Source organism: Pseudophryne corroboree, chromosome 2 (assembly GCF_028390025.1).
Source record: "Pseudophryne corroboree isolate aPseCor3 chromosome 2, aPseCor3.hap2, whole genome shotgun sequence".
Lineage (NCBI taxonomy): Eukaryota > Metazoa > Chordata > Amphibia > Anura > Myobatrachidae > Pseudophryne > Pseudophryne corroboree.
Genome location: NC_086445.1, coordinates 666,756,191 through 667,044,548, shown reverse-complemented (window position 1 = coordinate 667,044,548; position 288,358 = coordinate 666,756,191). Strand labels below are relative to the sequence as shown.

Here is a 288,358-nt window from a genome sequence, read left to right as displayed (position 1 = left end):
AATTATCCGCAAAAACACCCCTTGGATTAACCCCTAGAGAAGCCAAGACCGGGGGGGGGTGGAGTGCGCAGCAGTGACCGCACCAACGCTCCGACTGAAGAACCCCGCAGCAGGCCCCCTGGCCCCAGAGACCCTGAATGGTGGGCCCAAGTACGCCCCGCCCGCAGCTGTAGAGGTATACACTTCAATGGGCAAACAGGTGTCAGAGGGGAGCCACGGGGATCCACAGCCATTTCATATCTAACAACCGCCGCAGTATGCCTACCCGACAGCGCCGCAGGGACGTGCAGTGAGCTAAAAGGCTAAGGAGGCACTAGCTAGCATCAGAGCCAGATTTACACACAAAATATGAGCCAAAGGGTACATCTGGGCATTATACATAGGTGCAGCAGTATAAACTCCTGGAAATTTGGTGAGTTTTGATCTGAGATGTGCGGAAAAGATAGGAAGGAGAGGCACTGCCTCACCTGCCACAGACTTTTTACTCCAGAGTTTTGGCTATAAAAATGATTAGAATAATGCAAAGAAGATTTTTCAAACATATTCTTTGTATTTTTCATATACTTTATACAGTCAAAACTCTGGTACAAACGTAAGTACGACAGGAAAGGCTCTGCCTCACCCCACCACATGTCACTGCGACAGCCCCACCAGCACACCGGGCACCAGGCTGGCTTCCTGCTGCGGCGCCAGCACTGCGCTCCCCCGCAGGACCCTGGTTACGTGGCCCGGCCGCCGGAGGTAACAGTGCCAGCGGCCGGAGCTCAGCAGACCACACAAGCCTGCAGCGCCGCACGGCCCCCGCCGCGTGTGACCCGGAATTAGCAGACGACACTGGAGAGTAGCGTCCGCCACCAGGCGCCGTGGATGGGGAGCGAGGCACAGAGGAAGACGCCGGGAGGGGGGGCACCTAACTCCGTGCGGGTCCCGGCCTCCAAGGCCAAGACACGGACCGAGGCCTCAGATACCCAGCTGCGGCAAGGGGATGAGCCGCATACACCAGCCGGCGGGAGGAGGGAGCGGACTCTCCAGAACGGGGCATGTGGGACAGCAGGGCTGGCGAGGGGAGCAACGGTAAAAGGAGAGGGAGGAGCGGAGGCTGCGAAAGGGGGAGTAACAAACAATGGAGGTCATTCCGAGTTGTTCGCTCGCAAGGCGATTTTAGCAGAGTTGCTCACGCTAAGCCGCCGCCTACTGGGAGTGAATCTTAGCATCTTAAAATTGCGAACGATGTATTCACAATATTGCGATTACACACCTCGTAGCAGTTTCTGAGTAGCTTCAGACTTACTCGGCATCTGCGATCAGTTCAGTGCTTGTCGTTCCTGGTTTGACGTCACAAACACTCCCAGCGTTCGCCCAGACACTCCTCCGTTTCTCCGGCCACTCCTGCGTTTTTTCCGGAAACGGTAGCGTTTTTTCCCACACGCCCATAAAACGGCCTGTTTCCGCCCAGTAACACCCATTTCCTGTCAATCACATTACGATCGCCAGAACGATGAAAAAGCCGTGAGTAAAATTACTAAGTGCATAGCAAATTTACTTGGCGCAGTCGCAGTGCGGACATTGCGCATGCGCATTAAGCGGAAAATCGCTGCGATGCGAAGATTTTTACCGAGCGTACAAATCGGAATGAGGGCCAATGTGGGACAATTAAAGAACACAAAAGGGGATGGAAATGGAACCATATGAAGAATAAATAGAACAGGCACAGAGACTGTGTTACTTAGCTGTCCAAATGGAAAGAGGAAGTATGAAGCACATGACCCAAGCTTTTATATGCACTGCAGCTTACACCCACAAATACTGATGGACAAGGAAAACAACCTATTGAAAATTTCCAAGGTCCCTTGGAAAAACCACCTAGCAACTGCTTTGTCATAAACAACCAATCACAAAAACTAGGGCTCTTATATGGCCTTGTGCTTAGTCAGCCCTCAGCTAATCTTAAGCACGCACGTAAAGCAATCACAGCGGCAGATGGTAGTAGACTCAAATATCAGCAATCGGTTAACCCCCATTGGAAGCACCCAGATAGGTATCACAAAGTCAGTAATAGTCCTCAATGCACAGAAATCAGATAAATGCTGTTAGTAATATTAGGCATCAATATGGCGGCAATCATGGAAGATGCGTTGCTGGTAAGGGGAGTCTATAGATGCAGGCAGAGAGATGACCAGAGAGAAATGATACTGGTGGTGCAGGGTTGATGGTGAATTACTGATGATGCTGAACCGATGGTGAGACACAGATGACAAGGAATCAATGATGGAACATTGATGATGGCACACTGATGGTAACAGGAGTCGATTATGGTACACCGATGGTAACAGGAATCGCTGATGATCACAGGAATCGATGATGGCACACCGATGGTAGCAGGAATCGATGATGAAAAACCGATGGGGAGAGGAATCGATGATGGAACACCGAAAGTAAACAGAGTCAATGATGGGTCACGATGGTATCGGGAACGATGCTGGAACATCGATGGAGTCAGGTGGCACTGCTGGATGGAAATTGGTACAGAACTTTTTAAGTGGATGGAATCATAGGAGCTGCTAACCTGGAACTGCAGAGCAGATAGAACAACTACAGACAGCAGAGACATCCAACAAGGTGCTTTAAGCTTTAGTGAAAGCATTCTTATAATGAAGTACAGGTACACCACCGATTATCCGGCAACTGATGATCCGGCACCTCTTTTAATCTGGACACATCAGGCTGCCAGGAGAAGTTAGGCTGCAGGGGAGGGAGTTAGGCTGCGGGAAGGCTTTGTTAGGCTGTGGGAGGGCTGAGTTAGGCAGCGAGAGGTCCAAACACATCAGGCTGCGCGGAGGTTGAGAAGTAGGCTGCGGGAGGGCTGAGTTAGGCTGCGGGAGGTCAGGACACATCAGGCTGTGATGCGGTGGTGGGAGGGGGGGGTGAGTTAGGCTGCGGGAGGGGTAGAGTTACACTGCAGGGTAGAGTTAGGTTGTGGGAGGTTTAGGCAGTGGGGTGGGGGGAGTTTGGGGGGGGAGCCATCGGGATGCCTCTGTCACTGTACCACCAGTAATCCGACAAAACGAATGATGACAATGATGGAAACAAGGGTGCCGGATTATCGTGGTGTACCTGTACTATCTGATTTAATAATTACACACGATCTTATAAACCTTATATGGTATATCCTTGGGTATTAAAATATGTAAATCCGACATAGCTATCTTATATAATACTGTTTCTTACATAGTTTGATACATTTATAATACAAGCGGCCGTTACTTTTGATGAACTTGTATCCGATTCTGTACTGTATCTCTGAGCGCTAACAATCGGGACGCATGTGCTGACTTAAAACATTGGCCAATTGCATGATTCTGTCATTTTATAGACTGTGCTAGACAAATGATAGCTACAAGCTAATTGGTTGCTATGGGCAATTCCACTGTATCTCCTAAAGGTTTGATACATCTCCCCTAGGGTAAGAAGAATGTAGGACTTGTTCCCCAAAGGAGGTGGCGTAAGCTGTGTCAAGCAAGTGCAGAAAATATCTTATGTTGTATTACCTAATATTTAATTGTTTATTTTGCCAGAGGTGACCTGCCGTAAGTGTTTGATCAGTGATAAAAACAAAATAATCTATGGTTTACATTTAAGATGCTATCTTTCATCTGTGGCCTCACCATAATTTGGCTCTAAACTTAATAGGCAATGTGTTGCTGGCAAGACGAAAATGCTGCTGTCTACGAAATATTGACATATGAAACAGAGTTTGACAGCGCTCCACACTGCATCCACAGGACTGACACAGACAAGGAAATGACATTCACATTACCACTGAAATGTAAAACCCCTAGAAAATAGTAAATTAGGGTACAGACTAAAGACAGATAAATAAAAAAAATGTTGTTGATCAACAGTTGTGCGTGGTTTCAACATCTGGATCATATTTCATTGGGTTAAACAAAAATGCTACACGTGATGCATTAATTGGACCAGGATGGGGGAGTAGCTCCGAAATTGTTTCGGCTACAGTTGTTCTACTATGGTCCGGGCAATGTGACCATGGGCCTAATTCAGAGCTGATCACTGCAACGGCAGCGATCGCACCCTGAAGCCCATTGTGGTGTGCGCATGCACAGTGGCCGAACTGTGCATGCGCACATAGGGGGTAATTCTGAGTTGATCGCAGCAGGAATTTTTTTTAGCAGTTGGGCAAAACCATGTGCACTGCAGGGGAGGCAGATATAACATGTGCAGAAAGAGTTAAGAGATAGATTTGGGTGGGTTATTTTATTTCTGTGCAGGGTAAATACTGGCTGCTTTATTTTTACACTGCAAATTAGATTGCAGATTGAACACACCTCATCCAAATCTATCTCTCTCTGCAAATGTTAAATCTGCCTCCCCTGCAGTGCACATGGGCCCTCATTCCGAGTCGTTCGCTCGGTATATTTCATCGCATCGCAGTGAAATTCCGCTTAGTACGCATGCGCAATATTCGCACTGCGACTGCGCCAAGTAATTTAACAATGAAGATAGTATTTTTACTTACGGCTTTTTCTTCGCTCCGGCGATCGTAATGTGATTGACAGGAAATGGGTGTTACTGGGCGGAAACACGGCGTTTCAGGGGCGTGTGGTTAAAAACGCTACCGTTTCCGGAAAAAACGCAGGAGTGGCCGGAGAAACGGAGGAGTGTCTGGGCGAACGCTGGGTGTGTTTATGACGTCAAACCAGGAACGACAAGCACTGAACTGATCGCAGATGCCGAGTAAGTCTGAAGCTACTCTGAAACTGCTAAGTAGTTTGTAATCGCAATATTGCGAATACATCGGTCGCAATTTTAAGAAGCTAAGATTCACTCCCAGTAGGCGGCGGCTTAGCGTGTGTAACTCTGCTAAAATCGCCTTGCGAGCGATCAACTCGGAATGAGGGCCATGGTTTTGCCCAACTGCTAACAAAATTCCTGCTGCGATCAACTTGGAATTACCCCCACAGTGAGATGCAAAAGCATCTCATTGGTGCAATCGCCTGTGCCTGATTGACAGGAAGAGGAGGTCGCGGAGTGGGAGGAGGCGTGACAGCAGCGTTTGCACCTCTGCGGAGGGGGGGGGTTGATATGCGGGGCGGACTAGTGCTTGGCATCCTCTCTGCATGTCAGAGAATGTGATCGTACGATCAGCTTGTCCCCTTGTCCTCAAAAGTAGAATATAAATATACTATGCAGGGCCGAAACTATGTGTGTGCCAGTGGTGCCTTGCACACAGCGCAACTGCACTGTGGGCGCGCAATCTGGCATCACCACCCGCACGGCCGCTGCCCGCTCCCTTGGTTCTCACTGCCTCCCGCTGACTGCTGACCGCCGCAGCAGCGCTGCCCTGATCATTTTATGTAAAGAAGCCGCGGGCCGCTATTTTAAGGCCGGGCACTGGATGAGGATTGCCGGGTTGCCGTGCTGCGTCTCCCCTCCCTTCCCCATTCCATCAGCGGGGCTGCGCCGCTATTCCCCACCCGATGGAGATGCTAGTCGGACATTTCCATACTGTAGCGGCTACATGATCCCGAGGAGAGCTGCTGCATACTGTTCTACACAGGCAGACTGCCCCCAGCTATGTCCGGCTGCCTGAGACCTGTCCGGTCCATGTTAATTCTGCAGAATCTGGCCAGTGACAGCAGTTGTTCCCATCTCCCCGCAGTGTCACATGACTGATGCTGCAAGGACGCGCTGTTGCCTGAACAGCGCTTCCTGGGAAACAGAACGAGGAGCTGAAGAGACAGAGAGCAGGAAGAAGACGACCTCTTTCCTATGTAAGTATATAACTACTGGGGGTCGAGGAAGCGCAGTATAGCAATGGGGGAGGGGGAGCACACAAAGGAATTTAAGTGGAGGTGGGTTATTGTGTTGACTACAAATGATGGAGAGGGAGGGGGGGGGGGGGCGGAGGCGAGGAGTATAAAAAAAACACAGCCAGTCTGGAATGAGCGGGTGTGTGTGTGGGGGGGGGGGGGGGTGTTTCAGAGGCACAAAAAATAAACAGAAAACACAGGATGTACAATAAATACATGGGGGTGGGGGGTGCAGTGGAAAACAGTAATGAACATACATGTGGGGTCAGATATTACAAGGGCACTTGATGGTAATTGCTGATGGTGCTGTGGTTAGAGTACAGAGCACAATAAAGAAATTAAAATACAGAAGATGGGGGTTGGGAAAGTGAGTGCCACAATAAATAAACCCCAAAAAACAGGTGTGCTGTAGTAAGGTAGTATCTCTTCCAGTCTCTCCCCTTCCCTATTTCTTTTTCTCCCTTGCTCCCCTCTCTTTCTCTGTCTCTTCTTGACTCTCTCTCCCTGACATTGTCTCTCTCAGACACTGTCTCTTTCTCTCTCCCTGACACTCTCTCACTCTCGCTCCCTTCCCTCTGTCTCTTGCCCCCCTCTCCGACAACCTCTCTCTTTCATGCTCTCCCTGACACTCTCTTGCCAATCCCTGTCTCCCTGATACTGTTTCTCTCTCTCTCCTAGACTCTGTTTCTCTCTCTCTCTCTCTCTCTCTCTCTCTCTCTCTCTCTCTCCCTGACTCTCTCTCTCCATCTCTCTCTTTCTATATTTCTTTTCTGCCTGACATAATTTGTAAAAGGGAGCTCTGCCATCCGTAATGTGTAAAAGGGGTCTCTTACTGCTGTACTGTGTAAAAGTGGGCTCTGGCTGCCGTAATGTGTAAAAGGGGGCTCAACCTGCCGTACTGTGTAAAAGGGGGCTCTGCCTGCCGTAAAGTGTAAAAGGGAGCTCTGACTGCTGTAATGTGTAAAAGGGAGCTCTGCCTGCCATAATGTGTAGAAGAGGGCTATGCCTGCCGTAACATGTAAAATGGGTCTCTACCTGGCGTAATGTGTGACAGGGGCTCTACCTGGTATAATGTGTGTAAGTGGCGCTACTGTGCGGCGTAATTTGAATAATGGAGACTACTGTACCTATGAAGCCACGCACACAGCGCTAAAATGTCTAGTTACGGCACTGATACTATATAGCATGTTAAGTAGTTGTGAATGATCACCAAGTTATTTGGGATGCATTTAGCATACTGGTCAGGGCCGGGTCCAGGCTTACTAGCACCCCGAGCGAGAGAATTTCGAAGCGCTATTCCCCCATGTGCGCTCCTCAAAAAGTGGGCATGGCCTCGCAACGTCATATTATCAAACTATAAATAAATATCTTTTCACACCCCATCTACACACACACAATTAGCAGCCTTACACATAACAGCCACAATAGTGTTCCTTACACATAATGTCTCCAGTATAGTGCCAGATACACATAATGACCCAAGTATAGTGCCAGATACACATAATGACCCCAGTAGTGCAGTGCCATATAGACACAGCATGCCCCCCAGCAGTGCCAGATAGACACGACATGCCCTCCAGCACTGCCAGATAGGCACGACATGCCCCCCAGCACTGCCAGATAGACACGACATGCCCCCCAACAGTGCCAGATAGACACAACATGTCGCCAAGAAGTGCCAGATAGACATGACATGCCCCCCAGCATTGCCAGATACACATGATATGCCCCCAGATACACATGTCCCCACAGTTCCAGATACATATATGCCCCACAGTGCCAGATACATATATGCCCCACACAGTGCCAGATACATATATGCCCCACACAGTGCCAGGAACACATGTCCCCCCAGTGCCAGATATGCCCCCAATGCCAGATACACATGTCGCCCCAGTGCCAGATATGCCCCCAATGCCAGATACACATGTCCCCATAGTGCCAGATACAGTATGCCCTCAATGCCAGATACACATGTCCTCCAGTGCCAGATATGCCCCCAATGCCAGATACACATGTCCCCCCAGTGCCAGATATGCCCCCAATGCCAGATACACATGTCCCCCCAGTGCCTGATATGCCCCCAATGCCAGATACACATGTCCCCCCCAGTGCCAGATATGCCCCCCAGTCCTAGATACACATGTCCACCCAGTGCCAGATATGTCCCCAGTGCCAGATACACATGTCCCCCCCGTGCCAGATATGCCCCCAGTGCCAGATACATATGTCCCCAGAGTGCCAGATATGCCCCCAGTGCTAGATATGTCCCAGTGCCAGATACACGTCCCGCCAGTGCCAGATATGCCCCCAATGCCAAATACACATGTCCCCCCAGTGCCAGATATGCCCCCAATGCCAGATACACATGTCCCCATAGTGCCAGATACAGTATGCCCTCAATGCCAGATACACATGTCCTCCAGTGCCAGATATGCCCCCAATGCCAGATACACATGTCCCCCCAGTGCCAGATATGCCCCCAATGCCAGATACACATGTCCCCCCAGTGCCAGATATGCCCCCAATGCCAGATACACATGTCCCCCCAGTGCCAGATATGCCCTCCAGTCCTAGATACACATGTCCACCCAGTGCCAGATATGTCCCCAGTGCCAGATACACATGTCCCCCCCGTGCCAGATATGCCCCCAGTGCCAGATACATATGTCCCCAGAGTGCCAGATATGCCCCCAGTGCCAGATACACATGTCCCCCCCGTGCCAGATATGCCCCCAGTGCCAGATACATATGTCCCCAGAGTGCCAGATATGCCCCCAGTGCTAGATATGTCCCAGTGCCAGATACATGTCCCCCCAGTGCCAGATATGCCCCCAATGCCAGATACACATGTCCCCATAGTGCCAGACATGCACCCAGTGCCAGATATGTCCCCAGTGCCAGATACTCCCTACACAGTGACAGGTATGCAGCCCCCCCCCCCCCACGTGCTGCTCACCGGGCATCTCTTTTGAAGTGCGGGGAGACTAAGGTTGCTGCTGCTTCTGCTCTTTCATTGAGGGCAGGGAGGAGAGCGCAGCGTGCACCTCTCCTGCCCCTCAGTCTTCGGCGGCCGCAGCGGTGTGTAGCTACAACTAGGTGCCATTCCGAATGCCAATCAATGCTCGCGGTCCGGCAGCTAATCAGGAGCCTCAGCTGCTGGAACGCGAGCTCTGATTGGCTCATGGTCCGGCGCCGATTAGTGGGGAGGGGGTTAGGGTTGTGTTGCAGTGTATGTCTCTGCTAGGAGACGGACACTGCTGCTGCTGTAGGGATGGCTCCAGGCTCCAATATGGCGGCCAGAGCTAGCGGCGCCCATAAAGTGTGGCACCCTGTTCAGCTGCTCTATTGGAACGTGCCTGGAGCCAGCCCTGATCCTGGCTATGGGATGCTGGCAGTCATGTGACCGACGCCGGAATCTCGACACCACTCAGGACAACGGTGCCGGATCAGCAACAGCCGACAACCCGAAGGTGAATATTGGGGTACGGATTAGGGCCTGGGGGAAGGTGGGAAAGGGGGGTTAGGGTTAGGCACTAGGGGGGGGGTTAGGGTTAGGCACTAGGGGAGAGGTTAGCCCTATATACCGCCCCCAAAGGGTTAGCCGTAGCCGACACTCCAAGAGGGTTAGCCATAGCTGCCATGCCCCGAGGTTAGGATTAGGGTTATTCAGCTCCCAGTGATTCAATAGCCAGTATACAGTATTTCACAATCTCATATAAAGTATATATTATTATCTGGTTCCATCATATACTACAGCTCAATACCATGCATAACACACAAGCCCAGATTTATCAAGCCTTGGAGAGTGATAAATTGCACAGTGATAAAGTATCAGCCAATCAGCTCCTAACTGCCATGATACAGGCTGTGTTTGAAAAATTAAAGTTATGAGCTGATTGATTTGTACTACAGCACCGTGTAATTTATAATTCTACAAGGCTTGATAAATATGGGCTAAAGTTCCATGCCCAGTATAATCGCAATGCCAGTCAGCAGTGGCGTCACAAGGCGGGTGCGGGGGGTGCGGCCCGCACCCGGGTGTGACGCCTGGAGGAGGGTGACACCAAATGTCAGCTCCTCCGCACTGACAGGAACCAGGTGCTGCAGTGAGAAAGTCTCCTACAGCACCCGGCTCCTGTCACAGAAGAGGAGCCGACAGCGGACGGAGACTGGCTCTGGGGGAAGCCCAGCATCTCCGGAGATGCTGAGCACGCCCCCAGAGTGACGATTCCGGGATCCCGTGAAGCCACGCCCCCTAAGTGCAAGGCCACGCCCCTTTTTGCCGCGATCGCATCAGGGGCGCGCACAGGGTGTCAGATACTAAAATGAAACTTTGACATACAGAGGGTGGAATTCAATTGCTCCTGTAAAATTTTCACGAGAAAAAAGCAGACTGTATGTTGATTTTTTTGGCTAATGTTTTTTCCAGGCAATTCAATTAAAGCCCATTTTTTTCTCAGAAAAAAAAACATGTGAGCCAATTAACCCACCAGTGTATTTTTGGATTGTGGGAGGAAACAGGAGTACACGGAGAAAACCCACACAAGCACAGGGAGAATCTACAACCTCCACACAGATAGAACCCAGGACCACAGTGCTGTGAGGCAGTAATGCTAACCATTACATATGTAGTGCCCAGTAGTGTGGCATTATTCTTCTTAATGACCTCTTCTACAACTCTATGGCTGTCTTTGCATACATTCACTTGTACTATGATAAAATGTGAAAGAAAAGAGATGAGAACATTTTGCTAAAAAAAAAGGCTGTCAATGTATTTCTTAAAAGTAAAGTTACAGTATCTACAAACTATTAAAATAATATTGTACATTCTAACAGGGAGTGATATGCTGCTTTGTCACCTGATTAATTATATTTTTAGAATGATAACTGAAATGATATCATTGGCCAGTGATTTTTTTTTTATAACTAACAAGCAACCAACCAACCAACCAGATCCTATTAGTTCTTATGGACAAATAGTCCCTTGTAGATATGCCCCCTTTAGTTATACCCCTTGTAGATATGCCCCTAGTAGATATGCCCCCTTTAGTTTAGCCAGCATGTAGATATGCCTCCTGTAGTTATGCCCCTTGTAAATATGCCCCCTTTAGTTATGCCCCCTTTAGTTATGCCCCCTCTAGATATGCCCCGTGTAGATATGCCCCCTGCAGATATGCCCCCTTTAGTTATGCCCCCTTTAGTTATGCCCCCTGTAGATATGACCCCAGTAGATGTACAGCCCCTAGTTATGCCCCTTGTAGATATGCCCCCTTTAGTTATGCCCCTTGTAGATATGCCCCCAGTAGATATGCCCACTTTAGTTTTGCCCCCCTGTAGACATGCCCCCTTTAGTTATGCCCCCAGTAGATATGCAGCCCTTAGTTATGCCCCTTGTAGATATACCCCTTTAGTTATGCCCCTTGTAGATATGCCCCCAGTAGATATGCCTCCTTTAGTTTTGCCCCCTGTAGATATGCCTATTGTAGATATGCCCCTTGTAGATATGCCCGCTTTAGTTATGCCCCCTGTAGATATGACCCCTTTAGTTATGCCCCCTGTAGATATGCCCCTTGTAGATATGCTCTCAGTAGATATGCCCCCTTTAGTTTTGCCCCCAGAAGTGATGCCCCCTGTAGATATGCCCCCTGTAGATATGCCACTTGTAGATATGCCCCCATTAGTTATACCCCCTTTAGTTAGACCCCCTTTAGATATGCTCCCAGTAGATATGCAGCCCTTAGTTATGCCCCTTGTAGATATGCCCCTTTAGTTATGCCCCTTGTAGATATGCCCCCTTTAGTTTTGCCCCCTCTAGTAGCGCTGCTTACACACAGAAAAACAAACACAAAATACTCACCTTAAGCCCCACTCCTGCGTCTGACAGCTGCCGTCCTTATTTGCCGCCCGCTCCTCGTAACTATGGGAGAGACATCATGACGTCTCTCCCATAGCGCACGCCGCACACTGCAAAAGCCGGAAGCTGGAGCTCAGGAGTGAGCTCCTGCCTCCCTCTGCAGCTGTGGAGATGGAGCCAGGTGCCCACTGGTAACAAAATCCCAGTGGTCGCCCGGCATCTCCCTGTGGCGGCGGCTGACATCATAGGTTAGGTGTGCCTGGTTCCGTCTTCAAATGGAACTAAAAGAACGCAGTTCCGCCCCGCTCCGGCTCACTTTAATCTCTGCACACATACTAATAGAGCCACTGCACAGGGAAGGACACTTATGACCCTATTCAGCACGGATCGCAAAATTGAGAAAACGCAATCCGGACAATTATCAAATGACTACGCATGCGCAGCATTCGCACTGCACGTGCACACCCGTGGTTAGCAATTATTTCTTTGAATGCATTGTGCTTCAACGGAATTGCATTTTGATTGGCAGGAAGCCAGCTTTTAGGGGAGGAAACATGGCGTTTTGTGGGTGTGTTTGTAGAAACGCAGGTGTGGCAAGGCATCTTTTGGGTGGGTCTCTAGCTTCAGTGATGACCACTTCCAGCCTCTTGCGTATGCAGAGTTGTGGACGACCTTGTCTGGTGCAGATGGAAAAACTCTTAGATGTTCCAGTATATCCGTATGGTTATGCGATCACATTGTGTATTATGATGCAATCACAAATTCTGCAGATGACAAACTCCCATTTATATGGTCTTCAAAGACGGCAGGGGCATTGGACAACCCTAAAAACATGACTAGGTATTTATAGTGGCCAGATAGTGAGTTAAATGGTGTCTTCCACTCAAAATGGTGGCTTCACAAAGTTGATCGAACAAGACAGAGATTACAGGTAACAGGTACGAATTCTTGACAGTGACTTTATTAAGGCCACTGTAGTCAATGCAAGGTTGGAGTGAGCCATCTTTCTTTGCCATGAAAGAACTTGGATGAATGAATAAAACCTTTACTGAGGTTTTCTTGGATATAGTCCTCCATTGCCTTAGTCTCAGGAATACTGTGGATAGAGCATACAGTCGCCCTTTGGGAAGCTTGGCACCTGGTAAGAGTTTGATAGCACAATCGTATGGATGATGTGAAGGAACAGTATTAGCCTTTTTCTTAGAAAAATCATCCAAATAGGCGTGATACGGAGATGACAATTTCTCGGGAACAGACTGCAGAGCCCAAACTGCCATAATTAGACATGGCGGAACATTCAACTCCACAACAAACAAATTTGCCAGTCTTCAAATCCAGGACTGGATTATGGCTTCTGAGCCACGGTAGGCAAAGAACTATAGGTGCCATGGGACAATGAACCAGGAAAAAAGCATAGGACCTCTCCATGTGAGGCTGCTATTGCCAAGTGAAGAGGCGGAGTCTGAGTGTTCATTTATGCATTTAAGAGAGGGCTTCCATCAAGACCACAAACAGTAATTGGGCACTCCAATTCCTCTGCCGGAATACGCAGAGACTGAGCAAAAGCCATATCCATGAAGTTCCTAGTAGCTCCATTATCCAAGAAGGCCTCAGCCTCTTTATTACAAACAATGATTCATACAGGAATTAAAACTGAATAACTGGGAGCGATAGTTAAAAGGCCCAAATGAATCCCTCCCTTTCCACTTAGGTCTTGTCTTTTTCTGCTTTTTGAGGATAGGAGTTGATCAGATGTCCCATGCTAGTGCAGTAGAGACATAAACCGAGAACCTGTCTCCTGGTCTTTTCTTCGGCAGACTGAAAAGCTCCAATCTGCATTGTCTCTACTGGGTTCTCAGCAGGTGGTGAAGCTACTACCTGAGGAGGCAATGGCAGTAGCTCCCTCTTCATTTACACTCTCTGATGCGTCTATCTACCCTGATAGCCAACTGCATAAGACTATCTAAAGATTCCGGAGCAGGATCTTGTACAAGGTGGTCTTTAATCTGCTCCATAAGGCCTATACGGACTTGACTCTATCACTGGCCCACCATTTAAACTCAGTATAATATGCTTCAGCAGAATTCTGTCCTTGCTTGAGGGAATGCAAATGTTCCTCTGCTGATGCTGCCCTGTCAGGGTCGTCATACAGAATTCCTAAAGCAACAAAGAAAGCGTCAAAGGACTGTCAGGCATGATGGTCAGGCTTTAGGCCACAGGCCCAGGTCCGTGGGTTCTCCTTGCAAGAGGTCGATGAAAATCCCCAATCGCTGGGTCTCAGAGCTAGATGACTGTGGCCTGCTCTTGAAATACAGCTTGCAACTTTCACGAAAGTTGAAAAGGTTCTTCCGGTCCCCTGAGAACTTATCCGGCAGGTTGGGCTTAGATTGCTTTGTGGCTCCTTGGTCAGATGAAGTTGACCTAATACTCTCCTCTTGAGAGGAGACTCACAGAGACAACTACTGCAACTTCTGGGTCAGATTCTGGATTTAACCTGTCAAGATTTCAGCAGGATTTTGTGATGATGGATCCATTACTCATAGCACTAATAATGTTAGGCCAAATATGTTAGGGATTTCCAGCACAAGACCCCTAGAGCCGGTGAGAGGGTCTTTTGCCTATAACAGCCCCCTATTGTTCCCTTAGTGTATGATGCACACACCGGTACTTAGGTTGCTGCCAGGACTTAAGCATATAGCAGTAGGGGCTCACGCAATAGACTGGAGACTTCAAGTAGCTGAAATAGTGACTGAGGACAAATAACAGACAGGACTGGAACACATAGGGTTAAGGTCAGAACTGGGTCAGGATCTCAGCCTACGCAGGTACAATGCAGTGAGTTGGAGAAGCACTGAGCAGATGGTATCTTGCAGGCTGAGAAATGGAGAAATGCACTGGAAGCACAACACGTGTTAACAGACACTGGAGCGAGAAAAGGGTGAAGCTAGGCAAAGGCTAGTTTTCCAACAGGCAGAGAATCCGGCAAAGCATCCACTGGCACTTGAGATATGGACCAGTAGTTTTTAAAAACTATAACAGGCACTAGAGAGCTGGGCTGACTGCCTAATATCAGTGCATTGAAGCAGTGTGGACCCAGACTGGAAAGGAGAGACTAATTACAGATGCCGTGCAGCTGCAGCACTGAATGTAGCTACAAGGAACAGGCTGCTAGGAAACTACAGACGCTGGCGCTGTGCGGCGATCTGGCTGCCTAGCAACAGGAGGGACCATCGGACACTGCAGATGCCTAGCAACAACTGGACACAAGCCACAGCTACAGAAAGCATTAAAAGTAAAACGATAAGGGGGATCTAGTACTACTCATTACTCATTACCCCCCCCCCCCCATCCTGAATCAATAAATATAGGGGTTCTCCTCATTTGATGCAGTAGATTGTCTTTAAAAAGGAAACAATGAAAATAAACAAGCATAATCACTTTCAAGAGCAGATATTATATTAAAACCTAAGGGTAATTTACTCGGTAATTTACTGCAGGCTAATTGATCCCCCAGTTTTATTCAGCTAGTTCCCAAAGGAGGCTAACTGAATTCCACCCTAAGTGTAGAACACTGCTTTTGCTGTTTAGCAAAAATGTATTAATTCCAAAGCAATTAACACAAAGGAGCCAATTTATCACCATCTGCATCTGAGGATGCGGATGTGAGGTGATAAAATCAATCCGATATGCAATGCGCATAGATGTATCAATAATTACATGCAGGGACAGAGCTTGTGAGATAGATCTATCCCTGTGATGCTACTTCGCAGCCTTATGGCATCACTGTTGCTACCAGCGCCGCTGGCACCACCCTCCCTATCGCAATGACCTCCCTCCATGCCGCAACCCCCCCCCCCCCTTCCGCTGATCATACTCACCAAACCCGGGAACCGGTGGTCGGAGCTCCTGGAGGGCTGCCAGTCGTCAGGGCTCCCTACTGCTATGACCGCCGGTGCTGTAAGCTTGTGTAATTATCACAGGGGTCACTGCAGTATTTAAAAAATATATATAAGTAAATTTATAAGTATAGAAAATGCGATCTTGGTTATTAATAAAAAAATTTTATACTGCTATATAATATATAAGTAAATTTATAAGTATAGAAAATGCGATCTTGGTTATTAATAAAAAATGTTTTATACTGCTGTGATCAACATATATGTACAGACTCTACACTTGTTTTGCGTTATGTGTCATGCTCACTGTCTACCCCATCTGTGTCATCCCTGTCTGCCCCTCCCATTTAGAATGTAAGCTCTCACGAGCAGGGCCGTCTCCCCTCATGTGCTTTTCTTTGCCTTATTTACACTATCATCATCTACTCCATACTCCCTACCATGGCACCTAACCCTCAGTTTCTGACACCCTGATGCTTATTTTAGTGTCATATCCCCTGATACAGAAATGTTTATATACAATGTATTTGTCCTACATTGTCTTGTACAGTAAGTCACTATTATTTTATTGTGTTGCTAATTTGTTTAAGGACTTTGTTAGGTGCAGCGGAACCCTTGTGGCACCATATACATAAAGGATAATAACAATAACGATGGTGATGATGATGATGATGATAATAATAATAATAATAATAATAATTATTATTATTATTAATAATATAATTATTATATTTGTACAACTCATGCTGTATTTTTACCATATGTTTTTATCAGGCTTAATTTCTACTCATGAATTTGTATGTTGACTGTTAGGCTATGTGGACTTTGTTGTGTCCTACATACAAATAATTGAGCGTGATGATGATGATGATGATGATGATGATGATGATGATGATGATGAAAAACTGGCAAATGCATTTTAAATGGTATTTGGAATCATTTTGGGATTTGGCCAAACACATTTGACCAAATCTTAAATTAGCGCATTTAATACAACCCTAATTATTATTATTATTTATAAGTGCCAATATATTATAAATCCCATTCAGGAGATTGTGTTACAAGCAAATTACATCCAATTAAATAAAGAGAACATTTTGAAGTGACACTAGATTTCACTCAACTGTTTACACTGTTACACAAGGTCCAATAACCGTAATGTCTCTGTCCTCCTCAGTAAGGAGAAACTGTACCAAGAACACCTGAAGGTGAACAGAGAGCATACGTGATTACTGGCTGCCAACTACTGTTCCACCATTATTATCAATTTAATCTTTCTTATCATTTGGAACTCTATATGGAAAATTGTTACAAGCCAGATCTGGGGTTTGATTGGTGCAAATGAGGAGTGCAAGGACAGCTGAGGCCAGTCATGTTAATATAAAAAGGCATTTTAAATGATCCATTGAAATCTTCTTAAGCGAGGAGAGACGAAAACATGAAGTGGGTGGTGTTCACTTTTATCTGCCTCCAGCTGGCAGAGGGGCTCGTAAGGTGAGTGAAAGCCATATAATGTATACTCTATACAATGGACAATAAATAGCTCCCCATTATTATATACCATATATTGGCTTAAAGAATAATAACTTTTTTTAAAATTTTTTACAATAAGTCAGATCTGTTTGTATTGCTACCATAGTTACTCCCAGCTCTGATGAGTGACACTTTCATGCGTAACATATAACTGAACATTGTCCTTTATTTTATACAAACTATAGAAAATATGTATTACCTATTAATTATACCTCAGGCTTTACATACTGTAGACCCTTTTAGGCACTGATTAAAAATCTTTATCAGTTGATTTCCTCATATACATTATATTAAAGGCTTTACTCTGTTCTTAACGCCAGAATTAACGACAGTTCGGTTTTATCCAGAGTTTTTATTATTGGCTATCGAAAACACGTGACATCCGTGAGCCAATAAGATGCCGTTTTGAGATCCGAGTAAAACCGAACCCGCTCATCTCTACTTATAACCAATCAATAAAAATAATAAAATTAGGCAGGTGAGGGGCGGCCATTACTGTCGTTCCTAGGGGCGCCCTCACCACTAAATCCACCCCTGCAGATAGAAGTAAAGAGATCCCAAATTCTCCCGCTACCTGTGGTATTAGCACAAGCTAGAAAGGATCTCCCAGGCAGTCTGATAATTAAGTAGAGAAGGGTGTACTGTGAAACTATTCCGTATTAATTAAATTCTTAAATATTACATAGTAAAGTACTTTATTCACTAGTGTTTATCATCCTGGGTTACAATAAATAAGGAAATAAAGACTTAAATTTGGTACACACTACACGGTGTGTGTACCCAGCGATATTGCGGGCGACGGGACCTGGCAGTTATGGCGGCATTAGCAAGTGCATACAAACTTGCCAATGCCATCAGCGGTGGCCATGCCGCCGAATGATGTCTTCTGTCAGCCCTGCATGCAGGGCCGATGGAGAATGTCACTGAGGATGCGTGGGAGCTTGACGATTTCATGTGTTGTTCCAATCTATCGGAATCAGCACATTGTTTACAATACTGTCTAGTGTGTACCCAGCATCAGGGGTCTATGTACTAAGCCTTGGAGAAATTATTTCTCCCTCTGACAGATATGTCATGGGTCATATTTTAGCTTCTGCAAGCTTCTACTAGCACGAAATTGGCACACGCCTTTAATTCGTTCATTTACAGAGGTCGAAATTGCTGTGCAGTTTCACTTTGAATTTGAAACAGCAGGTGCCCCTTACTCTAGCTGTTGGACGAAGGCTCTCCTCCTAACGAAATGGTTTGCTTGGAGCACTAACAAAATACAATCCCTCTAAATATTTACTACAAGGTGGCTCACTGTTACAGTAAAGTTGTTGGTTGGTATGCTGTACTTTACAATTCTTATGGACTTATCACGGGTTGAACCCCATATCTCTATAACCGTAAAATACTGTGTCCCCTCTGATTATGTGATATTGTATGGCTTAATCTTCTCATGATGCATTGAATGTACTTGATGCATTATTCCTCACTTTTCCCTCACTTTTTTATGCTATACCTACTCCCCATTCTCTGTCTGTGTGATCTTTGGTAAATACTAATAAAACTTACATTTGAAAAAAAAGTACCAGCCAATCAGCTCCTAACTGCCATGTTGCAGGCTGTGTTTGAATAATGACAGGAGCTGTTGGCTAGTACTTTATCTCTCTCCCCTTTATCTCTTTCCAGGGCTTAGTACACAGACCCCTTAATAGTCTTTATGGCCCAAATGTATTAAGCCTTATAGAGTGATAAAATGAAGACTGATACAGAGTGATAAAGTACCAGCCAATCAGCTTCCTAACTGCCCTGTTACAGGATATGTTTGAGAAATATATCCACTTTACCACTTTTTAAGGCTTAATACATTTAAATTCCATAAATATGCCTACAATGCTTGACAAATTCAAGTCAATGTTATTCTTGTAAAAAAATAACTAATCATAGTTTAATTTAAGGCTTTGCTTTTCCATTTTATTAAAATGTATCTTCTGTAGTTGGTTTTATGCCTCAACCTGCTACCACTACTAACATATATAAATTAGATACAAATTCTTAATTCCAGATAGAGACACTTTAGTTGGAAATAGAGAATAACTAGAATAGTAATCACTATGTTACAAGCAGGGTCAATTCTTTGTGGGAATAAACTTCACAGATGATTTAGAAGCTTAATATTGGCACACAATTCACAAGCTCTTATCTTTAAGTTATCAGCCGAAGGTCTAGAAAGATGACCATGAGGTAACCAAGTATTTAGCATTGTTGCAAGCTCTTCCAGATTAACATTTAGATATTTTATTCACAATCACTATAGAAGTGAATAAAGTAGGAGCTCTCATAGCTATAAATGCATGATCTCCTATTCTCTGACCCTCATAACTCCCACCTCACCCCTCTCCAATCTATCTTCAACTCTTCCTTTCTTGCCCCTCTCTGGCAATCCCTCCACTGTCACCCTATAGCAACTAACTTCAAACTTCTCTTTCTCAACTACAGCACTCTCAATCTCACCGCTCCTTCCTACATCTCCAGTCTCTTTTACTCACACGCTCCCTCCTTCACTCTGTCTCTCCCTCACCTCCCCTCTAATCTCCACTTCCCATATTCAGGAGTTCTATTGGGCTGCTCTTAGCCACTGGAATGCCCTCCTTTGCTCCATCTGACCATCAGCCAGCCTCACAATCTACAATCTTGCTTTTTAAAACTATTTTTTTCATTCTAGCTTTCCACCCCTCCTCCTATCTCTGCATTCTCTGCCCTTCTCTCCATTGTGTCCAATATCTCCAATAGATTGAAAGCTCATATGAGCAGGGGCCTATTTCCTTTGTTTTCTATACATAATTATGACTGATTATTGTATTTATTTATCTATGAGAACTTAAACTCTCCCCGTTAGTCCACAAATAGGCAGCTCCTTCAATAGTGGTTTCATGTCCAGCTCCCAGAGAGAGAGAGAGAGAGAGAGAGAAAAAGAGAGAGTGTGTGTGTGTATATATATATAGAGAGAGAGAGAGAGAGAGAGGGGGGGGGGGAGAGATAGATAGATAGATAGATAGATAGATAGATAGATAGATAGATAGATAGATAGATAGATAGATAATTTTCCCTGAAAGTCCTTTGTATTAAAAATGTTTTCTAAAGAGTACAAAGTCATTTAGAGATCGCTTCAGAGAGGACAATGGGGCTGATTCAGTGATGGACGCACTGTAGATCGGAGCTGCGTCTATAGTGGCAGTGGATCTGAGTGTATATGTTAATGCTGCAGGTGGCATCTTTTGTAAAAAGATGTCCACTGCTGGTTTGTCAGATCTCCTGCCTGTGTTTGCAGATGCAACATTGGATCCACAGCATATACACTGTCCGGCCTATCTGACATAGGGGTAACCCTCAGGCCACTCAGGATGCCTAGCAAAAATAGTGCCACCCCCAGCACTGTGACCGACAAAGCAGCTGTATGGTGTCACATGTAGTCCTCCAGCCATAATGGTTATGTTGGTTTTCTGTGCTGACAATATCTTCAGATAACATACACTAAATAAACTAAATGGTTCCTTACAATATTGGGGGTCATTCAGACTTGATCTCTTGCTAGCTGTTTTTTGCAGTCCTGCGTTCACATAGTCGCCGCCCACCAGGGAGGGTATTTTAGCTATGCAAGTGTGCGATCACATGTGTAGCCAAGCGGTACAAAAAAAAACTTTGTGCAGTTTCTGAGTTGCCCAGAACTTATTCAGCCTCTGCGGTCACTTCAGCCTGTCCGGGGCTGGAATTGACGTCAGACACCCGCCCTGCAAATGCTTGGACATGCCTGCGTTTTTCCAACCACTCCCTGAAAACGCCTTCTTCCTGTCAATCTCCTTGTGATCGGCTGTGCGAATGGATTCTTCATAAAACCCATCGCACAGCAACGATCCGCTTTGTAGCCGTGCAACGCGCCTGCGCATTGCAGTGCATACGCATGCGCAGTTCTGACCTGATTGCAGCGCTGCAAAAAAAAGTTTAATAGGTAGCTCTACAAGAATTAAAGTTATTTCTTATTGTTTTGATGTTTTAATTAAGGAGAATAATTGGGCCCTAAACTTCCTTAGGAATTGTATTTTAAATAATAGTGTATTATGAGAGCCCTCGTATTAGTGACTGATTTGTTTTAGGAGCTACCTGTGGTAACTTACAGTTTTCATTAATTTACTTGAGAACCATATTTGAGAACACAGGGCCTGATTCAGAGATGTACACTATTGCCCAACTGCTTCTTGTGGCTGTGCAATACCGTACAGCAGCAGCTCATACGCAAATGCAGAGTGTGGAGTAAATAGATGCTTCCATGATCTGCTATTGCATCTGAAGATGCACCATGGGATCACACTGTGTGACTATCGGTCAGATTTCCGTCTCAGGTCCACGTCAGAGATCAGAAAATCGGCATTGCCAGACACTGACCTCGGAACTCCTACAAGACAGAGGCAACATGCCATTTTGAGGAACGCATCCGTTTGCCGCCTCCTCTCCGCCTTCCAAACACCCCCGCCTATGAATCAGGCTGGGGCTTAGTGGAGACTGCGTGAGAGAACACAGGACAGTGTCTAGGTCGACCACTATTGGTCGACAGGGTATCTAGGTCGACAGAGTCTTTAGGTCGACATGGTCTAGGTCGACAGGTCAAAAGGTTTTTTTTATGTATTTTGGTGTCGTTTTCTTCGTAGAGTGACCGGGAACCCCAAGTAGTGCACCGTGTCCCCTCACATGGCTCGCCATGCTTCGCGCAAGGTGCCTCGCTCCGCTGCCGCTTCGCTCGGCACAGATTACCGTTCCAATCGTAGTCCACGTGGATCGTTAAGTATGAAAAAGTTCAAAAACAGAAAAAAATCGTGAAAAACTCATGTCGACCTTTTGAACCTAGAACATGTCGACCTAGAGACCCTGTTGACCTAGTTATTGTCGACTAATAGTGGTCTACCTAGATAGTGTCGACCTAGTTACTGTCAACCTAGAGACCGGATCCCATCTGCAGTGTCCCCACCATTGAACTTGTACACTAACCATTAGCTTAACATACAAGTCTCAATTAGGCCATCAGTGCCTACAATAATACATATGCTAAACTGAAAGGTTTCATTGCTCATTTGAGCTTAAAACCTTGGTGACTGGGTCACAGGAATAAAGTGAAAAATTTTAGGTCACAATAAGCCATCAATGGAACCCAAACCATTTTCCTGAGGTTATATATTAGCAATGTGCTATACATGTGAAAATAGTCAGTAACCCATAGCAAGCTATTAGCAATGAGGTCTGAACAAAAAACCAACAACAATGGTTAACTGCCTCTATGCCTTTTTGCAATTGTCCTGTGATATAATAAAAATCTGAGCTGCCCCATATAAAGTTCCACGGGTTTCCAAGGTATTGGGTATGATATCCCGGCAGCTTATATCCCGATGGTCAGGATGCGACAGCAACATCCCGACTTTGAAAATCCCGTCAGATCCAGGTAAATATCTTAACCCCAACCCCCCTTCCCCCACAGGCTAACCCCTCACCGTAGCCTAACCTTAACCGCTCCCTTCCAAAACCTAACCCTAACCACCTCCCCGCCTAAACCTAAACCCCCAGCAACAAAACCCTCCCCCTAGTGACTAACCATAACCCTAACCCCAGTACATACTGTCTGGATTCTGACTGCCAGAATACTGGCCGCGTCAGTTTCCAAGTAATTCTACACATGAATGCTCTAACATTAACATTAAAGCATGGACATTTAGGAATAAAGTTGATAAGCTACATGAATACTGTATATGTGTAGCCTCCAGTTTGCCCGCCGGGGGTTGTAGATTTAGTCCCACAATGACACCTACATTATCTCTGGAATACTCCTGGTTTAGCTCAGTCTCTCTTACCTCAGACCTCTGTGGTTGAATCATCACATTACACATCAAGCAGATAGTCCCCTTTTTACACATTAATCAGGCAGAGTCCCTCTTTTTTTACACATTAAGCAGGCAGAGCTCCATTTTTACACATTAGGCAGGCAGAGTCTAACTTTTTACACATTAGGCAGGCAGAGTCTCCCTTTTTACACATTAAGCAGGCAGAGTCTCCCTTTTTTTTACACATTAAGCAGGCAGAGCTCCCTTTTTACACATTAGGCAGGCAGAGTCTCCCTTTTTACACATTAAGCAGCAGAGTCCCTTTTTTATACATTAAGCAGGCAGAGTCTCCCTTTTTTACACATTAAGCTGGCAGAGTCCTCTTTTTACACATTAAGCAGGCAGAGTCCCCTTTTTACACATTAAATAGGCAGAGTCCTCCTTTTTTACACATTAAGCAGGCAGAGTCCCCTTTTTTACATGAGAGAGAGTGAGTGTGTGTAAGTTACTTACTTACCTGTACTTACCTGTGACCAGCTGGCAGGCTTCTCCTCTTCTCCTTTCTGTCCGAATCCTTCCCCAGCTAGCAACTCCTCGCGGCACAGGGCAGGGCGCAGGGCAGGTTGCAGGGTAGAGACTGAGTAAGCTGGGAGAGGCATCCAGGGCTGTCAATGGCAGTGGAGGCAAAGATTCCGGGAGCTGGCAGCTGCGGCAGCGTTCCCAAATGACGTGCAGAGGTGGCGGCGGGACTCGGAGACCGAGTGAGCAGTAACTGCCTGAGAGAGCGGCTATGCGTTCTTGAGTTCTTTGCAGTATGCAGTGCTCTCAAGTCACTTCTCATTCAGAGTCCCGACGGTGAGAGACAGGCGCAGGCGCCGGCAGGACTCTGAGTGAGTTGTAATGTGACTGACTGGAGATAGCTGCTGGGGGGGGGGGGGGGGGGGGGGTTATCGGTGCTGCCAGATGTTGCGCCTTCAGTGCACTTGCGCTGTGGGCAAGGCACCATCGGCACATACGTAGTTACAGCCCTGGTTAATAAATAGCAAGATGAGTGGTGTACAGTTGAAATTAATGGGTGCCAGACCACATCTCTTGATAATGAGGTGACTTTATCACATCTTTTAACTCACAACATTTTAACACAGTTGACTTAGATACTTCAGGCAATACCTATACTTGGCACAGGGGCTCAATTAGTATCGGCCAGTCACTCAAGAGTAACTGCTGTGTTTCTTTCCTGCTGTGGTTACCACAGCTTACTCACTCATGCTGGGTGCCAATTTACATCTTCCTATTTTCACCTACACTAGTTTAAGACACTAGCAAGTGTCACCCCCTGCTCACATTACAGAACAATGTCACATCCTACTGCCCTGGTAGTGTTCTTAAGCTTACATTCCATACTCTACAGCATGAGTCTTCAACCTGTGGCCCGCTAGCTGTTGTGGAACTAAACATCCCAGCATGCCCTGCCACAGTTTTGCTATTAAGGCATCATAAAACTGAGGCAGGGATGTGTAGTTCCGCAGCAGCTGGAGGGACGCAGGTTGAAGACCCATGCTCTACAGCATCACTGGCCTCTCTCTACTTTCAATACTGCCTAAAGTTGGGGTCAGTCAGCATCACTAGAGCAATTCAGAGTAAAAGGAGTATAACGCTTAAGCTAGCATCACTTCAAATGTAACCCATCAGCAAAGCTCTCCCTCTGGGGCAGGGGTCAGCAGGGTTCAGAGGATGTGGCCTCTTTCCCAGGCATAACTTTAAACTTTTCTGTCCAGCAAAAATCTCTCAAATTCCAAGAGGCATGGCAGTCACATAATAAGGTGATTTACTGTAGCATCATATATCAATGTTCTCCGTCCCACTGGATCCTTTTTGTCAGTGGGAAACTAATACCCCTTTTCCACTTACGAGCACGGGTCGCAGCCGGGAGCCTGACACGGGAGCTGCCCCCTGCTGCGACCCGTGCTCGGCCCCTTTCCCATCAGCAGTCACAACCCGGCATATGCCGGGTTGGTGACGCTTCTAGTGACGCGGCAGAGGCGGCGCAGGGAGATCACATGATCCCCCACCGCCGCCCTTCCATACAGTGTAAATGGGAGCCGTGTCGCATCGACACGGCTCCCGTTTACACTACAACCCTACCCGGATCATTCCCGTGTCCTACCCAGGTAAATAGCCGGGTAGGATTCACGGGTCACTTGATCCGGGTTTACCCTTTTCCACTTGCAAAAAACACGGGTAAATGCGCGCCCCCGTGCATTTACCCGTGTTTTTTGAGCTAGTGGAAAAGGGGTATAAACTTTAACATACAATGCTATATTTTTGGACTATTTCAAGTTCTGTTTTTTTCTTTCCTTTTATACATGTATAATTGTATTTTCTAAACCTCCTACTTCAGAGTTCCCCTGAAGAGGTACAAGTCAGCCAGGGATACCATGCGGGAGAAAGGAATTCTGACAGAGTACATGAAGACACATAAAAGAGAACCTGCACTTAAGTACCACTTCAACCAAAAATTTGATTTTGCTGTAGCCTATGAACCCATGTACATGGATGTGAGTTATGTGTCATTACGTGTAAATAAAAATAAATATCAGGATTATATCAGAATACAAGTTAAGATATTTATTTCTTTTGTAGACATATTACTACGGACAGATCAGCATAGGAACTCCACCACAAAACTTCCTGGTTCTGTTTGACACTGGTTCTTCCAATCTCTGGATCCCATCCACCTCATGTCAAAGTGCAGCCTGCAGTGAGTATCAAGTTGTTTTACGAGGCTATAAAAGTTTGGTTTAACCTATTTAAACCCATAAAAAAATTATATTTTCAAAATATTTATTGATAAACTGACTCAGACAAACATTCTAAACATGAATATGCCAATATTTTACAAATCACGTCCCAGTTCCAAAATGATTAATTGTCCTACGTATTTGACATTGGGTCTATATGTATGAATAAATATGCATGAATAGTATTTTGCTGTGCACAATGTATGTCATATTAATTGGATAATGGGCCTTATACAGGTTTGTTAGCAAACCAAAAAAGTTAGCAAAACCATGCGCACTGCAGATGGGACAGATATAACATGTGTAGAGAGAGTTAGATTTGGGTGGGGTGTGTTCAAACTGAAATCTAAATGACAGTGTAGAAAATAAGCAGCCAGTATTTACCCTGCACAGAAACAATATAACCCACAACAGTAGTCTCTGGTCTTGTCACTCCATAGTCAGTCCATATACAACAGCAACATGGTATGTGTCAAAATGGGAAGTTGGTATACCCCTAAATGCTTATGTCTGAATAGCATATTGTGCCTAAAGCGGGGTCTCTGCCCATCCCCTACCTCCCCCCACCCCCTCCCAGACACACACACACAAAGTCCCTGACCAATCAGTGGACATCAGTAAACCATTGTTTAGGTATGAGGGTGTCTGTATCAGGTAGAAAACTCTAGGCAGCATAATCATTTTAATTATGCTGGACCTCTCCAATCAAGAAAAGGTTCCACTGTGCCAATCTCTGAGCTCTGTTTGGAGCTTGTGGTGCAATGGCTGGAAATTGTCAGCGAAGAGCTAAGATACACCCCTTTTTAAGGTAATACCTAAGATCCTAGAGTTATAAGGGAGCTAGGGGATTGCAAAGGGCCTCCTCAGGCCATCCACCATCTGGTAGTATTCAAAAGTATAGCTACAGATTTTAGGTTTTTTATCTTGAAGTCAGAGAGTGGTCCAAATCTATGGAACTCAACAACCAAATTAGAAATAAACACAGTCGAATTGAAAAGGATTGCCAGGGGATTATCAGCAAATAATGGCAGTTTATATTCACAAGCACCTATGCAAAGACCAGAAATATCAGGATTTAATCGGAGTGCACAAGCTAGTGCAGAGTACAGAGTACAGAACTTAGGACAGACATGGGGAAGCCCTGCCTGGTACTGTTAGTGATGTGAACTGATTCAGAGAGCTCCCCAATGATTTTAATGCATGCTGAGGGATCTTGAAAAGAGAAAGAGTCCTATGAAAGGAGCTAGGACCAAGACCTAGATGTACCAGCAGACTCTGCATGAATAGCCAATCTATCATTCCAAGGGTCTTTTCAGCATCAGTTGATAGTAAAACAGTTGGGATGTTGTCAGAGGAAGCCAAATGCATAAGGTCAATAACCTTGGTGGTATTGTCCTGAGCCTCGCAGCCCTGAACAAAACCCACCTGGTCAGATTGAACAAGTGTAGGTAATAAAATCTTGTGCCTATTACTTTAATGTCAGTATTAAGGAGCAAGACAGGTCTATAGCAGGCACACTGAGCCGGGTCACTGCCCTCCTTGTGAATTACCTTGGAATGTGCTTTGAGAGATTGTTTTGAAAAGCCTTTGTAGAAATATTATGTTAAATGATAAAAGCATTTTGGGTATAGTACATCTAAGAAGGTTTTGTAGTATACTATAGTAAAGTTACCAGGGCTTGGGCTTTTCCCCAAGGGTGTGGACTTTAGGGCATCCTCTAACTCAGCAATAGTAAATGGGCTCTCCAACCAAGACTTTTCTGTATCTGAGAGGGTCAGGAAATTAGAGTCCTTCAAATTGTTCTTATGTTTTTTGTTTTTTTTTTTGTTACCTAATATTTAATATGCAATAGAGTAAAGAGAATTTTCTACTGTATGCAGGCAACCACAATATGTTCAATCCCAGCCAGTCCTCTACATATACAACCAATAACCAACAGTTCACCATGTCTTATGGCAGTGGCAGTGTCAATGGAGTCTTCGGTTATGACACAGTGTCTGTAAGTAAACCGAGATTAAAAACTATAAATACAGATTATTATTTATTCTGCCGCTCTAAAACTAATCTATAATTAATTTTGCCAAAATAAAAATACCTGAAGTTTAGAATACAAATTCTGTTACCATGTAGGTTCAAGGACTAACCCTCACTAATCAGGAGTTTGGACTGACCTACTCAGAGAGTGGCAGCAGTTTCTACTACTCCAAGTTTGATGGCATCTTTGGAATGGCATATCCTGCCATGTCTGCAGGGGGTGCCACCACTGCCATGCAAGGAATGTTACAGCAGAACCTGCTCAACAACCCTATCTTCAGTGTCTACATGAGCAGGTAAATAAACACTGAATGTACAAGAGGCAGAAGACAATGGCCTAGCATAAGAAATATTAATGAGCCTTACAGTAACACAAGTAGACTTTTTTTTATTATCTTAAACCAAACTAGAAAATATGTGACAAGGGACATAGGACCTGATTCAGAGATATACGCAGCCACATCTGCGTCCATCTCATCACATGCTGGGGGGTGGCCAGCACAGGGCATGGCTACCCAGCATGTGTAGTGCTGCCTCACGATGCGTCCGCAATTCATCAACCTAAGGTTGAACGCTGGCAGCGCAGCCTGGCTGCACTGTCAGGCAGCCCGCTGACATTTTTTTTATCAAAGTGGCTGCGTGTGACATCACAAAGCAGCTCCGAAAATGCTCCTGGAACACATCTTTTCGGCCCACCATGCCCTCCCAATGTCACCCTGCGAACGCGCGCCGCTGTTGATCACACTGCGGCCGCATCCTTCTGAGATGTGGCCACAATGTGTAAGGCTGCGCATGTGCGGTCAGTGCGCAGGCCACCCAAATGCATTCAGGCCTGAATGACCACCCAAATGCATTCAGGTCTGAATGTAAATAGAGAAATAACTTTGAGTTGACTAGTGCAGTTTCTGGAAGTTCAAAGAACCTTAAGACATATTTGGTAAGCCAGTGGCATAGTGTGCTAGACAAGTGTGCTAGACAAGACTGGATGGTAATTGACACTAAGTAAAGATCGCAACCCTATAATATAATGACAACTGTTATTACTGTCTTATGGGGGTGGTCTGATAAATGCCCCCATCTTAAATTCATTTGCATTAACTATCCAGCTATACATTATATATGCATGGCATGCAAACCCACTGTTATTTTACGAGTCTGAATATTTTTGCAAGTGTTTATATTTTTCCAACTGGAATTGCCCTGGACTAGAAGGAAGCAATAATGAATATTATTTCTATGCACACAGATTAACTTTCTTAACTCCGGAACACTTTACTGAAAAGGACCAATTTTTGAATGTGTTTAGAAATAATAAAATCTAAATACACTCCTGCATGATATTCCCATTCATCTGGTTCCAAACAAAATGGATTAGATTAGATGTTAATGTAATGCTTGAGTGTTGAAAAAAATGTAAATAGAGAAAAAAATTATTTTACTAATGTTATTGTACTTTTGTCTTTAGTCAGTCAGGAGAGGTGATCTTCGGTGGGGTTGATAATAGCTTGTATTCTGGACAAATTCAATGGGCTCCAGTCACTCAGGAAGTTTACTGGCAGATTGGAATTGATGCGTAAGTTACTCATACTTCTCATACTCCTGGCAAGCTGTATCTACTAACTAAACATAAATCAGCCTGGCTTTTCTATGCTCAGTATGATCAGGGATGTATTAAGAAATGTGTGTGCAATAGCTACTTTGAATGAATACAACTAAATATTCCTAATCTATATCAATCATACTCTTCTGTATTTGCAAATGCACTACACTAAGGCTGGGAGAACACTGGTCAATATATTACCCATTCGATATATATGTAGCGGATCGGTAGGTGTGTAGATACGATGGGCCGGATATAATGACGCCCCAGATTGCAGGAGGTGCGAGATGCTGGACGATCTCGGATGGTTTTTAAAGCGGCAATCACTTACAAGGCATGGTTTTGCCTTGTAAGTGACTGCCCCTTTAAAAAAACATCCGAGATCAGCCAGCATCTCGCACCTCCGGCGATCTCGGGAGTCATTACATCTGGCCCCATATGACTGTGACCCATATGACAGATATATTGCTTCGGCCATGTAGCAAAGCTAATACCAATATATCTTGGCACTCAGATACATTGGCATGTCTGGCTGTGTGTACAGGCGACCTGTGACCACCCGTACACTGGCTGCAGGGACCGACATCACTGCAGGGCGGGTATATTCAAATGACGCCTAGTTGTGACATCTGGTCCGATATATTGAGAGCTGATTAGCAAATGTTTATATTTAGCAAATCGTCTGTCCTGTCATTGTGGTAGCAGCTCAGTGGACAAGCTGTCTTGGTGTGTATCCAGCCTAACTCTAAAGTCCCCACTGCACCTTAGTCACACATATGCTCATTGGGGATCATTCTGACACGATCGCTCGCTGCAGTTTCTCGCAGCTCAGCGATCGGGTCAGAACTGCGCATGCACCGGCGCCACAGTGCGCCGGCGTATGGCAGCCGTCATTGCCTAGCGATCGCCTCTAAGACCGGTGGCTGGGCGGCAGCGTTAAGCCACCATTTAGGGGGCGCGCTCCGGCCAACGCAGGCATGGCTGGACCGTTGGGGGGGGGGGGGCGCGGCGGCTGCATGACGTCACCTGCAGCTGCTGTGGGCCGGGGAGCAACGAGTAGCTCCCAGCCAGCACGCTAAAGCTGCGCTGGTCGGGAGCTACTCTTGAAGCGCAAAGGCATCGCCACCTTTGCACTTCTGCGGGGGGGGGGCGGCATTGACATGCGGGGCGGACTAGCCGTGTGCTGGGCGTCCCCCCGCATGTCAGTGTGTCAAGTATTTGAGTCTTACTGTGCAAATTCCTTAGCTCTTTGGATAGTGTGAGATCAGTCACTTAGCCTTATTCATCTTCTGGGTACCATACAGCTTCTCAATCAATGGACAAGCAACAGGATGGTGCAGCCAAGGCTGCCAGGCTATTGTGGATACTGGAACATCTCCTCTGACTGTCCCTCAGCAGTATATGGGCTCTCTGTTGCAGTATCTTGGAGCCCAACAAGGGCAGAATGGAGCAGTAAGTTTTAATAATATTAAAAACCTTTTAATTCTTTCTTTCTGACACCATTAATTTCATCTAAGCATCGATATGTTTCTCAGTGGGTTTGTGCTAAGGAATATTAGGCTTATATATTTTGGAGCCCTATATGAAGCTTAAAAAGGTTATAACTTTGTCTTGGAAAACCCTCTGACAGTTATTGGTAAATAATGACCCTTTCTCTTCTCTACTTAGTACCTGGTCAATTGCAACAATGTACAGAACCTGCCACCAATCAGTTTCACCATAAACGGAGTCCAGTTCCCTATTCCACCCTCTGGATACATAATCCAGGTAAAGTTGTACTTTAGATATTACAAATGCTATATAAAATTAAGAAAACCTAGATCATTTACTGAGTTACAATATTTATGTTGTAAGTTCTACATTAAGAAGTATAGTTTGACAGCAGTATAAATGGTCTATGAACACAAGTTTATTAACAAATCATTTTGTGGCTAGTAACACACAGAAGCAATTTTGGTACTTAGAAGTACCTAATTTGGAGACTGCTCACAAAATAAAAATGGCGTCATGCAAATGTGATAAAAATAATAATAATAATAATAATAATAATAATAATAATAATAATAATCAGTTATCTAACTGTAACATTCTGCCTCAAAAAGCAGTTTTATCAAACTAATATTATAACGGGATGGTATCGAGATCCTGACACTCGGGATGCCGGAGGTGAGAATACTGAAAGCGGCATCCCGATGGTCAGTATTCTGACTCCTTTTAGGTAAGTATGTAAACCTCCCCCCCAACCCTAACCCTCCCTGCAGCCTAACCCTTACCCCCCCATACACAGCCTAACCCTAACCATACCCCCTTAGTGCCTAACCCTAACCCACCCTTCTTAGTGCCTAACCCTAACCCTCCCAGCCATACTTACGATCAGGATGCCGACAGTCGGGATTCTGGCACCGCTTTACGAGCAATGCTGGGATTCTGGTGTCGAACTTCTGACCAGTAGTCGATATTCCAACTGCCGGCATCCAGACTGCCGGTATGCTAACCATATCCCATTATAAAAATGTGTATGGATCATCAGATCTACATGAAAAAGGTCTACAGTCATTTGGCCGACCACTAAATTGTCCTCTTTCATGGCTCGCAGTTTGGGCAAGGTGCCTTGCTTGATTAAAATGATTAAAAAAAACAAAAAGCTGTGTCGACCATTTGTACCAGTTGACCATAAGCACTGTCGACCTTTTACAAGTCGACCTATTGTCCACGTCAACCTAATGCATGTTGACCATTATTGGTCAACCTAATGACTGTCGAGCTTTACATGGTCAACCTAGAGCCTGGATACCTATAACAATACAGAAAGAATGCAACACAGAATTCCACATTGTCTAAATCAAATAGTGGCACCAAATTAATGTGATTACACAGAAGTTATACAGCACCATGGGGATGATTCAGAGGTGGACGCCATTGCGTCTTTGTGTGCATGCAATGGTGGTGAGAAAATATGCAGAAGCATATCTGTAGTTGAGGCGCCTGTAGTTAAGACACCCACTGCAGGCTTCTGTAATCATATCAATGCATCAACTGCGTGGCCATTGGACATCTGGGTAACTCTCAGGTTACTCAGGATGTATGGTGTAATCACGTTGCCGAGGCCAGTGACACTGCATCCGAGTATGCAGACACTGACTTCACCATGGGGGTCATTCTGAGTTGATCGCTCGCTAACTATTTTTTGCAGCGCTGCAATCAGGTCAAAACTCTGCAAAACTGCGCATGCGTATGTACCGCAATGCGCAGGCACGTCGTATGGATAAAAAGCGGATTGGTGCTGAGCGATGGATTTAACGAAGACTACATTTGCACAGCCGACAGCAAGGAGATTGACAGGAAGGTGTTTATGGGTGTCAACTGACCGTTTTCAGGGTGTGGTTGGAAAAATGCAGGTGTGTCCAAGTGTTTGCAGGGTGGGTGTCTGACGTCAATTCCGGGACCGGACAGGCTGAAGTGATCGCAGCGGTTGAGTAAGTTCAGACCTACTCAGAAACTGCACAAAACTTTTTTGTACCGCTCGGCTGCACAAGCAGCACACTTGCACACTTGCAAAGCGAAAATACACTCCACCATAGGCGGCGACTATCTGATCGCAGTACTGCAAAAAATAGCCAGCGAGCGATCAATTCGGAATGACCCCCCCATGTCTAGAAAACAGGGCCAGTGCACCCGTTTCCTCAACGTTGACTGTCGCCGCCCCCAAACATCTGCATCATGTCAATCTTGCTGAGGTATTTGGGAAAACTGTAAGCAGCATCACAACCCCAAATCTGCACATATGCAGATCTAAAAACATCAGAACATAAACATCAGGTTACACGTACAGTACATCTCTGAATTAGGCACTAGCATTTGTTGTATGTACAGAATAGATTATACAAGCAAAAAATAAAAAGAATATTCATTAGTTTCTGCTATACATATAATCATTTTTGTAAATCAAATTATTAGGGATTTTACATATTAGCTTTGTTTGTAGGAAGTCTAAAACATTCTACAAAACAAAAACCCAGGTTATCACCCCACTCACCAATCTAGTCTTCTATTGGTTCTTACAATATACAGTACCCGTTTCTAGAAAGGGACAATAAAAATAGTGCCATCTTAGGATAGCACCACCAGAACAAAAACATCATTTTGAAGTGCAGTGTTATTTAAATGGAGCGTTGTTTGAGAAAATAAAGCTAAATGCAGGATACACTATATACAAGTTATATGGTATATTATATATAAAGTGATTGCAAATACTCTGTGTGTTTCTCTGTTTCTTTTTGTTTTATAATTTATTTTCATTTTTTAAATCATTGAACTGAAAGCACAAGTGGAAAGTTACTACTGTTGCTCCTGTCCAGTGATTTTTCATCTCTACTATAATCAACCATGAAAAATTACATTTATTGCAGCAATAATTTCTATATTATGAAGCAGACACCTTAATCTTTATTAGCAGTATTAAAGGAACCATTGCATGACATCTCCACTTTAAGTGTGTGACTTTATAGTGACACTTATCTACTGATACCATCATGTAAATTTACTGAAGTTTCTTAGAATATAGGCAGGAGTTATTAAATGTCTGTTTCTTTCTTTCTTTCAGAATAATGGTTACTGCACTGTTGGAGTGGAGGAAACTTACCTCCCATCTCAGAATGGTCAGCCCCTCTGGATCTTGGGAGATGTGTTCCTGAGGCAGTACTACTCCGTCTATGACATGAGCAACAACAGGGTGGGCTTTGCTCAAGCAGCATAAAGACACCCAGGCTGTCAGTGCACAGATGAGAGAGCATAAATCAGAAGTACAAATGCTTCAAAACTATACTGCATGAACAGTTATGTAAAATGTAATACATCTTACTGAAATAAATATTTCTTCAGCATTAATATATTGTATATGTGCATACATAAGACACATGCTTAATGTACAAATAGTTAATTGTAAAACCCCAAAAGATTGAAGGAATGGCACTATTTTCTACATATACAGTAGATATGGCTTTAGAGTACAGGGCCTTCTATAGACACTGGATGAGCCATGGGCACTGCTAAGCCACCATATGGAGCATTTAGTACTGCAAACAGAAGGGCATGGTGATGCCGACCCTACACTTCAAGGCCTCTAAGCAGGCCCAAACTTGGGTATTTTGTACCCACCCTCCTCTTAGTGCCCTTTTCAAATGACTACCAATGGGGATTATTTTTACAAAGTTAGAATTTGCAGTGATACATAGCAACCAATGAGACTTTTGCTATTAGCTTATAAATCAGTGATAGGCAACCTGAACCTGACTTTAGTGGTCAGATGCGCAGCTAACCTTCAATAAGCTGCACATTACCCTTAGGGGGACATGTACTAAGCAGTGATAAAAGTGGAGAAGTGAGCCAGTGGAGAAGTTGCAAATGGCAACCAGATACTCTGTGTGCTTTTATAGTATGCAAATTATAAATGTTACGTCAATGCTGATTGGTTGCCATGGGCAATTTCTCTATTGGCCCACTTCTCCACTTTTATCACCACTTAGTACATGCCCCCCTAAATCTTAGTAATAAATGGAACCGTACATTTATCAAAGACAAACACCAATCTGTAAAAACAAATTGAGTCATTTTTATGTAAGCTAAACAATTGTTACACGCTACACCAAACAAATCTTACAGCAAAACAGAAAAGGAGCTGGGAACGCCGGCGGTCACATGACTAACAGCGCATCCCAACTGTGAAAATCCAGACATTGGAGGGGGTAAGTATTTCTAGACCCCCCCCCTCTCTTCCTGTTCTCTAACCTAACCCACGGGGGGTGGCGGGTACAGCTAACCCTTCGGGGGGTGTCGGCTATGTCTAACCCTTCGGTGGTAGTGGCTATGGCTAACCATCCAGCTAGAGCCTAACCCTACCCCCCTCCTCCCTGTGAACCCCGATACTCACCTTCAGCATCCTGGCTCTCTGCGATCCGGCGCTGGTCTCCTGAGTGGTGTCGGGATTTCGGCATCGGTCACATGACCGCCAGCATCCCGGCAGCTTTGACCATCACTGGTCTAAGCTTGATTTGAGTGATCATTGGCAATTGTGTACTGGTTAGCACAGGTGCCTTCACATTTTCACTTTAATAGTAAACTAGCTGTTCTACCTGTTCTTCGCACAGGAGTTTCTGATTTATACGGTTGTACATATAAATGAGTGTTCAAAATTTTTTAAATCTATAGAGATGTAAATTTAAAACGTTTTAATGTAAGTAAATATTAATCCATGGTTCTTGGCGTTACCTGAGGAGCACCCGTAGTAGATATTGTAAAAAGTGACCATTTTTGTAGTTTATTAACTTCTACCTACCGGAGGTGCAATCCAAATTTTGAACCGATTGTTCGTTTGGGCGTTATCATTCACGCAACGCAAGCCACGCATCGGTAGTGATGTCATTATATCAACCCCCTTTTCATCCCCTTGGGGGAGATTTATTAAAATTCTAATTACGTAGTTTTTCTATTTCGCACCTGCAAAATACCTAAGTTAGATTTAAGCTAACATATCGGGAAGTAAGAGAATTCGTAATGCGTGAGTGAGGGTTTTCGTATTTATATATATGGATAACATCTACTGAGGCTGTCTCTTGCAGTGATGTTAGGAATAATGAAACATAAGCAAGCAGTGCTATTATTTGCCTGATTGTTACTCAAAAATAAAGATTTATGTGAAAACTTAAAAGATACAGGACAGGATGTTCTAACAGGAAAAATAAGATTTTAAACCTACCGGTAAATCTTTTTCACGTAGTCCGTAGAGGATGCTGGGGACTCCATAAGGACCATGGGGATAGACGGGCTCCGCAGGAGACATGGGCACTTTAAGAAAGAATTTAGGATTTGGGTGTGCACTGGCTCCTCCCTCTATGCCCCTCCTCCAGACCTCAGTTAGAGAAACTGTGCCCAGAGGAGACGGACAGTACAAGGAAAGGATTTTTGTTAAACCAAGGGCAAGATTCATACCAGCCCACACCAATCACACCGTATAACTTGTGATAAACTAACCAGTTAACAGTATGAAATTCAACATAGCTTCAGTCGGAAACTGAAAGCAACCATAACATAACCCTTATGTAAGCAAAACTATATACAAGTCTTGCAGAAGTAGTCCGCACTTGGGACGGGCGCCCAGCATCCTCTACGGACTACAAGAAAAAGATTTACCGGTAGGTTTAAAATCTTATTTTCTGTTACGTCCTAGAGGATGCTGGGGACTCCGTAAGGACCATGGGGATTATACCAAAGCTCCCAAACGGGCGGGAGAGTGCGGATAACTCAGCAGCACTGATTGAGCAAACAGGAGGTCCTCCTCAGCCAGGGTATCAAATTTGTAGAATATCGCAAACGTGTTTGCCCCTGACCAAGTAGCCGTTCAGCACAGCTGTAGTGCCGAGACCCCTCGGGCAGCCGCCCAAGAAGAGCCCACTTTCCAAGTGGAATGGGCCTTGACTTATTTAGGTAACGGCAATCTAGCCGTCGTATGCGCCTTCTGAATCGTGGTACAGATCCAGCGAGCAATAGTCTGCTTTGAAGCAGGAGCGCCAACCTTGTTGGCTGCATACAGGATAAACAGCGCTTCAGTTTTTCTGACTTTGGCCGTCCTGGCCACGTAAATTTTCAAAGCCCTGACTACATCCAGATACTCGGAATCCTCCAAGTCTCGTGTAGCCACCGGCACCACAATAGGTTGGTTCATATGAAGGGATGACACCACCTTAGGCAAGAATTGAGGACGGGTCCGCAATTCCGCCCTATCCATATGGAAAACTAGATAGGGGCTTTTGTGAGACAAAGCCGCCAATTCTGACACTCGCCTAGCCGAAGCTAAGGCCAACAACATGACCACCTTCCAAGTGAGATATTTTAACTCTACTGTCTGAAGTGGTTCAAACCACTGCGAATTAAGGAAACTCAAAACCACGTTAAGGTCCCAAGGCGCCACCGGAGGTACAAAAGGAGGCTGAATATGAAGCACTCCCTTTACAAAAGTTTGTATTTCTGGAAGTGAAGCCAATTCTTTTTGAAAGAAAATGGATAATGCCGAAATCTGAACCTTAATGGAGCCTAATATTAGGCCCAAATTCACTCCAGTTTGTAGAAAGTAAAAGAAACGGCCCAGATGGAATTCTTCCGTAGGAGCATTCCTGGCCAAACACCAAGCAACATATTTACGCCATATACGGTGATAATGTTTAGCTGTCACATCCTTCCTAGCCTTTATCAGAGTAGGAATGACCTCATCCGGAATGCCCTTTTCCGCTAGGATCCGGCGTTCAACTGCCATGCCGTCAAACGCAGCCGCGGTAAGTCTTGGAACAGACAGGGCCCCTGTTGCAACAGGTCCTGTCTTAGAGGAAGAGGCCACGGATCTTCTGTGAGCATCTCCTGCAATTTCGGGTACCAGGCCCTTCGTGGCCAACCTGGAACAATGAGAATTGTCCGAACTCCTCCTTTTCTTATTATTCTCAACACCTTTGGGATGAGAGGAAGAGGAGGAAAAACATTAACTGAGTGGAACACCCACGGTGTCCCTAGTGCATCCACCGCTACCGCCTGAGGGTCTCTTGACCTGGCGCAATACCTTTGCAGTTTTTTGTTTAGGCTGGACGCCATCATGTCTATCTGGGGCAGGCCCCACTGGCTTGCAATCTGTGTGAAGATTTCCTGATGAAGTCCCCACTCTCCCGGATGCAGGTCGTGCCTGCTGAGGAAGTCTGCTTCCCAGTTGTCCACTCCCGGAATGAACACTGCTGATAGGGCGCTTACATGGTTTTTCCGCCCAGCGTAGAATCTTTGTGGCTTCCGCCATTGCCACTCTGCTCTTTGTGCTGCCCTGGCGGTTTACATGAGCTACTGCGGTGATGTTGTCTGACTGGATCAGAACTGGTAAGTCGCGAAGCAAAGTCTCCGCTTGACGAAGGGCGTTGAATATGGCCCTTAGCTCCAGGACGTTGATGTGAAGACAAGACTCCTGACTTGACCAAAGACCCTGGAAGATCCCTCCTTGTGTGACTGCACCCCAACCTCGGAGGCTCGCGTCCGTGGTCACCAGGACCCAATCCTGAATGCCGAATCTGCTGCCCTCTAGAAGGGGAGCACTCTGCAGCCACTACAGGAGAGACACCCTGGCCTTGGGGGACAGGGTGATCAACCGATGCATTTGTAGATGCGACCCGGACCATTTGTCCAGTAGGTCCCATTGGAAGGTCCGTGCATGGAACCTGCCGAATGGAATGGCCTCGTAAGATGCCACCATCTTTCCCAGGACTCGCGTGCAGTGATGCACTGACACCTGTTTTGGATTCAATAGGTTCCTGACCAAAGTCACGAGTTCTTGAGCCTTTTCTATCGGCAGATACACCCTTTTCTGGTCCGTATCCAGAATCATGCCCAAGAAGGGTAGACGAGTCGTAGGAACCAGCTGCGACTTCGGGATATTGAGAATCCAGCCGTGTTGCTGTAACACCTTCAGTGAAAGTGACACGCTGTTCAGTAATTGTTCTCTTGATCTTGCTTTTATGAGGAGATCGTCCAAGTACGGGATAATTGTGACACCTTGCTTGCGCAGGAGCACCATCATTTCCGCCATTACCTTGGTGAAAATTCTCGGGGCCGTGGAAAGCCCAAAAGGCAACGTCTGAAATTGGTAATGACAATCCTGTACCGCAAATCTCAGGTACGCCTGATGAGGTGGATATATGGGAACATGAAGGTATGCATCCTTTATGTCTAGAGATACCATAAAATCTCCCCCTTCCAGGCTGGCGATGACCGCCCTGAGCGATTCCATCTTCAATTTGAACCTTTTCAAGTATAGGTTCAGGGATTTTAAATTTAAAATGGGTCTGACCGAACCGTACGGTTTCGGGACCACAAACAGGGTTGAGTAATATCCCCTGCCCTGTTGAAGCGGGGGAACCTTGACCACCACCTGTTGAAGATACAATTTGTCGATTGCATTTAACACTATCTCCCATTCTTCAGGAGACGTTGGCAGAGCCGATTTGAAAAACCGGCGAGGAGGCACCTCTTCAAATTCCAGTTTGTAACCTAGGGAAACAATTTCTATTGCCCAGGGATCCACTTGTGAGTGGGCCCAGATGTGGCAGAAAATTCGAAGACGTGCCCCCACTGGGGCGGACTCCCTTAGTGGAGCCCCAGCGTCATGCGGTGGATTTTGCAGAGGCCGGGGAGGACTTCTGTCCCTGGGAACTAGCTGTGTTGTGCAGCTTTTTCCCTCTGTCCTTACCTCTGGCAAGAAAGGACGATCCACGGCCTTTCTTGTTTCTTTTTGATTGAAAAGACTGCATTTGATAATGCGGTGCTTTTTTAGATTGTGAGGGAATATAAGGTAAAAAATTAGATTTGCATGCCGTAGCAGTGGAGATCAGGTCAGAGAGACCTTCCCCAAACAATTCCTCACCCTTGTAAGGTAAAACCTCCATATGCTTTTTTGAGTCGGCATCACCTGTCCATTGTCGGGTCCAAAGGACTCTTCTAGCCGAGATCGACATAGCGTTGATTCTCTAACCCAATAGACCAATGTCTCTTTGTGCATCTCTCATATATAAGACAGCATCTTTTATATGTCCTAGGGTCAATAGGATGGTATCCTTATCCAGGGTATCAATTTCCGCTGATAAGGTATCTGTCCATGCTGCTACAGCACTACACACCCATGCCGACGCAATAGCCGGTCTGAGTAAGGTACCTGAATGTGTATAAATGGACTTCAGGGTAACCTCCTGCTTGCGATCAGCAGGATCCCTGAGGGTAGCCGTATCTTGGGAAGGCAGCGCTACCTTTTTGGATAAGCGGTGTCAAAGCTTTGTCCACCCTAGGGGATGATTCCCACCGTATCCTGTCCGTTGGCGGGAAAGGATACGCCATAAGAATCCTTTTGGGAATCTGCAGTTTCTTGTCTGGAGATTCCCAAGCTTTTTCACATAACTCGTTCAGCTCATGTGAGGGGGGGAAATTTATCTCAGTTTTCTTTCCCTTATACATGTGTACCCACGTGTCAGGGACAGGGGGTTCCTCTGTGATATGCAAAACATCTTTGATTGCAATAATCATATATCGAATACATTTAGCCACCTTTGGCTGTAATTTTGCATCATCATATTCGACACTGGAGTCAGAATCCGTGTCGGTATCTGTGTCAACTATTTGGGATAGTGGGCGCTTTTGGGACCCCGAAGGTCCCTGCGACATAGGTACAGGCATGGGTTGACTCCCTGACTGTTGCCTAGCTTTAGCTTTATCCAATCTTTTGTGCAATAAATTTACATTAGCACTTAAAACATTCCACATATCCATCCAGTCAGGTGTCGGCGCCGTCAACGGCGACACCACATTCATTTGCTCCTCCTCCTCCCTCGAAAAGTCTTCTACCTCAGACATGTCGACACACACGTACCGACACACCATACACTCAGGGAACCCTCTTATCTGAGGACAGTTCCCCCACAAGGCCCTTAGGAGAGACAGAGAGAGAATATTCCAGCACACACCCAGCGCTATAATAACCCAGGACAAAAACACAATATTTATGTTTACCCAGATAGCGCTTTTATACTCAATTCGCCAATTATGTACCCCCCTCTACTTTAAAACCCTCTTGTCACCGTGATCTATGCAGGGGAGAGTCCGGGGAGCTTCCTCTCAGCGGTGCTGTGGATATAAAATGGCGCTGGTGAGTGCTGAGGGAAGCCCCGCCCCCTCTGCGGCGGGCTTCTATCCCGCTCTAAAATACAAAACTTTGGCGGGGGCTCGTAGGTATGTACAGTGGCCGGCTGTATATACCCATCTTTTGCCAGGAGAGATTTATTTCTTGCCCAGGGCGCCCCCCCCACCCCCCGCGCCCTGCACCCTTACAGTGACACAGTATGTGAGGTGAATGGGAGCAATGGCGCACAGCTGCAGTGCTGTGTGTTACCTCAGTGCAGAACAGTGAAGCAGAACAGTGAAGTCTTCTGCCGCCTCTGATGTCTTCTAACTTCTCATACTCACGTTGCTTCTACCTTCAGGCTCTGTGAGGAGGACGGCGGCGCGGCTCCGGGACGGACGGCGAGGATGAGACCTGCGTGCCGATCCCTCTGGAGCTAATGGTGTCCAGTAGCCTAAGAAGCAGAGCCTTTCAACTCACAGAAGTAGGTCTGCTTCTCTCCCCTCAGTCCCACGATGCAGGGAGTCTGTTGCCAGCAGGCTCCCTGAAAATAAAAAACCTAACAAAATACTTTCTGTCAGAAACTCAGGAGAGCCTCTGAAAAGCACCCAGTCTCCTCTGGGCACAGTAATCAACTGATGTCTGGAGGAGGGGCATAGAGGGAGGAGCCAGTGCACACCCAAATCCTAAAGTCTTTCTTAAAGTGCCCATGTCTCCTGCGGAGCCCGTCTATCCCCATGGTCCTTACGGAGTCCCCAGCATCCTCTAGGACGTAAGAGAAATTAGTTTTTTTTTTTAAGATCGATGGATGTACCTGTTTCAGGGTGATCATCGCTGTGCTGCTGCCCTGTTACTGCAAGCTTAAGATGAAAACATGAGTGCCAGACAGTGGTGCAAGTAAGGTGGTAAGGGCCAGTACAGTTAATAAATTAGTCTCCAGTACACTGTACCCAGTACCACCTTGCCGCCAGTGACATTATCTGCACCACCGAGTAAATCACAGCGCACAGTGGCGAGACAGACCATGGTCTGTCAGTAACCGAGGCAGGCCAGCAGTTTCCGGAATGCTGGGCATGCCTCCAGAGTGACAAGAGATGGGTATTACTGTGAGGACACACCCCGTTTCAAATGACCATGTCCCTCGTAATGTATGCCGATGCCCATTTTTTGAATGCACACCTTTGGAGTACCACTACTAAAATGAATCTACAGTACATGCACCACTAAACAACTGAACATCTATACAACAATAATTCTGTATAAATCTTCTCTCTCAGTGGTATAACAGAATGTACTAGCTATTAGGGCTTATTATTATTATTATTAACCTTTATTTATATGGCCCCACAAGAGATTTGTAGCGCCCAATTACAGAGTACATAAACAAATATGCAAAACAAGAAAACAATGGCTTACAGTTCAAGACAATAAAAGGACAAAGTACAGGGTATAACATAACTGCATCAGCAGACGACACCGAAAAAAGTATCAGGGGGGCAGAAAACCAAGGGATTTGGTGCCGTCAACGAGAGTATGGAGTAGATGATGGTTTAAGTAAGAGACGGAAAATCACATGAGGGAAGAGGGCCCTGCAGAACCGATAATTCTCTGGCTATCTTGTACTTTGTATTTCATATTTTGAATAAACTCACAGTAACCACTGCAGTGTACCCAAGATGGCCGTCTCCTCTGTGATATGGGTTTCTCTTCTGCACATGTAAAGCACTTTGAGATCTGTTCGAGAAAAGTGCTACTGTGTATAGATAAACATTATCATACTTCCAAACATGAGCCTCTCCAGGTGGGACAGAATGATCTGCTCTTGAACTTCCCTCTTAATCTTGGATTGCCATCACCTGTGTTAAAACCATACTTACCGACATTCTGGCTGCTCTCTGCGGGAGAGAGCAGCCAGGTCGGCTCAGCAGGGGGAAGGGGGGGGGGGGGGGCTGTGACGTGAGGAGGGGGTGGACCGGAAGTGGGATGGGGGCTGTCAGGAATCGACTTACCACAGCTGCATCTGTCCGTCGGTGCGGACTTCGTCCGGGGTCCCTACGTTTTGCTGTCACTAGTCTCACTGTCGCTGGACGTCATCCTGGGCACGCTCCTGTTGTCAGTGGGCGTGCAAGCACGCCGCGTTCCCGCCGATCCGCGGCATGGGCGCCACCATGACAGTTTCCCTCAGACTAGTGCGGCAGCCAATCCGGAGCTTGGCCGCACCTCCTCGTTCTACTCCAGCCAATGCCTGCAGACCCAGGGGTATATCAGGAGCAGCAGGGTGAGTCAGTGGTTGTCCTGGACTTTGTGTCACTCCTGCGACTCGTGTGTCTGGATCCGCTCTCCTGTTTCCCTGTGTTCCTGTTTGCCTTTCAGCCTGTTCCGGTATCACCGTGGAACAACAAGCACCAGCAATCACTGCATCTGTTATCTGGCTCCACACCTTCTACAGCTACAGTGTGCTCCAGCCTTCTGCAGTAGAGACTCTCACTCCAGGTGCATCTCATCATCTCACCTGTGTATCAGCCTGCAAGCTGCCTGTGCATTTCCAACAGCATTTCCAACAGTCTCCTGCATTTGCCACCAGGTTTGCTACCAATATCACCATCTCTGCTGGCAGCACGTTTTAATAATCTCTGGTTCCCATACCAGCATATTGATCCTTTGATCAACTATACAGTTATACTGCTATTGCCATAGACTCTCACTGTTATTGCCATAGACTCTCAGCTTCCACGCTGCACCATACCCATTGCATTTATTATTGTTTATTTCTGCAAGTATTCCTGCTGCCATACTGTTTAACTTTTCATTTAATAAAACAACATTGCGCACATGCGCAGAAATCCAATCCAGCCTCCTCACTTCTTCCATCCTACCTCCACTGACCCACTAGCGCCCCCTCCGGGGACACAAACCAAAACGAACCTGACAGTAAGTCCAGGACCGATGGACTCGGATGGTGGTCAGAATGTGGGGTCAGGGGCCTTACAAAACCTGGTCTCTCGTTTGGATGGTCAAGAGGCTGCGCAGCAGCAGATGTTCCAGTTCCTGCAAGGAATGTCCTCCCGTCTTGATACACTACAACAATCTGTGCCTAGTGTACTTGTTTCTCCAGTTCCAGTTACCCCAGCACCTGCAAGTGCTGTGGGTTCTTCTTCACCGGCTGCATCAACTCCAGTGTCACGCTTGCACCTGCCCGTGCCCAGCAAATATGATGGCAGTCCGAAGCTATGTCGCGGGTTTCTTAATCAATGTGAAATCTAGTTTGAATTGTTATCACACAATTTCCCCACGCCAAGATCCAAGGTTGCCTACATTATTTCACTGCTCTCTGGATCAGCCTTAAGTTGGGTGTCTCCTCTGTGGGAACGTGCTGACCCTCTGATGAACAACTACACCGAATTTGTGTCAACCTTCAGACGCATCTTTGATGAACCGGGTCGTGCAACATCAGCCTCTGCAGATCTTATCCAACTTCGTCAAGGTACCCGTAGTATGGGCCAATACGTCATTCAGTTCCAGACGTTAGCCGCAGAGATTCAGTGGAATAATCAAGTCCTGGTAGCAGCCTTCTGGCATGGACTCTCGGATCGGATCAAAGATGAACTGGCAACCCGTGATATTCCTGAGCAATTATCTGAGTTAATTTCTTTGTGTATCAAGTTGGACTCTCGCATTCGCGAACGCAACAGTGAGCGTGCTCGTAGTGAGCCTCGCAAGCCAAGAATGGTACCTCCAGTACAATTTCAGCCTCCACCTTCTGATGAGCCTATGCAAATTAATAGGTCCCGCTTGACTCCTGAGGAGCGGTCAAGAAGACTTCGTGAGAGACTGTGTCTTTATTGTGCCGCTGCAGGTCACCAAATCAATTCTTGTACAGTGCGTTCGGGAAACGCCAGATCCTGACTTGTAAAGGAGGAGTCAAGTTGGGATCTTCTAGACAAGCTCCTTCAAACCAAGATCTTATTCTTCCTGTGACTTTAGAGACCACGGCTGGACTCCAATCTGCAACCGCGCTAGTGGACTGTGGAGCAGCTGGAAACTTTATTACTCAAGCTGCAGTAGATAAGTTTTGTTTGCCAGTCTGCGAACTCTCATATCCAGTCTATATCACTGCAGTGGATGGTAGCCGAATTTCCAAGGGTTATATCTCTCACCAAACCAAGCCAGTGGTACTGGGAGTCGGGTTCCTGCATTCTGAATTAATTAAGTTTCTAGTCATTCCTCAGGCAACCCAGGAGATTGTGTTGGGTATGCCCTGGCTTCAGCTACATAATCCGCAGATTGATTGGTCCACGTTACAACTCACTTCCTGGGGTTCACATTGCCGTCAGTCCTGCTTAGCCCAAGTTTGTCCTGTAAGGTCTTCTGAAGTTAAAACCCAGTCAAGTCTTCCTGTGGCCTACCAAGATTTCTCTGACGTCTTCAGTGAAAAGGCCGCTGATGTTCTGCCGCCCCATAGAGAGTCGGATTGCCCCATTGACCTCATTCCCGGCAAGAAACCACCTAGAGGGCGTACTTATCCGTTGTCTGTTCCTGAAACCGAGGCAATGAGTGAATACATCAGGGAGAATTTACAGAAAGGATTCATCCGCCCTTCGTCTTCACCCGCTGGTGCGGGCTTTTTCTTTGTTAAATAGAAGGATGGAGGATTACGTCCATGCATCGACTACCGGGGTCTCAACGATATTACCATCAAAAACAGCTATCCATTACCTCTCATCACTGAATTATTTGATTGAGTCAAGGGAGCCCGCATCTTCACCAAGTTAGATCTCCGCGGTGCCTACAATCTCATCAGAATCCGTAGTGGTGATGAATGGAAGACAGCCTTTAATACTCGGGATGGTCATTACGAGTACCTAGTAATGCCTTTCGGGTTGAGTAATGCCCCAGCAGTGTTCCAGCACTTTTTGTTAACGAAATCTTCCATGATGTTTTGTATAAGTATCTCGTAGTTTACCTGGATGATATCCTCATCTTCTCTCAAGATCTCTCTTCACATCGCCTACAAGTCCGTGAGGTCCTCCGACGTCTTCGTGAGAACCGTCTCTACGGCAAGTTGTCTAAATGTACCTTCGAAGTTCCTTCCATACCCTTCCTAGGGTATATAATTTCTGGATCGGATCTCCAGATGGACCCGACAAAATTGGAAGCTATTGCCAATTGGTCTATTCCGAGTACTCTCAAGTCCATTCAGCGCTTCCTGGGATTCGCTAATTATTATAGGAAGTTCATCAGAGGATTCTCAACTCTCATTGCTCCTATTACCAGCTTAACTCGAAAGGGGGCAGATCATTCCAACTGGTCAGAAGATGCCTTGGCTGCGTTTCAAAAAATCAAGCAGGCTTTTATGTCCGCCCCAGTTCTGTCGCAACCAGATGTTAACAAGCCATTCGAGTTGGAGGTAGATGCCTCCACAGTGGGAGTTGGAGCTGTTCTCTCCCAAATAGGAGCTGATGGGAAGATTCATCCTTGTGGATTCTTCTCTCGCAAGTTCCTTTCTGCAGAAGTTAACTATTCCATTGGTGATCAAGAATTACTGGCGATCAAGCTGGCCCTTGAGGAATGGAGGTATCTCCTGGAAGGGGCAAAGTTTCCATTCAACATCTACACAGATCACAAGAACCTGCTCTACTTAAAGGCAGCCCAGTGTCTTAATCCTCGCCAGTCCCGGAGGGCTATGTTCTTCTCCCGTTTTAACTTCAAGCTTCATTTCCGCCCAGGTTCTCAGAATACCAAAGCAGATGCTTTGTCCCGATCTATGGAATCTGAAGAAGAGACATCCGATCCAGTTCCGCATTCCATTTTGAATCCAGTTGTATTTGCCTCGTCTCAAGTTTCTCCAGTTCCGCCTCCCGGCAAGACTTTTGTTTCTCCTGAACTTCGTCCCAAGTTGTTGTCTTGGGCTCATCAGTCTAAATTCACTGGGCATCCTGGTGTCCTAAAGACTTTCAAGTTTCTCTCTGAAACATACTGGTGGCCGAAGATGAAGGTCGACATCAAGGACTTCGTGGCGTCTTGCCCTAAGTGTGCGCAGCACAAGACTCCCCGTCAGTCTCCAGCAAGTCAGTTACAGCCATTATCTGTTCCCAGCCGTCCCTGGTCACACTTGTCCATGGATTTCATCTCTGACCTTCCCTCTTCTCAAGGATTTAATACCATCTGGGTAGTTGTCGACAGGTTTACCAAAATGGCCCATTTTGTTCCACTCCAGGGTCTTCCTTCTGCCCCAAAACTTGCTCAAATCTTCCTACGGGAGATTTTCCGTTTACATGGACTACCCACTGAAATTATATCCGACCGTGGAGTTCAGTTCGTGGCAAGGTTTTGGAGAGCCCTTTGTTCTGCCATGCAAGTCAACCTCAAGTTTTCGTCAGCCTACCACCCTCAGACGAATGGGCAGACGGAGAGGGTAAATCAAGAGTTGGAAACCTTTTTAAGACTTTATGTTTCATCTTCTCAAGACGACTGGATGGACCTGCTCCCGTGGGCTGAATTTGCCCACAACTTCCGCTACCATACTGCTACAGAAACAACTCCGTTTTTTGCTGTATATGGACAACATCCTCGTGTTCCAGATTTCCAAGACCTTCCTAGCATCGATGTTCCTGCCGCCACTTCTGTTTTAGGTCAGTTCTCTTCAATCTGGAGGAAGATTCATGCTTCTCTCAAAAAGGCTTCCAGTCGATATAAGTTCTTTGCTGACCGCAAAAGACGTGCAGTTCCTAGCCTGAAACCCGGTGACAAGGTTTGGCTTTCCACTCGGAACCTTCGTCTTAGAGTGCCGTTGATGAAGTTTGCACCACGCTTCATTGGTCCTTTCTCCATTGAAAGAGTTATCAGTCCTGTGGCCTACAAACTCAAATTGCCTCCTTCTTTACGAATTCCTAATGCCTTTCATGTCTCTCTCCTCAGACCGTTAGTCCTGAATCGCTTCCAAAGAGCTCTTCCAGTTGGTCCCAGAATATGAACCCAGCGGGGCGTTGAGTTCGAAATAGAGAAGATTCTGGATTCTCGTTGCCGGTACGGTCGTCTGCAATACCTCATCGACTGGTCCGGTTATGGTCCTGAGGAGAGAAGTTGGGTAAATGCTACAGATGTCCATGCTCCAAGGTTGGTCCGTGTCTTCCACAGAACTCATCCTTCCAAGCCACGTGGGTGTTCGGTGCCCACCCATAAAGGAGGGGGTACTGTCAGGAATCGACTTACCACAGCTGCATCTGTCCATCGGTGCGGACTTCGTCCGGGGTCCCTACGTTTTGCTGTCACTAGTCTCACTGTCGCTGGACGTCATCCTGGGCCTGGGAACGCTCCTGTTGTCAGTGGGCGTGCAAGCACGCCGCGTTCCCGCTGAGCCGCAGCATGGGCGCCGCCATGACAGTTTCCCTCAGACTAGTGCGGCAGCCAATCCGGAGCTTGGCCGCACCTCCTCGTTCTACTCCAGCCAATGCCTGCAGACCCAGGGGTATATCAGGAGCAGCAGGGTGAGTCAGTGGTTGTCCTGGACTTTGTGTCACTCCTGCGACTCGTGTGTCTGGATCCGCTCTCCTGTTTCCCTGTGTTCCTGTTTGCCTTTCAGCCTGTTCCGGTATCACCGTGGAACAACAAGCACCAGCAATCACTGCATCTGTTATCTGGCTCCACACCTTCTACAGCTACAGTGTGTTCCAGCCTTCTGCAGTAGAGACTCTCACTCCAGGTGCATCTCATCATCTCACCTGTGTATCAGCCTGCAAGCTGCCTGTGCATTTCCAACAGCACTGTGAACTTTACACCAGTCTCCTGCATTTGCCACCAGGTTTGCTACCAATATCACCATCTCTGCTGGCTCCACGTTTTAATAATCTCTGGTTCCCATACCAGCATATTGATCCTTTGATCAACTATACAGTTATACTGCTATTGCCATAGACTCTCACTGTTATTGCCATAGACTCTCAGCTTCCACGCTGCACCATACCCATTGCATTTATTATTGTTTATTTCTGCAAGTATTCCTGCTGCCATACTGTTTAACTTTTCATTTAATAAAACAACATTGCGCACATGCGCAGAAATCCAATCCAGCCTCCTCACTTCTTCCATCCTACCTCCACTGACCCACTAGCGCCCCCTCCGGGGACACAAACCAAACCGAACCTGACAGGGGCTGGGCAGGTTTACAGTTGCACATTTAAGCCACGCCCCCCGCTCTGTATTGCCGTGATCACCGGCATTACACTGCAGGGGGCGTGGCTATGATGACGCGATTCAGCAAGATTCGCGTCATCGACTTTACACACTAAGTGGGCGGATGGGCAGGGGGGACCCCTGAAATTGGGAGACTTGCCTGCTTTTCCGAGGGGCCGGGAGGGTCACCCGATTTTTCGGGAGCCTCCCAGCCATTCCAGGAGAGAAGGCAAGTATGGTTAAAACACCTTTCTTATCCATTACATTGTTCAAAACAGGCGCAAGCAATCATAAATTAAGAGGAAAGTCCAGCAGCAGAGCATTGTGTCCCTGCTGGAGAGGGTCATGTTGGGAGGTATACATTATTATTATTATTATGATTATTCCTGATTGGTTAATGAACCAAATAAAGTCAAGAAAGTGACTCATGCTGCTTTCACTTCGCAAAACCTGCTTTTGAAACGGTTTTTTAAAAGGTTCTTAAAACGGGTCTGAGCAGTTAAACCCCCTTCACATCGCATGTTGTAACCAGTATATTACCATTTCATTACCGTTTTGGTACCTTTCACACTGAACCCGTTTCACCCATACAAAACAGTGGTTGTCATTTTACATGTTTATTTCCTGCTTCTGCCTGGTGAGATCACACATGGAGACAGTCTATCACCTTCTGGGGCTTGCAAATACCGTTTCAGACCCTTTCACACTGCACAATTAAACGGGTCTGAAACGGGTAAGACCCTGCTTTTTTACCGTTTCAAAATACCGGTATTTTGTAAACGGTAAATTGAAGGTGACCCTTTCACATCGCAGCTCGAACCGTTTAGGAAGCCAGTAAAAACGGCAAATTACCGGGTACACGCTGCGGTATGAAAGGGGTATCAGAAAGCAGCTTTACCACAGACACAGCAGACAGAAAAGCTGCAATCCCAAACTGCACGTCAGTGCTCTGGGGTATGATTCTACCTCTCCTGATGTGACCACAAGTGGAACTCATTTACTAGAAATCCTCACAAAATCATTGAGTCCTTTTTTTTTATTTTTTTTTAAGCGTTATCAATTTACCAGATATTTAATTGCTTTTGGGTGCTTCTCTAACCAGATTAAACCCCAGAATGGCAACTATACATACTTGCCTACTTTTTAAAAAGCATTTCAGGGAGATTGTAAAAGCAACACCTATCAGCGCGGGCGCGTAATGCTACATCTGAGAGGCGTGTCATAAAAATAACTTACATCCAAATGTAAATGAGCCACAAAATTAGTAAGATCTACTTGTTGAAGAAAAGACCAATATTTTGCAGGATTTTTTTGGTGTATTGTGTTTTACAAAAGGTTCCATATACTGTAAGTGGCCACAAGAAACCTTTAATATGCATGTAGGCATAGGGATCATTTTATTGTGCCTTATAACCAATACAGGGAAATGGCACGGATAATCCCATTTGAATGTATGTATCTCTGATTTCTCTTTTGTCAGGGAGATTGAGGGAGTATTCAGGGAGTCAGGGAGATTGCTACTATTTCAGGGAGTCTCCTGCAGAATGAGGGAGGGTAGGCAACTATGCACCTATAGCAGCGGCTACATGTTATGTGAATACAAGTTTTTTTTTTTAAACAAACAATTGCTGTAACTCATGTTCGCCTCCAGGGGATGGGTATCACACATGGGCAGGGGACACATAAACTGGGCATCCTCGTCACAATATATACGACTATTTTGATATTCAAGGGTCCAGTCAGTGAACATCATTCTTGAACAATGATAACAATGTGAGTCACAGATCCTTCCGAAGTACGCCAGATGCCCTTGACAAATATGGCCGGCGCTGACGTCTGGACATCTTCATGATCTCCCAAAATCCCCCGCGGTGGGGAACTCCATCTCCCAGTCTCCTCCGCGGCTCGAGTGCTCCCCCTGCTGATTGAATCTTACTGAGTTGTGACAGGAGCCGGTGACAGGGGGCGGGAGACTAGAGTCGGCCGTGAGGGGTGCACAGGAGGACGGGTTCCCGGGGCTTACACCGGCCACAGCCGCTGGGCGCAGTTACCGGCTTCTAGAGGTGTCGGGAAGAAGAGACGCTGTAGGTAATGTCAGCTGCTGTCAGTGACCTTCAGGGGGACACGGCAGATGCGCCCTATTGGTCAGGCTGGCGAGTGATTGCAGCCGGGGTGCACCCAATGGAAGCATTAAATACACTGGCGCCGTGCACGGGAGTCACCGGGGGAAGTAACGGGGAGTGCCTCAGGGGGAGGAGCTCCGGTGACACCTGTCATAAGGACACATCCGGGGCTAGGGGGAGGTTATTAGGGTCACAGTTGGTACTGGTACCACGTAGATGTGCCTACCCGCTTCTGACAACTGAGATCATCTGTACTCCCGGGGCAGAATTCTATCTATCTATCTATCTATCTATCTATCTATCTATCTATCTATCTATCTATCTATCTATCCACAGTGTCACATTTAATTAAGCCGCCAGTTTGGGCAGTGCCGGCATTGTTGCATTAGTGCCTGTTTGAAGTTTAACATACTGTATAACATTCTTGTTTAATGCACTGATTAGATACAGCACTGAGCGACACTGTATTCCTATCACGAGTCCTATTCTCTTGTTAGTGTATCCCAGCATCTCTATACATTACATTCTTTTTGACTAGCCTCAAATGTAATTATCCTGTCCTGCTTGTGATGTCTGTAGGACAGTAATGTGGCTTGTTTGGGTCTTCCAAGATTTTGTCATAGCGTTTCATATGGCAGTAGTTATTTTGGCATCCTTTGGTACCTGATAGTGGACATAGGATTTTTCGATTACATGACACAATTTGTCTAGTGGCTTCATAGCATATTTTGGGCCTATCCTTTCTCATGATGCTTCATGTCGGACGTGTTATATGTGTTAGTGTTTGTGATGCAGGTGTCTCTTCATACTGTGGTCTGGTCATGTTGTTTAGCACAAAATGGAACAAATTCAGATATTTGTTTACGGAGATGTGAGAGACCTTTGCAGAACAGTACTATTGTGCAATGAGTGAGCCAATAATTGCAACAGAACTAGAATTATTCTGTAAAGCCCCCCCTTTTTTTACACACACACACACACACACACACACACACACACACACACACACACACACACACACACACTTACTGTGTGTGGGTTAACGGGACTCCATTAATAAATTGTCAAAGAACTTAAAGGGAAATCGCACAAATTGTAGCAGTTGTCATTGTGGTTCTTTCATGCAGGTTTTTTGAGTACGCTTCATAAAAGTAGCACTAATATCACAGCACCTATTAGCTAATGCACCAATATTCATTTTGTTTCTAAATACTGAGACTTGATTTATAAGCTATTTTGTCACAGGGCTCCACATTAACGTCTTTAATGCACAGCCGTATATTGTAGTGTAGAATGCAGTGGCAAAGTGCACACTGGTTCAGCAGCATTACAGGTTCAGCAGCATTCTCATTAAAAAATGTTTGCCCATATCAAGTGTTATTTATATTAATTTTTGTTGCTTGATACTACGTCGTAACAGTGCAGCATCAAAATATTGTTAGTATGAAATATTTTCCACAGCATTGTACTGTTTTAATTATTTTCACCACTTTCTTAAATATTAGTTTTATGTTTAAAAGTTCAAATACTGTACAGTGACTGGTACATAGTTTTACAGCTATGTGCTAGATGGGTTCTGCCGGTGACACAACTACATCCCATTCTGGATCATTGGGTCACATAGAGCTGTGTGATTGGGGCCTTATGATGCAGTTTATAGAAGAGAGAAATTGACTTTGCATACTTGTACATATTTTTGGACTTGCCTATTTCAAAATGACTTTGGACATGGTTTCTTGGATTCATGTCAATATTTTCTCTGAGTGTCTCAAAGATGTTTGTGTAGGAATAGCACACAGTACATGAATCCATAAATTGTACTGTATGATAGTACAAGTGCACCTTTAATGTTCTGTGTACGTTTATCTCAGAAGATCTCCACACTATGCTGTATGTTGGTACAAGTGCACCTGTAATGTGCTGTGTACGTTTATCTCAGAAGATCTCCACACTGTACTGTATGTTAGTACAAGTGCACCTGTAATGTGCTGTGTACATTTATCTCAGATCTCCACACGATACTGTATGTTAGTACAAGTGCACCTGTAATGTGCTGTGTACATTTATCTCAGATCTCCACACGATACTGTATGTTAGTACAAGTGCACCTGTAATGTGCTGTGTACGTTTATTATTATTAACAGTTTCTTATATAGCGCAGCATATTCCGTTGCTCTTTACAATTATCTCAGAAGATCTCCACCAGTGGCGTAACTAGAAATTTTTCTCCCCCAATTCAAAAAATTCTTCGACGCCCCCCCCCCATATCCCCCATAATTGGCACTAGTAAAGGGACAAACATGCGCGCGGCGAAGGCGCGTGCCACCAAAAGGGGGCGTGGCTTCATTGGAATGGGCGTGGCTTCACATAAAGGGGCGTGGCATTGCAGGAAAAGACTACCTTATACCCCAGTTTTGCAACCTGCACGCCCAGACGTTAGCCACCACAGGAAAGAAAAATAATCCTGATTCATGCCCCTTACATTATTTGTAATTTTTCCTCCTTATAGTAATGCCCAGTATACATTATGCCACATACTGCAATGGCCCTTAGACATTATGCCACACACAATAATGCACATGACACAATATGCACACACCGTAATGCCCCTGACACATTATGCCACACACCGTAATGCCTGTGACACATTATGACAGGAATCACAATACCCGTTATACATTATGCTACACACTGCAATGCCCCTGATACATTATAGCACATACAATGTCTGTGACACATTATGACACACACCGCAATGATCCTGAGACATTATACCACATACCACAATGCCCGTGATATAGTATACAACACACCGTAATGCCTGACACATTATGCCACACACCGCAATGTCCGTGATACATTATGCCACACACTGCAATGACCCTGAGACATTATACCACATACCACAATGCCCGTGATATAGTATACCACACACCGTAATGCCTGACACATTATGCCACACACCGCAATGTCCGTGATACATTATGCCACACACCGCAATGACCCTGAGACATTATACCACATACCACAATGCCCGTGATATAGTATACCACACACCGTAATGCCTGACACATTATGCCACACACCGCAATGTCCGTGATACATTATGCCACACACTGCAATGACCCTGAGACATTATACCACATACCACAATGCCCGTGATATAGTATACCATACACCGTAATGCCTATGCCACATACCGCAATGCCCGTTATACCCTATGCCACACACTGCAATGCCCGTTATACATTAAGCCACACTGCAATGCCCCTGAGACATTATACCACATACCACAATGCCCGCGATATAGTATGCCACACACCGTAATGCCTGTGACACATTATGACACACACCGCAATGTCCGTGATACATTATGCCACACACCGTAATGCCCATTACACATTAAGTTCTACAGTAAGGCTTCTAATTACTTTTAAATTACCTGCTCGTTGCCAGGGGTTTCATGCTCGGTGCCAGGGATTTTCATGCTCAGGGTGTCATGCTCGTTGCCAGGGGTTTCATGCACTGGGTGTCATGCTCGTTGCTAGGGGGTAGTGCTTGTTGCCAGGGCCGTGCTCCCAGTGTCACATATGCCCCCGGTGCCAGGTATTCCCCCACAGTGCCAGGTACTCACATGCCCCCAGTGCCAAATATAACCCCCCCCCCATGTGCCAGGTACACATATATCCCCCCAGTGCCAAATATGCCCCCAGTGCCAGATATTCCCCCACAGTGCCAGGTACTCACGTCCCCCCAGTGCCACATATGCCCCCAGTGCCAGATATTCCCCCACAGTGCCAGGTACTCACGTGCCCCCAGTGCTAAATATACCCCCCCAGTGCCACATATGTCCCCAGTGCCAGATATTCCCCCACAGTGCCAGGTATTCACGTGCCCCCAGTGCTAAATATACCCTCTCCCCCAGTGCCACATATGCCCCCCAGTGCCAGGTACTCACGTGCCCCCAGTGCTAAATATACCCCCCCCAGTGCCACATATGCCCCCGTGCCACATATGCCCCCAGTGCCAGGTACTCACGTGCCCCAGTGCTAAATATACCCCCCCTGTGCCACATATGCCCCCTCAGTGCCTGCCACATATGCTCCCCCAGTGCCGCGCTCCCCCGCTCTCCCCCCCCGCTCCTTTGTGTTGGAGGGACACGGAGGGCACAGCTTGCGCCTCTCCTGTGTCCCTCTGGGTCTCCGGCGGGTTAAAGGAAGTGCCGGTTCGTGAGCCAATCAGAGCTCACGAACGGCACTTCCTTTATTAGACCCGCCGGAGACCCAGAGGGACACGGGAGAGGCGCGTGCTGTGCCCTCCGTCTGCCTCCTTACAGCAGCGGGGGTTAGTGATAACAGATTGACACGCGGACGCTCGTCCGCATGTCAATCTGCTCTAAATCAGAGGCCCCCTCGCCCCCAAGCCACCGCGAGGGCTGCGGGGGCAGTAGTTACGCCACTGATCTCCACACTATACTGTATGTTAGTACAAGTGCACCTGTAATGTGCTGTGTACGTTTATCTCAGAAGATCTCCACACTATACTGTATGTTAGTACAAGTGCACCTGTAATGTGCTGTGTACGTTTATTATTATTAACAGTTTCTTATATAGCGCAGCATATTCCGTTGCGCTTTACAATTATCTCCGAAGATCTCCACACTATACTGTATGTTAGTACAAGTGCACCTGTAATGTGTTGTGTACGTTTATCTCAGAAGATTTCCACACTATACTGTATGTTAGTACAAGTGCACCTGTAATGTTCTGTGTACGTTTATCTCAGAAGATTTCCACACTATACTGTATGTTAGTACAAGTGCACCTGTAATGTGTTGTGTACGTTTATCTCAGAAGATCTCCACACTATACTGTATGTTAGTACAAGTGCACCTGTAATGTGTTGTGTACGTTTATCTCAGAAGATCTCCACACTGTACTGTATGTTAGTACAAGTGCACCTGTAATGTGTTGTGTATGTTTATCTCAGAAGATCTCCACACTGTACTGTATGTTAGTACAAGTGCACCTGTAATGTGCTGTGTACGTTTATCTCCGAAGATCTCCACACTATATTGTGTTAGTACAAGTGCACCTGTAATGTGCTGTGTACGTTTATCTCAGAAGATCTCCACACTATACTGTATGTTAGTACAAGTGCACCTGTAATGTTCTGTGTACGTTTATCTCAGAAGATTTCCACACTATACTGTATGTTAGTACAAGTGCACCTGTAATGTGTTGTGTACGTTTATCTCAGAAGATCTCCACACTATACTGTATGTTAGTACAAGTGCACCTGTAATGTGTTGTGTACGTTTATCTCAGAAGATCTCCACACTGTACTGTATGTTAGTACAAGTGCACCTGTAATGTGTTGTGTACGTTTATCTCAGAAGATCTCCACACTGTACTGTATGTTAGTACAAGTGCACCTGTAATGTGTTGTGTATGTTTATCTCAGAAGATCTCCACACTGTACTGTATGTTAGTACAAGTGCACCTGTAATGTGCTGTGTACGTTTATCTCCGAAGATCTCCACACTATATTGTGTTAGTACAAGTGCACCTGTAATGTGCTGTGTACGTTTATCTCAGAAGATCTCCACACTATATTGTGTTAGTACAAGTGCACCTGTAATGTGCTGTGTACGTTTATCTCAGAAGATCTCCACACTATACTGTATGTTAGTACAAGTGCACCTGTAATGTGCTGTGTACGTTTATCTCCGAAGATCTCCACACTATACTGTATGTTAGTACAAGTGCACCTGTAATGTGTTGTGTACGTTTATCTCAGAAGATCTCCACACTATATTGATAGGCAAAAGCATGCACTGTCACATTTTCAGGCACACCCACCCAGCAAAACACTCTGAGGATCACACTCGCCGCACATAGCGCTCCTGCTTTCAGCTGTCAAACACACCACTTAAATTTCACAGCTAAGCTTGGTACCCTCAGCCCCTCCTTTCCTTCTCACACACACAAACACAACATCTATGCTTCTGTATCCGCAGTGCTAAATAGGGCCAGTGAGTCAGAAGCACTGTTCTCTCTTTCAGACCCTCTGCAAACAAAGTGATAAACCAGTGATATGTGCAAGGTGATAAAGGCACCAGCAAATCAGCTCCTAACTGTTAATTTACATATTAGAGCTGATTGGCTGGTGCCTTTATCACCTTGCATATATCACTGGTTTATCACTTCCTTATGCCTTCCCCAGGTTAATACATCTGCCCCAGTCTGTGATAACGAGTATCATGATTCCCCAGCAAGACTCTGATTTCCCTATAAAGAAAAGGGCATTATTTTACACCTCAGTAAGATACTTTTGAATGCCACACCATTTTCTGTATGTCTGTCCTACATTTCTGCCTACAGATGTTTAATTCCACATCTTCCAAACTGAATAAATGTCTGCACTTGTACGGAATGTGGAATAAATAAATGCAGTGTAGTGTTATAATTATTATTATTATTATCCTTTATTTATATGGTGCCACAAGGGATCCGCAGCGTCCATTGCACAGTACATAATCAAATGAGCAAACAAGAAAACAGCACTTACAGTTCAAGACAATATAGGACAGGTATGGAAAACCAGGGTTTAGGTGCCATCAAAGGGAGTATGGAGTATAAGATAGTGTAAATAAGAAAAGGAAAGGCACATGTGGAAAAAGGTCCCTGCTCTTGTGAGCTTACAATCTAAAATGTGAATGGCTAACAGAACGGGGTGACACAGAAGGGGTAGACAGTGAGCATAAACAAGAGGGTTAGGAGGAGAGCTGGCTGGGTTTGGTGAAGAAGTAGGCCTTGAGAGCCCGTTTGAAGTTTTGTAGAGAGGTGGAGAGTCAGATGGGGAGAGGTAGAAAATTCTACAAGATAGGACTCCAATGTTTCATCGGAGTGTGCATCATTTGGGAAAATACTAAATCTGAGCTACAGTATATAAAAAGTAACAAAACAATGTGTTCATTAGGCAGACATTGGGTATGAATACTCGTAAGCTAGGTGACCTGTAGTTAATGAAATCAGTTAAAAATAAGTACAATCCTGATAAAAATGACTATTATGTCACCTACTAAAAGAAGGACATGGTTTTAATATAATAGTGCTCATCTTCCTCCTGTATCTATTTAGAATCTATAAAATTATCCTAATGTAAAACTTTAATCACTGAATTGGTTTGAATTAAATGCAAATGCGTGTATCTTTGTAAATTCTTTGAAACACAAATTGAGGAAGCGGGACTGTGTGATCTGTGGTTTGCCCAGAGAAAAAAAATCATGCAGAAAGTTGAAGAGACTAATATGTAAAAATTAATGAAGGTTAAGTTGAAAATATGGAAGTTGGAGAACTGCAAGCACAGGACAGGCAAAGAACCAAACCCATTGAACAATCTATTTAATTGGTTTAACAATATATTAATGAAATATAATAAAAAGCAGTATGACGCTTATATTAACTTTTTTTTACTAAACCTCCAAAATATTATGCACCACAGTCTGTTGAGGGAGTACAGTATAAAATGACCTGAAACAGAAGGTAAAGATGATATGTGGGGTAGAAAAGGTAACAGAATAGTAACTGGAGCTGTTGGTACGGATACAGTATGTGTTCATGGAAAAAAGCATTGTGTTTGTTCATTGCTCCAGGCTGTTGTTGCTTATGGTACAGTGCTTATTCCTGTCTCTGGGCACTTGGTGGAATGGGTACCATGCTAGCTTCTGGCACTGGGTACTTGGTGTAATGTTGTTCCAGAATCTGAGCAGTTGGTGGAATGGGTACCATGCTAGATTCTTACCCTGGGCACTTGGTGGAATGGATACCATACTAGCTCTGGGTACCTGGTAGATTGGGCACCCTGCTAGTTCCTGAAATGCAAAAAAGAACGTAATCTCTACTAGTATGAGCGCCACAGTCTTCTACACATGAATATAATCACGTTACGTTCCTTGTGAAAAGGTGTCTTTACTTCGGTTTCTCTCTTTATCCACAACTTCAATCTGGATGATACAGTCTCGGCAATTATGTGGAAAGGAGAACAAATGAAGAAAACAATGTGTGATATTGTTTCATCTACTATTTCTTTAGATTCAAATGATCCCCTTTATATAGACCAGACAAAAAGGAAAAAGGTAGATTTGTGGGTGAGGAGCGTACCCCAACTCAAAATGAAACCAGAAGCTGGTGCCTATAAAAGGTTTCTTTAATCTTCTTCACCTCCTTTTCCACCAAAGAATATTAAGAGTGCGTACCTAACTCATTTTTAAAGCTAGATACGTGAAACACATAAATATATCTTTTCCATAACGCGAAGATTATCATGCGTACCACACTCACGGGAGTTATCGCGAAGACACTCTTATCTGGGTTTCTTTTATATCCAATGTCCTCAGGCTCTGGATGAGTCAAAACGCGTTGACTACTGGGTACTGTGACACCTTTTTTCCGCTTTTATCTCCAGGAAATTTATACCAAGGTATTTGTCTAACATCTGTATTGCCGGTGAATTCCTCCGTTGTGGTGGTATTTTTTCTGGTTTCTTTACCTTGGATTCATTTTATATGTTTTTTAAAAGACTGTTTTTGTGTATGGTTTTTTAATTGGCCTGTAGTTTTGTGAATACCCCAACTATGGGAGTCTTTGTGCAATAATTTTTTTTTTAATGTGGACTGGCTGACACATCTACATTTTTTTGGGATTATCGAGATATCACGTCTACATTGAAAGTTATAACAGCTTGAGGACGTTGGCTATAAAAGAAACCCAGATAGGAGTGTCTTTGCGATTACTCCCGTGAGAGTGGTACGCATGATAATCTTGGTGTTATGGAATAGATACCTTTTATGTGTTTCACGTATCTAGCTTTAAAGGTGAGTTAGGTACGTACTCTTCTAATATTCTATGGTGGAAGGTTCATGAAAGGAGGTGAAGAAGATTAAAGAAACCTTTTATAGGCACCAGCTTCTGGTTTCATTTTGAGTTGGGGTACGCTCCTCACCCACAAATCTACCTTTTTCTCTGACGTCCTAGTGGATGCTGGGGACTCCGTAAGGACCATGGGGAATAGCGGCTCCGCAGGAGACTGGGCACAAAAGTAAAGCTTTAGAACTACCTGGTGTGCACTGGCTCCTCCCCCTATGACCCTCCTCCCAGTTAGATTTTTGTGCCCGAACGAGAAGGGTGCACACTAGGTGGCTCTCCTGAGCTGCTTAGTGAAAAGTTTAGTTTTAGGTTTTTTATTTTCAGTGAGACCTGCTGGCAACAGGCTCACTGCATCGAGGGACTAAGGGGAGAAGAAGCGAACTCACCTGCGTGCAGAGTGGATTGGGCTTCTTAGGCTACTGGACATTAGCTCCAGAGGGACGATCACAGGCCCAGCCATGGATGGGTCCCAGAGCCGCGCCGCCGGCCCCCTTACAGAGCCAGAAGACAGAAGAGGTCCGGAAAATCGGCGGCAGAAGACGTCCTGTCTTCAACAAGGTAGCGCACAGCACTGCAGCTGTGCGCCATTGCTCTCAGCACACTTCACACTCCGGTCACTGGGGGGGGGGGGCGCCCTGAGACGCAATAAAAACACCATGGATGGCAAAAAATGCATCACATATAGCTCCTGGGCTATATGGATGAATTTAACCCCTGCCAGAATACATAGAAAAACGGGAGATAAGGCCGCCGATAAGGGGGCGGAGCCTATCTCCTCAGCACACTGGCGCCATTTTCCCTCACAGCTCCGTTAGAGGGAAGCTCCCTGGCTCTCCCCTGCAGTCACTACACTACAGAAAGGGTTAAAAAAGAGAGGGGGGCACTAATTACGCGCAGTATTAAAAGATACAGCAGCTATAAGGGGAAAAACACTTATATAAGGTTATCCCTGTATATATATAGCGCTCTGGTGTGGGCTGGCAAACTCTCCCTCTGTCTCCCCAAAGGGCTAGTGGGGTCCTGTCCTCTATCAGAGCATTCCCTGTGTGTGTGCTGTATGTCGGTACGTTTGTGTCGACATGTATGAGGAGAAAAATGATGTGGAGACGGAGCAGATTGCCTGTAATAGTGATGTCACCCCCTAGGGGGTCGACACCTGAGTGGATGAACTGTTGGAAGGAGTGTCAGCTCTGTATAAAAGACAGTGGTTGACATGAGACAGCCGGCTACTCAGCTTGTGCCTGTCCAGACGTCTCATAGGCCGTCAGGGGCTCTAAAGCGCCCGTTACCTCAGATGGCAGATATAGACGCCGACACGGATACTGACTCCAGTGTCGACGGTGAAGAGACAAATGTGACTTCCAGTAGGGCCACACGTTACATGATTGAGGCAATGAAAAATGTTTTACACATTTCTGATAATACGAGTACCACCAAAAAGGGGTATTATGTTCGGTGAGGAAAAACTACCTGTAGTTTTCCTGAATCTGAGAAATTAAATGAGGTGTGTGATGAAGCGTGGGTTTCCCCCGATAACAACTGATAATTTCTAAAATGTTATTGGCATTATATCCTTTCCCGCCAGAGGTTAGGGTGCGTTGGGAAACACCCCCTAGGGTGGATAAAGCGCTCACACGCTTGTAAGAACAAGGGCTCTACCCTCTCCTGAGATGGCCGCCCTTAAGGATCCTGCTGATAGAAAGCAGGAGGGTATCCTAAAATGTATTTACACACATACTGGTGTTATACTGCGACCAGCAATCGCCTCAGCCTGAATGTGCAGTGCTGGGTTGGCGTGGTCTGATTCCCTGACTGAAAATATTGATACCCTAGATAGGGACAGTATATTATTGCCTATAGAGCATTTAAAAGATGCATTTCTATATATGCGTGATGCACAGCGGAATATTTGCCGACTGGCATCAAGTCTAAGTGCGTTGTCCATTTCTACCAGTAAAGTCGGCTTTACCGATGTCTCCTTCTGACAGGGAGGCAGTTTTGGAAGCCATTCACAAGCTGTATTCCCAGCAGGTGATAATCAAGGTACCCCTCCTGCAACAGGGAACGGGGTATTATTCCACACTGTTGGGGTACCGAAGCCGGACGGCTCGGTGAGACCGATTCTAAATCTAAAATCTTGAACACTTACATACGGAGGTTCAAATTCAAGATTGAGTCACTCAGCAGTGATTGCGAACCTGGAAGAAGGGGACTACATGATGTCTCGGGACATCAAGGATGCTTACCTTCATGTCCCAATTTACCCTTCTCACCAAGGGTACCTCAGGTTTATGGTACAGAACTGTCACTATCAGTTTCAGACGCTGCCGTATGGATGGTCCACGGCACCCCGGGTCTTTACCAAGGTAATGGCCGAAATGATGATACTCCTTCGAAGGAAAGGAATTTTAGTTATCCCTTACTTGGACGATTCCCTGATAAGGGTAAGATCCAGGGAACAGTTGGAGGTCGGTGTAGCACTATCTCAGGTAGTGTTGCGGCAGCACGATTGGATTCTCAATATTCCAAAATCGCAGCTGATTCCGACGACTCGTCTTCTGTTCCTAGGGATGATCCTGGACACAGTCCAGAAAAAGGTGTTTCTCCCGGAGGAGAAAGTCAGGGAGTTATCCGAGCTAGTCGGGAACCTCCTATAACCGAGCCAAGTCTCAGTACATCAATAAAATGGTTCTGGGAAAAATGGTGGCTTCCTACGAAGCAATCCCATTCGGCAGATTCCACGCAAGAATTTTCCAGTGGGACCTGCTGGACAAATGGTCCGGGTCGCATCTTCAGATGCATCAGCGGATAACCCTGTCACCAAGCACAAGGGTGTCTCTCCTGTGGTGGTTGCAGAGTGCTCATCTTCTAGAGGGCCGCACATTCAGGACTGGGTCCTGGTGACCACGGATGCCAGCCTGCGAGGCTGGGGAGCAGTCACACAGGGAAGGAATTTCCAGAGCTTATGGTCAAGCCTGGAGACATCACTTCACATAAATATCCTGAAGCTAAGGGCCATTTACAAGGCTCTAAGCTCAGCAAGACCTCTGCTTCAAGGTCACCCGGAGTTGATCCATTCGGACAACATCACGGCAGTCACCCACGTAAACAGACAGGGTGACACAAGAAGCAGGAGGGCAATGGCAGAAGCTGCAAGGATTCTTCGCTGGGCGGAAAATCATGTGATAGCACTGTCAGCAGTATTCATTCCGGGAGTGGACAACTGGGAAGCAGACTTCCTCAGCAGACACGACCTCCACCCGGGAGAGTGGGGACTTCACCCAGAAGTCTTCCACATGTTTATAAAACTCGACAAGTATTGCGCCAGGTCAAGGGACCCTCAGGCAATAGCTGTAGACGCTCTGGTAACACAGTGGGTGTACCAGTCAGTGTATGTGTTCCCTCCTCTGCCTCTCATACCAAGGTACTGAGAATTATAAGATGGAGAGGAGTAAGCACTATATTCGTGGCTCCGGATTGGCCAAGAAGGACTTGGTAACCAGAACTTCAAGAGATGCTCACGGAGGATCCGTGGCCTCTACCTCTAAGAAGGGACCTGCTCCAGCAAGGACCCTGTCTGTTCCAAGACTTACCGCGGCTGCGGTTGACGGCATGGCGGTTGAACGCCGGATCCTGAAGGAGAAAGGCATTCCGGATGAAGTCATTCCTATCCTGATCAAAGCCAGGAAAGATATAACCGCAAAACATTATCACCGCATTTGGCGAAAATATGTTGCGGGGTGCGAGGCCAGTAAGGCCCCGACGGAGGAATTTTCAGCTAGGTCGATTCCTACATTTCCTGCAAACAGGAGTGTCTATGGGCCTGAAATGGGGGTCCATTAAGGTTCAAATTTCGGCCCTGTCAATTTTCTTCCAAAAAGAACTAGCTTCAGTCCCTGAAGTTCAGACGTTTGTGAAAGGGGTACTGTATATACAGCCTCCTTTTGTGCCTCCAGTGGCACCTTGGGATCTAAATGTAGTTTTTGGGTTCCAAAAGTCACATTGGTTTGAACCACTTAAATATGTGGAGTTAAAATATCTCACATGGAAAGTGGTCATGCTGTTGGCCCTGGCCTGGGCCAGGTGCGTGTCAGAATTGGCGGCTTTATCCTGTAAAAGCCCTCATCTGATTTTCCATTCGGACAGGGCGGAATTGAGGACTTGTCCTCAGTTTCTCCCTAAGGTGGTTTTCAGCGTTTCACCTGAATCAACCTATTGTGGTGCCTGCGGCTACTAGGGACTTGGAGGACTCCAAGTTGCTAGACGTTGTCAGAGCCCTGGAAATATAGGTTTCCAAGACGGCTGGAGTCAGAAAATCTGACTCGTTGTTTATTCTGTATGCACCCAACAAGCTGGGTGCTCCTGCTTCTAAGCAGACTATTGCTCGTTGGATTTGTAGTACAATTCAGCTTGCACATTCTGTGGCGGGCCTGCCACAGCCAAAAATCTGTAAAAGCCCATTCCACAAGGAAGGTGGGCTCATCTTGGGCGGCTGCCCGAGGGGTCTCGGCTTTACAACTTTGCCGAGCAGCTACTTGGTCAGGAGCAAATACGTTTGTAAAATTCTACAAAATTGATACCCTGGCTGAGGAGGACCTGGAGTTCTCTCATTTGGTGCTGCAGAGTCATCCGCACTCTCCCGCCCGTTTGGGAGCTTTGGTATAATCCCCATGGTCCTTACGGAGTCCCCAGCATCCACTAGGACGTCAGAGAAAATAAGAATTTACTTACCGATAATTCTATTTCTCATAGTCCGTAGTGGATGCTGGGCGCCCATCCCAAGTGCGGATTGTCCGCAATACTGGTACATAGTTATTGTTACTGAAAAATCGGGTTATTGCTGTAGTGAGCCATCTTTTCTAGAGGCTCCTCTATTATCATGCTATTAACTGGGTTTAGATCACAAGTTATATGGTGTGATTGGTGTGGCTGGTATGAGTCTTACCCGGGATTCAAAATCCTTCCTTATTGTGTACGCTCGTCCGGGCACAGTATCCTAACTGAGGCTTGGAGGAGGGTCATAGGGGGAGGAGCCAGTGCACACCAGGTAGTTCTAAAGCTTTACTTTTGTGCCCAGTCTCCTGCGGAGCCGCTATTCCCCATGGTCCTTACGGAGTCCCCAGCATCCACTACGGACTATGAGAAATAGAATTATCGGTAAGTAAATTCTTATTTTCCTTTTTGTCTGGTCTATATAAAGGGGATCATTTGAATCTAAAGAAATAGTAGATGAAACAATATCACACATTGTTTTCTTCATTTGTTCTCCTTTCCACATAATTGCCGAGACTGTATCATCCAGATTGAAGTTGTGGATAAAGAGAGAAACCGAAGGAAAGACACCTTTTCACAAGGAACGTAACGTGATTATATTGATGTGTATAAGACTGTGGCGCTCACACTAGTAGAGATTACCTTCTTTTTTGCATTTCTGGTCAGTTAATTGGGGTGTAGTGACATCCTGTTAGGTATTCGAATTGGTGAGAGCTGCCTTCGCGCACATTTTCAGTACTCAATTTTTTTCTATTGCCATGCTAGTTCCTGACTCTGGGCACTTGGTGGCTTGATACCATGCTACTTCTTGACCCTGAGCAGTTGATATTTACAGGTATAGTGATAATTACTGGCTCTAGGGGCAGTTGGTGATTGCTATAAGACAGAGAATGGAATGCTTAGTCTGCTGCCAGAAATATAGAATGTATTTTCCAGGAATCAGGCTAATGCTAAGATGTGTAGGTATGTACAGTGTGTTTCCTTGGCAACTGTATACAAAATATAGCAGTATACAACAAACTTTAGAGAAAATAACTATGGTTTAGAATGTGTGAGAAATGACTTATTCCTAAATCTATATGCCAATGTGGTTCCTCTTTTCCAGTAGAACAAGGGCATTCCCCCTCTCTGAGGGTATCATTTAATTGTTTTGGTTGCCTATAATTAATGGGCGGCCAGTGGAAGCTATTCACGAATGCCACGGGTACCCATTATTTCTGCTCGCCACCTCTTGAGGTGGCGAGCAGAAATCCCTGATAAGTCAGGCTTTTGGGTGCTGAAACTGCAGTTTCGGCAGCATGCTCAATAGTTTGCACGACTTTATGCAGGTTTAGTAGCTTAACGTGTCTTTTGGGCGCAACAAACATGATAAGTAATGGGTGCTGTGGCACTCACAGAACAATTTAATTTTGTCCATCGACCACCAATTACCAACGTGCACAAAGACAATTGTACACCTGTTAAGATTGTAAGGGGGGAATTCAATTGCAGGTGATAATCCATTTTCACGGGAAAAGTTTTCACTTTTTGGGAAAAGTCATTACCGGCCAATTCAATTGTAGGAGACAATTCTCCATGGGATTTAACACAAATTAAAATTTTGCCACCGTGTGAGCAGGTAAAATGTAGGGAAAATCTCTATTTTAAGGTAATAATCTCTGTTCAGAACCACTGGGACACTATCCCTAATGACTAATTAGCGACTTAGATGGTTTTTTAATTATTCTAATTTGGCTAATAATTATATGTAATTTTTAAGGTGAAAATTGAGTATATTGATGTGGGTCAGGTTTATAGGGGTGTGGCGTGAATGGGACAGGTATTTTTTAAGATTGCAAGTGGATGCTTGAGGATTTTTGTTTATTTTAAGGTTTTTTAAAAGTTGCTTAAAATAACACAAATATATACTTGAATGCATTTTTTATGCATCCCTAATTTAATTAGAGCATTTATTTTGCAGAAAAACACTTTGGGGTATATTTACTAAGGTGTGCGTTTTTTTGAAGTGGAGATGTTGCCCATAGCAACCAGTCAGAGTTTACTTAACAGTTATCTAGCTGCTTCTAGAAGATAATAGACATAATAGGATTTTAATTACCTGAAACGGTAAATCCTTTTCTCGTAGTCCGTAGAGGATGCTGGGGTCCATATTAGTACCATGGGGTATAGACGGGTCCACCAGGAGCCATTGGCACTTTAAGAGTTTTATAGTGTGGGCTGGCTCCTCCCTCTATGCCCCTCCTACCAGACTCAGTCTAGAAACTGTGCCCGAGGAGACGACATACTTCGAGAGAAGGAATTACACAGATAGTGGTGAGATTCATACCAGCTCACACAAACAAGAAAATCCGGCCAACATGCCGGAACAACTCAGCAACAGCTGAAACAGTAAATAACACAGAACTTACCTAGGAACCAGGTAACACTGAACCATAACCAATGCAGGAAAACGAAGTGCTGGGCGGGTGTCCAGCATCCTCTACGGACTACGAGAAAAGGATTTACCGTTTCAGGTAATTAAAATCCTATTTTCTCTTACGTCCTAGAGGATGCTGGGGTCCATATTAGTACCATGGGGATGTACCAAAGCTCCCAGTACGGGAGGGAGAGCGCGGAGGCTCCTGCAACACCGATTGACCAAACTGGAGGTCATCAGAGGCCAAAGTATCGAACTTGTAAAACTTGGCAAACGTGTTCGACCCAGACCAAGTAGCTGCTCGGCAGAGTTGTATCTCCGAGACACCCTGGGCAGCCACCCAGGAAGAGCCCACTTTATGAGTAGAGTGGGCCTTTACGGATTTCGGACACGGCAATCCTGCCGTGGAATAAGCATGCTGGATAGTGAACCTGATCCAGCGTGAAATCGACTGCTTAGAAGCAGGACATCCAATTTTCTTTGGATCATAGAGGACAAACAGGGAGTTACTTTTCCTGTGACGAGCCGTCCTCTTCACGTAAATCTTCAAAGTCCTCACTACATCCAAGGCCTTTGAAGTAATTGAGGAGTCAGTAGCCACTGGCACCACAATAGGTTGGTTGATGTGAAAAGCTGACACAACCTTAGGTAGGAACTGTGGACGAGTCCTAAGTTCCGCCCTGTCCTCATGGAAGACCAGATAGGGGCTTTTACAAGATAAAGCCCCCAATTCCGACACGCGTCGTGCAGAAGCCAATGCCAACAAGGTGACCGCCTTCCACGTGAGAAACTTGAGATCAGCCTCCTGTAGAGGCTCAAACCAAGCAGATTGTAGGAACTGCAGCACCACATCAAGATCCCATGGAGCTGTAGGCGCCACAAAGGGAGGCTGGATGTGCAGAACCCCCTTCAAAAAGGTCTGAACCTCAGGAAGAACAGCCAATTGTTTTTGGAAGAAGATGGACAAAGCAGAGATATGGACCTTGATGGAGCCCAGTCTCGGTCCCATATCCACCCCTGCTTGCAGGAAAAGGAGAAAACGTCCCAGTTGAAACTCCACCGCCGGGAACTTCTTGGCCTCACACCAAGAGACATATTTCTTCCAAATGCGATGGTAATGCTTAGACATTACCTCCTTCCTTGCCTGTATCAGGGTAGGAATGACCTCACTCGGGATACACTTCCGAGCTAAGATCTGGCGTTCAACCGCCATGCCGTCAAACGAAGCCGCGGTAAGTCTTGATAAACGAATGGCCCCTGCAGAAGCAGATCCTCCTGAAGAGGCAAAGGCCGTGGATCTTCCAGCAGAAGATCCAGCAGATCCGCGTACCAAGCCCTCCTTGGCCAGTCCGGAGCAATGAGGATTGCCAGAACCTTTGTTCTCATGAGTTGAAGAACCTTTGGTATCAGAGGAAGTGGAGGGAACACATACACTGACTTGAACACCCAAGGTGTTACCAAGGTACGTCCACCGCCACTGCCTGTGGGTCTCTTGACCTGGAACAGTACCTCCGTAGTTTATTGTTGAGGCGGGAGGCCATCATGTCTATGTAAGGAACCCCCCACCAACCGGTTACCTCCTCGAACACCTCCGGATGGAGGCCCCACTCCCCTGGATGGGAGATCGTGTCTGCTGAGGAAGTCTGCTTCCCAGTTGTGTACGCCCGGAATGAAGATTGCCGACATCGCCATCACACGTGCCTTTCTGCCCAGCTGAGGATTTTTGACACCTCTGCCATGGCAGCTCTGCTCTTCGTTCCACCTTGTCGGTTTATGTAGGCTACTGTGGTCACGTTGTCCGACTGCACCTGAACAGCCCGATCCTGTAGAAGGTGTGCTGCTTGCAGAAGGGCATTGTAAACGGCCCTGAGTTCCAGGATGTTTATTGGGAGAAGTGACTCTTGATCTGACCATCGTCCTTGAAAGGTTTCCCCCAGAGTGACCGCTCCCCAACCTCTTAGACTTGCATCTGTGGTCAGAAGGATCCAGTCTTGAATTCCGAACTTTCGCCCTTCCACTAGGTGTGGAAGTTGCAGCCACCAGAGGAGTGAAATCCTGGCTTTTGGAGACAGGTATATTCTCTTGTGCATGTGTAGGTGAGAGCCCGACCACTGGTCCAAGAGGTCCAGTTGAAAAGGTCGAGTGTGAAACCTGCCGTACTGCAAAGCCTCGCAGGCGGCAACCATCTTCCCCAGAAGGCGTATGCATTGATGAACCGATACCCAGGTAGGCCGTAGGACATCCCGGACCATTGTTTGAATCACCAATGCTTTCTCTGCCGGGAGAATTACCCTCTGCACTTCTGTGTCGAGGATGATTCCCAGGAAAGACAATCGCCTTGTCGGCTCCAGATGAGACTTCGGAAGGTTCAGGATCCAACCGTGCTTCCTGAGCAGCTGTGTCGTGAGCGCGATGGACCGCAACAACCTCTCCCTGGATGACGCCTTGATCAGGAGAGCGTACAGATATGGAATTATGTTCACCCCCTGTTTGCGGAGGAGAAATTATCATCTCCGCCATCACGTTGGTGAAGATCCTTGGTGCTGTTGAGAGGCCAAACGGCAGCGCCTGGAACTGATAGTGATCGTCCAGCAGCGCAAACCTGAGATAAGCTTGATGTGGCGCCCAACTGGGAACGTGGAGGTAAGCATCCTTGATGTCTAGGGACACCAGGAACTCCCCCCTCCGACAGCCCTGAAATGACAGCTCTCAGAGATTCCATCTTGAATTTGAACTCCTTGAGATAAGGGTTCAAAGCAGTGGCGTAACTACTGCCCCCGCAGCCCTCGCGGTGGCTTGGGAGCGAGGGGCTGCGGGGGCGCCACTAACTTAGAACAGATTGACATGCGGACGAGCGTCCGCATGTCAATCTGCAGGTCTCCTTCCCTCCGCTGCTGTACGGAGGGACACGGAGTGCACAGCGCGCGCCCCCCTGTGTCCCTCCCTGGCTCTCCGGCTGCCTAATAAAGGAAGTGCCGTTCGTGAGCTCTGATTGGCTCATGAACCGGCACTTCCTTTATTAGAGCGGCCGGAGAGCCAGGAGGGACACAGGGGGGCGCGCGCTGTGCCCTCCGTGTCCCTCCAACACAAAGGAGGGGGGGGGGAGCAGGCACTGTGGGGGAATATCTGGCACTGGGGGCATATACCTGGCACTGTGGGGGAATATCTGGCACTGGGGGCATATACCTGGCACTGTGGGGGACTATCTGGCACTGGGGGCATATACCTGGCACTGTGGGGGACTATCTGGCACTGGGGGCATATACCTGGCACTGTGGGGGACTATCTGGCACTGGGGGCATATACCTGGCACTGTGGGGGAATATCTGGCACTGTGGGCATATACCTGGCACTGTGGGGGACTATCTAACACTGGGGGCATATACCTGGCACTGTGGGGGAATATTTGGCACTGGGGGCATATACCTGGCACTGTGGGGGACTATCTGGCACTGGGGGCATATACCTGGCACTGTTTGGGAATATCTGGCACTGGGGGCATATACCTGGCACTGTGGGGGACTATCTGGCACTGGGGGCATATACCTGGCACTGTGGGGGAATATCTGGCACTGGGGGCATATACCTGGCACTGTGGGGGACTATCTGGCACTGGGGGCATATACCTGGCACTGTGGGGGAATATCTGGCACTGTGGGCATATACCTGGCACTGTGGGGGACTATCTAACACTGGGGGCATATACCTGGCACTGTGGGGGAATATCTGGCACTGGGGGCATATACCTGGCACTGTGGGGGAATATCTGGCACTGGGGGCATATACCTGGCACTGTGGGGGACTATCTGGCACTGGGGGCATATACCTGGCACTGTAGGGGAATATCTGGCACTGGGGGCATATACCTGGCACTGTAGGGGAATATCTGGCACTGGGGGCATATACCTGGCACTGTGGGGGAATATCTGGCACTGGGGGCATATACCTGGCACTGTGGGGGACTATCTGGCACTGGGGGCATATACCTGGCACTGTGGGGGACTATCTGGCACTGTGGGCATATACCTGGCACTGTGGGGGACTATCTGGCACTGGGGGCATATACCTGGCACTGTGGGGGAATATCTGGCACTGGGGGCATATACCTGGCACTGTGGGGGACTATCTGGCACTGGGGGCATATACCTGGCACTGTAGGGGAATATCTGGCACTGGGGGCATATACCTGGCACTGTGGGGGACTATCTGGCACTGGGGGCATATACCTGGCACTGTAGGGGAATATCTGGCACTGGGGGCATATACCTGGCACTGTAGGGGAATATCTGGCACTGGGGGCATATACCTGGCACTGTGGGGGAATATCTGGCACTGGGGGCATATACCTGGCACTGTGGGGGAATATCTGGCACTGGGGGCATATACCTGGCACTGTGGGGGACTATCTGGCACTGGGGGCATATACCTGGCGCTGTGGGGGAATATCTGGCACTGGGGGCATATACCTGGCACTGTGGGGGAATATCTGGCACTGGGGGCATATACCTGGCACTGTGGGGGACTATCTGGCACTGGGGGCATATACCTGGCACTGTAGGGGAATATGTGGCACTGGGGGCATATACCTGGCACTATGGGGGAATATCTAGCACTGGGGGGAGCAGGCACTGAGGGGGCATATGTGGCACTGTGGGGGAATATCTGGCACTGGGGGCATATACCTGGGAATGTGGGGGAATATCTGGCACTGGGGGCATATGTGGCACTGGGAGCACGGCCCTAGCAACAAGCACTACCCCCTAGCAACGAGCATGACACCCAGTGCATGAAACCCCTGGCAACGAGCATGACACCCAGTGCATGAAACCCCTGGCAACGAGCATGACACCCTGAGCATGAAAACCCCTGGCACCGTGCATGGGAACCAAGAGCATGAAACCCCTGGCAACGAGCAGGTAATTTAAAAGTAATTAGAAGCCTTACTGTAGAACTTAATGTGTAATGGGCATTACGGTGTGTGGCATAATGTATCACGGACATTGCGGTGTGTGTCATAATGTGTCAGGCATTACGGTGTGTTGTATACTAGATCACGGGCATTGTGGAATGTGGTATAATGTCTCGGGGTCATTGCGGTGTGGCATAATGTATAACGGGCATTGCGGTATGTGTCATACTGTGTCACAGATATGGTGTGTAGCATAATGTATAACGGGCATTGCGATTCCTGTCATAATGTGTCACAGGCATTACGGTGTGTGGCATAATGTGTCGGGGGCATTACAGTGTGTGCATATTGTGTCATGTGCATTGTTGTGTGTGGCATAATGTCTAAGGGCCATTGCAGTATGTGGCATAATGTATACTGGGCATTACTATAAGGAGGAAAAATGACAAATAATGTAAGGGGCATGAATCAGCATTATTTTTCTTTCCTGTGGTGGCTAACGTCTGGGCGTGCAGGTTGCAAAACTGGGGTATAAGGTAGTCTTTTCCTGCAATGCCACGCCCCTTTATGCGAAGCCACGCCCATTTCAACGAAGCCACACACCCTTTTTGGCGGCACGCACTAGTGCCAATTATGGGGGGTATAGGGGGGCGCCGAAGAATTTTTTGGCTTGGGGGAGAAAAATTTCTAGTTACGCCACTGGTTCAAAGACTTTAAATTTAGAATAGGCCGTACCGAACCATCCGGTTTCGGTACCACAAAAAGGTTCGAATAATAACCCTTGTTCCGTTGCTGAAGAGGGACCTGAACAATGACCTCTGACACCACCAATTTCCTGATGGCTTCCAGAAGAATTGTCCTGTCCGCCAGCAGCACTGGTAAGCCTGACTTGAAGAAACGGTGTGGCGGGGGCTCTTGAGACTCCAGTCTGTACCCCCTGGACACTATATCCAGAACCCAGGGGTCGAGACCCGACGACACCCAGAAGTGGCTGAACTGCCGGAGTCTCGCCGCCACCTGACCTTCCTCCAGGCCTAGCTGTCCACCGTCATGCGGAGGACATAGGGGTATCAGAAGAAGGCTTCTGGATCTGGGAACCTGCGGGAGCGGGTTTCTTTCCTTTGGCACGACCACCTCTGAAGAAGGTGTTCGAAGGCTTATTCTTCCTAGGCCGCGCGGCCCGAAAGGACTGTGACGTGTTAGATGAAAAGGGCTTTTTCGAAGCCGGTGTAGTTGAGGGGAGAAAAGGAGACTTACCCGCGGTAGCCGTGGCAATCCACGCATCCAGCGCCTCCCCAAATAGAGCTTGATCTTTGTACGGAAGGGCCTCTACACACTTGCTGGATTCCGCGTCCGTAGACCAGTTGCGCAGCCAGAGACCTCTTCGAGCCGAGACTGACATGGAGGAGATCCCCGCAGCCATGGAACCCAGGTACTTCATGGAATCCACCAGAAACCCTACAGAATCCTGAATATTACGCAAAAACAAACCAACGTCACCTTTGTCCAGCGTAGACAATTCCTCCTGCAGAGTAATCGACCACCTGGCAATAGCTTTAGCAATCCAAGCACAGGCTATAGTAGGCAGCAATATAGCCCCTGAAGCCGTGTAAATGGATTTCAGCGTAGCATCCACCTTGCGATCTGCCGGGTCCTTTAACGCGGTAGATCCCGGGACCGGTAAAACTACCTGTTTGGACAGCCTGGATACAGAGGCGTCGACTATCGGCGGGGACTCCCACCTCTTCCTCTGGGAAGGGAAAAGCCACCAAGACTCTCTTGGGAATCTGGAATTTCTTTTCCGGAGTTTCCCATGCCTTTTCAAAGATAGCGTTCAATTCCTTGGATGCCGGGAAAGTGAGGGGGGGCTTCTTATTATCTGTGAAGAAGGCCTCCTCCACCTGTTCCGGAGCTGTTTCTGAAATGAGTAAAACATCCCTAACAGCCTCAATCATCAACTGCACCCCCCTGGCAAGCGATGCCGTCCCCCGCAACACATCCCCATCACCGTCTGCAGTGTCAGAGTCGGTGTCCATGTCATCCTGCATAATTGCAAGCGCACGCTTATTAGAAAGTACCGCAGTGGACCCCGAGGAGGCAGGATCAGGCCATACCACCATAGAGGACTGGAGGACCTGAGTGGCATGCTCAGTCCTAGCAACTCTATCAGAAATCTGAGAAATAGTCCCCCTCAGAGAGACTAACCATTCTGGCTCTCTAGCTGGGATCTGGGCTAAAACAGTGCAATTCTGATTACATGGAATGGAGTCTTCCTGGGAAGACAAATCCTCCGCAGCATATGAAACAGTGTCCCTAGACATGTTGCACACACACACAAACACCCCACAAACACACAGGGTATTTTGAGGACAGAGTCCCCCCCCAAGAATGGCAGAGAGACACAGAGATTGGAGCCAACCCACACACAGCGCTTTTCAGGCAAAGGCAGTCCCTTCCCAGCGCTGATTGTGTCCCTTAATAGGTGACACAGCCTTTAAGCAGCCTCCCCCCCCCTTCTACAGCCCCCTGGTACCGTACAGACTGCTGGAAAAAGCTCTGGAGGGACCTGGATCCAGTGAACCGTGGCTTCAGGTAGGAAAAATGGCGCTGAACGCTGCTGGGTCCGCTCTGAGGAGAAGCTCCGCCCCCTTCAATGGCGCTGTCTTCCTGCTCACAAGATGATTATACTGGCCGGAGGAATATGCTGACCTGGGTCCGCAGACCCCGACACGCTGAAGAAAACCAGTAAAGGGTCCCGAGCTGGCTCAGGGCGCTCCCTCCCAAGCGCCGCATCAAGGTACCGCTGAGCCTTCCAGGAGCGCGGGAACAACAGCGCTCCTGACCCGTAGCCGCCCTCTTCACACTGTCCCCCCGCTTGCAAGGGGGGACAATGACTGACTCGCCACACTTCAGCTTCTGAGGGGGTGGCGGCCTGCTGCCGGGGCGAGCGTTCCCCTGTGGCGGGGCGCGATCAGACCCCTCTGGAGCCAACGTCCAGTCAGCGGGAGCAGTGGCTCAAGACCCCGTGGGGCGGACACTGCTCACCCCCCCAGTCCCACGCTGCAGGGAGGCTGTCGCCAACAGCCTCCCTGTAAAATAAAAAAACCCGAAAGAAAAAATGACTCTTTACCAGAAGAACTCTGTAGAGCTCCCCTAGCTGTGACCGGCTCCTCCGGGCATATTTTCTAAACCTGAGTCTGGTAGGAGGGGCATAGAGGGAGGAGCCAGCCCACACTTTTAAACTCTAAAAGTGCCAATGGCTCCTGGTGGACCCGTCTATACCCCATGGTACTAATATAGACCCCAGCATCCTCTAGGACGTAAGAGAAAATCTGATTGGTTGAGTAAATATACCCCTCTGTTTTCTATAATTTTATATCAGGTTTAGAAAAATGCTTATAACAGCTATTTGACACAATGTAACAAACCCAAATCCTTGTATTATGGCCACTAATAGACTTTTATACTGTTATCCAATATTAGTTTGTCTTTTTTTTGGGGTACAGGTAGATTTCCCCATTTTTACCTATATTTAACACGTGGAAAACTAGCAACCATTATTGGATAAAACACTTAACACCTATTTTCTAATTGGATTGCACGGTAAATTAACACCCGATAACAGGTGATAAGTGAAATTAACAGGCGATATGTGTTAGAATTTAACACTCAAAAACCTAACACTTTATCACCACTAATTGATTGTGATGCCAAGAAGCAATTTTTTATTTTTTATTTTTTTATTTTTTCCGCTTGGGACATTGTTCCTATGGAGAATTGGAATTATATTTTATCTCAACAAAATCAGTAATGATTAAGCATTTATAAAATAAATGTTATAAATATTTACATACATAGTGCTAGCATATTTCTCTTACGTCCTAGAGGATGCTGGGGACTCTGTAAGGACCATGGGGTATAGACGGGCTCCGCAGGAGACATGGGCACTCTAAGACTTTAGATGGGTGTGAACTGGCTCCTCCCTCTATGCCCCTCCTCCAGACCTCAGCATCCAGATCCTGTGCCCAGAGGAGACTGGATGCACTGCAGGGGAGCTCTACTGAATTTCTCTGAAAATACTTTTGTTAGGTTTTTTATTTTCAGGGAGCACTGCTGGCAACAGGCTCCCTGCATCGTGGGACTGAGGGGAGAGAAGCAGACCTACAGTACTTAACTGATAGGCTCTGCTTCTTAGGCTACTGGACACCATTAGCTCCAGAGGTTCGGAACACAGGTGTCGTCCTCGCTGTTCGTCCCGGAGCCGCGCCGCCGTCCTCCTCACAGAGCCGGAAGATAGAAGCCGGGTGAGTATAAGAAGAAAGAAGACTTCACAGGTGGCAGAAGACTTCTGATCTTCACTGAGGTACCGCGCAGCGGTCACGCTGCACGCCATTGCTCCCACACACACACACACACACACACACACACACACACACACACACACAAGGCACAAGGCACAGCATGGGTGCAGGGCGCAGGGGGGGCGCCCTGGGCAGCAATAATTACCTCACTAACACTGGCACAGGTATCAGATACTGCAGAGGCAGTATATTATAAAACCCCCGCCAGTTTAAAAATTTGAGCGGGACCGAAGCCCCGCTTGATCCTCCAGCACTAACCAGCGCCATTTTCTCCACAGCAAGCTGCAGAGAAGCTGCTCCCGGACTCTCCCCTGCTGACCCAAGTAACAGAGGGCAAAAAAGAGGGGGGGGGGGGGCACATTTATTTGGCGCGAAAAGGTGTATTCATATATATAAAAAGCGCTGTACAGACTGGGACTTTGTTCCAGTGTCCAGTGGCGCGGGGTGTGTGCTGGCATACTCTCTTTCTGTCTCTCCAAAGGGCCTCATTGGGGGGCTGTCCCCATATTTGTATATCCCAGTGTGTGTGTGTGGGTGTCAGTCCGTGTGTGTCGGCATGTCTGAAGCGGAAGGCTCGTCTAGGGAGGAGGCAGAGCAGATGATTGTGGTGTCTCCGTCGGCACCGCCGACACTTTAAATGCAAATGTGACTTTATTACATAAAAGATTGGACAAAGCAGAGTCCAGGGAAACACAAGGCCCTTCGGGGTCTCATAAACGTCCCCTTTCCCAGATAGCAGACACTGATTCCGACTCCAGTGTCGACTATGATGATGCACGGTTAAACCCAAGGGTAGCCAAGAGTCTTCATTATATGATTATTGCGATAAAATATGTTTTGCATATCACTGAGGTCCCCTCTGTCCCTGACACGAGGGTCTGCATGTTTAAGGAAAAGAAACCTGAGGTAACGTTTCCCCCATCTCATGAGCTGAACGCTTTATTTGAAAAAGCTTGGGAAACTCCAGACAAGAAACTGCAGATTCCCAAGAGAATTATTATGGCGTATCCCTTCCCCTCACAGGACAGGTTACGGTGGGAATCCTCGCCCACGGTGGACAAGGCTTTAACGTGCTTGTCCAAAAAGGTGGCGCTACCGTCTCCAGACACGGCAGCCCTCAAGGATCCTGCTGATCGCAGACAGGAAACTACCTTAAAATCAATTTACACACATACGGGTGCCCTGCTCAGACCGGCAGTAGCGTCAGCATGGGTGGGTATCGCAATTGCAGCGTGGGCAGATAACTTGTCATCTGACATTGAAACCCTAGATAAAGATAGCATTTTGTGACTGTCACATTAAGAACGCAGCGTTATATATGAGAGAGGCTGCGAGAGATATTGGGCTGTTGGGTTCAAGAGCCAATGCCATGGCAATTTCGGCTAGAAGGTCCCTGTGGATCCGCCAATGGACAGGTGATGCCGATTCAAAGAGACATATGGAGATTTTACTTTACAAGGGTGAGGTTTTATTTGGGGAGGGCCTCGCGGACCTGGTTGCCACAGCTACCGCGGGTAAATCTTCGTTTTTGCCTTACGTTCCCCCACAGCAAAAGAAAACACCTCAATATCAGATGCAGTCCTTTCGGTCACATAAGTTCAGAAAGGGTCGGGGCTCTTCCTTCCTCGCCAGAGGTAGAGGGAAAAGAGCGCCGGCTACGGCTAGTTCCCAGGAACAAAAGTCCTCCCAGGCCTCTACAAAATCCACCGCATGACGCTGGGGCTCCGCTGAGGGAGTCCGCACCGGTGGGGGCACGTCTTCGACTCTTCAGCCAGGTCTGGGTTCAGTCGGATTTGGATCCTTGGGCGGTCGAGATTGTATCCCAAGGCTACAAACTGGAGTTCGAAGAAGTGCCTCCTCGCCGATTTTTCAAATCGGCCTTGCCAGCTTCTCCCCCAGAGAGGGAAATAGTTTCAGCTGCCATACAAAAGCTGTGTCAACAGCAAGTGATCATCAAGGTTCCCCTAATGCAACAGGGGAAGGGGTATTATTCAACCCTATTTGTGGTCCCGAAGCCGCATGGCTCGGTCAGACCCATTCTGAATCTAAAATCCCTGAACCTGTATTTGAAAAGGTTCAAATTCAAGATGGAATCTCTCCGGGCAGTGATCTCCAGCCTGGAAGGGGGGGATTTTATGGTGTCGCTAGACATAAAGGATGCATACCTTCATGTCCCCATTTATCCCCCTTATCAGACGTACCTGAGATTCGCTGTACAGGATTGTCATTACCAGTTTCAGACGTTGCCGTTTGGGCTTTCCACGGCCCGAGGATTTTCACCAAGGTAATGGCGGAAATGATGGTGCTCCTGCGCAAGCAAGGAGTCACAATTTATCCCATACTTGGACGATCTCCGTGAGAGTGCTGCAGCGACATGGCTGGATCCTAAATCTACCAAAGTCACAGCTGGTTCCAACAACTCGGCTGTCTTTCTTAGGCATGATTCTGGACACAGAACAAAAGAGGGGTTTTCTCCCGATGGAAAAAGCCCAGGAACTCCAGAACATGGTCAGAGACCTGTTAAAACCAAAAAGAGTGTCAGTACATCAATACACTCGAGTACTGGGGAAAATGGTGGCGACCTACGAGGCCATCCCCTTCGGCAGGTTTCATGCGAGGACTTTTCAGTGGGACCTTCTGGACAAGTGGCCGGGTCCCACCTTCAAATACATCAGAAAATAACCCTATCCCCCAGGGCCAGGGTGTCTCTCCTATGGTGGCTGCAGAGTGCTCACCTTCTAGAAGGTCGCAGGTTCGGCATTCAGGACTGGGTTCTGGTGACCACGGACACGAGCCTCCGAGGGTGGGGAGCAGTCACACAAAGAAGGAATTTTCAGAGACTGTGGTCAAGCCAGGAGGTTTGTCTACACATCAACATACTGGAATTAAGGGCCATATACAACGGCCTACGACAAGCGGAGAATCTTCTTCGCGACCTACTGGTTCTGATTCAATCAGACAACGTCACAGCCGTGGCTCATGTAAACCGCCAAGGCGGGACAAGGAGCAGAGTGGCAATGGCGGAAGCCACCAGGATTTTGCGCTGGGCAGAAAATTACGTAAGCGCTCTGTCAGCGGTATTCATTCCAGTAGTGGACAACTGGGAAGCAGACTTCCTCAGCAGACACGATCTCCATCTAGGAGAGTGGGGTCTTCATCAAGAAGTCTTTGCAGAAATAACAAGTCTTTGGGGACTTCCTCAAATAGACATGATGGCAACATGCCTCAACAAGAAGCTTCAGAGGTATTGAGCCAGGCAAGGGAACCTCAGGCAGTAGCGGTGGATGCCCTGGTGACACCATGGGTGTTTCAGTCGGTCTGTGTGTTCCCTCCTCTTCCTCTCATCTCAAAAATATTGAGAATCATAAGACGAAAAAGAGTACGGACAATACTCATTGTTCCAGATTGGCCTTGAAGGGCCTGGTATTCAGATCTTCAGGAGATGCTCACAGGAGATCCGTGGCCTCTTCCTCTCAGGGAGGATCTGTTGCAGCAGGGACCCTGCGTGTTCCAAGACTTACCGCGGTTACGTTTGACGGCATGGCGATTGAACACCGAATCCTAGCGGGGAAGGGTATTCCGAAAGAAGTCATCCCTACTCTGATAAAGGCTAGGAAGGAAGTGACGGCGAAACATTATCACCGTATCTGGAGGAAGTGTGAATCTTGGTGTGAAGCCAAGAATGCTCCTATGGAAGATTTCCACTTGGGACGTTTTCTCCACTTTCTACAGACAGGAGTGGATATGGGCCTAAAGCTAGGCTCAATTAAGGTACAGATTTCGGCCCTGTCTATATTCTTCCATAAGGAATTGGCTTCTCTCCCAGAAGTCCAAACTTTTGTAAAGGGAGTGCTACACATCCAGCCTCCTTTTGTGCCCCCAGTGGCACAATGGGACCTTAACGTGGTGTTACAGTTCCTAAAATCTCACTGGTTTGAACCTCTTCAAACAGTTGAATAAAAGTTTCTCACTTGGAAGGTGGTCATGTTGTTGGCCTTTGCATCTGCAAGGCGGGTGTACGAATTGGCGGCCTTATCTCATAAGAGCCCCTATCTCATTTTCCATGAGGTTAGAGCAGAGTTGAGGACTCGTCCTCAATTTTTGCCTAAGGTGGTGTCATCGTTTCATATGAACCAACCTATTGTGGTGCCTGTGGCTACGGGAGACTTGGAGGATTCCAAATCCCTTGATGTAGTCAGGGCCTTAAAAATTTACGTAGCCAGGACGACTCGGGTTAGGAAAACAGAGGCACTGTTTGTCATGTATGCAGCCAACAAGGTTGGCACTCCTGCTTCTAAGCGGACTATTGCTCGCTAGATCTGTAACACGATTCAGCAGGCTCATTCTACGGCTGGATTGCCGTTACCAAATTCAGTAAAGGCCCATTCCACTAGGAAGGTGGGCTCTTCTTAGGCGGCTGCCCGAGGCTTCTCGGCATTACAGCTTTGCCGAGCAGCTACTTGGTCGGGTTCAAACACTTTTGCAAAATTCTACAAGTTTGATACCCTGGCTGAGGAGGACCTCATGTTTGCTCAATCGGTGCTGCAGTGTCATCCGCGCTCTCCCGTCCGGTTTGGAGCGTTGGTATAATCCCCATGGTCCTTACGGAGTCCCCAGCATCCTCTAGGACGTAAGAGAAAATAAGATTTTAAACCTACCGGTAAATCTTTTTCTCCTAGTCCGTAGAGGATGCTGGGCGCCCGTCCCAGTGCGGACATATTTCTGCATGACTTGTATATAGTTATTGCTTACATAAGGGTTATGTTACAGTTAAGATCAGTCGTTGGCTGATTCTGTGTTGTTCATACTGTTAACTGGTTGCGTATATTCCAGGTTATACGGTGTGGGCTGGTATGAATCTTGCCCTTGGATTAACAAAAATCCTTTCCTCGTACTGTCCGTCTCCTCTGGGCACAGTTTCTCTAACTGAGGTCTGGAGGAGGGGCATAGAGGGAGGAGCCAGTGCACACCCATTCTAAAGTTCTTTATAGTGCCCATGTCTCCTGCGGAGCCCGTCTATACCCCATGGTCCTCACGGAGTCCCCAGCATCCTCTACGGACTAGGAGAAAAAGATTTACCGGTAGGTTTAGAATCTTATTTTTGGAATGAGGAGGATTTGAAGTTTTATTATATATGGTTTTTCTTACATATTCTAGAAAGAACAAAGAGTTGCTCATGGAAGGTTACAGTGATTCTTCTTCCCTTCCACCTTCCACCCCCTTTATTGCCATACCATCTCAGAGTAGAGGACTGAAGCGTGGACTTGCTTTGTGTGATGAACCACTACTGTGACAAGTCTTCTGTGCTTCCAGCCCCATGAATCGCATCTATAGGCAAAATCTGTAGATGTGTCATGTTTTTGTATATGACTAGTGAGAAATTCCATTAGTTTGTTATTTTGTCCAAAAGAAAAATTACTTTACATATAGGGGTCTATTCATGAAGCAGTGAAAAGAGTAGAGAAGTGAGCCAGTGGAGAAGTTGCCCATGGCAACCAATCAGCTGCTCTGTATGATTTTATAATATACAAATTATAAATGTTACTTCAATGCTGATTGGTTCTTCTCCACTGGCTCACTTCTCCACAGTTTTCACTGCTTAATGAATAGACCCCATAGTGTCATAATAATGGTATGTGTTGTCTTCTCATATCTTTTTACATTTAATTTTTTTTATATTTGATATCACTAAATTTGCTGCATAACATAAATATGCTAGCCCTATACATTACAACATACCTGTTGCCTTCACAGAACTGCACAATAAATTGATGTCTGAGCAGATAGCAAAACTATAAGCATGTTTACTGTGTAGGTTCTTCTATAGTTGCCCTTTTTCATGCCAGCTTACGCAGCCCAAGTACTTGCAAGAGCATTCTCACTGTGCGCCTGACAAAACTACTGTCACCAAATCACGGTGCCAGCGTTAGGTACAATGACACTGAATAAGATCAGTATAACATGAATGTCTCCCTGTGTCAGCTGTTCATTTAAGTATTTATTTAATTATTTTTTTATGTATTGCTTACATATTACACAGGGAATATGTAGTCATTCTTATGGTGCCCATACACTTGTGCGATGCCCCGTGAAGCAACATCGCGGGGCATCTCACCGGCAGTTCAGGTGCGATGAAATCGCACCTGAACTGCCAAAGTGATTGCCATGCGATAGATCGCATGGTAATCACGTGATGGGCACGTCACCGCCGAGTGGGAGTGGCCTCCATCCGCTCCAGATCCCCATCGCACATCGCAGTGCAATATATAGCATGTGTTTTTAAAAACACATGCGATCACACTGCGATTCGATAAAAGTGCAGCACATACTATCTTGAGACGTGAGATTCGACCGGCGTGCCCGCACATCGCATCGAAAGGTACCTAAAATGTGCATCCAATCCTTCGATTTCTCTCACAGATGCGGTCGAAATTGAAGGTTAGCACCGATTATCTCAAAAGTGTATGGGCACTATTACAGTATATATTCCCTACTCACACACATGAATGTTATTTTCTCAGAAGCCAATAAAACAACCAGTGCAAAGCAGTTGTGTCACAAGATGGGGAGGCAGTTTTACAGCTGATGTTTCCTAGTGATTTGTATGTTACTAACTAAATTGCTATTAGTTTTTACGCATGCTGTATTTATTGTTAGGCTTTTGAAAACTGTGTAACGTAAATTTTAATGGTGCGCTACCACCTAGGTAAAATCTCCTATATAATAGCCCAGATCTGTCACTCTGTGACTGTGTGAATAACGCTGGGCGTGGCTAGGAGCTCTCATTGGGTTAGCGCTAGGTCTATCACACCCAGCCCACAGCTGATTGGCCGAGAAATGCCCTCCCACACAGGTTACATCCAATGGGAGGCTCTTCCCTTTGCATGCTGTGTTCCCTGGACTTCAATGGGCTGCACAGGGACTCACCGTCGGGGGAAAGCTGCAGTGCCTGTACAGCAGGAGAATATTATCTGACACTTCCGCAACACACATCTTCCACTATAATGCATATGATATACAGTAAATAGCACACTGTCTCCGTTTGTCTTAACTTTTATATGTGGTGCAGTACATCTAATTGTTGTGAACCATGACTGTCAATGCAGATGTCTAGTGATAGCCAGCGGCACATGCTATCCCGCTGTATAGCACACAGGAGACTGGTATAGGTATATCAACAGTAGTCCAAGGATGTGCAAGGGTTAAAGGGGCATAGCCCCTTGCGACGGTGTAAAGAGCGCCCGTAGGGCGCAATGAATCACCTAGTGTTTTACAAAAGTAGTTCTCCCTGTATCGTGACCCCTAGGTTCTGCATCGTTAAAGGGATTCTAGTTAGTAGCAAGCACCTTTAAATCCCTCTTATGTGAACATCTGGAAGTGCCCTGTGATCAGAGTGAATAAGGGGTGTGTTACCTAAAAACACAGCAATATGTGCGGTGGTGGTGGTGAGAAATCATGCACAGATTTGAAAAGTTGACACAGTGTCTGTTGGTGCAACGATGTCATACTGAGTCAGACAGAAAGCAGAAGTTACACATAAACAAGCTGAGCTGCAGCAAAAGAGAACTATTTCTGTCCTTCATGCTCCTCCCATTGCCTCAAACCCCCTTCCCTACACAGAAGGACTCGACTGACACTGTCTGGACCATATAGGTACACTCCTGCCTGGCTGTAATAACACTACACAGCTGTAGATGCACGAATGGCATATATATAGTGACTGCATTTAGATTTTCTCTATCGTCCTAAGTGGATGCTGGGGTTCCTGAAAGGACCATGGGGAATAGCGGCTCCGCAGGAGACAGGGCACAAAAGTAAAGCTTTTACAGGTCAGGTGGTGTGTACTGGCTCCTCCCCCTATGACCCTCCTCCAGACTCCAGTTAGATTTTTGTGCCCGGCCGAGAAGGGTGCAATTCTAGGTGGCTCTCATAAAGAGCTGCTTAGAGAGTTTAGCTTAGGTTTTTTATTTTACAGTGATTCCTGCTGGCAACAGGATCACTGCAACGAGGGACAGAGGGGAGAAGAAGTGAACTCACCTGCGTGCAGGATGGATTGGCTTCTTGGCTACTGGACATGAAGCTCCAGAGGGACGATCACAGGTACAGCCTGGATGGTCACCGGAGCCACGCCGCCGGCCCCCTCACAGATGCTGAAGCAAGAAGAGGTCCAGAATCGGCGGCTGAAGACTCCTGCAGTCTTCTTAAGGTAGCGCACAGCACTGCAGCTGTGCGCCATTTTCCTCTCAGCACACTTCACACGGCAGTCACTGAGGGTGCAGGGCGCTGGGAGGGGGGCGCCCTGGGAGGCAAATGAAAGCCTTTAAAAAGGCTAAAAATACCTCACATATAGCCCCAGAGGCTATATGGAGATATTTACCCCTGCCTAAATGTACTAAATAGCGGGAGACGAGCCCGCCGAAAAAGGGGCGGGGCCTATCTCCTCAGCACACGGCGCCATTTTCTGTCACAGCTCCGCTGGTCAGGAAGGCTCCCAGGTCTCTCCCCTGCACTGCACTACAGAAACAGGGTATAACAGAGAGGGGGGGCAAAATAAATGGCAATATATATTAATATAAAAGCAGCTATAAGGGAGCACTTAATCATAAGGCTATCCCTGTCATATATAGCGCTTTTTGGTGTGTGCTGGCAGACTCTCCCTCTGTCTCCCCAAAGGGCTAGTGGGTCCTGTCTTCGTATAGAGCATTCCCTGTGTGTCTGCTGTGTGTCGGTACGTGTGTGTCGACATGTATGAGGACGTTATTGGTGTGGAGGCGGAGCAATTGCCAAATATGAGGATGTCACCTCCTAGGGGGTCGACACCAGAATGGATGCCTTTATTTGTGGAATTACGGGATAGCGTCAACTCGCTTAAGCAGTCGTTTGCCGACATGAGGCGGCCGGACACTCAATTAGTGCCTGTCCAGGCGCCTCAAACACCGTCAGGGGCTGTAAAACGCCCCTTGCCTCAGTCGGTCGACACAGACCCAGACACAGGCACTGATTCCGGTGGTGAAGGTGACGAATCAACCGTATTTTCCAGTAGGGCCACACGTTATATGATTTTGGCAATAAAGGAGATGTTACATTTAGCTGATACTACAGGTACCACTAAACAGGGTATTATGTGGGGTGTGAAAAAACTACCAGTAGTTTTTACCGAATCAGAAGAATTAAATGACGTGTGTGATGAAGCGTGGGGTGCCCCGATAAAAAACTGCTAATTTCAAAGAAGTTATTGGCTTTATACCCTTTCCCGCCAGAGGTTAGGGAGCGCTGGGAAACACCTCCTAGGGTGGACAAAGCGCTAACACGCTTATCAAAACAAGTGGCGTTACCCTCTCCTGAGACGGCCGCACTTAAAGATCCATCAGATAGGAGGATGGAAAATATCCAAAAAGGTATATACACACATGCAGGTGTTATACTACGACCAGCTATTGCGACTGCCTGGATGTGCAGTGCTGGGGTAGTTTGGTCAGAGTCCCTGATCGAAAATATTGATACCCTGGACAGGGACAATATTTTACTGTCGTTAGAACAAATAAAGGATGCATTTCTTTATATGCGTGATGCACAGGGAGATATCTGCACACTGGCATCACGGGTAAGTGCTATGTCCATTTCGGCCAGAAGAGCTTTATGGACACGACAGTGGACAGGCGATGCGTAGAGGAGTTATTTGGGGTCGGTCTATCGGATTTGGTGGCCACGGCTACGGCCGGGAAATCCACCTTTCTACCTCAAGTCACTCCCCAACAGAAAAAGGCACCGACCTTTCAACCGCAGCCCTTTCGTTCCTTTAAAAATAAGAGAGCAAAGGGCTATTCATATCTGCCACGAGGCAGAGGACGAGGGAAGAGACAGCAACAGGCAGCTCCTTCCCAGGAACAGAAGCCCTCCCCGGCTTCTACAAAAGCCTCAGCATGACGCTGGGGCTTCGCAAGCGGACTCGGGGGCGGTAGGCGGTCGTCTCAAGAATTACAGCGCGCAGTGGGCTCACTCGCAGGTAAATCCCTGGATCCTGCAGATAATATCTCAGGGGTACAGGTTGAAATTAGAGACAGAGCCACCTCGCCGTTTCCTGAAGTCTGCTTTACCAACGTCCCCCTCAGAAAGGGAGACGGTTTTGGAAGCCATTCACAAGCTGTATTCTCAGCAGGTGATAGTCAAGGTACCTCTTCTACAACAAGGGAAGGGGTATTATTCCACTCTTTTTGTGGTACCGAAGCCGGATGGCTCGGTAAGGCCTATTCTAAATCTGAAGTCCTTGAACCTGTACATAAAGAAGTTCAAGTTCAAGATGGAGTCACTCAGAGCAGTGATAGCGAACCTGGAAGAAGGGGACTTTATGGTATCCTTGGACATCAAGGATGCGTATCTCCACGTTCCAATTACCCCTCACACCAGGGGTACCTCAGGTTCGTTGTACAAAACTGTCACTATCAGTTTCAGACGCTGCCGTTTGGTTTGTCCACGGCACCTCGGGTCTTTACAAAGGTAATGGCCGAGATAATATTTCTTCTTCGAAGAAAAGGCGTATTAATTATCCCATACTTGGACGATCTCCTAATAAGGGCAAGGTCCAGAGAACAGCTAGAGATGGGTTTAGCACTATCTCAAGAGGTGCTAAAGCAGCACGGATGGATTCTGAATATTCCAAAATCCCAATTAATGCCGACAACTCGTCTGCTGTTCCTGGGGATGATTCTGGACACAGTTCAGAAAAAGGTTTTTCTTCCCGAAGAAAAAGCCAAGGAGTTATCTGACCTGGTCAGGAACCTCCTAAAACCAGGAAAGGTGTCTGTACATCAATGCACAAGAGTCCTGGGAAAAAATGGTAGCTTCTTACGAAGCAATCCCTTTTGGCAGATTCCATGCAAAGGGATCTGTTGGACAAATGGTCAGGGTCGCATCTTCAGATGCACCTGCGGATAACCCTGTCGCCGAGGACAAGGGTATCCCTTCTGTGGTGGTTGCAGGAGGCTCATCTATTGGAGGGCCGCAGATTCGGCATGCAGGATTGGATCCTGGTGACCACGGATGCCAGCCTGAGAGGCTGGGGAGCAGTCACACAGGGAAGAAATTTCCAGGGAGTGTGGTCGAGCCTGAAAAAGTCTCTTCACATAAGCATTCTGGAACTAAGAGCAATCTACAATGCTCTAAGCCAGGCGGAACCTCTGCTTCAAGGAAGACCGGTGTTGATCCAGTCGGACAACATCACGGCAGTCGCCCATGTAAACAGACAGGGCGGCACAAGAAGCAGGAGGGCAATGGCAGAAGCTGCCAGGATCCTTCGCTGGGCGGAGAATCACGTGATAGCACTGTCAGCAGTATTCATCCCGGGCGTGGACAACTGGGAAGCAGACTTCCTCAGCAGACACGACCTTCACCCGGGAGAGTGGGGACTTCATCCAGAAGTTTTCCACATGCTATTAAACCGTTGGGTAAAACCAATGGTGGACATGATGGCGTCTCGCCTCAACAAAACACTGGACAGATATTGCGCCAGGTCAAGAGATCCGCAGGCAATAGCTGTGGACGCGCTGGTAACACCTTGGGTGTACCAGTCGGTATATGTGTTTCCTCCTCTGCCTCTCATACCAAAGGTATTGAGGATTATACGGCAAAGAGGAGTAAGACTAGTGGCTCCGGATTGGCCAAGAAGGACTTGGTACCCGGAACTTCAAGAGATGGTCACGGACGATCCGTGGCCTCTACTTCTGAGAAGGGACCTGCTTCAGCAGGGTCCTTGTCTTTTTCAAGACTTACCGCGGCTGCGTTTGACGGCATGGCGTTTGAATGCCAGATCCTAAAAGGAAAAGGCATTCCGGAAGAAGTCATTCCTACCTTGATAAAGGCAAGGAAGGAAGTCACCGCGAAGCATTATCGCCGTATTTGGCGAAAATATGTTGCGTGGTGCGAGCAGCGGAGTGCTCCGATGGAGGAATTTCAACTGGGTCGTTTTCCTACATTTCCTGCAATCAGGATTGTCTATGGGTCTCAAATTGGGATCTATTAAGGTTCAAATTTCGGCCATATCAATATTCTTCCAAAAAGAATTGGCCTCAGTCCCTGAGGTCCAGATTTTTATCAAAGGAGTACTGCATATACAGCCTCCTGTGGTGCCTAAGGTGGCACCGTGGGATCTAAATGTAGTTTTAGATTTCCTCAAATCCAATTGGTTTGAACCACTAAAGAATGTGGATTTGAAATATCTCACATGGAAAGTGACTATGTTACTGGCCCTGGCTTCGGCCGGGAGAGTATCTGAACTGGCGGCTTTGTTTTATAAAAGCCCTTATTTAATTTTCCATTCGACATAGGGCAGAGCGGCGGACGCGTCCGCATTTTCTCCCTAAGGTGGTATCAGCGTTTCACCTGAACCAGCCTATTGTAGTGCCTGCGGCTACAGACGACTTGAAGGACTCCAAGTTGTTGGACGTTGTCAGAGCCTTAAAAATATACATTTAAAGGACGGCTGGAGTCAGAAAATCTGACTCGCTGTTTATACTGTATGCACCCAACAAGTTGGGTGCACCTGCTTCTAAGCAGTCGATTGCTCGTTGGATTTGTAACAAAATTCAACTTGTACATTCTGTGGCAGGCCTGCCACAGCCTAAATCTGTTAAGGCCCATTCCGCAAGGAAGGTGGGCTCATCTTGGGCGCCTGCCCGAGGGGTCTCGGCATTACAACTCTGCCGAGCAGCTACGTGGTCAGGGGAGAACACGTTTGTAAATTTTTACAAATTTGATACCCTGGCAAAGGAGGACCTGGAGTTCTCTCATTCGGTGCTGCAGAGTCATCCGCACTCTCCCGCCCGTTTGGGAGCTTTGGTATAATCCCCATGGTCCTTTCAGGAACCCCAGCATCCACTTAGGACGATAGAGAAAATAAGAATTTACTTACCGATAATTCTATTTCTCGGAGTCCGTAGTGGATGCTGGGCGCCCATCCCAAGTGCGGATTATCTGCAATACTTGTACATAGTTATTGTTAACTAATTCGGGTTATTGTTTAGGAAGCCATCTTTCAGAGGCTCCTCTGTTATCATACTGTTAACTGGGTTTAGATCACAAGTTGTACGGTGTGATTGGTGTGGCTGGTATGAGTCTTACCCGGGATTCAAAATCCTCCCTTATTGTGTACGCTCGTCCGGGCACAGTACCTAACTGGAGTCTGGAGGAGGGTCATAGGGGGAGGAGCCAGTACACACCACCTGACCTGTAAAAGCTTTACTTTTGTGCCCTGTCTCCTGCGGAGCCGCTATTCCCCATGGTCCTTTCAGGAACCCCAGCATCCACTACGGACTCCGAGAAATAGAATTATCGGTAAGTAAATTCTTATTTTTTCTCTGCCGATTATGAGAAGCAGTTTGAGTCACCCTGGCAACGGGAAGCAGATGGTCATGTGAAATTGTGGCCACCAATGCAAGAAAAGATGCCAACCAGTGGAGAGAAGGCGAGCATTCTGAGTAGCCTAAGGCTCACTCAGCTGGCTGATGCGACCAATGGTTGCAATGGTGATCTGATGCTGCGTCTTTTTGTATCTGAGATGTCGGCAGCAGGCATCTTTTGACTTCAGGCTCCTTCTGCGGCATTAGAGGCAATGCAAATAGACTCCATCTCTGAATCAGGCCCTGTTTGCAAACACAACAAAGTTTCTAATTTAGGTAAATATTGTCCACCTCAAATGTTTTTAGTATTTCTCTGACGTCCTAGTGGATGCTGGGAACTCCGTAAGGACCATGGGGAATAGACGGGCTCCGCAGGAGACTGGGCACTCTAAAAGAAAGATTAGGTACTATCTGGTGTGCACTGGCTCCTCCCTCTATGCCCCTCCTCCAGACCTCAGTTAGATTTCTGTGCCCGGCCGAGCTGGATGCACACTAGGGGCTCTCCTGAGCTCCTAGAAAGAAAGTATATTTTAGGTTTTTTATTTTACAGTGAGACCTGCTGGCAACAGGCTCACTGCAACGAGGGACTAAGGGGAGAAGAAGCGAACCTACCTGCTTGCAGCTAGCTTGGGCTTCTTAGGCTACTGGACACCATTAGCTCCAGAGGGATCGACCGCATGGAACCGGCCATTGATGTTCGGTCCCGGAGCCGCGCCGCCGGCCCCCTTACAGAGCCAGAAGCAAGAAGTGTTCCGGAAAATCGGCGGCAGAAGACTTCAGTCTTCGCCAAGGTAGCGCACAGCACTGCAGCTGTGCGCCATTGCTCCTCATGTACACCTCACACTCCGGTCACTGATGGGTGCAGGGCGCTGGGGGGGGGGGGGGGGCCCTGAGCAGCAATATTAAGACCTTGGCTGGCAAAATAATCACAATATATAGCCCCAGAGGCTATATATGTGATAAATACCCCTGCCAGAATCCATAAAAAAGCGGGAGAAAAGTCAGCGAAAAAGGGGCGGAGCTATCTCCCTCAGCACACTGGCGCCATTTTCTCTTCACAGTGCAGCTGGAAGACAGCTCCCCAGGCTCTCCCCTGTAGTTTTCAGGCTCAAAGGGTTAAAAAGAGAGGGGGGGCACTAAATTTAGGCGCAATATTGTTTATACAAGCAGCTATTGGGGAAAATTCACTCAGTGATAGTGTTAATCCCTACATTATATAGCGCTCTGGTGTGTGCTGGCATACTCTCTCTCTGTTTCCCCAAAGGGCTTTTGTGGGGTCCTGTCCTCAGTCAGAGCATTCCCTGTGTGTGTGCGGTGTGTCGGTACGGCTGTGTCGACATGTTTGATGAGGCTTATGTGGAGGCGGAGCAGATGCCGATAAATGTGATGTCGCCCCCTGTGGGGCCGACACCAGAGTGGATGGATAGGTTGAAGGTATTAACCGACAGTGTCAACTCCTTACATAAGAGACTGGATGACGTAACAGCTGTGGGACAGCCGGCTTCTCAGCCCGCGCCTGCCCAGGCGTCTCAAAGGCCATCAGGGGCTCAAAAACGCCCGTTACCTCAGATGGCAGACACAGATGTCGACATGGAGTCTGACTCCAGTGTCGACGAGGTTGAGACATATACACAATCCACTAGGAACATCCGTTGCATGATCTCGGCAATAAAAAATGTGTTACACATTTCTGACATTAACCCAAGTACCACATAAAAGGGGTTTTATGTTTGGGGAGAAAAAGCAGCCGGTGTTTTGTTCCCCCATCAGATGAGTGAATGAAGTGTGTGAAGAAGCGTGGGTTCCCCCGATAAGAAACTGGTAATTTCTAAAAAATTACTGCTGGCGTACCCTTTCCCGCCAGAGGATAGGTCACGTTGGGAGATATCCCCTAGGGTGGATAAGGCGCTCACACGTTTGTCATAAAAGGTGGCACTGCCGTCTTAGGATACGGCCACTTTGAAGGAGCCTGCTGATAAAAAGCAGGAGGCTATCCTGAAGTCTGTATATACACACTCAGGTATTATACTGAGACCTGCAATTGCCTCAGCATGAATAGTGCTGCTGCAGCAGGGTCTGATACCCTGTCAGATAATATTAATACCCTAGACAGGGAGAATATTGTGCTAACATAGAGCATATTAAAGACGTAGTCTTATATATGAGGGATGCACAGAGGGATATTTGCCGGCTGGCGTCCAGAATTAATGCAAGGTCCATTCTGCCAGGAGGGTATTAGAGACCCGGCAGTGGACAGGTGATGCTGACTTTAAAAGGCACATGGAGATTCTGCCTTATAAGGGTGAGGAATTGTTTGGGGATGGTCTCTGGGACCTCGTATCCACAGCAACAGCTGGGAAGAAAAATGTCTACCTCAGGTTTCCTCACACCCTAAGAAAGCACTGTATTATCAGGTACAGTCCTTTCGGCTTCAGAAAAGCAAGGGGGCCAATGGCGCTTCCTTTCTGCACAAGGGAAGAAGGAAAAAGCTGCACAGACAGCCAGTTCCCAGGATCAAAAATCTTCCCCCGCTTCCTCTGAGTCCACAGCATGACGCTGGGGCTCCACAGACAGGTGCGGTGGGGGCGCGTCTCGGGAACTTCAGGGACCAGTGGGCTTGCCCACAGGTGAATCACTGGGTTCTGCAAGTAGTATCACAGGGATACAAGCTGGAGTTCGAGGTGACTCCCCCTCGCCGTTACCTCACATCAGCCTTGCCTGCGGCCCTCGGAGATAGGGAGTTAGTACTGGCGGCAATTCACAAGCTGTACTTCCAGCAGGTGAAATCAAGGTACCCCTCCTTCAACAAGGCCGGGGTTACTATTCCAAAAATGTTGTGGTACCGAAACCAGACGGTTCGGTGAGACCCATTCTAAAATTGAAATCCTTGAACACTTATATACGAAGGTTCAAGTTCAAAATGGAATCGCTCAGGGCGATTATTGCAAGCCTGGAGAATTTCAGGGTATCACTGGACATCAAGGATGCTTACCTGCATGTCCCTATTTACCCTCCTCACCAGGAGTACCTCAAAATTGTGGTACAGGATTGTCATTACCAATTCCAGACGTTGCCGTTGGTCTGTCCCCGGCACCGAGGGTATTTACCAAGGTAATGGCCGAAAGAATTATCCAGTACTTGGACAATCTCCTTATAAAGGCGAGGTCCAGGGAGCAGTTGTTTGTCAGAGTAGCACTATCTCGGGAAGTGCTACAACAGCACGTCTGGATTCTGAATATTCCAAAGTCGCAGCTGGTTCCTACGACGCATCTACTGTTCCTGGGGATGGTTCTGGATACAGAACAGAAAAAAGTGTTTCTCCCGCAGGAGAAAGCCAAGGAGCTGTCATCTCTAGTCAGAGGCTTCCTGAAACCAAAACAGGTGTCGGTGCATCACTGCACGCGAGTCCTGGGAAAAATGGTAGCTTCCTACGAAGCAGTTACATTCGGCAGGTTCCATGCAAGAACTTTTCAGTGGGACCTCTTGGACAAGTGGTCGGGATCGCATCTTCAGATGCATCGGCTGATAACCCTGTCTCCAAGGACCAGGGTGTCTCTGCTGTGGTGGCTGCAGAGTGCTCATCTTCTAGAGGGCCGCAGATTCGGCATACAGGACTGGGTCCTGGTGACCACGGATGCCAGCCTTCGAGGCTGGGGGACAGTCACACAGGGAAGAAATTTCCAAGGACTTTGGTCAAGTCAGGAGTCGTCCCTACACATAAATATTCTGGAACTGAGGGCCATTTACAATGCCCTAAGTCAGGCAAGACCCCTGCTTCAAAACCAGCCGGTACTGATCCAATCAGACAACATCACGGCAGTCGCCCATGTAAACCGACAGGGCGGCACAAGAAGCAGGATGGCGTGGCAGAAGCCACAAGGATTCTCCGATGGGCGGAAAATCACGTCTTAGCACTGTCAGCAGTGTTCATTCCGGGAGTGGACAACTGGGAAGCAGACTTCCTCAGCAGACACGACCTACACCCGGGAGAGTGGGGACTTCATCCAGAAGTCTTCAAACTGTTGGTAAACCGTTGGGAAAGGCCACAGGTGGACATGATGGCGTCCCGCCTCAACAAAAAGCTAAAGAGATATTGCGCCAGGTCAAGGGACCCTCAGGCGATAGCTGTGGACGCTCTAGTGACACCGTGGGTGTACCAGTCGGTTTATGTGTTCCCTCCTCTGCCTCTCATACCAAAGGTACTGAGAATAATAAGAAGGCGAGGAGTAAGAACGATACTCGTGGTTCCGGATTGGCCAAGAAGAGCTTGGTACCCAGAACTTCAAGAAATGATATCAGAGGTCCCATGGCCTCTACCGCTCAGACAGGATCTGCTACAGCAGGGGCCCTGTCTGTTCCAAGACTTACCGCGGCTGCGTTTGACGGCATGACGGTTGAGTTCCGGATCCTAAAGGAAAAGGGCATTCCGGAGGAAGTCATTCCTACGCTGATAAAAGCCAGGAAAGAAGTAACCGCAAACCATTATCACCGTATTTGGCGAAAATATGCTGCGTGGTGTGAGGCCAGGAAGGCCCCAACAGAGGAATTTCAGCTGGGTCGTTTTCTGCACTTCCTACAGTCGGGAGTGACTATGGGCCTAAAATTGGGTTCCATTAAGGTCCAGATTTCGGCTCTGTCGATTTTCTTCCAGAAAGAACTGGCTTCACTGCCTGAAGTTCAGACATTTGTAAAGGGAGTGCTACATATTTAGCCCCTTTTGTGCTTCCTGTGGCACCTTGGGATCTCAACGTGGTGTTGAGTTACCTGAAATCACATTGGTTTGAGCCACTTAAAACTGTGGATCTGAAATATCTCACGTGGAAAGTGGTCATGTTATTGGCCTTGGCTTCGGCCAGGCGTGTGTCAGAATTGGCTGCTTTGTCATGTAAAAGCCCTTATCTTATTTTCCATATGGATAGGGCAGAATTGAGGACTTGTCCCCAGTTTCTCCCTAAGGTGGTATCAGCTTTTCACTTGAACCAACCTATTGTAGTGCCTGCGGCTACTAGGGGCTTGGAATATTCCAAGTTACTGGACGTAGGCAGGGCCTTGAAAATTTATGTTTCCAGGACGGCTGGAGTCAGGAAAACTGACTCGCTTTTTATCCTGTATGCACCCAACAACCTAGGTGCTCCTGCTTCTGAGCAGACTATTGCTCGCTGGATTTGTAGCACAATTCAGCTGGCGCATTCTGCGGCTGGATTGCCGCATCCTAAATCAGTAAAAGCCCATTCCACAAGGAAAGTGGGCTCATCTTGGGCGGCTGCCCGAGGGGTCTCGGCTTTACAACTTTGCCGAGCTGCAACTTGGTCAGGGGCAAACACGTTTGCTAAATTCTACAAATTTGATACCCTGGCTGAGGAGGACCTTGAGTTCTCTCATTCGGTGCTGCAGAGTCATCCGCACTCTCCCGCCCGTTTGGGAGCTTTGGTATAATCCCCATGGTCCTTACGGAGTTCCCAGCATCCACTAGGACGTCAGAGAAAATAAGATTTTACTCACCGGTAAATCTATTTCTCGTAGTCCGTAGTGGATGCTGGGCGCCCATCCCAAGTGCGGATTGTCTGCAATACTTGTATATAATTATTGCCTAACTAAAGGGTTATTGTTGAGCCATCTGTTGAGAGGCTCAGTTATTTCTCTGACGTCCTAGTGGATGCTGGGAACTCCGTAAGGACCATGGGGAATAGCGGCTCCGCAGGAGACTGGGCACAAAAGTAAAAGCTTTAGGACTACCTGGTGTGCACTGGCTCCTCCCCCTATGACCCTCCTCCAAGCCTCAGTTAGATTTTTGTGCCCGGCCGAGAAGGGTGCACACTAGGGGCTCTCCTGAGCTTCTTAGTAAAAGTTTAGTTTTAGGTTTTTTATTTTCAGTGAGACCTGCTGGCAACAGGCTCACTGCATCGAGGGACTAAGGGGAGAAGAAGCGAACTCACCTGCGTGCAGAGTGGATTGGGCTTCTTAGGCTACTGGACACCATTAGCTCCAGAGGGACCGAACACAGGCCCAGCCTCGGAGCTCGGTCCCAGAGCCGCACCGCCGGCCCCCTTACAGAGTAAGAAGCAAGAAAAGGTCCGGAAAAATCGGCGGCAGAAGACATCAGTCTTCAACAAGGTAGCGCACAGCACTGCAGCCGTGCGCCATTGTTACTCAGGCACACTTCACACTCCGGTCACTGAGGGTGCAGGGCGCTAGGGGGGGGCGCCCTGAGCAGCAATGTAAAACACCTTGGCTGGCATAAATACACCACATATAACCCCCAGGGCTATATGGATGTATTTTAACCCCTGCCAGAACTCACCAAAAAAGCGGGAGAAAAGGCCGCCGAGAAGGGGGCGGAGCCTATCGCCTCAGCACACGGGCGCCATTTTCCATCACAGCTCCGCTGGAAGGACGTCTCCCTGACTCTCCCCTGCAGTCCTGCACTACAGAAAAGGGTAAAAAAGAGAGGGGGGCACTAATTTGGCGCAGTTTTTATACTAACAGCAGCTATAAAGGGAAAAGCACATTTTATAGTGGTATTCCTGTATATATATATATAGCGCTCTGGTGTGTGCTGGCATACTCTCCCTCTGTCTCCCCAAAGGGCTAGTGGGGTCCTGTCCTCTATCAGAGCATTCCCTGTGTGTGTGCGGTGTGTCGGTACGATTGTGTCGATATGTTTGAGGAGGAAAATGAGATGGAGGCGGAGCAATTGCCTATTATACAGTTGTCACCCCCTAGGGAGTCGACACCTGAGTGGATGAGCTTATGGAAGGAATTGCGTGACAGTGTCAGCTCTTTACGACAGACAGTTGACGACATGAGACAGCCGGCTACTCAGCTTGTGCCTGTCCAGGGGTCTCAAACGCCATCAGGGGCTTTAAAACGACCGTTACCTCAAATGGCAGACACGGATACTGACTCCAGTGTCGATGATGAGGAGACAAACGTGACTTCCACTAGGGCCACACGTTACATGATTGAAGCAATGAAAAATGTATTGCATATCTCTGATAATACAAGTACCACTAAAAAGGGTATTATGTTTGGTGAGAAAAAACTGCCTGTAGTTTTTCCTGTGTCCGAGGAATTAAATGAAGTGTGTGATGAGGCGTGGGTTTCCCCCGATAAAAAACTGATAATTCCTAAAAGGTTATTGGCATCGTACCCTTTCCCGCCAGAGGATAGGGCACGTTGGGAAACACCCCCTAGGGTGGATAAAGCGCTCACACGCTTGTCTAAACAGGTAGCACTACCCTCTCCTGATACGGCCGCCCTAAAGGAACCTGCCGATAGAAAGCTTGAGAATATCCTAAAATGTATATACTCTCACACGGGTGTTCTACTGCGACCAGCAATCGCCTCAGCCTGGATGTGCAGTGCGGGCCTGGCGTGGTCGGATTCCCTGACTGAAAATATTGATACCCTAGATAGGGACAGTATATTACTGACTATAGAGCATTTGAAGGATGCATTTCTATATATGCGTGATGCACAGAGGGATATTTGCCGACTGGCATCAAGAGTTAGCGCGCTGTCCATTTCTGCAAGAAGAGGTTTATGGACGTGTCAGTGGTCAGGTGATGCGGATTCTAAAAGGCACATGGAAGTATTGCCTTATAAGGGGGAGGAGTTATTTGGGGTAGGTCTATCAGACCTGGTAGCCACGGCAACTGCTGGAAAATCCACATTTTTACCCCAGGTAGCTTCTCAACCTAAGAAGACACCGTATTATCAGGCGCAGTCCTTTCGGCCCCATAAGGGCAAGCGGGCAAAAGGCGCCTCATTTCTGCCCCGTGGCAGAGGAAGAGGAAAAAGGCTGCAACAAACAGCCAGTTCCCAGGAACAAAAGCCCTCTCCCGCCTCCGCAAAGTCCTCAGCATGACGCTGGGGCTTTACAAGCAGACTCAGGCACGGTGGGGGCCCGTCTCAAGAAATTCAGTGCGCAGTGGGCCCACTCGCAAGTGGACCCCTGGATCCTTCAGGTGGTATCTCAGGGGTACAAATTGGAATTCGAGACGTCTCCCCCTCGCCGTTTTCTAAAGTCTGCTTTACCAACGTCTCCCTCAGACAGGGAGGCAGTATTGGAAGCCATTCACAAGCTGTATTCCCAGCAGGTGATAATCAAGGTACCCCTCCTACAACAGGGAAAGGGGTACTATTCCACACTATTTGTGGTACCGAAGCCGGACGGCTCGGTGAGACCAATTTTAAACCTAAAATCCTTGAACACCTACATACAAAGGTTCAAATTCAAGATGGAGTCACTCAGAGCAGTGATTGCAAACCTGGAAGAAGGGGACTATATGGTGTCTCTGGACATCAAAGATGCTTACCTACATGTCCCAATTTACCCTTCTCACCAAGGGTACCTCAGGTTTGTGGTACAGAACTGTCACTATCAGTTTCAGACGCTGCCGTTTGGATTGTCCACGGCACCCCGGGTCTTTACCAAGGTAATGGCCGAAATGATGATACTCCTTCGAAGAAAGGGAGTTTTAGTTATCCCTTACTTGGACGATCTCCTGATAAGGGCAAGATCCAGGGAACAGTTGGAAGTCGGAGTAGCACTATCTCAGATAGTGCTGCGCCAGCACGGTTGGATTCTCAATATTCCAAAATCGCAGCTAATCCCGACGACACGACTTCTATTCCTAGGGATGATCCTGGACACAGTCCAGAAAAAGGTGTTTCTCCCGGAGGAGAAAGCCAGGGAGTTATCCGAACTAGTCAGAAATCTCCTAAAACCAGGCCAAGTCTCAGTGCATCAATGCACAAGGGTCCTGGGAAAGATGGTGGCTTCTTACGAAGCAATCCCATTCGGCAGATTCCACGCAAGAACCTTCCAGTGGGATCTGCAAGACAAATGGTCCGGGTCGCATCTTCAGATGCATCAGCGGATAATCTTGTCACCAAGGACAAGGGTGTCTCTCCTGTGGTGGTTGCAGAGTGCTCATCTTCTAGAGGGCCGCAGATTCGGCATTCAGGACTGGGTCCTGGTGACCACGGATGCCAGCCTGAGAGGCTGGGGAGCAGTCACACAGGGAAGAAATTTCCAGGGCTTGTGGTCAAGCCTGGAGACATCACTTCACATAAATATCCTGGAGCTAAGGGCCATCTACAATGCTCTAAGCCTAGCAAGACCTCTGCTTCAAGGTCAGCCGGTGCTGATCCAGTCGGACAACATCACGGCAGTCGCCCACGTAAACAGACAGGGCGGCACAAGAAGCAGGAGGGCAATGACAGAAGTTGCAAGGATTCTTCGCTGGGCGGAAAATCATGTGATAGCACTGTCAGCAGTGTTCATTCCGGGAGTGGACAACTGGGAAGCAGACTTCCTCAGCAGACACGACCTCCACCCGGGGGAGTGGGGACTTCACCCAGAAGTCTTCCACATGATTGTGAACCGTTGGGAAAAACCAAAGGTGGACATGATGGCGTCCCGCCTCAACAAAAAACTAGACAGGTATTGCGCCAGGTCAAGGGACCCTCAGGCAATAGCTGTGGACGCTCTGGTAACACCGTGGGTGTACCAGTCAGTGTATGTGTTCCCTCCTCTGCCTCTCATACCCAAGGTACTGAGAATCATAAGAAGGAGAGGAGTAAGGACTATACTCGTGGCTCCGGATTGGCCAAGAAGGACTTGGTACCCGGAACTTCAAGAGATGCTCACAGAGGACCCGTGGCCTCTACCTCTAAGAAAGGACCTGCTCCAGCAGGGACTCTGTCTGTTCCAAGACTTACCGCGGCTGCGTTTGACGGCATGGCGGTTGAACGCCGGATCCTGAAGGAAAAAGGCATTCCGGATGAAGTCATCCCTACCCTGATCAAAGCCAGGAAGGATGTAACCGTACAACATTATCACCGTATTTGGCGTAAATATGTTGCGTGGTGCGAGGCCAGGAAGGCCCCTACAGAGGAATTTCAACTGGGTCGTTTCCTGCATTTCCTGCAAACAGGACTGTCTATGGGCCTAAAATTAGGGTCCATTAAGGTTCAAATTTCGGCCCTGTCGATTTTCTTCCAGAAAGAACTGGCTTCAGTTCCTGAAGTTCAGACGTTTGTCAAGGGGGTACTGCATATACAGCCTCCTTTTGTGCCTCCAGTGGCACCTTGGGATCTCAATGTAGTTTTGGGGTTCCTAAAATCACATTGGTTTGAACCACTCTCCACTGTGGACTTAAAATATCTCACATGGAAAGTGGTAATGCTGTTAGCCCTGGCTTCAGCCAGGCGTGTCTCAGAATTGGCGGCTTTATCCTATAAAAGCCCTTACCTAATTTTTCATACGGACAGGGCAGAATTGAGGACTCGTCCTCAATTTCTCCCTAAGGTGGTTTCAGCGTTTCACTTGAACCAGCCTATTGTGGTACCTGCGGCTACTAGGGACTTGGAGGACTCCAAGTTGCTGGACGTAGTCAGGGCCCTGAAAATATATGTTTCCAGGACGGCTGGAGTCAGAAAATCTGACTCGCTGTTTATCCTGTATGCACCCAACAAGCTGGGTGCTCCTGCTTCTAAGCAGACTATTGCTCGTTGGATTTGTAGTACAATTCAGCTTGCACATTCTGTGGCAGGCCTGCCACAGCCAAAATCTGTAAAAGCCCATTCCACAAGGAAGGTGGGCTCATCTTGGGCGGCTGCCCGAGGGGTCTCGGCTTTACAACTTTGCCGAGCAGCTACTTGGTCAGGGGCAAACACGTTTGCTAAATTCTACAAATTTGATACCCTGGCTGAGGAGGACCTGGAGTTCTCTCATTCGGTGCTGCAGAGTCATCCGCACTCTCCCGCCCGTTTGGGAGCTTTGGTATAATCCCCATGGTCCTTACGGAGTTCCCAGCATCCACTAGGACGTCAGAGAAAATAAGAATTTACTTACCGATAGTTCTATTTCTCGTAGTCCGTAGTGGATGCTGGGCGCCCATCCCAAGTGCGGATTGTCTGCAATACTTGTACATACTGTAGTTATTGTTACAAAAATCGGGTTATTATTGTTGTGAGCCATCTTTTCAGAGGCTCCTCTGTTATCATGCTGTTAACTGGGTTCAGATCACAGGTTGTACGGTGTGATTGGTGTGGCTGGTATGAGTCTTACCCGGGATTCAAAATCCTTCCTTATTGTGTACGCTCGTCCGGGCGCAGTATCCTAACTGAGGCTTGGAGGAGGGTCATAGGGGGAGGAGCCAGTGCACACCAGGTAGTCCTAAAGCTTTTACTTTTGTGCCCAGTCTCCTGCGGAGCCGCTATTCCCCATGGTCCTTACGGAGTTCCCAGCATCCACTACGGACTACGAGAAATAGAATTATCGGTAAGTAAATTCTTATTATTTCATACTGTTAACTGGGTATAGTATCACGAGTTATACGGTGTGATTGGTGTGGCTGGTATGAGTCTTACCCGGGATTCAAAATCCTTCCTTATTGTGTCAGCTCTTCCGGGCACATTATCCTAACTGAGGTCTGGAGGAGGGGCATAGAGGGAGGAGCCAGTGCACACCAGATAGTACCTAATCTTTCTTTTAGAGTGCCCAGTCTCCTGCGGAGCCTGTCTATTCCCCATGGTCCTTACGGAGTTCCCAGCATCCACTACGGACTACGAGAAATAGATTTACGGTGAGTAAAATCTTATTTTTTAAGCATAGTCAGCTGAGGGTGTGCTGGTTCATTGAACAAGTGAAACGTTACAGATTGAGTATCCCTTATCCAAAATGCTTGGGACCAGAGGTATTTTGGATATCGGATTTTTCCGTATTTTGGAATCATTGCGTACCATAATGAGATATCATGGTGATGGGACATAAATCTAAGCACAGAATGCATTTATGTTTCATATACACCTCATACACACAGCCTGAAGGTAATTTTAGCCAATATTTTTTATAACTTTGTGCATTAAACAAAGTGTCTACATTCACACAATTCATTTATGTTTCATATACACCTTATGCACACAGCCTGAAGGTCATTTAATACAATATTTTTAATAAATTTGTGTATTAAACGAAGTTTGTGTACATTGAGCCATCAGAAAACAAAGGTTTCACTATCTCAGTCTCACTCCAAAAATTCCGTATTTCGGAATATTCCGTATTTCGGAATATTTGGATATGGGATACTCAACCTGTATTTATTTTTCTCTAGCATCCATAAGGGATATTGGGGAGACTTAGTACGATGGGGTATAGACGGGGTCCAAAGGAGCCAGTGCACTTAAAATTTCTTCACTGGGTGTGCTGGCTCTTCCCCTCTATGCCCCCTCCTACAGGCAGTTTAGAAAAGAGTGCCCTCCGGAGAGTTCTCTTCAATTTCTTTTAAACTTTTATTATTTTCGGTATGCTGTTTGGGCAACAGCATACCTGCACCGTGGGAGTTAGGGAGTGGACAGTCACCGGCCTTGCGAGCTATCGGAGCCGCTTCCCCGCTGTAGGACCGCCGTCCTGAGAGGTTGTTTGTTCGGCGGAGCACTGCGCCTTAGCTGTCAAAATCGCAGCACGCCACACACTGCTAACATATGCCTGAAGGTGACGTCTGTGGTGAATACTAACCCGGGGGTCCCACTAGGGGGGTCCCCCGGTTCACAGTGCGGCTGAACGCGGGTGCGGCATAAGGGACCCTCCTGGGGGGGGACCCGCTAGAGCCCCCTGTGTACACTGGCTTGGAATAGCTGAAACTAGCACTTGTGTGATGTTTTTAAGCAGAATAGGAGACTTTGCCAGTATAAAAATCACTGTAGCTCCGACGCCATTGGGCGGGGCGAAGCTACTTCAGAGCGGGATTAGAGGCATTTTGGCGCCTTCCTCTGCTTAATGCAACAGCAGCAAGCACACACAGCTCTTCCTGACTCACAAGACACGCTGGAAAACTGGTACAAGGTGTAGCAAAGGGGGAGAGCCGCTATTGTACACAATCTGTGTCCTATACAGTACAGAGCTCATTAGTGTTTCACTGTGCCATAGTTAGCGGACAGCCTCATTGGGCCCATACAGCCGGGGTGGGCTGCTGTCTCTCTCTGTGTGTCTCCTCTCACATACAGTAAGGGCATTCTTGATCAGTATTACTGTCTGTGTGTATGAGTATGTAATTGTGATTACTGTTAACATGGGTAAACACAAGCTATGCAGATTTTCTCCCTTATCATCTGATTCTGTTTCATGTGAACAATGCAGCCAGTCTTCACAAATCAGTGAGGGGGCTGGAGGAGAATGTCCAGAGCCAGACAAAAAATGGTCCAGAGCCAGACAAAAAATACCAAGTGTCAAAAAGATTTCTAGTGCGGGGTACACTGGGCTCCACAGGGAATAACATCGGGGTGTAGAGTAGGATCTTGATCCGAGGCACCAACAGGCTCAAAGATTTGACCTTCTTCCCAAGATGCATAGCGCCACCTCCTCTATAACCTCGCCTCCATGCACATGAGCTCAGTTTTGTAGTTGGTGCCATGCAGTAAGCAGGCATACAACAGGGGGGCTGTTCCTGCAGCCCTGAGAAGAGCTTTTCTAAGTGAAAAATTAAGACTTCAAGGGCTGCAGCAGTGACTGTGAATATTAGATGTCAGTCTGACATCTCCTGCTGCAGCTCCATCACCTCCCCCAGCCGTGCTGTATACTCTCGCGCCCTGGTTTCCGGGTACTTACAGCGGAGGTTCAGGTTTGCTCCTCGTTAGTCACACACCCGCCGAAGTTCCCCATGATCGCGTGGCCACACTCAGGGAGGAGGTAAGTGGGTCCCGCTAAAATCGCGATCCGGAGCCGGTGGTGGGATGCGGGCCGCGCGCGCTGGCATGGACACTGTGGTCGGGCAGGGACTCCACTAAACCACCAGGGCAAGGGCACAGGTCTGTTTTTTTTACCTCACAAAAACCATTTTATTAACAGCCCATAGTACCAGTGGTGAAGCCCAGCAGGGGGATAAGGCTTGGACCTGTAGCCCCTCCCCCAGCCCCAGGGCGCCATTTATAGTAATGTTCCCACCCTGGAGCTGCATATCTCTCTCTCCCTCACTCCCAGTCAGTGTTTACACAGAGCAGCACTGTTCCTGGGACTGTTTGGTCAAATCCTCCTTTGTAAAGCCGCCTGCATATCAGCGCTGTGCATTTTACAAGACACTTAAGTATTCTACATATCTGTTGATAGTGTTAGTTAAGAAACAGTGCATTTGGTCAGGGTTATATAGTACAAGTACCCTGTGATATACATCCAGTCTTTACTGTGCATTGATATATCTACTAAATATATAGCCATACTGAGTATTACTTTGTATTGCTAGTCCAGTGCAGTTTTATTGCATGTCATAATTTCTGCATTGTACATTGTGACTATATGTGGGTGCATGTAGCTGCTGTGTGACCTCCATTTCGTGTCTCTCACTCAGATTGCTATCCCTATATTCTATAACCTGAGGAGGCTTGGTGCGTCAGGTTTATCATTTAATATAGGTAGTTCACAGGATATACTTATTGTTTATTTCTCTGACGTCCTAGTGGATGCTGGGAACTCTGTAAGGACCATGGGGAATAGCGGCTCCGCAGGAGACTGGGCACAACTAAAGAAAGCTTTAGGACTACCTGGTGTGCACTGGCTCCTCCCACTATGACCCTGCTCCAGACCTCAGTTAGAATCTTGTGCCCGGCTGAGCTGGATGCACACTAGGGGCTCTCCTGAGCTCCTAGAAAGAAAGTATATTTAGGTTTTTTATTTTACAGTGAGATCTGCTGGCAACAGACTCACTGCAGCGAGGGACTAAGGGGAGAAGAAGCGAACCTACCTAACTGGTGGTAGCTTGGGCTTCTTAGGCTACTGGACACCATTAGCTCCAGAGGGATCGACCGCAGGAACCGGCCTTGATGTTCGGTCCCGGAGCCGCGCCGCCGGCCCCCTTACAGAGCCAGAAGCAAGAAGTGTTCCGGAAAATCGGCGGCAGAAGACTTCAGTCTTCACCAAGGTAGCGCACAGCACTGCAGCTGTGCGCCATTGCTCCTCATGCACACCTCACACTCCGGTCACTGATGGGTGCAGGGCGCTGGGGGGGGCGCCCTGAGCAGCAATATTAAGACCTTGGCTGGCAAAATAATCACAATATATAGTCCCAGAGGCTATATATGTGATAAATACCCCTGCCAGAATCCATAAAAAAGCGGGAGAAAAGTCAGCCGAAAAAGGGGCGGGGCTATCTCCCTCAGCACACTGGCGCCATTTTCTCTTCACAGTGCAGCTGGAAGACAGCTCCCCAGGCTCTCCCCTGTAGTTTTCAGGCTCAAAGGGTTAAAAAGAGAGGGGGGGCACTAAATTTAGGCGCAATATTGTTTATACAAGCAGCTATTGGGGAAAATTCACTCAGTTATAGTGTTAATCCCTACATTATATAGCGCTCTGGTGTGTGCTGGCATACTCTCTCTCTGTCTCCCCAAAGGGCTTTGTGGGGTCCTGTCCTCAGTCAGAGCATTCCCTGTGTGTGTGCGGTGTGTCGGTACAGCTGTGTCGACATGTTTGATGAGGAGGCTTATGTGGAGGCGGAGCAGATGCCGATTAATGTGATGTCGCCCCTGTGGGGCCGACACCAGAGTGGATGGATAGGTGTAAGGTATTAACCGACAGTGTCAACTCCTTACATAAAAGGCTGGATGACGTAACAGCTGTGGGACAGCCGGCTTCTCAGCCCGCGCCTGCCCAGGCGTCTCAAAGGCCATCAGGGGCTCAAAAACGCCCGCTCCCTCAGATGACAGACACAAATGTCGACATGGAGTCTGACTCCAGTGTCGACAAGGTTGAGACATATACACAATCCACTAGGAACATCCGTTGCATGATCCCGGCTATAAAAAATGTGTTACACATTTCTGACATTAACCCAAGTACCACTAAAAAAGGGTTTTATGTTTGGGGAGAAAAAGCAGGCATTGTTTTGTTCCCCCATCAGATGAGTGAATGAAGTGTGTGAAAAAGCGTGGGTTCCCCCGATAAGAAACTGGTAATTTCTAAAAAGTTACTGATGGCGTACCCTTTCCCGCCAGAGGATAGGTTACGCTGGGAGATATCCCCTAGGGTGGATAAGGCGCTCACACGTTTGTCAAAAAAGGTGGCACTGCCGTCTTAGGTTACGGCCACTTTGAAGGTACCTGTTGATAAAAAGCAGGAGGCTTTCCTGAAGTCTGTATTTACACACTCAGGTACTAGACTGAGACCTGCAATTGCCTCAGCATGGATAGTGCTGCTGCAGCGTGGTCTGTGACCCTGTCAGACAGGGATACTATTTTGCTAACATAAGAGCATATTAAAGACGTCGTCTTATATATGAGGGATGCACAGAGGGATATTTTGCCGGCTGGCATCCAGAATTAATGCAATGTCCATTCTGCCAGGACGGTATTAGAGACCCGGCACTGGACAGGTGATGCTGACTTTAAAAGGCACATAGAGATTCTGCCTTATAAGGGTGAGGAATTGTTTGGGGATGGTCTCTGGGACCTTGTATCCACAGCAACAGCTGGGAAGAAATTTTTTTTACCTCAGGTTTCCTCACAGCCTAAGAAAGCACTGTATTATCAGGTACAGTCCTTTCGGCTTCAGAAAAGCAAGCGGGTCAAAGGCGCTTCCTTTCTGCACAGAGACAAGGGAAGAGGGAAAAAGCTGCACCAGTCAGCCAGTTCCCAGGACCAAAATTCTTCCCCCACTTCCTCTGAGTCCACCGCATGACGCGGGGGCTCCACAGGTGTAGCCAGGTGCGGTGGGGGCGCGTCTCGAGAACTTCAGCGTCCAGTGGGCTCGCTCACAGGTGGATCCCTGGGTTCTGCATGTAGTATCACAGGGATACAAGCTGGAGTTCGAGGCGACTCCCTCTCGCCGTTACCTTAAATCAGCAAGCTGTACTTCCAGCAGGTGAAAATCAAGGTACCCCTCCTTCAACAAGGCCGGGGTTACTATTCCACAATGTTGTGGTACCGAAACCAGACGGTTCTGTGAAACCCATTCTAAAATTGAAATCCTTGAACACTTATATACGAAGGTTCAAGTTAAAAATGAAATCGCTCAGGGCGGTTATTGCAAGCCTGGACGAGGGAGATTACATGGTATCTCTGGACATCAAGGATGCTTACCTGTATGTCCCCATTTACCATCCTCACCAGGAGTACCTCAGTTTTGTGGTACAGGTTTGTCATTACCAATTCCAGACGTTGCCGTTCGGTCTGTCCACGGCACCGAGAGTATTTACCAAGGTAATGGCCGAAATGATGATACTCCTTCGAAAAAAGGGAGTTTTTAATTATCCCGTACTTGGACGATCTCCTGATAAAGGCGAGGTCCAAGAAGCAGTTATTGGTCGGGGTAGCACTATCTCGGGAAGTGCTACAACAGCACAGCTGGTTCCTACGACACGTCTACTGTTCCTGGGGATGGTTCTGGACACAGACCAGAAAAAAGGGTTTCTCCCGGAGGAGAAAGCCGAGGAGCTGTCATCTCTAGTCAGAGGCCTCCTGAAACCAAAACAGGTGTCGGTGCATCACTGCACGCGAGTCCTGGGAAAAATGGTAGCTTCCTACAAAGCAATGCCATTCGGCAGGTTCCATGCAAGAGCTTTTCAGTGGGACCTCTTGGACAAGTGGTCCGGATCGCATCTTCAGATGCATCGGCTGATAACCCTGTCTCCAAGGACCAGGGTATCTCTGCCGTGGTGACTGCAGGGTGCTCATCTTCGAGAGGGCCGCAGATTCGGCATACAGGACTGGGTTCTGGTGACCACGGATGCCAGCCTTCGAGGCTGGGGGGCAGTCACACAGGGAAAAAACTTCCAGGGACTATGGTCGAATCAGGAGATTTCCCTACACATAAACATTCTGGAACTGAGGGCCATTTACAATGCCTTAAGTCAAGCAAGGCCCCTGCTTCAAAACCAGCCGGTACTGATTCAGTCAGACAACATCACGGCGGTCGCCCATGTAAACCAACAGGGCGGCACAAGAAGCAGGATGGCGATGGCAGAAGCCACAAGGATTCTCCGATGGGCGGAAAATCATGTGTTAGCACTGTCAGCAGTGTTCATTCCCGGAGTGGACAACTGGGAAGCAGATTTTCTCAGCAGACACGACCTCCACCCGGGAGAGTGGAGACTTCATCCAGAAGTCTTCAAAATGATTGTACACCATTGGGAAAGGCCACAGGTGGACATGATGGCGTCCCGCCTCAACAAAAAGCTAAAAAGATATTGCGCCAGGTCAAGGGACCCTCAGGCGATAGCTGGGGACGCTCTGGTGACACCGTGGGTGTACCAGTCGGTGTATGTGTTCCCTCCTCTGCCTCTCATACCCAAGGTACTGAGAATAATAAGAAGGAGAGGAGTAAGAACTATACTCGTGGTTCCGGATTGGCCAAGAAGAGCTTGGTACCCAGAACTTCAAGAAATGATCTCAGAGGACCCATGGCCTCTGCCGCTCAGACAGGACCTGCTGCAGCAGGGGCCCTGTCTGTTCCAAGACTTACCGCGGCTGCGTTTGACGGCATGGCGGTTGAACACCGGATCCTAAATGAAAAGGGCATCCTGGAGGAAGTCATTCCTACGCTGATTGGGGCTAGGAAAGAGGTGACCGCACAACATTATCACCGCATATGGTGAAAATATGTTGCTTGGTGTGAGGCCAGGAAGGCCCCAACAGAAGAATTTCAACTGGGTCGATTTCTGCACTTCCTACAGTCACGAGTGACTATGGGCCTAAAATTGGCTTCCATTAAGGTCCAGATTTCGGCTCTGTACATTTTCTTCCAAAAAGAACTGGCTTCACTGCCTGAAGTTCAGACTTTTGTTAAGGGAGTGTTGCATATTCAGCCTCTTTTTGTGTCTCCGGTGGCACCTTGGGATCTCAACGTGGTGTTGAGTTTCCTAAAGTCACATTGGTTCGAGCCACTTAAAACCGCGGATCTAAAATATCTCACGAGGAAAGTGGTCATGCTTTTGGCCTTGGCTTCGGCCAGGCGTGTGTCAGAATTGGCGGCTTTGTCATGTAAAAGCCCTTATCTGATTTTCCATATGGATAGGGCAGAATTGAGGACTCGTCCCCAGTTTCTCCCTAAGGTGGGATCAGCGTTTCACTTGAATTAACCTATCGTAGTGCCTGCGGCTACTAGGGACTTGGAGGATTCCAAGTTACTGGACGTAGTCAGGGCCTTGAAAATTTAAGGTTTCCAGGACGGCTTGAGTCAGGAAAACTGACTCGCTATTTATCCTGTATGCACCCAACAAGCTGGGTGCTCCTGCTTCGAAGCAGACGATTGCTCGCTGGATTTGTAGCACAATTCAGCTTGCGCATTCTGCGGCTGGACTGCCGCATCCTAAATCAGTGAAAGCCCATTCCACGAGGAAGGTGGGCTCTTCTTGGGCGGCTGCCCGAGGGGTCTCGGCTTTACAACTTTGCCGAGCTGCTACTTGGTCAGGGTCAAACACGTTTGCAAAATTCTACAAATTTGATACCCTGGCTGAGGAGGACCTTGAGTTCTCTCATTCGGTGCTGCAGAGTCATCCGCCCTCTCCCGCCCGTTTGGGAGCTTTGGTATAATCCCCATGGTCCTTACGGAGTTCCCAGCATCCACTAGGACGTCAGAGAAAATAAGATTTTACTCACCGGTAAATCTATTTCTCGTAGTCCGTAGTGGATGCTGGGCGCCCATCCCAAGTGCGGATTGTCTGCAATGCTTGTATATAGTTATTGCCTAACTAAAGGGTTATTGTTATGAGCCATCTGTTGAGAGGCTCAGTTATGTTTCATACTGTTAATTGGGTATAGTATCACGAGTTATACGGTGTGATTGGTGTGGCTGGTATGACTCTTACCCGGGATTCAAAATCCTTCCTTATTGTGTCAGCTCTTCCGGGCACAGTATCCTAACTGAGGTCTGGAGGAGGGTCATAGTGGGAGGAGCCAGTGCACACCAGGTAGTCCTAAAGCTTTCTTTAGTTGTGCCCAGTCTCCTGCGGAGCAGCTATTCCCCATGGTCCTTACGGAGTTCCCAGCATCCACTACGGACTACGAGAAATAGATTTACCGGTGAGTAAAATCTTATTTTTTCTCTGTGAATTTCAGTCACATATAACTCTAGAATTCCCTGTTTGTGCTAATTCACTGCACAGGGGGTTCTTGTCAGGTATTGTGCTGCTGATATTGTACTGGGTTGCCATGCATTGAGCTTTCGGATATGTTAGCTACAAAGGGCAACGGAGCTGGGGCTGATCCCACTTTGCGTGGTGGTGACGCTGCAGACACATTTGAGGAAAACATAGCAGCTGAGGGTTCAGGTTCTGGGGGTTCCTTACCTCCCCATTGGGATCGTAGCAACGGGGGTTCAAAATGACCCGCCTTAGGCTACCTTCTCCGCGCTATTGAATATGCTGGTAACTAGACTAACGCCCCCTATGGGACCTCCTGTGCCGGTACAACCGCTTATCGTCCCCGCGGTTAACCCGCCATGGGCAGATCAACTGTCTGCTCAGTTACAGCAATTGAACCAATCACTGACTACTCAGAAGTCTAACCTTCGCCCGCCTAAGACCAATGGGTCCTCTAAGCGGGCCATTGCTTCCTCACAATCCGCCAACGTCCCAGACACCTCGTCTGAGGAGGATGGCGTATATACTGACCCCACAGATTCTGACCCTGATGATTCTGATGGGGAGTCTGTCTCACAGGTGGATGTTCCTGACTTGCTGGAGGCTATCAGGCTCATTTTTCAAATTACTGATGACCCGGAGCCTGATACTGCCCCTAAGAAACCGGACAGGTTTAAACGTCAGAAAGTGGTTAAACAAGTTTTACCTCATTCTGACCATTTAGTTGACATACGTCAGGAGTCCTGGGAAAATCCAGGAAAGAAATTCACGCCTCACAAGAAGATGCTGGCTCGCTATCCCCTCGCTGTGTAGTTCAGTAAAAATTGGGAAACACCCCCGCCAGTGGATTCGCAGGTGGTGCAGCTGGTGGTATCCTCAGCTCTGCCAGTATCTACGTGACGTCTCCGAAAGAACCGAAGGATAAGCGTGTGGAAGGTTGTTTAAAGGCGATTTACACCCTAGCAGGTGCTGCGCATCAGCCTGCCATTGCAGTGACTTGGGCTGCAGAGGCTTTTGAAGCGTGGGCTCAGGAGTTGGGAGCTGAGATGTCTTCCAACGCTTCTGATCATGCTAGACAATATCTATTGTATATTGTCACAGCTTCTCATTACATTAAGAAGGCGGCTTCTGATGCCGGTATTCTGGCGGCCAAGACTTCTACTACATCCATACTGGCTCGCCGGATTCTATGGTTGCGGTCCTGGTCCGTGGATCTGGACTCTAAGAAAACCCTGGAGGTACTTCCTTTTAAGGGAAACATCCTTTTCGGAGAAGACCACAACAAGATAGTGGCTGACTTAGCTTCTGCTAAAACAGCTTGTTTACCTAGTACTGCTCGTTCAGTACCGAAGGGTAAGAGTACTTCTTTTCGCTCCTCTCGTCCTTCAGGGAAAGCAAAGGGTCAGGCGTAGCCGAAACAGGCTCGCACTTCCAAACCCAATAAGACCAAACCGGCCTGGGCTGCCCGTCAGCCTGCTTCCAAGACTGACAAGCCTGCCGCATCATAGGGCGGGCCTCCCTCTGGGGGATCCCAGGGTGGGGGGCCGACTTCTAGGGTATACCCAGGAATAGTTGAAGACCACTTCTGATGCCTGGGTACGGGATGTTGTCACTCGTGGATACGCCGTATCTTTCAAAAATCGTCCCCCTCATCGATTTTGCCTAACAGACGTCCCTTCAGATCAGGTGAAGGCAAAAACTCTTCATTCGGGGGTACAGTCCCTCCTGGACACAGGAGTGGTAGTACAGGTGCCTCTGGCTCAGAGAGGCAAGGGGTACTATTCACCGCTGTTCCTAGTCCCGAAACCTAATGGGTCCTCTCGGCCCATTCTCCTCTCGGCCCATTCTCAACCTTAAGTCCTTGAACAAATTGTGAGGGTCTCCAAGTTTCGTATGGAAACTCTTCGCTCTATTGTTCTGGCCTTGGAACCTGGGGATTATATGGTCTCTCTGGACATACAAGATGCTTACCTGCATGTTGCCATTGCAGTGTCACATCAGCAGTACCTGAGGTTTGCGGTTGGCAACCTCCATTACCAATTTCGGGTGTTACCTTTTGGTTTGACCACAGCTCCGCGAGTCTTCACCAAGGTTATGGCGGTAATGACGGCTGTACTCCATCGTCAAGGGGTCAGGATCCTGGCGTATCTGGACGACTTATTGATCCTGGCAAATTCCCCAGAAATTCTCCTACGCTATCTAGATCTGACTGTCCAGTTTCTGCAAGCCCAAGGGTGGCTCATCAACTGGAAGAAATCTTCCCTGGTCCCTGCGCAGAGCATGCTGCAACTGGGAGCGTTGTTGGACAGTCACAACCAGCGGTTGTTCTTGTCTCAGGAGAAGGTCCTAAAGCTTCAGGACAGGATTCGATGCTTCCTATCTCGTCCGCAAGTGTCGATACATTCGGCGATGCAGATGCTAGGTCTCATGGTGTCGACATTCGACATGGTGGAGTACGCTCAATTCCATTCACGCACTCTGCAGAAACTGATTCTTGCCAAATGGGATGGCCTGCCTCACTGGATCAGGTCTCACATGATCTCCTTGTCTCCGGAGGTCTGTCTGTCACTGAGCTGGTGGCTGCAGGACGGATGTTTGAGCAGGGGTCTTCCCTTCTGGATCTCCAACTGGGTCCTTCTGACGACGGATGTCAGTCTGAGAGTCTGGGGCGTAGTGCTGGAGCAACACTCCCTTCAGGGTCAGTGAACAGGAATTCCTGGTTTCCTTGGATATCAAGGATGCCTACCTTCATATTCCAATTTGGCCACCTCATCAGGCTTTGCCCTACTGGAGATCACTACCAGTTCCAGGCACTGCCCTTTGGCCTCTCCACGGCTCCGAGGGTATTCACAAAGGTGACGGCGGAGATGAAGTTCCAACTCCGGGTCCAGGGGGTCAATGTTGTCCCTTACCTGGACGATCTTTTGATGAAAGCAAGATATTGCTCCATATCGACCACACTTTTCCAACTTCTGTCACGCCATGGGTGGAGTCTCAATCTACAGAAGTCCCACCTGGAGCCAACTCAGCGGCTCCTGTTCCTGGAGATATTACTAGATACGGTGGCCCTGAAGGGGTTCCTCCCGGAGGACAAAGCGAGAACACTTCAGGAGATGGTCCGCATGGTGCTCCGACCTACACGAGTGTCCATCCATCTTTGCATGAAATTGTTGGGGAAAATGGTCGCCTCATACGAGGCGATCCAATATGGGAGGTTCCATGCCAGAGCATTTCAATTGGATCTCCTGAGCAAGTGGTCTGGATCACATCCACAGATGCACTGGATGATTCTGCTGTCACCTCAGGTCAGGATTTCCCTCCTGTGTTGGCTGCAGTCCTCCAATCTCCTGGATTGGACCCTTCTCATGATGGATGCAAGTCTGCGAGGATGGGGAGCTGTCACCCAAGGGACGCAGTTCCAGGGCAGGTGGTCAGCCCATGAAGCCCTCCTTCTGATCAACATTCTGGAACTTCGGGCGATCTACAATGCTCTGCTTCAGGCCTCTACTCTGATCATGGATCGCGCGATCCAAGTTCAGTCGGACAACGCCACAGTGGTAGCTTACATCAATCTGCAAGAAAATGCGAGAGCAATGTCGGCAATCTTCATTCCGGGTGTGGACAACTGGGAAGCGGACTTCCTGAGTAGTCACGATCTCCACCCGGGGGAGTGGGGACTCCACCATCAGGTGTTCCAGCAGATCATCCACCGGTGGGGCTGTCCACAGATAGACGTGATGGCTTCTCGACTCCACAAGAAGCTTCACTGGTATTGCTCACGAACCAGGGACCCTCAGGTGGGGGCAGTGGATGCACTGATGTCGCTTTGGCCTTACAGGCTGGTCTACCTGTTTCCTCCGATTCTGTTGCTACCAAGGGTGCTCAAGCAAATCAAAAATCAAGGAGTCCAGGCAGTTCTGATTGCCCTGGATTGGCCTCGGAGGGCGTGATACGCGGATCTTCTGGACATGTCCGTCGGAGACCCTTGGCCTCTACCACTAAGAAGCGATCTTCTTCAACGGGGACCGTTCGTCTACCCGGACTTACGCCGACTTTGTTTGACGGCATAAAGGTTGAGCGGAACATCCTAGCTCACAAGGGCCTTTACCAAAAGGCTATTGCTACCATGGTTCAGGCTATGAAACCTGTGACGTCAAAACACTATCATCATATCTGGAGAAGATATGTTTCTTGGTGCGAGGAACGCACGTATCCGCTTCAGAGTTTCACTTGGGACGTTTCTTACCTTTCTTGCAGGCTGGTGTGGATAACGGCTTATGCCTGGGTTCCATTAAGGTCCAGATTTCAGCTCTCTCTTTCTCAGAATTGGGGGCCTTATCGTGTAAAAGTCCATACTTCCTCTTTTATGAGGATAGAGCGGAGCTCCGGACTAGACAGCAGTTTCTGCCAAAGGTAGTCTCTGCGTTCCACTTGAATCAACCTATTGTGGTTCCATCAAGTTCTGGCACTTCTGCTCCTCTGGAGACATTGGATGCTGTGCGAGCCTTGAAGGTCTATGTCAGATGAACGGCTCGGATCAGAAAGACGGATTCCTTGTTCGTACTCTATGATGCGCAGTAAAAGGGTTGTAAAAGGGCAGTCCATTGCTCGTTGGCTTAGGCTGACTATCCAACAGGCCTATGTGTCGACAGCCTTACCTGTTCCTAAGTCTCTGAAGGCCCACTCTACAAGATCGGTAGGCTCTTCCTGGGCGGCTGCCCGTGCAGTTCTGGCCTTGCAACTATGCCTAGCTGCTACCTGGTCGGGGAAGAACACTTTTGTGAAGTTCTACAAGTTTGATACCCTGGTCAAAGAGGATTCCCAGTTTGGGCAAGCGATGCTGCAGCAGTCTCTGCACATTCCCGACCATTCTGGAAGCTTTGGGACGTCCCCATCGTACTAAGTCTCCCCAATATCCCTTATGGATGCTAGAGAAAATAGGATTTCTCTTACGTCCTAGAGGATGCTCGGGTCCATTTTAGTACCATGGGGTATAGACTGTCCCGCTGGAGCCTCTGGCACTTTAAGACTTTTTAACAGTGTGAACTGGCTCCTCCCTCTATGCCCCTCCTCCAGACCTCAGTTTAGAAAATGTGCCCGAGGAGACTGGCTGCACATCAGTGAAGCTCTTCTGAGTTTTGCTGAAAAAGACTTAGAGGGGGAAGTAGGAACCAACTTCTCCATTAGTTCAATGGCTCTGCTTCCGCTGACAGGACACCATTAGCTTCTGAAGGGTACTGAACACAGCCCTTGCCTGGCTGCTGCTCACTCCCACAGCACTGCCGCCACCCCCTAACAAAGCCAGAAGTCAGAAGGCTGGTGAGTATTTACCGGAGACCTGCAGAGAGGGGTTCTCCAGTCATCATGGCGGTATAAAGATCGCAGCGCGGGACGCTGCGCACAAACATGTCTCTCATCACAGGGTGCAGAGCGCGCGCGCTGGGGGGGGGTGCTCTCTGAGGGACATGGTAAAATCCTTACTCTCACTGGCACTAAAGTACCCACATTTGAGCCGCTGGTGTACATACCCCTGCCAGTATAAATATTGTATTTGCTGAGGCTGAACCGTGCCATTACGGGGGCGGGGCTTCTCAGACTTGCTATTTACACTCAATTTGCGCCATTTTCTCACAGAGACGCCGGAGCGCTGATCCTGAACGCTGTTTCTCCTCACATCGCTGATACAAGTATCAGGGTGTTATAGAGGGAGGGGAGCACATAATGTATTGAGGTCTGCGGACTTCATATTGGATAAAAGCGCTGTGTTTTGTGTGTGTGTGTGTGTGTGTGTGTGTGTGTATGTGTGTATATATATATATATATATATATATATACACACACAAATATATGGAAACTGGGGTAGACCTAATGAAAGCGTTAAGTATGGAGCTCAACCTCAAGGCGTACTCCCTGTTGGATGGAGTACAAAAGTGCAGGTAACTGAAAAGGGGGTGTCTTAAGGGAGCTTAATCAAGGTATTATCTTCTAGGATTTGACCACAGTTCACTTAAAAAACTCCAATTTATTTGTATAAAAGTGTTAGACAGTGAATCACATTGAATAACAAATGGCTGACATACTGTATTTAAAATACAGACATCAGATATAAAACAATATAATGCGGACAGTTTGTTAATCCGAAGATGCTCTCTTAATTAATACATATCCGATGCTCTCATATCCGAACCAAACCCCAACGCGTTTCGTCCAACTGGACTTCATCAGGGGCTCATTATCTATATAATAAATGAATCAATGATATAACAATGTATATAATAACCAGATCTAGCCATAGTGGTCAAAAAAATTATAAAACATCAATACATACATACATATACATGCATATACACACCAACAAGGTCGGAAGAACATAATATATCTTTTTTGTATGCAATACATATAGGGCGCGTGGTGTGGACTGGCAATTCCCTCTGGGTCCCTCTGACAGACATTAGGGTAGATCTGTCCCCAATAGCTCCCCTGTGTGTGGGTGGTGTGACTGTACACGCTTGTAACATGTCTAGAGAAAGTTCTTCCCCAGAGGAACCCATTTTGGAGGCACAAGAGTGTTCTGAGCCGGTATGGGTGAGAAAGTTGCAAAGTAATATGTCTAAACTGGCACAGAAATTCTCTGAATCTGAACAACAGACAAAGTACTGGAGACAGTCTGTGGAGGATGCACTGTTTGCTGATCCCTCCACGTCATCCACTCGGGACCCCTCGAGTTCCCAGAAAAGGTCTCTGGCTCAAATTATGCTAAGGGACAATGACACAGATTCCGACACTGAGGTCGACACTGGGGATTTGAGGGGATAGACCCCAAACTGGCTAAGAGCATTCAATGTATGATAGTCGCTATGAAAGAGGTGTTAGAATTTACTGACACAACACCTGCACCTGAGGAAAAAGATTATTTTAAATTAAATAAAAAACAGGTGGTGACTTTTCCTCCGTCTAAGGACTTAAATGCATTCTTTGAGGAATCCTGGGCTAACCTTCCTAGGAGGTTGCGGGTGGCGTACTCTTTCCCTGAGGAGGACAGGCGTAAGTGGGAGTCACCCCCAATGGTAGACACATCAGTCTCTAGGTTGTGGAAGAAAATAATTTTACCTGCCCCAGGGTCAGCTTCATTGAAAGAACCTGCTGACCGCAAATTAGAGACGACTTTAAAGTCCATCTATATTGCTACGGGTACGTTGCTCAGGCCCACAATTGCTTCTGCGTGGGTAGGAAACGCAGTGGAAAAATGGGCAGACAACTTGACTGTAAATATTGACATGGTCGATAAAGATGACATGCTTCTAATTCTAGGTCATATCAAAGATTCTGCAGGTTACTTGGTGGAGGCTATGAAGGACGTTGTCTTACTGGGCTCAAGGGCCTCTGCTATGGCGATTTCAGCCCGCGGGGCACTCTGGATCCGCCAATGAAATGCTGATGCAGAATCCAAAAGAAATATTGAGGCGCTCCCTTACAATGGGGAGGCCCTCTTTGGTGAGAAGCTGGATGCCGTGATATCAACTACTACATCGGGCAAGTCAGCATTTCTGCCGTCGGCAGCTGCGCCGCCTAAAAAGTATATAATTCTCATACTATGCAGTCCTTTTGGCCCAACAAGTACAAAAAGGCAAAGAGTACCCCCTTCTTCGCAGGAAGAGGGAGAGGAAGAGGTAGGAAACCTACTACACCATCAGGCTCCCAGGAGCAGAAGTCAGCAACTACTTCTGCGAAAGCCACAGCATGATGCTGGGGCTCCTCTGCAGGAGTGCGATCGGGTGGGGGCACGTCTACTATTTTTCAGCCAGGTCTGGGTTCACTCATATCTGGATCCTTGGATATTACAGATAGTATCCCAAGGTTACAGGTTCGAATTTCAAGACCTTCCCCCATGCCAATTTTTCACATCAGCCTTGCCAGTTTCTGCTCAGGACAGCGCAAGTGTCATGAACGCAATACACAAATTATGCCAAGGCAAGGTAATTTCCTTGGTTCCTGCCGAACAAAAGAACCAAGGTTTTTATTCAAGCCTGTTTGTGGTGCCGAAGCCGGATGGCTCGGTCAGACCAATTTTAAATCTAAAATTTCTGAATCTTTACTTGAAAAGGTTCAAGTTCAAGATGGAGTCCCTAAGAGCGGTAATCTCCAGCTTGGAAGAAAAGGAATTTCTGGTGTCAGTGGACATCAAGGATGCTTACTTGCATGTCCCCATTTACCCGCCACATTAAGCATACCTGAGGTTTGTGGTTCAGGATTGCCATTACCAATTCCAAACATTACTGTTCGGGCTCTCCACGGCTCCGAGAATATTCACCAAGGTGATGGCGGAGATGATGGTACTCCTTCGCAAGCAAGGAGTCAACATAATTCCATACTTGGACGATCTCCTCATAAAAGCGAGATCAAGGGACAAGTTACTCCAGAACATAACATTATCCCTGACAGTGCTTCAACAGCACGGTTGGATCATCAACTTTCCAAAATCACAATTGGAACCGACGTTGAAGTTATCATTTCTGGGAATGATACTGGACACGAGGTACAGAGAGTATTTCTACCGGTTGACCATGCTCTGGATCTCCTGAGCCTTTTCCAACAAATTTTGAGACCACAAAAAATATCAATTCATCAGTGCATTCGCCTGCTGAGGAAAATGGTAGCAGCTTACGAGGCGCTACAATATGGCCGATTCCATGCCAGGGTTTTCCAGTGGGACCTACTGGACAAGTGGTCCGGGATGCATCTCCACATGCATCAAAGGATAATCTTGTCAGCGAAAGCCAGAGTTTTGCTCCTGTGGTAGCTACAAATTTCTCACCTCCTGGAGGGACGCAGGTTCGGGATTCAGAACTGGATCCTGGTGACCACGGATGCAAATCTCCGAGGTTGGGGAGCAGTCACGCAAGGGGAAAGCTTCCAAGGAAGATGGTCAAGTCAGGAAACTCTTTTTCACATAAACATTCTGGAATTGAGAGCTGTGTACAACAGCCTTCATCAAGCGGCACACCTTCTTCAAGGTCGTCCCATTCAGATCCAGTCAGACAATGTAACAACCGTAGCTTACATAAACCGTCAAGGCGGAAAAAAAAGCAGAGCGGCAATGGCAGAGGTGACAAAGATACTCCTCTGGGCAGAAAGACATGCAAAAGCTCTGTCTTCAATTTTCATTCCGGGAGTGGACAACTGGGAAGCAGACTTCCTCAGCAGACACGATCTCCATCCAGGAGAATGGGGCCTCCACCCAGAAGTCTTTGTGGAGGTAGCAAGTTGTTTTGGCATTCCTCAAGTACATATGATGGCTTCACGTCTCAACAAGAAGCTTCAGAAATATTGTTCCAGGTCGAGAGACCCACAAGCAATAGCAGTAGATGCACTGTTGACCCAGTGGGTGTCAGTCGGTGTATCTGTTCCCTCCACTTCCACTAATACCAAAAGTTCTCAAGATCATCAGAAGAACAAAGGTTCGAGTAATTCTGATTGCTTCAGACTGGCCAAGGAGGGCCTGGTATCCAGATCTTCAGGAGTTATTACTGGAAGATCCTCGGCCACTTCCTCTTCGCGAGGACCTGCTTCAGCAGGGGCCGTTAGTTTATCAAGACTTACCGTGGCTGCGTTTGACGGCATGGCTGTTGAGCGCCAGATCCTAGCCTGTAAGCGTATTCCTACTGAAGTCATTTTCACACTTATTCTGGCCAGGAAAGGGGTAATGTCCAAACATTACCATCGTATTTGGAGAAAATATGTATCTTGGTGTGAATCCAAGAAGTCTCCTGCGGTGGAGTTTCAATTGGGACGGCTTCTCCTATTTCTACAGGCGGGTGTGGATGCTGGCTTGAGATTAGGATGTATTAAGGTCCAAATTTCGGCCATGTCCATTTTCTTTCAGAAACAATTGGCTTCCCTTCCTGAGGTCCAGACGTTTGTGAAGGGGGTTCTGCACTTCCAACCTCCCTTTGTGCCTCCTGCAGCGCCATGGGATCTTAATGTAGTGTTGCAGTTCCTTAATCGGACTTGTTTGAGCCTCTACAGGAGGTGGAGTTGAAGTTTTTTACTTGTAAAGTGGTCACGTTGTTGGCCTTGGCTTCAGGCAGGCGTGTGTCTGAGTTAGGGGCTCTGTCTCACAAGAGTCCTTATTTGATTTTTCATGAAGATAGGGCTGAACTGAGAACAAGTCAGCACTTTCTTCCTAAGGTTGTGTCTTCTTTCCATATCAACCAACCAGTGGTGGTGCCAGTGGCTTCTGACATTTCAGCCGTTTTCAAGTCCCTGGATGTTGTCAGAGCGTTAAGGACTTATGTTACAAGATTGGCTCGAATAAGGAAAACAGAATCTTTGTTTATCCTCTATGACCCCAACAAGATTGGGTGTCCTGCTTCTAAGCAGACTATTGCGCGCTGGATCAGAGGTACCATTCAGCACGCTCATTCCACGGCAGGATTGCCATTACCGACTTCGGTAAAAGCCCACTCTACTAGGAAAGTGGGTTCGTCCTGGGCGGCTACCCGGGGTGTCTCGGCATTGCAAATCTGCCGAACTGCTACTTGATCAGGGGCAAACACGTTTGCTAAGTTCTACAAATTTGATACCTTGGCTGCTGACGACCTTAAGTTTGGTCAGTCAGTTCTGCAGGAACAGTAGCACTTTCCCGCCCGTACTGGGAGCTTTGGTACATCCCCATGGTACTAAAATGGACCCCAGCATCCTCTAGGACAGTGGTTCTCAAACTCGGTCCTCAGGACCCCACACAGTGCATGTTTTGCAGGAAACCCAGCAGGTGCACAGGTGTATTAATTAATCACTGACACATTTTAAAAGGTCCACAGGTGGAGTTAATTATGTCACTTGCGATTCTGTGAGGAGACCTGCAAAACATACACCGTGTGGGGTCCTGAGGACTGAGTTTGAGAACCTGTACTCTAGGACGTAAGAGAAAATAGGATTTTAATTACCTGCCAGTAAATCCTTTTCTCGTAGTCCGTAGAGCAGTCTTTTTCAACCAGTGTGCCGCGAAGCCAGAGCAGCTTCCTGCACCTTCAGAATGAACTGTTGGCCCAGGCTCTTGTTAGAGGATCAGTCATGCTCCGACCATGACCTATGCCTTTGTGACGCGGCGGCGTGATATCATAGGTCACGGCCACCGCGTCTCATCACTCAGACAGCCCACCCGCCTGCATATACAACTTCCAGTTCCTGCCTGCATCCACAGCTTTCCTTGCCACCCACATCCACACCTGCCCGCTGCTCAGTATTTGCAGCACTCCACTATGAATAACCCCCGATACTGATGGACAGGGAGGAGGACAGCTGACCAGTAGTGGCTAATATTTGTTATGTTATTTCTCCTGTGGGGAGCAATAGTATTTATGGGAGGAACAATGTGAATAATTAATGTGAGAAGCAATAGGATTTATGTGGGGAGCAATGTGATTGTATTTTCTGTGTAGGCCAATGTATGTATGGATTTTTTTTATTATTTTTTTGCTGTGAGGGCCAATGTGTGTTTTTGTTTTGTTTTTCCTGTGGGTGAACTGATGGTGTACCTTGGCAATTTTAAAATATTGTTCGGTGTGCCGCGAGTAAAAAAATGTTGAAAATCACTGCCGTAGAGGATGCTGGGTGCCCGCCCAGTGCTCCTTTTTTCCTGCAGTTTTTCATTTTATCTTTTTACACAGGTTCTCATGTGTTAAGATGTTTTACAGCGGTTGCTGTTACGTTAGGCATGCACGTTAGCATGGGTTATGTTGAAGGCCATGTTTGGCGGTATGTTTTGTTGTATGGTATGAGCTGGTGTGAATCTCACCGCTAGTTTAATATGAATTCTTCTCTCAAAGATGTCCGTCTCCTCGGGCACAGTTCCTACACTGAGGTCTGGAGGAGGGGCATAGAGGGAGGAGCCAGTTCACACTGTTAAAAAGTCTTAAAGTGCCAGAGGCTCCTGCGGAACCGTCTATACCCCATTGTACTAAAATGGACCCCAGCATCCTCTACGGACTACGAGAGAAGGATTTACCGGCAGGTAATTAAAATCCTATATTTAAGTATCTACCGGTAAATCCTTTTCTCGTAGTCCATAAGGGATATTGGGCGCCTGCATTGACTTTTCTGCAGGTTCTTTTTTATGTGGTTACCTGTTCAGCTGTTGCTGTTATTGGGGGTGATTCCGAGTTGATCATAGCCCTGCAAATATTTTGCAGGGCTACGGTCATGACCATAGACATGCGGGGGGACACCCAGCACAGGGCTATCCCGCCCCGCATGTCACTGCCGGCCCCCCCCGCAGAAGTGCAAAGGCATCGCTTTTGCACTTTAGGAGTAGCTCCCGGCCAGTGCAGCTTTAGCGTGCTGGCAGGGAGCTACTCGTCGCTCCCCGTCCCGCAGCGACTGCATGTGATGTCACGCAGCCGCTGCGGCCCGCCCCCCGCACGGACAAACGGCGGCCAAACGCAGCCGTTCCGCCGCCCCTCCTGCCCAGCGACCGCCTCTGCCTGTCTATCAGAGGCAATCGTTGCGCAGCGACGGCCTTAGGCCGTCTGGCATGTGCCGGTGCACTGCGGCACCGTCGCATGCGCAGTTCTGACCCGATCGCACTGCTGCGATAAACTGTTATTATTATGTTCCTTTTCTCATATATGTTTTTTCTCCTTCGGGCACTGTTTTACCTATAACTGCCTGTAGGAGGGGGCATAGAGGGGAGGAGCCAGCACACCCAGTGAAGAAATTTAAAGTGCACTGGCTCCTTTGGACCCCGTCTATATCTCATCACACTAAGTCTCCCCAATATCCCTTATGGACTACGAGAAAAGGATTTACCGGTAGGTAATTCAAATCCTATTTTTTTATTTCTTCATCAGGAACAGAACCTTTTGGATGAAATGTAACTGGTGTAGCTCTTTCTGTACTGTGAGGTCACATTCTGTTCTGTGATTTACTTACACTGAGCCAGAGATACTAGATCTGAGCATCTGTTAAACAAACACGCATCCTGTTCCCGAGATGAATGCAGCACTATGTTACACAACTGATATGAAATACTCAGATTTATCTAAACAAAAAACCCGATACGTATATAGTCAAAATCTTATGAAAAGTGCTCATCTCAAGGTGTAAGGGTGTGTACACACGGTGAGATATTTTCTTTCGATTTTGACTATATAGTCAAAATCGCAAGAAAAGTTAGTGCAGATCGTAAGGTGAAAGTCACCTTGCGATCCCGATTCGATCCCGATGCGCGGTCCTGCCAGGTCGGCATCGCAAGAAAAGATAGACTGTGCAGGCAAGTCAATCCTTGCTAGATCGGTGTACTATCTAGTTCATCTCACATGTCAATGACATCTCACATAAGCCAAAATCGTAAGTACACATAGTCCATATCTCAAGAAAAGTTAGTCAAAATCTGTGCTATCTGGGCTCCAGGGAGTTCAAGGGAAATCGCAAGTGAAAATCGGGCATAGCAAGGATCGCACCGTGGCCCTCATTCCGAGTTGTTCGCTCGCTAGCTGCTTTTAGCAGCTTTGCACACGCTAAGCCGCCGCCTACTGGGAGTGAATCTTAGCATAGTAAAATTGCGAACGAAAGGTTAGCAAAATTGCGAATAGACACTTCTTAGCAGTTTCTGAGTAGCTCCACACTTACTCGGCATCTGCGATCAGTTCAGTGCTTGTCGTTCCTGTTTTGACGTCACAAACACACCCAGCGTTTGGCCAGACACTCCTCCGTTTCTCCAGCCACTCCCGCGTTTTCCCCAGAAACTGTAGCGTTTTTTCGCACACACCCATAAAACGGCCTGTTTCCGCCCAGAAACACCCACTTCCTGTCAATCACATTACGATCACCAGAACGAAGAAAAAACCTCGTAATGCCGTGAGTAAAATACCTAACTGCATAGCAAATTTACTTGGCGCAGTCGCAGTGCGAACATTGCGCATGCGCAATAAGCGGAAGATCGCTGCGATGCGAGGAAATTTACAGAGCGAACAACTCGGAATGAGGGCCCGTGTGTACACACCCTTAGACTTGGTGTTTAGGTGGTCATTTCGAGTTGATCGCTAGCTGCATTTGTTTGCTGTGCAGCGATGAGGCAAAAAAACTGCACTTCTGTGCATGCATATGCGGCGCAATGCGCACGCGCGACGTACTATTACAACAAACGATGTAGTTTCACACATGGTCTAACGAAGCATTTGAGTCGTACTGCTGGCCGCTGAGTGATTGACATTAAGTGGGCGTTTCTGGGTACTGACCGTTTTCAGGGAGTGTTCGAGAAAACGCAGGTGTGTCAGGAAAAACGCAGGCGTGGGTGGGCGAATGCAGGATGTGTTTGTGACGTCAAAACAGGAACTGAACAGTCTGAAGTCATCGCAAGCGCTGAGTAGGTATTGAGCTACTCTAAAACTGCACAAAAAAACTTTGCAGCCGCTCTGCGATCCTTTCGTTCGCACTTCTAAAATACACTCCCAGTGGGCGACGGCACAGCGTTTGCACGGCTGCTAAAAACTGCTAGCGCGCGAACAACTCGGAATGACCCCCTTAGTCGTGAGAACCGGCATTCTCTCACATAAGTGCCTTACGCAATGCTGTTTCTGCTGCACTAAGAGCAGAAAAAAGCATTGCACTTGTAATTTTGCCAGATTTTTGCTCGCAGCCCTCCTGGGGTGCGAGAAGAAATCTATTTTGGCGAGACATTGTGCTGAATTCGTGGGGTAGGGACGTGGCCACATAATAGTGGCAATTCACATTACACAACACAGTAGTGCAGCTAATACACACTGCAACAGGTAGAACCTCCAATACACACTGTGACAGGGAGAGCACGGTATACATATTGCGCCAGATAGAGCACGTTCTACACTTTGCGCCAGGCAGAGCACGTTATACACATTGCACCAGGTAGAGAGCACTGAGACACACTGCAACAGGTAGAGAGCACTGAGGCACACTGCACCAGGTAGAGAGCACTGAGGCACACTGCACCAGGTAGAGAGCACTGAGACACACTTCACCAGGTAGAGAGCACTGAGACACACTGCACCAGGTAGAGAGCACTGAGACACACTGCACCAGGTAGAAAGCAATGAGGCACACTGCACCAGGTAGAGCACTGAGACACACTGCACCAGGTAGAGAGCACTGAGACACACTGCACCAGGTAGAGAGCACATAGACACACTGCACCAGGTTGAGAGCACTGAGACACACTGCACCAGGTAGAGAGCACTGAAACACACTGCACCAGGTAGAGCACTGAGACACACTGCACCAGGTAGAGAGCACCGAGACACACTGCACCAGGTAGAGAGCACATAGACACACTGCACCAGGTAGAGCACTGAGACACACTGCACCAGGTAGAGAGCACTGAGACACACTGCACCAGGTAGGGCACATTTTTGATTCGGGAGGGCACATTTTAATTTAGAAGGGCAAAATGTTGTTATATAAACCCTATTGAGACACTTCAGAAATAACCTGGCAGCACATTGTATCTTAAGTTTAAATGTGCTGTCAGATTGAAGCGAAGGTGTCCCAGGATGGTTTATATAGCAGGCAGAGCACGTTATACACATTGCACCAGGTAGAGAGCACTGAGGCACACTGCACCAGGTAGAGAGCACTGAGGCACACTGCACCAGATAGAGAGCACTGAGGCACACTGCACCAGGTAGAGAGCACATAGACACACTGCACCAGGTTGAGAGCACTGAGACACACTGCACCAGGTAGAGAGCACTGAAACACACTGCACCAGGTAGAGAGCACTGAGGCACACTGCACCAGATAGAGAGCACTGAGGCACACTGCACCAGATAGAGAGCACTGAGGCACACTGCACCAGGTAGAGAGCACTGAGGCACACTGCACCAGGTAGAGAGCACTGAGACACACTGCACCAGGTAGAGAGCACTGAGACACACTGCACCAGGTAGAGAGCAATGAGGCACACTGCACCAGGTAGAGCACTGAGACACACTGCACCAGGTCGAGAGCACTGAGACACACTGCACCAGGTCGAGAGCACATAGACACACTGCACCAGGTAGAGAGCACTGAGACACACTGCACCAGGTAGAGAGCACTGAGACACACTGCACCAGATAGAGCACTGAGACACACTGCACCAGGTAGAGAGCACTGAGACACACTGCACCAGGGTTCCGGTATGAATGGGTGACCATGTTATGGTCGACAGTCATTAGGTCGACCACTATTGGTCGACATTGACATGGACACATGGTCGACACATGGAAATGGTCGACACATGAAAGGTCGACACATGAAAACGTCGACATGAGTTTTTTTTAAACTTTTTTTGGTGTCGTTTTTTGCGTAATGTGACTGGGAACCCCAATTAGTGCACCGCGTCCCCTCGCGTGGCTCGCTTCGCTCGAAATGCTTCGGGCATGGTGCCTTCGCTCCGCTACCGCTTCGCTCGGCACAGATTACCGTTCCACTCGTAGTCCACGTGGATCGTAAAGTATGGAAAAGTTCCCCAAAAGAAAAAAAAGTTTAAAAAATCACGTCGACCTTTTCATGTGTCGACCTTTCATGTGTCGACCATTTTCATGTGTCGACCATGTCAATGTCGACCAATAGTGGTCGACCTAATGACTGTCGACCATCTGAACTGATACCCTGCACCAGGTAGAGAGCACTGAGGCACACTGCACCAGGTAGAGAGCACTGAGGCACACTGCACCAGGTAGAGAGCACTGAGACACACTGCACCAGGTAGAGCACTGAGGCACACTGCACCAGGTAGAGAGCACTGAGACACACTGCACCAGGTAGAGCACTGAGACACACTGCACCAGGTAGAGCACTGAGACACACTGCACCAGGTAGAGAGCACTGAGACACACTGCACCAGGTAGAGCACTGAGGCACACTGCACCAGGTAGAGAGCACTGAGACACACTGCACCAGGTAGGGCACATTTTTGATTCGGGAGGGCACATTTTAATTTAGAAGGGCAAAATGTTGTTATATAAACCCTATTGAGACACTTCAGAAATAACCTGGCAGCACATTGTATCTTAAGTTTAAATGTGCTGTCAGATTGAAGCGAAGGTGTCCCAGGATGGTTTATATAGCATACAGTATGCTATATAAACCATCCTGGGACACCTTCGCTTCAATCTGACAGCACATTTAAATTTAAGATATGATGTGCTGCCAGGTTATTTCTGAAGTGTCTCATTAGGGTTTATATAGTTTATTAAATTATATAAACCCTATTGAGACACTTAGGGGGGTGATCAGTATGAATGCTCATCCTCCCTCCAGCACAGACAAAGGAGACACTCCGACCTGGCCCCACTGTTCCTGGGGACAGGGGGGCGGCGCACACGGGCCCCTTTCACAAACTCGGGTAATTAGTACCTACTAGTTCCCCCTTGAAATGCAATGCTGTACAGAGCTGCTCTCCGCTTTTTTTGTGTGCCAATTTTACTTACTGGGGGCTGATGCTGCGGGGATGAAAATGGCCACCACACTAATCCTCCCTGGCGTCCTCTTTTATAGGGTCATGTACACAGAGGAGGGAGGGCTGGGTTTGCCTCGGTGGGAGAAGCAAACCCAGCCCTCCTCATCTTACCAGATCCCCAGCAGCCTATAGTGTTGCCTACAGCCAGCGCATCAGCGCAACAAGCCTAAGGCAGCTTCAGGGAGGAGTGACAGCGTGGCAGGAGGGAGTGACAGCTCGGCGTAGAGGCGTGACAGCGTGGTGGGACAGAGCGACGGGGAGGAGTGACAGCGCGGCAGGGGGGAGTGACAGCACGGCAGGGAGGAGTGACAGCGCGGCAGGGAGGAGTGACAGCGCGCCCGGCTTGGCGGTGAGTAGGCAGTCCTTTAGTAATCAGCAGGGCGGGCACAAACGGTCAGGGCTCATTCTGTCACTCAGAAAAGGGGCAGGGCGCAGCGCCCCGTGAAAGAACACTAATTTTATACCTACTTCAAATATATCACTCCCACCATTTCAGACATTTCCACATCCCAAATCCCGTACAATTCTGTGATTCTCTCCACTGACACATTTCCATCTTTAAACATGTGTTGTTTCCTTTTTGTCACCAGACTACTTACGCGACTTGTGTACAGTAGTCAATCTAATTATGTCTCCTCTTAGCCCAGTCTCAACTCTGCTCTCACAAAAGTGCTAAATCATCAACCTGCAGCAAAATCTAAAGGGGGGTACTCACGGAGCGATCGCTGCCTAAAATCTAAGCAATCTGACTAGATTGCTTAGATTTTAAGCATGATCTCTCCGTGTGTACCCCCTACAGCGATAGCGATGCGCAGCCCCGCGCATCGCTATTGCTGGTGCTAGATTGTCCTGCATGCAGGCTCAATCTAGCAGGTCGCTCATTTCACCCGCTGGGTGAAATGAGCGCCCCCCCCCCCCCCCGTCTCCCCATGCACGCTCAGCACACATCGCGCTGTGCTGAGTGGGGGGAGAGATGTGTGCTGAGCGGTTCACTCAGCACACATCTCTCCCCAAATCGGGCTGTGAATACGGCCCTTAAGGGTCTCTGTTATCATGATGCTGGATCTGTCTATTGCTCTCACTCTCAACAACATTGCTTACACTCTATTGGCCTTCATGACTCAGTTCTTCCTGGTTCACTTGCTGTCTACCAAATCGGTCCTTGAGTGTCTATATCTCCTGCACATCCTCTTCTCTACTCCTGACGTCTGTTGGGGACTCACAAGGGTCTTTTTCTTATGATACACATGCTCTCTCTAGAAACTCATTTTCTCATTTAGCCTACAGTACCACCTCAACGCTAGTACCGCTACTACAGCCATATCTACTTCCCTGACATCTCACCTTTTATATTATGTTGTGTAACCAACTGTCTATCTGCTGGCATCTAAACCTCAACATGTCCAGATCACAGGCTTTCTTGCCTCCTCCCATAGTCACAATCTCCCCTCGATTCTACCTTGCCATCAGTAACCAAAATTTTCTCAATCTGCCATACCCAATGACGGTGGAGGAATAGGGAGTGTACACGGTAGGATAGAGAGACCTACTATCACTTGTAGAAGCAATCAATGATGGCTGACACAGACAGATTTAGGGAGCAAATAACAGTCTGTATCACTGGTGGGAAAAATGGAGACTGTAGAACAAAGACGCATTAGGGACATTTGATTGAGGAAGTTCCAGAGAAGGGATGCAACAATGGAGAAATCTTGAATGTTGGAGTGGGAGGAGGCAGTTAGGGCTAGGGAAGCCAATCCCGGGCCATTTTTTCAATCCCGGTATCGGGATTGAAAAATGGTCAATCCCGGGATTCCCGGGATACCCGGGATTGGCTTTAGACTGTGTCCGGCCGTCACCCCGCCCCTCCCCACCTGCCCTGCAGACATAAAAAAAACCCTACAAACCTGCACAGAGAGGCAGCGGGTGAGGAGGATACGGCGGGTGAGTGCTGGGGAGCTGGTGGGTGAGTGCTGGGGAGCCGGGAGGAGGCGGCGGGTGAATGCAGGGGGAGCCGGGACGAGATGGCGGGTGAAGTCCGTACTTTCCGGCTCTGCGGCTGCTGACAGCGCAGCGTGACCTCACAGGCACAGGTCTCGCTGCGCAGGGGGAGACAGGAGGAGGGAGCCGGGCAGCGTCTGAGCGTCCTGAGGACGCTCAACGCTGATCCCTCAATCCCCGGGATTGGAGCTTCCAATCCCGGGATTTAATACCGGCCGTTTTTGGGCCTAAATCCCGGGATCCCGCCAATCCCGATCGCGGGATTGGCCTCCCTAGTTAGGGCGGAGGTCTCCTGCAGCTCATCTATGGAGCTTGCACAGTGCCAAAATAAAAGCAAGATCAGCCACAAGGACTTGTTTGCAGCATCTGTCCCAGTAGGTCTAAAAAGTCTTATCATTTGTTAGTAATTAATTCTTTTGCAGATAATAAAATGGAAAAAAGTAATAATAAATTAAGCAAAAGTCTTTCCACTTGGAGGGAGAGAGAGAGAGAGAGATCAATATCAGAAAAGGGAACTTTGGGGATAATTCAGAACTGATAGCTGCAGCAAAACCATGTGCACTGCAGGTGGGACAGATATAACATGTGCAGAGAGAGTTAGATATGGGTGGGTTATATTGTTTCTGTGCAGGCTAAATATTTGCTGCTTTATTTTTACACTGCATTTTATATTTCAGTTTGAACACACCATACCCAAATCTATCTCTCTCTGCACATGGTATATCTGCTCCCCCCTGCACTGCACATGGTTTTTCCCATTGGCTAACAAATTTGCTGCTGCAATTAGATCTTAATTAGGCCCTTTGTTTTCTCTATACCGTCCACCATTTTCCTTATTATTGTTTATTCCCTCTTTTGAAAAATGGATGTTTCATCCCATTTGTACCTTTTTTGTTTGACATTTATATGTTTATTGAACCACCTAGTAAATAAAATCTTTAAAAAAAATAATCTGAAAAGTGAATTATGTAAACACTATGGTGGAATGTATAACAGATGTAGTGTTCCCCCTAGGAATTTTTGAGGGCAGGGCGTCGGTCTGTGGGGGCACTTGTGCGTGCGTCTGAAAAATGGGCGTGGCTTTGCAAATTGGGGGACATGGCTCTAAAACATCTTTAGAGTGGGCAGTGTGGCCCCAACAGACGTCACTAAAGGTGGCGTGGGTTGCCGATGGCGTCACTAAATGGGGCATGGTTGGACGGCAACGTCACTAAAGGGGGCGTGGGCGGCCGGCAGCGTCACTAAAGGGGGAGTCCCTAGCACATACGGAGGTGCTGGGCTTCCCCCAAGCGCTCTCCCGTAACGTGAATGGATGCTGTGCGCATGCACACGGCATCTATATACGCTGGGAGAGCAGGAAGCGGGCAGGCTGTTTAGCAGGGCGCTGCAGAAAGGGCAGAGCGGATTTTGCCTTAATAAAATCAGGCAGGGCGCGGCGCCCTGCTTAAACAGCCTAGCGTGAACACTACAGATGTATTACAATAACGGTTTTATTACAGTTATTGTACATATTGGCATTTTTATCTGTCCTTATGCATTGGCTAGACATGATATAGACTACATAACAATGATTCTTCCCAAGCAGTAAAAAAGGGAAGCTAGGATCCCATGCTCATCTTTTAGAGTAGTTGCTTGCTGCTTCACCTTTGAATCATAGGGCTCCAAATTCCAGAATTATGAATAATTGTAGGTCCTCTTTCACCTACTTTCAAGCTGTAAACCTTTGGCCCATTAATGAATTAAACTTCTAGTCTGTACTGCACCATTTTTCAGGTCAACAGTAGAGATGTGCGGCTGGCACTTTTCGTGTTTTGTGTTTTGGTTTTGCTTCTAATTCCACTTTTGTGTTTTGGTTTTGCCAAAACCACCCATTCGTGTTTTGGTTTTGGATCTGGATGATTTAAAAACAAACAAACAAACATAAAAACTGCTAAAATCACAGAATTTGGGGGTAATTTTTATCCTACAGTATTATTAACCTCAATAACATTCATTTCCACTCATTTCCAGTCTATTCTGAACACCTCACACCTCACAATATTGTTTCTGCTGCAGGGTACACTGGGCTCCACAAGGATTCACATCGGGGTATAGAGTAGGATCTTGATCCGAGGCACCAACAGGCTCAAAGCTCTGACTGTTCCCAAGATGCACAGCGCCGCCTCCTCTATAACCCGCCTCTGTGCACAGGAGCTCAGTTTGTAAGTTGGTGCCATGCAGTAAGCAGGCACTAACAGGAGGGCTGCTTTTTGCAGCCTATTGATAGCTTTTTTTGAAGAAATCTAAAAAAGAATACTTCTACAAGATATCAGGGCTGCAGCGTGTAAAGTCACATAGACTTTTCTGACTGCAGCTCCATCACCCCCAGCAGCGCTGTATATTTCCGTGCCCTGGTTGCCGGGTCACTGCAGCGGAGGCTCCGGTTCTTTTCAGCATCAGTCACACACACACCGCTGTCCTCCTGGATCGCGTGGCCGCAGGTACGAGGGAGGTAAGGGGTCTCTTTGGCCACACTGTTATTGGGCAGCCGCTCCACTAGTCACCAGGGACATTGGGCACAGGTCTGGGTGTTTCTTCTCTCATTTAACCCCGTTTTCAAGGCCTGCAGCACCCGGTGGGGATGCCAGCAGGGGGAGCAGGCCTGACCTGTATCCCCTCTCCCAGCCCCAGGGCGCCATTTCTGTAAATGTTCCTGCCCTGAAGCTGCATTTCTCTCCCTCACTCCCTGTCAGCAGCCATCACAGACAGAGCTGAGCTGTTCCTGGGACTGTTGGGGCAAATCCTCCTCTGTAAAGCCGCCTGATCGCCAGCGCTGTGCATTTTTGAGGACACTTAAGTATTCTACCTGTCACTGGGACAGTGTTAGTTAAGAAAGAGTGCATACATTCAGGGTTGTGTGGGTACAAACACCCTGTGATATACATCCAGTATCCACTGTGCTTTGTTATATCTATTGTTGACACATATAGCCATACTGAGTATTACTTTGTATTGCTAGTCCAGTGCAGTTTTATGGTGCATAATTTCTGCATGGTACGCTTGTGACTATATGTGTGTGTGCATGTAGCTGCTGCGTGGCTGCCTTATTGGGTATTTCACTCAGCGTGCTATTCCTATATTCCATAACCTGTGGGGGCTAAGTGTATCAGGTTTTCTGTATAATGTAGGATTTTTTTCACAAGATATACTTGCTGTGTATTTTTACTTGTGATTTATAGTCACCATATATATCTCTTGGATTCCCGGTTTTTGTGCTGCCACAGTCACACATCACTGGGAGTTCTTGCTAGGTATATCGCTGCTACAAATTGTACCAGGTTGCCCAATATTGTGCTTACTATTATGTCAGCTACAAGAGGTAACGGTGCTGGGGCCTCTCCCACACCATGTGGTGGTGATGCTGCAGACATTTTGGAGGAAAATTTGGCAGCAGAGCGTTCAGGTTCAGGGGGTTCCTTACCCACCAGTGGGTCCGTAGCACCGGGGGCAACAAATGACCCACCTTGGGCTACATTTTCCATGCTATTAAATACGCTTGTAACTAAATTGGCGCCCCCTGTGGGACCACCTGTACCATTGCAGCAGTTTATGGTCCCTGCAGTTAATCCGCCATGGTCAGATCAAATCTCTACTCAGTTACAGTATTTGAACCGGTCACTGACTAAATCTAAGTGTCACTCTCGTCCGCCTAAGACTAAGTCGTTTTCTAAACGGGCCATTACCTCCACCCTATCCAGTTATCCCGGACACATCCTCTGAGGAGGATGGTGCATATACTGATCCCACAGACACTGACTCAGATGTTTCTGATGGGGAAGGGAAGTCCTTGGTGGATGTCCCTGATCTGATTGAGGCAATTAGGATCATTCTTCAGGTGTCTGATGATCCTGAGCCTGAGGCTGTCTCTAAAAAGCCGGATAGGTTTTAACGTAAGAAGGTGGTTAAACAAGTTTTACCTCATTCTGAACACCTGGTTTACATACGTCAGGAATCCTGGGAAAATCCGGGGACAAAATTCACATCAAATAAAAGACTGTTGGCTCGCTATCCTCTCTCTACAGAGATATGTAAGAATTGGGAAACTCCTCCGCCTGTAGATTCACATGTGGCACGCATGGTAGTTTCCTCTGCTCTGCCAGTAACTACCGTCACCTCTCTGAAGGAACCGACGGATAGACGTGTGGAGGGCTGTTTGAAAGCGATTTACACCCTAACGGGGGCTGCGCATAGGCCATCCATTGCAGCAACATGGGCTGCTGAAGCTGTTGAGGCATGGGCTCAGGAGCTAGAGGCGGAGCTGCCTTCTAATGCATCTGAGCATGCTCGACAATGTCTCTCATATATTGCCATGGCTTCTCTGTACCTTAAGGAGGCAGCATCCGATGCCGCGGTGCTCGAGGCCAAGGCTGCTACTACGTCCGTTTTGGCCAGACGTATCCTTTGGTTGAGATCCTGGTCGGTGGATATGGATTCCAAGAAAACCCTGGAGGTGCTTCCTTTCACGGGAGACATTCTCTTTGGAGAAGACCTCAATAAGCTTGTGGCTGATCTGGCTACTGCTAAAACAGCTTGCCTACCTAGTACGGCTCCTTCCACGCAGAAGGCTAAAAGTAATTTCCCTCGGCCCTTTCGTCCTCCAGGTAAAGCAAAAGGTCAGGCGTACCCAAAGCAAGCTTGTGCTTCCAGACCTGCCAAGCCCAGACCGAAACGAGCCTGGGCTGTCCGTCAGCCTGCTTCCAAAACTGACAAGCCTGCCGCATGACGGGGCGGCCCTCCCTCTGGGGGATCAGGCTTACACATATTAGTAAGGGAAAGTGCTGAGTATTTATCATGTCTAAGGGCAGCAAAACACTTATATGTTGTTGTTCGTCAAAAACTGTATTATCCTCTATGATTGGTACAGGATGGTTTAGACTTGCTGTTTAGCATAGTTCCTGATTACATCAGGTATAGAATGTTGCACAGACCTTGTACAGTTTAGCTGAAATGTTAAATCTTACAATATTAACACATGCTGCTCACTGATTGTGGTATATCCCCAACAGCGTCTTCAGTAAAACAAGCTGATGAACCGAATGTAAATAAATCATCGACTATCACAGGCTACACATGAAATCATCAGATGATGAAAGCTCCATATACTCTACTTCAGCATACGAAGAACAGGTAAAAGATATCAGCTGAATAAATAAGCTGAATAAATGAGAGTAAAAATAGGCTAGTCTGTCAATAGAGGCAGCAGAGCCTGGGGAAATAAGGCACTTCGGTTTAAACGTCCCAAAAGATCTCTGCACGAGGGCAGAATTCAGGAAAAAGGTTTGGGTTACACCCAAGAAAGCAGAAGCCCAGTAAATGGGATTCCAATATCTTTTTAGGGACTGTTTTAAATAGGGAAGTGCCTCCCAAAATAGATATGCATATCAAGGATAATGCAAAAATCTATAGGTCATCAAAAGAATAAGACCATATTGTCTTTGTCTGGGGCAGTGATAAGGCCAGCCAGGACTTCACCTACCACACTGGATAGGCCCAAGCCCAATCTCAATAGATTTTGGAAGCTAAGCAGTGTTCGGCCTGGTTAGTTCTTGGAGGGGGACCACCTTGAAATACCAGGTGCTGTAGGTACTGATAAAGCTAATTATTTATCTTGAACCTAAGCAATATACTTATTAAAGACAACATACGCAATAGGCGCACGAGGTGCCGTAATGGTACGCACTTAGCGTAGCAGACGCTAGGCCGTGGTCGAGACGCACGAGCGGCAGGTTCGCTCACGGCTTACGCTTGGTATCGAGCACGCTATAGGCGGCCCGAGTACCGTAATGCTACGCTAATAGCGTAGCAGATGCTGTACCGCGAGAGCGGGATACGAGCGGCGCTGACGCTCACTGACTTACACACAGACAACCTTGTAACAACACACTATAAAGGTATGCTTATACTGTAAACCTTAGTACTGTAATATTATCACAATGTAACGCTGATTAACCTTTATGATATGAAAGCTGTTTGAGCGACTGAGACGCTCAAAATCCCTTTATACTAACTAGTGAAACACACACTCCTTGCTAAGGTTCCAACACCTTTACTGACGATATTTAGTACGTAAAAAGGGGAAAACAGATACAGTTCATACACTACAGACCTGACATTAATACCTAAACACAATGACTAAGCAGAAATAGAAACACTAGCAGACGATTGCAAATACAAATAAACAGAAAGAGGATAAATGGCAAACACTTATAGGTTAGCTACAAAAGAACAATTGCATACATACAGAGTAACGAAATGGCCACAGAGAAAAACTTACACACGTGGGGATGAATCGCATGCGCTATCTGGAAACCAGCTCTCAATCATCACGGGGAAAACCTTTTGGAGAGAAGTGAGTCTGGTCTGGCTATGGGGGTCTTTATATACACAACATACTGTACAATACAATGGTCCTCAGTGATCGCAAATATGCGCTATGGCGCGTATTTTACCCAGAAACTGCCGCCCGGGACTCACATTTAGAAGATGAGCGGGTCCCACAGGACGCGCTCATCTGGATGTGTGTTTGCAACTTTGCATCGATCGTGCCAGCAGGTCAGCGGAACGCAGGAGGTGACTGGCTGTTTCCTTAGCCAATCACCTCCTGTAGTCTCCAGCCAATCACAGCCTGCAGTGTCTCCCGCCAGTCCGCCCGCTTTGAATCCTACTCCCCTCCTCCACGCTGACCCGGGCCCCGCCGCCAGCACATGAATCTGTGCGGCAGCACTGACAGACTGGCCCCGCTCATCCGACTCCGCCTCCTCCCTGCTGCACGCTCCGCTGCCAGCACCAAGCGACTGGCCACAATCACCAGGCACCTCCTCTGCGACGGTGAGTAGCGCTCCGTATCTGCCTCCCTCCTCCTCATGTGTGCCTGGGCTGCAATAGGCTGCGTGTGGTAGCTGCTGAATGGTCTTGCTGAAGGTTTCATGTGACGGGGGGATGGGGGGGGGGGGGGGTTTGGGTGCTGGAGGTCAAAAGTTGTTACTGCAGTGTGCCTCAGTGCTGTGCCTGGTGCAGTGTGCCTCAGTGCTGTGCCTGGTGCAGTGTGCCTCAGTGCTGTGCCTGGTGCAGTGTGCCTCAGTGCTGTACCTGGTGCAGTGTGCCTCAGTGCTGTGCCTGGTGCAGTGTGCCTCAGTGCTGTGCCTGGTGCAGTGTGCCTCAGTGCTGTGCCTGGTGCAGTGTGCCTCAGTGCTGTGCCTGGTGCAGTGTGCCTCAGTGCTGTACCTGGTGCAGTGTGCCTCAGTGCTGTACCTGGTGCAGTGTGCCTCAGTGCTGTGCCTGGTGCAGTGTGCCTCAGTGCTGTGCCTGGTGCAGTGTGCCTCAGTGCTGTGCCTGGTGCAGTATAATAACGTGCTCTACCTGGTGCATTGTGTATAACGTGCTCTACCGGGCGCAATGTGTATAACATGCTCTACCTGGCGCAATGTGTATAATATTAATAACGTGCTCTACCTAGTGCATTGTGTATAATAATGTGCTGTACCTGGTGCATTGTGTATAACGTGCTGTACCGGGTGCAAAGTGTGTAACGTGCTCTACCTGGAGCAAAGTGTATAACGTGCTGTACCTGGAGCAAAGTGTATAACGTGCTGTACCTGGAGCAAAGTGTATAACGTGCTGTACCTGGAGCAAAGTGTATAACGTGCTGTACCTGGAGCAAAGTGTATAACGTTTTGTACCGGGCGCAATGTGTATAACGTGCTCTACCTGGCACATTGTGTATAATAACGTGCTCTACCTGGCGCAATGTGTATAATAACGTGCTCTACCTGGCGCAAAGTGTATAACGTGCTTTACCAGGAGCAAAGTGTATAACGTGCTCTATCTGGCGCAATATGTATAACGTGCTCTATCTGGCGCAGTGTGTATAGGAGGTTCTACCTGGCGCAGTATGTATAGGAGGTTCTACCTGGCGCAGTGTGTGTATAGGAGGTTCTACCTGGCGCAGTGTGCATAGGAGGTTCTACCTGGTGCAATGTGTATAAGCGGCACTACTGTGTGGTGTAATGTGAATTGGCACTATTATGTGGTCACGCCCCTTCCCTATAAAGTCACGCCCCTAAAATTTTGCGGCGGCACTGCCTATGCTTTGCGATCTGGGCGGTGGAACACCAATTCACTTTCTGCCTAAGGGCACCAAAATGTCTAGTTACACCTTTGGTGCAGAGTGTCCTGCATGCTACACAGCCCAGCAGCATTGTCACCCCATCCCCCCACCTTGCAACACTTTTGTAGTGTCCAAACAAGATTAAGATTAATAAGAACCTTCATTCAGATGGGACCCAGAAAAAGAACGGTAGGACCCCAATTTTTAAAAGTGAGGGGTCCCTGGGACCCACTTTTTTTTTTGGCTAAGCGCGATCACTGGTCCTATAATCTCATTGTTCATTGGACACAGGAATTTGTCTCTGCATTATAACAAAAGGTCATAGGTGGGTTCGTACGGGGGGATGTGTCTCTATCCAACTGCTCAGGTGGGAGGCATCCTCAGGACTCCCACCTCATGTGTAATAAAACAGCAAATACTGTAAATGTCCATAAACTTCTTTTAAACATTACTATACGCAGGAGCGACTAATCTCTTCCTAACCAACACCGGATTGTTTCTAATAAAATACTCTTCAGTTAGGTACTAGACACCACTGTTCAACCTTTGTCAGACCCTTCGTATCATGCAAAGAGGAATCCCCATGTCCACAAACCATTTAAACTAAACATTTTTACTGTCGTTGTTAAGGGGAAATAATCACTATAAAACACACTATATAGGTTAAATATGTTACGATCGAGTCGCCCGCTACACGCTCACAAACTCTACCGTAAATGAGCATAACACGCGCGTGATCGCCGGAGCGATCTTACGCAATTTGCGGATATGCACACGCACCGCAGACTGGGTGCACGTGCAGCGGGCATGTGCATTGGGGTTAGTATATGGCAACGTGAAGCACAATATTTTTCGACTTTGACAGTCCACCTTTTGGCAGTCACCAATAACTGCCACTTCCTAAACAATTCAAACAGAAAAATATATGTCATCATGTAAATACCTTTTTATGATTGGGTAGAGGGAGGAGAGGAGAAGGTGGGAAAGATATGACCTAGTGAGATAATAAAAGCATGTGTGTATGAGATCCATGTCTGAGGGGTCATGTATCATCGTGCCGTACGTGTTTTAAATCAAGCTTAAATGAGTTATCCAACCAATCACATATCCCTGAGCAGTCTTGCTTACATTTTTTGTATAGCTTAAATAATAGAAATTAATGAAACTATATAAGATTTCATGTAGCTATTACACAGGGAATATTATGTACAATTATTACTTAGATTAAACATTACATGGGCTGTCGTGGCACAGACACTGATTTAATTAACAAGCCAGTCAGTCATGATGGTCATGACATCACGATGGATGGGGAACAGTTAAAAGGAATGGAAGCCTTTTGTGGTATGACAGACATTGGGGATCAATTCTAAGTTGAAGTCTTGACCTGCATTTTCCTGCCATGTCACCCAGCCAGAATACATAGAATACAATTCTCTGTGGTTTTCCTTTCTTTTCTTTTTTTAATTGCAACATACTTTTGTTTATGTAATCGGCAACCCTTTTTATTTATATATTATATGTAACTAAGCAAGCATTTGTGCCCTTAATGTGTATAAAGTGTTCCTTATTAGGCTATTTTCATATATGCTCAAGAAGTCTTTGAGCACGTTAATGTATCGGGGTGTGGATAATGAAATCGACAGTGTCTAGGTCGACCACTATAGGTTGACAGTCACTAGGTCGACAGGGTCTGAAGGTCGACAGGGCTTCTATGTCGACATGTGCTTGGTCGACAGGTTCTAAGGTCGACATGAGTTTTCTCCAGCCGGGTCCACAGGTTATCCACAGGATAACAATGGGATATGATGGAGCGACAGCGGATTGGCACCAAACGATCACAATCTTTCAGTCCTCCCAGGATGCAACAAGCTCGTCCATATTTCTCTGACGTCCTAGTGGATGCTGGGGACTCCGTAAGGACCATGGGGAATAGCGGCTCCGCAGGAGACTGGGCACAAAAGTAAAGCTTTAGAACTACCTGGTGTGCACTGGCTCCTCCCCCTATGACCCTCCTCCAAGCCTCAGTTAGATTTTTGTGCCCGAACGAGAAGGGTGCACACTAGGTGGCTCTCCTGAGCTGCTTAGTGAAAAGTTTAGTTTTAGGTTTTTTATGTTCAGTGAGACCTGCTGGCAACAGGCTCACTGCATCGAGGGACTAAGGGGAGAAGAAGCGAACTCACCTGCGTGCATAGTGGATTGGGCTTCTTAGGCTACTGGACATTAGCTCCAGAGGGACCGATCACAGGCCCAGCCATGGATAGGTCCCAGAGCCGCGCCGCCGGCCCCCTTATAGAGCCAGAAGACAGAAGAGGTCCGGAAAATCGGCGGCAGAAGACGTCCTGTCTTCAACAAGGTAGCGCACAGCACTGCAGCTGTGCGCCATTGCTCTCAGCACACTTCACACTCCGGTCACTGAGGGTGCAGGGCGCTGGGGGGGGGGGGCGCCCTGAGACGCAATAAAAACACCTTGGATGGCAAAAAATGCATCACATGTAGCTCCTGGGCTATATGGATGAATTTAACCCCTGCCAGAATACACAGAAAAACGGGAGATAGGCTCCGCCCCCTTCTCGGCGGCCTTATCTCCTCAGCACACTGGCGCCATTTTCCCTCACAGCTCCGTTGGAGGGAAGCTCCCTGGCTCTCCCCTGCAGTCACTACACTACAGAAAGGGTTAAAAAAGAGAGGGGGGCACTAATTACGCGCAGTATTAAAAATACAGCAGCTATAAGGGGAAAAACACTTATATAAGGTTATCCCTGTATATATATAGCGCTCTGGTGTGTGCTGGCAAACTCTCCCTCTGTCTCCCCAAAGGGCTAGTGGGGTCCTGTCCTCTATCAGAGCATTCCCTGTGTGTGTGCTGTGTGTCGGTACGTTTGTGTCGACATGTATGAGGAGAAAAATGATGTGGAGACGGAGCAGATGGCCTGTAATAGTGATGTCACCCCCTAGGGGGTCGACACCTGAGTGGATGAACTGTTGGAAGGAATTACGTGACAGTGTCAGCTCTGTATAAAAGACAGTGGTTGACATGAGACAGCCGGCTACTCAGCTTGTGCCTGTCCAGACGTCTCATAGGCCGTCAGGGGCTCTAAAGCGCCCGTTACCTCAGATGGCAGATATAGACGCCGACACGGATACTGACTCCAGTGTCGACGGTGAAGAGACAAATGTGACTTCCAGTAGGGCCACACGTTACATGATTGAGGCAATGAAAAATGTTTTACACATTTCTGATAATACGAGTACCACCAAAAAGGGGTATTATGTTCGGTGAGGAAAAACTACCTGTAGTTTTCCTGAATCTGAGAAATTAAATGAGGTGTGTGATGATGCGTGGGTTTCCCCCGATAACAACTGATAATTTCTAAAATGTTATTGGCATTATATCCTTTCCCGCCAGAGGTTAGGGTGCGTTGGGAAACACCCCCTAGGGTGGATAAAGCGCTCACACGCTTGTAAGAACAAGGGCTCTACCCTCTCCTGAGATGGCCGCCCTTAAGGATCCTGCTGATAGAAAGCAGGAGGGTATCCTAAAATGTATTTACACACATACTGGTGTTATACTGCGACCAGCAATCGCCTCAGCCTGGATGTGCAGTGCTGGATTGGCGTGGTCGGATTCCCTGACTGAAAATATTGATACCCTAGATAGGGACAGTATATTATTGCCTATAGAGCATTTAAAAGATGCATTTCTATATATGCGTGATGCACAGCGGAATATTTGCCGACTGGCATCAAGTCTAAGTGCGTTGTCCATTTCTGCCAGTAGAGGGTTATGGACACGACAGTGGTCAGGTGATGCGGATTCCAAACGGCATTTGGAAGTAATGCCTTATTAAGGGGAGGAGTTATTTGGGGTCGGTCTTTCAGACCTGGTGGCCACGGCAACAGCTGGGAAATCCACGTTTGTACCCCAGGTCGCCTCTCAACATAAGAAGACGCCGTATTATCAGGCGTAGTCTTTTCGTGGGCAAGCGGGCAAAAGGTTCCTCATTTCTGCCCCGTGACAGAGGGAGAGGAAAAAGGCTGCAGAAATCAGCCAGTTCCCAGGAACAGAAGCCCTCTCCCGCCTCTGCCAAGCCCTCAGTATGACGCTGGGGCTTTACAAGCAGAATCAGGCACGGTGGGGGCCCGTCTCAATGAATTTCAGCGCGCAGTGGGCTCACTCGCAATTAGACCCCTGGATCCTTCAGGTGATATCTCAGGGGTACAAATTAGAATTTGAGACGTCTCCCCCTCGCCGTTTCCTAAAGTCGGCTTTACCGATGTCTCCCTCTGACAGGGAGGCAGTTTTGGAAGCCATTCACAAGCTGTATTCCCAGCAGGTGATAATCAAGGTACCCCTCCTGCAACAGGGAACGGGGTATTATTCCACACTGTTGTGGTACCGAAGCCGGACGGCTCGGTGAGACCGATTCTAAATCTAAAATCTTGAACACTTACATACGGAGGTTCAAATTCAAGATTGAGTCACTCAGAGCAGTGATTGCGAACCTGGAAGAAGGGGACTACATGATGTCTCGGGACATCAAGGATGCTTACCTTCATGTCCCAATTTACCCTTCTCACCAAGGGTACCTCAGGTTTGTGGTACAGAACTGTCACTATCAGTTTCAGACGCTGCCGTATGGATGGTCCACGGCACCCCGGGTCTTTACCAAGGTAATGGCCGAAATGATGATACTCTTTCGAAGGAAGGGAATTTTAGTTATTCCTTACTTGGATGATTCCCTGATAAGGGTAAGATCCAGGGAACAGTTGGAGGTCGGTGTAGCACTATCTCAGGTAGTGTTGCGGCAGCACGATTGGATTCTCAATATTCCAAAATCGCAGCTGATTCCGACGACTCGTCTTCTGTTCCTAGGGATGATCCTAGACACAGTCCAGAAAAAGGTGTTTCTCCCGGAGGAGAAAGTCAGGGAGTTATCCGAGCTAGTCGGGAACCTCCTATAACCGAGCCAAGTCTCAGTACATCAATGAAAGGGTTCTGGGAAAAATGGTGGCTTCCTACGAAGCAATCCCATTCGGCAGATTCCACGCAAGAACTTTCCAGTGGGACCTGCTGGACAAATGTCCGGGTCGCATCTTCAGATGCATCAGCGGATAACCCTGTCACCAAGCACAAGGGTGTCTCTCCTGTGGTGGTTGCAGAGTGCTCATCTTCTAGAGGGCCGCAGATTCGACATTCAGGACTGGGTCCTGGTGACCACGGATGCCAGCCTGCGAGGCTGGGGAGCAGTCACACAGGGAAGGAATTTCCAGAGCTTATGGTCAAGCCTGGAGACATCACTTCACATAAATATCCTGAAGCTAAGGGCCATTTACAATGCTCTAAGCTCAGCAAGACCTCTGCTTCAAGGTCACCCGGAGTTGATCCATTCGGACAACATCACGGCAGTCACCCACGTAAACAGACAGGGTGACACAAGAAGCAGGAGGGCAAGGCAGAAGCTGCAAGGATTCTTCGCTGGGCGGAAAATCATGTGATAGCACTGTCAGCAGTATTCATTCCGGGAGTGGACAACTGGGAAGCAGACTTCCTCAGCAGACACGACCCCCACCCGGGAGAGTGGGGACTTCACCCAGAAGTCTTCCACATGTTTATAAAACTCGACAAGTATTGCGCCAGGTCAAGGGACCCTCAGGCAATAGCTGTAGACGCTCTGGTAACACAGTGGGTGTACCAGTCAGTGTATGTGTTCCCTCCTCTGCCTCTCATACCTAAGGTACTGAGAATTATAAGATGGAGAGGAGTAAGCACTATATTCGTGGCTCCGGATTGGCCAAGAAGGACTTGGTAACCGGAACTTCAAGAGATGCTCACGGAGGATCCGTGGCCTCTACCTCTAAGAAGGGACCTGCTCCAGCAAGGACCCTGTCTGTTCCAAGACTTACCGCGGCTGCGTTTGACGGCATGGCGGTTGAACGCCGGATCCTGAAGGAGAAAGGCATTCCGGATGAAGTCATTCCTATCCTGATCAAAGCCAGGAAAGATATAACCGCAAAACATTATCACCGCATTTGGCGAAAATATGTTGCGTGGTGCGAGGCCAGTAAGGCCCCGACGGAGGAATTTTCAACTAGGTCGATTCCTACATTTCCTGCAAACAGGAGTGTCTATGGGCCTGAAATGGGGGACCATTAAGGTTCAAATTTCGGCCCTGTCAATTTTCTTACAAAAAGAACTAGCTTCAGTCCCTGAAGTTCAGACGTTTGTGAAAGGGGTACTGTATATACAGCCTCCTTTTGTGCCTCCAGTGGCACCTTGGGATCTAAATGTAGTTTTTGGGTTCCAAAAGTCACATTGGTTTGAACCACTTAAATATGTGGAGTTAAAATATCTCACATGGAAAGTGGTCATGCTGTTGGCCCTGGCCTGGGCCAGGTGCGTGTCAGAATTGGCGGCTTTATCCTGTAAAAGCCCTCATCTGATTTTCCATTCGGACAGGGCGGAATTGAGGACTTGTCCTCAGTTTCTCCCTAAGGTGGTTTTCAGCGTTTCACCTGAATCAACCTATTGTGGTGCCTGCGGCTACTAGGGACTTGGAGGACTCCAAGTTGCTAGACGTTGTCAGGGCCCTGGAAATATAGGTTTCCAGGATGGCTGGAGTCAGAAAATCTGACTCGTTGTTTATTCTGTATGCACCCAACAAGCTGGGTGCTCCTGCTTCTAAGCAGACTATTGCTCGTTGGATTTGTAGTACAATTCAGCTTGCACATTCTGTGGCAGGCCTGCCACAGCCAAAATCTGTAAAAGCCCATTCCACAAGGAAGGTGGGCTCATCTTGGGCGGCTGCCCGAGGGGTCTCGGCTTTACAACTTTGCCGAGCAGCTACTTGGTCAGGAGCAAATACGTTTGTAAAATTCTACAAATTTGATACCCTGGCTGAGGAGGACCTGGAGTTCTCTCATTTGGTGCTGCAGAGTCATCCGCACTCTCCCGCCCGTTTGGGAGCTTTGGTATAATCCCCATGGTCCTTACGGAGTCCCCAGCATCCACTAGGACGTCAGAGAAAATAAGAATTTACTTACCGATAATTCTATTTCTCGTAGTCCGTAGTGGATGCTGGGCGCCCATCCCAAGTGCGGATTGTCTGCAATACTGGTACATAGTTATTGTTACCAAAAAATCGGGTTATTGCTGTAGTGAGCCATCTTTTCTAGAGGCTCCTCTGTTATCATGCTGTTAACTGGGTTTAGATCACAAGTTATATGGTGTGATTGGTGTGGCTGGTATGAGTCTTACCCGGGATTCAAAATCCTTCCTTATTGTGTACGCTCGTCCGGGCACAGTATCCTAACTGAGGCTTGGAGGAGGGTCATAGGGGGAGGAGCCAGTGCACACCAGGTAGTTCTAAAGCTTTACTTTTGTGCCTAGTCTCCTGCGGAGCCGCTATTCCCCATGGTCCTTACGGAGTCCCCAGCATCCACTACGGACTACGAGAAATAGAATTATCGGTAAGTAAATTCTTATTATTCCCGCCCAATGGCTCAGGCAAATCAGTTTTTTGTTTGGTACGGCAGGAGCCGGACCATGGTGGTCATTCCGAGTTGTTCGCTCGGTAATTTTCTTCGCATCGCAGCGATTTTCCGCTAACTGCGCATGCGCAATGTTCGCACTGCGACTGCGCCAAGTAAATTTGCTATGCAGTTAGGTATTTTACTCACGGCATTACGAGGTTTTTTCTTCGTTATGGTGATCGTAATGTGATTGACAGGAAGTGGGTGTTTCTGGGCGGAAACAGGCCGTTTTATGGGAGTGTGTGAAAAAACGCTACCATTTCTGGGAAAAACGCGGGAGTGGCTGGAGAAACGGAGGAGTGTCTGGGCGAACGCTGGGTGTGTTTGTGACGTCAAACCAGGAACGACAAGCACTGAACTGATCGCACTGGAAGAGTAAGTCTCGAGCTACTCAGAAACTGCACAGAGAAGTCTTTTCGCAATATTGCGAATCTTTCGTTCGCAATTTTGCTAAGCTAAGATTCACTCCCAGTAGGCGGCGGCTTAGCGTGTGCAAAGCTGCTAAAAGCAGCTTGCGAGCGAACAACTCGGAATGAGGGCCCATGGTCACAGGGCTGCTTTTCTTTGGCAGCCCTAGGCTTTATTAATTTATTTCTCTTACGTCCTTACGTCCTTACCGGTCCTCGAGATCTACCAACAGTTCTTGTTTTCCAGGCCTCCTGGAGATCTGTAGAATTGTCTGTTAGGAATAAATGCAGCACATCTTAATTAGTAATGACTACACCAGTGCACCAGCTAGGTGGTCTGGAAAATGTGAACTGTTGGTAGATCTCGAGGACTGGTTTGGCCAGCCCTGTCCTAGAGGATGCTGGGGACTCCGTAAGGACCATGGGGAATAGACGGGCTCCGCAGGAGACATGGGCACTAAAAAGAACTTTAGATATGGGTGTGCACTGGCTCCTCCCTCTATGCCCCTCCTCCAGACCTCAGTTTGATACTGTGCCCAGAGGGTCTAGGTGCATTACAGGGAGATCTCCTGAGTTCTCTGAAAGAAAGAATTTTGTCAGGTTTTTTATTTTCAGGGAGCCCTGGTGGCAACAGGCTCCCTGCATCGTGGGACTGAGGAGAGATAAGCAGACCTACTTAAATGATAGGCTCTGCTTCTTAGGCTACTGGACACCATTAGCTCCAGAGGGAGTCGGAATGCAGGTCTCCCCTCGCAGTTCGTCCCAGAGCCGCGCCGCCGTCCTCCTCACAGAGCCGGAAGATAGAAGCCGGGTGAGTATGAGAAGATAGAAGACTTCAGAGGCGGCAGAAGACTTCAGATCTTCTCTGAGGTAACGCGCATCGGTAACGCTGCGCGTCATTGCTGCCACACACAACACACATGACAGGCACTGATGGGTGCAAGGCACAGGGGGGGGGGGGGGGGGCTGGGCAGCAATTTTAAACCTCTGGGACTGGCCAAAAATATATATATAGGCTGCGGGCTGTATATAGGAAATCCCCCGCCAGTTTTAAAGAAATCGAGCGGGACCGAAGCCTGCCGCTGAGGGGGCGGAGCTTGATCCCTCAGCACTCACCAGCGCCATTTTCTCCACAGCACACCGCTGAGAAGCTGGCTCCCCGGACTCTCCCCTACTGAACACGGTGACAGAGGGTTTTAAAGAAGGGGGGGGGGCACATAATTTGGCGCAGTGAATATATATATATAAAAAAGCGCTATATCTATCTGGGAATTTTTCCAGGGTCATTGGCGCTGGGTGTGTGCTGGCATACTCTCTCTCTGTCTCTCCAAAGTGCCTTGTTGGGGAACTGTCTCCGGATTAGAGATTTCCCTGAGTGTGTGGGGTGTCGGTACGCGTGTGTTGGCATGTCTGAAGCGGAAGGCTCTTCTAGGGAGGAGGTGGAGCAAATGAGTGTGGTGTCTCCGTCGGCAACGCCGATACCTGACTGGTTGGATATGTGGAATGTTTTAAATGCAAATGTGAATTTATTACACAAAAGGTTGGACAAAGCAGAGTCCAGGGAATGTACAGGGAGTCAAGCCCTGCCTTTCACTATGTCGCAGGGACCTTCTGGGTCTCAAAAGCGCCCACTATCCCAAATAGTAGACACTGATACCGACACGGATTCTGACTCCAGTGTCGACTACGATGATGCAAAGTTGCAGCCAAAATTGGCTAAAAGTATTCATTATATGATTATTGCAATAAAAGATGTGTTGCATATTACTGATAACCCCTCTGTACCGGACACGAGGGTCCACATGTTTAAAGAAAAGAAGCCTGAGGTTACTTTTCCCCCTTCACATGAGCTAAATGAGTTGTTTGAAAGGGCTTGGGAAACTCCAGACAAGAAACTACAAATTCCCAAAAGGATTCTTATGGCGTATCCTTTCCCGGCTAAGGACAGGATACGGTGGGAATCCTCCCCAAGGGTGGAGAAAGCGTTGACACGCTTATCCAAAAAGGTAGCGTTGCCATCTCAAGATACCGCAACCCTCAAGGATCCTGGTGATCGCAGGCAGGAGGCTACCTTGAAGTCAATTTACACACATACTGGTACATTACTCAGACCGGCGATAACGTCGGGTTGGGTTTGTAGCGCTGTAGCAGCGTGAACAGATACCTTATCTGCTGATATTGATACGCTGGATAAGGGAACCATTTTATGCGGTCCTATATATGAGGGATGCTCAGAGAGACGTGAGCCTACTGGGTTCCAGAGCCAACGCGATGACGATTTCTGCTAGGCGAGCCCTATGCACCCGACAATGGACGGGGGATGCCGACTCGAAGAGGCATATGGAGGTTTTGCCTTACAAGGGTGAGGAATTGTTTGGAGAAGGTCTCACGGACCTGGTTTCCACAGCTACGGCAGGTAAATCAACTTTTTTGCCTTATGTTTCCTCACAGCCTAAGAAAACGCCACATTATCAGATGCAGTCCTTTCGGGCGCATAAATCCAAGAGAGTACGGGGATCTTCCTTTCTTGCCAGAGGTAAGGGCAAGGGGAAAAAGCTGCCAACTACAGCTAGTTCCCAGGAGCAGAAGTCCTCCCCGGCTTCTACAAAATCCACCGCATGACGCTGGGGCTCCGCTGAGGGAGTCCGCCCCAGTGGGGGCACGTCTTCGACTTTTCAGCCATGTCTGGGTTCAATCACAGGTGGATCCCTGGGCAATAGACATTGTTTCCCAGGGTTACAGGCTGGAATTCGAAGAGGTGCCTCCTCGCCGGTTTTTCAAATCGGCTTTACCGGCTTCTTCCCCAGAGAGGGAGGTGGTTTTAAATGCGATTCAAAAATTGTGTCTTCAACAAGTGGTGGTCAAAGTTCCCCTGCTTCAGCAGGGGATGGGGTATTACTCAACCCTGTGTGTGGTCCCGAAACCGGACGGTTCGGTCAGACCCATTCTGAATTTAAAATCCTTAAACCTATACTTAAAAAGGTTCAAGTTCAAGATGGAATCGCTCAGAGCGGTCATCGCCAGCCTGGAGGGGGGGGGATTATATGGTGTCCCTGGACATAAAGGATGCATACCTTCATGTCCCCATATATCCTCCTCATCAGGCGTTCCTGAGATTTGCTGTGCAGGATTGTCATTACCAATTTCAGACGTTGCCGTTTGGGCTTTACACGGCCCCGAGGATTTTCACCAAGGTAATGGCGGAAATGATGGTGCTCCTGCGCAGGCAGGGAGTCACAATTATCCCGTACTTGGACGATCTCCTGATAAAAGCGAGATCAAGAGAGCAGTTGTTGAACAGCGTATCACTCTCCCTGAGGGTGTTGCAGCAGCACGGCTGGATTCTCAATCTACCAAAATCACAGTTGGTTCCAACGAACCGATTGCCTTTCTTAGGCATGATTCTGGATACAGAACAGAAAAGGGGTTTTCTCCCGATGGAAAAGGCCCAGGAACTCCAGAGCTTGGTCAGGGACCTGTTGAAGCTAAAAAGGGGCTGGACAAGTGGTCTGGGTCACATCTACATATACATCAGATGATCAGCCTGTCCCCAAGGGCCAGGGTATCTCTCCTGTGGTGGCTGCAGAGTGCTCACCTTCTAGAGTGTCGCAGGTTCGGCATTCAGGACTGGGTTCTGGTAACCACGGACGCGAGCCTCCGAGGATGGGGAGCAGTCACACAGGGAAGAAACTTCCAAGGTCTGTTGTCAAGCCAGGAGGCTTGTCTACACATCAACGTACTGGAATTAAGGGCCATATACAATGGCCTTCGTCAAGCAGAGAATTTGCTTTGTGACCTACCGGTTCTGATTCAGTCAGACAACATCACCGCAGTGGCTCATGTAAACCGCCAAGGCGGAACAAAGAGCAGAGTGGCAATGGCAGAAGCCACCAGGATTCTTCGCTGGGCGGAAAATCATGTAAGCGCTCTAACAGCAGTCTTCATTCCGGGAGTGGACAACTGGGAAGCAGACTTCCTCAGCAGACATGATCTACATCCCGGAGAGTGGGGACTTCATCTGGAAGTCTTTGCAGAGATTGCAAGTCAGTGGGGGCTGCGTCACGCCTTAATAAGAAGCTTCCGAGATATTGCGCCAGATCAAGGGACCCTCAGGCAATAGCAGTGGACGCCCTGGTGACTCCGTGGGTGTTCCAGTCGGTCTATGTGTTCCCTCCTCTTCCTCTCATCTCAAAGATATTGAGAATCATAAGACGAAGAGGAGTACAGACAATTCTCATTGTTCCAGATTGGCCTCGAAGGGCTTGGTATCCGGAGCTGCAGGAAATGCTCACAGAAGATCCGTGGCCTCTTCCTCTCAGAGAGGACCTGTTGCAACAGGGGCCCTGTCTATTCCAAGACATACCGCGGCTGCGTTTGACGGCTTGGCGGTGAACGCCGGACCTAGCTGAAAAGGGCATTCCGGATGAGGTAATTCCTACTCTGATAAAGGCTAGGAATGAGGTGACGGCGGAACATTATCACCGTATTTGGAGGAAGTATGTGTCTTGGTGTGAGTCCAAGAATGCTCCTCCGGAAGAATTCCATCTGGGCCGTTTTCTTCACTTCCTCCAGACTGGAGTGAATTTAGGCCTAAAATTAGGCTCCATTAAAGTTCAGATTTCGGCCCTATCCATTTTCTTTCAGAAGGAATTGGCTTCTATCCCAGAAGTACAGACTTATCCAGCCTCCTTTTGTGCCTCCAGTGGCACCATGGGGCCTTAACGTAGTGTTACGGTTCCTTAAGTCTCACTGGTTTGAGCCGCTTCAAACGGTGGAATTAAAGTATCTCACTTGGAAGGTGGTCATGTTGTTGGCCTTGGCGTCGGCTAGGAGATTATCTGAGTTAGCGGCTTTGTCTCACAAAAGCCCCTATCTGATCTTCCATGTGGATAGAGCTGAGTTGCGGACTCGTCCTCAATTTTTGCCTAAGGTGGTTTCCTCTTTTCGTATGAACCAACCTATTGTGGTGCCTGTGGCTGCGCGGGACTTGGAGGATTCCGAGTCCCTTGATATGGTCAGGGCATTGAAAATTTATGTAGCCAGAACGGCTCAGGTTAGGAAAACAGAGGCACTGTTTGTCCTGTATGCAGCCAACAAGGTTGGCGCTCCTGCTTCTAAGCAGACTATTGCTCGCTGGATCTGTAACACGATTCAGCAGGCTCATTCTACGGCTGGATTGCCGTTACCAAATTCAGTAAAGGCCCATGCCACTAGGAAGGTGGGCTCTTCTTGGGTGGCTGCCCGAGGTGTCTCGGCATTACAGCTTTGCCGAGCGGCGACTTGGTCGGGTTCAAACACCTTTGCAAAGTTCTACAAGTTTGATACCCTGACTGAGGAGGACCTCATGTTTGCTCAATCGGTGCTGCAGAGTCATCCGCACTCTCCCGCCCATTTTGGAGCTTTGGTATAATCCCCATGGTCCTTACGGAGTCCCCAGCATCCTCTAGGACGTAAGAGAAAATAAGATTTTAAACCTACCGGTAAATCTTTTTCTCATAGTCCGTAGAGGATGCTGGGCGCCCGTCCCAGTGCGGACTAAATTCTGCAAGACTTGTATATAGTTTTGGCTTACATAAGGGTTATGTTACAGTTTTGATCAGTCTCGGGCTGATGCTGTTTGTTTCATACTGTTAACTGGTTCGTATATTCCATGTTATACGGTGTGGATGGTGTGGGCTGGTATGAATCTTGCCCTTAGATTAACAAAAATCCTTTCCTCGTACTGTCCGTCTCCTCTGGGCACAGTTTTCTAACTGAGGTCTGGAGTAGGGGCATAGAGGGCGGAGCCAGTGCACACCCATATCTAAAGTTCTTTTTAGTGCCCATGTCTCCTGCGGAGCCCGTCTATTCCCCATGGTCCTTACGGAGTCCCCAGCATCCTCAACGGACTAGGAGAAAAAGATTTACCGGTAGGTTTAAAATCTTATTTCTCTGACGTCCTAGTGGATGCTGGGAACTCCGTAAGGACCATAGGGAATAGCGGCTCCGCAGGAGACTGGGCACAAATAGAAAGCTTTGGTACTACCTGGTGTGCACTGGCTCCTCCCCCCATGACCCTCCTCCAAGCCTCAGTTAGATTTTTGTGCCCGAACGAGAAGGGTGCACACTAGGGGCTCTCCTGAGCTTCTTAGTGAAAGTTTTAGTTTAGGTTTTTTATTTTCAGTGAGACCTGCTGGCAACAGGCTCACTGCATCGAGGGACTAAGGGGAGAAGAAGCGAACTCACCTGCGTGCAGAGTGGATTGGGCTTCTTGGCTACTGGACACCATTAGCTCCAGAGGGACAGCTCACAGGCCCAGTCTTGGAGCTCGGTCCCGGAGCCGCGCCGCCGGCCCCCTTACAGAGCCAGAAGCAAGAAGAGTCCGGCAAATCGGCGGCAGAAGACATCCTGTCTTCCACAAGGTAGCGCACAGCACTGCAGCTGTGCGCCATTGCTTCTCAGCACACTTCACACTCCGGTCACTGAGGGTGCAGGGCGCTTGGGGGGGGCGCCCTGAGCAGCAATAGAAACACCTTGGCTGGCTAAAAATACATCACATATAGCTCCTGGGCTATATGGATGAATTTTAACCCCTGCCAGATTTTCACAAAAAAGCGGGAGAAAGGCCGCCGAGAAAGGGGCGGAGCCTATCTCCTCAGCACACAGGCGCCATTTTCCTTCACAGCTCCGCTGGAAGGACGTCTCCCTGACTCTCCCCTGCAGTCCTGCACTACAGAAACAGGGTAAAAAAGAGAGGGGGGCACTAATTGGCGGGTGATTAACAATACAGCAGCTATAAGGGAGAAACACTTATATAAGGTTGTCCCTATATATATATATAGCGCTCTGGTGTGTGCTGGCATACTCTCCCTCTGTCTCCCCAAAGGGCTAGTGGGGTCCTGTCCTCTATCAGAGCATTCCCTGTGCGTGTGCTGTGTGTCGGTACGTTGTGTCGACATGTATGAGGAGGAAAATGATGTGGAGGCGGGGCAATTGCCTATAATAGAGATGTCACCCCCTAAGGAGTCGACACCTGAGTGGATGGCTTTATGGAAGGATTTACGTGACAGTGTCAGCTCCTTACAAAAGACGGTTGATGACATGAGACAGCCGACTAATCAGCTGGTCCCTGTCCAGGCGTCTCAAAAACCATCAGGGTCTCTAAAAAGGCCGTTACCTCAGGTGGTGGATACTGACGTCGACACGGATACTGACTCCAGTGTCGACGGTGAGGAGACAAACGTGACTTCCAGTAGGGCCACACGTTACATGATCACGGCAATGAGAGAGGTGTTAAACATTTCTGATACTGCAAGTACCACTAAAAAGGGTATTATGTGGGGTGTGAAAAAACTACCTGTAGTTTTTCCTGAATCAGACGAATTAAATGAGGTGTGTGATGAAGCGTGGGTTTCCCCCGATAAAAAACTGATAATTTCAAAAAAGTTATTGGCATTATACCCTTTCCCGCCAGAGGTTAGGGCGCGTTGGGAAACACCCCCTAGAGTGGATAAAGCGCTCACACGCTTATCAAAACAAGTGGCGTTACCGTCTCCTGATACGGCCGCCCTCAAGGAACCAGGTGACAGAAAACTGGAGAATATCCTTAAAAGTATATACACACATACTGGTGTTATACTGCGACCAGCAATCGCCTCAGCCTGGATGTGCAGCGCTGGGGTGGCTTGGTCGGATTCCCTGACTGAAAATATTGATACCCTGGATAGGGACAGTATATTGTTGACTATAGAGCATTTAAAAGATGCATTTCTATATATGCGAGATGCACAGAGGGATATTTCCACTCTGGCTTCAAGAGTGAGTGCGCTGTCCATTTCTGCCAGAAGAGGATTATGGACGCGACAGTGGTCAGGTGATGCGGACTCTAAACGGCATATGGAAATATTGCCTTATAAAGGGGAGGAGTTATTTGGGGTCGGTCTATCGGACCTGGTGGCCACGGCAACTGCTGGGAAATCCACATTTTTACCCCAGGTAACCTCTCAACATAAGAAGACGCCGTCTTATCCGGCTCAGTCCTTTCGTCCCCATAAGGGCAAGCGGGCAAAAGGTTCCTCTTTTCGGCCCCGGGGCAGAGGAAGGGGAAAAAGACTGCAACAGACAGCCACTTCCCAGGAACAAAAGCCCTCCCCCGCTTCTGCCAAGTCATCAGCATGACGCTGGGGCCTTACAAGCGGACTCAGGCACAGTGGGGGCCCGTCTCAAGAATTTCAGCGCGCAGTGGGCTCACTCGCAAGTGGACCCCTGGATCCTGCAAGTAGTATCTCAGGGGTACAAATTGGAGTTCGAGATGTCTCCCCCTCGCCGGTTCCTGAAGTCTGCTTTACCAACGTCTCCCTCCGACAGGGAGGCAGTATTGGGGGCAGTTCACAAGCTGTATTCCCAGCAGGTGATAATCAAGGTACCCCTCCTGCAACAAGGGAAGGGGTATTATTCCACGCTGTTTGTGGTACCGAAGCCGGACGGCTCGGTGAGACCAATTTTAAATCTGAAGTCTTTGAACACTTACATACAGAGGTTCAAATTCAAGATGGAGTCACTCAGAGCAGTGATCGCGAACCTGGAAGAGGGGGACTATATGGTGTCTCTGGACATCAAAGATGCCTACATCCATGTCCCCATTTACCCTTCTCATCAAGGGTACCTCAGGTTTGTAGTACAAAACTGTCGCTATCAGTTTCAGACGCTGCCGTTTGGATTATCCATGGCACCTCGGGTCTTTACCAAGGTAATGGCCGAAATGATGATTCTTCTTCGAAGAAAAGGCGTTTTAATTATCCCTTACTTGGACGATCTCCTGATAAGAGCAAGATCCAGAGAACAGTTAGTAGTCGGAGTAGCCCTATCTCAGGTAGTGCTACGGCAGCACGGCTGGATTCTAAATATCCCAAAATCGCAGCTGGTTCCGACAACACGTCTTCTGTTCCTAGGGATGATTCTGGACACAGTCCAGAAAAAGGTGTTCCTTCCGGAGGAGAAAGCCAGGGAGTTATCCGAACGGGTCAGAAACCTCCTGAAACCGGGGCAAGTCTCAGTGCATCAATGCACAAGAGTCTTGGGAAAGATGGTAGCTTCCTACGAAGCGATTCCATTCGGCAGATTCCACGCAAGAACGTTCCAGTGGGATCTGCTGGACAAATGGTCCGGATCGCATCTTCAGATGCATCAGCGGATAACCCTGTCTCCGAGGACAAGGGTGTCTCTTCTGTGGTGGTTGCAGAGGGCTCATCTTCTAGAGGGCCGCAGATTCGGCATTCAGGACTGGGTCCTGGTGACTACGGATGCCAGCCTGAGAGGCTGGGGAGCATTCACACAAGGAAGAAATTTCCAGGGCTTGTGGTCAAGCCTGGAGACGTCACTTCACATAAATATCCTGGAGCTAAGGGCCATCTACAATGCTCTAAGCCTAGCACGACCTCTGCTTCAAGGTCAGCCGGTGCTGATTCAGTCAGACAACATCACGGCAGTCGCCCACGTAAACAGACAGGGCGGCACAAGAAGCAGGAGGGCAATGGCAGAAGTTGCAAGGATTCTTCGCTGGGCGGAAAATCATGTGATAGCACTGTCAGCAGTGTTCATTCCGGGAGTGGACAACTGGGAAGCAGACTTCCTCAGCAGGCACGACCTCCACCCGGGAGAGTGGGGACTTCACCCAGAAGTCTTCCACATGACTGTGAACCGTTGGAAAAAACCAAAGGTGGACATGATGGCGTCACGCCTCAACAAAAAACTAGACAGGTATTGCGCCAGGTCACGGGACCCTCAGGCAATAGCTGTGGACGCTCTGGCAACACCGTGGGTGTACCAGTCAGTGTATGTGTTCCCTCCTCTGCCTCTCATACCCAAGGTACTGAGAATCATAAGAAGGAGAGGAGTAAGGACCATACTCGTGGCTCCGGATTGGCCAAGAAGGACTTGGTACCCGGAACTTCAAGAGATGCTCACGGAGGACCCGTGGCCTCTACCTCTACGAAGGGACCTGCTCCAGCAGGGGCCCTGTCTGTTCCAAGACTTACCGCGGCTGCGTTTGACGGCATGGCGGTTGAACGCCGGATCCTGAAGGAAAAAGGCATTCCGGATGAGGTCATCCCTATCCTGATAAAAGCCAGGAAGGATGTAACCGTGCAGCATTATCACCGTATTTGGCGTAAATGTGTTGCGTGGTGCGAGGCCAGGAAGGCCCCTACAGAGGAATTTCAACTGGGTCGTTTCCTGCATTTCCTGCAAACAGGACTGTCTATGGGCCTAAAATTAGGGTCCATTAAGGTTCAAATTTCGGCCCTGTCGATCTTCTTCCAAAAAGAACTGGCTTCAGTTCCTGAAGTTCAGACGTTTGTCAAAGGGGTGCTGCATATACAGCCTCCTTTTGTGCCTCCAGTGGCACCTTGGGATCTCAATGTGGTTTTGGGGTTCCTAAAATCACATTGGTTTGAACCACTCACCACTGTGGACTTAAAGTATCTCACATGGAAAGTGGTAATGCTATTGGCCCTGGCTTCAGCCAGGCGCGTGTCAGAAATGGCGGCTTTATCCTATAAAAGCCCTTACCTAATTTTTCATACGGACAGGGCAGAATTGAGGACTCGTCCTCAATTTCTCCCTAAGGTGGTTTCAGCGTTTCACCTGAAACAGCCTATTGTGGTGCCTGCGGCTACTAGGGACTTGGAGGACTCCAAGTTACTGGACGTAGTCAGGGCCCTGAAAATATACGTTTCCAGGACGGCTGGAGTCAGAAAATCTGACTCGCTGTTTATCCTGTATGCACCCAACAAGCTGGGTGCTCCTGCTTCTAAGCAGACTATTGCTCGTTGGATTTGTAGTACAATTCAGCTTGCACATTCTGTGGCAGGCCTGACACAGCCAAAATCTGTAAAAGCCCATTCCACACGGAAAGTGGGCTCATCTTGGGCGGCCGCCCGAGGGGTCTCGGCTTTACAACTTTGCCGAGCAGCTACTTGGTCAGGGGCAAATACGTTTGCTAAATTCTACAAATTTGATACCCTGGCTGAGGAGGACCTGGAGTTCTCTCATTCGGTGTTGCAGAGTCATCCGCACTCTCCCGCCCGTTTGGGAGCTTTGGTATAATCCCCATGGTCCTTACGGAGTTCCCAGCATCCACTAGGACGTCAGAGAAAATAAGAATTTACTTACCGATAATTCTGTTTCTCATAGTCCGTAGTGGATGCTGGGCGCCCATCCCAAGTGCGGATTGTCTGCAATACTTGTACATAGTTATTGTTAACTAAATCGGGTTATTGTTGTAGTGAGCCATCTTTTCTAGAGGCTGCTCTGTTTATCATACTGTTAACTGGGTTCAGATCACAAGTTATACGGTGTGATTGGTGTGGCTGGTATGAGTCTTACCCGGGATTCAAAATCCTTCCTTATTGTGTACGCTCGTCCGGGCACAGTATCCTAACTGAGGCTTGGAGGAGGGTCATGGGGGGAGGAGCCAGTGCACACCAGGTAGTACTAAAGCTTTCTATTTGTGCCCAGTCTCCTGCGGAGCCGCTATTCCCCATGGTCCTTACGGAGTTCCCAGCATCCACTACGGACTATGAGAAATAGAATTATCGGTAAGTAAATTCTTATTTTTTTATAGTCTTACTATGTTTTCTGAGTGATCTTTCCTAACAGCATCTTACACGCATATTGGAAAGAGTCACTCCAACAACTCTCCGCCAGGTCTCAACAACGCTTACCCACGGTACAAGTACTGTCTCGACGGGCGTCTGTGTCGGATATACTAGCAGGTCCAGCAGACGTTTCCAGGCTGTGGCCGGAGCACGAGGAGAAGGTAAGGCATCGGTTCCACTTAGGAGGGGAATACGGACACAGCCGCACTGTATTGTGAGGAGACTACCAAACAGTAGCTGGCGCACTGCCACCACCAGTGCTACAGCGCTAGGCCTTAGGGATCATAAGGCACCAGGATTAGTATGAGGCTGCGATCCCTAGGGTTGATGTCAGCGGTGGGGAGTCAGACGCTCTCCTGGTCGCCCCTCCCCCGCAGTTCATGACCAGTTTCCGCGAGTCTCCCGCCATGAATTGATTGCTTCCCTTCCGTCTCAGACGCTACCACGAGGGGTCTCGGTCGCAGCATAGGCCGCTGCGTCTGTGTACACTAAGCGTTACCGCGAGGAGACCGGGTCGCAGACCGATGCGACTGCATGCACACTGAGCGTCTGTGTTCACTAAAAGTTCCCGGAGCGGCAGTGTACACTAGTAGCGTCTGGATCCACTCAGCGTTCGCTAACGTATTGATCGATCCTGGAAGTGGGGTAAGTATCCCTGTTATACCACTCTACTGAGTACGGGTTATACAGCACTAAATTTCTATCTACTTTTGTTAGTATGAATAGTTAACTTTAGTGCCTATTGCATATGAGTCTGTGTACATTACTGTGGTTTTCTTCGCTATGCGTCTGAATACGTTAAAGATCTGTATAGAACAGAATTCAGTAATATATACTCATACATACTTTGAGATGTGTTTATAGTTGATAATATGCTCATATGACTAATATATAACACGTGACTGACTGCTGGTGTGATTTCTTACTTAATATAAATGATTGTCGGTTGATCTTCTGATCCTCAATGCAGGTGCATGGGTAGGGTCACACATGATATCACTTTAGCAAAAAAGTGGTTACAGTCACAAATTGTATAGTACACTGTGAAAGTGCTGATTATTTATCATGTCTAAGAGCGGCAAAGGTGACGAGGGTACACTTACAGTAACACCAATACTCGTATATTGTGGCTTTGCAAAAACTGTATTATCCACTGTGATCTGGTACAGGATGGTTTATGTGTAAAATTATTTGCTGTTTAGCATAATACATCCCTGATCTACATCAGGTATAGAAAGACAAATTGGGGCGATGTTTGCACAGACCTTGTCCAGTTTAGCTGAAAAGTTTATTCTTACACTATTAACCCATGCAGCTCACTACTTGCGGTGTATCCCCTACAGCTTCTCCAGTAAGACAAGCTGATGAACTGAATGTAAATAAATCATCGACTTCACAGGTTACACATGATAATCATCAGACGATGAAAGCTCTATATACTCTACATCAGCATACGAAGAAAAAGGCATCAGCTAAATGAATAAGCTGAATAAATAAGCGCAAAAAAGGCTAGTCTGTCAATAAAAGCAGCAGAGCCTGTGTTAAAAATAAGACACCTGTGTTTAAACGTGCCAAAAGGGCCTCTTCACGGGGGCAGAATTCAGGAAAAAGGTTTGGGTTACACCCAATAAAATAGAATGCCCGGAAATGGGATTCCAATACAGGTTGAGTATCCCTTATCCAAAATGCTTGGGACCAGAGGTATTTTGGATATGGGATTTTTCCGTATTTTGGAATAATTGCATACCATAATGAGATGTCATGGTGATGGGACCTAAATCTAAGCACAGAATGCATTTATGTTACATATACACCTTATACACACAGCCGGAAGGTAATTTTAGCCAATATTTTTTATAACTTTGTGCATTAAACAAAGTGTGTACATTCACACAACTCATTTATGTTTCATATACACCTAATACACACAGCCTGAAGGTCATTTAATACAATATTTGTAATAACTTTGTGTATTAAACAATGTTTGTGTACATTGAGCCATCAAAAAACAAAGATTTCACTATCTCACTCTCACTTAAAAAAGTCCGTAGTTCGGAATATTCCGTATTTCGGAATATTTGTATATGGGATACTCAACCTGTATCTCTTTCCATCCGGCGGACTGTTTAAAGTAGGGAAGTGCCTCCCAAAATAGATATGCATGTCATTGATAGTGCAAAAATCTATATGGCCTCTGCCGTCAAAAGAGGAATGGTTTTCAAAAAGACCATATTCTCTTTGTCTGGGGCAGTCATAAGGCCAGCCATGACTTCACCTTGCAATCTACAGCTACACCACACTGGATAGGCCCAATCTCACTAGATCTTGGAAGCTTAACAGTGTTGGGCCTGGTTAGTTCTTGGACGAGAGACCACCTTGAAATACCAGGTGCTGTAGGTACATTGGGCTGAGGTACTGGAAGACAGGTTTTCTGCACCTGCAAGGGAGCAAGAATCCCATATAGCTCATATGGACACTAATGTTCTAGGGCATCAGCAATAACAATAGCTGTTTGCAGAGCAGTGTGGCTCACACACATGGAAAGCTGATTCAGAATCTAAGAAGGTTCTGAAAACTTTACTTTCGCTGGAAGTTTCTATTTGGGAAGGAGTTAACAGTTATTCTGGAGTCAGAAACAGACTCCAAGAAGGTCTTGTTTCCTTCCACATATAACCCCAAACCTAGGGGTCCGGTTTCGGCCTTGTCGGTCATAAAGGAACGTAACAGCCTCAATACAATAAGTTTGGTAAGGCAAAGAAGCAAAGGCAACCAGAGGGCCAGCTTCCAAACCAGAGGATAAGCTGTCAGCATGATGGTGCGGGCCTCCTTCTGGGGGACTCCAAATGGAAAAGGGGCCGACTTCTTCAGTTTGCACAGATCTGGTGGTAGCAGTCTACAAACAGATGCCTGGGTGCAAGAAGCGGTATATCTAGGTTATACTGTCCCTTCTAGAACCATCCTCCTCAAAGGTTCTTTTGTTTCAGCCCGTCTCAGGTAGAGGCGTAGGCGAGGGATTTGCATGAAGCAATTCAGAAAATGTTTTTGTCAGGAATAGTCATTCCAGTAACCCATGCACAATGGGGGGGGGGGGTTTATTCCCACCTGGGTCAAAAACGATCCCTCGCCTCATTCTCCATTTCAAAAAGTTTAAACAGATAAATTTGGGTACCACGGTTCACATGGAGACATGGCACTCCATAGTTTGGTGGGGAGCCAGTAGATTACATGGTGTTCCTGGATAAGTCAGGAATCTTACCTTCAGGCTCCTATAGCACTGTCCATCAGTGTTATCTCAAGGTATACCATCCTTCAGCAACATTTCAGTTTTAGGCCTTACCCTTTGGGTTAGCCACAGCCCCAGAGTATTTACCAAAATTATTTTGGCAATTTATCTCTGCTAGCAGGGGATAAGAAAATTGCCATACCTTGACCACCTTCTTATCCTGGCACGAATACAGGAAAGGTTTCTGTGCCATCTACAACACACAATAACTGCAGGGTGGTTCATAAATTGGCAAAAATCATCTCTGGTTCCGTAACATGACTCACGTTGGGGCTGTTCTGAATTCAAGTCTGCACAAAATAGTTACCTCGGAACAAAATATCCAAAGTAAAGGTAGGGGAGTTGTTACATAGTCAAACAATATCAATTCACGAAGCAATGCAAATGATGGGTTTGATGGTATCAACAACAGACATGGTGGAGGGGACACAATTCCACTCAAGACCTCTCCAGCATCTGTTTCCATCTACAGCCGCATTACACTGGATATGCCCAATCTCATTTGATGTTGGAAGTTAAGCAGTGTTGTGCCTGGTGAAATTCTCTGAGAGTAGGCCACCTGTGAATTCCAGGTGGTGTATGTGGGCCAGATGGACAATACACAAACAAGTACGTGGTACTGACAAAAAAAGGTAAGAAAGTCAGTAGCCTGGGGGCTACAGACATTCCATCTAGATCAGAGGACAACTTTTTGGATATCAGGTTGGGAGATCCTGACAACAAATGCCAGTCTTCAGGGCTGTGGGGGCCATTGTCCAGAAGATTATGATTCCGGGGACTATGGACCACAGAAGAAAGTTGCCTGCTAATAAACCTGTTAGCACTTCGGGCCATATACTGGGTCCTGATTCAGGCACGGGACACTCCTAAAAGAAAATTAATCCAGATCCGCAAGAAGGAAATGGCAGTAGTGTACCTCAACTTTCAGAGAGGAACACACAGCTAAACAGCAAGGAAGGAGGTAAATCACATACTAAAGTGTGCAGAACGCCATCTTCCAGCCTTGTCCGCAGGGTTCGTTCCGGGAGTCCTAAACTGAAGAGCAGATTTCTCAGTCGATACGCCATTCAGGTAAGCGAATGGGCTTTGCACCCTAAAGTCCTTTGATTCGGGTAGACAAGTCGGGTTGGCCAGAAATAGATCTCATGGAGTCCCATCTGAACAACAAAGAGCCATAATCGGGTCAGGAACAAAGGATCAGGGAGTGAACTTTGTGGAAGTCTTTTTAATGGGAATTTCATTTCACTTACGTGTTTTCTCAAATCATCCTGCTACCCAGGATAGCGAGGAAAATACAACAAAGATGCCGGGATTTTAATAAGCCCCGGCTTGGCCCAGAAGGTTTTGGTACACTGATCCGCAGAAGATGTCGAATACCATTTCTGTTTCCTCTACGCCCAGATCTACTAAGGCAGGGTCCTTGTTATCACAGATATCTGGATCGACTGTCTTGATGCCGTGGCTCTTGAAATCTATATCCTGAAGTCCAAAGGATTCTCACAGATGCTCAGAACAAGGAAAACTTCCTTGGCTCGTATTTATCACCAAATATAGCAAGCCTATATTCATTGGTGCAATGGAAGAAGTATGGACCTGAAATCTTTCAGAGTTTCCAGGGTTCTAGCATTCCTTCAGGCAGGAATGGATAAAGGTTTAAGGGTGGCTTCCTTGGGAATACAAGTGTCCGCATTGACTGTATGGTTCCGAAAGAAAATTGCCAAATTGCAGGATGTGCACACTTTTCCCAGGGAATGCTGCGCATTCAACCTCCTTTTGTTCCTACTGCAGTGTCTGGGGACCTAAGTCTAGTCCTCAAAGCCCTTCAAGTTACTCTATTTAAACCACTAAATAAAGGGGATTTTAAATGGTTGACAGCTAAAGTTCTCTTTCTGCTGACTATGGCATCAGCTAGAAGAGGGTCAGATTTAGGAGCACTGTCATGTTAATCTCCTTTTCTGATGTTTATCCAGATAAAGTAGTTCTCAGAACTAGATCTGGGTATCTTCCTAAGGTGTGGTCTATTTTCCACCTTAATGAAGATATTGTGGTCCCATTTTTTCAGGAATCTGTATTCTCTGCGGGAGATTCGTCGCTGGACGTAGTCCGGGCATTAAGGATCTACATGGATCGTACCAGTGCCATCAGAAAGACAGATTCTCTCTTCATCCTCTACGGATTTCACAAGAGGGGATGGCCTGCTACTAAACAGATGCTAGCAAGATGGCTTTGAATGATGATTTCAGAAGCATATTCTCAAGCTCATCTCCCTGTTCCGGCTAATGTCTCTGCTCACTCTACACGTAAGGTAGGTCCTTCATGGGCAGCACAACATTGTGCTTCAGCAGAACAGATATGTAAGGCAGCCACATGGTCTTCCAATAACACATTCATTAGACATTATGCCTTGGATACTTTTGCCTCTCATGATGCTGAATTCGGGCGTAAGGTTCTCCTATCTAATCAGGAGCGTCCCCACCACTAAAAATTGCTTTGGGAAGTCCCATTGTTATCCTGTGGATAACCTGTGGACCCTGCCGGAGAAATACACGTTATGGTAAGAACTTACCGTTGATAACGGTATTTCTCCAATGTCCACAGGTTTCCACAGGGATCCCACCCTGACGCACCTGATTTGAGGATCTTTATACTCACTAGACTCTTCCCTCTTACATGGAAGGGTGTGCATGTGTGTTCTTCTCGCCTGAATAGGGTTATACATAATGCTCCTGCCTAAATGCTTTGGAATACAACTGATTTGCCTGAGCCAGTGGGCGGGTATATATGGACGAGCCCGTTGCATCCTGGGAGGACTGAAAGCTTGTGATCGCTTGGTGCCAATCCGCTGTCGCTCCATCATATCCCATTGTTATCCTGTGGAAACCTGTGGACATAGGAGAAATACCATTATCAACGGTAAGTTCTTACCATAACGTATATTTTCATATTTTTTTGGTGTCGTTTTCTCTGTACAGTGACCGGTAAGCCCAATTAGTGCCCCGTGTCCCCTCGCATGGCTCGCTCCGCTCGCCATGCTTCGGGCAAGGTGCCTCGCTTCGCTCGGCACAGATTACCGTTCCAATTGTAGTCCACATGGATCGTTGAGTATGAAATAGTAAAAAAAAAGTTAAAAAAAAAACTCATGTCGACCTTTTGACCTAGCACATGTTGACCTAGAAACCCTGTAGACCTTCAAACACTGTCGACCTAGTGACTGTCGACATATAGTGGTCGACCTAAACATCGACGACCTAGACAGTGTCGATCTTCAGACCGGATCCCATGTATCGCTAAGGTTACACTGTAACTATTATTGATTGCTAAAAGCATGGGGAGACCAACTAACTGAGTGCTAGTTTGTGTCACAGAGACTGCACAAATGTGATCGTGTTAGGGGACCTCTGACCCCTTTTGTGTATTTCCCATGGATGGTAGCAGTAGAGTGGGGCAGTACGGGTGGTGTAATGCAGAGGTTCCCAAACACGGTCATCAAGGCACGCCAACGGTCCAGGTTTTAAATGTATCCATGCTTGGCCACAGGTGACTTAATTAGCACCTCAGTCAATTTGATTTAACCATCTGTGCTGAGCCATGGATATACCTAAATCCTGGACTGTTGGGGTGCTTGAGGACCGCGTTTGGGAACCTCTGGTGTAATGGTTAGCATTACTTCCTCACAGTGCTGAGGTCATGGGTTCCATTCCCACCATAGCCCTAACTGTGTGGAGTTTGTATATTCTCCCCGTACTTGCGTGGGTTTCCTCCGGGTACTCCGGTTTCCTCCCATAATCCAAAAATATACTGGTAGGTTAATAGGCTCCCAACAAAATTAACACTAGCATGAATGTGTTTGCGTGTACATGTGGTAGGGAATATAGATTGTAAGCTCCACTGGGGCAGGGACTGATGTGAATGGTCAAATATTCTCTGTAAAGCGCTGCGGAATATATGTGCACTGGTAGTAAATAAATAAATAAATAAATAAATAATGGAGTGGTGTATGGTATAACTTGCAGAGCATTAGAATATTCATTGTATTTTCTCTTACGTCCTAGAGGATGCTGGGGACTCCAAAAGGACCATGGGGTATAGACGGGATCCGCAGGAGCTTGGGCACACTGAAAAGACTTAAACTGGGTGTGAACTGGCTCCTCCCTCTATGCCCCTCCTCCAGACCCCAGTTAGACTTTGTGCCCAGGACTGACTGGACACTCACTAGGGGAGCTCTCCTGAGTTTCTCTAGAAAAGACTTTTGTTAGGTTTTTTTATTTTCAGGGAGACCTGCTGGCTACAGGCTCCCTGCATTGTGGGACTGAGGGGAGAGAAGCAGACCTACTTCTACTTAGTTAAGGGCTCTGCTTCTCGGCTCCTGGACACCATTAGCTCCAGAGGGTTCGATCACTTGGTGCGCCTAGCTGCTTGTTCCCGGAGCCACGCTGTCAATCCCCTCACAGAAGCCAGAAGACTGAAGTCGGGTGAGTATGAGAAGAACAGAAGACTTCAGGACGGCAGAAGACTTCAGTAACGGAAGGTACAGCGCAGCGGTAATGCTGCGCTCCATGCTCCCACATACTTTCACCAATGTCACTCTCGGGGTGCAGGGCGCTGGGGGGGGGGGGCGCCCTGGGCAGCATGTTACTGTGGTCTGGGGCCGGCAGAAGGCTTTTCGGTGCCTCAGCACCGTTTCTCAACCTCCGCCGGCATCTTTTCATTTTCAAATTTGGTGGGCCGAAGCGCGCCGGGAAGGGGGCGGAGCTTCGTCCTGCGGCTCACAGCGCCATCTTCTCCTTCAACACGCGGCTGAAGAAGACGCTGCCCGGGATCTCCACATTCCTCTCACAAGTAACGGGGAGCTAATCGGGAGGGGGGGGGGGCGCAGTGTGGTGCATTTTTATTATTATTTAAGCAGCGCTGGGTACATATATCCTTTGCTGGGATATATGGGCGCTGGGGTGTGAGCTGGCATACTCCCTCTGTGTCCTCTATCTGGGCTTCATTGTGGGCCTGTCACCTAGCTGGGACGTTCTGTGTGTATCTGTGTGTATCTGTGTGTCGGTACTTCGTGTCGGCATGTCTGAGGCTGAATGTTATTCACCAGAGGAGGTTATTGGGGGAGCGGATTCGGGGCTGGATTTGGGCCTGTCGGCGCAGCCGACACCTGATTTACTCGCATTGTTAAGTACGATAAATACGAATGTAGCTTCTTTATCAAAGAGGTTAGATAAGTCTGAGTCACAGACACAGGTGTGGAAAAAGTCCATGGAAGAGGCTTTGTCTCAGGTGCAGACCCCATCCGGGTCGCAAAAGCGGCCGTTTACTCAAGTGGTAGATACTGATACCGACACGGACTCTGATTCCGATGTCGATTTCACTGAGGCTGCTTTACATCCACGATTAGTTAAGAGTATTTAGTACATGATTGTGGCTATAAAAGATGTTTTACACATTTCTGATGAACCTGCGGTACACGAAACAAGGATTTGTTTGTTCAAGGGAAAAAAACCTGAGGTGAAGTTTCCCCCCTCTCATGAAATGAATATTCTTTGTGAAAAGGCTTGGGAGTCGCCGGACAAGAAGTGGCAGATTCCCAAGAGGATTTATATGGCATATCCTTTCCCCTCTGATGACAGGGAAAAATGGGAGGCATCTCCAAATGTTGACAAAGCTCTATCTTGTTTATCTAAGAAAGTGGCGCTTCCGTCTCTCTCAAAAATCCGGCGGATCGCAAGCTGGAGACGTCTCTGAAGTCCATTTTCGCTAATTCAGGTGCATTGCTCAGACCTGCTGTGGCGTCGGTATGGGTGAGTAGTGCTATTGCTAAATGGGCTGAGAATTTAGCTAATGATATGGATACCCTTGATAAAGATAATGTTCTTTTGACTCTTGGTTATATCAAGGACGCTGCAGATTACCTGAAGGATGCGGCGAGGGATGTTTGTCTCTTGGGATCAAGAGCCAATGCAATGTCGATATCGGCCAGGAGGGCGTTGTGGATCCATCAATGGAATGCTGATGCCGACTCCAAGAGAGCTATGGAAGCTTTACCCTTCAAAGGTACTGTCTTGTTTGGGGACGGCTTGTCTGACCTGGTCTCTACCGCGACTGCGGGTAAGTCCTCTTTTCTTCCTTATGTTCCCGCACAACAGAAAAAGGCACCACATCAGCAGATGCAGTCCTTTCGTCACAATAAATACAGGCGTGGAAAAGGTTCGTCCTTCCTCGCTTCAAAAGGTAGAAGAAGAGGAAGGAAGCCGCCTGCAGTTTCAGGCGCCCAGGACCAGAAGTCCTCTCCTGCCTCTACCAAGTCCACCGCATGACGATGGGGCTTCCCTGGGGGAGTCCGGACCGGTGGGGGGGCCGTCTGCGAATATTCAGTCAGGTCTGGATTCAAGCAGACCTGGATCCTTGGGTCCTAGAGATTGTGTCTCAGGGATACAAGCTGGAGTTTCGGGAGATGCCCCCTCACCGGTTCTTCATTTCGGCCTTACCAGTGGCTCTTCCGGACAGGGAGGTGGTGCTGGCAGCGATACAAAAATTGTGTCTACAAAAGGTCATTGTTCCCGTTCCCTCGTCCCAACGGGGGGAGGGGTTCTACTCGAGCCTCTTTGTTGTGCCGAAACCGGACGGTTCGGTCAGACCGATTCTGAATCTAAAATCTTTCAATCCATATTTGAAAGTTTTCAAGTTCAAAATGGAATCTCTTCGAGCTGTAATTGCCAGCCTGGAAGGGGGGGATTTTATGGCATCAGTCGACATAAAGGATGCCTACTTACACGTCCCGATACATCCTTCGCATCAGGCCTTCCTCAGGTTTGCGATACAGGATTCTCATTACCAATTTCAGACGTTGCCGTTTGGGCTTTCCACGGCTCTGAGGATTTTCACCAAAGTCATGGCGGAAATGATGGTTCTCCTTCGCAAACAAGGAGTTACGATTATCCCATACTTGGACAATCTCCTGATAAAGGCGAGGTCCAAGGAACGGTTGCTGACAAGTGTGAATTTGTCACTGTCGGTTCTGCGACAGCACGGTTGGGTACTCAATTTGCCAAAATCTCAGTTGGTTCCGACCACTCACCTGCCTTTTCTGGGCATGATTCTGGACACGGATTTACAGAGAGTATTTCTTCCAGAAGAAAAAGCTCTGGAACTGCTGACGATGGTCAGGGAACTTCTGAGGCCGACGAGTGTGTCAATCCATCACTGTACTCGGGTTCTGGGGAAAATGGTTGTGGCGTACAAAGCCATTCCATTTGGCAGATTTCATGCCCGGGTGTTTCAGTGGGACTTGCTGAGCAAATGATCCGGGTCTCACCTGCACATGCACCGGAAGATAAGTCTATCTCCCAGAGCCAGAATTTCTCTCCTGTGGTGGCTACAAAGTTCTCACCTCCTAGGGGGACGCCGGTTCGGTATCCAGGATTGGGTACTTCTGACAACAGATGCAAGTCTCCGGGGCTGGGGCGCAGTCACCCAAGGAAGAAATTTCCAGGGGAAATGGTCACTACAGGAAGCTTGTCTCCACATAAATGTTCTCGAGTTAAGAGCCATTTACAACGGCTTGCTACAGGCAAGAAGCCTTCTTCAGAGTCGACCTGTCCTGGTACAGTCACACAACATCACAGCGATGGCACATATAAACCATCAAGGCGGAACTAGGAGCAGAGCGGCAATGGCGGAGGCCACAAGAATCCTTCGCTGGGCAGAACTACACGTGAGCGCTCTGTCAGCAGTCTTCCTACCGGGAGTGGACAACTGGGAAGCAGATTTCCTCAGCAGACACAATCTCCATCCGGGAGAGTGGGCTCTTCACCAAGAGGTATTTGCAGAGGTGACAAAACGTTGGGGAATTCCGTTGATCGACATGATGGCGTCTCGTCTCAACAAGAAGCTCCCGAGATATTGTTCCAGGTCAAGGGACCCCCAAGCCAGTGCAGTGGATGCCCTGGTGTCTCCGTGGGTGTTCCAGTCAGTGTATGTGTTCCCTCCACTTCATCTCATTCCAAAGGTACTGGGGATCATTCGACAAGCACGGGTTCAGGCGATTCTCGTCGTTCCAGATTGGCCAAGAAGGGCCTGGTACCCGGATCTTCAGGAATTACTGGTGGAAGATCCTTGGCCGCTTCCTCTAAGAGAGGACCTGTTGTTACAGGGACCATGCGTGTTTCCAGACTTACCGCGGCTGCGTTTGACGGCATGGAGGTTGAGCGCCAGATCTTAGCTTGTAAGGGGATTCCCGGGGACGTCATTCCCACTCTCATTAAGGCTAGGAAGGAGGTTACGGCGAAACATTATCACCGTATTTGGAGGAAGTATGTTTCCTGGTGTGAGTCTAAAATGGCTCCTGCGGAAGATTTTCACTTGGGTCGCTTTCTCCACTTTTTGCAGGCGGGAGTAGATGCAGGCCTGAAATTAGGCTCCATCAAAGTGCAGATTTCGGCTTTGTCTATTTTCTTTAAAAAAAATTAGCTGTCCTCCCAGAGGTTCAGACTTTTGTGAAAGGAGTAATGCATATCAATCCTCCGTTTGTGCCTCCTGTAGCTCCATGGGATCTTGATGTGGTCTTACGGTTTCTCATGTCTTCCTGGTAACCTTTGCGTAAGGTTGAGTTGAAATTTCTCACTTGGAAGGTAGTTATGCTGTTGGCACTGGCGTCTGCCAGGCGAGTGTCAGAGTTGGCGGCCTTATCTCATAACAGCCCGTACTTCATTTTTCATTCGGATAGGGCGGAATTGAGGACTCGTCAACAATTTCTGCCAAAGGTGGTTTCTTCATTTCACATTAACCAACCTATTGTGGTCCCGGTGGCTACGGAGGCTGTGGCGATTCCAAAATCTCTGGATGTTGTGAGAGCTTTGAAGATCTACGTCACTAGGACAGCTGTTGCCAGAAAAACTGAGGCACTGTTTGTCCTGTATGCTTCCAACAAGATTGGTCATCCTGCTTCAAAACAGACTATTGCACGCTGGATTTGTAGTACGATTCAGCAGGCTCATTCTTCGGCCGGGCTATCAGTGCCGAAGTCTGTAAAAGCCCATTCTACCAGGAAAGTGGGCTCATCTTGGGCGGCTGCCCCGAGGAGTCTTGGCGTTACAACTTTGCCGAGCAGCTACTTGGTCGGGTTCAAATACTTTTGCTAAGTTCTATAGGTTTGATACCCTGGCTGATGAGGACCTTGCGTTGCTCAGTCGGTGCTGCAGAGTCGTCCGCACTCTCCCGCCCGTTCTGGAGCTTTGGTATAAACCCCATGGTCCTTTTGGAGTCCCCAGCATCCTCTAGGACGTAAGAGAAAATAGGATTTTGGTACTTACCGGTAAATCCTTTTCTCCTAGTCCGTAGAGCAGGCATTCCCAACCACGGTCCTCAAGGCACACCAACAGTACAGGTTTTAGTGATATCCAGGCTGCAGCACAGATGGTTAAATCAAAATAACTGAGCTACTAATTAAGTCACCTGTGCTGAAGCCTGGATATCACTAAAACCTGCACTGTTGGTGTGCCTTGAGGACCGTGGTTGGGAATGCCTGCCGTAGAGGATGCTGGGCGCCCATCCCAGTGCGGACTGTTTCTTGCATTGTTTCTTGCTGGTAAAATTAGTTTATACACGGGTTGTGTAATTCTTGTTTCAGCTTGTTGCTGTGGTTACTTCATACTGTTATCTGGTTTACTGTTACTCCGGTTGTACGGTATGTTTCTGGTGTGGGCTGGTAAGTTTGTAGCCCTTGGTTTAAACAAAAATCCTTTCCTCAAAATGTCCGTCTCTCCTGGGCACAGTTCCTATAACTGGGGTCTGGAGGAGGGGCATAGAGGGAGGAGCCAGTTCACACCCAGTTTAAGTCTTTTCAGTGTGCCCAAGCTCCTGCGGATCCCGTCTATACCCCATGGTCCTTTTGGAGTCCCCAGCATCCTCTACGGACTAGGAGAAAAGGATTTACCGGTAAGTACCAAAATCCTATTTTAATTCTGTCCTACCCTTACTACATCGGGACTTGGGGATTTGCCTGATTACTCCTAAAGCTAGTGTAGTACCAGTTAGTAAAAATTAACTATTGGCACTTACCATAGTCAGTACAAATTCAGGGATACTTACTGTGGCCCCTGATATAATTGGTTGGCAGCTAGTGGAACAAGAGAGATTTTTATTTTGAACAATACTCTCCCCTTCCAATTTTTTTCTCTTCACTCTTTTTATTTGGCAAGTGAGTACAGAGAAATGGCAGCTGCTTACGAGTGACAAGACTAAGAGGCTCTGATTGACCTTTTGCGAGAAGCAAGGTCTAGCCTGGTCAGACCATTCTAAAGAGAGACTGATCCATGAGCTGGTAAAATGATACAGAGCATTTTGATGGAGGCTGTTCAAGAACAGAGTTCATCTAGAGTGGCTGTTGAGGTAGCAGGAGGTTTTGGTGCTGGAAATTTTTTTCTTTTTTTCATTAGAAGAATCTTGGTTTCTTATTAGAAACTTTATCTGAAACCTTTTATCAAGTAAGTGGGACTTATGGATGCTGCCACAAAATTAGACCTGATTCGTCAGTTCCAAGAGAGTTCCAGGACATAAGAAGAGAGAGTTGGTAGAGAGCCAAGCAGAACACCCAGCTAAATGAGCATTTTAGTTACAGATAGCAGATCTCTAAAGCTGGAGCGATCCCTCACAGCATAGTGACCTCAGGGAAGTAATAGTTATGTCTTGTCTGGAGTATTTCCCCACTATGTTTGAGGATGGGAACTTAGATATTTTCCTGGATGGATTTGAAAAATCTTGCTGGCAATAGCTGTCGCTCTCAGCGGTAATCAACAAGGTATCTGACTCCTGGATTAAAAGGCAAGGCACTGGAAGATTTTGCTGCACTTCCCAGGAAAGCAGTGGTGATCATGAGGCTACAAGGCAGGGTTTAATCATGAAATTTAATCTAACCCCAGAGATTTATAGCCAAAGGTTTAGGGCTGCACTGATTAAGGATACACATATACCACCCACTGAGCACCAGTGGCTAGGAAGGCTGGGGCTGCCAGTTGAAGAAGATATATGCCTGCAGGGAAAGATTTTACCCTTACCAGCCTTCCACCTGGAAGACCCCATCCTGGTGCCTCTGGGAAACATGGAAAGTGTTTTAGGTGTAATAGAGACCAATAGGCTTCCCTCTGACAATCTACAGTCTTTCAACATGGGGAATAATGTCACCATTGGACTGACAATGCACTGAACTGACCTTGGTGTGACTGGAATTTGTGGATTGCCAGGACCTTATCCCAGCTCTATGGCCCTTTTTTACTTGGACTTGGGCGGCTGGAGTTTGGATGAGGGACGTGGGAGTGTCGTAGCATGAACGTTTTATTGGATAATGACCTCGTACAAATTATGTCACTAATATTGCTCCTGTGATCTCTGGTTCCGTAGAATCGTCTGCATTCTCACAGGTCATATGTGTTCATTCTGAATTGTGCCATAACTTGAATTTGTATACAGACTGTAATGCTGTTGATTTATGTGATGAGAATAATATAGGGGATAAGGAGGAAATGTCTTTAGAACTTAATGGAACATGTGGGGATAATGCATGTTTTAGAAAATGGGGGTAGCCTGTAAGTAGATGCTCTTACGCGGGCCTTAGTCTGGAGACTGATTCTGCTGACTGGACAATCCCACAAGGGGCTGTCTGTGAGCCCATATCTTGTACAGTTGTCAGGACACACAAAAGGCGCCACTGGGAAACTTCCTGATGATGATATTGGTCATTCCATGTCAGTTCACCCAGGCATGACACCCACCGTCCCAGTTTTTCATGATACTTTGTACACTTGATACTACCACTTAGCTGCTAACCCATGGAAAACAATTCACATCTCAGTGCCTAATCCATGTATCACTTTGAAATTGTGACTCTTTATCAATGAAAATATGGAGATTCCAGTGAAAAAATGTTTTATCAGTCATGTCTAACGCCGAGAGTTCATTATACATTCCTTTACTTCATACTTAATATTTTTTTGGGAGCAAAAAAAGTGGGTACAGTTAGCATTATCAACCTAAGGCAGATGAGTTATCATGTCACTTTTTTGTTTAAATTGAACCTTAAGGTATACTTTAAAAGAATGAAAGAAAAATAATGGGATTTTGATTGCATGTATGAGTATTTTAATGTTTACCTACAATTCTCTTGTTAAAAACTAATATTTCCATTAGGTATAATTTTGTCTGCCAGGGGAGTATTTTCATTTGTATATTTCTATGTGTATGTGCAGATTTCTATGTATTGCTAGAGCCGGGTGGACACTGCCGTGAGTGGCGGCTGTGGCACTTCCTCCTGCTACGCTTGCTGGAGCCGCTGCTTTACCGCTGCTCTCCCTCATCTCAATTCACTTTTTTTAAAGTCGAATTGAGATGCCCATTGAATAGCCCTTGTCGGATCCATTCTGACAAATGCATGTCGAAATGGATCCGACTTCAATTGAATATACCCCTAAGAGTTGGAATAACTGCCTGAGGACTCAAAGGTGTATCTGGATCAGGAACATTTGGGGTCATTCAGACCTGATCGCACACTAGTTTTTTTCGCTGTGCTGCGATCAGGTCAGAACTCCGCATGCGTATGCACCGCAATGCACAGGCGCGTCGCACGGTTACAAAGCGGATCGTTGCTGTGCGATGGATTGTATTAAGAATCCATTCGCACAAGCAATCGCAAGGAGATTGACAGGAAGAAGGCGTTTATGGGTGTCAACTGACCGTTTTCTGGGAGTGGTTGTTGCAGGTGTGTCCAAGCGTTTGCAGGGCGGGTTTCTGACGTCAATTCCGGGACCGGACAGGCTGAAGTGATCGCAGCGGCTGAGTAAGTTCTGGGCAACTCAGAAACTGCACAAAACTTTTTTGTAGCGCTCGGCTGCACATGCGGTTGCACACTTGCAAAGCAAAAATAGAGTCCCCTATGGGGGGGGGGGGGCGGCAATGCTTCGTTTCCTAGGCGGAGACGGAGCGTTGTGGGGTTGTGGCATGTAAATAGCACACGCCGGTGCGAACGAGGGCGTGATCGCGGTGGCTGCGTGAATCACACGCAGCCGCCGTGGTTGGGAGGCATACCTAATTTATGCGATCGCAATGTCTGCTTTATCAAGGGGGGAGACGGCAGTCAGCGTGCTAACAAAAGGATTGCAAATTCAGCTAATTAGCAGAATTTGCAATCCCTACTGAATCGGGCCCTGTATGTAGTAAAAACTCTGGCTTATACGTTAGTATAACAGGAAAGGCTCTACCTCACCTGCCTCACTCCACTGCATGTCACTGGTAAGGCTAATATAGGAAGTGATAATTCTGTACCACTGTGCAATAGTGATAAAATGATCCTGCAATTATATAGAAATAAATGCTAATGCTGAAATAATTGATGTTGCATTTACAAATGGCAGCAGTGTAAACGTGTATGACAGTACTGAAGCGTTTTATATTTCTGAGCAATGCTTTGAAGTGGATGTATATAAGAATGACGGGGTCATCTGTAACACTTCTGTGTCCTGCAATGTTGAATCATCTCACTCTGTACTTGCTACTGATGTGGATAGAGCGCTAATTAAACATAGTGAAGATTCCGCAGCATTAAAGAACCGAACCCTGTAGCTTTACAAAGCTCACAACCATAGGAAGGGACAGCAAATGCAATGGCTGCATCTGTTGAGCTAGATATATTTGTGATATAGGGGGACATGTGCTAAGCAGTGATAAAAGTGGAGAAGTGAGTCAGCTGCCCTGTGGAGTGCAATTTTGACAGTTTGTTGGCCCAATAAAGAGGTTCTGAATTAAATATTACAATGTGCTTTACAGGAGGAGGCACACAGGAAAAATGTGTGTCCCTCTGCCCTAGAACTAGTGGTGCCCAAAATAGCAGTTGAAAGAGGGGCCTACCTAGCAGAGGCTGAAGAGGAGGAATGTCTCTTTCCAGCTAGTCTCCACAAGGAGCCAGAGCTAGTGATACCTGTGAAATGTTCACAGTGTTGTGAATCTGGGCTTATTCCTGCACATCCAATGGAAGGTGTGGTAGCGTTAGTGTGTCACGATGTCCAGAGGCCAGGCAACTGGGAAGTAGTGCAGAAAAGAAGTGTGAATTTGACAGAACTGGTGGGGTCCCATGTAACTGAATCTAGGGATGAGGAATATGTTTTCTTAGCAAGCCCCTTAGAAGGATTTATTGTAATGATAAATTTGGACCATTCCAAGAAAAGTGGAGAAAGGGTAATATTCTATTCTGAGAGAAGTGTGGAGCAAGGATAGGCTTACCATACTATCGGGACACTCATGAATTACACAGGTTCTGGGGCTAACTGACTTCAAGCCTGCATTTCACCTGGTTTTAATCAGCTAGAGAATCTGCGTAATTCATGAGCGTCCCAGTTTAAATGGACAGTATGGTAAGCCTAAGCAAGGGGAAACAGTAGAGTAGGAGAGTGGATAGTTCTGTCACTACCATCTACTTATTCACAATTGATTAGATTAGTGACACAAGAGAACTTGCAGGAGGAAACAGACAGTGGACCAGATATAAGGTGAGCAGGAGGGAGTTCTATATCCAAATCGGGACCCAACTTGTACTGGAGATATCACTGTAAGAACAGTGAAGGTGTGTCATCCTACAATTAGGAATGAGGGATCAGGCATGGCTGTTTTGCCTTTGCCCCCAGAGAGAGTCAATTGTGTATTTCAGCAGCAAGCTTTTGCCAAGAGGTTGGCAGTGTTGGCACCTTGTCTACCCCCACACTCACTTTATAGGAGGGAGGTGTGACAGGGCATTGTAGTGCTAATAAATCAAATGATACCTATACAGATGTGTCCTCATACATGTAGACTCAATGCACTTGCGTGAGATGCTTGGCGCGAATGAGCCGAGCGTTGTAGTGTGTTTTTCACTTCATGCGATTGCTCTGATTAATTTAATATGCAATACTAGTATATCTGTGTGCAGCGAAGTCTGAATATGTATACACTACAGAACAGGCAGGAAAAAAAGACGTGGCCGCTGCTTTGTAGCACTTTGTGTATAGATTCATAAAATATAAGCAAAATATAATTTTTCCACTGCTACCCAAAACTAGACACTGTATGCATCTACTGAGTTCTGTGCAAGGACTGGCCATACTCCACCTAGCTCCTCCAAAATCTTTTTCTTGTAAGTGTTTAAATAAATCATTTCTATAAAAAATGTGCATATTTATTCAGTTTCTACCTGTATCAGAAACATAATACTTGTAATAGACTATTTAGGGCAGGGTGCTGATCATCAGAGAGGACACATATGTGCGTGTTCATGCTCAAAAGAGGGCATGGACTATTTGCACACTTGTGGAGATGCTGGGCTGTCCCCAAGTTCTCCCTGCACTCCCTTTCACATAACATGTATTCACTCAGTGGCGAGAATGTTTCTCCCCCAACAGAACACTGTGGAGCCTGGGATAGGCACACCAGCCCCTGCATTCCTGGCACGTACAGCTGCATTTACTGATGATTTTCCCCATTTTCCCCCCAAATGCACTTTAATGTGGGGAATGAGGGGAGTGGGAGGATTGTGGGACTAGCAGTCGCTGTACCATAATGCAAATCACCTTTAATAAAGGTAGAGGGCATGTATCAGAGTGGACAATCCTTTTGTCCTTATTAAGCCATATTAAAAATAAGTGTTCAAGTATATAGGTTGAAGCATTTTAATTTCCTAAAAGGTATTTTTAGATATAATTTTTATTCTTTTTTTGTTGGGTTTTAGAACTAATTTTGCAGTCTTCCTGCAATCATGGCATCCCGTATTGGACTACGTATGCAGCTGATGAGGGAGCAGGCTCAGCAAGAAGAGCAACGTGAACGAATACAGATGCAGCATCAGCAACATTTCCTCCAGCAGCAGCACATCATGCCTTCCACTGCATCACCTGCAATCAGCACCCCTGCTTCATATCAAGCACCACCACCAGTCCCCATGGAGGTCCTGAAGGTAACTTTTATCCTCATGAGATAAGAGATAACAGTAAACAATATAGTATGCCCTATATAAGGTATATAAGTATATCAAAGATTAGTGACCGGTAAATACAGTCCTACAAGTAGAAAAATAAAACATGATAATTTCACTAATTAGAAACATTGTATATATGTATAATTGCATAGAAGCAAATCTCAGGCTGCCTTTCCCAGTGTACATTTTATATTTACTACAAAATTACTTGTAGAAACTTCTGTACTTCTTTACAGTTTTTGTACAAATCCTGAACTAACTATTGATTTTTTCACATAAGCTTTGTTTAAGACTCTGAATCTTCTGGGTTTTTTTTACAGGTTCAGACCCACCTTGAGAACCCGACATCTTATCACCTGCAGCAGTCCCGAGACAAGAAAGTTCGAGATTACCTGTCTGACACTTTCGGGAACAAATTTGCTTCTCACCTTAGTCCTCTCAGACTGTCACCGAAACCTCCACCTGCTCCTACATCTCCTGCGCATCGCGCTGCACGTCTTTCATCCTCAGCAGGAAACAGTGCTCCTAACAGCCCCATGGCCAGAATGAACTTGTGCTCCAACACGGAAAGAGAAGTGAGTGTACTCAGACACCTTGCATTCTTATAAAATACACAGCTACCAAACTTTCCTCTAAATTTACAATTGCAGTTACCTAACATGAATTCATGAGAGTGATGCAAGTGAATAGCTTAACGGAAAGATATAGCTCAATACACTGAAGTAGGAAATGTAAAGTGAGATTTGCTCCTATCTCTTAATGGCTCCTTGGTGTGTGCACTTCTGGAATAATAACATTGCTGCTGCAAAGTTCTTCAACTAGCAAATAGGTGGAATTACAGCTCCAGTAAAGATGAAAACAGTAGTGTAGGGTAGACCAAACACTTTTTATAGGAGATCCAGTGATTAAAGGGACAGGTAAGCTGTCTATCATTCGGACTGAGTACTAAACATGTAGCTTTTGCTCAGATGGACATATAGGCCCAAATGTAAAAGGCTCTGATTTGTTGGCCCAGCGTGATTCCAGCGATATAGCCATTAGTTTTGAGGCTTCAAATCTAGAGGCTATATTGGCAGAATTTTGCTGGACCAGCAAGTCTGAGCCAGAGTGGATCAGTCGATATCATTGGCAGGTGTTGCTGGAGGATAAAGTTGTAATGGTTCATATTTCTACCCATGAGAAAGTTAGAGTTAGATGGATGTTTCTGAATTTCAGGTAATTATGTAGTAAACTTTTAAGCAGGGGACCTTCAGCTTACTGTTTTCTGAAATAGTATTTGTGCCACGTGCTACACCTGAAAGCTCAAGCCTAAGGAGGCTAAGTTGAAATGTTATAGGTATTATCTGTGCATAAAGGTACTGTATACTATCTTGGGGATGTTCTAGGGGATCCAGTGGGCTGCTTGAGATAAATCTTGAAACAAAATCCTCATACCTGTGAAACAGACTTAGATTTGTGTTAGGATCTTCTATGGCGCAATATTATTCCACTATTGAAGATAATATCACAAATGTGAATGTGTTGGTGCAAGATGGAGATTTAAGGTTTGTAAATACTTGGGCCAATTTCTAGTTCTGCATCAGGCTGTACAGTAAGAATGCATTGCACCTCAATAGGGAGGGTGCAACTGTTGTGGGAAGAGGCAAATTCAGGGTGAGGTTATGAATTGGGTACTGACTGGGAGGCTGACGTTAGAAGCAGTGTGCAAAAAAGTAAACTCAGGGAAAGGGCTTAGACAAAGGTAATTGGAGAGAAGTTGCTTGAGGGCCTAGAAGTGATCTGGAGTTGTGTTAAATTAATAGAGGTAGTACAAATATCAGATGTTTCGTAACAAATAAGTCAACTGGAATTAATGTTGGAAGAGTATTAGAATATAACAGACTTGTATAACAGGGAGTTATAACAGAGCACAGAATTTTTAAGAATATTGGAGTTGCACTGTCCACGGCCATTAAAAGTAGGAGTCTCTGGGCTTGCACAGTCCGGCGCAAGCTGTTACACAATGCTAAAGCTAGCATCTGCATATTGGCGCCATTGTGACTGTGATCAGGCCTTGTATGCATATACCAATGTGCACGGAGAGACACTGCTAAAGTATTAATTGAACATCTCATCGTTTATGGGTTTAAAAATGATCTGACTTTGCTATGTTTACAATAGATTTCAATACCCAGGAGCAGAGGCGTAGCAAGGGTTTTTGGAGCCCAGGGCAAGATTAGGAATGGTGCCCCCCCCCCCCCCCCCAAAAAAAAAAAAAAAAGACCCATGAAGCAAGCTAAAAATGGGCGTTGTCACGCACCAGAGGAGGCATGGCTACTGAATATGGGGCGTGCTGACATGACACGCCACCTGTTTCACGTCACAATGGAAACATTCTTTTCAATTGCACATGCATCTTACCTGTATGATGGTTTCTCACAATGTGGAGCCTCTGGAGAAATGTATCCTCTAAGGCGGACGGCGTCTTCAGTCGGCAATCACTATTCATGTAGGAGATCACATCGTCCAGAAGATGCTTGGTTGTGTAGGAATATTAACAAGGTCAGCATCAATCAACAGCGGTTCTACCAAACTCTCATCCTACCCCCTGCATCTCTCAGCTTCACCATCTCCCCCCACGTCTCTCAGCCACACCATCACCTATCCCCTGTGTCGTCTCTCAGCACACCATCACCTATCCCCTGTGTCGTCACTCAGCACACCATCACCTATCCCCTGTGTCGTCACTCAGCACACCATCACCTATCCGCTGTGTCGTCACTCAGCACACCCCATGTGTTGCCATGCCAACGTCTCCTCCTCCTGCAGCCTTTCATCCGAGCTCTCCGTAGCCTCTGAATTCTCCATTCTGCACACCAGGCCAGCTCTAAGATCACTCACTCCCCCACCCTGATGTCTCAATCACTTGCCGTGGATCCCAGCGCACAGGAGGGGAAAGGGTCCAACGCTCCTGCTGCCACGAGAGAGAAGTGCTGTGGTGGTGTTTGGCTACCATGCCTGCACCGTCCCCGTCTGTAGCTCATCATCGGTGGCAGACTCTGCTGGCCTGCGGCGCTGCCCGCCATACAGTGCTGTCCGTAAAGCTCCGCCCTCATCGCGTGTGGTGTGGACCTGCACGTTCCAGAATTCACCTGTGGGGGGGGAATCCGGTAGATTGAATGGGATTTGAGTGGGGGCAGTGGGACACTAGGAGCCTCCCGCACAATGCGGGAGTGTTGGCATGTATGGCCTGGGGCCGGGTCTGCATCGGAGGTGGAGGCTGGAACAGGGCAGTGTGCTGAGCTCCAGGAGCTTTGCATTACAGGGCGGCGGGGTCCCAGGGCAACTAAATTGTGGAGGCCCCCATTACAAAAATGTATGCAACCCCCCCCCCCCTCGTGAGCCTCCAATAAAACACACACACAAAACACACACACACGTAATTCACCTGTGTGGTCACTTTGAGCAGCAGCAGCACCCTGAGCGGGGGAACGGGAGATCAGGGAGCCGGGACAGCATGCTGTGTGCCGGCATCTTTGCAGCTCCTCCGTCATGGCAGCAGCTGGGGGCAGCTCCTGTACAGTGTCTCGCGGGATGTAACGTCACTATCTAGCAAGACTTTGTACTGAAGCTCCTCGGCGGCCGCTGTTAATAAACAGCTGAGCCGCCGAGGACGTGGGGGAACGGACTCGGAGACACAGCTAAATGCTGTGCTCTTGGCGGCGGGGCTGGGAGGAACGGAGAGCCAGACAGACTGTGGGGGGCGCATGGGGCGAGTGGGCCATGCAGGGGCCGATGGCGCCCCCCTCTGCTGGGCCTGCCACGGCGACCAGGGCACGTGCCCTGCTCGCCCCGTGCTAGTTACGCCTCTGCCCAGGAGTAACATGGACCAGTGTGTGCATCAAACAGAGCTGATATCAGTGATGACTTGTGTTTGCATCAGTGGATGGATGGGTTGTTGTTATGACTAGCAAAAATCAAATCAAAAAAGCATAACAGCTACACTGCTACTGTAGTTTTGAATGAATTGCAATAATAAGAGATGAAAAGATTGATAACAGAGCTGCAGCATGTTAACATGAAATGTATCCGTCATGTTTTAGATGCTGGTTACAGTAAAAGGATGATTTCTGAAAAAATGCTCAGACCTAATATGCTAGATGATGCAGAGAAGTAGCCTGGCTGCAATTAGAACACAATATTGTGGGTAAATGCCAAAAGGGAGAGAGGGATATATTTGTCTCTGCAAGCGATATGTATCTACCTTTTATATGAGGAGTAGTCTAACTGTTCATATGAGAACAGCTATAGGGCAACAACTTCCCCCAGATTGGAAGAATAAAAAATATGAGCATAGGAAGAAATTTCAAATTATGGACGGGGTTCAACTTTCTTTTGACAGGTGAAGGATACTGTGAAAAAAGTTTAAATAACTACAGCAGTAAAGAAAAAACATACTGTATATCCCTTGCAGGGTCAGACGTACTGCTGTTTGCAGAGTGTATCTTGTGTGAATTCTCAGTGTGCATGCTCTGAAAATGAGCGCAGGTAAGTATGGGCCAGACAGAGTTGTATATATTCTGATCTGCTCTACACAGGGAGTTTGTACTTACCCAAAGTTCAGGTTGTGTTCACACAAATTCAGGCAATGCAGAGTAGACGTAACTGAAAATAAGCCTATTGGAGACATATCTTTGCAAGTGCAAGAATGATTGTTAATGATTAGTAGTAAACAAGGCATGCTCAGAGGTGGTGTCATCTCAAAATACAGACAACACTGCAGAAGGGAGAATATTACACATTTCTGGGCGCACTTTTTTTCAGCAATGTACACTTAATGTACTTCTAGCTCTGCCATCAGCCCCATTATATGTAATGCGTTGTCCCCAATTGTCTTTCTGTCTCTCTCTTCCTCCTCATCTTTCTGATTCTCCTACTACTGTAGTTCTTGATTTTATAATTAGATTATCCTTAGAATTACCTTTTTATTTTCATGTTTACAGTGGTGCTTGAAAGTTTGTGAACCCTTAAGAATTTTACATATTTCTGCTGAAATTTGGCCTAAAACTACCTCAGATTTTCACACAAGTCCTAAAAGTAGATAAAGAGAACCAAATCAAACAAATGAGACAAAAAATTACAGGTGCTCTTTTCTCTTACGTCCTAGTGGATACTGGGGTCTTGTACTTTAGTACCATGGTGTATAGATCGGGTCCACTAGAGCCTGGCACTTTAGAAACTTTTAGTGTGTGCATGTGTGTGCTGGCTCCTCACCTCTATACTCCTCCTATCAGACTCAGTTTAGAAAAATGTGCCCAAGGAGCCGGGTGCACTTCTCTGGAGCGCCAGAGATTTTTCTTTTAAGCTTATTATTTTCAGGTAGTTCTGGCTGGCAACCAGACTACCTGCTTCGTGGGACTTAGAAGGGGGGACCGAACCAACCTCCTGAGGGTTAATGGTTCGTAATCCCAGCTGACATAACACTGAGCTCCTGAGGTGCTGATCACACTCCGTTAGTGTGTGTGCCCACGCTGGCAGCTAGCCGCCACCCTCTAACAGATGCCGAAGATCCAGGTGCGGTGAGTGTTACACCGAGGTCCTGCTTAGCGGGTCCCCAGTGCAGTGTTGGCGGCAAGTCACGCTACGGTCATGGGCCCGAAGCTGCGGTGCCCACCGCGGACAAACTGGCTCTGAGCTACAAGCCCCACAGTGCTCCCCCTAGTCTTAATGCTTTGTGTGGACTGTATATGGATGTATACTGTTATTTTTAACATTGCTAGTATAAAATCACTGCCAGGGACTGCGCGCCATTACAGAGGGCGGGGCTTCCCGGAGCAGGAACAGAGGCGGGAAGGCGCCATTTCCTGCTGCTGCGGATCACCAGGCTGCATGAACGCTGCTCCTCCAGGGACCTATGCTGCTACAGACTGTAAACTGGTACCAGGGGGTCAGAGAAGGGAGGAGCACGCCAGCGGTAGCGCCGTTGCACTCCTATCGGGTCATACACATAATTTCACACTTTGTGCTGCTGTGTTTCTCTCTGCTGGTGTCCTGTCCTCAGTGTCACTCCAGGGGCTCTCTAGGGTCCTCAGTGTCACTCCAGGGGCTCTCTAAGGTTAGTCAGTAAGTTAAGCTGTATTACGGTTGTCCAAAATGTCTGTGGACATGGTTATGTGTACTGCTTGTAACTGTAACTGTAACTTCAAGGGGGTCACTCGTGTGTGAACAATGTTCTTTGTCACCACAGGGACACAGTTCACAGGCACCTGACTGCCTAGATAACTTCAAAAGCATGATTCAGAATGTAAATTCAGAATTGGTGGCTGCTAAAAGAGAGAGACAGGTGCTAAGACAATCTATTGATTGTGTGTCTAAGGCTGCAGATGCCAAGAATGCTTATCAGCCCTCTCTAGTGGTATCCCATAAATGCTCACTGCCTGAGGTATTACAGTCTGATTCTGACTCTGATCAGCCGGATGTGGATGATGGTGATATGGATGAGGACAGCTCTCTGTCCCCTGGAGTGGAGGCTCTCATCTTTGCTATTAGAGAGGTCCTCCACATACCAGATCAGGAGGCAGAACCAGATGAGGAATTATATTTTAATGTTAGACCAAAGACCTCAGCAACTTTTCCTGTGTCTAAGGAATTAAACTCCGTGGCTAGGGAGGCTTGGATAAACCCTGATAAAAAATGTAACATCCCCGTCAGTCGATACGCATGTATCCAGACTGTCCAAAAAATTAGTACTACCGGTACTAGGGGCTGTATCCCTGAAGGAGCCGGCTGACCATAAGATTGAGACTACGCTCAAGGCAATTTATACGGCAGCTGGCACGACACAGCGCCCCGCAATAGTTTGTGGGTGGATTTCTCGGGCGGTAGTCAGGTGGTCTGACACTGTTATTGAAGGTTTAGACCCTCTTCCTCCGGATGAGGTCATTACTCTGCGAAGCTATTAAGGAGTTATGTAAGATAAATACTGCTATGGCTGTTTCGGCACAGGGCTCTGTGGTTACGTCAGTGGTCTGCTGAGGCTGACTCCAAAAAGGGTGTAGAAAGTCTTCCCTTTACAGGTGATGCCTTGTTTGGAGATGAATTAAATAAATGGATCTCCCAGGCTCCGGGGGGTAAGTCTACCTATCTGCCGTCGGCTGCGCCGCCTGCTAGACGTTGTTACACCGGACCCTCCTTGCAGTACTTTCGTGTGGCAAGGTTCATAGGCAGGGGCCGAGGGGCCTCCACCACCTCCAGAGGATATCGTGGTAAGTCCCGTAAACCTGCACCTGCTGTCTCCCTGGACCAGATCACCAGATCTCCTGCCGCTAAGCCTTCCGCGTGACGGTTGGCCCCAGCAGAGAGGCATCTTTCAGCTTAGTGCTCACCTTCAACACTTTGCCCACGTGTGGGCGGAATCCTGCTGGGATCCTTGGGTGAGGAACCTCATTTCCCAAGGATACCGGCTGGAATTCCAGACAATCCCTCCTCACAGGTTTTTCAAGTCGGGCTTACCAGCTTTACTCGCAGCAAGAGTTACCTTGCAAGAGACTATTCAAAAGCTTTTGCAGACAGGGGTGGTGGTGCCTGTATCTCCTCAGTTACGCAACCGGGGTTTTTACTCCATTCTTTTTGTCGTACCCAAACCAGACGGTACAGTGTGCCCCATCTTGAACTTGAAGTCTCTAAACCTGTATCTGCAGGTATTCAAATTCAAGATGAAATCCCTGCGGGCGGTGGTGTCCGTGCTGGAGGAGGGGAAGTTCATAGTATCTCTGAATGTCAAGGAAGCTTACCTACACATTCCCATGTGTCCCCCTCATCAGGCATACCTCAGGTTCGCCATATTGAACGACCATTTCCAGTTTTAGGACTTACCCATTGGATTATCCACAGCTCCAAGGGTTTTCACCAAGGTCATGGCGGAGATGATGCTGCAGCTGTGCATGATGGGAGTGAACAAAGTCCCGTACTTGGACGATCTCCTAATAAAGGCTGTATCCAGGGAACGTCTGCTAGACAGCACTGATCTGATGACTCAACTACTGACGGATCATGGGTGGATCCTACATTTTCAGAAGTCTCACCTGGAACCGACCCAACGTCTTCAGTTCCTGGGAATGATAGTGGATACTGTGTCTCAAAAGGTGTTTCTCCCATGGGTCAAAGCCTTGACTATCCAGACTATGGTTCGCTCTGTGCTCGGTCCTCGCAAGCTATCCATACATCTTTGCATCCGATTACTGGGCAAGATGGTGGCTGCTTACGAGGCAATCCAATATGGCAGATTTTATGCCCGACCATTTCAGCTGGATCTGCTGGACAAATGGTCAGATTCTCACCTTCACATGCGGCAAGAAGTGCCGTTGTCCCCGCAAGCCCGGATTTCTCTCTTATGGTGGATACAGGTTCCTCACCTGGTGTAGGGCAGGAGTTTCAGTATCCACCCGTGGATTTTACGGACAACGGATACCAGCCTCCGGGGGTTGGGGAGCTGTGACCCAAGGGGCCCAGTTCCAGGAGATTTGGTCATGACAGGAATCTGCCCTATCAATAAACATCCTGGAACTCAGGGCAGTTTACAATGCTCTTCTGCAGGCTTCTCACCTCCTGAAGGATCAGGCGATCAGGTTCAGTCGGACAAGGCCAGGTTCAGTACGACAATGGGGAACAAGAAGCAGAGCGGCGATGTGAGAGGTGTCGAAGATCCTCCTCTGGGCGGAGGTGAATGCAAGGGCCATCTCCGCCATATTCATTCCGAGAGTGGACAAATGGGAAGCGGACTTCCTCAGCAGGCACGAACTCCATCCGGGGGAATGGGTCTACATTTCAAGGTGTTTCAACAGTTAATTCACCGGTGGGGCTATCCACAGATAGATATGATGGCTTCTCGACTCAACAAATAGCTATGCCGGTACTATTCCAGAACGAGGGATCCACAGGCTGTAGCAGTGGACGCACTGATGACACCAAGAATGTACCAGTTTGCAAACCTGTTCCCTCCGCTACCGCTAATCCCAAGGGTTCTAAAAAGACTAAGAAGGAAAAGCGTTCAGGCAATTCTAATTGCACCAGATTGGCCTCGAGAGGCGTGGTACTTGGACCTACTGACCATGTCTCTGGAGGATCCCTGGCCTCTGCCGCTCCAAGAAGATCTTCAGCAAGGTCCGTTCGTCTATCCAGACTTACAGCGGCTACGTTTGATGGCTTGGAAGTTGGGAGATTCTAGCAAAGAAAGGTCTCCCCCCTCAGGTTATTTCCACAGTGGTTCAGGCCAGGAAGATGGTTACGTCAAAACACTATCATCGTATATGGAAAAAGTATGTTTACTGGTGTGATAGTAGAAAGGTTTCTCCAGTGGAGTTTGAACTTGGTCGTTTTCTCATACGTCCTAGAGGATGCTGGGGACACTTCAAGAACCATGGGGTATAGACGGGATCCGCAGAAGACATGGGCTTTTTAAGACATTTAATGGGTGTGAACTGGCTTCTCCCTCTATGCCCCTCCTCCAGACTCCAGTTAGATTCTGTCCCCAGGCAGACTGGATGCACACTGAGGAGCTCTCTTGAGTTTCTCTGAGAAGACTTTATGTTAGGTTTTTTATTTTCAGGGAGGCTGCTGGCAACGGTCTTCCTGCATCGTGGGACTTAGGGGAGAGAAGTCAGACCTACTTCTGATGAGTTTAAAGACTCTGCTTCTTGGCTACAGGACACCATTAGCTCCTGAGAGTTTGGAACTCTAGGTATGCCTAGGGGTTCACTCCCAGAGCCCGCCGTCACCCCCCTTACAGAGCCAGAAGTCAGAAGACAGGTGAGTAGAAGAAGATCTGAAGACTTCAGTGACGGCTTTGAGGTACCGCACAGCGATCGCGCTGCGCGCCATGCTCCCACTCACACAGCGGCACTGCAGGGTGTAGGGCGCGGGGGGAGGGGGGGGGGCGCTCCCTGGGCAGCATTATGAGCCTCTTATTAGGCTGGCAGAAGGTAATTGAGGTGCCTGAGCACTAAATTCGGACCCACGCCGGCATTTATTTATTTAAAAAAGAGCGGGCTGAAGCGCGCCGTGTAGGGGGCGGGGCTTAGCCCTCACAGCTCACATCAGTGCCATTTTCTCTCACAGAAGCTGCAGAGACGCTGGTCCTTTCCTCCTACCACTGCATAAGTAACAGGGTGCAAAACGGGGGGGGGGGGGCACAGTAATTTGGTGCAGTTATAAGTTATCTTAAAAGCGCTACAGGTCTGGGGCTTAATATTAAGTTTTCAGAACCGGGATTGAGCGCTGGGTTTTGAGCTGGCAAACTCCCTCTGTGTTTCTCTGACATGCTTTACTGTGGGTCTGTCCCCTATTTGCCCTGTGTGTCTGTGGGTGTCGGTACATGTGTGTCGGCATGTCTGAGGCTGAATTCTCTTCCCAGGAGGAGACTGTGTTAGGGGCAGAAACAGCTGTGGGAGTGACCCTGTCTGCACCGCCGACCCCTGATTTGGTAAATGTGTTGAATGCCTTAAATGCTAACGTGACTCTTATTAATAAGAGATTGGATAAATCTGACTCTCAGAACCAGGCATGGAAGAAGTCTGTGGAGGATGTGTTATCACAGGTCCAAACCCCCTCGGGGTCACATAAACGTTTGTTCGCTCAGTTGGCGGACACAGATACTGACACGGACACTGACTCCAGTGTCGATTAAAATGAGACCAGATTAGACCCAAAATTGGCTAAGAACATTCAGTACATGATTGTGGCAATAAAAGAAGTGTTACATATCACTGAGGACCCTGCGGTTCCTGAAACTAGGGTCTGTATGTATAAGGGAAAGAAACCTGAGGTAATGTTTCCGCCCTCTCATGAACTGAATACGTTCTTTGAAAAAATGTGGGAAAATCCTTATAAAAAGTTTCAGATTCCCAAAAGGATCCAGGTGACGTATCCGTTCCCCTCTGGGGATAGGGATAAATGGGAGTCATCCCCCATTGTGGACAAGGCCCTGTCAAGGTTATCAAAAAAGGTGGCTTTACCGTCTCCGGACACGGCAGCCCTTATGGAGCCGGCAGATCGTAGACAGGAGAACACGTTAAAATCCATTTACGTAACCACAGTTACTCTGCTCAGGCCAACCATTGTGTCTGCATGGGTGAGTAATGCTATCGAAAAGTGGGTAGATTTCCTGTCATCTGATATAGATGCCCTAGATAGGGATAGTATCCTTTTAACGCTGGGTTATATCAGGGATGCCGCAGCATACCTGAAGGAAGCGGCGAGAGATATTGACATGTTGGGATCGAAAGCCAATGCTTTGGCTATTTTAGCTAGAAGAGCATTGTGGATTCATCAATGGAAAGCTGATGCTGATTCAATGAAAACTATGGAGTCTCTCCCATATAAAGGTAGCGTCTTGTTTGGTGACGGCCTAACTGATCTGGTATCTACGGCTACCGCGGATAAGTCGTCACTTCACAACAAAAGAAACCTCACCAGTTTCAGGTGCAGTCCTTTCAGCCAAATAAATACAAAAAGGGCCGAAATTATTCCATCCTTGCTAATAGAGGAAGAGGTAAAGGTAAAAGATCCCCTGCCGTGGCAGGTCCCAGGAGCAGAAGTCCTCCCCGGCTTCTGCCAAATCCACCGCATGACGCTGGGGCTCCTCTGCGGGAGTCCGCACCGGTGTGGGCACGTCTCCAATGCTTCAGTCAATTCTGGGTTCGTTTGGGCCTGGACCCATGGGTGTTAGAAATAGTGTCCCAAGGGTACAAATTAGAGTTTCAAGACGTTCCCCCTCGACGATTTTTCAAATCGGCCATACCAGCTTCTCCTCCGGACAGGGAGGTGGTATGCGACGTAATACAAAAGCTGTGTCAAAATCAAGTGATTATCAAGGTGCCCCAGTCACAACAGGGAGAGGGCTTTTAGTCGAGCCTGTTCGTGGTCCCGGAGCCAGATGGCTCGGTCAGACCAATTCTGAACCTAAAATCCCTCAATTTCTTTCTAAAAAAGTTCAAATTCAAGATGGAGTCTCTCCGAGCAGTGATCTCCAGTCTGGAAGAAGGGGATTTTATGGTGTAGGTCGACATAAAGGATGCCTACTTACACATCCCCATATATCCTACGCATCAGGCTTACCTGAGGTTTGCCTTTCAGGATTGTCATTACCAGTTTGGTCTATCCACGGCTCCGAGGGTTTTTACCGAAGTAATGGCGGAAATGATGCTTCTCTTGCGCAAGCAAGGAGTCACAATTATCCCATACTTGTACGATCTCCTGATAAAGGCGAGATCCAGGGACCGATTTCTGCAGAGCATTACGATTTCCTTGTCAGTTCTACAACAACATGGTTGGCTCCTGAACTTGCCAAAGTCACAGTTGAGTCCGACAAAACGACTGTCGTTTTTGGGAATGATTCTGGACACGGAATTACAGAGAGTTTTCCTTCCAGAAGAGAAGGCTCTGGAAATTCAGAGTCTGGTCAAACAAATTCTAAAACCAGCGAGAGTGTCAATCCATCTATGCACTTGGTTGCTGGGGAAGATGGTTGCGGCCTACAAGGCCATTCCATTTGGCAGGTTCCATGCCAGAGTGTTTCAGTGGGATCTGTTGGACAAGTGGTCTGGATCCCATCTGCACATGCACCGGAAAATAATCCTGTCCTCCAAGACCAGAATCTCGCTCCTGTGGTGGCTGCACAGCTCTCACCTTCTAGAGGGATGCAGGTTCGGGATCCAGGATTGGATCCTACTGACCACGGATGCGAGTCTCCGAGGCTGGGGAGCGGTCACACAAGGGGAAACTTTCCAGGGAAGATGGTCAAGCCAGGAAGTTTCTCTACAAATAAATGTGTTGGAGTTAATGGCCATTTACAATGGCCTTCTTCAAGTGGAACATCTTCTTCGCAACCTGCCTGTCTTGATACAGTCGGACAATATAACAGCGGTAGCGCACATAAACCGCCAGGGCGGAACAAAGAGTAGAGCGGCAACGGCAGAGGCCACAAAAGTTCTCAGCTGGGCGGAAAGACATACAAGCGCTCTGTCGGCAATATTCATTCCAGGAGTGGCAGACACGATCTCCATCCGGGAGAGTGGGGTCTTCATCAAGAGGTCTTCGCAGAAGTGACAAGTATTTGGGGAATTCCTCAAATAGACATGATGGCGTCTCGCCTCAACAAGAAACTTCAGAGATATTGTTCCAGGTCGAGAGACCCTCAAGCAATAGCAGTGGACGCCCTAGTGACACCGTGGGTGTTTCAGTTGGTGTACGTGTTCCCTCCGCTTCCACTCATTCCAAAGGTGCTGAAGATCATAAGAAGGACAAAGGTTCAGGCGATCCTCATTGTTCCGGACTGGCCAAGAAGGGCTTGGTGTCCAGATCTTCAGGAATTAATAGTAGGAAATCCTTGGCCTCTTCCTCTACGAGAGGATCTGTTACAGTAGGGGCCGTGCGTGTATCAAGACTAACCGCGGCTACGTTTGACTGCTTGGCGGTTGAACGCCGGATCCTAGCCCGAAAAGGTATTCCCAGTGAAGTCATTCCCACACTTCTTCGGGCTAGGAAAGAAGTAACGGCAAAACAATATGTGTCTTGGTGTGAGTCCAAGAGGGTTCCTACGGAAGAATTTCAGCTAGGCCGTTTTCTCCATTTTCTGCAAGCTGGTGTGGATGCGGGCCTAAAGTTGGGCTCAATTAAAGTACAAATTTCGGCCTTATCAATTTTCTTTCAAAAACAATTGACCTCCCTTCCAGAAGTTCAGACTTTCGTAAAAGGCGTGCTGCACATCCAACCCCCATTTGTGCCCCGGTGGCACCGTGGGATCTTAACGGGTGGTGCAGTTCCTTCAATCACATTGGTTTGAACCCTTACAGAAGATAGAGTTAAAATTTCTCACTTGGACAGTTGTCATGCTATTGGCCTTGGCATCTGCAAGGCGGGTGTCTGAATTAGCGGCCTTGTCTCACAAGAGCCCATATTTAATCTTCCATGAAGATAGAGCAGAGTTGAGGACTCGTCAACAGTTTCTTCCGAAAGTGGTTTCATCGTTCCACATGAACCAACCTAATGTGGTGCCTGTGGCTACTGCCGCTTTCGCTGAGTCAAAATCCCTCGATGTGGTTAGGGCTTTGAAGATTTATGTTGCCAGGACGGCTCAACTTAGGAAGACAGACGCTTTGTTTGTCCTGTATACTCCCAACAAGATTGGGAATCCTGCTTCTAAGCAGACTATTGCGCGTTGGATCTGTACTACAATTCAGAATGCTCATTCTACGGTTGGTTTGCCGTTGCCAAAATTGGTGAAGGCCCATTCTACCAGAAAGGTGGGCTCATCCTGGGCGGCTGCCTGGGGGGTCTCGGCGTTACAACTTTGCAGAGCAGCTACTTGGTCAGGTGCAAACACGTTTCCCCCTTCACACGAGCTAAATGAGTTATGTGAAAAGGCTTGGGAATCTCCAGATAAAAAACTGCAGATTTCCAAGCGGATTCTTATGGCATATCCTTTCCCGCCAACGGACAGGCTACGCTGGGAATCCTCCCCTAGGGTGGACAAAGCTTTAAGACGCTTATCCAAGAGGGTCGCCCTGCCGTCACAGGATACGGCTACCCTCAAAGATGCTGCGGATAGAAAGCAAGAGGGTACCCTGAAGTCCATTTATACACATTCAGGTACCTTACTGAGGCCAGCGATCGCATCGGCCTGGGTGTGTAGTGCTGTAGCAGCATGGACGGACACCCTGTCTGAGGAACTTGATACCTTAGACAAGGATACTATATTGATGACCCTGGGGCATATAAAAGACGCTGTCCTATATATGAGAGATGCTCAAAGAGACATTAGTCTACTGGGTTCTAGAATAAATGCTATGTCGATTTCTGCCAGAAGGGTCCTGTGGACTCGACAATGGACAGGTGATGCTGACTCAAAAAGGCACATGGAGGTTTTACCTTACAGGGGTGAGGAATTGTTTGGGGAGGTTCTCTCGGACCTGGTCTCCACAGCTACTGCTGGAAAGTCAAATTTTTTGCTATATGTTTCCTCACAACCTAAGAAAGCACCGTATTACCAAATGCAGTCATTTCGATCACAGAAAAGCAAGAAAGTCCGAGGTGCGTCCTTTCTTGCCAGGGGCAGGGGAAAGAAGCTGCACAACACAGCTAGTTCCCAGGATCAGAAGTCCTCCCCGGCTTCCACAAAATCCACCGCATGACGCTGGGGCTCCACAGGCGGAGCTAGGCCCGGTGGGGGCGCGTCTCCGAAATTTCAGCCAGGAGTGGGTTCACTCCCAGTTGGATCCCTGGGCAATAGATATTGTGTCTCAGGGATACAAGCTGGAATTCGAAGAGATGCCCCCGCACCGATACCTCAAATCGGCCCTGCCAGCTTCCCCCCTCGAGAGGGAAATAGTGTTAACTGCAATTCACAAATTGTATCTTCAACAGGTGGTGGTCAAGGTTCCCCTCCTTCAACAAGGAAGGGGTTATTATTCGACCATGTTTGTAGTCCCGAAACCGGACGGTTCGGTCAGACCCATATTGAATTTAAAATTCCTGAACATATACCTGAAAAGGTTCAAGTTCAAGATGGAATCGCTCAGAGCGGTCATCGCAAGCCTGGAAGGGGGGGATTTTATGGTGTCTCTGGACATAAAGGATGCATACCTTCATGTCCCCATTTATCCACCTCATCAGGCGTACCTCTGATTTGTGGTACAGGATTGTCATTACCAATTTCAGACGTTGCCGTTTGGTCTCTCCACGGCACCGAGAATATTTACCAAGGTAATGGCGGAAATGGTACTCCTGCGGAAGCAAGGGGTCACAATTATCCCATACTTGGACGATCTCCTCATAAAAGCGAGGTCAAGAGACCAGTTGCTGATCAGCGTAGCACGTTCTCTGAAAGTGTTACGGCAACACGGCTAGATTCTAAATATTCCAAAGTCGCAGTTGATTCCTACGACTCGTCTGCCTTTCCTGGGCATGATTCTGGACATAGACCAGAAAAGGGTTTATCTCCCGATAGAGAAAGCTCAGGAACTCATGACACTGGTCAGAAACCTATTAAAACCAAAACAGGTGTCGGTGCATCACTGCACTCGAGTCCTGGGAAAGATGGTGGCATCATACGAGGCCATTCCCTTCGGCAGGTTCCATGCGAGGACCTTTCAATGGGACTTACTGGACAAATGGTCCGGATCACATCTTCAGATGCATCGGTTAATCAGGGCCAGGGTGTCTCTCCTGTGGTGGCTGCAGAGTGCTCACCTTCTCGAGGGCCGCAGATTCAGCATTCAGGACTGGGTCCTGGTGACCACGGATGCAAGCCTCCGAGGGTGGGGGGCAGTCACACAGGGAAGAAATTTCCAAGTTCTGTGGTCAAATCAGGAGACTTGCCTTCACATCAACACCCTGGAACTAAGGGCCATATACAACACCCTATGTCAAGCGGAGACCCTGCTTCGCGACCTACCGGTTCTGATTCAGTCAGACAACATCACCGCTGTGGCTCTTGTAAACCGACAAGGCGGCACAAGGAGCAGGATGGCGATGGCGGAAGCCACCAGAATTCTTCGCTGGGCGGAGAATCACGTAAGTGCACTGTCAGCAGTGTTCATCCCGGGAGTGGACAACTGGGAAGCAGACTTCCTCTGCAGGCACGACCTCCACCCGGGAGAGTGGGGACTTCATCAAGAAGTCTTCACGCAGATTGCAAGTCGGTGGGAACTGCCACAGGTGGACATGATGGCATCCCGCCTCAACAAAAAGCTACAGAGGTATTGCGCCAAGTCAAGAGACCCTCAGGCGATAGCTGTGTACGCACTGGTGACACCGTGGGTGTTCCAGTCGGTCTATGTATTTCCTCCTCTTCCTCTCATACCCAAGGTGCTGAGAATCATAAGAAAAAGAGGAGTGAGAACAATACTCATTGTTCCGGATTGGCCAAGAAGGACTTTGTGAGCAATTCTTGCAGATCTGGATACCGAGTACCCGTGGCCTCTGCCTCTAAGACAGGACTTGTTGCAACAGGGGCCCTGTCTGTTCCAAGACTTACCGCGGCTGCGTTTGACGGCATGGCGGTTGAACGCTGGATCCTAGCAGAAAAAGGCATTCCGGATGAAGTTATTCCTACGCTGATAAAGGCTAGGAAGGATGTGACGGCTCAACATTATCACCGTATATGGTGAAAATATGTGGCTTGGTGTGAGGCCAGGAATGCCCCTACGGAGGAATTCCAGCTGGGCCGTTTCCTTCACTTCCTACAGTCGGGAGTAACTTTGGGCCTTAAATTGGGTTCCATTAAGGTTCAGATTTCGGCCTTATCCATTTTCTTTCAAAAAGAACTGGCTTCTCTGCCTGAAGTTCAGACGTTTGTAAAGGGAGTGCTGCATATTCAGCCCCCTTTTGGGCCTCCAGTGGCACCTTGGGATCTTAACGTGGTGTTGAGTATCCTGAAGTCACACTGGTTTGAACCACTCAAAACGGTGGAATTGAAATATCTCACGTGGAAGGTGGTCATGCTATTAGCCTTGGCTTCGGCTAGGCGTGTGTCAGAATTGGCGGCTTTGTCACATAAAAGCCCTTATCTGGTTTTCCATGCGGATAGAGCAGAATTGCGGACCCGCCCACAATTTCTGCCGAAAGTGGTTTCATCCTTTCATATAAACCAACCTATTGTGGTGCCTGTGGCTACTACTAACTTGGAGGATTCCAAGTCACTGGATGTGGTCAAGGCTTTGAAGGTTTATGTAGCCAGAACGGCTAAGGTCAGGAAAACAGAATCTTTGTTTATCCTGTATGCTTCCAACAAGCTTGGGGCGCCTGCTTCAAAGCAAACTATTGCTCGCTGGATCTGTAACACGATTCAGCAGGCTCATTCTGGGGCTGGGTTGCTGCTGCCTAAATCAGTTAAGGCCCATTCCACAAGGAATGTGGGCTCTTCTTGGGCGGCTGCCCGAGGGGTCTCGGCATTACAGCTTTGCCGAGCGGCTACTTGGTCAGGTTCAAACACCTTTGCAAAGTTCTACAAGTTTGATACCCTGGCTGAGGAGGACCTTGTGTTTGCTCATTCGGTGCTGCAGAGTCATCCGCACTCTCCCGCCCGTTTGGGAGCTTTGGTATAATCCCCATGGTCCTTACGGAGTCCCCAGCATCCACTAGGACGTTAGAGAAAATAAGATTTTACTTACCGGTAAATCTATTTCTCGTAGTCCGTAGTGGATGCTGGGCGCCCGTCCCAAGTGCGGACTTCTTCTGCAATGCTTGTATATAGTTATTGCTTAAATAAGGGTTATGTTATAGTTGCATCAGGGTTGATCTGATGCTCTGTTGTTGTTCATACTGTTAACTGGGTAAAATTATCACAAGTTATACGGTGTGATTGGTGTGGCTGGTATGAGTCTTACCCTGGATTCCCAAAATCCTTTCCTTGTACTGTCAGCTCTTCCGGGCACAGTTTCTCTAACTGAGGTCTGGAGGAGGGACATAGAGGGAGGAGCCAGAGCACACCAGAATCTAAATTCTTTCTTAAAGTGCCCATGTCTCCTGCGGAGTCCGTCTATTCCCATGGTCCTTACGGAGTCCCCAGCATCCACTACGGACTACGAGAAATAGATTTACGTTAAGTAAAATCTTATTTTAAGCACCAGATTCCTCAGCCAGTATAAAAAAAGCAGGAAGACCGCGCGCCATTGAAGGGGCGGGGCTTCACTATGAAAGGATCCAGCAGCTCACCAGCGCCATTTTACCTCTGCAGTGGACACAGACGCTGACAGGACAGGGACGCGCAGCTCCTCCAGTGTGACTCCAGATTACCTCAGTGTTACCAGGGGGTCATAGCAGGGGTGGAGCGACTATTAGTGTACCAAGTCCCCTATCAGGGTACTTAGTTTGCGACCCGGCTAAGCTTGGCATTAGCGATAAGGGCGCGGTGGGGGCTGGATTCAAACATCTCTGTGTCTCCCTAAAGGGCTCTTTGTGGGTTAATTGTGCTGTGTGTGTGTGTGTGTGTGTGTGTGTACTGTCACATTACATTATGTCAGGCAGAGAGTGTGTGTCTTGTACCGCAGAGTGTTCCTCTTCACCAGGGAGCTCACTACTGGGTACTCAGGGTTCACAGGCTAGCGGGGCTGAACCGGAATGGGTTAATTCTCTTAAGGAAATGATCTCAACTCTTTATTCAAAATTGTCCCGCAATGAGAAAGAGACGCAAGACTTAAAACAGACCGTGGATGAGTTTATGAATAGAGACTCAGTCCCCAAAACAGCGACTCATTCCCCTCCCATTTGTCCGACAGGTCAGAAATGGAGGAGGGAGAGGTGGACTCAGAGGAAAGGGATGCAGCTCTGTCACAGGGAATAGAGGCTCTTATAGAGGCTATCAGAGATGTTCTGCATAATCCTGATAAAGTGTCAGAGGAGTGTGAGGAATCTTATTTTAATGTGAAAAAGAAGTCCTCAGTCACTTTTCCTGCGTCAAAGGAATAGAATACCCTGTTCGAAGAACCATGGGTTAATCCTGATAAGAAGTTTCAGATCCCTAAAAGGTTGCTCTCTTCTTTTCCTTTTCCTTTTCCTTTGGAGGATAGGAAAAAATGGGAAAATCCACCTATAGTGGACGCAGCAGTCTCTAGGCTGTCACGTAAAATTGTATTGCCTGTTCCTTGTGCAGCCTCCCTGAAAGACATGGCTGATCGTAAAATTGAGACTACTCTCAAATCATTGTACACAGCTGCAGGGGTGGCCCAAAGACCCACTATTTCATGTGCGTGGATCACTAAAGCCATTGCTAAATGGTCAGGTTACCTAATTGCGGGGTTAGATTCCTAATCTAGGGGGGATGTTGTCTTACTCCTGCAGCATATACAGGACTCTGCAAACTTTATGGTGGAAGCCATAAAGGAAATAGGATTGCTTAACGCACGCACTACTGCTAAGGCGGTGTCGGCACGCAGGGGCCTGTGGCTACGCCAGTGGACTGCTGACGCGGATTTCAGGAAAGGTTTGGAAGGCCTGTCGTTCACAGGAGAGGCCTTGTTCGGGTAAGTCTACATATCTTCCTTCCGCAACCCCCCAACAAAGAAGACTTATTCAGCTTCCAAGTTGCAGTCCTTTCGGACGGCCAAGTTCAAGGGCAAATCCAGAGGTGCTTCTGCGTCCTCCAGCGGCACAAGAGGTAAACTACGCAAATCAGCAACAGCAGGTGCTCAGGAACAGAGAATTCAGGCTCTGCTTCCTCAAAGACTTCAGCATGATGGTGGACCGCAACGCCTGGATGTCAGGCTCCGAAGCCTTACCTCCAGCGGGTGCTCCCGCGCGTCACCGTCCCGCTGGTTGGCGCGGCTGCGGCGGCAGGGAGCTGCTGGCGGCAAGTCCTCCTGGATGGATGTGCGGCTGCCAAGGGCCGGGGGCCGAGGGTCTGGACAGCCGGGCGCTGCGGCGGGGGTCGCTGCGGTAAGGTTCTTTGGTGGTGACACAGTATAGTGTGTCAGAGACAGAAACTGGCTAAAGCTGTGTGCTAACAGCTAAGTATGTCTCCTGTGCTGGGGGCAGCCATGTTGGAGACCAGAGTATTACCAATGAAGTTCCCAATCTGTGTCCAGCCCATCCTGCGTGTTCTCCCCTTACAAAAGGGGGCTGGCTCAGAGGGAGAGTGCCAGTGCTTCAAGTTACCTCTTTGTGAAAGGTTCTCCAGCTCTGTGCTCCCAGGTTACTTCTGGTTCCCTGGTCCTGGTTGCTCTCATTCATCGGTTACCTAAACGCTGCTGCAGTCCTGCTGCCCGTTGCCACTCGTGGAAGCGCTCACGGGGTCCCAGGTCGTAGAGGAAGCTCCAGGTGCTAACGGCGTTTCCCGCAGACGTCTTCATTTCTTTAAAGTCCAAGTTCTTCAGCCTCGTCTTTCAATCACAAACCAGTCTTCATTTCTTCAAAGCCCAAGTTTTTCAGCCTCGTCTTTCAATCATAAACCACAGTCTTCATTTCTTCAAAGTCCAATTCTTCAGCCTCGTCTTTCAATCACAAACCACGTCTTAATTTCTTCAAAGTCCAAGTACTTCAGCCTCGTCTTTTAATCATAAAACACAGTCTTCAGTTCTTCTTTACCAGAGTTCTTCAGCTTCACTCTTCAAGTCATTTAACCATAGACTCTAATTCTTTCAGTTTCTTCAATTTCTCCAATATTCGTGTACAGTCTGATGATTCATTAAAACTACAGTTATCTTCCTACAAAGTCCTCCTTTTCTTTACGCCCTCCGGCCAATGTTAACACTTAGTTCGGCTTCCACCTCATGAGGAGGAATTACATTCAGCCATCTCGTTTACTCTCCTCACAGGTAGCTGTCCCTTCAGCTAAAACTCGGTTGTCGGAACCCCAATTTACGCAGAGCGTGACAGTAAGCACTGGCCCAATGGATCCGGCAAGTGAGCAGGCTACCAGGGGCAATGCCTTTGTGGATATTCTGTCTCGTCTAAATAAACAGGAAGCCATGCAGGCACAGATTGTACAGTTCATGCAGAATATGTCCACTCATTTGGATTCTCTTCACACAGCCATTTCAACATCTCGGACTCCAGTTCCAGCTTCTAATCCTCTAGTGTCGATTCCAGTTCCTTGTTTACAACTACCGGCACCCAGTAAATTTGACGGTAGTCCAAAGCAATGCCGAGGGTTCCTCAATCAATGCGAGATCCAGTTTGAGCTTCAGTCTGCTAACTTTCCGTCTGATCGGCCCAAAATCGCATACATCATTTCACTTCTGACCGGACCAGCTCTGGATTGGGCTTCACCCTTATGGGAGAGAACTGATCCCATACTCTCGAATTACCCGGAATTCGTGGCAACTTTTCGTAAAATCTTTGACGAGCCAGGTCGGACCACCTCTGCCTCCTTGGAGATTCTGCGTCTGCGTCAGGGAACCCGTTCCGTCGCCCAGTACATGAATGATCCAATGCAGTTCTCTGTCTTCCGAAGTAGGCTGGAATGAAGAGGCTCTCATTGCCGCCTTTTGAAACGGTCTCTCCGACAAAATTAAAGATGACCTGGTCACTCAGGATGTGCCAGTTAAGCTCGATCAGCTTATTTCTTTATATAACAAAATTTATCTAAGATACAAGGAGCGCTGTCTTGAGAGAACAAGGTTCGAGCGACCCAAACCTCGGGCATGTCCCATTTCTAGACCATCCTCACCGTCTACTGAAGAACCCATGCAGGTCAACCGCTCTCGTCTCACCAATGAGGAACGTCAAAGACGCAGACAGGGCAACATCTGCATGTATTGTGGGGAGGACGACCATTTTGTTAAGTCTTGTATTCAACGACCGGGAAAATCCTGCTCCTAGCTTATGCAGGAGAGGTTAAGCTACGAGCATTCCCCAACCAATTTACCAGGAAGGAATCAGTGTTGGCTGTATGTCTGGAACTTCCCTCTACCTCCCTTCATGTTACAGCACTTTTGGATTCTGGAGCTGCAGAAAGTTTCATTACTTCCGCCTTAGTCCGACAGTCTGAAATACCAACCACTCGTTTGGAGCGAGCTATCTCTATCACCGCGGTTGATTTAAGTTAAATCCCTCATCACCCACCGTACAGTTCCTCTGAAGATGAAAGTTGGTATTCTCCATTCTGAAGTTAGCTCTTTCCTGGTAATCCCCAAAGCCTCTCAAAAAATAATCCTAGGATTCCTGTGGTTGCAGGAGCACAACTCCCACTTGGATTGGCAAACTATGAATGTACTCGCCTGGGGGGAGTCGTGTTCTCAAAGCTGTTTATCCACCGTCAAGCCACTCTTTACCCTACACTCCACTGTCTCCCAGATGCCTATCAGCCCTTTCTGGACGTGTTCAGTAAGCAAAGGGTGGATACTTTGCCTCCCCACCGAAGTTGGGACTGCCCTATCGATTTACTGCCTGGTTAAACACCTCCCAGAGGCCAAACATACCCTTTATCTCTTCCGGAAACCCAAGCGATGTCTGAGTACATACAGGAGAATTTGGCCAAAGGGTTCCTTTCTCTTCTCCAGCCGGGGCAGGGTTCTTTTTTATTAAGAAAAAGGACGGGGGCCTACGGCCTTGCATCGACTACCGGGGCCTCAACGAAGTTACAGTTAAGAACAGATACCCCTTGCCCTTGATTCCCGAACTATTTGACAGAGTAAAGGGGCTACCATTTTCACCAAATTGGACCTGCGGGGAGCTTATAACCTTATACTCATTCGCACAGGAGGCGAGTGGAAGACTGCGTTCAATACTCGCGACGGGCATCACGAATATCTGGTGATGCCCTTTGGCTTATGCAATGCTCCAACAGTCTTCCAGAATTATGTCAATAAATTATTCCGAGATCTCCTCTATAAGTGCCTGGTTCTGTATCTGAACGATATTCTAATATTTTCCAAAGATCTGAAAGTCCATCGGGAATAAGTCAGAGAAGTATTGAGACGTCTAAGGGAAAATCAACTCTTGTAAACTAGAGAAGTGCACGTTTGAGGTTCCCTCCATCCCTTTTTTAGGTTACATCATTTCTGGGAGGGAATTACAGATGGATCCTGCCAAAGTCCAAGCAATCAGAGATTGGACCCTTCCTACCACTCTGAAGGGAATCCAGCGTTTTTAAGTTTATTAAAGATTATTCCTCCATCATTGCAGCACCGATTACAGCACTAACAAGAGCTTGGCCACCTGAGGCACTGAAAGCCTTTTCGTTTCTAAAAGAGGCCTTCATGTCTGCTCCTATCCTTCTGCAACCTGATCTCAGTCGTCCTTTTCAGGTGGAGGTGGATGCTTCTTCAGTAGGAGTGGGGGCCGTCTTATCCCAGTACTTTGAGGATCAGAAAGCTCATCCTTGTGCTTATTTTTCCCGAAGATTCTCTCCGGCAGAACAAAACTGTGCCATTGGAGAACAAGAATTGCTTGCCATAAAACTTGCTTTTGAAGAATGGAGGTACTTGCTGGAAGGAGCTTAGCACCCAATCTCAGTAACCACAGATCACAAAAATCTTTTATATCTTCAGACCGCCCGATGTTTAAACCCACAGCAAGCCAGGTGGGCACTGTTCTTCTCATGTTTTTCTTTCAAGCTCTGTTATCGTCCAGGGTCTCTTAATCAGAAAGCAGATGCACTCTCTCGTTCATTGAGTTCAGATGAGTCCACAGATCTTCCGGACAGACAATTCATCCTAGATCCTGCCTCCTTTGCTGCAACTTGTACTACTCTGCTTCCTCCACCTGGAAAAACCTTCGTTGTACCAGAACTCCGAAAAAGACTGCTCACATGGGCTCATACCTCACCGTGTATGGGACACGCAGGTAGCCTCAAGACTCTTAAGTTTATCCAACACTCCTATTGGTGGTTTCACCTGAAGATGGATGTTTTGGAATTCATAGCTGCCTGCCCAAAGTGCGCCCAACATAAAAGTCCAAGAGGATCACCATCGGGTTTTCTTCATCCGCTATCGGTTCCACAAAAACCCTGGACACACATCTCCATGGATTTTATAACTGACCTACCTGTCTCCAGAGGACGAAACACCATTTGGGTCATTGTGGACCGATTTTCCAAAATGGCACACTTTCCCACTCACAGGTCTTCCAACCCGCTCCACAACTATCAAAAATGTTCATATAAGACATCTACCGGCTGCATGGACTTCCACAAGAGAGAGTTTCTGATCAAGGGCCTCAGTTTGTGGCTAAATTCTGGAGAGCACTGAGTTCAGCTCTTGGAATGGAATTAAGTTTCTCCTCTGCATACCATCCCCAAACGGATGGCCAGACTGAGAGAGTGAACCAAGACTTAGAGACTTTCCTACAACTATTCATGTCTTCTTCTCAGGACGATTGGCTGGACTATCTTCCATTTGCTGAATTTGCTCACAATAATCTCTACCATTCCGCTACCCATTCCACACCCTTTTATGTAAATTATGGACTTCATCCACGTGTTCCTGCTTTCCAATCTCTTCCAGCTCTAAAAGTACCTGCCGCAGAGTTAGCCCTTCAGCAATTCACTAAGATGTGGAAACAAGTTAATGAGGATCTGCTTAAAACGTCCAATAAATACACATTTTTTGCTGATCGGAAACAGAAGGCTGTCCCTTGTCTCAAAGTGGGCGATCAAGTCTGGATTTCTACTCGAAACTTAAGACTCAAGGTCCCTTCCCAGAAATTTGCCCCCAGAGTCATTGGACCATATCCTGTTGAAAAAGGAATGAATCCAGTAGCATACAAAGTGACGTTGCCTCCGTACTGGAAGATCCCAAATGCATTTCACATCTCCTTACTGAAGCCTCTCATACTTAACCGTTTTTGGGCTGCGCTCCCTTGACCTCCCAAGGTGCAAGCTGCTCAGGGAGAAGAATTTGAAGTTCATAGGATCCTTGACTGTCGTAAAAGATATGGTCATCTCCAATATCTTATTGATTGGAAGGGACATGGACCGGAGAAAAGGTTCTGGGTTTCTGAAGAGGACGTCCACGCTCAAGATTAGTCCAGGCCTTTCATACCAAGAATCCGATGAAAGCACAAGGGTGTTGAGAGCCCACCCTAAAAAGGGGGTCACTGTCAGGCTTCGGAGCCTTACCTCCGGCGGGTGCTCCTGCGGGTTACCGTCCCGCTGGTTGGCGCGGCTGCGGCGGCAGGGAGCTGCTGGCGGTGGGTCCTCCTGGACTGATGTGCGGCTGCCGAGGGTCTGGAGAGCCGGGCGCTGCGGCGGGGATCGCTGCGGTAAGGTTCTCTGGTGGTGACACAGTATAGTGTGTCAGAGACAGATGCTGGCTAAAGCTGTGTGCTAACAGCTAAGTATGTCTCCAGTGCTGGGGGCAGCCATGTTGGAGACCAGAGTATTACCAATGAAGTTCCCAATCTGTGTCCAGCCAATCCTGCGTGTTCTCCCCTTACAAAAGGGGGCTAGCTCAGAGTGAGAGTGCCAGTGCTTCAAGTTACCTCCTTGTGAAAGGTTCTCCAGCTCTGTGCTCCCAGGTTACTTCTGGTTCCCTGGTCCTGGTTGCTCTCATCCATCGGTTACCTAAATGCTGCTGCAGTCCTGCCGTCTAAGTCCATTGCCACTGATGGAAGCGCTCACGGGGTCCCAGGTCATAGAGGAGCTCCAGGTGCTAACGGCGGTTCCCGCAGACGTCTTAATTTCTTCAAAGTCCAAGTTCTTCAGCCTCGTCTTTCAATCACAAACCACGTCTGAATTTCTTCAAAGTCCAAGTACTTCAGCCTCGTCTTTTAATCATAAAACACAGTCTTCAGTTCTTCTTTACCGGAGTTCTTCAGCTTCGCTCTTCAAGTCATTTAACCATAGACTCTAATTCTTCCAGTTTCTTCAATTTCTTCAATATTCGTGTACAGTCTGATGATTCATTAAAACTACAGTTATCTTCCTACGAAGTCCTCCTTTTCTTTACGCCCTCCGGCCAACGTTAACACTTAGTTTGGCTTCTACCCCATGAGGAGGAATTACATTCAGCCTCCTCGTTTACTCTCCTCACAGGTAGCTGTCCCTTCAGCCAAAACTCGGTTGTCAGAACCCCAACTTACGCCGAGCGTGACACTGGAAGACTGTCAGGTGGGGCACGCCTACAATTCTTCAGTCAGATCTGGTCAAAATCGTGCCAGGATTCCTGGGTCATAAATCTTGTTTCCCAGGGCTACAGACTGAAGTTCCAAGAGCTCCCACCTCACAGATTCTTCAATTCAGGCTTGCCAGTTTCACAAGAGGCAAGTATAACTTTACAACTTTCCATTCCTGGGAATGATACTGGATACGAAGTCGCAGAAGGTGTACCTTCCATTGGAAAAAGCATTGATAATCCAGTCGATGGTTCGGTATGTCCTGAAGCCAACCCGGATATCGGTGCATCTGTGCATTCGTCTTCTGGGGAAAATGGTGGACTCTTACGAGGCTCTTCAATACGGAAGGTTTCACGCAAGACCCTTCCAGCTCGATCTTTTGGATAAATGGTCCGGATTGCATCTTCACATGCACCAGAGGATGTCACCAAAAGCCAGTATCTCCCTTCTGTGGTGGCTACAGACTTCTCACCTCGTAGAGTGTCAGAGGTTCAGAATTCAGAACTGGATTCTGCTAACCGCAGATGTAAGCCTCAAGGGTTGGGGAGCAGTCACTCAGGGGGTGCAGTTTCAAGGAAGATGGTCCAGTCAGGAAGTCATCCTTTCAATCAACATTCTGGAACTCAGGGTCGTGTACAGTGCCCTTCTGCAGGCCTCACACCTTCTTCAAGATCGGGCCATTCAGGTCCAGTCGGAAAATGTGACGGCAGTAACATACATAAACCGACAGGGCGGAACGAAAAACAGAGCAGCAATGTCAGAGGTGTCAAGAATTCTCCTCTGGGCTGAAAGGAACACTGTGGCGTTGTCAGCGGTCTTCATTCCGGGAGTAGACAACTGGGAAGCAGACTTCCTCAGCAGACACGACCTGCACCCGGGGGAGTGGGGTCTTCACCCGGAGGTGTTTAGGTGCTTGACAAGTCGATGGGGATATTCACAGATCGACACGATGGCCTCTCGTCTCAACAAGAAGCTCAAGCGGTATTGTTCCTGGTCGAGAGACCCACAGGCAGTGACGGTAGACGCCCTGACGACTTCATGGGTCTATCAGATGGTGTACGTGTTTCCTCCACTTCCTCTGATCCCAAGAATTCTAAAAAGAAGAGAAAGGGAAAAGATTCAAGCAATTCTCATTGCTCCGGACTGGCCAAGAAGGGCCTGGTACGCGGATCTTCTGGAGATGCTACTCGAAGATCTGTGGCCTCTACCTCTTCGCGAGGATCTTCTGCAACAGGGCCCGTTCATCTATAAGGACTTACCGCGGCTACGTTTGATGGCATAGAAGTTGAACAGCTGATTCTAGCCAGGAGAGGGATTCCTAACAAGGTTATCCCCACTATGATCCAAGCCAGAAAGGTGGTAACGTCTAAGCATTACCATCGTATTTGGAAGAAATACATCTCTTGGTGTGAGAGCAGAAAGTTTTCTTCGGTAGATTTCCATCTTTCCTGCTTTTTCTACAAGCTGGAGTGGATGTGGGCCTACGTCTGGGCTCCATAAAATCCAGATTACGGCCTTGTCCATTTTCTTTCATAAACAGTTGGCTTCTCTCCCTGAGGTTCAGATGTTCTTGAAAGGTGTTCTACACATCCAACCCCCCTTCATGCCTCCCACGGCAACTTGAGATCTTGATGTGGTATAGCATTTCCTCCAATCGGACTGGTTTGAGCTGCTGCAGGAGGTGGATGGAAAATATCTTACGTGGAAGACCGTCACACTGTTGGCCTTGGCTTCAGCAAGGCGTGTGTCGGAGCTGGGAGTTTTGTTTGTCTCACAAAAGTCCCTATTTGATTTTCCATGAGGACAGAGCTGAACTCAGAACTCGTCAGCAATTTCTTCCTAAGGTGGTGTCTGTTTTTTACATCAACCAACCTTTTGTGGTTCTGGTTGTCACTGACACCTCGGCTACTTCAAAGTCTTTGGTTGTTGTGAGGGCTTTGAAGGTGTATGTGAAAATAACAGCTCGTCACAGAAAGACGGACTCGCTGTTTGTTCTTTATGATCCCAATAAGATTGGGTGTCCTGCTTCTAAGCAGGCTATTGCACGTTGGATCACACTTACTATCCAGCATGCTTATTCCACGGAAAGTTTGCTGTGTCCAAAATCTGTATGGCCCACTCTACTCGGTCGGTGGGTTCTTCCTGGGCGGTTGCCCGGGGTGTCTTGACTTTACAGCTCTGCCGAGCAGCTACTTGGTCAGGTTTGAATACGTTTGCTAAGTTCTACAAGTTATATAGGCCTGCTATAAAATCCCTTGAATCTGGGACACCAATGATTTACGCTAGAAATCTATAATGTAGTCCACCCGCTTAGGCTCCACTCCTCAACAGACTCCACCCCCATTAGGGCTGCTTCTAGAGATTTCTCTGGGCTGGTTTTCCATTCCAATCCGCCCCTGTCCTAATATGTATAAACATTTCATACTGTAGGTCAATGATATTTTTATCATCCGCATAAAAAGGGTGATTTAGTGTATCCTTACCCATCCTTGGATAAGATGTGAAGAACCTTAACACGTTGTGGTAATGATAAACATTATTATTTATTAAATTAGATGGAAGTCTGTAGCTATAATTATTAGAGTATATTATATTATATAATAATGCTATTTTAGGTATTAAAAGGGATTTTTTCCTTGTGAATATAAATTGGCAACTATTTTACTGGAGTATTTGTTTTGTTTTATTGTGGATTAACACAAATAGTGTGAAAAGTTGAAATTAATGGATTTTTATGTCTCTTTCAACCTTTTTAACTATGATTTAATTAGTGTGCAGATTGTAATTAAACATTACTTTATTCATTTATCATACATATTTGCAAGGGTAAATAGAATGGGTGTTCAGGATGAGAGCATTTTGTACCAGCTTGAATGTACTGTAGGTTAAGCTAGGTAATTTAGTGTACTGAGAGGATCATCCCTGTCTACTGTTTGCAGGCTGGTGTTTTATGTCACTACGCTAGTCTAGAAAAGACAAAAATCAGTTTCTTGCTTATGTCTAGGAACAATGGATGCACTCATAAAGATGTTAAATATTTAACATGTAAAAAACAAAACATAGATATAGCTAACTATGACACTAGTACACACACACACACACACACACACACACACACACACACACACACACACATATTATAAGCTGAATAAAAGGATGACGCAAACCAACAACAGCATATGATAAATGAATTCAATAATAATAGGTAGATTAAGTAATACTCTTAAAGAGGTGCCGCAAGACTCCTGCAGGGGTGCCTCGAGTTGGTGGTTCAAGGCCAAATTAAATTCTTTATGGTCAAGGTGATAGGAAAAACCAGTGCTAGTGGCTGCCAATCCTAAAATATGTGGAATCAGCAGCAGTTGTGGGCGTTGTGATACAAGTAAGTTTGGGAACCACTGATATAGGGAGTATGTCCTGCTTTAAACGTTTTTTTAACATAAGGTTACCTGCTGGGTCCGATTTAGGGGATTGGGAGATCCCCAAGTATTGCCCAGTTATCTAGTATGCAGGTATATGTGTTAGAAATGAATGGGGTAATGGCAAGAGATGTGTGTTGTATAACATGTCCACATACAACATGAGCTGTTGAACTTTTACTCCCGGGAGAGCGGAGACTGGTGTTTGCGTTTTTATAATAAAATTACTGAAGCTGGAACGTGCAGGGCTTTAGCCAATGTGCAAGCAGCGATTCCCATCCACAGTCAGCTGCTCAGTTTATAATTACGGGAGCTTAGTGAGCCGCAATTCTTCTGGTGAAAAGCCAGTAACTGAGCACTGACCAGCTTGCAGAACGCAGATGGCTGTATGGTAGGCTATATACAGTTCCGGATAATAGAAGTAGCAGCAACTGATGGGTAATGCGGTGGAGTTGTGTTGGTGCAATAAAGTCAGGATCAATGCATTTCTCTTACGTCCTAGTGGATACTGGGATCTTGTACTTTAGTACCATGGGGGTATAGATCGGGTCCACTGGAGCCTGGCACTATAAAAACCTGTAGTGTGTGTATGTGTGTGCTGGCTCCTCCCCTCTATGCCCCTCCTTCCAGACTCAGTTTAGAAAAATGTGCCCAAGGAGCCGGGTGCATTTCTCTGGAGCTCCAGAGATTTCTCTGACGTCCTAGTGGATGCTGGGAACTCTGTAAGGACCATGGGGAATAGACTGGCTCCGCAGGAGACTGGGCACTCTAAGAAAGAATTAGGACTACTGGTGTGCACTGGCTCCTCCCTCTATGCCCCTCCTCCAGACCTCAGTTAGAATCTGTGCCCGGCTCGAGCTGGTTGCACACTAGGGGCTCTCCTGAGCTTCTAGTAGAGAAAGTATTTATTAGGTTTTCTCTATCGTCCTAGTGGATGCTGGGGTTCCTGAAAGGACCATGGGGAATAGCGGCTCCGCAGGAGACAGGGCACAAAAGTTAAGCTTTAGGATCAGGTGGTGTGCACTGGCTCCTCCCCCTATGACCCTCCTCCAAGCCTCAGTTAGGTTTTTGTGCCCGGCCGAGAAGGGTGCAATCTAGGTGGCTCTCCTAAAGAGCTGCTTAGAAAAGTTTAGTTTTAGGTTTTTTATTTTACAGTGAGTCCTGCTGGCAACAGGATCACTGCATCGAGGGACTTAGGGGAGAAGAAGTGAACTCACCTGCGTGCAGGATGGATTGGCTTCTTAGGCTACTGGACATTAGCTCCAGAGGGACGATCACAGGTACAGCCGCCCCCTTGCAAGCCCCCTTGCAGATGCCGAAAAGAGAAGAGGTCCAGAAATCGGCGGCAGAAGACTCTTCAGTCTTCTTAAGGTAGCGCACAGCACTGCAGCTGTGCGCCATTGCTCTCAGCACACTTCACACGGCAGTCACTGAGGGTGCAGGGCGCTGGGGGGGGGCGCCCTGGGCAGCAATGGAAACCTGTTATTTGGCAAAAAATACCTCACATATAGCCTCCGGGGGCTATATGGAGATATTTAACCCCTGCCAGAATCCGTTGAAGAGCGGGAGACGAGCCCGCCGAAAAGGGGGCGGGGCCTATCTCCTCAGCACACAGCGCCATTTTCCCTCACAGAAAGGCTGGAGGGAAGGCTCCCAGGCTCTCCCCTGCACTGCACTACAGAAACAGGGTTAAAACAGAGAGGGGGGCACTAATTTGGCGTTAGACATATATATATAAAGATGCTATAAGGGAAAACACTTATATAAGGTTGTCCCTATATAATTATAGCGTTTTTGGTGTGTGCTGGCAAACTCTCCCTCTGTCTCTCCAAAGGGCTAGTGGGTCCTGTCCTCTATCAGAGCATTCCCTGTGTGTGTGCTGTGTGTCGGTACGTGTGTGTCGACATGTATGAGGACGATGTTGGTGAGGAGGCGGAGCAATTGCCTGTAATGGTGATGTCACTCTCTAGGGAGTCGACACCGGAATGGATGGCTTATTTAGGGAATTACGTGATAATGTCAACACGCTGCAAGGTCGGTTGACGACATGAGACGGCCGACAAACAATTAGTACCGGTCCAGACGTCTCAAAAACACCGTCAGGGGTTTAAAACGCCCGTTTACCTTAGTCGGTCGACACAGACACGGACACGGAATCCAGTGTCGACGGTGAATAAACAAACGTATTCCTCATTAGGGCCACACGTTAAGGGCAATGAAGGAGGTGTTACATATTTCTGATACTACAAGTACCACAAAGATGGGTATTATGTGGCAGTGAAACAACTACCGTAGTTTTTCCTGAATCAGATAAAATAAAATGAAGTGTGTGATGAGGCGTGGGTTTACCCCGATAGCAAATATTGGAGTTATACCTTTTCCCGCCAGAAGTTAGGGCGCGTTGGGAAACACCCCTTAGGGTGGATAAGGCGCTCACACGCTTATCATGTGGCGTTACCGTCTCCAGATACGGCCGCCCTCAAGGAGCCAGCTGATATGAAGCTGGAGTAATATCCTAAAAAGTATATACACACATACGGTGGTTATACTGCGACCAGCGATCGCCTCAGCCTGGAAATGCAGTGCTGGGTTGGCTTGGTCGGATTCCCTGACTGAAAATATTTTAGTGATATAGAGCATTTAATAGGATGCAGTCTATATATATATATATATATATATATATATATATATATATATATGCGAGATGCACAGAGGGATATTTGCACTCTGGCATCAAGATAAGTGCGTTGTCCATATCTGCCAGAAGATGTTATGGACACGACAGTGGTCAGGTGATGCAGATCCCATACGGCACATGAAAGTATGGTCGTATAAAGGAGAGTAGGTACTTGGGGTCGGTCCATCGGACCTGGGGGCCACGGCAACAGCTGGGAAATCCAACCTTTTTACCCCAAGTCACATCTCAGCAGAAAAAGACACTGTCTTTTCAGCCTCAATCCTTCCGTTCCCATAAGGGCATGCGGGCAAAAGGCCAGTCATATCTGCCCAGACATAGAGGAAAGGGAAGTAGACTGCAGAAGGCAGCCCCTTTCCAGGAACAGAAGCCCTCCACCGAGTCTGCCAAGTCCTCAGCAGGACGCTGGGGCCGTGCAAGCTGACTCAGGTGAGGTGGGGGGTCGTCTCAAGAGTCTCAGCGTGCAGTGGGATCACTCGCAAGTTGACCCCTAGATCGTACAAAGTATTATCCCAGGGGTACAGTTTGGAGATTCGAGACATCTTTTCCTCGCAGGTTCCTGAAGTCTGCTTTACCAAAGGCTCCCTCCGACAGGGAGGCAGTATTGGGAAAAAATTCACAAGCTGTATTTCCAGCAGGTGATAATCAAAGTACCCCTCCTACAATCAAGGAAAAGGGTATTAGTCTTCCACACTATATTGTGGTACTGAAGCCAGACGGCTTGGTGAGACATATTCTAAATCTGAAATTTTTGAACACTTACATACAAAGGTTCAAATCAAGATGGAGTCACTCAGACAGTGATAGCGAACCGGAAAAAAAGGGGACTATATGGTGTCCCTGGACATCAAGGATTACCTCCATGTCCAAATTTGCCCTTCTCAACAAGGGTACCTATGGTTCGTGGTACAGAACTGTCAATATCAGTTTCTGACGCTGCCGTTGAATTATCCACGGCACCCCGGGCCTTTACCAAGGTAATGGCCGAAAAGATGATTCTCTTCAAAGAAAAGGGCATCTTAATTATCCCTTACTTGGACGATATCCTGAAAAGGGAAAGGTCCAGAGAACAGTTGGAGGTCGGAATAGCACTATCTAAAGTAGTTCTATGACAGCACGAGTGGATTCTAAATATTCCAAAAATCGCAGCGTTTTTCCGACGATACGTCTGCTGTTCCTAGGAATGATTCTGGGCATAGTCCAGAAAAAGGTGTTTCTCCTGGAGGAGAAAGCCAGGGAGCTATCCGAACTAGTCAGAAACCTCCTAAAACCAGGCCAAGTATCAGTGCATCAATGCACAGGAGTCCTGGGAAAAATGGTGGCTTCTTACGAAGCAATTCCATTCGGCAGATCTCACGCAAAAAAAAAAAAAAATTTCAGGGGGATTTGCTGGACGAATGGTCCGGATCGCATCTTCAGATGCATCAGCAGATAATCCTGTCTCCAAGGACAAGGGTGTCTCTTCTGTGGGGGCTGCAGAGTGCTCATCTTCTAGAGGACAGCACATTCAGCATTCAGGACTGTGTTCTGGTGACCACGGATGCCAGCCTGAGAGGCTGGGAAGCAGTCACACAGGGAAGAAATTTCCAAGGAATGTGGTCAAGTCTGGAGACTTTTCTCCACATGAATATACTGGAGCTAAGAGCAATTTCCAATGCTCTGAGCCTAGGAAAACCTCTGCTTCAAAGTCAGTCGGTGCTGATCTGGTCGGACATCATCATGGCAGTCGCCCACGTAAACAGACGGGGCGGCACAAGAAGCAGGAGGGCAATGACAGCAAGAACTTTTCGCTGAGCAAAAAATCATGTGATAACACTGTCAGCAGTGTTCATTCCGGGAGTGGAAAACTGAATTTCCTCAGCAAGGAGAGGAGTAAGAATTATACTCGTGGCTCCGGTTTGGCCAAGAGGGACTTGGTAACCGGAACTTCAAGAGATAAGAAGGGTCTTGATTCAGCAAGAATCATGTCTGTTCCAAGACTTACCGCAGCTGCGTTGACGCAGGGGCGGGTGAATGCCGGATCCTAAGGGAAAAAGGCATTCCGGAAGAGGTCATCCCTACCCTGGTCAGAGCCAGGAAGGAGGTGACCGCACAACATTATCACAGTTTAGGTGAAAATATGTTCCATGGTGTGAGGCCAGGAAGGCTCCACGGAAGAATTTCAACTAGGTTAATTCCTATATTTCCTGCAAACAGGAGTGTCTATGGGCCTCAAATTGGGGTCCATTAAGGTTCAAATTTCGGCCTGTCGATTTTCTTCCAGAAAGAATTGGCTTCAGTTCCTGAAGTCCAGAAGTTTGTCAAGGGAGTACTGCATATACAACCCCTTTTGATGTCTCCAGTGGCACTGGGGGATCTCAACGTAGTTTTGGGGATTCCAAAAATCACATTGGTTTAAACCACTCAAATCTGTGGATTTGATATATCTCACATGGAAAGTGAACATGCGGTTGGTCCTGGCCTCGGCCAGGCGAGTGTCAAAATTGGCGGCTTTGTCTCACAAAGCCATATCTGATTGTCCATTCGGACAGAGCAAAGCTGCGGACTCGTCCCCAGTTTATCCCTAAGGTGGTGTCAGCGTTTTACCTGAACCAGCTTATTGTGGTACCTGCGGCTACTAGGGACTTGGAGGACTCCAAGTTGCTGGATGTTGTCAGGGCCCTGAAAATATAGTTTTCCAGGTCGGCTGGAGTCAGGAAATCTGACTTGCTGTTTTATCCTGTATGCACCCAACAAGCTGGGTGCCCCTGCTTCTAAGCAGACTATTGCTCGTTGGATTTGTAGTACAATTCAGCTTGCACATTCTGTGGCAGGCTTGCCACAGCCAAAAATATGTAAATGCCCATTCCACAAGGAAGGTGGGCTCATCTTGGGCGGCTGCCCGAGGGGTCTCGGCTTTACAACTTTGCCGAGCGGCTACTTGGTCGGGGGAGAACACGTTTGTAAAATCCTACAAATTTGATACCCTGGCTAAGGAGGACCTTGAGTTCTCTCATTCGGTGCTGCAGAGTCATCCGCACTCTCCCGCCCGTTTGGGAGCTTTGGTATAATCCCCATGGTCCTTTCAGGAACCCCAGCATCCACTAGGACGATAGAGAAAATAAGAATTTACTTACCGATAATTCTATTTCTCGGAGTCCGTAGTGGATGCTGGGCGCCCATCCCAAGTGCGGATTATCTGCAATACTTGTACATAGTTATGGTTAACTAAATCGGGTTATTGTTGTAGTGAGCCATCTTTCAGAGGCTCCTCTGTTCTCATACTGTTAACTGGGTTCAGATCACAGGTTGTACAGTGTGATTGGTGTGGCTGGTATGAGTCTTACCCGGGATTCAAAATCCTTCCTTATTATGTACGCTCGTCCGGGCACAGTATCCTAACTGAGGCTTGGAGGAGGGTCATAGGGGGAGGAGCCAGTGCACACCACCTGATCCTAAAGCTTAACTTTTGTGCCCTGTCTCCTGCGGAGCCGCTATTCCCCATGGTCCTTTCAGGAACCCAAGCATCCACTACGGACTCCGAGAAATAGAATTATCGGTAAGTAAATTCTTATTTTTTATTTTCAGTGAGATCTGCTGGCAACAGACTCACTGCTACGAGGGACTTAGGGGAGAGAAGCGAACCTACCTGCTTGCAGCTATCTTGGGCTTCTAGGCTACTGGACACCATTAGCTCCAGAGGGATCGAGCACAGGCCCAGCCTCGGTCGTCCGGTCCCGGAGCCGCGCCGCCGTCCCCCTTGCAGAGCCAGAAGCAAGAAGAACGTCCTGGAAATCGGCGGCTGAAGACTCCGGTCTTCATTAAGGTAGCGCACAGCACTGCAGCTGTGCGCCATTGCTCCCTATGCACACCACATACTCCGGTCACTGATGGGTGCAGGGCGCTGGGGGGGGCACCCTGGGCTGCAATTAGAGTACCTTAAAATTGGCAAAACAGCACATAATATAGTCTGATAAACTATATATGTGTAAAAATCCCCTGCCATAATATTATTAAAAGAGCGGGAGAAGCCCGCCGAGTAAGGGGCGGGGCTATCTCCCTCAGCACACTGGCGCCATTTCCTCTTCGCAGCTCCGCTGGAAGACAGCTCCCCAGGCTCTCCCCTGCAGTTTCCAGGCTCAAAGGGTAAAAAAAGAGAGGGGGGGCACTAAATTTAGGCGCAAACTGTATTGTATAGCTGCTATAGGGAAAATCACTTTGTGTAGTGTAAATCCCTGTTACACTTCCTGACGAAGCCGCCCAGGTGAAACGTGCACGTCGGAGGAGGATACGGATACACAGCGTATGTGCATGTCACCTATACTGCTTTCTCTACCCCTAGATGCGGACCCGGGACTTAGCGGCTGCAGCCTCCGAGTGAGAACTCGGGAATCGGCTTTAAGCCGGACTCTGTCTGCAGCGACCCCTCATACTGCTCTGATCGTGAGCATAGAAATATGGTCGTTTGACCCGCTTTTTACTGTAATTTGGTTGCTCCCGGGATTTAGCAGTTGCAGCCTCCTAGTGTGAACTTGAGAATCGGCTGTGAGCCGGACGCTGCATACAGTGGCTTTATATGCCACTTTGAATGACTGACCGAGAACATAGCAACATGTTTATTTAATCCATCCAATAATTTGATCCAGTGGCCCCTGTATCAGTGTTACATGTAGAGGGGGAGACTTATAAGAAAACAGTCATTGTTACTGCACTCCGCTACTTCACTAAATGGAGCCGGATCGTAGATGGATTTCTATCATCTAATCCGGGATACTGCATCAGGTGTTATTAATAAAAGGGAAGTTAATGTCGGCAAGTCTGCAGCAGATAAGTACAATTATTCTTCATTCTTCTTGCCGCTATCAGTTAAGTTGTACCTAATTTAATGGATACTAATCAATTAATTGCGGCAAGTCTGCAGTAGATAGGTACAATTATTCTTCATCTTTCTTGCCGCTAGCAGTTAGGTTGTACACAATTTGATGGATTATTAATCAATTAATCGGTGACATATATGTTTAACGCTGATTGCAAATATGATGCCATTTTCTTACTATACAAATATGATGTAATTTTGATATTAAATACCATGCAAATATGATGCAATTGTGATAATACCGCTGTAGATGTACCTAGGCTAATATAGTCTGTTTCTATTGAAATAACCTCAATTACACTTTTGAAAAAACAATGTTATATTTATTATATCAACAGAATATATGAGGATAAATTTATTAGATACTCAGGTACATGGTATGTTACTATATAATCCATTAACACACTCATAAGGATATGGATATATTGGTTATATGATTTTTTCTCTTTTTTTTCATCTCTTTTTTTCTCTTTTTTTTCTCTCTTTTCTGTGCACTCTCATTGGCTTAACTCATTTATTGAGATACCAACAGCAGAAGCACGCTTTTTTCAATTTGCATAAACGCCCAAGGGATCCTCTCATCTTCAATTCAATGTCGATTGATATGATTGAGGACAGTAGAAATCCTGGATGTTATTGCATATGAAATCTGTATTTCCTAGAGACTTTCTGTTCAATTATATTAATTAACTAATAATATCCTAATTGGGAATGATTTGATTAGTTACTCCTCTGTCCTTTTTGATTTTAGAGTGTTCTCCTTGGATGTTATAGTAATTTAGTATGACTGAATGGTCATAAATGGTTTAATACCATAAACATTGTGGTTATTATCCTAATCATTATTAATTTTTCAATGGGCGTATAAGTATTAAATTATATAGATATAATTCACTGATTAGGGACCTCTCCCCTGCACTCTCACTAACTTTGCCCTTAATTGGGCAGTATAAGTTAGCAGCAGATACAGGTCTTGGGATTGGTGCATGTGCTCCAGGTGGTTCTCTCATTGGTAATTCGATGCTTTTTAGTAGATTACCAAAAGCAGAAACCCGGCATTTAGTCACCTATTTTTCCCTTTCTTCTTTCTGACTTTTTTCTTTTATATATATTTTCATATTTGTTTATCATATATTCTGTGTCATATTCCAACTAGTCATAAAATTATATATCTGTGATCGGCAGAAAAATTCGGCCCTAGCATATAGGACTGTTTTGGAGTGTGTCCTGCCAGCTGCTTCTAGTGACTTATACATAATTGTAGGAACTATTAATTACCACAACACATCAGAGGTTGGAGTTTAATAAACATCTGATTGGTGTATTTGGTCACAACCAATCTTTGGCAAGACACTGGCCAGACATAGATATAAATAAATTTATTATCAGGTATAAATTTTGAGTCAGAAGGTAATTTAGAAAAGTACCTCTTGAGGTCAAGTCAGTGACATCTCTATTATCTTAATTGTGAATATATGTTATATGTCAGTATGTCAATGTGAGTCCTAATTTCTATTAATAAAAGTTAAGTTTTAGATTATCTGTAAAGAGTGCCCCATGAAAAAGAGTTGTCTTTTCTTCTTCTGTATCTATGTGAATTGTTCTTTACAACTCTAGGGAGCACCGCCGGGTCTTTTTCATCTGTGAATACAATAATTTGTTCTACCCAAAAATAGGGGAGTATTTATCCTATTATTTATCTTTATCTTTATTCCGGTTTATCTATACATTATACCTGCAGTAGGGTAGCCCTGTGCGCCGTCTTTCCCCCACAACCAATTTAGTGTCGTCTAAATCCCTGTTTATATAGCGCTGTGGTGTGTGCTGGCATACTCTCTCTGTCTCCCCAAAGGACTTTGTGGGGTCCTGTCCTCAAAACGCCCGCTACCTCAGATGGCAGACACAGATGTCGACACGGAGTCTGACTCCAGTGTCGACGACGACGAGACTAATGTACATTCCACTAGGGCCATCCGTTGCATGATTACGGCAATGAAGAATGTGTTGCACATTTCTGACATTAACCCAGGTACCACTAAAAAGGGTATTATGTTTGGGGAGAAAAAGCAACCAGTGGTTTCTCTGACATCCTAGTGGATGCTGGGGACTCCGTAAGGACCATGGGGAATAGACGGCTCCGAAGGAGACTGGGCACATCTAAAGAAAGATTTAGGACTATCTGGTGTGCACTGGCTCCTCCCCCTATGACCCTCCTCCAAGCCTCAGTTAGATTTCTGTGCCCGGCTGAGCTGGATGCACACTAGGGGCTCTCCTGAGCTCCTAGAAGAAAGTATAGTTTAGGTTTTTTATTTTCAGTGAGACCTGCTGGCAACAGGCTCACTGCAACGAGGGACTAAGGGGAGAAGAAGCGAACCTACCTAAGTGGTGGTAGCTTGGGCTTCTTAGGCTACTGGACACCATTAGCTCCAGAGGGATCGAACACAGGACCCGACCTCGTTGTCCGTTCCCGGAGCCGCGCCGCCGTCCCCCTTACAGAGCCAGAAACAAGAAGGTGGTCCGGAAAATCGGCGGCTGAAGACTTCTGTCTTCTCCAAGGTAGCGCACAGCACTGCAGCTGTGCGCCATTGCTCCTCATGCACACCACACACTGCGGTCACTGATGGGTGCAGGGCGCTGGGGGGGGGGCGCCCTGAGCAGCAATAATAACACCTTGGCTGGCAAAACTAACACCATATATAGCCCCAGAGGCTATATAGGTGTATATTAACCCCTGCCAGAAACGATAAAATAGCGGGAGAAAGCCCGCCGGAAAAGGGGCGGAGCCAACTCCCTCAGCACACTGGCGCCATTATTCCCTCACAGCTTTGCTGGAAGGAAGCTCCCTGGCTCTCCCCTGCAGTCCTGCACTACAGAAAGGGTAAAAAAGAGAGGGGGGGCACAATTTAGGCGCAGTATATATATATTATAGGCAGCTATAGGGGAAAACACTCTGTATAGTGATATCCCTGTGTTATATAGCGCCCTGGTGTGTGCTGGCATACTCTCCCTCTGTCTCCCCAAAGGGCTTTGTGGGGTCCTGTCCTCTGTAAGAGCATTCCCTGTGTGTCTGCTGTGTGTCGGTACTGCTGTGTCGACATGTATGGTGAGGATAATGATGTGGAGGCGGAGCAAATGCCTGTGAATGTGATGTCACCCCCTGCGGGGTCGACACCAGTGTGGATGGACTTAGACAGTGTCAGCTCCTTACATAAAAGGTTTGACGACATAGGACAGCCGGCTACTCAGCTTGTGCCTGTCCAAGCATCTCAAATATCATCAGGGGCTATAAAACGCCCGCTACCTCAGATGACAGATACAGATGTCGACACGGATACCGACTCCAGTGTCGACGATGATGAGACGAGTGTACCCTCCAATAGATCCACCCGTTATATGATTGAGGCTATGAAAAATGTATTACACATTTCTGATGATACCCCAGGTACCACAAAAAAGGGTATTATGTTTGGTGAGAAAAAACTACCAGTAGTTTTTCCTGCATCTGACGAATTAAATGAGGTGTGTGAGGAAGCGTGGACTTCCCCAGATAAGAAATTGATCATTTCTAAACGGTTAATGGCTGCGTACCCTTTCCCGCCATAGGATAGGTCACGCTGGGAAACACCCCCTAGGGTAAATAAAGCATTGACACGCTTATCAAAGAAGGTGGCACTACCGTCTCCGGATACGGCCGCCCTAAAAGAACCTGCTGATAGAAAGCTGGAAAGTACCCTAAAAGCTATATACACACACACTGGCATTATATTGAGACCCGCTATTGCATCAGCTTGGATGTGCAGTGCTGCTGCTGCGTGGTCAGACTCCCTGTCGGAAAACATTGATACCATGGATAGGGACAATATTTTGCTAACGATTGACCATATAAAAGACGCGGTCTTATACATGCGTGATGCACAGAGGGATATTTGCCGGCTGGCATCAAAAATAAGCGCTATGTCCATTGCCACCAGACGGGGGTTATGGACTAGGCAATGGTCAGGTGATGCCGACTCCAAGCGGCACATGGAAGTTTTACCCTATAAGGGGGTGGAACTTTTTGGGGAAGGTCTTTCAGACCTCGTTTCCACAGCTACTGCTGGGAAATCGACTTTTTTGCCACAGGCTACCCCACAGCAAAAGAAAGCACCATATTATCAGGTACAGTCCTTTCGGCCCCAGAAAAATAAGCGGGCTAGAGGCTCATCCTTTCTGCCGAGGGGCAGAGGAAGGGGGAAAAAGCTGCAGCACACAGCTAGTTCCCAGGAGCAGAAGTCCTCCCCTGCGTCCAGTAAGTCCACAGCATGACGCTGGGGCTGCTCAGGCGGAATCGGGAACGGTGGGGGCACGTCTCAGGTTTTTCAGCACACAGTGGGCTCTCTCACAAGTGGATCCCTGGGTCCTTCAAGTAGTATCTCAGGGGTACAGGCTGGAATTCGAGACGTCTCTCCCCCGCCGTTTCCTAAAATCTGCCTTGCCGGCAACTCCCTCTGCCAGGGAGGCAGTGTTGGTGGCTATTCAAAAACTGTATTCACAGAAAGTGATCGTCAAGGTACCCCTCCTTCAGCAAGGAAAGGGTTACTACTCCACAATGTTTGTGGTACCGAAACCGGACGGTTCGGTGAGACCCATCTTAAATTTAAAAACCTTGAACACTTATATCAAAAGGTTCAAGTTCAAGATGGAATCGCTCAGGGCGGTTATTGCGAGCCTGGAGGAGGGGGATTACATGGTATCCCTGGACATCAAGGATGCGTACCTGCATGTCCCCATTTACCCTCCGCACCAGGAGTACCTCAGATTTGTGGTACAGGACTGTCACTATCAGTTCCAGACGCTGCCGTTCGGGTTATCCACGGCACCGAGGGTCTTTACCAAAGTAATGGCCGAAATGATGATACTCCTTCGCAAGAAGGGAGTTTTAATTATCCCGTACTTGGACGATCTCCTGATAAAGGCGAGGTCCAAAGAACAGTTGATAGTGGGGGTGGCACTTTCTCAGGAAGTGCTACAACAGCACGGCTGGATTCTAAACATTCCAAAGTCACAGCTGGTCCCGACGACACGTCTTCTGTTCCTGGGAATGATTCTGGACACAGACCAGAAAAGAGTGTTTCTTCCACTGGAAAAAGCAGAGGAATTGTCATCTCTGGTCAGAGACATCCTAAAACCAGGAAAAGTGTCGGTACATCAATGCACACGAGTCCTGGGAAAAATGGTAGCTTCGTACGAAGCAATTCCATTCGGAAGGTTCCACGCAAGGACATTCCAGTGGGACCTGTTGGACAAGTGGTCCGGGTCCCATCCTCAGATGCAACAGCGGATAACCCTATCGGCCAGAACCAGGGTGTCGCTGCTGTGGTGGCTGCAGAGGGCTCATCTACTAGAGGGCCGCAGATTCGGTATACAGGACTGGGTCCTGGTGACCACGGATGCCAGCCTTCGGGGCTGGGGGGCAGTCACAAAGGGAAGAAATTTCCAAGGACTGTGGTCAAATCAGGAGATTTCTCTTCACATAAATATCCTGGAGCTAAGGGCCATTTACAATGCCCTAAGCCAGGCAAGACCCCTGCTTCAAAACCAGCCGGTACTGATCCAGTCAGACAACATCACGGCGGTCGCCCATGTAAACAGACAGGGCGGCACGAGAAGCAGGATGGCGATGGCAGAAGCCACAAGGATTCTCAGATGGGCAGAGAATCATGTGTTAGCACTGACGGCAGTGTTCATTCCGGGAGTGGACAACTGGGAAGCAGACTTCCTCAGCAGGCACTACCTCCACCCGGGAGAATGGGGACTTCATCCAGAAGTCTTCCAAATGCTGGTCAACCGGTGGGAAAAACCACAGGTAGACATGATGGCGTCCCGCCTCAACAAGAAGTTGAAAAGATATTGCGCCCGGTCAAGAGACCCTCAGGCGATAGCGGTGGACGCTCTAGTGACACCATGGGTGTACCAGTCGGTTTATGTGTTTCCTCCTCTACCTCTCATACCCAAGGTACTGAGAATAATAAGAAGGCGAGGAGTGAAAACCATACTCGTGGTTCCGGATTGGCCAAGAAGAGCTTGGTACCCGAAACTTCAAGAGATGCTTACAGAGGACCCTTGGCCTCTGCCGCTCAGACAAGACCTGCTGCAGCAGGGACCCTGTCTGTTCCAAGACTTACCGCGGCTGCGTTTGACGGCATGGCGGTTGAACACCGGATCCTGAAGGAAAAGGGTATTCCGGAGGAAGTCATCCCTACCCTGATCAAAGCCAGGAAGGATGTCACCGCAAGACATTATCACCGCATTTGGCGAAAATATGTTGCTTGGTGTGAGGCCATGAAGGCCCCGACGGAGGAATTTCAACTGGGTCGATTCCTGCACTTCCTGCAAGCAGGGGTGACGTTGGGCCTCAAATTGGGGTCCATAAAGGTCCAGATTTCGGCTCTGTCGATTTTCTTCCAAAAAGAACTGGCTTCACTGCCCGAAGTTCAGACTTTTGTCAAAGGAGTACTGCATATTCAGCCTCCTTTTGTGCCCCCAGTGGCACCTTGGGATCTCAATGTGGTTTTGGCATTCCTGAAATCACATTGGTTCGAACCACTTAAGACTGTGGATTTAAAATATCTCACGTGGAAAGTGGTCATGCTGTTGGCCTTGGCGTCGGCCAGGCGGGTTTCAGAATTGGCGGCTTTGTCTTGTAAAGGCCCTTATCTGATTTTCCATATGGATAGGGCAGAATTGAGGACTCGTCCTCAGTTTCTCCCAAAGGTGGTCTCAGCTTTTCACTTGAACCAACCTATTGTGGTGCCTTCGGCTACTAGGGACTTGGAGGATTCCAAGTTGCTGGACGTAGTCAGGGCCCTAAAAATTTATATTTCCAGGACGGCTGGAGTCAGAAAGACTGACTCGCTGTTTATCCTGTATGCGCCCACCAAGCTGGGTGCTCCTGCTTCTAAGCAGTCTATTGCGCGCTGGATTTGTAGCACTATTCAGCTGGCGCATTCTGCGGTAGGCTTACCGCAGCCTAAATCTGTAAAAGCCCATTCCACACGGAAGGTGGGCTCATCTTGGGCGGCTGCCCGAGGAGTCTCGGCTTTACAACTTTGCCGAGCAGCTACTTGGTCGGGGGCAAACACGTTTGCAAAATTCTACAAATTTGATACCCTGGCTGAGGAGGACCTGGAATTCTCTCATTCGGTGCTGCAGAGTCATCCGCACTCTCCCGCCCGTTTGGGAGCTTTGGTATAATCCCCATGGTCCTTACGGAGTCCCCAGCATCCACTAGGACGTCAGAGAAAATATGAATTTACTCACCGGTAATTCTATTTCTCGTAGTCCGTAGTGGATGCTGGGCGCCCATCCCAAGTGCGGATTGTCTGCAATACCTGTACATAGTTATTGTTACAAAAATCGGGTTTTGTTGTGAGCCATCTCTTCAGAGGCTCCATTTGTTATCATACTGTTAACCGGGGTTCCTGTCACGTGTTATATGGTGTGATTGGTGTGGCTGGTATGAGTCTTACCCGGGATTCAAAAATCCTTCCTTATTGTGTCAGCTCTTCCGGGCACAGTTCCTAACTGAGGCTTGGAGGAGGGTCATAGGGGGAGGAGCCAGTGCACACCAGATAGTCCTAAATCTTTCTTTAGATGTGCCCAGTCTCCTGCGGAGCCGTCTATTCCCCATGGTCCTTACGGAGTCCCCAGCATCCACTACGGACTACGAGAAATAGAATTACCGGTGAGTAAATTCATATTTTTTCCCCCATCAGATGAGTTGAATGAAGTGTGTGAAGAAGCGTGGGCTTCCCCTGATAAAAAACTAGTGATTTCTAAAAAGTTACTGATGGCGTACCCTTTCCCGCCAGAGGACAGGGTACGTTGGGAGACATCCCCGAGGGTGGATAAAGCGCTCACACGCTTGTCTAAAAAGGTGGCACTACCGTCTCAGGATACGGCCGCCTTAAAGGAGCCTGCGGATAGAAAGCAGGAGGCTATCCTGAAGTCTGTATATACACACTCAGGTACTATACTGAGACCTGCTATTGCGTCAGCATGGATGTGCAGTGCTGCAGCAGCGTGGTCTGATTACCTGTCTGATAACATTGATTCCCTTGACAGGGACACTATATTGCTAACCATAGAGCATATTAAGACGTAGTCTTATATATGAGAGATGCACAGAGGGATATTTGCCGGCTGGCATCTAGAATTAATGCAATGTCCATTTCTGCCAGGAGAGTATTATGGACTCGGCAGTGGACAGGTGATGCGGATTCTAAAAGGCACATGGAGGTTTTGCCTTACAAGGGTGAGGAATTGTTTGGGGATGGTCTCTCGGACCTCGTTTCCACAGCAACAGCTGGGAAGTCGACATTTTTACCTCAGGTTCCCTCACAGCCTAAGAAAGCACCGTATTATCAGGTACAATCCTTTCGGCCCCAGAAAGGCAAGCGGGTTAAAGGCGCGTCCTTTCTGCCCAGAGGCAGGGGTAGAGGGAAAAAGCTGCACCATACAGCCAGTTCCCAAGAACAAAAATCCTCCCCTGCTTCCACTAAATCCACCGCATGACGCTGGGGCTCCACTGGTGGAGCCAGGTGCGGTGGGGGCCCGTCTCCGGAACTTCAGCGACCGGTGGGTTCGCTCACAGGTGGATCCCTGGGTTCTACAAGTGGTATCTCAGGGATACAAGCTGGAATTCGAAATGTCTCCCCCTCGCCGTTACCTCAAATCAGCCTTGCCAGCTACTCCCCCGGACAGGGAGGTAGTGCTGGCGGCAATTCACAAGCTGTACCTCCAGCAGGTGATAATAAAAGTTCCCCTCCTTCAACAGGGACGGGGTTACTATTCCACAATGTTTGTGGTACCGAAACCAGACGGTTCGGTGAGACCCATTCTAAATTTGAAATCCTTGAACACTTATATAAGGAAGTTCAAGTTCAAAATGGAATCGCTCAGGGCGGTTATTGCAAGCCTGGAAGAAGGGGATTACATGGTATCACTGGACATCAAGGATGCTTACCTGCATGTCCCCATTTACCCACCTCACCAGGTGTACCTCCGTTTTGTGGTACAGGACTGCCATTACCTATTCCAGACGTTGCCGTTTGGTCTGTCCACGGCACCGAGGGTATTTACCAAGGTAATGGCCGAAATGATGATACTCCTTCGAAAGAAGGGAGTTATAATTATCCCATACTTGGACGATCTCCTTATAAAGGCGAGGTCCAGGGAGCAGTTGTTGGTCGGAGTAGCACTATCTCAGGAAGTGCTACAACAGCACGGCTGGATTCTGAATATTCCAAAGTCGCAGCTGGTTCCTACGACGCGTCTACTGTTCCTGGGTATGATTCTGGACACAGAACAGAAGAAGGTGTTTCTCCCGGAGGAGAAGGCCAAGGAGTTGTCATCTCTGGTCAGAGACCTCCTGAAACCAAAACAGGTGTCGGTGCATCACTGCACGCGAGTCCTGGGAAAGATGGTAGCTTCTTACGAGGCAATTCCATTCGGCAGGTTCCATGCAAGGATCTTTCAGTGGGATCTGTTAGGCAAGTGGTCCGGATCGCATCTTCAGATGCATCGGCTGATCACCCTGTCCCCGAGGGCCAGGGTGTCTCTGCTGTGGTGGCTGCAGAGTGCTCATCTTCTAGAGGGCCGCAGATTCGGCATACAGGACTGGATCCTGGTGACCACGGATGCAAGCCTCCGAGGTTGGGGGGCAGTCACTCAGGGAAGAAACTTCCAAGGACAATGGTCGAGTCAGGAAGCTTCCCTACACATAAATATTCTGGAACTAAGGGCCATTTACAATGCCCTAAGTCAGGCAAGGCCCCTGCTTCAAAACCAACCGGTTGTGATTCAGTCAGACAACATCACGGCGGTCGCCCATGTAAACCGACAGGGCGGCACAAGAAGCAGGATGGCGATGGCAGAAGCCACAAGGATTCTCCGATGGGCGGAAAATCACGTGATAGCACTGTCAGCAGTGTTCATTCCGGGAGTGGACAACTGTGAAGCAGACTTCCTCAGCAGGCACGACCTCCACCCGGGAGAGTGGGGACTTCATCCAGAAGTCTTCCAACTGATTGTAAATCGTTGGGAAAGGCCACAGGTGGACATGATGGCGTCCCGCCTCAACAAAAAGCTAAAAAGATATTGCGCCAGGTCAAGGGACCCTCAGGCAATAGCTGTGGACGCTCTAGTGACACCATGGGTGTACCAGTCGGTTTATGTGTTCCCTCCTCTTCCTCTCATACCAAAGGTGCTGAGGATAGTAAGAAAGAGAGGAGTAAGAACTATACTCATCGTTCTGGATTGGCCAAGAAGGACTTGGTACCCGGAACTACAAGAAATGATCTCAGAGGACCCTTGGCCTCTGCCTCTCAGACAGGACCTGCTACAGCAGGGGCCCTGTCTGTTCCAAGACTTACCGCCGCTGCGTTTGACGGCATGGCGGTTGAACGCCGGATCCTCATGGAAAAGGGCATTCCGGTTGAAGTCATTCCTACGCTGATAAAAGCTAGGAAAGATGTGACAGCAAAACATTATCAGCCCATATGGCGAAAATATGTTGCTTGGTGTGAGGCTATGAAGGCCCCCACAGAAGAATTTCAGCTGGGTCGATTTCTGCACTTCCTACAGTCAGGAGTGACTATGGGCCTAAAATTGGGATCCATTAAAGTCCAGATTTCGGCCCTGTCTATTTTCTTTCAAAAAGAACTGGCTTCACTGCCTGAAGTTCAGACGTTTGTTAAGGGAGTGCTGCATATTCAGCCCCCTTTTGTGCCCCCAGTGGCACCTTGGGATCTCAACGTTGTGTTGGATTTCCTAAAATCACATTGGTTTGAGCCACTTCAGACCGTGGACTTAAAATATCTCACGTGGAAAGTGGTCATGCTTTTGGCCTTGGCTTCGGCTAGGCGGGTATCAGAATTGGCGGCTTTGTCCTCTAAAAGCCCCTATCTGATCTTCCATATGGACAGAGCAGAATTGAGGGCTCGTCCCCAATTCCTCCCTATGGTGGTGTCAGCGTTTCATTTGAACCAACCTATTGTGGTGCCTGCGGCTACTCGGGACTTGGAGGCTTCCAAGTTGCTGGACGTAGTCCAGGCCCTGAAAATCTATGTTTCTAGGACGGCTAGAGTCAGAAAGTCTGACTCGCTGTTTATCCTGCATGCACCCACCAAGCTGGGTGCTCCTGCTTCTAAGCAGACTATTGCTCGCTGGATATGCTCCACGATTCAACTTGCACATTCTGCGGCTTGACTGCCGCATCCTAAATCAGTAAAAGCCCATTCCACGAGGAAGGTGGGCTCTTCTTGGGCGGCTGCCCGAGGGTTCTCGGCTTTACAACTTTGCCGAGCTGCTACCTGGTCGGGATCAAACACGTTTGCAAAATTCTACAAGTTTGATACCCTGGCTGAGGAGGACCTTGAGTTTGCTCTTTCGGTGCTGCAGAGTCATCCGCACTCTCCCGCCCGTTTGGGAGCTTTGGTATAATCCCCATGGTCCTTACGGAGTTCCCAGCATCCACTAGGACGTCAGAGAAAATAAGAATTTACTCACCGGTAATTCTATTTCTCGTAGTCCGTAGTGGATGCTGGGCGCCCATCCCAAGTTCGGATTGTCTGCAATACTTGTATATAGTTATTGCCTAACTATAGGGTTATTGTTATGAGCCATCTGTTTAGTGAGGCTCAGTTGTTATTCATGTTGTTAACTGGGTATAGTATCACAAGTTGTACGGTGTGATTGGTGTGGCTGGTATGAGTCTTACCCGGGATTCCAAATCCTTTCCTTGTTGTGTCAGCTCTTCCGGGCACAGTTTCCCTAACTGAGGTCTGGAGGAGGGGCATAGAGGGAGGAGCCAGTGCACACCAGTAGTCCTAATTCTTTCTTACAGTGCCCACTCTCCTGCGGAGCCCGTCTATTCCCCATGGTCCTTACGGAGTTCCCAGCATCCACTACGGACTACGAGAAATAGAATTACCGGTGAGTAAATTCTTATTTTTCCTTTATTTTTATTATAGTTTATTATTTTCAGGTAGCTCTGGTTGGCAACCAGACTACCTGCTTCGTGGGACTTAGAGGGGGGACAGAACCAACCTTCTGAGGGTTAATGGTTTGTAATCTCAGCTGACAGGACACTGACCTCATGAGGTAATGATCACACATCGTTAGAATGTGTGCCCACGCCAGCAGCTTGCCGCCACCCTCTTAACAGATGCCGAAGTACAAGGTGCGGTGAGTGTTACACCGGTGTCCCGGTTAGCGGGTTCCCGGTGCAGTTTTGGCGGCAGGTCACGCGGCGGTCACGGGCCCGGAGCTGTGCCCACCGCGGACAAACTGGCTCAGGGCTGTTGCCCCGCAGTTCTCACTGTCTCAAGGCTTTGTGTGTACTGTACAATGCTTTTTCTGCTAAGTGGCCAGTATAAACTATGATAGGGACTGTTCGCCATTACAAGGGGCCGGGCTTCCCGGAGCGGGACCAGCGGCAGGAAGGCACCATATCCTTGCTGCTGCAGACCTTCAAGGCTGCATGCACGCTGCTCCTCCAGGACTTACGCTGCTACACACTGGTACCAGGGGGTCATAGAAAGGGGGGAGCACGTCAGCGGTCATACACATTTTTCTACACACTGTGCTGCTGTGTTCTGTGTGCTGGTGTCCGCTCCTCAGTGTCACTCCAGGGCCTCTCTAGGGTCTGTGTGGAGGTGTTGCTCAGTGAGCTGCGCTGTATTACTATTGTGTAAAATGTCTGTTGACATGTTTACTGTATGTGTGCTGCTTGTAACTCTACCCAGTCTTCAGCGGGGTCACTTATGTGTGAGCAGTGTTCCTTATCTCCACAGGGACCAAGCTCACAGTCACCTGACTGGCTAGATAGCTTTAAAAGCATGATTTAGAACGTAAATTCAGAATTAGTTGCAGCTAAAAGAGAGACCGGTGTTAAAACAGTCTATTCATTGTGTGGCTAAAGCAGTTACCAAGAAAGCTTCTCAGCTCCCTCTAGTGCACAGGTTCTCAAACTCGGTCCTCAGGACCCCACACAGTGCATGTTTTGCAGGTCTCCTCACAGAATCGCAAGTGAAATAATTAGCTCCACCTGTGGACCTTTTAAAATGTGTCAGTGAGTAATTAATACACCTGTGCACTTGCTGGGTTACCTGCAAAACATGCACTGTGTGGGGTCCTGAGGACCGAGTTTGAGAACCACTGCTCTAGTGGTTTCACATAAACGTTCACTGCCACAGGTGCTCCAGTCTGATTCTGATCTGGGTGGAGCCTCTCATTTTTGCTATAAGAGAGGTCCTTCACATACCGGATCAGGAGGCAGAACCAGATGAGGATTTATACTTTAATGTTAGACACAAGACCTCAGCAAGGGAGACTTGGTTGAACCCTGCCAACAAATTTCAAATTCCTCAGAGGTTTTTAACTACTTTCCCTCTCCCAGCTGAGGACAGGAAGGTATGGGAAAACCCCCCGTCAGTAGATACGTTGGTATCCAGATTGTCTAAGAAATTGGTACTGCCAGTACCAGGGGCTGTATCCCTTAAAGAACCAGCTGACCATAAAATTGAGACCACGCTCAAGGCAATTTATACAGCAGCAGGCGCAGCACAACGCCTCACAATAGTTTGTGGGTGGATTTCCAGGGCGGTAGTCATGTGGTCTGATACTGTTATTGACAGTTTAGACTCTCTGCCCCGGGATGAGGTCATTACTCTGCTGCAACAGCAAATATTATGAGCGATGCTATTAAAGAGTTGTGTAAGGTAAATGGCCTCAACACTGCTATGGCTGTTTCGGCGCACAGAGCTCTATGGTTACGTCAATGGTCGGCAGACGCCGATTCCAAAAAGGGTGTAGAAAATCTTCCCTTTCTGCAGCGGGGTACACTGGGGTTCCACAGGGATAACATCGGGGGTGTAGAGTTGGATCTTGATCCGAGGCACCAACAGACTAAAAGTTTTGACTATTCCCAGGATGCATAGCGCCGCCTCCTCTATAACCCCGCCTCCATGCACAGGAGCTCAGTTTGTAAGTTGATGCCTCCAGTGCAGGCATCTAACAGGAAGGGCGGCGCTGAGCAGCCCTGAAAAGAGTTTTTATGAAGATAGAAGACTTCAAGGTCCGCAGCACAGGCACTTAAAAGTGCTATATGTCAGTCTGACATATCGTGCTTCGGCTCCCTTACCTCCCCCAGCGGCGCTGTATACTGCCGCGTCCTGGTTGCCAGGTACTTACAGCGAAGGTCTCCGGTTCTTCACCTAGGGCACACACACCTGCCGCAACTCTCCAGGATCGCGTGGCCGCATCATGGGAGGAGGTAAGAGGGTCACCCAGGCGGGACCAGCTGGAAATCATGATCCAGTGCGGTCTTTAAGAGACGGACCGCGCGCGCTGGCGTGGACACTGTGGCCGTACAGGGACCCCACTAGACCACCAGGGCAAGGGCACAGGTCGGATTACCTCATACTCCATTTTACTAAGGCCCGTAGTACCCGGTGGTGAAGTCCAGCAAGGGGATAAGGCTCTGACCTGTAGCCCCTCCCCCAGCCCCAGGCGCCATTTACTGCTAATGTTCCCGCCCTGGAGCTGCTTCTCCCTGTCAGCGTTTGGGCGCCATTACACACATGCTGAGCTGACTTTGGGACTGCTGGGCAATGTCTCCTCTATAAAGCCGCCTGCATCATCAGCATTTACAGGACACTTAAGTATTCTACATGTCTTTAGACAGTGTTACTTAAGAACAAGTGCATACATTCAGGGTTATTTAGTACAAGTACCCTGTGATATACATCCAGTCTTTACTGTGCGTTGTTGTATCTATATTTCTCTTACGTCCTAGAGGATGCTGGGGTCCACATTAGTACCATGGGGTATAGATGGGTCCACCAGGAGACATGGGCACTTTAAGAGATCAATGGTGTGGGCTGGCTACTCCCTATATGCCCCTTCATCCAGACTCAGTTTAGAAAATGTGCCCGGAGGAGCTGGTCACAGCTAGGGGAGCTCTTAGGAGTTTTCTTTTCTTTTTTTTTTCAAAATTTTAATTAGATCTTTAGGTACAGGAAGGCTGCTGGCAACAGCCTTCCTGCTTCGTGGGACTTAGAGGGGGAGTAGGAACCAACTCTAGAAGTTAATGGTTCTCTATCTCCGCTGACAGTACACTGAGCTCCTGAGGGTGATGATCGCAAGCCCACGAGGCGAACGCTCACACCCGCAGCACGGCCGCCACCCCCTAACAGAGCCAGAAGTAAGAAGAGTGGTGAGTACAGCACCGGCGCCCCGTTTAGCGGGACGCCGGCGGGTATGGCGGCACAAGGCTGGGAGCGCAGATCTGACAGGCTGCGCTCCAGGAAGGCTCAGCAACAGCCATTGCAGGGGGCGGGCTTCTGAGAGCAGATCCAGCACTCACCAGCGCCATTTTCCTCCCTGCAGACACAGAAGAAACGCCGACAAGGTGCGCTGACCCTCCACATAACTCCAGTTACTGCGGTACCAGGGTGTTATAGACAGGGGTGGAGTGAAGTGTTAGTAATAATCAACCTATTAAGGTTGGTTTCTCAGCGCCGGGCTTTTATCAAAATATAATTTTCGTGTGTGTGTGTGTGTGTGTGTGTGTATAGCCCACATTACCATGTCTAAGGACTCTGTGTCCTGTGCTGCAGAGTGTTTATCTTCTCCTGAGGAGTCTCTTCCATTTACTCAGGACTGCAATATACTGTCTCAGCCTTCTGAATCCGAACCCCCATGGGTGGATTCTTTAAGGGGAATGATATCCCAGATTTCTAAAAAGAGACGCAGTTTTTGAGGAAATCTGTGGAGGGGTTACAGTATTTGGCCCCCACTACTTCATCAAAAACCCCACCTACATACCCACAAAAGCATACACTTGCCCAGATAACGCAAGCTGACACTGATACAGGGAACGGTGATGGGGATATTCAGGGAGGGGATGCATCCCTTGCAAAAGTGGTGCAACTAATGATTGAAGCCATTAGGGATGTTTTACACATTTCTGAGAACGTACCTGGACAGGTGGAGGAATCTTATTTTACAGAAAGTAAGAAATCCTTGCTTAACTTTCCGGCGTCCAAGGAGTTAAACTCTTTGTTTGAAAAAATTCCACATCCCTAAAAAGGGTTCTAATTGCTTTCCCTTTTTTTGAAGAGGATAGAAAAAAGTGGGAAAACCCACCTATTGTTGACGCATCTGTATCTAGGTTGTCAAAAAAGGTGGTTTTACCTGTTCCTGGTTCAACCGCTTTAAAAGAACCGGCTGAACGCAAGATTGAGACTACACTCAAATCACTATACACAGCTAATGGCGTCACTTTACGGCCGACTATTGCTTGTGCGTGGATTTCTAAAGCCATAGTAAAGTGGTCAGGCACATTGCTGGAGGACTTAGATACTATGGATAGAAGTGACATTGATTTGTTCTTACGTCACATACAGGATTCTGCAGGGTTCATGATGGAGGCCATGAAGGACCTTGGCATGCTGAATGCACGAGCTACTGCTATGGCGGTCTCGGCGCGCAGAAGACTCTGGCTACGGCAATGGACTGCGGATGCGAATCCAAGAGAAGTGTGGAGAACCTGGATGCATGGATCTCCACGGCAACTGCGGGTAAGTCAACTTTTCTTCCCTCAGCAACACCACCAGCTATGAAGTTTTTCCTTTGCCTACTCTGCAGTCCTTTCGGACTGCAAAATTTAAGAAATCCAAACCCCATCCCACCTTCTTTAGAGGAGGTCGGGTAAAGTCCAAAAAACCTGCGCCCTCAGGTTTCCAGGAACAGATGCCAGATTCTGCTTCCTCAAAATCTTCAGCATGACGGTGGACCTCCCAGCCTGGAGGTCGGGCAGGTGGGAGTAAGACTAAAAGTCTTCAGTCACATTTGGGGGTCATCATGCCTAGACCCCTAGGTAAAGGATATTGTGGCTGTCACAACTGAGGGCCTGAGCTGACGGGAGGCAGCCTCAGTTGTAGGGGCTGAGGTGTAATGGAACCTGGCAGGTTGTATCAGACCCCTAGACATATAGAAGAATTGCCCGAAGGCGTGACCACGACAACCAGGAATAAAAGTCAATGATGTTTATTTATGACAAACTCCATGCATCACAGTAGCAGTAAAGGAACATAAAAATCAGCAGAGAAATAATAATACAGTTCCTGGGTACTACAGGGTGGCCGGGGCCACAGAGCTCTGGTGGTATGAGACAGTTCTTATTATCTGCAAGTTGGAAAGTCCTTACCAGGCTCAACTGTAGCAATGCAGAAAGCCCAGGGTCGTACCAGCTGGTGTTCCAGGGAAAGCTGGACTGCTGAAGATAAAATGCTGCTGTGGGTACTGGTTAGAACCAGACAGGTGTTGGCACGGAGTGGATACTGGCTGGAACCAGTTAAATAATAAATGAGGCTTGAGAGCGATGCAATATGGATGAAATGTAGAATTTGAGAACGGAGAAATAATAATACCGGTGGAGAGAGGTAAACTGCAGAAAGGACACCGGCCCTTTAAAAGAAGCTGTACACTGCTGGAAGCTGGGCTGGAAGCAGGTGATTGTTGTAGCTGGAAACAGGTGAGTCCAGAATGGATCGGAGAGTCAGGCTACACCGCAGATGGAATGCTGGTACACCGGCCCTTTAAGAGAAGCTGTACACTGCTGGAAGCTGAGCTGGAAGCAGGTGATGTTGTAGCTGGAAACAGGTGAGTCCAGAATGGATCGGAGAGTCAGGCTACACCGCAGATGGAATGCTGGTGCAGGTCTCTATAGCAGAAGTCTGGAGACAGGAGCTGGAACCTGGAAGACAATCACAGGAGAGAGACAAACTGGAACTAGGTTTGACAACCAAAGCACTGACGCCTTCCTTGCTCAGGCACAACCTATTTATACCTGCAGCAAGGAAGGCATTGGCTAGGCAATTATGCAAATTAATAATACAGACAGCAGATTGGTGAATATGATCAGATGACAGAATCCAAGATGGCTGCGCCCATGCAGACACTTGGAGGGAAGTTTGGTTTGTAATCCATGTGGTCTGGAAAACAGTAATGGCGGCGCCGGCCACCGGAGACAGGAGACGCCAGGCTGACAGGTGCACATCCAACCACGCGGACACAGCGGAGGCCGCGGCTGACGTAATCGCCACTCTGAATGCAGAAGCTCAGGAACGGCGGCGGAGGCCGCGGGAGACGCCATGCCAGATGTATAAGGCGTTACTGTGACAGCGTCCAGAGAGACAGGAGAGGATGCGGGAATATGCACATCAGGATAACAGATGGGATCCGGTCCTGGAGCGCTGAGCCAGCCTAAGGAGGCATCTGATGGGTAAGAAATGGCGTCCAGATACCCGGATCGTGACAGTGGCCCAGGGATACAGACTTGAGTTTCAACAACTCCCACCTCACAGATTCTTCAAATTAGGCTTACCAGTTTTCACTGACAAACAGCGCTATCCTACAGGAAGCAATTCAAAAATTGGTTCAAACAAATGTGATTGTTCCTGTTCCACTCCACCTACAACACAAGGGTTATTACTCAAACCTGTTTGTGGTACCGAAAGCGGGCGGTTCGGTAAGGCCGATATTAAACCTAAAGTCATTGAACCTCTACTTGAGGGAATTCAAATTCAAGATGGAGTCTCTGAGAGCGGTGATCTCAGGTCTGGAGGAGGGGGAATTCCTAGTATCCCTGGATATCAAGGATGCATACCTTCACATTCCGATCTGGCCGCCTCACCAGGCTTATCTCAGATTTGCACTGCTGGACTGTCACTATCAGTTCCAAGCACTGCCATTTGGCCTCTCCACAGCACCGAGGGTATTCACTAAGTTCATGGCGGAGATGATGCTACTCCTCCAAAAACAGGGTGTGAACATAATTCCATATTTGGACGATCTGCTGATAAAAGCGTCTTCCAAGGAGAAGTTGTTACAGAGTATTGCTCTCTCAACTTGCCTACTCCAGGAACATGGGTGGATCCTGAATCTTCCAAAGTCACATTTGGAGCCGACAAGGAGACTGCCGTTCCTGGGAATGATACTCGATACGGAAGTACAGAGGGTGTTTCTACCAATGGAGAAAGTGTTGGTGATCCAATCAATGGTCCGGGAACTCCTGAAACCGGCCAAGGTGCATTCGTCTTCTGGGGAAGATGGTTGCCTCCTATGAGGCTCTAAAGTACGGAAGGCTCCATGCAAGGTTCTTCCAACTAGATCTCCTGGACAAATGGTGGGGATCACACCTTCACATGCACCAGCGGATATACGCCGAAAGGCAGAATTTCACTCCTCTGGTGGCTACAAAAGTCACACCTACTCAAAGGCCGCAGGTTCGGGATTCTGAATTGGATCCTCCTAACCACGGATGCAAGCCTCAGAGGATAAGGAGTGGTCACCCAAAGGTAAAACTTCCAAGGAAGGTGTTCCAGTCAGGAATCTCTCCTTCCAATAAACGTTCTGGAATTGAGGGCCATTTACAACTGCCTTCTACAAGCAGCACATCTTCTGCAAAATCAAGCCATTCAGGTTCAGTCGGACAATGTCATAGTGGTGTCCTACATAAACAGACCGGGCGGAACGAAGAGCAGAGCTGCGATGTCAGAGGTAACAAGAATCCTTCTCTGGGCAGAAAAGCATGCGGAAGCGCTGTCAGCAATCTTCATTCCGGGAGTGGACAACTGGGAAGCAGACTTCCTCAGCAGACACGATCTCCATCCAGGAGAATGGGGCCTCCATCCGGAGGTGTTCGCAGAGGTGACAAGCCGATGGGGGATACCTCTGATAGACATGATGGCCTCTCGCCTCAAGAAGAAACTTCTGAGGTACTGTTCCAGGTCAAGAGACCCACACTCAGTGACGGTGGATGCACTAGTCACTCCATGGACGTTCCAGTCAGTGTATGTGTTCCTCCACTTCCGGTCATCCCAAGGGTTCTCAAGCTCCTAAATAGAACAGGAGTTCAGGCGATACTCATTGCTCCGGACTGGCCAAGACGGACTTGTACGCAGATCTTCTGGAATTACTGCTGGAGGATACGAGGCCTCTTCCTCTTCGCGGGGACCTTCCCCAACAGGGGCTGTTCGCCTAGCAAGACTTACCGCGGCTACGTTTGACGGCATGGAGGTTGAACGCCAGATCTTAGCTCGGAAAGGCATTTCTATCCTGACACAGGCTAGGAAGTGAGTAACGTCAAAGCATTACCATCGACTTTAGAAAAAGTATGTGTCTTGGTGTGAATCCAAAAAGTTTCCTGCAGTGGAGTTTCAACTTGGACAGTTTCTCCTCTTTCTGCAACAGTTGTGGATGTAGGCCTACGCTTGGGCTTCATAAAGGTCCAGATTTCGGACCTGGCGGCTCTTCCTGAGGTTCAGACATTCTTGAAAGGGGTTCTGTGCCTCCTCCTTGGGATCTAAATGTGGTGCTACAGTTCCTGCAATCGGATTGGTTCGAGCCTTTACAGGACGTGGACGTCTGAATTTGGGGCGTTGTCCTGTAAGAGCCCCTATCTAATTTTCCATGAGGATAGAGCTGAGCTCAGAACTCGTCAGCAATTTCTTTCAAAGGTTGTGTCAGCCTTTCATATTAATCAACCTATTGTGGTGCCAGTGGCTACTGACTCCTCAATTACCTCAAAGTCCTTGGATGTTGTGAGGGCTTTGAAAATCTATGTGAAGAGAACTTCTCGTCACAGGAAGTCGTACGCTTTGTTTGTCCTTTAAGATCCCAACAATGGGGGTCATTCAGAGTTGATTGCTAGCTGCCGTTGTTCGCAGCGCAGCTATCAGGCTAAAAATTGGCATTTCTGCGCATGCGTATGGGGCGCAGTGCGCACGCGCGACGTACTTTCACAAAAAACGATGCAGTTTCACACAAGGCCGAGCGATTCTTTTCAGTCGCTCTGTTGATCGGTGAGTGATTGACAGGAATGGGCCGTTTCTGGGAGGGAGCTGACCGTTTTCTGGGAGTGTGCTAAAAAACGCAGGCGTGTCAGATGAAAACGCTGGCGTGCCTGGGGAAACGGGGGAGTGGCTGGCCGGACGCAGGGCGTGTTTGTGACGTCAAAACAGGAACGAAATAGACTGAAGTGATCGCAAGGTAAATTTCAGCACTGTTCTGCTAACCTTTCGTTCGCACTTCTGCTAAGCTAAGATACACTCCCAGAGGGAGGCGGCTTAGCGTTTGCACTGCTGCTAAAAGCAGCTAGCGAGCGAACAACTCGGAATGAGGGTCAAGGTTTGGTGTCCTGCTTCTAAGCAGACAATTTCTCGCTGGATCAGGTTCAGTATCCAGCATGCTTATTCTATGGCAGGCTTGCCGTGTCCAAAATCTGTTAAGGCCCACTCTACTCGTAAAGTGGGTTCTTCCTGGGAGGCTTCCCGGGGTGTCTCGGCTTTACAGCTTTGCCGAGCAGCTAGTTGGTCAGGGTCGAACACATTTGCTGAGTTCTACAAGTTCGATACTTTGGCCTCTGAGGACCTGAAGTTTGGTCAATCAGTTCTGCAGGAACCTCAGCACTCTCCCTCCCGTACTTTGGTACATCCACATGGTACTAATGTGGACCGCAGCATACTCTAGGACGTAAGAGAAAATAGGATTTTAATTACCTACCGGTAAATCCTTTTCTCGTAGTCCGTAGAGGATGCTGGGTGCCCGCCCAGTGCTTCATATTCCTGCATTGTTACTTGGTTCAGTTTATTAGTTCAGCCGTTGCTGAATCGTTCCAAGTTGGTTAGCTTGGCTTTCTTTTTGTTGTAGGTGTGAGCTGGTATGAATCTCGCCACTATCTGTGTATTTTCTTCTCTCGAAGTATGTCCGTCCCCTCGGGCACAGTTTCTAGACTGAGTCTGGTAGGAGGGGCATAGAGGGAGGAGCCAGCCCACACTATTGATTTCATAAAGTGCCCATGGCTCCGAGTGGGCTCGTCTATACCCCATGGTACTAATGTGTACCCCAGCATCCTCTACGGACTACGAGAAAAGGATTTACCGGTAGGTAATTAAAATCCTGTTTTTGTCTCTGTGTGTTTCAGTCACCCTATATAGCTTAAATCCTCTGTTGGTGTTCTGCATTTGCAGTCACTTTACACGGGGGGGGGGTTTTGTCCGGTACTGTGTTTGTCTGGCTATATTGTACTGTTAAGCCCTATGGCTATGTTCCCAATAATGTTTACTGTACAGGGCGGGAAATCCGTGGAGGCTCCTGCGTCATGCAGTGCTGACACCACGGATTTATCTGAGGAAAATCTTTCAGCTGAGGGTCCAGGTACTGGGTGCTCTGCACCCACCAGCCAGCCTGCAGCACCGGTGGCACACCAAGACCCACCTTGGGCTGCTTTTTCTAATATGCTGACTACGCTGGTAACAAGACTTACGCCCCCTGTGGGACCTCCTGTGCCATTACAGCACATTGTAGTTAATCCACCATGGGTGGATAATCTTTCGTCTCAATTACAGCAATTAAATCAGTCTTTGGCTAAACAAAAGCCTAACACCTAGGACCAAAGGGTCCTCTAAACGGGCCATTTCTTCCTCGCAATCCACTCATGTTTCGGATACGATGAGGAGGGGGAATAAACTGATCCCTCAGACACTGATTCAGCTGCTTCTGTCGAGGAATCTGCAACACAGGTTGATGTTCCTGACCTAGTGGAGGCTATCAAACTGATTCTTCAGATTGATGATGAGATAGACCCTCCTGATACATCTAAGAAACCTGATAAGTTCAAACGTCAGAAGGTTACTAAATTAGTTTTACCACATTCTAACCATTTAATTGACATACGTCAGAAATCCTGGGAGTCTCTAGGAAAGATATTTCTGCTGCGGGGTACACTGGGCTCCACAAGTCTGGACAATGGGGTGTAGAGTAGGATCTTGATCCGAGGCACCAACAAGCTCAAATCTTTGACTGTTCCCAGAATGCACAGCGCCGCCTCCTATATCACCCCGCCTCCCAGCACAGGAGCTCAGTTTGTCAGTTGGTGCTGCAGTAAGCAGGCACTTAACAGAGGGGCTGCTCCAAGCAGCCCTGAGAAATCTCCTCTGACCATGCTAGACAATGCTTGTCATATATTGTCACAGCTTCTCGCTATATTAAAGAGGCGGCTTCTGATGCCGGTATCCTAGCAGCCAAGGCCTCTACTACGTCAGTCCTGGCTCGCTGGATATTGTGGCTGAGATCCTGGTCTGTGGATCTGGACTCTAGAAAAGCCCTGGAGGTACTCCCTCTCAAGGGGGATATTCTGTTTGGGAAGGACTTAAATAAGATAGTGGCTGACTTGGCTACTGCCAAAACTGCCTGTCTGCCTAATACAGCTCCTTCTGTGTCGAAGGCCAAAGGCACGTCCTTTCGCCCCTTTTGTCCTTCAGGTAGAGCAAAAGGTCAGGCATACCATAAGCAGGCCCGCACTTCCAAACCTGGTAAGCCGAAGCCCAAAAGAGCCTGGGCTGCCCGTCAGCCAGCAGCCAAGACCGATAAGCATGCCACATGACAGGGCGGGCCTCCCCCTGGGGGATCCCAGGGTGGGGTGCCGGCTTATAGGGTATACCCAGGAATGGTTGAAGACCACTTCAGATGCCTGGGTACGGGAAGTCGTCATTCGAGGTTACGCCATAGCCTTCAAAAACCGACCCCCTCATCGATTTTGCCAGACAGATCCCGTCGGACCAGACAAAGGCAAACACTCTGCATTCGGTGGTACAGACCCTCCTGGATACAGGAGTCGTAGTACAGGTGCCTCTTGCTCATAGGGGCCGGGGGTACTATTCTCCGCTGTTTCTAGTCCCGAAACCGAATGGGTCCTCCCGGCCCATTCTCAACCTCAAGGCACTGAACAAGTTTGTGAAGATTTCCAAGTTCCGTATGGAAACCCTTTGCTCTATAGTTCTGGCCTTGGAACCTGGGAACTACATGGTCTCCCTGGATATACAGGATGCTTACCTGCATATTCCTATAGCACATCACATCAACAATACCTGAGGTTCGCTATTGGTAACCTCCATTACCAGTTTCGGGCGTTACCTTTTGGTTTAACAACGGCTCCGCAAGTCTTCACCAAAGTTATGGCAGTGATGACGGTGGTACTCCGCCGTCAAGGGGTCAGGTTACTGCCATATCTGGACAACTTGTTAATCCTGGCAAATTCCCCATATCTTCTCCTGCGTCATCTGGATATGACGGTCCGGTTTCTACAAGCCCACGGGTGGCTCATCAACTGGAAGAAATCCTCCCTGGTCCCTGCTCAGAGCATGGTGCATCTGGGAGCGCTGTTGGACACTCACAACCAGAGGTTGTTCTTGTCTCAGGAGAAAGTCCTGAAACTTCAGGACAGGATTCGTTGCTTCCTTTCTCGTCCGCAAGTGTCGATACATTCCGCAATGCAGGTGCTGGGCCTCATGGTATCAGCATTCGACATGGTGGAGTATGCTCAATTCCATTCTCGCCCCCTCCAGAAGTTGATTCTAGCCAAGTGGGACGGCCTGCCTCACCGGATCAGGTCTCAAATGATCTCTTTGACTCCGGAGGTCCGTCTGTCGCTGCACTGGTGTCTCCAGGACCGACAATTGTGCAGAGGCCGTCCCTTCTGGATATCCAACTGGGTCCTGTTGACGACAGATGCCAGTCTAAGAGGTAGGGGCGCGGTGCTGGAGCAGCACTCCTTGCAGGGTCGGTGGACCAAGGAGGAATCTCTCCTCTCGATCAACATTCTGGAATTGCGGGCAGTCTTCAATGCGTTTAACCTAGCCCAGCATTTGATTCAGAACCGTCCTGTTCAAGTACAGTCGGACAATGCCACCACAGTGGCTTACATAAATCATCAAGGCAACACTCGAAGCCGTTTGGCAATGAAGGAAGCCTCACGGATTCTACGTTGGGCAGAACGCCATATACCGGCAATATCGGCAATATTCATTCCGGGAGTCCTGAATTGGGAAGCGGACTTTCTCAGTCATCAGGACGTGCATGCCGGCGAGTGGGGCCTCCATCCAGAAGTGTTTCAACTCCTCGTGGAAAGGTGGGGTCTTCCAGATGTGGATCTGATGGCGTCTCGACACAATCACAAGGTTCCGGTCTTCGGAGCAAGGACAAGGGATCCTCAAGTAGCATTCGTGGATGCGCTGGCAGTGCCGTGGAGGTTTTGGTTGCCGTACGTGTTCCCTCCGGTGTCACTCCTGCCCCGGGTAATTCGGAAGTTCAAGCAAGAAAAAGGAAATCTACTTCTCATAGCTCCAGCGTGGCCCAGACGGCACTGGTTCTCAGACCTGCAAGGCCTATCGTCAGAGCGTCCAATTCTACTTCCACAACGCCCAGACCTCCTCGTTCAGGGCCCCTGTGTCTACCAGGACCTAGCCCGGCTGTCTTTGATGGCGTGGTTCTTGAAGCTTCCGTCTTAAGAGCTAAGGGTTTTTCTGAAGAGATCATTAAAACTATGTTGCGGGCCCGGAAACCGGCCTCTGCTCGGATTTACCATCGGGTCTGGCATTCCTACTTTGTTTGGTGCGTATCTATGACGCTTCCAAGTTTAGTACAGCCAAACTTTTGGCTTTTCTACAGCAGGGCCTAGATTTAGGCCTGCGTCTGGCCTCCCTCAAGGTTCATATTTCTGCTTTGTCGGTGTGGTTTCAGAGAAAAATTGCGACTTTACCTGATGTTCATACTTTCACTCAGGGTGTGTTGCGTATCCAACCTCCCTATGTCCCGCCTGTGGCTCCTTGGGACTTGTTGGTGGTTTTGGAGTTGTTGCAGGAGCCTCCATTTGAACCTCTTGGTTCAGCTGACCTTAAGTGGCTTTCCCTTAAGGTGGTGTTCTTGCTGGCTATTGCCTCTGCTAGAAGAGTGTCGGATTTGGGTGCCTTGTCTTGTAGTTCCCCATATCTGATTTTTCACCGTGACCGGGCGGTTCTAAGGACTCGTCCCGGATATTTATCTAAGGTGGTTTCTTCGTTCCACCTTAATCAGGAGATTGTGGTTCCAGCTTTTGTCTCTCCTGATTTGTCTCCCAAAGAGCGGTCTTTGGATGTGGTACGGGCTGTCTGTATCTATGTTAAGAGAACTGCTTCTATTCGAAAGTCTGATTCTCTCTTTGTTTTGTTTGGATTTCACAAACGTGGCTGGCCTGCTCACAAGCAGACCCTGGCCAGGTGGATTAAAATGGTGATTGCGCATGCTTATGTGAAGGCTGGTTTGTCAGCTCCTGTTCATATTACGACCCATTCTACTCAGTCTGTTGGACCTTCTTGGGCGGCCCAACGTGGTGCGACCCTTGATCAATTGTGCAAGGCGGCTACGTGGTCCTCCGGGAACACGTTCATAAGGTTCTATGCCTTCGATACTGCCGCTTCCCAGGATGCTTCCTTTGGACGCCGGGTTCTTGTGCCCGCTACAGTGCGTCCCCTCCCATAAGGAACTGCTTTAGGACATCCCCATTGTCCAGACTTGTGGAGCCCAGTGTACCCAGCAGCAGAAAACGAGTTTTATGGTAAGAACTTACCCTTGTTAAAACTCTTTCTGCGAGGTACACTGGGCTCCACAAGGCGCCCACCCTGACGCACTTAGCTTCTTTGGGTTGATATGGCATTAGCCGCTGACACTTCTCTTGTCGTGAGAGTGTGGTGTATGTGGCTACTAACCGTTGTCGTCTCTTTTCCTGCTACTGCATTGGGCTGGTTAACTAAACTGAGCTCCTGTGCTGGGAGGCGGGGTGATATAGGAGGCGGCGCTGTGCATTCTGGTAACAGTCAAAGCTTTGAGCCTGTTGGTGCCTCGGATCAAGATCCTACTCTACACCCCATTGTCCAGACTTGTGGAGCCCAGTATACCTTGCAGAAAGAGTTTTAACAAGGGTAAGTTCTTACCATAAAACTCATTTTTCCTTGTCTAAAAAGATGCTAGCTCGTTATCCTATCTCGGCAGAGTTAAGTAAAAAGTGGGAAACCCCACCACCGGTGGACTCACATGTAGCCCGTCTGGTGGTGTCGTCTACTCTGCCTGTCACCACCGTTACCTCTCTGAAGGAGCCTACAGATAAGCATGTGGAAGGCTACTTGAAGTCTGTTTACACTCTTGCGGGTGCTGTACATAGTCCCACTATGGCAGCCTCTTGGGCAGCAAAAGGTATTGAATCATGGGTTCAAGCAGTTGAAGCAGGGCTACCTCTTAATTTTCCTGATAGTACCAGACAATGTCTATCATATATTACCACAGCCTCCCATTACATTCAAGAGACGGCCTCTGATGCCGGTGTTATGGCTGCCAAAGCGTCTACTACGTCCATTCTGGCTCGCCGGATTCTGTGGTTGCGGTCCTGGTCAGTGGACCTGGACTCTAAAAAGACCTTGGAGGTGCTCCCCTTTAAGGAAGATATACTATTTGGGGAAGATCTTAACAAAATTGTGACTGACTTGGCTTCTGCCAAGACTGCGTGTCTTCCAAGTACTAATCCTTCTGCTCCAAAGGCTAAGAGTACCACCTTTAGTTCCTTACGGCCTCCAGGTAAAGCAAAGGGTCATGCGTACCTGAGACAAGCTCGCGCTTCCAAAACCTCTAAGTCCAATCCTAAACGTTCTTGGGCCGCCCGTCAGCCTGCTTCCAAACCTGACAAGCCTGCTGCATGGGTGGGAGGCCGACTTCTACAGTTAGAACAACACTCTCTACAGGGTCGGTGGACCAAGGAGGAATCTCTCCTCCTGATAAATATTCTGGAGTTGTGGGCAGTGTTAAATGCGCTAAAACTGGCCCTGCCTCTGGTACAGTACAGGCCTTATGTACCACGGTGGCGTACATAAATCATCAAGGCGGCACTCAAAGTCACATGGCAATGATGGAAGTGTTAAAGACCCTCCAATGGGCGGAACTCCATCTGCCAGCCATATCCGCAGTGCTCATTCTGGGGGTCCTCAACTGGGAAGTGGCCTTCCTCAGTCGTCAGGACGTACACACCGGAGAGTGGAGTCTTCATCCGGAAGTCTTTCAACTCCTAGTGGACAAATGGGGCCTACCAGATGTAGACCTGATGGCGTCTCCACACAATCACACGGTTCCGGTCTTCGGAGCAAGGTCAAGGGATCCTCAAGCAGCGTTCGTGGACGCACTGGCGATTCCATGGAACTTTTGGCTGCCATACATGTTCCCTCCGGTGCCTCTCCTGCCCAGGGTAATTCGGAAGTTCAAGCAAGAAGGGTGAATACTACTTACAATCGCTCCAGCGTGGCCCAGACGGCATTGGTTCTCAGACCTGCACGGTCTCTCGATAGAGCGTCCTCTTCTGCTTCCTCAACGCCCAGACCTCCTCATTCAGGGCCCTTGTGTTTACCCGGACCTTGCCAGACTGGCTTTGACGGCGTGCCTCATGAAGCTTCACTCCTGGGGGCCAAAGGATTCTCGGAGGCGGTCTTTCAAACTATGTTGACAGCCCGTAAACCAGCTTCGGCTCGGATTTATTATATGAATTCTTACTTCAACTGGTGTGCTAATAAGAATTACGATGCATACAAGTTCAGCACTGCCAGACTTTTGGCTTTTCTGCAACAAGGCCTGGTTTTAGGCCTTCGCTTGGCCTCCCTCAAATTTCATATATCTGCCTTGTCGGTGTGGTTTCAGAGAAAAATTGCGTCTCTTCCCGACGTTCATACCTTCACTCAGGGTGTTTTACGGATTCAGCCTCCCTATGTCCCTCCTATGGCTCCATGGGATCTGTTTGTAGTTCTTAATGCCCTGCAAGAGTCTCCATTTGAACCTCTTGAGTCTGTGAACCTTAAATGTCTTACGCTTAAGGTCGTTTTTCTGTTGGCTATTGCCTCTGCTAGAAGGGTGTCGGACTTAGGTGCTTTGTCCTGACATTCACCCTTTTTGAATTTTCACTGTGACCGTGCAGTTCTTAGAACTCGCCCTGGTTATCTACCTAAGGTGGTGTCATCTTTCCACCTTAATCAGGATATTGTGGTTTCAGCCTTTATCTCTTCTGGTTTGTCCTCCAAAGAGCGGTCTTTGGATGTAATACGGGCTCTCCGTAACTATGTGGAGAGGACTGCCTCCATCAGGAGGTCTGACTTTTTTTTGTCTTTTTTGGTTTTCACAAACGTGGCTGGCCTGCAAACAAGCAAACTGTGGCCAGATGGATTAGAATGGTGATTGCACAAGCTTATGCACAGGCGGGGATCCCAGCCCCTGCTGCTATTAAGGCCCATTCTACTCGGTCTGTTGGACATTCTTGGGCGGCCTGACGTGGCGCGTCCCCGGATAAATTGTGCAAGGCGGCTACGTGGTCCTCAGTGAACACATTCATAAAGTTCTATGCCTTTGATACTTCCGCCTCCCAAGATGCTTCCTTTGGTCGCCGGATTCTTGTTGCCCGCTACAGTGCATCCCCTCCCATGAGGAACTGCTTTAGGACATCCCCAATGTATTCCCTGTGGATTCCCAGTGTAACCCGCTGCAGAAAAGGAGATTTATGGTAAGACTTACCATGGTTAAATCTCTTTCTGCGAGGTACACTGGATTCCACAGGGCGCCCACCCTGACGCACTTAACTTCTTTGGGTTTGTATGGAATTAGCCGCTGGTACCTACTCCTGTCGTGAGAATATGGTTTTATTTGGCTAACATCTACTGTCTCTATTTTGCCTGCTACTGCATTGGACTGGTTAACAAAACTGAGCTCCAGTGCCTGGAGGTGGGGATATAGAGGAGGCGGTGCAGTGCTTCCTGTGAACAGTCAAAAGCTTTAGCCTGTTGGTGCCTCGGATCAAGATCCAACTCTACACCCCCGATGTATTCCCTGTGGAATCCAGTGTACCTCGCAGAAAGAGATTTAACCATGGTAAGTCTTACCACAAATCTCCTTTTCTCTCTTATGGTGGTTACAGGTTCCTCACCTGGTAGAGGGCAGGAGTTTCAATATCCACTCGTGGATTCTACTAACAACGGATGCCAGCCTCCTGGGTTGGGGGGCTGTGACCCAAGGAGTCCAGTTCCAGGGGATATGGTCGAGACAGGAATCTGTTCTGCCGATAAACATCCTGGAACTCAGGGCAATTTACAGTGCTCTTCTGCAGGCTTCTCATCTCCTGAAGGATCAGGCGATCCAGGTTGAGTTGAACAACACAGCGGTGGCGTACATAAACCGACAAGGGGGAACAAGAAGCTGAGCGGCGATGCGAGAGGTGTCAAAAATTATCCTATGGGCGGAGGCCAACGCAAGGGCCATCTTAGCCATATTTAATCCAGGAGTGGACAACTGTGAAGCAGACTTCCTCAGCAGGCACGACCTCCCTCCGGGGGAATGGGGCCTACATCCCCAGGTGTTTCAACAGTTAATTCACCGGTGTGGCTGTCCGCAGATAGATCTGATGGCTTCTCGTCTCAACAAGAAGCTATTCCGTTACTGTTCCAGAACGAGGGATCCGCAGGCTGTAACAGTGGATGCGCTGACAATGCATTGGACGTACCAGTTTGTGTACCTGTTTCCTTCTCTACCGCTAATTCCAAGGGTTCTCAGAAGGCTAAGAAGGGAAAGCATTCAAGCATTTCTAATTGCCCCGGATTGGCCTTGACGGGCGTGGTACTCGGACCTCCTAACCATGGCTCTGGAGGATCCCTGGCCTCTACCGCTCAGAGAAGATCTTCTTCAACAAGGTCAGTTCATCTATCTAGACTTACAGCGGCTACGTTTGACGGCTTTTAAGTTGAGAGGGAAATTCGAACTAGGAAAGTTCTTCCCTCCAGGGTTATATCCACCATGGTCCAGGCCAGGAAGATGGTTACGTCGAAACATTCGTATCTAGAAAAAGTATGTTTCCTGGTATGAGGGTAGAAAGGTTTCTCCCGGGAATTTAGAATTAGTCGGTTTCCAATTTTTCTGCAAGCGGGAGTGGATATGGGCCTATGGTTAGGCTCCATCAAAGTTCAGATTTCTGCGCTCTCTATTTTCTTTCAGAAACAACTTGCCGTGCTACCTGAAGTACAAACTTTCCTGAAAGGAGTTCTTCATTTGCAACTGCCCTTTGTACCTCCCACAGCTACGTGGGACCTCAGTGTGGTTCTGTCCTTTCCCCAATCGGACTGGTTTGAACCCTTACATACATAGGGTGCAGTTAAAATTTCTCACCGGGAAGACGGTGATGTTATTGGCATTGGCGTCTGCCAGATGTGTTTCTGAATTGGGGTCCTTATCCTGTAAGAGCCCTTATTTTATATTTCATGAAGACAGAGCGGAACTTAGGACCCGTCCTCAGTTCTTGCCAAAAGTGGTGTCAGCCTTTCATGTGAATCAACCTATTGTGGTTCCGGTGTTGTCTGATGCTTCCGTTGGTCCTGAGTCCTTGGATGTGGTCAGGGCCCTGAGGATTTATGTCAAAAGGACGGCCCGTCATCGAAAATCTGACTCGCTGTTCTTTATGATGCCTCAAAGGTCGGTCGGCCGGCTTCTAAGCAATCTATTGCTCGCTGGCTCAGGTTGACCATTCAACAGGCATATACTTCAGTGGTTCTCCCTTGCCGAAGTCTATTCAGACCCACTCGACGAGCTTGCCTGGGGAGTATCGGCCCTACAGTTGTGCCGAGCTGCTACTTTGTATGGTTCGAACACATTTGTTAAATTCTATCGGTTAAATACCTTAGCCAAGGATGACCTTCAGTTTGGTCAGGCAGTTTTACAGGGGTATCAGCACTCTCCCGCCCGTTTGGGAGCTTTGGGACTTCCCCATGGTACTAAAGTCAGTATCCACTAGGACATAAGAGAAAATAGGAATTTGATACCTACCGGTAATTCGTTTTCTCCTAGTCCATAGTGGATACTGGGCGCCCGCCTCAGTGCTTCGTTCCTGCTTACTTGTGTAAGTATTTGGTTGGACCGAGGTAGCGGTCTCATAATGTTGTTGGGATAGCTGTGCTATCCTGGTTAGGTTGGTGTTGCTAACCTCTGTTGTGGTTAGCGCCCTCCTTTCGTTTATGGTTGTGTGTTGGCTTGTTGCCTCACCGCTGTTGTAATGTTTCTTCTCTCATGTTATGTCCGTCTGCTCGGGCACAGTTTTCATAGACTGAGTCTGGTAGGAGGGGCATAGAGGGGAGAAGCCAGCACACACATACACACACTAAAGGTTTTTAAAGTGCCAGGCTCCAGTGGACCCGATCTATACACTTATGGTACTAAAGTACAAGACCCCAGTATCCACTACGGACTAGGAGAAAAGGAATTACCGGTAGGTATCAAATTCCTATTTTTATCCATCCACTAAGGACTATTTCAAGTCCTCAGAGGAAGGACGAAACGCTTAGATCCTGGCTTTATTGCACCAACACAAAACTAGCCCATTACCCAGCAGCTGGCGCTACTATTATCTGCTCTCCAAGCTGGTCAGTACACAATTATCAGCTTTTTAGCAGAAGTAATTACAGACTGAACAACTGACTGGGGATGGGGATTGTGGCTTGTACACTGACTAAAGCCTTCCAGGTCCATGGCTCCAGTAAATTTATTATAAAGACTCAAACACCAGTCTCTGCTCTCCCTGGAGTAAAAGTTCAGCGGCTCATGTTGTATGGGGACAAGTTATACAACACACATATTTTGCCATGACCCCTGGCATTTCTGGCACATTATACCTGCATATTAGAGGACCAGACAGACAATATTTGGAGAACACCCAATCCCCATATCAGACTCAGCAGGTGACCTGATGTTAAAAAAACCGTGGCATGTTCCCTATATTACTTTCTCTGACGTCCTAGTGGATGCTGGGAACTCCGTAAGGACCATGGGGAATAGACGGCTCCGCAGGAGACTGGGCACATCTAAAGAAAGATTTAGGACTATCTGGTGTGCACTGGCTCCTCCCCCTATGACCCTCCTCCAAGCCTCAGTTAGATTTCTGTGCCCGGCCGAGCTGGATGCACACTAGGGGCTCTCCTGAGCTCCTAGAAAGAAAGTATAGTTTAGATTTTTTATTTTACAGTGAGACCTGCTGGCAACAGGCTCACTGCACCGAGGGACTAAGGGGAGAAGAAGCGAACCTACCTAAGTGGTGGTAGCTTGGGCTTCTTAGGCTACTGGACACCATTAGCTCCAGAGGGATCGAACACAGGACCCGACCTCGTCGTCCGTTTCCGGAGCCGCGCCGCCGTCCCCCTTACAGAGCCAGAAGCAAGAAGGTCCGGAAAATCGGCGGCTGAAGACTTCTGTCTTCTCCAAGGTAGCGCACAGCACTGCAGCTGTGCTCCATTGCTCCTCATGCACACCACACACTGCGGTCACTGATGGGTGCAGGGCGCTAGGGGGGGGCGCCCTGAGCAGCAATAAATAGCACCTTGGCTGGCAAACTGACACCATATATAGCCCCAGGGGTTATATAGGTGTATATTAACCCCTGCCAGAATTATTAAAATAGCGTGAGAAAGCCCACCGAAAAAGGGGCGGAGCCATCTCCCTCAGCACACTGGCGCCATTTTCCCTCACAGCTCAGCTGGAAGGATCGCTCCCTGGCTCTCCCCTGCAGTCCTGCAATACAGAAAGGGTTAAAAAGAGAGGGGGGCACAAAAATTAGGCGCAGTATATTATAATAATGCAGCTATAAGGGAAAACACTCTCTATAGGTGATATCCCTGTGATATATAGCGCTCTGGTGTGTGCTGGCATACTCTCCCTCTGTCTCCCCAAAGGGCTTTGTGGGGTCCTGTCCTCTGTCAGAGCATTCCCTGTGTGTGTGCTGTGTGTCGGTACTGCTGTGTCGACATGTATGATGAGGAAAATGATGTGGAGGCGGAGCAAATGCCTGTGAATGTGATGTCACCCCCTGCGGGGTCGACACCTGTGTGGATGGACTTATGGAAGGTGTCAACTCCTTACACAAAAGGTTTGACGACATAGGACAGCCGGCTACTCAGCTTGTGCCTGTTCCAGCGTCTCAAATGTCATCAGGGGCTTTAAAACGCCCGCTACCTCAGGTGACAGACACAGATGTCGACACGGATACCGACTCCAGTGTCGACGACGATGAGACTAGTGTACCCTCCAATAGGTCCACCCGTTACATGATTGAGGCAATGAAAAATGTATTACACATTTCTGATAATACCCCAGGTACCACAAAAAAGGGTATTATGTTTGGTGAGAAAAAACTACCTGTAGTTTTTCCTGCATCTGAGAAATTAATATGAGGTGTGTGAGGAAGCGTGGACTTCCCCCGATAAGAAATTGATAATTTCTAAGCAGCGTACCCTTTTCCGCCAGAGGATAGGTCACGTTGGGAAATACCCCCTAGGGTAGATAAAGCGCTGACATGCTTATTAAAAAAGGTGGCACTACCGTCTCCGGATACGGCCGTCCTAAAGGAACCTGCTGATAGAAAGCAGGAAACTACCCTTAAAGCTATATACACACACACGGGCATTATATTGAGACCAGCTATTGCCTCGGCATGGAGGTGCAGTGCGGCAGCTGCGTGGTCAGATTCCCTGTCGGATAATACTATGGATAGGGACAATATTTTGCTGACAATAGAGCATATAAAAGACACTGTCTTATACATGCGTGATGCACAGAGGGATATTTGCCGGCTGGCATCACAAATAAGCGCTATGTAAAAGCGATGCCGATTCAAAACGGCACATGGAAGTTTTGCCCTATAAAGGGGTGGAACTGTTTGGGGATGGTCTTTCAGACCTCGTTTCCACAGCTACTGCTGGGAAATCAAACTGGTTGCCACAAGCTACCCCACAGCAAAAGAAAGCACTGTATTATCAGGTACAGTCCTTTCGGCCCCAGAAAAGCAAGAGGGCTGGAGGCTCATCTTTTCTGCCAAGAGGAAAAGGTAGAGAGAAAAAGCTGCAGCACACAGCTAGTTCCCAAGAGCAGAAGTCCTCCCCTGCGTCCGGTAAGTCCACAGCATGACGCTGGGACTGCTCAGGCGGACCCGGGTACGGTGGGGGCTCGTCTCAAAAATTTCAGCGCACAGTGGGCTCTCTCACAGGCGGATCCCGGGGTTCTTCAAACAGTATCTCAGGGGTACAGGCTGGAATTCGAGACGTCTCCCCCCCCGCCGTTTCCTAAAATCTGCCTTACCGGCAACTCCCTCTGCCAGGGAGGCAGTGTGGTGGTTATCTAAAAACTGTATTCACTGCAAGTGATTGTCAAGGTACCCCTCCTTCAACAAGGAAAGGGTTACTATTCCACAATGTTTGTGGTACCGAAACCGGAAGGTTCGGTGAGACCCATATTAAATTTAAAATCCTTGAACACATATATCAAAAGATTCAGGTTCAAGATGGAATCGCTCAGGGCGGTTATTGCGAACCTGGACAAGGGGTATTACAGGGTCTCTCTGGACATCAAGGATGCTTACCTGCATGTCCCCATTTACCCTCCTCACCAGGAGTACCTCAGGTTTGTGGTACAGGACTGTCACTCTCAGTTCCAGACGCTGCCGTTTGGGTTATCCACGGCACCGAGGGTCTTTACCAAGGTAATGGCCGACATGATGATACTCCTTCGCAAGAAGGGAGTTTTTAATTATCCCGTACTTGGACGATCTCCTGATAAAGGCGAGGTCCAAGGAACAGTTGGTAGTGGGGGTAGCACTTTCTCGGGAAGTGCTGCAACAGCACGGCTGGATTCTCAATATTCCAAAGTCACAGCTGGTCCCGACGACACGTCTTCTGTTCCTGGGAATGATTCTGGACACAGACCAGAAAAAGTGTTTCTTCCAGTGGAAAAAGCCGAGGAGTTGTCATCTCTAGTCAGAGACCTCCTAAAACCGGGACAGGTGTCGGTACATCAATGCACACGAGTCCTGGGAAAAATGGTAGCTTCGTACGAAGCAATTCCATTCGGAAGGTTCCACGCAAGGACTTTCCAGTGGGACCTGTTGGACTAATGGTCCGGGTCCCATCTCCAGATGCAACAGCGGATAACCCTGTCGGCAGGGACCAGGGTGTCGCTGCTGGTGGCTGCAGAGGGCTCATCTACTAGAGGGCCGCAGATTCAGAATACAGGACTGGGTCCTGGTGACCACGGATGCCAGCCTTCGGGGCTGGGGTGCAGTCACACAGGGAAGAAATTTCCAAGGACTGTGGTCAAATCAGGAGATTTCGCTTCACATAAATATTCTGGAGCTAAGGGCCATTTACAATGCCCTAAGCCAAGCAAGGCCCCTGCTTCAGAACCAGCCGGTACTGATCCAATCAGACAACATCACGGCGGTCGCCCATGTGAACAGACAGGGCGGCACAAGAAGCAGGAGGGCATTGGCAGAAGCCACAAGGATTCCCCGATGGGCGGAAAATCGTGTTAGCACTGACAGCAGTGTTCATTCCGGGAGTGGACAACTGGGAAGCAGACTTCCTCAGCAGGGACGACCTCCACCCGGGAGAATGGGGACTTCATCCAGAAGTCTTCCAAATGCTGGTAAACCGTTGGGAAAGACCACAGGTGGACATGATGGCGTCCCGCCTCAACAAAAAGCTAAAAAGATATTGCGCCAGGTCAAGGGACCCTCAGGCGATCGCTGTGGACGCTCTAGTAACACCGTTGGTGTACCAGTCGGTTTATGTGTTTCCTCCTCTGCCTCTCATTCCCAAGGTACTGAGAATAATATGAAGGCGAGGAGTGAAAACTATACTCGTGGTTCCGGATTGGCCAAGAAGAGCTTGGTACCCGGAACTTCAAGAGATGCTTTCAGAGGACCCTTGGCCTCTGCCGCTCAGACAAGACCTGCTGCAGCAGGGGCCCTGTCTGTTCCAAGACTTACCACGGCTACGTTTGACGGCATGGCGGTTGAACACCGGATCCTGAAGGAAAAGGGCATTCCGGAGGAAGTCATCCCTACCCTGATCAAAGCCAGGAAGGATGTCACCGCAAAACATTATCACCGCATTTGGCGGAAATATGTTGCTTGGTTTGAGGCCAGGTAGGCCACAACGGAGGAATTTCAACTGGGTCGATTCCTGCATTTCCTGCAAGCAGGGGTGACGTTGGGCCTCAAATTGGGGTCCATTAAGGTCCAGATTTCGGCCCTGTCGATTTTCTTCCAGAAAGAACTGGCTTCACTGCCTGAAGTTCAGACTTTTGTCAAAGGAGATCTGCATATTCAGCCTCCTTTTGTGCACCCAGTGGCACCTTGGGATCTCAATGTGGTTTTGGAGTTCCTGAAATCACATTGGTTTGAACCACTTAAGACTGTGGATTTGAAATATCTCACGTGGAAAGTGGTCATGCTGTTGGCCCTGGCTTCTTTCAGGATGGTATCTGGATATTCCTTCTGTTTGAATCTGTCCCTGTACATTCCCAATTGAATCTGGCAGTCCTCCGGTTTGCTACAGTTCCTTTTTATTCTGCTGAATTGGGAGAAGGGAATATTATTCTACCAACTTTTGAGGTGGTTGCTCTTGTAGTGGAGGTAACTGTTGGTATCTACTTGTTTGATGAAATTTTTTGTCGGAACTTTCCCGTTCTCTCCTGTGAGGACCAGGTCTAGAAATTCAATTTGTTCTCTATTTGCGTTGAAGGTAAAAGCTAAATTCATCACATTGGTGTTGATATGCTTATAAAATTGATTAAAACATTCCATATCGCCATCCCAGATAATTAAAATATCATCAATGTATCTCCGGTAAAAGATGATATTGTTGGTAAAAACTTGATTATCATAAATAAAAACTCTTTCCCAGCTGCCCATAAAAAGGTTTGCGAAACTGGGCGCAAAAATTGTGCCCATAGCGGTGCCACACCGTTGTAGATAAAACTGATCCAAGAACTTCAAATAATTATGATGAAGGATAAAATACATAATGTCACATATAAAATCTTTATGGTTGTCTGTTAGAGAAGCATCTTTGTCCAGATATTCTTTACAGGCCGTTACTCCCTTGTCATGCTCAATACATGTGTATAAGGATTGTACATCTATTGTGACCCACATGTATGAGTCCTTCCATTCAATATCTTTTAAAAGGTTTAAAACTGACATTGTGTCCTTAAGGTACGATGGAAGATCCTTCACATATGGTTTTAAAAAGACATCAGCATATTCCGAGAGGTTGGATGTAAGTGAATCTATACCCGCCACAATAGGTCTTCCGGGCGGGTTCTCCAAGTTTTTGTGTATTTTGGGTAGAAAGTAAAAGATGGGGGTAGTGGGTTCTGATCTCATTAGAAATTGATACTCATCTTTACTGATGGTCCCTGTTCTCAGACCCTGTAGTAGGAGCGTCCTTAATTCTTCAACGTAGTCATCCTTTGGATCTCCTGTTAATTTTTTGTACGATACTCCGTCTGACAGCAATCTTTCTGCCTCTAGGATGTATTTGTCCCGATCCATGATGACCAGACCCCCCCCCCCCCCTTTATCAGCTTGTTTCACAATAACTCCTTGATTTTTCTGTAGATTTTTCAAGGCCTCACTTTCCCTGTTTGTAATATTTTTCTCCTTTATCTTCCCTTGGTCAATGTCGCACAGATCCTTCTTTACTAATTCGTAAAACATACTAATATTGCTTCCTTTGGACTCAAGGGGATAATATTTAGAGATGGGTTTCAGGCCTGATTTGGAACGGCTCTCGTAATTTGTTATGATTGCATCCTCCTTCTTTAAAAAATGTCTTTTTAATGTAAGTTTCCTAACGAATTTGTTCAGATCGATGAACGTCGAATTTATTAAGACCCCCTGTCGGTGCAAAAGATAGTCCTTTACTTAGGAGGGATATTTCCAGTTCTGTTAGTTTATGTTGGGATAAATTGAAATGCCTCTCCCTCTTGGATCGGTTAATGATGTTGCAATGTTCTTTTTGTGTTTTCCCTCCCTCCTACCTCCTCGGTATCCTCTTCTTCTGTAAACCTCCTTTTTAGGGGTGATGCATGTCGTATGTCCTCTTTCACTGAGTATCATGTGGGATATTTTGGTCTTGCGCCTGATCGTTGGAATAAAAAATCCTGATCACTATTTGAACCATGTCGCTGTAGTGCCGTAAATCTATTAGACGTCTTGATATTGCTTGTCGGAGTATCTCTACTTTTATTCTGTGTATTATTTGCCCTTGTGGTGGCAGTCCTCCAATTTTCTCCGTCCGTCCTCTGGTGGTCATTTGTTCTGAATCTGCTCCAATTCTTCACTCTCCCTTGCTCGTAGTTTTTTTTTGTCCCTTGTAAATTTCTTTTCCTTTCCTTTAATTACCTCGTCCTCTATACGTTCCATCTTCTTATTCAGTACTCCTTCGTTAACTTTATAGTCCTCCTTGTCTTTGAAAGGTTCTAGTTCTTTTTCTTTAGTCTTGATTTCCATCTCTAAGGATGAGAGGGATTTTTTCTTTTCATCGACAAGGAGTTTCATAAGGTCTATAGAACAGGTATGTAATATCTTGTCCCACTTTTCTATGAATGCTCCTTTCTGCTTGCCAAATGTGGGTTGTTTGAGTAATCTGAGACCCCTTGGAACCCTGTCAACTGATATATAGTGTTCCAGGCCCTTGATATCCCACCAAGTCTTAACTTCCTTGGTAAGGAGTCTTTCTATTCCCCAGAATAGATCATCTAAATCACATGGTTGGGTAGGTTCGTTTACAGTGATATTCTCATTAAAGATTTTTTTACACCACACATTCCTTCTACTAGTATGTTCTGTGTTCCCCAACATTCTGAAGGTTTGTACCCTTGCACCAGGCCGCAATAAAAAATTAATACCGGAGATAAATGTAGACTTATTGATTAGTATTGCGCCACATGTGCGATAAGACAGATATGTTGTTTAAAAGGCTAATCACTAAGACACTCCCCTATGCTGCTAACGGGGCGTCTGCTGTTACCCTCAAAGAATATAGGGATGGTAAAACCCTAAAGACAATGTAGGAAAAAGCGGGGATGAGGGTGAGTAGCGACCTCGGTGTCCGTAAAAAGTGTAAAATTGCCAGTATGTTTAAAAATATTAAAAGCTATTTATTAACATAAAATTCAAACATAAAGGAGAAACATAAAAATTGGGACAATAAAATACACAACTGATCTAAAAGCACCAGATAAAAGAGCAAATTTAAAAGTATCCTTATCGAGTGAGGTAGGTACAGGTCACCCAACGCGTTTCGTCTGATGAGACTTCTTCACAGGGTAGGGACAAAATGAACCTTGGCAGCTATTTATAGCCATATCCCTTAGTGGCAGGGTAGTGACATCATTAGAGGTCATGTGATCTAATTAGTTAACAGACATTCTTATATATATATGAATCTGCACACACAGCAGTGGATTGCAGCCCAATGTGCAACCCTCCGTTGCACATGATGTTAATAGTTGGGAACGAGTGTTTACAAGGGTAGTGACATCATTAGAGGTCATGTGATCTAATTAGTTAATAGACATTCTTATATATATGAATCTGCACACACAGCAGTGGATTGCAGCCCAATGTGCAACCCTCCTTTGCACATGATGTTAATAGTTGGGAACGAGTGTTTACAAGGGTAGTGACATCATTAGAGGTCATGTGATCTAATTAGTTAATAGACATTCTTATATATATGAATCTGCACACACAGCAGTGGATTGCAGCCCAATGTGCAACCCTCCGTTGCACATGATGTTAATAGTTGGGAACGAGTGTTTACAAGTCCAATGTGCAGAGAACAGTCTTTAAAACTTGTGAGTAGCGGTATTTCCGCCACGCTTCCGGTTTCTTCTGCGCATGCGCCCGCGGCGATTTTGCGCGATCACGAGCTGTATGTTCATGCAGGGTTCAGGGGCTCCTATTACATAGAGTGGACTGCAGTGTTCAGTGTGTCCATATAGCGGCGGCCATTTTCAGCAGGATTATGTCCATAGGGTCTCAGTGTGCGGCGGCCATTTCTTAGTAGTCCATTGTGTGGAAATGACTCTCCAGTGTTCTCCAGTGTCATGGCGACGGTTCCACACATAGAAATAATAAATGAAAGTATCAGAATAACATCATTCTTATTGAGAAGCACCCATTAACTTTAATAGCAAAGAGATGACTATATTAAGAACAGTGTTGTTAGTGACGCAGACTTCTTAGTATAAATACAGTAAACATTATAGTGCACAGATGATTGAATAGAGCTGAGAGAATTTAGAGATTGGAGTGAACAAATGATAGGATAATGAGATTAAGACATATAGTGTATATCTGAAGTACACCGTTTATGTGATTACAGAGATATGGAGGTGTGAGTGACAGTGCTTATGTGAATTCTATTTAAATATCGTGCTCAGTGTGACCAAATACATGTGGGTAAATGAGGAGTATATTCCTTTCTTAGGCATTTATTCCTGTTCCATACAGTACCTGATCTTCCCAGGTGGTCCCCCTCGCTGGTACTGATCAGGCCCAACGCTGCTTGGCTTCCATGATCAGGCGTATTTGGGCATTTCCAGCGTGGTATGACTGTAATAATTTTGTGCCCTCCAGATTAATACTCCGGACCGCAATATTAGTGCTAATTTACTAATTGTGAACTTGTAGTTAGTCCAAAAAACTTTTTTGGGGGGCGGTGTGGGTTAGGGGGTATGGGGTGGGGGGGAGGCGGAAGGTTGGGTTTGGGTGATTGAAGCTATTGTGGATGGGGGGGGGAGGAAAGGGGGGGGCGAGAAGAAAGGGGTGGTACGTGCAGAGGTTTACAGAGAATGCCGAACGGCGAGTATTAAGGAGTAAAATACTGTATTCTAAAGGAAGGGGGCGATCTCGTAGCTGTCATTAAATCCTTTTGGCTGTAGTGTCTGCAATTGAAATATCCAAAACATCTCGCGACGTGACAACTTGTTAGGGAGATCCCCTCCTCTGTGTCCCAGTTTCACCAGTTCAATGGCCTTGAAAGTCTGGGCTTCCGGATTAGAGTTGTGTGCGTGGATAAAGTGTTTAGACACGGCATGGCTCTCCACTTTGTTTTTAATATTTTGTCACGTGTTCTTGTATCCTTAATTTCAGGGGTCTTTTTGTCTTCCCTACATACTGTCTGCCGCAGTTGCATTCCAGAAGGTATACAACTGATTGGGTGTTGCAGTTCGTGTAGTCCTTGATTCTGTACTCCTTTTTCTTTTCCATATCGGTTAACGTTTTCCTGCTGGGGTGTAGATATCTACAAACATTGCATCGTCCACATTTGTAGGATCCCACACGTTTGGGCCAGGTGTAGTCCTTCTCTTGAGACGCCTTCAGCATACTTGGGGCTATCAGGTCCTTCAGGTTTCGCGATTTCTTAAAAACTATTTTGGGATGAGGAGGGAGGATTTCTTTCAGGATTGGATCCATCAATAAAATTCTCCAATGATTCCTAAAGGAGTCTCGAATTGATTGTTCGTGCCGGTTAAAAGTTGTTATAAATGCAGTGGAGTCTTTTGGTTTTTCCTTAACTTTATAATCAAGCAGCTTTGTTCTATCTGTTTGGTTAGTTCTGGAAATGGCTTCTTTCAGGATGGTATCTGGATATTCCTTCTGTTTGAATCTGTCCCTGTACATTCCCAATTGAATCTGGCAGTCCTCCGGTTTGCTACAGTTCCTTTTTATTCTGCTGAATTGGGAGAAGGAAATATTATTCTTCCAACTTTTGAGGTGGTTGCTCTTGTAGTGGAGGTAACTGTTGGTATCTACTTGTTTGATGAAATTTTTTGTCGTAACTTTCCCGTTCTCTCCTGTGAGGACCAGGTCTAGAAATTCAATTTGTTCTCTATTTGCGTTGAAGGTAAAAGCTAAATTCATCACATTGGTGTTGATATGCTCATAAAATTGATTAAAACATTCCATATCGCCATCCCAGATAATTAAAATATCATCAATGTATCTCCGGTAAAAGATGATATTGTTGGTAAAAACTTGATTATCATAAATAAAAACTCTTTCCCAGCTGCTCATAAAAAGGTTTGCAAAGCTGGGCGCAAAAATGTTGCCCATAGCGGTGCCACACCGTTGTAGATAAAACTGATCCAAGAACTTAAAATAATTATGATGAAGGATAAAATACATAATGTCACATATAAAATCTTTATGGTTGTCTGTTAGAGAAGCATCTTTGTCCAGATATTCTTTACAGGCCGTTACTCCCTTGTCATGCTCAATACATGTGTATAAGGATTGTACATCTATTGTGACCCACATGTATGAGTCCTTCCATTCAATATCTTTTAAAAGGTTTAAAACTGACGTTGTGTCCTTAAGGTACGATGGAAGATCCTTCACATATGGTTTTAAAAAGACATCAGCATATTCCGAGAGGTTGGATGTAAGTGAATCTATACCCGCCATAATTTATAATTTTTTATTGCGGCCTGGTGCAAGTGTACAAACCTTCAGAATGTTGGGGAACACAGAACATACTAGTAGATGGAATGTGTGGTGTAAAAAAATCTTTAATGAGAATATCACTGTAAACGAACCTACCCAACCATGTGATTTAGATGATCTATTCTGGGGAATAGAAAGACCAAGGAAGTTAAGACTTGGTGGGATATCATGGGCCTGGAACACTATCAGTTGACAGGGTTCCAAGGGGTCTCAGATTACTCAAACAACCCACATTTGGCAAGCAGGAAGGAGCATTCATAGAAAAGTGGGACAAGATATTACATACCTGCTCTATAGACCTTATGAAACTCCTTGTCGATGAAAAGAAAAAATCCCTCTCATCCTTAGAGATGGAAATCAAGACTAAAGAAAAAGAACTAGAACCTTTCAAAGACATGGAGGACTATAAAGTTAACGAAGGAGTACTGAATAAGAAGATGGAACGTATAGAGGACGAGGTAATTAAAGGAAAGGAAAATAAATTTACAAGGGACAAAAAAAAACTACGAGCAAGGGAGAGTGAAGAATTGGAGCAGATTCAGAACAAATGACCACCAGAGGACGGACGGAGGAAATTGGAGGACTGCCACCACAAGGGCAAATAATACACAGAATAAAAGTAGAGATACTCCGACAAGCAATATCAAGACGTCTAATAGATTTACGGCACTACAGCGACATGGTTCAAATAGTGATCAGGATTTTTTATTCCAACGATCAGGCGCAAGACCAAAATATCCCACATGATACTCAGTGAAAGAGGACATACGACATGCATCGCCCCTAAAAAGGAGGTTTACAGAAGAAGAGGATACCGAGGAGGTAGGAGGGAGGGAAAACACAAAAAGAACATTGCAACATCATTAACCGATCCAAGAGGGAGAGGCATTTCAATTTATCCCAACATAAACTAACAGAACTGGAAATATCCCTCCTAAGTAAAGGACTATCTTTTGCACCGACAGGGGGTCTTAATAAATTCGAGACGTTCATCGATCTGAACAAATTCGTTAGGAAACTTACATTAAAAAGACATTTTTTAAAGAAGGAGGATGCAATCATAACAAATTACGAGAGCCGTTCCAAATCAGGCCTGAAACCCATCTCTAAATATTATCCCCTTGAGTCCAAAGGAAGCAATATTAGTATGTTTTACGAATTAGTAAAGAAGGATCTGTGCGACATTGACCAAGGGAAGATAAAGGAGAAAAATATTACAAACAGGGAAAGTGAGGCCTTGAAAAATCTACAGAAAAATCAAGGAGTTATTGTGAAACAAGCTGATAAAGGGGGGGGGGGTCTGGTCATCATGGATCGGGACAAATACATCCTAGAGGCAGAAAGATTGCTGTTAGACGGAGTATCGTACAAAAAATTAACAGGAGATCCAAAGGATGACTACGTTGAAGAATTAAGGACGCTCCTACTACAGGGTCTGAGAACAGGGACCATCAGTAAAGATGAGTATCAATTTCTAATGAGATCAGAACCCACTACCCCCATCTTTTACTTTCTACCCAAAATACACAAAAACTTGGAGAACCCGCCCGGAAGACCTATTGTGGCGGGTATAGATTCACTTACATCCAACCTCTCGGAATATGCTGATGTCTTTTTAAAACCATATGTGAAGGATCTTCCATCGTACCTTAAGGACACAACGTCAGTTTTAAACCTTTTAAAAGATATTGAATGGAAGGACTCATACATGTGGGTCACAATAGATGTACAATCCTTATACACATGTATTGAGCATGACAAGGGAGTAACGGCCTGTAAAGAATATCTGGACAAAGATGCTTCTCTAACAGACAACCATAAAGATTTTATATGTGACATTATGTATTTTATCCTTCATCATAATTATTTGAAGTTCTTGGATCAGTTTTATCTACAACGGTGTGGCACCGCTATGGGCACAATTTTTGCGCCCAGTTTCGCAAACCTTTTTATGGGCAGCTGGGAAAGAGTTTTTATTTATGATAATCAAGTTTTTACCAACAATATCATCTTTTACCGGAGATACATTGATGATATTTTAATTATCTGGGATGGCGATATGGAATGTTTTAATCAATTTTATAAGCATATCAACACCAATGTGATGAATTTAGCTTTTACCTTCAACGCAAATAGAGAACAAATTGAATTTCTAGACCTGGTCCTCACAGGAGAGAACGGGAAAGTTCCGACAAAAAATTTCATCAAACAAGTAGATACCAACAGTTACCTCCACTACAAGAGCAACCACCTCAAAAGTTGGAAGAATAATATTCCCTTCTCCCAATTCAGCAGAATAAAAAGGAACTGTAGCAAACCGGAGGACTGCCAGATTCAATTGGGAATGTACAGGGACAGATTCAAACAGAAGGAATATCCAGATACCATCCTGAAAGAAGCCATTTCCAGAACTAACCAAACAGACAGAACAAAGCTGCTTGATTATAAAGTTAAGGAAAAACCAAAAGACTCCCACTGCATTTATAACAACTTTTAACCGGCACGAACAATCAATTCGAGACTCCTTTAGGAATCATTGGAGAATTTTATTGATGGATCCAATCCTGAAAGAAATCCTCCCTCCTCATCCCGAAATAGTTTTTAAGAAATCGCGAAACCTGAAGGACCTGATAGCCCCAAGTATGCTGAAGGCGTCTCAAGAGAAGGACCACACATGTCCCAAATGTGTGGGATCCTACAAATGTGGACGATGCAATGTTTGTAGATATCTACACCCCAGCAGGAAAACGTTCACCGATATGGAAAAGAAAAAGGAGTACAGAATCAAGGACTACATGAACTGCAACACCCAATCAGTGGTAAACCTTCTGGAATGCAACTGCGGTAGACAGTATGTAGGGAAGACAAAAAGACCCCTGAAATTAAGGATACAAGAACACGTGAGAAATATTAAAAACAAAGTGGAGAGCCATGCCGTGTCTAAACACTTCATCCACGCACACAACTCTAATCCGGAAGCCCTGACTTTCAAGGCCATTGAACTGGTGAAACTGGGAGACAGAGGAGGGGATCTCCCTAACAAGTTGTCATGTCGCGAGATGTTTTGGATATTTCAATTGCAGACACTACAGCCAAAAGGATTTAATGACAGCTACGAGATCGCCCCCTTCCTTTAGAATACGGTATTTTACTCCTTAATACTCGCCGTTCGACATTCTCTGTAAACCTCTGCACACGCACCACCCCTTTCTTCTCGCCCCCTTTCCCCCCCCCCCCATCCACAATAGCTTCAATCACCCAAAGCCATCCTTCCGCCCCCCCCCTCCCCCCATACCCCCTAACCCACACCGCCCCCAAAAAAAGTTTTTTGGACTAACTACAAGTTCACAATTAGTAAATTAGCACTAATATTGCGGTCCGGAGTATTAATCTGGAGGGCACAAAATTATAAGTCATACCACGCTGGAAATGCCCAAATACGCCCGATCTTGGAAGCCAAGCAGCGTCGGGCCTGATCAGTACCAGCGAGGGGGGACCACCTGGGAAGATCAGGTACTGTATGGAACAGAAATAAATGCCTAAGAAAGGAATATACTCCTCACTTACCCGCATGTATTTGGTCACACTGAGCACGATATTTAAATAGGATTCACATAAGCACTGTCACTCACACCTCCATATCTCTGTAATCACATCCACGGTGTACTTCAGATATACACTATATGTCTTAATCTCATTATCCTATCATTAATTCACTCCAATCTCTAAATTCTCTCAGCTCTATTCAATCATCTGTGCACTATAATGTTTACTGTATTTATACTAAGAAGTCTGCGTCACTAACAACACTGTTCTTAATATAGTCATCTCTTTGCTATTAAAGTCAATGGGTGCTTCTCAATAAGAATGATGTTATTCTGATACTTTCATTTATTATTTCTATGTGTGGAACCGTCGCTATGACACTGGAGAACACTGGAGAGTCATTTCCACACAATGGACTACTAAGAAATGGCCGCCGCACACTGAGACCCTATGGCAGCGGTTCCCAAACTGTGCGCCGCGGCTCCCTGGGGTGCCGCAGCGCTGTCACAGGGGTGCCGCAGCCTAGTAGCCACATCTTCATGTCCTTTTTTTTTTTTTTTCTTTGTGTGTGTGTGAGCTGCCGGCACCGGGGGGGATGTGTAGTGCGGACTGGAGTAACCTGAGCGCACGGGCAGTGTGAAGCTAGCCGGCGCCAGGGAAGGGAGGGGTACGGAGGGAAGAGTGTGTGCGGCAGGAGCAGCCGGGCTGAGGGAGTAGCCGGGGGGGCGGGGGCGGCTGAGTGCGGGCGGGCGGCTGAGTGCGGGCGGCCGGAGCGGCAGTGAGTAGCTGGAATGGGGGGGGGGGGGGAAAGTGCGGGCAGCAGGAGCAGCCACCACTGTGTGGTTATCCGGGGGGACAGAACGGGACAGGAGCGGCCACGCACTGAGTAGCTGGGGGGGGGGGGGGGGGGTAGTGCGGCCAGCAGGAGCGGCCACCGGTGCGGGGGAGAAAGAGTGCCGGATGTGTAAGAGCTGCTGGCAGGCTGTGCCCAAAGTCAGCCAGCGGCTCGGGATGTCACTTGCCATGTACTTACCTGCGGAGGTGGGATGTTTTGCTCGGCTCAGGTGGTGGGGGGGGGGGTAGTAACCGGTGACTGGAGTCACCTGGCAGGGAAGGGATGGTGTTGTGGGGGTGGGGGAACCTGTGACTGGAATCAGTGGAGGGTGCAGGTGTAAGCAGGCTGGAGTGGCCAAGGAGTGCACTGGGCAAGGGTCCTGACGGCTGATTGAAGTCTTGGCCGCCGACATAGGAGCTGGCTGAAAAAGTGAGTATTAAAATATTAGTACATGATACTGTATGTGAGATGCTGCATATGGAAGTCTATAGGAGAGGGGTGCCTGCTGTGACTTAAGGGCCCTACACACTCGGCGACCCACCGCCAAGCTGCCCGACGGCCGTCAAACGACCTGACGACGGAGACGGGAACGGGAGGAGTGAAGTTTCTTCACTCCCCCCGTCACCCGGCTCCATAGCCCTGCATGCTAATATGGACGAGAGTGTCCATATTGGCCTGCAGGTAGGAGCAAGCCAGCACCAACGATGAACGAGCGCGGAGTCGCGCATCGTTCAACGGTGGTGCCTCCACACTGAAAGATATGAACGAGTTCTCATTTATTAATGAAAGAGAACGTTCATATCGTTCAGTAAAATCTTTAAGTGTGTATGTAGGGCCCTTTATATAAGGACAAGCTGGTAAGCGGGGGGGTGGGGGGGCTGGTCTTGGTGGATGGATGCATAGGAACCTTTTTAGATTGATTTTATTTGACTGCAAAAAGAACCTGTTATTTTATATAAAGTCTGGGGGGGGGGGGGTTTAAATGGATGTAGGTGACCAGTATTGCTCTGCAAAAAGTCATGTGGGGTCATTCCGACCTGATCGCACGCTGCGGATTTTCGCAGCGATCAAATAAGAACGGGGAAGATCTGCGGATGCACTGCAATGCGCAGGTGCGTCGTACGAGTACACAGCGGGTCATTGCACAGTGAAGGATTCTACGACGAATCTGTTCGCACGGAGATTGACAGGTAGAAGGCGTTTATGGGTGTCAACTGACCATTTCCACGAGTGATTGGGCAAACGCAGGCGTGTCCAGGCAAACGCAGGGCGGGTGTCTGACGTCAATTCCGGGACTGAATTAAATCATCTAAATACTGATAGCATTGTATTGACCCGACTACTTTAAAAAAGGTACACTTCGGTAATTATTTTGGCGTAAGGGTGCCTTGAAAAAGTCAGGGAGACCCAAAGGGTGCCTTGGACTAAAAAAGTTTGGGAACCACTGCCCTATGGACATAATCCTGCTGAAAATGGCCGCCGCTATATGGACACACTGAACACTGCAGTCCACTCTATGTAATAGGAGCCCCTGAACCCTGCATGAACATACAGCTCGTGATCGTGCAAAATCGCCGCGTGCGCATGCGCAGAAGAAACCGGATGTGGGGCGGAAGTGACGCGCCGCGTCCGCCGCAGCCGGAAGTGTGGCGAAATACCGCTACTCACAAGTTTTAAAGACTGTTCTCTGCACATTGGACTTGTAAACACTCGTTCCCAACTATTAACATCATGTGCAACCCTCCATTGAGCTGCTATCCACTGCTGTGTGTGCAGATTTATATATATAAGAATGTCTGTTAACTAATTAGATCACATGACCTCTAATGATGTCACTACCCTCCCACTAAGGGATATGGCTATAAATAGCTGCCAAGGTTCATTTTGTCCCTACCCTGTGAAGAAGTCTCATCAGACGAAACGCGTGGGTGACCTGTACCTACCTCACTCTAAGATAAGGATACTTTTAAATTTGCTCTTTTATCTGGTGCTTTTAGATCAGTTGTGTATTTTATTGTCCCAATTTTTATGTTTCTCCTTTATGTTTGAATTTTATGTTAATAAATAGCTTTTAATATTTTTAAACATACTGGCAATTTTACACTTTTTACGGACAACGAGGTCGCTACTCACCCTCATCCCCTCTTTTTCCTACATTGTCTTTAGGGTTTTACCATCCCTATATTCTTTGAGGGTTACAGCAGCATAGGGGAGTGTCTTAGTGATTAGCCTTTTAAACAACATATCCGTCTTATCGCACATGTGGCACAATACTAATCCATAAGTCTACATATATATATATATATATATATATATGCACGGTGGAGTCACATTATCATGACCACCTCCTACATCTGACGTCAGCAGCGCATAGCCCATGAAGTACATCACGTGTCGTGCGCTGGCTTGGTGGATATATAAGGTGTATGATAGGCCGTCTGCACACATATCACCTGATGATTATTGCCTTTTGGCCAAGAGTGGCAGTATTTCTGAAACAGCGCAGTTTGTGAACTGTTGTAGTGAAGGTGTGTCGTATTTGGACAAATGGCACCATTGCGAATAACCCATGTGGAAACTGTGGAGCACCATGTGCCATTGATATGAGAGATGAACGTCAGCTGCGCAGTGAATCATTTTTCTTTTGCCCTTTTTTTCATTCCTATCAGGGTATTGCACACCCTATTTTCACTTGCTGCAATGCAAAACTACCATCAATTAACAAATTAGAGCCGGTGTGTGTGAATATTTCTACACAAATTCTTCTTTTACAGTGTGTCAGCAAAGCAGAAATATTAATTAACAAAGTTACTTTATTACTTCAATGAAAATTACTAAAACTGCACCAGTATTCTAAATTTAGTGTTTACATACTGTACAGTTACTAGCAGCCTCTGCAACTTGTATTTATAGGGTAAAATGAATACATTTATTTGGACATTGTATAGATATTTTATGACTCAACCACTGGTACTCCTTTGCAGATGGATGATGTAATTGATAGCATCATGGGTCTAGATGACATGTTTGGGTACACAGAACCTGCCCTGTCCATGCCAAATACGGTATGTATGTTTGTTCATTTGTGTAAGTCACTTGCTAGTACATGTGTCTGTAGTGATTGTCTGTCTTCTGACCGGTTTATGGTTTTAATGTTTCCTGTTTTTCTTTTCTTTATTCTTATTCTCTTTTTCTGTTTAGCTGCCATTTTCCAGTAGTCACTTGGGACTGTACAGCGATGATTCGCGTCTAAGTGATACTGTTGTAGGTGTTACCAGCAATTCATGCCCAGCAGATCTGGCAATAAAAAAAGAAATATCAGGTAATACGCTAACATGTCTTTGCTGCTTGATGTTATCTGCCCTGTTTTCCTTTATTGGGGAGTTTAGTCTATGGGACACAGCATTGTAAGCAAAACCCCATACCATGCACTTAAAGGATGAGGGCTTGCTGGATCCAATATGTATTATAGTGCATCCATGTTCTGTGTGTCACTTTAACCTCTTTGCCGCTGTAGGTTTTTTAACCCCTGTGTTGAGCCTATAGTTTTCTCATAAACACTACAAAGAAATACTTTGTCGTTCTTGTTTTAGCATTAATCCACTTTTCCCAAAATGTCAAAAAGCCAGATTCTTCACTTATGTTTTCAAAACAGCATCTGCGCTTGAAAATGATCATGCATGTTTAGAAATAATATGGTAGCCCAACAAGGCATATCATTTTGAAAACATACTGCATGAAATAACGGGATCTTTTTATTTATTTATTTTTAATTTAATTTATTTTTATCCAGGATGGGGAAGGTCTAGGCATCCCCAACTCTGGAAATTGTAATGTTTTGTGTAGTGTAGGATGTCTTCTCTTTCAAACAAAAGTACCCCTGAGTGTGCAGATGTCAGTATGGGGAAATTACATGTAGTTTCCTCCAATATCTATTTAAAGCAGTGTATTCCATAGTGCAAGGTGATGTTGTCTGGTGACTGGGTACTCCCATATTTTAAATGTGGTGTTAATGAGTTAATGGAGCCGGAGATGGGGAGATCTTTCCATACTCTTAGTGTTCTGCAGCTGAGGTGTTTGTCTGGTGGGCACACTGATCACCATATAGTAACTTTCATGGGGACACATACTGTACTTGGAAAGAGGAGACTTCTTTCTTTCAAGTGTGTCCCCATATTTCTTTGTGCCAGATGGGCGAAATAGAGGACCTCCTCCCCCACTACAGCATCTGCTACATCACTGATTGTGGCATCATCACATGCAGTAGCAATAACTTCCGTGACCTGCTTCCTCTTCCCTGACTAGATTAGTTTTTTTATTTTACTGCCCGACTGTAGAATCATCCACCACATTTTGTATGTTTACGTGGATGCAAATCCCACTTGTCCACACTCAATGGGTTAAGCTGTACTACCACCTCTTATATAAAGTTTACTATCTTTAGGTGAGATGCATTAAAGATTGAATTTATAATTTGTCATTTGCGTACATCATTGCCTACCTGGTGAGGTCAGCTGGTATCCTTTATCCAGTTCTTGCTATCACCAGTTGTCCCGGCAACGTCGCCACTTCCAGGCTTATGCCAGGGGGGTTGTAATGCACATATGAGGATGACCTCATATGTGTGCATGAGCTAGTGGCCTCTATTGGACTTTCCTATATAGAGTGCACCTCCTTGACACAAAAGAAGTTCCAAACGCCACTACTTCTAAAAATCCTAAAGTCAGCGGATAAACTGGGAATGACTGTAAAAGTACATTATTAATTTTTTTAAGTTCATTTAAGTATTTCAACCCCAACATAACGTACATTACTATTTTTCTATGTGGGGAATGTGAGCTGTTTCCTGCACATACAGTAGCTTGTACTCATAAAGAAAAAACTTCACCCACCCAGCTCCTTTAGATCAGCAGAAGTTTGAGCACCCGAAAGTGGCTTCTCTTTATAAGGAAAGCCATGCCCTTACTCATGTAAATGAGTGCAAATGCACCATAAAAGGCACATAATGTCACAAGATGCCATTTGCACTGCAGGCCCACATTTTTGCAGCTTCATAAATCACCTTTATTGTCTTTATAGTTTGTATGCTGCTTATATACTGCAATGACTCCACTGTGTTCTTACAGATGCAGAGAATCGTGCACTTGTACGTGAACGTCAAAAGAAGGACACACATAACATGAGTAAGACAGTAGTGTTTAGGAGCACTTGATACTTCTAGTTTCAGTCATTACTTAATCTACTTGTACACATTCTGGTGTCACTCCATACTTCTATTCCTTACCATGTTAGTGACACTTCTCCTTTCTTCTCTTCATAGGGCTGGGGGTGAAAAATTTACATTACACTGCATTTTATCAAACTGGCAGAACACAGAACCACAATATGACCAGGAATCCATACAAATAATGGCACACATCAGTTTGCTAAACTGCTCAAAAAGAGTCACGTATTATAGACCTGATTCTCGATGGTGAGACAGGCCTAATCACATGAGTAGGATTAAATATCCATGATACATGATTTACAGTTCATTGCTAAAATGCAGCTATAAAGTAGCCAGAAAACAAGTTTCAGACACATATTTTATATTTACAATTTTAAATAAGGCATACCAGTTATCATCTACAAGTAAGCTTAAATATACCTCCTAAAAAGCATATGATACATAGATGTTAGGCAAATTGGGCACGTCACATATGGGTAAATAGGGATTGAAGGGTTTTCACATGAACTGATTAGAAATGATCACATATCGGATGCTATTTTATGCAGACTACACATTTAGCAATGTTGCAGCTTGTTTCTGATAAATGGATTCAATTGATTTTGGTTTTAAAATCCATTTAAAAAGAATCATAATAATAACAACAATAATTTAATAAATCCCAGCCCTCTTGTCTTGTCCGCTATTGCCAGTTTTCATTTTTGTTTATTCTTTTAACTTTCAGTTGAGAGGAGGAGAAGATTTAACATCAATGATCGTATAAAGGAGCTGGGTACTTTGATTCCAAAAACAAATGACCTGTAAGTTCTTTAACACATTGAAGATCCATAAGTTATGTGTGGCAGTATGGAAACAATAACACAGAGATACTCATTTCTCATTATTATTATTTGTTATTTATAAAATGCCATTCTATACACAGTGCTATACATAGAGAGGTTAATTTTACAAATAGGAAACACACATTGACATGAAACAGAAGGTGACTGATCCTGTGCAAATGAGTTTACAATATAAGAGGTGGGAGGGACACATTATACATATATATGGTAGCTGATTAACAGTTGTAGCTACAGGTGGAAACTATGCATGTGACTTCTGTAAGGCAGAAGCACGATCAACATGGACACCTACCAGCATATGAAGATATAAATATAAATATATAAATACATTTCTTGACATGCCTATTGTGGACATACTGTACTATTTCTATGTATGCCCATGGAATTGTTTATGCAGTGGGCTCCTGTTAGTTCACTATTCATTTTTTCCTTATATTGCTAATGGCACCCATACAGCAGCAGCGTATTGCTACAATTTCCCGATCCCGTCTGGAATCGGGAATATTAAATATTTAGAAATCCCGATTCCCCGATTTTCGGTCGGTATCAACAATTCAGTGATTTTTAACATGATTAATTTCCCCAATGGAACGCTGATCTTTGATGGCTGCCTATCGACAGATCATTAGTACCTCCAGATTGGGAAAGTGGTGCTCTGATGTATGGGGGCCTTTAGTTCCATGTATTGCTGATTTGCACATTGTAAACAATGTAGTGCACCTAACATGACTACGTCACCTGGTACTCTGTCCAGAATGAAAAATGCATGGTTCTGATTAACTTACAAGAATCTTCAGTCCATCATTGCCTTTTCTGGCAAGTATTATCCTACGTATTCTTAAAATGCCCTGGATCTATCAAGAGTGGGATGAATAACCCAAAATGGCCTGATCTCTATACTGTGTTTCATGCAAAGCTAAAATTGTTTATTATACTCATAGTTTTTGTACTGTTGTTATGTTCATACTATCTATTAAGCGCCTTGAGTCCTATCTGAGAAAGAGTGCTATCTAAATAAAATAATTATTACTGTGAGCACAAATACCCAAATAGAATACATAGAAAATAAGAATTTACTTACCGATAATTCTATTTCTCATAGTCCGTAGTGGATGCTGGGAACTCCGAAAGGACCATGGGGAATAGCGGCTCCGCAGGAGACTGGGCACAAAAGTAAAAGCTTTAGGACTAGCTGGTGTGCACTGGCTCCTCCCCCTATGACCCTCCTCCAAGCCTCAGTTAGGATACTGTGCCCGGACGAGCGTACACAATAAGGAAGGATTTTGAATCCCGGGTAAGACTCATACCAGCCACACCAATCACACCGTACAACCTGTGATCTGAACCCAGTTAACAGCATGATAACAGAGGAGCCTCTGAAAAGATGGCTCACAACAATAATAACCCGATTTTTGTAACTATGTACAAGTATTGCAGACAATCCGCACTTGGGATGGGCGCCCAGCATCCACTACGGACTATGAGAAATAGAATTATCGGTAAGTAAATTCTTATTTCTCTAACGTCCTAAGTGGATGCTGGGACTCCGTAAGGACCATGGGGAATAGCGGCTCCGCAGGAGACAGGGCACAAAATAAAAGCTTGAGATATCAGGTGGTGTGCACTGGCTCCTCCCCCTATGACCCTCCTCCAAGCCAGTTAGATTTTTGTGCCCGGCCGAGAAGGGTGCAAACTAGGTAGCTCTCCAGAGCTGCTTAGAATAAAAGTTTAGTTAGGTTTTTTTATTTTCAGTGAGTCCTGCTGGCAACAGGCTCACTGCATCGTGGGACTAAGGGGAGAAGAAGCGAACTCACCTGAGTGCAGAGTGGATTGGGCTTCTTAGGCTACTGGACGTTAGCTCCAGAGGGACGATCACAGGTTCAGCCTGGATGGGTCACCGGAGCCGCGCCGCCGTCCCCCTTACAGAGCCAGAAGAGACGAAGGTCCGGTGAAAGCGGCGGCAGAAGACATCCTGTCTTCAAGACTAAGGTAGCGCACAGCACCGCAGCTGTGCGCCATTGCTCTCAGCACACTTCACACTCCGGTCACTGAGGGTGCAGGGCGCTGGGAGGGAGCGCCCTGAGACGCAATATAACACACATATACCTTAGCTGGCAAAAGGAATACATCACATATAGCTCCAGGGCTATATGGATGTATTTTTCCCCCTGCCATTTTACACAAAAAAGCGGGAGTTAAGGACGTCGTGAAGGGGCGGGGCCTATCTCCTCAGCACACTGGCGCCATTATTCCCTCACAGCTCCGCTGGAAGGACGGCTCCCTGATTCTCCCCTGCAGTACTGCATCTGATTCAGGGTAAAAAAGAGAAGGGGGGGCATTTTGGCAGCAAATAACTAGATTAACAGCAGCTATAAGGGATTAACACTTATATAAGGTTATCCCTGTATATATATAGCGCTGGGTGTGTGCTGGCAGACTCTCCCTCTGTCTCTCCAAAGGGCTAAGTGGGGTCCTGTCCTCTGTCAGAGCATTCCCGGTGTGTGCTGTGTGTCGGTACGCGTGTGTCGACATGTATGAGGAGGAAAATGAGGTGGAGGCGGAGCAGTTGCCTGTGTTAGTGATGTCACCCCCTAGGGAGTCGACACCTGACTGGATGATTGTGTTTAAGCAATTAAGTGATAATGTCAGCAATTTACAAAAAACTGTTGACGACATGAGAAAGCCGGCAAATCAATTAGTGCCTGTTCAGGCGTCTCAGACACCCTCAGGGGCCCTAAAACGGCCGCTACCTCAGTGGGTCGACACGGATCCAGATACAGATACTGAATCTAGTGTCGACGGTGACGAGACAAACGTAATGTCCAGTAGGGCCACACGTTACATGATCACGGCAATGAAAGAGGCATTGAACCTTTCTGACACTACAAATACCTCAAAGGCGGGTATTATGTGGGATGTGAAAAAACTGCCAATAGTTTTACCTGAGTCTGAGGAAATAAATGAGGTGTGTGATAAAGCGTGGGTTTCCCCCGATAAAAAACAGCTAATTTCTAATAAGTTATTAGCACTATACCCTTTCCCGCCAGAGGTTAGGGCACGGTGGGAAACACCCCCTAGGGTAGATAAGGCGCTCACACGTTTATCTAAACAAGTAGCGTTACCGTCCCCTGATACGGCCACCCTCAAAGAACCAGCTGATAGGAGGCTGGAAAATATCCTGAAAAGTATATACACACATACTGGTGTTATACTGCGACCAGCAATCGCATCAGCCTGGATGTGCAGTGCTGGAGTCGCATGGGCGGATTCCCTGACTGAGAATATTGATACCCTGGATAGGGACAATATTCTGTTAACTATAGAACATTTAAAGGATGCATTGCTATATATGCGTGATGCGCAGAGGGATATTTGTACCCTGGCATCAAGAGTAAGCGCAATGTCCATCTCTGCCAGAAGAGCATTATGGACCAGACAGTGGTCAGGGGACGCAGATTCCAAACGGCACATGGAAGTATTGCCGTATAAGGGGGAGGAGTTATTTGGGGCTGGTCTAACAGACCTGGTGGCCACGGCAACGGCTGGAAAATCCACCTTTTTACCCCAGGTTACTTCACATCAACAGAAAAAGACACAGTCTTTTCAAACTCAGTCCTTTCGTTCCCATAAGTACAAGCGAGCAAAAGGTCACTCTTTTCTGCCCAAGGGCAGAGGAAGAGGAAAAAGGCAGCACCATGCAGCCGCTTCCCAGGAGCAGAAGCCCTCCCCTGCTTCTGCCAAGTCTTCAGCATGACGCTGGGGCTTTACAAGCAGACTCAGACACGGTGGGGGCCCGTCTCAAGTATTTCAACGCGCAGTGGGCTCACTCGCAAGTGGATCCCTGGATTCTACAGGTAGTATCACAGGGGTACAAACTGGAATTCGAGGCGTTTCCTCCTCATCGGTTCCTGAAGTCTGCTTTACCAAAGTCTCCCTCCGACAGGGAGGCAGTTCTGGAAGCCATTCACAAGCTGTACTCCCAGCAGGTGATAATCAAGGTACCCCTCTTACAACAGGGGAAGGGGTATTATTCCACACTATTTGTGGTACCGAAGCCGGACGGCTCGGTGAGACCAATATTAAATCTAAAATCTTTGAACACTTACATAAAAAGGTTCAAATTCAAGATGGAGTCACTCAGAGCGGTGATAGCGAACCTGGAAGAGGGGGACTATATGGTGTCGCTGGACATCAAGGATGCTTATCTCCACGTCCCAATATATCCTTCTCACCAAGGGTACCTCAGGTTTGTAGTACAAAACTGTCATTATCAGTTTCAGACGCTGCCGTTTGGATTGTCCACGGCCCCTACACAGGAATTTCAACTGGGTCGTTTCTTGCATTTCCTGCAAACAGGACTGTCTATGGGCCTAAAATTAGGGTCCATTAAGGTTCAAATTTCGGCCCTGTCGATATTCTTCCAGAAAGAACTGGCTTCAGTACCTGAAGTTCAGACATTTGTGAAAGGGGTGCTGCACATACAGCCTCCTTTTGTGCCTCCAGTGGCACCTTGGGATCTCAATGTTGTGTTGAGATTTCTAAAATCACACTGGTTTGAACCATTGTCTACGGTAGATTTAAAATATCTCACGTGGAAGGTGTCGATGCTGTTGGCCTTGGCTTCAGCTAGGCGTGTGTCAGAATTGGCGGCTTTATCATGTAAAAGCCCTTACCTAAATTTTCATTCTGACAGGGCGGAATTGAGGACTCGTCCTCAATTTCTACCTAAGGTGGTTTCTGCATTTCACATGAACCAACCTATTGTGGTACCTGCGGCTACTAGGGACTTAGAGGACTCTAAGTTGCTGGACGTTGTCAGGGCCTTGAAAATATATGTTTCCAGGACGGCTGGAGTCAGGAAAACTGACTCGCTGTTTATCCTGTATGCACCCAACAAGCTGGGTGCTCCTGCTTCAAAGCAGACGATTGCTCGTTGGATTTGTAGTACAATTCAGCTTGCACATTCCGTGGCAGGATTGCCACAGCCAAAATCAGTAAAAGCCCATTCCACAAGGAAAGTGGGCTCATCTTGGGCGGCTGCCCGAGGGGTCTCGGCTTTACAACTTTGCCGAGCAGCTACTTGGTCAGGGGCAAACACGTTTGCTAAATTCTACAAATTTGATACCCTGGCTGAGGAGGACCTGGAGTTCTCTCATTCGGTGCTGCAGAGTCATCCGCACTCTCCCGCCCGTTTGGGAGCTTTGGTATAATCCCCATGGTCCTTACGGAGTCCCAGCATCCACTTAGGACGTTAGAGAAAATAAGATTTTACTTACCGATAAATCTATTTCTCGTAGTCCGTAGTGGCTCCTTTCGGGCAAGGGGGAGACGTCTCGAATTCCAATTTGTACCCCTGAGATACTACCTGCAGGATCCAGGGGTCCACTTGCGAGTGAGCCCACTGCGCGCTGAAATTCTTGAGACGGGCCCCCACCGTGCCTGAGTCCGCTTGTAAGGCCCCAGCGTCATGCTGAGGACTTGGCAGAAGCGGGGGAGGGCTTCTGTTCCTGGGAAGAGGCTGCCTGCTGCAGTCTTTTTCCCCTTCCTCTGCCCCGGGGCAGATATGAGTGGCCTTTTGCCCGCTTGCCCTTATGGGGACGAAAGGACTGAGCCTGAAAAGACGGTGTCTTTTTCTGCTGAGAGGTGACCTGGGGTAAAAAGGTGGATTTCCCAGCCGTTGCCGTGGCCACCAGGTCCGATAGACCGACCCAAATAACCCCTCCCCTTTATACGGCAATACTTCCATATGCCGTTTGGAATCCGCATCACCTGACCACTGTCGCGTCCATAACCCTCTTCTGGCAGAAATGGACAGCGCACTTACTCTTGATGCCAGAGTGCAAATATCCCTCTGTGCATCTCGCATATATAGAAATGCATCCTTTAAATGCTCTTTAGTCAATAATATACTGTCCCTGTCCAGGGTATCAATATTTTCAGTCAGGGAATCCGACCAAGCCACCCCAGCACTGCACATCCAGGCTGAGGCGATTGCTGGTCGCAGTATAATACCAGTATGTGTGTATATACTTTTAAGGATATTTTCCAGCTTCCTATCAGCTGGTTCCTTGAGGGCGGCCGTATCAGGAGACGGTAACGCCACTTGTTTTGATAAGCGTGTGAGCGCCTTATCTACCCTAGGGGGTGTTTCCCAACGCGCCCTAACCTCTGGCGGGAAAGGGTATAATGCCAATAATTTTTTAGAAATTAGCAGTTTTTTATCGGGGGAAACCCACGCTTCATCACACACCTCATTTAATTCATCTGATTCAGGAAAAACTACGGGTAGTTTTTTCACACCCCACATAATACCCTTTTTTGTGGTACTTGTAGTATCAGAAATGTTCAAAACCTCCTTCATTGCCGTGATCATGTAACGTGTGGCCCTACTGGAAAATACGTTTGTTTCCTCACCGTCGACACTGGAGTCAGTGTCCGTGTCTGGGTCTGTGTCGACCATCTGAGGTAACGGGCGCTTTAGAGCCCCCGACGGTGTTTGAGACGCCTGTACAGGTAATAACTGATTTGCCGGCTGTCTCATGTCGTCAACAGTCTTTTGTAAAGTGCTGACGCTATCACGTAATTCCTTCCATAAGACCATCCAGTCAGGTGTCGACTCCCTAGGGGGTGACATCACTATTACAGGCAATTGCTCCGCCTCCATACCATTTTCCTCCTCATACATGTCGACACAACGTACCGACACACAGCACACACACAGGGAATGCTCTGATAGAGGACAGGACCCCACTAGCCCTTTGGGGAGACAGAGGGAGAGTTTGCCAGCACACACCAGAGCGCTATATATATGTACAGGGATAACCTTATATAAGTGTTTTTCCCTTATATAGCTGCTGTATTGATTTATCTGCCAAATTAGTGCCCCCCCCCCTCTCTTGTTTTACCCTGTTTCTGTAGTGCAGGACTGCAGGGGAGAGTCAGGGAGCTTCCCTCCAACGGAGCTGTGAGGGAAAATGGCGCCAGTGTGCTGAGGAGATAGGCTCCGCCCCCTTCTCGGCGGCCTTTCTCCCGCTTTTTTAAGGAAAAACTGGCAGGGGTTAAATGCATCCATATAGCCCAGGAGCTATATGTGATGTATTTTTTGCCATCTAAGGTATTTTTATTGCGTCTCAGGGCGCCCCCCCCCCAGCGCCCTGCACCCTCAGTGACCGGAGTGTGAAGTGTGCTGAGAGCAATGGCGCACAGCTGCGGTGCTGTGCGCTACCTTATTGAAGACAGGACGTCTTCTGCCGCCGATTTTCCGGACCTCTTCTGCTCTTCTGGCTCTGTAAGGGGGACGGCGGCGCGGCTCTGGGACCCATCCATGGCTGGGCCTGTGATCGTCCCTCTGGAGCTAATGTCCAGTAGCCTAAGAAGCCCAATCCACTCTGCACGCAGGTGAGTTCGCTTCTTCTCCCCTTAGTCCCTCGATGCAGTGAGCCTGTTGCCAGCAGGACTCACTGAAAATAAAAAAACCTAATTTAAACTTTTACTCTAAGCAGCTCAGGAGAGCCACCTAGATTGCACCCTTCTCGTTCGGGCACAAAAATCTAACTGAGGCTTGGAGGAGGGTCATAGGGGGAGGAGCCAGTGCACACCAGCTAGTCCTAAAGCTTTTACTTTTGTGCCCAGTCTCCTGCGGAGCCGCTATTCCCCATGGTCCTTTCGGAGTTCCCAGCATCCACTAGGACGTCAGAGAAAGTTTATTTGCACCCCTCGGGCTAACAACAAATTTTATTGCTATTGCTCCAATCTTCATGATGTTTTAAGTCATCAATCTTTGAAACCTTAGTTTCAATGGTATCCCGATGCTAGGTCAACATGAGCAAAAGGTTGACATGTCAATGGTCAACATGACCAAAATATCGACATAAATTTGTAACAATTAAATTTTTTTAACTTTTTCATATTTTACGATCCACGTGGACTACAATTGGGAATAGTAACCTGTGCCGGGCACAGCAGTAGCGGACCAAGGCAACTTGCTTAAAGCATGGCGAGCGAAGCGGTGCACTAATTGGGGTTCCCAGTCTCTTTATGGTGTAAACACCACAAAAATACTCAAGTTGACCTTTTTTGCGTTGACCTATTGTTCATGTCGACATTTTTCCTGTGTCAACCTTACCACCCTCTTTGGACCACCTTGGCTGTCAGTGGTAATCTTGGGTAGGCTTTGGCATTTACTGACTAGTCTAGGATATAAAAGGTGACACAATAAAATAATAGCAGGCAAGTGGCGGCCAACAAAATACATAAGGGGGGACATGAAGGTATAAATTGAGATGTGCCCAGAAAGGAAGGCAGATAAATACAGGTTGAGTATGCCTTATCCAAAATGCTTGGGACCAGAGGAATTTTCGATATGGGATTTTTCCGTATTTTGGAATAATTGCATACCATAATCAAATATTATGGTGATGGGACCTAAATCTAAGCACAGAATGCATTTATGTTTCATATACACCTTATACACACAACCTGAAGGTCATTTTAGCCAATATTTTTTATAACTTTGTGCATTAAACAAAGTGTGTGTACATTCACACAATCCATTTATGTTTCATATACACCTTATGCACACAGTCTGAAGGTCATTTAATACAATATTTTTAATAACTTTGAGTATTAAACAAAGTTTGTGTACACTGAGCCATCAGAAAACAAAGGTTTCACTATCTCAGTCTCACTCAAAAAAGTCCGTATTTCGGAATATTCTGTATTTCGGAAATATTTGGATATGGGATACTCAACCTGTAATTGGGACAAGGTACAATAGGCGGGATGTGTGGTGCTTGTACAGGAAGTTATTAGGTGTGGGTGGATGTGCCCTTGCTCAGATTTTGCATCCAGACCCAAGGGTCTTTATTTACAGCACAATAATGTGGAGCCACATTCTTTTTTTCAGCAGAATGAGCACTATGTTCTTTTAATCAACATCTAGGAGATAATTAAGCACTTTCCCTGTTTTCAACAGCAGTGATACACGTTGGAACAAAGGCACCATCCTGAGGGCGTCTGTGGAATATATCAAGCACATGCAGAAAGAGCAACAGCGGAGCCGAGAACTAGAGAACCACTCCAAACAATTGGAACAGGCTAATAAGCACCTGTGGCTTCGGATCCAGGTGACCGCACTACCCATCACTTATTTCATGTTTTAGAATGTCCCACACAGTCTGTCTGCAGCAGGGTGACTTATGGTGCCCATACACTTGTGCGATGCCCCCCGGCAGTTCTAGAAACACATGCGATCGCACTGCGATTCGATAAATATTATGTGCAGCACATAATATCTTGAGACGCGATATTCGACCCGCGTGCCCGCGCATTGCGTCGAAAGGTACTAAAATGTGCATACAATCCTTCGATTTATCTCACAGATGTGGTTGAAATCGAAGGATAGTACCGATAATCTCATAAGTGTATGGGCACCATTACACTTAGTGGTCACTGTATTCAGCCTACCTTTCTAGTTCTTTTAATTCTGAGTACAGCATCACGCAGTTGCTTTAGATTTGTTGGTTGCACATTCATGCAGAAAATCTCCCGTTCCACTACAATCCCAAATGTACTCTGTTGGATGACATCATGGAATCATCTTGAGATGACGTGTTTTGTTGCATGGGGAGAGATTAAACAAAGGTTGGAGAGAGATACAGTTATCCTGCTAGAAGTAGCTATTAGAAGAAGATGGGCAGAATGTGGCCATAAAGGGATGCACACAGTCAGCAGAAATACTCAGGTAGCCTGAGACATTTAAACATTGCTGGTTTGTTTATTTATGGAACATGGTGTGGTCTTCTGCTGCTTTATCCATCCACTTAAAGGTTCGACATTCTCTGCTATCAGAGGTGCTCTTCTGCATACCACTGTTGTATCACTTGTGTATCTGAGTTAATGTCTCTCACCAGTTATCTTGAACCAGTCTGGCCAGTCTCCTCTGGCCTCTCATTAAGAAGGCATTTTCACAGTGGTTCACTGTTGTTTACATTTTTTTTTTTATGGAGGGGGGGGGGGGATTGGGCACCATTCTATGTAAATTCAAGAAAATGTGCATAAAAATCCCAGGAGATTAGCAGTTTCTGAGATACTCAAACTACCCTGTCTGTCACCAACAATCGATCCATAGTCAAATCCCCTTAGATCACTTTTCTACCACAGTCTGACGTTTGGTGTGCACCTCTTGACTATGCTACTATGCATTTAGTTGCTACCATATGATTAGCTGATAAGATATTTGCAAAGAGCAGGTTGTACCGAATAAAGTTGCCACTGAGTTTATACCAATTTGCTTTACATGTATACCTTCAGAAAATGATGCATTTGCTACTTGTGATTCAGCTGCATTTGTCTCTCTGTTTGGCTAATAGCTCCCACTTGTGTTCCAGGAGCTGGAATTGCAGGCGCAGGCACATGGTCTTTCCCCTCCAGGTTTGACCCCAGCTGATCCCATCAAGCAGGAGACAGATGCCATCCCAGGTGTCCAGCAACACCTGAAAGCCCCACAGCAAGCACCGTACCAGCAGCAGATGGACTTCTCAGCAGGGCTTGGTTACCAAACCAGTGCTTGCGCAGACACCTCTTTTCCTGCTCTATCTAGGACAGAGCTAGACCTCATGCTGATGGAGGACACCATGCTAACTTCTGATCCTATAATGGCTTGTGACCCACTTATGTCAACCCTTTCCCCTGGCACCTCTAAGGCCAGCAGCCGACGAAGCAGCTTCAGCATCGATGAGGTAGATGGCCTGTGACATCATGGACTATAGGTGTTTTGACCTCTATGTTACCCTGTAGGGTACCTTGGACTGTGACTTCACTCAAGACATGGAGCTTGGAATCACTTTGCCTTATTTATGGGTTATACAGTTTAGACAGATGTATATGACTAACAAAATGTATGCATTGACATATGCAAATATATTCAGACTGTGTAGTACCCACAGGTAAGCATGCATAAATGCTTTTATTGCAGTGGATTCAAGACATTCAGAAAACTTGTATTCCACCCCTTAATGCTATTACCAGCCGGTCTGCACAAGAAGTACCCAGTTATTGTATACCAACAAGGATCAATATCCTCAAAGCTGTGTATGAATGGCACAGCTCTGTCACTGCCTTTAATTCCTCTAGGACATATGAGGAGAATTTGCCAAAAAACAAAAAGTGCCTTTCTGTGGACGGAGTGGATCCTGAGTGTCACTGTGTGTATGGATGTTAGTGCGAATGGGTGTGGCAGTGAAAGTTTATATATAGTAAGCATGACTGTAACCTTTTTTTAAATTAATGATTGTTTGCATTCTGAGTTAATCTTATTGCTTTGAATGTTTGGAGTGTGTTTAGTTTAGAGATCACTGTAATGTATCATACTGTATCTATGATTATGGGAGTGCACTCATTTAACTCTGTATGACCATGTATGGTTTTTGCCTTGTCCACCAAGTGATCAGAATATAACCTGAGCCTCCAACTCCGTTGCAGCAATATCGTCAAGAGAAACTCTGCAGCTGCCACCACAGCCTTAATTGTTGTCATTGTTTTTGTAACCACTTTTTACAGTTTAACAGTTGATTTATGTAACGCTCAGTCTTTGATTGTGTAACTGATTGGATCACTGGGTGCCTTAATGCTTCTACTGGACTGCAGAATTCTGCTAAACACTCAGGACAACCTATCCATTGACAATTGGGGCGTTCTCTCAAAAATGTTGTTTAAGGCATTCAGGTTTTGGGCAGCCTGCTTGAGTTTTTGCCAAGTAGTTTGCTGTGTTTTCAGATTGTCCCATTGCATTTGAAGGATACAGTATGCTTGCAATACTAGAACCTGTGGATTTGAAACATTGTCTATATATTATAACTCAACTCTCCATTCATGCCTCCAACAGGTCATGTTTTAAGGATTATTTGTGTGAGCCTCAGCTTGGTTAATTCACACATGTCTTGCTGAAGACAGAGGGTTGAGAAACGCTGCATTTACACTATGACGAATGCTGTCAAAAAACAAATCTTATTTTCTCTGACGTCCTAAGTGGATGCTGGGGACTCCGTAAGGACCATGGGGAATAGCGGCTCCGCAGGAGACAGGGCACAAAAGTAAAAGCTTTAGGATCAGGTGGTGTGCACTGGCTCCTCCCCCTATGACCCTCCTCCAAGCCTCAGTTAGGTTTTTGTGCCCGGCCGAGAAGGGTGCAATCTAGGTGGCTCTCCTAAAGAGCTGCTTAGAGTAAAAGTTTTGTTAGGTTTTTTATTTTCAGTGAGTCCTGCTGGCAACAGGCTCACTGCAACGAGGGACTTAGGGGAGAAGAAGTGAACTCACCTGCGTGCAGGATGGATTGGCTTCTTAGGCTACTGGACACTAGCTCCAGAGGGACGATCACAGGTACAGCCTGGATGGGTCACCGGAGCCGCGCCGCCGACCCCCTTGCAGATCCTGAAGAGAGAAGAGGTCCAGAAATCGGCGGCTGAAGACTTCCCAGTCTTCTTAAGGTAGCGCACAGCACGGCAGCTGTGCGCCATTGCTCTCAGCACACTTCACACCAACGGTCACTGAGGGTGCAGGGCGCTGGGGGGGGCGCCCTGGGCAGCAATGAAAGTACCTATGCTGGCTAAAAATACATCACATATAGCCTCTGGGGCTATATGGATGTATTTAACCCCTGCCAGGTTGTCAGAAAACCGGGAGAAGAAGCCCGCCGAAAAGGGGGCGGGGCCTATTCTCCTCAGCACACAGCGCCATTTTCCTACACAGCTCCGCTGCTAGGAAGGCTCCCAGGCTCTCCCCTGCACTGCACTACAGAAACAGGGTTAAAACAGAGAGGGGGGGCATTTTGTGTGGCGATATTATAATATATTAAGATGCTATAAGTGAAAACACTTATATAAGGTTGTCCCTGTATAATTATAGCGTTTTGGTGTGTGCTGGCAAACTCTCCCTCTGTCTCCCCAAAGGGCTAGTGGGGTCCTGTCCTCTATCAGAGCATTCCCTGTGTGTGTGCTGTGTGTCGGTACGTGTATGTCGACATGTATGAGGACTATGTTGGTGAGGAGGCGGAGCAATTGCCTGTAATGGTGATGTCACTCTCTAGGGAGTCGACACTGGAATGGATGGCTTATTTAGGGAATTACGTGATAATGTCAACACGCTGCAAGGTCGGTTGACGACATGAGACGGCCGGCAAACCAATTAGTACCTGTCCAGGCGTCTCAAACACCGTCAGGGGCTTTAAAACGCCCATTACCTCAGTCGGTCGACACAGACACGGACACTGACTCCAGTGTCGACGGTGAAGAAACAAACGTATTTTCCATTAGGGCCACACGTTACATGTTAAGGGCAATGAAGGAGGTGTTACATATTTCTGATACTACAAGTACCACAAAAAAGGGTATTATGTGGGGTGTGAAAAAACTACCTGTAGTTTTTCCTGAATCAGATAAATTAAATGAAGTGTGTGATGATGCGTGGGTTTCCCCCGATAGAAAATTATTGGCGTTATACCCTTTCCCGCCAGAAGTTAGGGCGCGTTGGGAAATACCCCCTAGGGTGGATAAGGCGCTCACACGCTTATCAAAACAAGTGGCGTTACCGTCTCCAGATACGGCCGCCCTCAAGGAGCCAGCTGATAGGAGGCTGGAAAATATCCTAAAAAGTATATACACACATACTGGTGTTATACTGCGACCAGCGATCGCCTCAGCCTGGATGTGCAGCGCTGGGGTGGCTTGGTCGGATTCCCTGACTGAAAATATTGATACCCTTGACAGGGACAGTATTTTATTGACTATAGAGCATTTAAAAGATGCATTTCTATATATGCGAGATGCACAGAGGGATATTTGCACTCTGGCATCAAGAGTAAGTGCGATGTCCATGTCTGCCAGAAGATGTTTATGGACACGACAGTGGTCAGGTGATGCAGATTCCAAACGGCACATGGAAGTATTGCCGTATAAAGGAGGAGTTATTTGGGGTCAGTCCATCGGACCTGGTGGCCACGGCAACAGCTGGAAAATCCACCTTTTTTACCCCAAGTCACATCTCAGCAGAAAAAGACACCGTCTTTTCAGCCTCAGTCCTTTCGTCCCCATAAGGGCAAGCGGGCAAAAGGCCAGTCATATCTGCCCAGGGGTAGAGGAAAGGGAAGAAGACTGCAGCAGGCAGCTCCTTCCCAGGAACAGAAGCCCTCCACCGCTTCTGCCAAGTCCTCAGCATGACGCTGGGGCCGTACAAGCGGACTCAGGTGCGGTGGGGGGTCGTCTCAAGAGTTTCAGCGCGCAGTGGGCTCACTCGCAAGTGGACCCCTGGATCCTACAAGTAGTATCCCAGGGGTACAGATTGGAAGTTCGAGACGTCTCCCCCTCGCAGGTTCCTGAAGTCTGCTTTACCAACGTCTCCCTCCGACAGGGAGGCAGTATTGGAAACAATTCACAAGCTGTATTCCCAGCAGGTGATAATCAAAGTACCCCTCCTACAACAAGGAAAGGGGTATTATTCCACACTATTTGTGGTACTGAAGCCAGACGGCTCGGTGAGACCTATTCTAAATCTGAAATCTTTGAACACTTACATACAAAGGTTCAAATCAAGATGGAGTCACTCAGAGCAGTGATAGCGAACCAGGAAGAAGGGGACTATATGGTGTCCCTGGACATCAAGGATGCTTACCTCCATGTCCCAATTTGCCCTTCTCACCAAGGGTACCTCAGGTTCGTGGTACAGAACTGTCACTATCAGTTTCAGACGCTGCCGTTTGGATTGTCCACGGCACCCCGGGTCTTTACCAAGGTAATGGCCGAAATGATGATTCTTCTTCAAAGAAAAGGCGTCTTAATTATCCCCTTACTTGGACTATCTCCTGATAAGGGCAAGGTCCAGAGAACAGTTGGAGGTCGGAGTAGCACTATCTCAAGTAGTTCTACGACAGCACGGGTGGATTCTAAATATTCCAAAATCGCAGCTGATTCCGACGACACGTCTGCTGTTCCTAGGGATGATTCTGGACACAGTCCAGAAAAAGGTGTTTCTCCCGGAGGAGAAAGCCAGGGAGTTATCCGAGCTAGTTAGGAACCTCCTAGAACCAGGCCAAGTGTCAGTGCATCAATGCACAAGAGTCCTGGGAAAAATGGTGGCTTCTTACGAAGCGATTCCATTCGGCAGATTTCACGCAAGAATTTTTCAGTGGGATCTGCTGGACGAATGGTCCAGATCGCATCTTCAGATGCATCAGCGGATAATCCTGTCTCCAAGGACAAGGGTGTCTCTTCTGTGGTGGCTGCAGAGTGCTCATCTACTAGAGGGCAGCAGATTCGGCATTCAGGACTGGGTCCTGGTGACCACGGATGCCAGCCTGAGAGGCTGGGGAGCAGTCACACAGGGAAGAAATTTCCAAGGAGTGTGGTCAAGTCTGGAGACTTCTCTCCACATAAATATACTGGAGCTAAGGGCAATTTACAATGCTCTGAGCCTAGGAAGACCTCTGCTTCAAAGTCAACCGGTGCTGATCCAGTCGGACAACATCACGGCAGTCGCCCACGTAAACAGACAGGGCGGCACAAGAAGCAGGAGGGCAATGGCAGCAAGGATTCTTCGCTGGGCGAAAAATCATGTGATAACACTGTCAGCGGTGTTCATTCCGGGAGTGGACAACTGGGAAGCAGACTTCCTCAGCAGGCACGACCTCCACCCGGGAGAGTGGGGACTTCATCTGGAAGTCTTCCACATGATTGTGAACCGTTGGGAAAGACCAAAGGTGGACATGATGGCGTCCCGTCTGAACAAAAAACTGGACAGGTATTGCGCCAGGTCAAGAGACCCTCAGGCAATAGCAGGGACGCTCTGGTAACACCGTGGGTGTACCAGTCGGTGTATGTGTTCCCTCCTCTGCCTCTCATACCCAAGGTACTGAGAATTATAAGACGGAGAGGAGTAAGAACTATACTCGTGGCTCCGGATTGGCCAAGAAGGACTTGGTACCCGGAACTTCAAGAGATACTAAGAAGGGACTTGCTTCAGCAAGGATCATGTCTGTTCCAAGTCTTACCGCGGCTGCGTTTGACGGCATGGCGGTTGAACGCCGGATCCTAAGGGAAAAAGACATTCCGGAAGAGGTCATCCCTACCCTGGTCAGAGCCAGGAAGGAGGTGACCGCACAACATTATCACCACATTTAGCGAAAATATGTTGCATGGTGTGAGGCCAGGAAGGCCCCACGGAGGAATTTCAACTCGGTCGATTCCTGCATTTCCTGCAAACAGGAGTGTCTATGGGCCTCAAATTGGGGTCCATTAAGGTTCAAATTTCGGCCCTGTCGATTTTCTTCCAGAAAAAATTGGCTTCAGTTCCTGAAGTCCAGAAGTTTGTCAAGGGAGTACTGCATATACAACCCCCTTTTGTGCCTCCAGTGGCACTGTGGGATCTCAACGTAGTTCTGGGATTCCTCAAATCACATTGGTTTAAACCGCTCAAATCGGTGGATTTGAAATATCTCACATGGAAAGTGACCATGCTGTTGGCCCTGGCCTCGGCCAGGCGAGTGTCAGAATTGGCGGCTTTGTCTCACAAAAGCCCATATCTGATTGTCCATTCGGACAGGGCAGAGCTGCGGACTCGTCCCCAGTTTCTCCCTAAGGTGGTGTCAGCGTTTCACCTGAACCAGCTTATTGTGGTACCTGCGGCTACTAGGGACTTGGAGGACTCCAAGTTGCTAGATGTTGTCAGGGCCCTGAAAATATATGGAAATATATGTTTCCAGGACGGCTGGAGTCAGGAAAACTGACTTGCTGTTATCCTGTATGCACCCAAAAAACTGGGTGCTCTTGCTTCTAAGCAGACGATTGCTAGTTGGATGTGTAGTACAATTCAGCTTGCACATTCTGTGGCAGGCCTGCCACAGCCAAAATATGTAAATGCCCATTCCACAAGGAAGGTGGGCTCATCTTGGGCGGCTGCCCGAGGGGTCTCGGCTTTACAACTTTGCCGAGCTGCTACTTGGTCAGGGGCAAACACGTTTGCAAAATTCTACAAATTTGATACCCTGGCTGAGGAGGACCTGGAGTTCTCTCATTCGGTGCTGCAGAGTCATCCGCACTCTCCCGCCCGTTTGGGAGCTTTGGTATAATCCCCATGGTCCTTACGGAGTCCCCAGCATCCACTTAGGACGTCAGAGAAAATAAGAATTTACTTACCGATAATTCTATTTCTCGTAGTCCGTAGTGGATGCTGGGCGCCCATCCCAAGTGCGGATTGTCTGCAATACTTGTACATAGTTATTGTTAACTAAAACGGGTTATTATTGTTGTGAGCCATCTTTTCAGAGGCTCCGCTGTTATCATGCTGTTAACTGGGTTCAGATCACAGGTTGTACAGTGTGATTGGTGTGGCTGGTATGAGTCTTACCCGGGATTCAAAATCCTTCCTTATTGTGTACGCTCGTCCGGGCACAGTATCCTAACTGAGGCTTGGAGGAGGGTCATAGGGGGAGGAGCCAGTGCACACCACCTGATCCTAAAGCTTTTACTTTTGTGCCCTGTCTCCTGCGAAGCCGCTATTCCCCATGGTCCTTACGGAGTCCCCAGCATCCACTACGGACTACGAGAAATAGAATTATCGGTAAGTAAATTCTTATTTTCCAGCTCCTGTTAAGTTTATTGCTTACAAATATAATTGTTACAAAGTATTTACTGGCCAAGCTGCGTGGGATATTTTGAGCATGCTATCGCACTCAGCGGGTTTATCTGTACAAATTTGGGACAACTAGATTAAAATTGAGAAAAACCTAATTGAGGTTCTACAACATGGGTGCTCAACATGCAACCCTCCAATGGAACTACACCTCCCAGCACGAAACTGTGGCAGGGCATGCTGGACCGCATGTTGTGCTCTCCCGTTCTACAAAGAAGTGGGAAATATTACAACATATTTTAAAATCCTGTGTCACTATACTTAACTTACATTGTGTCAAAGTGAAAACTTTTTCATTTTGTAGGGAATGTCTACTACATAACTTTATGAGTACAGCTTATGCTTATTTGTATCCCTCATTATCTAATTTATAACCACTTTAGCTTAAGGCCATGCAAAGGCGTGTGTGACCTTACAGTATGTCCACTTAATGTACCCTCTACCTCCAAATAGCACCATAGTCCGTTATACTTACTGATCATGTATAGTACTGGATCTGTAATTTCTGATTCTGGGTGTTAAGTGGTGTGTGTGTGTATATATATATATATATATATATATATATATATATATATATACAGGTTGAGTATCCATTATCCAAAATGCTTGGGACCAGAGGTATTTTGGATATCGGATTTTTCCGTATTTTGGAATAATTGCATACCATAATGAAATATCATGGTGATGAGACCTAAATCTAAGCACAGAATGCATTTATATTTTATATAAACCTTATACACACAGCCTGAAGGTCATTTTAGCCAATATTTTTTATAACTTTGCATTAAACAGTGTGTGTACATTCACACATTTCATTTATGTTTCATATACACCTTATACACACAGCCTGAAGGTCATTTAATACAATATTTTTAATAACTTTGTGTATTAAACAAAGTTTGTGTACACTGAGCCATCAAAAAACAAAGGATTCACTATCTCACTCTCACTCAAAAAAGTCTGTATTTCGGAATATTTGGATTTGGGATACTCAACCTGTATATATAGATAGAGAGATATATATATATATATATATATATATATATATATACACGCTTCTAATTCACATATTCCACTGCAGAGAAATCAATGTCTCAGATATAGATACCAACCCACCTTACTGCCTGCTCTGAGCATAGAACCGTCACCGAAGGGCTTCTTTTCATAGAGAATTCCCACTCTTTAATTGGTGGCGCAAATTATTGCACGCACTTCACAGATGTCCAACACTGTTAACTCTGTACTTAATTGTTTTGATTCAATCACGTTTAGTTTTAATGAACTGGATTCTGCTTCATATAAACATCTATCTACAACACGGTTGTATTATTATGCTCCTGAAATTTCTTATCCTATTCATTTCCAGCAAGAGCCACAAGAGGGTGCTGTTTGTATTAAATAAATACTGCAGAAAACAAATGCTGGCTTATTTATAGTATTCTATGCTAATTGCTAAATGAGAACTACTCCAGAAAGGGTAGTCATAAAATATTTGATCATGGAAAGCATTGAAATACACTGACAATCGTGCTTGCTGTCCAGCCTAAAGCACATTCGATGAGATGAAACTGAATGCATCAGCCTAAAATATGTTACTTTTTAATTTAAAAAATCAAGCTAACGCTTTGCAGGATGAATACACGGGTCTCTGTCCTCAAACACAATAAAAAATTTAAAAAACTGCATCCATCAAGATGTAATTTTTTGGGCGTTGGGGCTGATGCGAATGCATATTGTTGGAAATTGCACTGTGCATGCTCAGAAAATAGGTAGAATCACTTGCAAGCAATGCAGTAAGTTGTAAGCATCTAGATTGCATCTACAGTTACAGCAAAGAGGCAGAACTGACTTGTAATGGGGAGTTCTTACGCAAGGTCATACCTAGGCAGAAGTTAAAATACCCCTTATTGGAGGTGTATCTTTTGACCTAGAATCAGGCAGGTGCATAATGAAGATAGATAATAGTAACCCAAGTACATAAGCTACAGGCACGGATGCATGCACATGTGCAAATTGCACTTTTTTTTCCCAGTGCAATTTTCTTTAGAGCAGTGTCCAACATCAAGCCATTTGTGTTGAGTGTATGTGTGCAACACATTCAAACGTTTACTCTCCTATAGAACAACTCAATAGCATGCACACAGAAGGACATAAACATGGCACAGCACAATTATGCAATTACAGACCTGCTGGTTACTGCACACCGATGTGTGAGGTGACAACAGAAGGACGTACCAGCCAGAGGACCAGATGTAATGACGCCCAAGATCGCCGGAATTGCGAAATGCCGGATGGTCTCTGAAGTTTTTTTGAAAGGGACGATCACTTACAAAACATGGTTTTGCCTGGCATTTTTGGGCGTCATTGCATCCAGACCAGAAGCTGAAGTTCCTGGGGTTGTTATGAATGAGTTGGATGTAACTGTCAACATTTTAAAAATAATTAGCAACTTAGCGGTTCTTCCAGAACACCCATGAGGTACTGGCCAGTATCTTTTTTTTTTTTTTGGATGGGGAGGGGGGTTGTCACCAGCAGACCTAATCCCCAGCTTACCTTTCTCTTTAGTTTTATAATCACTTTTACAGTGCGCACTGGGTGTCACGATCCAGATACTGAGACACCATTTCCCTTCTGGATGTACGTCCTCCATGGGCCTCTGCTGCCACTCCTGTCTCGCTGACCGCCGCGCGCCGCTGGGCGCATGTTATTCTGCTACTGCGGCCTACATCGCAAGTGTTGCACCTTTCC

The 288,358-nt window shown here is 47.4% G+C and overlaps 2 protein-coding genes and 1 pseudogene across 5 annotated transcripts; 2 read left to right on the top strand and 1 right to left on the bottom strand.

Annotated features, from left to right (window-relative positions):
• The first annotated feature begins 17,011 nt into the window (after positions 1-17,011).
• Positions 17,012-34,280, top strand: LOC135051064 (gastricsin-like). The gene is made up of 9 exons (XM_063957244.1): positions 17,012-17,078; positions 25,371-25,527; positions 25,613-25,730; positions 27,651-27,769; positions 27,901-28,100; positions 29,270-29,377; positions 30,709-30,856; positions 31,073-31,171; positions 34,008-34,280. Exons 1-9 carry the CDS (start codon positions 17,023-17,025, stop codon positions 34,158-34,160), a joined length of 1,158 nt encoding a protein of 385 aa, XP_063813314.1. The 5' UTR covers positions 17,012-17,022; the 3' UTR covers positions 34,161-34,280.
• A 16,881-nt stretch (positions 34,281-51,161) lies between these two features.
• TFEB (transcription factor EB) lies at positions 51,162-280,013 on the top strand. Of its 4 annotated transcripts, none has more exons than XM_063955055.1 (9): positions 51,162-51,356; positions 176,471-176,695; positions 177,037-177,291; positions 264,847-264,927; positions 265,064-265,184; positions 266,989-267,045; positions 267,814-267,889; positions 276,909-277,056; positions 278,320-280,013. In XM_063955055.1, the coding sequence occupies exons 2-9, from the start codon at positions 176,498-176,500 to the stop codon at positions 278,683-278,685; spliced, it is 1,302 nt and encodes a 433-aa protein (XP_063811125.1). In that variant the 5' UTR covers positions 51,162-51,356; positions 176,471-176,497; the 3' UTR covers positions 278,686-280,013. The 4 variants fall into 4 exon arrangements, with proteins under 4 accessions (XP_063811125.1, XP_063811123.1, XP_063811122.1 ...); XM_063955053.1 differs by having other exon boundaries at positions 51,163-51,352; positions 276,906-277,056; XM_063955052.1 differs by having other exon boundaries at positions 51,163-51,356; positions 276,906-277,056.
• LOC135052318 (5S ribosomal RNA) lies at positions 255,478-255,596 on the bottom strand (annotated as a pseudogene).
• Positions 280,014-288,358: the final 8,345 nt, after the last annotated feature.

Excerpts from the sequence above, each read along its gene's own strand:
- LOC135051064 (XM_063957244.1), top strand. The coding sequence starts at position 17,023 with ATGAAGTGGGTGGTGTTCACTTTTATCTGCCTCCAGCTGGCAGAGGGG. Across the intron at positions 17,079-25,370 it reads CTGGCAGAGGGGCTCGTAAG|AGTTCCCCTGAAGAGGTACA; the intron begins GTGAGTGAAAGC and ends CTCCTACTTCAG. Across the intron at positions 27,770-27,900 it reads TCGGTTATGACACAGTGTCT|GTTCAAGGACTAACCCTCAC; the intron begins GTAAGTAAACCG and ends GTTACCATGTAG.
- TFEB (XM_063955053.1), top strand. The coding sequence starts at position 176,498 with ATGGCATCCCGTATTGGACTACGTATGCAGCTGATGAGGGAGCAGGCT. Across the intron at positions 265,185-266,988 it reads AATAAAAAAAGAAATATCAG|ATGCAGAGAATCGTGCACTT; the intron begins GTAATACGCTAA and ends GTGTTCTTACAG. Across the intron at positions 277,057-278,319 it reads ACCTGTGGCTTCGGATCCAG|GAGCTGGAATTGCAGGCGCA; the intron begins GTGACCGCACTA and ends CTTGTGTTCCAG.